This window comes from Heteronotia binoei, chromosome 13 (assembly GCF_032191835.1).
Source record: "Heteronotia binoei isolate CCM8104 ecotype False Entrance Well chromosome 13, APGP_CSIRO_Hbin_v1, whole genome shotgun sequence".
Lineage (NCBI taxonomy): Eukaryota > Metazoa > Chordata > Lepidosauria > Squamata > Gekkonidae > Heteronotia > Heteronotia binoei.
This window is the reverse complement of record NC_083235.1, coordinates 17208730-17449523: the sequence shown is the minus strand read 5'-3', so window position 1 is coordinate 17449523 and position 240794 is coordinate 17208730. Positions and strand designations below refer to the sequence as shown.

General features: G+C 47.2%; 5 protein-coding genes across 10 annotated transcripts; 1 reads left to right on the top strand and 4 right to left on the bottom strand.

The window, feature by feature from the left end:
• Positions 1-13110: 13110 nt before the first annotated feature.
• CXXC1 (CXXC finger protein 1) lies at positions 13111-58893 on the bottom strand. 4 transcript variants are annotated; one of them, XM_060252642.1, is made up of 15 exons: positions 58765-58893; positions 58296-58411; positions 57220-57320; positions 56390-56532; positions 42457-42618; positions 42233-42259; positions 41003-41152; positions 36367-36474; positions 29529-29713; positions 26726-26933; positions 24581-24691; positions 20690-20739; positions 18949-19045; positions 16959-17111; positions 13111-13287 (listed from the first exon to the last, which is right to left on the bottom strand). In XM_060252642.1, the coding sequence occupies exons 1-15, from the start codon at positions 58765-58767 to the stop codon at positions 13141-13143; spliced, it is 1761 nt and encodes a 586-aa protein (XP_060108625.1). In that variant the 5' UTR covers positions 58768-58893; the 3' UTR covers positions 13111-13140. The 4 variants fall into 4 exon arrangements, with proteins under 4 accessions (XP_060108625.1, XP_060108628.1, XP_060108626.1 ...); XM_060252645.1 differs by lacking the exon at positions 41003-41152 and having other exon boundaries at positions 58765-58849; XM_060252643.1 differs by lacking the exon at positions 42233-42259 and having other exon boundaries at positions 58765-58847.
• A 4134-nt stretch (positions 58894-63027) lies between these two features.
• LOC132581509 (synaptonemal complex central element protein 1-like) lies at positions 63028-89035 on the bottom strand. The gene is made up of 12 exons (XM_060252774.1): positions 88949-89035; positions 86784-86843; positions 85345-85419; positions 84278-84325; positions 80371-80425; positions 79493-79582; positions 75084-75147; positions 71470-71521; positions 68277-68391; positions 67440-67529; positions 64676-64772; positions 63028-63246 (listed from the first exon to the last, which is right to left on the bottom strand). Exons 1-11 carry the CDS (start codon positions 88986-88988, stop codon positions 64715-64717), a joined length of 747 nt encoding a protein of 248 aa, XP_060108757.1. The 5' UTR covers positions 88989-89035; the 3' UTR covers positions 63028-63246; positions 64676-64714.
• Positions 89036-97533: 8498 nt separating this feature from the next.
• LOC132581507 (vacuolar fusion protein MON1 homolog B-like) lies at positions 97534-127032 on the bottom strand. Of its 3 annotated transcripts, none has more exons than XM_060252770.1 (6): positions 126899-127032; positions 118980-119105; positions 114456-114917; positions 109301-110099; positions 102092-102239; positions 97534-100003 (listed from the first exon to the last, which is right to left on the bottom strand). In XM_060252770.1, exons 2-6 carry the CDS (start codon positions 119083-119085, stop codon positions 99785-99787), a joined length of 1734 nt encoding a protein of 577 aa, XP_060108753.1. In that variant the 5' UTR covers positions 119086-119105; positions 126899-127032; the 3' UTR covers positions 97534-99784. The 3 variants fall into 3 exon arrangements, with proteins under 3 accessions (XP_060108753.1, XP_060108754.1, XP_060108755.1); XM_060252771.1 differs by having other exon boundaries at positions 126878-127009; XM_060252772.1 differs by lacking the exon at positions 126899-127032 and adding an exon at positions 119184-119268.
• Positions 127033-140610: 13578 nt separating this feature from the next.
• On the top strand, positions 140611-219395 carry PTPN18 (protein tyrosine phosphatase non-receptor type 18). The gene is made up of 17 exons (XM_060252351.1): positions 140611-140757; positions 171785-171893; positions 173819-173895; positions 175153-175248; positions 176099-176137; positions 176256-176324; positions 182553-182615; positions 186114-186256; positions 190977-191043; positions 194324-194401; positions 196771-196860; positions 205036-205115; positions 208787-209106; positions 210028-210110; positions 211448-211475; positions 215404-215508; positions 218934-219395. The coding sequence occupies exons 1-17, from the start codon at positions 140665-140667 to the stop codon at positions 218999-219001; spliced, it is 1608 nt and encodes a 535-aa protein (XP_060108334.1). The 5' UTR covers positions 140611-140664; the 3' UTR covers positions 219002-219395.
• A 2667-nt stretch (positions 219396-222062) lies between these two features.
• On the bottom strand, positions 222063-238268 carry IMP4 (IMP U3 small nucleolar ribonucleoprotein 4). The gene is made up of 9 exons (XM_060252541.1): positions 238139-238268; positions 236306-236414; positions 231756-231839; positions 228855-228964; positions 227799-227931; positions 226520-226674; positions 225555-225649; positions 224009-224082; positions 222063-222690 (listed from the first exon to the last, which is right to left on the bottom strand). The coding sequence occupies exons 1-9, from the start codon at positions 238139-238141 to the stop codon at positions 222578-222580; spliced, it is 876 nt and encodes a 291-aa protein (XP_060108524.1). The 5' UTR covers positions 238142-238268; the 3' UTR covers positions 222063-222577.
• Between the last annotated feature and the right edge of the window lie 2526 nt (positions 238269-240794).

Genomic DNA, 240794 nt, shown 5'->3' with positions numbered 1-240794 from the left:
AGCGCGAGAAATCGCTGGGGGCTTTGAGGGTGGAGCCGGGAGACTTTGGGGGTGGAGCCAGGAACAAGGGTGGGACAAGCACGGTAGAACTCCGAAGGGTTCTGGCAATGCCTCCCCCCGCCCCTTTCCCGTTTGGAAGTAATGAAGGACGGAGGCACCTTCTTTGGAGGCTCATAGAATTGGGGCTAAGGTCGCCAGGTCCGACTCAAGAAATATCTGGGGGCTTTGAGGGTGGAGCCAGGAGACTTTGGGGGTGGAGCCAGGAACAAGGGTGTGGAATTTCTGGCAATGCCTCCCCCCCCCCCGCCCGGTTTTGGGAATAATGAAGGATAGGGCAACTTCTTTGGGGGCTCATTGGGGCTAGGGTGGCCAGGTCGGACTCAAGAAATATTTGGGAACTTTGGGGGTGGAGCCAGGAACAAGGGTGTGACAAGCATGACTGAACGCCCAAGGATTTTCTGGCAATGCTCCCCCCCCCCCCCCCCCCGTTTTTGGAAATAATGAAAGATAGGGGCAACTTCTTTGGGGGCTCATTGGGGCTAGAGTTACCAGGTCCGACTCAAGAAATATCTGGGAACTTTGGGGGTGGAGCCAGGAACAAGGGTGTGACCAGGCCTCGGATTCAGCAGGAGCACAGCTCCTGAACCTTTCAGAGGGTTCCTTCTCCCCATCTTGTCCATTGAATAGTAGGTGCAGCTGCATAACAATCCCTGGATGAGCTCCACCACCTATTTTTCTACAAAGCAACCCCTGGGTGTGACAAGCACAGCTGAACTCCACAGGGAGTTCTGGCAATGCCTCTCCAACCCACCCACCCCCCGCCCAGTCTGGAAATAATGGACAGAAGCACCTTATTTGGGGGCTCATAGAATTGGCCCCCTGGTCCAATCTTTTTGAAAGTTGTGGGTTGTTTTGAGGAGGGGGATGGGATGTTATGCTGAAAATTTGGAGCCTCTACCTCAACAAAACAGCCCCTCCAGAGCCCAAGATGCCCACAGATCAATTTTCCATTATACCCTAATGGGAATCAGTCTCCATAGGAAATAATGGTATGTTCAGCAGACATCCCTCCCCCCTGCTTTCTGGTAACCCTGTAACGGGAGGAGTGCCTCCAGACCAGGGGATCCGCTACCCCAACTGGGAATTGGCAACCCCACTTGGTAAATATATGGTGAAAAACTGCCTGTGTTATAAGCAGCAGCTAAATGGAGTTCTGGAACCTCTTTGTGGAAACAAAATTCTCAAAAAATGTTTAAAAGTTCATGAGGGGCACCCATGTGTTTCTCCTTAATTTCCCTCTTGAGAGTTCCAGCGCCTCTTTTTCCAGGAAAAAAAGAGCTAGGGCATGAGAGTAGGTGAGGTAGGTGGCTGCTTAGTGCACCACCTGGTTGTAAGGACAGGGGCAGGTGCCCCCTCCCCACTCCTGCCTTCCGGGCCAGCAAGTGCTCCATGCTGCTTTCCCTGCTCAGCTGAGCAGGGGTGGCAGGGCAGTATGCGGTGTGTTTGCTCACCTTGGAGGTGTCCAGAGCTGCCCCAAATGCCTCAGATCAGCAAATGTGCCAACCCCCCCCCCCAGAAGGGCTGGGGGAGGGGCTCTCTGCATTTGCTCCTCTCGCAGGCATTCAAAGCGGCTCCGAACACCTATGAGGCAAGCAAATACACTTCCCCACCCATCCCCTTCCGGGTCTTTGCTGAAGCACAGATCTGGAAGGGGCTTGGTGGTATGTGGTGTATTCACCTACCTTGGAGGCATTTGGAGCTGCTCCGAATGCCTCAAAGGCGAGTAAATGCACTGCGGTCCCCACTCAGCCCCTTCCGAGTTGGGGGGCACATGCCGCACCCCCTTCCTAGGGCGTTGGAAACCCGGCACTGGAGAAAAAAAATATGGCGGTCTGGGTCATTGAATCAAGTTTGAGTCTAGTGGTATCTCAAAGAACAACAACATTGAATTCTGGGTATCGGCTTTCAAGCACATGCGCGTTTCTTCAGCTACATGGTGAAAGCTTCTATCCAGAATCAGGATTTTTTCCTTTGCATAGCAGGAGCTCCTTTGCATATTAGACCACACACCCCTGATGTAGCCAGTCCTCCTGGAGCTTACAGTATTTATAAAAGGGCAACTAGAATGATTACAGGTTTGGAACACTTTCCCTATGAAGAAAGGTTAAAACGCTTGGGGCTCTTTAGCTTGGAGAAACGTTGACTGCGGGGTGACATGATAGAGGTTTACAAGATTATGCATGGGATGGAGAAGGTAGAGAAAGAAGTACTTTTCTCCCTTTCTCACAATACAAGAACTCGTGGCCATTCAATGAAATTGCTGAGCAGTCGGGTTAGAACGTATAAAAGGAGGTACTTCTTCACCCAAAGGGTGATTAACATGTGGAATTCACTGCTACAGGAGGTCGTGGCAGCTACAAGCATAGCCAGCTTCAAGAGGGGGTTAGATAAAAATATGGAGCAGAGGTCCATCAGTGGCTATTAGCCACAGTGTGTGTGTATATAAAATTTTTTGGCCACTGTGTGATACAGAGTGTTGGACTGGATGGGCCATTGACCTGATCCAACATGGCTTCTCTTACGTTATTTATTTGGCTTCTGTCCCGCCCTCCCTGCCAAGGCAGGCTCATGGTGGCTCACATTCTCATGAAAACATCGTATAAAACCCAGTAATTAATATAAACTGTAAGTAGCATATAAAAATACAAGGATACCCACGAAAAGGGACTTGGTGGGAAAAATTCTGGAAACAGTTGAGCTGGATTTTTTGTCCCAGCTGATGGCTGGGAAATCTAAGAAAGGGGCAAGAAAATACTGGATGAAGTTTTATGCCTGGCTAGATACTCAAGACTTTTAAGATTCTCTTGTGTGAGCTTATATCTCCTTTTTTTCCGCTATACGCTGTACTATATGATTGCCTATATTGGATTTGTCAAAATCAATAGACATTATAACTAAAAGATTTATAACATAAAATACTATAATGTCGATGATGTATCATTTAGATATAACAATAACTAACCATCTATGTATTTTAAGAAAATATTGTAGAGGCAGACTTGTATTCTTTGAAAGTATTTTCTATACAGAAAAAGATTCATATGTGCTTTTATTTTCCATCCCCCCCCCTTTATTCTTTATTCCTAATTTCTTGAAACGAATAAAACTTTTAGAATATAAAAATACGAGGATATATAAAAACATAAAACAGTATCAGGCGCTATATTGATCTTAAATTGGTAATAGGTATGATGATGGTGGGTGGCTTCCTATTAAGTCCGTGTCAATTTTTGCTGTGCAGCTGGTATTACTGGATATTCTATCAGGGAAACAGATCTTGAGGTCACAATTGTACATTCGAGGTGGGCCAGATGGTTCAATGACTGTTGTTCTCCTTGATCTTAACGAATGAATGCCTGGCAGAAGAGCACCTTCTTGCAGGCTCTGCAGAACTGTGAAAGCTCTTGCAGGGCCCTAACCTCCTCAGGGAGTTCGTTTCACCAACCCTGCACCAAGAGCCCTGTAAGCTCTTGGAGGATTGGCTACATCAGGGGTGTGTGCCTAATATGCAAAGGAGTTCCTGCTACAAAAAAAAAAAAGCCCTGCCCAGAATTAATTTAATTTTTAGATTTATATCCTGCCCTATCCCACAAGCGGGCTGAGGGCGACTTACAACACTAAAACAACAGAGTACAAATAGTATCGTAAAAACAGATACTATTAAAAACAGCAGAGCAGTAAACGATCTTACAGACTTAGGCGGTAAACAGCATGCGGCTGACGGCCAGCAGCATAACATAACACCATAATGGTGAAATGCTGGGGGAAAGACGCTTGCTGGATTAATTAAAAGCTTTTGTTGGTCTTAAAAGGTACTGTAGCAGGAAATAAGCCTACTTTGTCATACTTACAACCGGTGTGGTGACAGACGAGGCTTGAGGCGAGATCAGGAAAACAGCCAAGCTTTATTTGATACACACGTGCGGACCCAGACCTCGATGGGCGTCTGGGCGAGGAACATAGGGGCACGCAGGCCTTATATACCCTTTGCACAATCCTTACACCCAATCCACTTCCTTGCCAGGCTGTAAACATTTCCGTTTTACCGGTAAAACTCTTAAAATTTACTTTGGGTTGCTAGGCAACCTAACCACAATGTTCTAGACTTTGTACTTCTGCTTTTCTATCTCCTTAGGGTTGCCTGCTCGCCCCCACCTTTGCACTTCCGTGGTTCTCTGTTCTACTTGCATCTGCTTCTTTCAGTTCCTCTTTTTCTACAGCAAGCCTTATATTTCTTCTGCTTAATCTACTTAAAAGCAAAAACATATCTTATTGATCCTTATTCTTTTCCATAACTCCATTCTTTCTGGCTTCCTGTCTCAGTACCACTGGGCTCAAACTTTGTTCTGCTGTTTCCCACCGACGTGGCTGTTCAGCTGAATCCCATCCCATCTCGGGAGGGAAATAACGCTGGATCTCTGTGAATCCTCCACTTTTTAAAAGAGAAGTGTACTGAATCCAGTATCCAATTACATGTGGAAGCCAGGACTATGGTAAAAAGATAAAGGTGGTCCCCTGTGCAAGGACCAGTCATTTTTGACTCCGGGGTGACATTGCTTTCACAACGTTTTCATGGCAGACTTTTACGGGGTGGTTTGCCCTTGCCTTCCCCAGTCCTTTACACTCCCCCCCCCAGCAAGCTGGGGATTCAGTTTACCGATCTTGGAAGGTGGAGTCAACCTAGAACCAGCTACCTGAACCGGCTTCCACTAGGATCGAACTCAGGTCGTGAGCAGAGGGCTCCAACTGCAGTACTGCAGCTTTACCACTCTGCGCCATAAAAAACATGAATGCGATACTTTGCCATGCTGCAGCAGCACAAAAATGTAGACCCAAGGTGTGGATCCTCATGAATTGGTATGATTTTCACACTGAAAATGAATAAAACCACCATTATGCCGGAGGGTGTCCAAACTGCAGCTCAAGAGCCGCATGCAGCTCTTTCACATATAACGTGCAGTTCCCAATTGTCGAGGAGGAACTTAATACAGGTTCAGGCCTTTTCTGGGGGAATACGGTGTAATGGCATTCTGGAACTTCTTTGGGGAAACAAAATTTTCAAAAAAAGTTTTAAAAGTTCATGTGGGTCTCTCATGTTTTCTCTGTCATTACCTTCTTGAGAATTCCAGCACCGCTTTCCAGGAAAAAAAGAACCTGGGAAAGACGATATGTTAAGAACATAAGAGAAGCCATGTTGGATCAGGCCAATGGCCCATCCAGTCCAACACTGTGTCACACAGTGGCCAAAAAACCCCAAACCCAAGTGCCATCAAGAGATCCACCACTGGGGCTAGAAGCCCTTCCACTGTGCCCCCCCCCCAGCACCAGAATACAGAGCATCACTGCCCCAGAGAGTTCCAACAATAAGCTGTGGCTAATAGCCTCTTATGGACCTCTGCTCCATATGCTATCCCTTCCCCTCTTGAAGCTGTCTAAGCTTGTAGCTGCCACCACCTCCTGTGGCAGTGAATTCCACATGTTAATCACCCTTTGGGTGAAGAAGTACTTCCTTTTATCCATTATAACCCGATAGCTCAGCAATTTCATTGAATTGCCACGAGTTCTTGTATTGTGTGAAAGGGAGAAAAGTACTTCTTTCTCTACCTTCTCTATCCCATGCATAATCTTGTAAACCTCTATCATGTCACCCTGCAGTCGATGTTTCTCCAAGCTAAAGAGCCCAAAGCATTTTAACCCTTCTTCATAGGGAAAGTGTTCCAAACCTTGAATCATTCTAGTTGCCCTTTTCTGCACTTTTTCCAATGCTATAATATCTTTTTTCAGGTGCAGCGACCAGAATTGTACACAGTATTCCAAATGAGACCGCACCATCGATCTTGAGTGCCTGATAAACTGAGGCCTCAAATGAAGATTTCCGTTCTTGCATAATCCACACAAAGTCTTGCCGGTGAAAACGTGGCATTGCATGTAAGAAGAACACCATTGCTTCCATTGTCGTTTCTTTCCATGGTGAAAGTCTTTTTAGAGCTCCATGAAACCTCTCAGAGATTCCTTCCCCCGTCAAGAAACTGTAATGCACCTAAGTGTTCGTGTTATTCAATGTCTTTCTTTGTACGTAAGTATACCAGGATTTGCACCAGTGCGTAGCTAAGATAAGAGGCACTTACCTAATTAAAGTTAAAGGTAATCCGTCACACCTGTGGAGTCTGACCAAAGTGACAGGTAGATCATTTTGAACTAGCTGTGACAGTTTAACATCTCAATCCAAGGCTAGATGACAGCTCCCTAATTAGATCACGTCAGTGTTTGGGTAGCCAATTCACCGACTAGGTGCCCACCAACAACAGATTTCAGACAGAAGACATCATCATCGCAACAGAAGAACCAGAGCAAGGAAGAGGGCACCTTGAGACATCTCCTGGTGTGGACCTGACATGAGAGCATCAGTGAGTAAGCATAGGTAACTGGCTAAAGTAGGCTGCACAGTCCAATGTGGAGGAAAGTTGGCCAATTGCCTTAGGGGGGGCGGGTTTGTCTTCCTCTGTGCACATTGTGTTTATTTCACTTGGTTTTTATATCCCTTTTTATGTTCCCTTTTCTGTAAATAAATTATATATTTTTCTATAAGTTTTGTTCCTTTATTCTGTAGACCTGGGACCTGACAATACACTTGACCACAAGAACCTATGTAGATATTGGTTTAAGTTTTCTCAAGTTGTTTTATTTTCTCCCTTCCTTTTAGCAGGCCTCATAGGACGTGGCATATACGCCCTGGGCCTGGATGTCTGTTTTGACATGTTAACAGCTGGGTGTATAACAACAGCTGTGGTTCTTGATACCATCCACCCCAATTACATATGTTCTGTCTTTTCAGAATCCAGGCATCAGTGTGAGTGGTTATTGCTTGGTGCACCTCTACATTAATTAAATCAAGAATCACATTTCCAGATACTTTTTTGGTGGGTCATTCCATGGACATTGGTGTGATCACAGAGTTGGAAGGGACCTCCAGGGTCATCTAGTCCAACCCCATGCACAATGCAGGAAACTCACAAATACCTCCCCCTATGATCTTATAACATATTTCAGTGGAGCTCATTTAATAATTACGTGGAGCTGCAATCAAAGCATCGTGGAGCCTCATGATCCTGTTTGAACCCTGGCAGTGCTTTGTAGTTTTTGGGTTCATTCTGTGCTCATGATGTGTGATTTCATGGTGAGTTCAGCATGATCAAACATAAAAAGCCTAAGGATCCATGAGGATCTGTGCTTCAGAAGCATGTTTTTACACCACGGCAGTGCTGCAAAGCGCACACACGCTTGACGTTATATATGGATAGGTAATGAATATGAAGAGAGTCCCATGGCGCAGAGTGGTAAAGCTGCAGTATTGCAGTCAGCTCTCTCCTCGCAACCTGAGTTCGATCCCGGCAGAAGCTGGGTTCAGGCACCCGGCTCAAGGTTGACTCCGCCTTCCATCCTTCCGAGGTCGGTCAAATGAGTGCCCAGCTTGCTGAGGGGAAAGTGTAGATGACTGAGGAAGGCAATAGCAAACCACCCCGTAAAAACTATGCCATGAAAACGTCGTGATGTGACGTCACCCCAGAGTAAGAAACGACTGGTGCTTGGCACAGGGGCACTACCTTTACCTTACCTTTTTAAAATGAATATGAGGATCAAGAAAGCCACGGTTGCATGATTTTTGTGGTGCACGACATTGAATGACAGAGTGACATCAATAAAGAGCCAAACTTCTTGGCATCAGATAACGCCAGATACATCATAACTCCAACAGCCTACCTTATGTCCCTGGAGTCTCTTACCCTTCGAAGAGCATTTTCTCTATCTAGATGGCATGTACTCCCTTCGGCGGTGCTGGAAGGAAGGTACAGAAGGACTCCTTTGTTAGAAAGGATCTGTTCCTGTGGTGCTGGCGTAGCAGAAACGACTGAGCATGTTTTGTTCTCTTGTCAGTTTTACCAGGAAATATGTCCTACGTTTATTCTCCCCAGGATCAGGAAACTTCCATACTGTTCTGACTCTCTTACATTGAAGCTAAAATAAGTTCCTCGAATCTATCTTTAGAATCCTTATCCTTGCTTTCTGAGTCTAAGGCTTTTTTAGAAATAAAATCTAGTCTATTGAGCACAGAGCTACAAACTTTATAGTCTTGCCAACAGAACCTGTTCTCTCCTAAACTTAGGGATTATTCCAAATGCAAATATTCCAGCTGTGTACCTCTACCAACTTCTAGCTCCAAATTTGCGCAGAGCCTTTTCCTTGGCCAGATCCAATGCTCTTCTGTCAGCCATTTTATTTGACACATACCAAGGGACTCCCTATTCAAGTAGGCGTTGTCCCTGATAGATGGGTTGTGCTGTGACTGTTGGCCATGTTCTTCTTCAATGTCCTCTCTATTTGGCGTCATGCTGGGATCTTTTATACCCCATATTGGCCCAAATTTCAGAGACCTCTGATGATTTTAAGGTGCTTTTGTTGCTTGATAATTCTGATCCGGAAATAACAGAGTTTGTAGCAAAGGTTTTTTATAAAGCTATGGCTACTCGTCCTGATAAGCAATACTATGTATCAGGTTTTACTATGTTGCTACTTTGTTTTTATTTTATAATCCTAATTTTATTCTGTATGGACTATGTATTCTTTTGATATGTAACCTGGCCGACCCTCTAGTTTATATTCTTATATATGCCAATAAAGGCTGTTGTGTGTGTGTGTGTTCTGACTCTGAGCTTTTAAGGAAACTTCTCATGGGCATTAACGTGCAGACCACAGCTTCTTGCGCAAGCTTTTTGCTGCTGCCTGTAAAGTTTGTAAGGATATTTTATGTAATACTCTAGTTTCTAAACTGTCTATTTTAATTTCTCTCTATATCCCATTTAACTGATGGACCACTTTTAAAACTCTTGAGCGGTGTGTATAATGATCTGTGCTGGTCGTAGAGTCTGGGGTCACCCAATGTGAAAGCCAAGGATCCGTGCTTTAGAACCATGTTTTTGCACTGTTGCGGCACCACGCGGATCCGTGATTTTTGCGATACAATCTGTGGCGATCGATGTTATAGACAGGGGCGTCAAACATGCGGCCCAGGGGCCAAATCAGGCCCTCGGAGGGTTTCTGTTTTAGAAAACAACACCCATCATAGAAAAGGGCTTACGACATTTAGCGATTACGTGGTAAAATGTACTGATGTAAAATTCAAATGTACTTAAGAGAAAAGACACATTAATAGCTGTAAAGAGGGTTGAGCTTAAGCAGCCTCTTACATGTCTAAGGAAAAGGAAAGGTCCCCTGTGCAAGCACCAGTCGTTTCCGACTCTGGGGTGAAGCTGCTTTCACAACGTTTTCACGGCAGACTTTTTACGGAGTGGTTTGCCATTGCCTTCCCCAGTCACCTACACTTTCCCCCCAACAAGCTGGGTACTCATTTTACCGAGCTCGGAAGGATGGCAGGCTGAGTCAACCTCGAGCTGGCTATCTGAAAACCCAGCTTCCACTGGGAATCGAACTCAGGTCGTGAGCAGAGCTTGGGACTGCAGTACTAAGGAAAACATGAATCACAAATTCTGCATTTAGCACATGTTAGCTGCCTCTCCCCTCCACAGTCGCCTAGCCAAACACCAAAACAGTCATTACCCACAGGGTAAAAGTCAGATCTAGATGATTTTAAACGGATCCTTGAGAATTCATATGATTTTTATATTGAAATGAAATAAAACCACCATCATACTGTAGACCACGTCTGTAGGCAGCACCACAAAAATCTCGCATCCAATGATCGTGAGGCTACATTGGCACAAAAAAGTAGCTGCCATCCACAGATCCTCATGATTTTTGCACTAGGTCATCCTAAACTCACCATCAGATCTCCTAGGCGAAGAGTGGCCAGACTGCAGCTTGGGTGCCACATGTGGCTCTTTCACACATACTGTGTGGCTTTCAAAGCCCCCGCTGCCCCGTTGGCCAGTCTGGAGAAGGCATTTCTCTCTTTAAATCACTTCTCAAAGCCAAGCCAGCTGGTGGCATGGAGAGTGCATTTAAAATTAAAGTTACTTTCTTTCCACCTCCCTCTCCCCATCTATTTGTATTCCTTCCTTCCAGTCTTGCAGCTCTCAAACATCTGACGTTCGTGACTTGTGGCTCTCAAACATCCGATGTTTATTCTATGCGGCTCTTATGTTCAATAAGTTTGGCCACCCCCGTCCTAGGCTGATCCTGCATTGAGCAGGGGGTTGGACTAGACGGCCCTTCCAACTCCATGATTCTATGATTTTTATACCCCCCAAATTTTGTTGATCTCTGAGGTGCTACTGGGTTCGAATCAAGCAGAGAAAATGTTGTTTCTAACTTGAGAGACATCGACCTTACTTAATTCACATAGACTCCTGGGGTGGGGGTGGGAGAGCTGGTTTGGTGTAGTGGTTAAGTGTGTGGACTCTTATCTGGGAGAACCGGGTTTGATTCCCCACTCCTCCACTTACACCTGCTAGCATGGCCTTGGGTCAGCCATAGCTCTGGCAGAGGTTGTCCTTGAAAGGGCAGCTGCTGTGAGAGCCCTCTCCAGCCCCACCCACCTCACAGGGTGTCTGTTGTGGGGGAGGAAGGTAAAGGAGATTGTGAGCCGCTCTGAGACTCTTCGGAGTGGAGGGCGGGATATAAATCCAATATCATCTTCTTCTTCTTCTTTAATTAGCCTCTTTTCTACACTGAATGGGACAATATCCTTTTTGGGGGCCCGTCTCCCTTGTTCTTAAGAGCCCCGTGGTGCAGAGTGTTAAAGCTGCAGTACTGCAGTCCTAAGCTCTGCTCACAACCTGAGTTTGATCCCTGGCAGAAGTTGAGTTTTCAGGTAGCCAGCTCGAGGTTGACTCAGCCTTCCATCCTTCCAAGGTTGGTAAAATGAGTCCCCAGCTTGCTGGGGGGAAAGTGTAGATGACTGGGGAAGGCAATAGCAAACCACCCCGTAAAAAGTCTGCCGTGAAAACGTTGTGAAAGCAGCGTCACCCCTGAGTCGAAAACGACTGGTGCTTGCACAGGGGACCTTTCCTTTCCTTTTTCCTCCCTTGTTCTTACTGAACAGCCCCCGTATCCCCTTTTCTGGCTCTCTTAGCAGGCAGCGGCTGCCTGGTACCTACGAAAGTCTTTGCTGCAGGATCACATCACAGATCGAGACAAATTTCTGCTTAGCAAAGCAGGATCTTTTATTTTAAAAAAAAGTCAGAACACTTTCCTTTCCCTTCCTCTCTCTTTATTGTGTGGGAGGGGAACAGAGGGAAGGGGGAGAGGCGAAACCCCCGCCCTCCCACTATTTCCCTGCTCCTGACCCTTCTCGCCAGGTCTCTGCCTTTGAGCACAGGGCTATATACATATTAAAAAAGAATTATACACAGACGAGGCTGACAGACACCGGCGTGGGAACGAGAGCCAAGGCAGCTAGATTCTACTGGAGCAAGAGGTAGCGGCTCAGCCAAAAAACAAACAAACCCCCAAACCCGCACCGGTGCTTACTACTTAATGGGAAGGGGCATTAAGAGGGGGGAAAATCGTTTCTTAAAAAGTTCTGGTTCACTTGGCACTGAATCGCAAAGGGATCGCCAGCCGATCGGGAAACGACCTGCAAGTGAAAGGAGATGGGAATTACGGCAGGAAAGACATGACTCGACAACGCTGTACAGACACATGAACGCTTGAATTCACTGCCGCAGGATGTGGCGGCAGCTACAAGCATAGGCAGCTTCAAGAGGGGACTGGATAAACATCCAGAGCAGAGGTCCACCAGCGGCTGTTAGCCACAGGGTATTGAGGGAACTCTGTGTCTAGGGCAGTGATGCTCTGTATTCTTGGTGCTTGGGAGGGGCAACAGTGGGAGGGCTTCTAGTGTCCTAGCCCCACTGGTGGACCTCCTGACGGCACCTGGTTTTTTGGCCACTGTGTGACACAGAGTGTTGGACTGGATGGGCCATTGTCCTGATCCAACATGGCTTCTCTTATGTTCTTCTTAACACGTCAAGCTGCCTTGTACTTAATCAGAACTTTGGTCCACCAAGGTTAGTCGTGTCTACTCAGACTGGCGGTGACTCTCCGGGGTCTCAGGCGGAGGTCCTCCTGTCACCTTCTGCCTGGTCCTTTGAACTGCAGAAGCGTGGGATTGAACCTGGGACCTTCTGCATGCCAAGCAAAGCCTCCTACTGTGCAATGGCCCGTCCCCGTAATATGCACCTGCATTGACCAACTGTGCAGGGAAAGAGGGTGGGAACAAAGTGGGATCACTCCCTTCCAGTGACAACATCTGTATACGGCTTTCCCCTTAATGGCGCTAGAAGCTCTTGCTGAAGTATTTTCATAAGGAAGTGCCTTATTCACAGGGCTTTTTTTGAGCAGGACTACACAGAAACACAGTTGGGCTGGCTTGGCATCAGGGGTGTCTGGCCTAATATGAAAATGAGTTCCTGTGTGAGACAATGGTGATATCGGGGATGTGGCCTAATATACCAATAAGTTCCTGCTGGGCTTGTTCTACAAAAAAAACCCCTGACTAGTCATAAGGATATAGACAAGCTGGAACATGTCCAGAGGAGGGCGAGGAAGATAGTGAGGGGTCTGGAGACCAAGTCCTGTGAGGAAAGGTTGAAGGAGCTGGGTATGTTTAGCCTGGAGAGGAGACAACTGAGGGGTGATATGATCACCATCTTCAAGTATTTGAAGGCCTGTCATATAGAGGAAGGTGAGGCTTTCTGTGGCCCCAGAAGGTAGGACCAGAACCAGCAGGTTGAAATTAAATCAGAACAGTTTCCAGCTCAACATTAGGAAGAGCTTTCAGACAGAGCAGTTCCTCAGTGGAACAGGCTTCCTCGGGAGGTGGTGGGCTCTCCTTCTCTGGAGGTTTTTAAACAAAGGCTAGATGGCCATCTGACAGCAATGCTGATCCCTGTGAATTTAGGGGGAGGTATTTGTGGATTTCCTGCATTGTGCACAGGGTTGGATGAGATGAACCTGGAGGTCCCTTCCAACTCTATGATTCTAAGCTGCAGACTGGCCTACGTGAACCTGCTTTTCTCCCTCCAGGGCCGCAAGCAAAGCCAGTACCCAGGACTCACCGGCTCAGCGGTCAGTGCTGGTGCGCAGATCTGTTGTCAGCGGGTCGTGCTGGATCGTCTGGTGCAGCATGAGGGCCAGCAGCCCCGCCCGGTTCGTCATGGCCATCCGCACGTTTCTCTCCTGCTCAAACAGCTCGTCCAGCTTGTACCACTGCCAAAAAGAAAGCAAGGGAGCAGTCACTCTGCAGTAGCTGTCATGTGTCCCTTGGGGGGCGGGGCGGGGTGTGGCTAACATTCACCCTCTGCTTTGGGGGCGAGATTGGCTTCTCTCTGGCATGTCCTGCAGGGCCTAGGAATCTCAGGCCAGCCCCGAGACCTCACGCCCAAAGAGAAGGAGCAGGATTGCACAAAAGGATACCATAAGAACATAAGAGAAGCCTTGCTGGATCAGGCCAATGGCCCGCCCAGTCCATCACTCTGTGTCACACAGTGGCCAAAAAACCCCAAGTGCCATCAGGAGGTCCACCAGTGGAGCCAGGACACTAGAAGCCCTCCCACTGTTTCCCCCCGCCCCAACCCATCCAAGCACCAAGAATACAGAACATCACTGCCCCAGACATAAGAACGTAAGAGAAGCTATGGTGGATCAGGCCAATGGCCCATCCAGTCCAACACTCTGTGTCACACAGTGGCCAAAAAACCCAAGTGCCATCAGAAGGTCCACCAGTGGAGCCAGGACACTAGAAGCCCTCCAACTGCTGCCCCTCCCAAGCACCAAGAATACAGAGCATCACTTGCCCCAGATAGAGACCTCCTTCAGTAGCCTGTAGCTAATAGGTACTGATGGACCTCTGCTCCATATCAATCCCCTCTTGAAGCTATCTATGCTGGCAGCCGCCACCATCTCCTGTGGCAGTGAATTCCATGTGTTACTCCCCTTTTGGGTGAAGAAGTACGTCCTTTTATCCCTTCTAACCCAACTGCTCAGCAATTTCATTGAATGTCCACAAGTTCTCGTATTGTGAGAGAGGGAGAAAAGTTCTTTCTCTGCTTTCTCTACCCCATGCATAATTTTGTAAACCTCTATCACATCACCCCTCAGTCGACAAACCCAAGTTTGTTGCAACTGGCTGAGGGAGAAAGCAGGGGCAGGGAGATCTGGACCAGCATTCCCTCTGAGGTGAGTTAATGTGAGTTAGCTCATAGTTTTTTAGCCTCTGGCTCACACATTTTTGTCTCAGGAAAAATGGCCCCACAGCAAGCTAATTTATGCAGTACCTCACAACTTCAACGCCAGTAGCTCAGGAACTGTAAGTTTTGCTCACAAGTCTCCACAGCTTACAGGGAGTATTGATCCAGACCCGCCTTGGCTGGGTTTCTAAATTAGTTATACAGACTGCAGACAGCACAAAGGAATTCCGCTGCCTTCCTGCCCTCAAAACTAGTTCCACATTACTGTTCTCCACAAAGAGGCTCTACGTCTCACTCAATCAACATTCCGATGAGGTCATCTCAGCTGCCTCCAATCACACCATTCTGTCCCCAGAGAGTTCCCCTCTTCCCTTATTTGGAACTTTTCACCGAGTCGGGAGCTGCCCTGTACACACCAGTTTGGTGTAGTGGTTAAGTGCGTGGACTCTTATCTGGGAGAACCAGGTTTGATTCCCCACGCCTTTGCTTGCACCTGCTGGAATGGCCTTGAGTCAGCCATAGCTCTTGCAGGAGTTGTCCTGGAAAGGGCAGCTGCTGTGACAGCCCTCTCAGCCCCACCCACCTCACAGGGTGTCTGTTGCGGGGGGAGAAGAGATAGGAGATTGTAAGCCGCTCTCTCTGATTCAGAGAAGGGCGGGGTAAAAATCTGCACTCTTCTTCTTCTTCTTCTTTCAGCCCCACCCACCTCACAGGGTGTCTGTTGTGGGGGGGGGGTAAAGATATAGGAGATTGTAAGATGCTCTGAGTCTCTGATTCAGAGAAAAGGGTGGGGTATAAATCTGCAATTCTTCTTCTTCTTCAGGAAGCATATCTGCCTGCCCTGGCCCCCTCCTCTTTCTACCGAGCTTAGAGACAAAAAGATACTTCTGTACATTTTGGGTTTGTTTGTTTTTTTACTCTGACCCCTATAACTAAAGCCAGAACTCTTCCCTAAACAGCCCTCATAGCCTCTTCTTGCCACATTCCCTGAGTACAAGACTTAGCAATGCTCAGCCTTACTGCAGTTTTCCCTCTGGGTTTACCCTTTTGGAGTACTGGCTGCCTGGCATTCTAGAATCCGTGCCCGAGGATTTGGATCCCTGCTAGGAGCTACAAGCTTTCCCCTCTGACTCTACCTCAGGTGGCCTCCAGTACTCCCTCTAAGCTGTGGAGTCTTGCAAGCAAAAATCCTACTTGGTGAGCTACTGGCATTAAAGTGATGAGCTGCTGGCATTAAAGTGATGAGTTTGCTCTGGGGCCCTCCTTCCTGAGCGAAGACAAAAATGCAGGTGCCGAAGGCTAAAAAACCTATGCGCTGGCTCACACTAACTCAGCTTAGGGGGAACACTGGTGGCCTCTAGCCTCCCCTACTGGGCAATACACACTCTGTGTGGGCCCTTGGAAGATCTGCATCTCATTGTGAGCGTTCTAGAATCTGATACCACTGTTAAAACGCCTGACATTCTCGCGACTGGGTGACCACTTCAGTCGTTCTGCTCCGCAAAGCGAGCTCTGATTTCATATCTCAGGTCGTGGTGCTTTCTCCAATTCTGTGTGAGGAGCCTGCTGAATACGGGAGCTTAGTTACTACTTGTGCATCTCCCCTCAAGCCAGCAGCTTCTTTAGCACAGAAGCGAGAGGCAGTGCAGACAGCAGGGGGCAGCGGTTAAAGTGTGGAATTAGGACATGGGTGGCCAAACTGTGGTTCAGGAGAAGAAGAAGATGATATTGGATTTATATCCCGCCCTCCACGCCGAAGAGTCTCAAAGCGGCTCACAATCTCCTTTACCTTCCTACCCCCACAACAGACACCCTGTGAGGTGGGTGGGGTTGCAGAGGGCCCTCCCAGCAGCTACCCTTTCAAGGACAACCTCTGTCAGAGCTATGGCTGACCCAAAGCCATTCCAGCAGGTGCAAGTGGAGGAGTGGGGAATCAAACCCGGTTCTCCCAGATAAGAGTCCGCACACTTAACCACTACACCAAACTGGCTCTCCACATGTGGCTCCTTCAAATATATTGTGTGGTGCTGGAAGCCCCCACTGCCCCATTGGCTGGATTGGAGAAGGCATTTGTGTTTTTAAATCACTTCTCCAAGGCAATCCAGCCGGTGGGTTGGAGAATGCATTTAAAGTTAAAGCTGCTTTCTTTCCACCTCTCTCTCCCTCCTCCCTCCACCCATTTCCTTCCTTCCCTCCCTCCTTTCCTGTCTTGTGGCTCTCAAACATCTGATGTTCATGTCTTTCAGCTCTCTAACATCTGATATTTATTCTATGTGGCTCTTATGTTAAGCACATTTGGCCGCTCCTGGATTAGGATCTGGGAAGCCCAGGTTCAAATCCCTGCTCTGTCATGGAAGCTTGCTGGGTGACCTTTGGCAGCTCACGCATTCGCAGCCTAATCTACCTCACAGGGTTGTTGTGAAGAGAAAACAGAGGAGACAAGAGCAATGTTAGCCACTTTGGGGCCCCACTGGGGAGAAAAGCGGGATGTAAATAAAATTAATTACTCATTCACGTAATCAAGGGTACAACACACCTTCCCGAATGCACACAGCAAAACTGTCTCCCACAGCAGGAGAATTTCACCTCTGCAAATTCTCTCCAACCGATTCTATACAACTTGATAAGGCCCACTGTTAACTCAACTTGCCCCTCCCGAATTCCCAGACTCCTGCAGCTCCTGATCCGTACCACGCGCACTCGCTCCAAGTCCACCTCGGCCCGGCGCAGCTTCTCCCAGCAGTAGTGTCGATTGCATTTCCGCTTGGGCACCCGACAGAAGTCCCCGGTGAGCTCGAAGACATCTTTTACGAGCGGACAACCACACACCTCATCTGCGGACACCTGGAGAAAAATCATAGCAAGGAGGGCTGGACAAGTTAAAACCTCTGGTGGTGTGTAGTCAGACCAATTCTGTGCCCAGATACTCCAAATTCTGCCCAGGAAAGTCAAAATTCTGCAACCCTATATAAGTTCATTACACAGAAGTTATGTAATACTCCCTACTTTGCATCACGTATTTGAGGTTTAACTTGTCATGGTGAAGGGTAAAGAACTATATAACTGAAGCCCCCCCCCTCCCCCAATTGTTGGCAATCTTATTTAGATACCTCACTGGATTCTAAGATGTCAGCAGTCATTCCTCAAAAGAAATTCACAATTAGCATGGTAACCATAAAAATTAGACCAGGGGTGGCCAAAGTGCAGCTCGGGAGTCACATGTGGCTCTTTCACATGTATCGTGTGGCTCTTGAAGCCCCCATGACCCCGTCTGCCTGCTTGGAGAAGGTGTTTCTCTCTTTAAATCACTTCTCCAAGCCAAGCCAGCTGGTGGTTTGGAGAATGCATTTAAAGTTAAAGTTGCTTTCTTTGGACCTCTCCCTGCCTTCCCCATCCCTCCCTCCCTCCCTCCCTCCCTTCCTTCCTTCCTTCCTTCCTTCCTTCCTTCCTTCCTTCCCTCCCTCCCTCCCTCCCTTCCTTGCGGCTCTTAAACATCTGGCATTTATTCTATGTGGCTATTATTTTAAGCAAGTTTTGCCACCCCTGGATTAGACATTGGCAGGGCTTTTTTTTCATTGGTAGCAGGAACCCCTTTGCATATTAGGCCATACACCCCTGATGTAGCCAATTCTTCAAGAGCTTACAGGGCTCTTAGTACAGGACCTACTGTAAGCTCTTGGAGGATTGGCTACATCAGGGGCGTGTGGCCTAATATGCAAAGGAGTTCCTGCTACAAAAAGAGCACCCTGGACAGTGGGATGGATCCTACCCCCTGTCCTACCATGCCACTGAGTGAAGATTATTTGCTTATATACTTAAAATATGTATACCTCACGTTCCCTTTTGGCTCAAGTTTGAAGCTCCTTAGGCTGAAGGAAGTTGGGTCCATCCCACTTTTTAAATGACAAAACCCAAGATTCTGGAGCTATTACGCCCTCACTTGGATGGGCCAGGCTAGCCTGATCTTGTCTGATCCCGGAAGGTAAGCAGAGTTACTCCTGGCTGCTAGTATTTGGATGGGAGACCTCCAAGGAAGTCCAGGGTCATGGCTTGGAAGCAGGCAATGGCAAACCACCTCTGAAGGCATCTCGCCTTGAAACTCTACAAGCAGGGGTGGCCAGACTATGGCTCAGGAGGTACATGTGGCTCTTTCATACATATTGTGTGGTTCTTGAAGCCCCCACCACCCCACTGGCCCGCTTGGAGAAGGCATTTGTCTCTTTAAATCAATTCGCCAAGCCAGCCAGCAGCTTTGAGAATGCATTTAAAGTTGCTTTCTTTCCACCTCTCCTTGCCTCCATCTATTTGCCTTCCTTCCTGTCTTGCGGATCTCAAACATCTGACATTCATGTCTTGCAACTTTCAAACGTCTGACATTTATTCTACTTGGCTCTTACATTAATCAAGTTTGGCCTACAGGGTCAACATAGGTCAGCTGTAACTTGACAGCACTTTCCAGCAGCAAGGATATGATCTGTGACGAATATCACATCCTACACATTTTCTGTGCTCCTACAGGATCACGGCACACGTGGTGTCCTGGGCAAAGCTCCCGAAAGCCGTGGGATATGCCCACCAATGCTCTTTCCCCTTTACATATTTACATGAAGATCTAGCCAGTTCAAAACTGCTAGATGGGAAGGAGTGGCCAGAACCAAGGGAATAATAACCCTTCCCCTACCTTGGGATCACGGGAGTGCTCCGGGCACAGAACCTGCAAGCGTTTGCAGTAGGTCTTGCTTTGCGGGTTGTAGACGTCACAAAAAAGACGGGTTGCCCTGAAAAACACACATCGCCACCACACAGGTAAGGAAGGAACAACTGTTATTCCATTGACAGTCTATACAGCACACATACACGTGCCCCCTCAGTGAGAATAGGACCTCAGCTGCCACAATGAAGCTTAAATGACATGATCATCCACCAGATCAGAGGTCCCTAACGTTCCCTCTAAGGTGTGGAGTCTTGTGAGCAAAATTTCTACTTTGTGAGCTACTGACATTAAAGTTGTGAGCTACTGCATATATTAGCCTGATCTGGGGCCACTTTTCCTGAGCTAAGACAAAAAATGTGTGAGCCAAAGGCTAATAAACTGTGAGCTAGCTCACACTAACTCAGAGGGAACACTCAGCTCCCCAACCTTTATGAGGCTTTGGGCACCTCTTCAATTCTGAGCGCAGTGAGCACAGCCACAAAATGGCTGACACAGGAGGTAGAACTGACCACAAAATGGCTGCCGCAGCTTACCTTCAGTCCCACACTGACGATCCTTGTGCTGTCGTGGCAGCTGCTGCCGAAGCAACCTTTTTTTAAAAATCCACACAGCCGATCACAGCAGCCAGTCAGAAGCCTCACTGGTCAAAGACCCCACCCACTTTCTAAAAGTACTCGGTGGGGGCCAGACAAGGTGTCAGTGAGCACCATGGCATGCGTGGGTACCACACTGAGGGGCCCTGTGCTAGATTCTGCCCAGATCAATCAATTCCCTCCCACGTGTCGGCACATAGAGAGGCAGAACGTGCTCAAAGTTAAGTTCCTCAAGCTTGTTTCACAAGACAAAGCTATACCCAGGGGTCGTTTTGTAGAAAAATAGGTGGTGGAGCTCATCCAGGGATTGTTCTGCAGCTGCACCTACTATTCAATGGACACGGTGGGAAGGAGAAGATGGAACTCTCAGAAAGGTTCAGGAGCTGCACTCCTGTGAGCTCCCACTGAATCCAAGGCCTGGCTATACCCATACATGCATCTTACACCAGGATTTCCCCATGCCATGCTTTTGTTCGCACCAATGCGGCCATCCTGAAGCCTTCATACCCGCAACCCACTCCTGCTAGCAATGTAAGACCCCTTATTTTTAAACACTGACCCATCTTTCTCTATTCTGCTTTCTCAGTTCCCCACACCTATCCCCAATTTCTTCTCTCCTCTAAAATAAAACGTTTTAAATAACGAAAATGGTGGTAGGGTAGCTGGTGCAATCCACTGTAGGTCGACGTGCAACCCACTTTCGGGATCCTCACCCTTTCGTGCACATTAATGCACCAGAACGCACTCCTTCCCTGAACTATTTGAAGAGATCAGTGAATCAACAGCTCTTTAAATCTTGAGTCAGCCATAGTTCTAAAAAGAGTTGACCTTGAAAGGGCAGCTGCTGTGAGAGTCCTCTCAGCCCCACCCACCTCACAGGGTGTCTGTTGTGGGGGAAGAAGATAAAGGAGATTGTGAGCCGCTCTGAGACGCTGATTCAGAGACGCTGATTCTCTCTAGCATGTTTCCTTCCTAATTTACTTGGCCCCTTTTTCCCTGTACACCCCCCCCCCCGATGGCTGTACGATAAAAAGAAGCAGATTTCAAAGACAAGCCACCAGTATGACATCAGGAACCCCCAGGCAGAAAGGAACAAAGGTTGAGGGCTGACTTACCCTTCGATCCGCGTTGGGTACATAGACCCAAAGGACGTCTGGCTCTCGTACTGCGGAGAAGAGGAACATGCAAGTTGTGAAGTCGCGACTGGATTAGTTTTACGTATCTATTTACTTACATTTATACTGCGCTCTTCTCCCCAGCGGGACCCAAAGTGACTTACAAAGTTCATCTCTCATCCATTTTGATTCTCACAGTCTTGTGAGAAGGGTAGCAAAAGAGAATACGACTGGCCCAAGGTCACCCCGTGAGCCCCCGTAGCTAAGTGGGGATTCGAACATTGCTCTTCTAGATCCCAGCAGCCACTGCACCGTGCTGGCTTTCTGCATTACCAAGAACATCCGCTCAACAGGCCTTATCCTTTTCAACTCAGCTTTTCCTGTAAGAAATCCAATGCCTTATTCAATCCCCTTATTCCTGTCACTCCCTAGGCCCTTCCCTTCCAGGATGAATAGTGTGGCCCAAAGTCTAAAGCCTGACGTCTGCCAACTTGTAGAGCCACAGTTAAACGTCTCTTTCAAATAAAAGAGCACAATCTGCTCGAACATTCTTGGAACTCTCTGTCTGGGGCAAGTGATGCTCTGTATTCTTGGTGCTTGGGGAGGCCCAGTGGGAGGGCTTCTAGTGTCCTGGCCCCACTGATGGACCTCCTGATGGCACCTGGGGGTTTTTTGGCCACTGTGTGACACAGAGTGTTGAACTGGATGGACCATTGGCCTGATCCAACATGGCTTCTCTTATGTTCTTATGTCTGGGGCAGTGATGCTCTGTATTCTTGGTGCTTGGGAGGGGGCAACAGTGGGGGGCTAGTGTCCTGGCCCCACTGATGGAACTCCTGATGGCACTTGGGTTTTTTTTTTCTTGGGGGGGGGGAGGTTGGCAACTGTGTGACACAGAGTGTTGGACTGGATGAGCCATTGGCCTGATCCAACATGGCTTCTCTTCTTAGCATTGTTACAAATGTCAGAGAGCCTGACACTTTCTCTTTTTTGGGGGGGGGGATATTTTTGTATTTTCTTTTAATGTGTATAAGAACATAAGAGAAGCCATGTTGGATCAGGCTAGTGGCCCATCCAGTTCAACACTCTGTGTCATACAGTGGCCATAAGAACATAAGAGAAGCCATGTTGGATCAGGCCAATGGACCATCCAGTCCAACACTCTGTGTCACACAGTGGCCAAAAAACCCAGGTGCCATCAGGAGGTCCACCAGTGGGACCAGGACACTAGAAGCCCTCCCACTGTGCCCCCCCAAGCACCAAAAATACGGAGCATCACTTGCCCAGATAGAGAGTTCCAAGAATGTTTGAGCAGATTGTGCTCTTTTGAAAGAGACATTTTACCGTGGCTCTCCGAGTTGGAGGACTTCAAGTTGGTGCATCTGCACTTGGAAGTCATGCCAACGTATGGTGACTGACCTCTACTGGGGGTCTGGAGGATATTCGGAGAGGTTGTACCTGGTGATATCACCATACCCTGAGGCAAGAACGTCTCCGCCCCTGTGGTCTTAATTCCTTAAATACAATTGATCATATAATCGTAGACTGCCTATTGTACAAGTTCCCTTGGGAAAGACTTTGAAACTTGCCAGAGGGCTCCTATCAGGCCCCCAAGCAACTGGCTGTCATCTGCTTCCTTCTCCCTCTCTTGCTTCTTCTGTGTCGTAGCTTGCTTTGCCAGGCTAGCTCAATCGCACAGGAGCTACAGAGCAAAGCCTCTATTTTCTCCATTGGCTGAGGCTCCTCCCTTGTGGAGGAAGGGGGGAGAGCTTGCTTTGCCAGGCTGTCTCAATCACACAGCACAGCTACTGAGTCAAGCCTCCTTCTATTGACTGAGGCTCTGCCCCTCCTGGTCCCCTGGGGAAGGAAGGAAAGAGCCCGAGCTTCCTTTGCCCACTTCCCTCAATCCCATAAGAGAGATACAAAGAAAGCACTTTTTAAAAAAAAAAAAAGAGAGAAAGCACCTTTTGTGTCCTTTATAAAGTTTATATCTTTGCTTCTTGGCATTACATTTTATGACAGATCGTTTATGTCAGATCTGGTCCTCATAACAAATGAGTTCCACACCCCTGTTCTAAAAGGTACTTGAGTAACTATCTGAAATGTCAGTTTCTTTTGAATGACTTGGTTCCTGAAATTACTAATGCTGTCACTGAATTTCTTGTGGAAGTCCTCAAAGTTCAAGGAAATTTTAGATAGTATTGTTTTATCCCATGTAAATTTTTGTTTGGAATTTTATAAATTTTATATACTACGTTTGGAATTCATGATGTTTGGAATTTATAGGTTTTATATATTATGGAATGGATACTTTATTTACTCTGTAGCTGCTGATATGCAGGCCTATAAAGGCCTATAAATCAATGAATGAATATTCAGAGAAGTGGCTGGCTAGAGCCTGCCCCAGCCTCCCAACTGCTGGTATTTCAAGGCAGGCTCCCATCCAAGTGCTTGCCGGAGACGACCTTGCTCAGCTTCTGAGATCTGACGAGATCGAGCTTGCCTGGGCTATCTAGGCAGCCTGACCCTTCCTTAAAAGGAAGCCCTGACAAATGGGCTGTCGACATAGTCCTAAAAGACATTTCTGACCTCCCTCAAAAGGTCACGCAGGGAGTTAAACAGGAGCTTGCGATCTTGACATCACCGCTTCACATTCCATGCAGCAGCATGGCAGAACCTGCGTCCAAGTCTGGAAGCAGGACACAATGGCAATATCAAGTGCCCTATTAGCCCCCAGCACCCAATGTGGAGATTTAGCCATCCTTCGAATGTTCAGATTTCTTATTCAGGCATGAAGGATCAAACAGATCTAGCCGCCGACTGAACCAGAGTATTAGCCAAGCTTTTTACAGTGGCCAACCTCCCAACGTTCTGTGGCAACCGTGTGCATTATAGTGCATGCCCAGCTACAGGGGGTGATGTGCTGCATTCCTAAAGGTAAAGGTAGTCCCCTGTGCAAGCACCAGTCGTTTCCGACTCTGGGGTAACGTCGCATCATGATGTTTTCACGGCAGACTTCTTACGGGGTGGTTTGCCACTGCCTTCCCCAGTCATCTCGCTTCCCCCCACAGCAAGCTGGGTACTCATTTTACCGACCACGGAAGGATGGAAGGCTGAGTAAACCTTGAGCCGGCTACCTGAACCCAGCTTCCGCCAGGATCTAACTCAGGTCACGAGCAGAGAGCTTAGACTGCAGTACTGCAGTACTGCAGCTTTACCACTCTGCGCCACGGGGCTCATTCCTACCCTGCTATTATTGAGCAACGTTTTCACTCAAACGAGAAAAATTCCCACCACTCCTTTGGTGTCTAATATCTCTCCTTCCTTGCAATTCCCCATCTTGGGGAGAGCCAGTTTGGTGTAGTGGTGAAGTGTGCAGACTCTTATCTGGGAGAACCAGGTTTGATTCCCCACTCCTCTGGTCCCCTGGGGAGGGAGTGAAAGAGCCAGAGCTTCCTTTGCCCAGTTCCCTGGGTCCCGTGGGAGAAATACAAAGAAAGTACCCTTAAGACCAACGAGTGCTAATGTGTTAAGCATGTTTTAATTTTTTTTTAAAAAAATAAATCTTTAGTCGCGTTTGTGTCCTTTAAAAAGTTTATATCTCTGCTACCTAATTTTAAATAAGTACACACATGGCCCGGCCCGACATCACCCAGCCCGGCCTGACAAAGTCTCGTTTAGGTCATATCCGGCCCTCATAACAAATGAGTTTGACACCCCTGCCTTAGACTATCTTTATCTTGCAATAGGGATGCCAAGTTATTTCCATTTTACAGATGGAAAACCGAGGCCAGGAAAAAAGCGGCTCACCTAAGAAGCGCCCTGCGGGGCACAGATTGAAACCCAGAGCTCAGAGCAGACCTGCGAGAGGAGAGAAGGGAGTCCACATACCTTAGCGTAGCACCGCTCCATGTGACGCAGGGCCACCTTGGGGTTGATGGGGTGGCCGCAGGAGACGCAGAAGATCTGCAAGTCGGTGTCGTCGCTGTCTCCTTCGCTGGTCTAAGGCAGAGAGAGACAGCAAGAAAAATCTACATTAGAAGCCTGATCCGTCACAAGCAGCATCTGAACCCCATGCACCTAGCAGAAGGCAGGCCTCTATAGCCTGTGGCCCACCGAACCTTATGAAGCTCCTTGACTCAAGAGCCACATGTGGCTCTTTCATACAAATTGTTTGGCTCTTGAAGGCCCCGTCAGCTGGTTTGGAGAATGCATTTAAAAGTTGCATTCTTCCGTCAGCTGGTTTAGAGAATGCATTTAAAACTTGCTTTCTTTCCATCTCTCCATCCTTTTCCCCATCTATTTCCCTTCCCTCCTTTCTGCCTACCTACATCTGACACCCATGTCTTGCAGCTCTCAAACATCTGACTTTATTCTACATGGCTCTTACGTTAAGCAAGCTTAGCCACCCCTATCCTCGCCTATAAATTGTGGCCCGTCAGGTGCTTGACCAGACTTCAGCTTTTGTAATTCATGGAAAGCGCAAGTGAGGGGGGGGGGGGGCAGGAGAGAGATCTACTTTTTAAAATCCCCTGGCAGGTTACCATTGGCTGAGCGGGTTCCCAGCCATGGAGCAGGGCTTCACGCTAGTCACAGTTCCTGGACTGAGCTGTGCAATCCTGACTCCCGGTCGCCCACGGTGGAGGATGCGTGGGGTATGCAGCTTCCTCCCCTCTCCAACTCAGCCATCAGTTATCACATCACATAGGATGCTTTGGGAGCCATTCCAGGTTGGATCCAGCGACTTGTCGGCAGACAGCCACACATCTCCAACCACCGCCCAGCAGCCCTTTTCTAATCCCAAGGAATGTTATTCTCAAAATTGTGGGATTTTCAGGAACTAACAGCCAGCCACGTGGGTTTAGAAAAAGAAGACTGCAGATTTATACCCCGTCCTTCTCTCTGAACCGGAGACTCAGAGTGGCTTACAATCTCTATAGCTTCTCCCTCCCTCCACAACAGACACCCTGTGAGGTGGGTGGGGCTGAGAAGGCTCTCACGGCAGCTGCCCTTTCAAGGACAACCTCTGCGGAAGCTATGGCTGACCCAAGGCCATTCCAGCAACTGTAAGTGGAGGAGTGGGGAATCAAACCCGGTTCTCCCAGATAAGAGTCCACACACTTAACCACTACACCAAACTGGCTCTTAGCCACTACACCAAACTGGAACGGATGTAGGGGAGTGGCCAAACCCCTGCCTCTTCCATCAGCACAGCCCCACCCACAGCAGAGGGAGAAGGGAAAGATTAGCCCCCTTCCCCCTTTCCCGGTTCAGCCCACTGATCCACATGGCTATAACGAGGGCTTTTTTTGAGCAGGAACACAGTTCTGGCTGGCTCGGTGTCAGGGGGTGTGGCCTAATACGCAAATGAGTTCCTGCTGGGTTTTTTCTACAAAAAAAGTGCTGTGTGAAACAATGGTGACATCAAGGTGTGTGGCCTAATATACAAATGAGTTCCTGCTGGGCTTTTTCCACAAAGGAAGCCCTGGCTATAACTCTGTGCAGGATCTATAAACCGACAAGTAAGCTTCCCCAGGCTGGAAAGCGCTGCTGTGGAGAAGGGAGAGTGGGGGGAAAATCTGTGATCTTTGCACAGGGCCCGACCCACAGGGTTCTCTGGGCCTAGAGGGACACACAAAAGGGACCGGCTATGCATTGGCCCGGATGTTTTCCCTGTATGGTGATACTAGCAGCTTCCGTCTTTCACTTGGATCGCTTTAACTCATAATGCTTGATCAAGAAACTGCAATGGCGTGTTCGCTCGCCTCTGAGCCTGCCCCCTGGGACTGGCCAATACGGTGATGGGGACTTTGAGAGTCACACAATATGTGTGAAAGAGTCACATGTGGCTCCCGAGCCACAGTTAGGCAACCCTTGGGCTAGCAGGTCCAACTGTACACAAACTAAAACCACCAGTAGATGGCAATGATGGAAATAATGGGCTCCCATCTGTATCCCTTCCCAGAAACTGGCAGGTCCCGGTCACCCTAAAAGAGGACGCTGCTTAGGCCATTTCCCCCAGGTCCCTCTGGGCACCTCTTCGTCCTCCTTGATGGCATGCTGCTTGGCCCGGACGATGATGGCCTCCAGCTCGTGGAACTTGCGCTCCATCTCTTGCAGCTTGAACCGGGCCTGCTGCTGCTCCCGCCGGATCCGCTCCAGCAGCTTCTTGCCGTGCTCTTCCGCCACACAGGGGCTCTGCTGCCACTGCTGAATCCGCTGTGGGAGGATCTCGTAGATGCGGCTGCGGGGGGGGGAGAAGAGGAAGGAGCTCGGTACGGGCCCACACACCAGGAAGGGAGAGCTAAAGAAGTGGAAGCTGCTCTGAAATTTCCCCCGAGCAGCATCAATTCACACCCAAACAATGCTGCAAGGGTTTATGTGGCTTTGAATATAATAATTAAGTGCTGTCAAGCTGCAACCAGTGCCGGATTAAACCCTGTGGAGGCCCTTAAGTAGTCGAAATCCTGGGGGCCCCCTTGCAAATTGTCTCAGAGGCTGAGTGCCCGCCCCACCACCCATGGCCCCCACGGCAGCCTGCAGGCACCTTCTCCAAAGCGCCTTCTCCAAAGCCAGTTTGGTATAGTGGTTAAGTGTGTGGACTCTTATCTGGGAGAATCGGGTTTGATTCCCCACTCCTACACTTGCACCTGCTGGCATGGCCTCGGGTCAGCCATAGCTCTGGCAGAGGTTGTCCTTGAAAGGGCAGCTGCTGTGAGAGCCCTCTCCAGCCCCACCCACCTCACAGGGTGTCTGCTGTGGGGGGAGGAAGGTAAAGGAGATTGTGAGCCGCTCTGAGACTCTTCGGAGTGGAGGGCGGGATATAAATCCAACATCATCGTCTTCTTTTACTAAGCTCCAGGAGAGAGACAGAGAGAGACAACCTGGTGACAACACCAGCTGCAGCCGCACCAGGCAAGTCGGGCAAAAAGCAGCTCAGTTGCTGGCGGCCCATGCGAGCTGGGAGGGCTGCAAGCAGGGGAGGGCAAATGGGAGGAAAAGCCAGCCTGGGGCTCCTAAAGGCGTGGGGGCCCATAGGCCAGTGCCTTCTTGGCCTAATTGTTAACCCGACTCTGGCTGCACCCCTTAATGGCATTTTTGAGGCAAGAGAAGAAGAGAGTTGCCACTGCCTTCCTCAATGGAGCAACCCCCATCTTCCTCGGTGGTCTCCCATGGCCTTGGTGGTCTCCCATACTCACCATGGCCAACCCTGCTTAGCTTCCAAGATCTGACAAACTGTGTCTGTTTGCCATTGTTGCAGCCGACTTTAGGTGATCCTATTGTGCTTCCGAGGCAAAAGATGTTCAGAGGTGGCTTGTCATGGCCTGCCTCTGTGTAGCAACCCTGAACTTTCTGGGTGGTCTCCCAGCTACAGACTAGGCAGACCCACAATGCTTAGCTTCGCTGATCTGACTAGCCTGGGCTATCCAGACCAGGGCAATAAAGGTAAAGGCGGCCCCCCTGTGCGAGCACCGAGTCATTACTGATCTGTGGGGTGACATCACATCCCCATGTTTTCACGGCAGACTTTCTGTTACGGGGTGGCTTGCCATCGCCTTCCCCGTCATCTACACTTCCCGCCCCATCAAGCTGGGGACTCATTTGACCGACCTCGGAAGGATGGAAGCCGGAGTCAACCTCGAGGCGGTTACCTGAACCAGCTTCCGCCGGGATCGAACTCAGGTCATGAGCAGAGAGCTTGGACTGCAGTACTGCAGCTTTACCACTCTGTGCCGCGGGGCCCCTCTTGATCAGGGCTATAGGCTGTCCCAGATTGCTTAAGGGGGAAATAATTTATCGTTCAGAGGTGGGGGGAGGGAGTCTGAGGCTTTAAGGAGCCCTGCCTAGGCTAAGGATGTGAGGGGCAGACAAAGATTTTTCTAGAGCACAGAGAGGCAAAAGGGACTTCCTCAACCCCCACCAGCTCTCTGATTTAGGCCTTTATGGCACTTACATGCCCACTTCTCTGTTATTTGAAGAAGATGATGATATTGGATTGATACCCCGCCCTCCACTCTGAATCTCAGAGCGACTCACAATCTCCTTTATCTTCCTCCCCCACAACAGACACCCTGTGAGGTAGGTGGGGCTGAGAGAGCTCTCCCTTTCAAGGACAACTCCTACGAGAGCTATGGCTGACCCAAGGCCATTCCAGCAGCTGCAAGTGGAGGAGTGAGGAATCAAACCCGGTTCTTCCAGATAAGAGTCCGCGCACTTAACCACTACACCAAAAGGGCTCTCGGCACAATCCCCAGCAGAGACGCATCCTTGCAAGCCCAGTACCTTTCAACAGCATAAGAAGGGCATAACTCTTCTTGAGATGGCACTGTAAGATATTTGTCCTCTGAAGCGCCACTCTAAGCAATATCGTTCTCATTTGTTTTGTGCACACGGAGAACAGAGGAGACTGTGGACATCACAGGCCACATTTCACGGGCCCCAAGCCAGTATCCTCCTTGGCATATGAACCTATGAAGGTGCCTTCTACTGAATCAGATCCTCGGTCCATCAAAGTCAGTCTTGTCTACTCAGACTGGCAGCGGCTCTCCAGGGTTTCAAGCTGAGGTTTTTCACACCTACTTGCCTGGACCCTTTTCAGTTGGAGATGCCGGGGATTGAACCTGGGACCTTCTGCTTACCAAGCAGATGCTCTGCCACTGAGCCACCGTCCCTCCCAAAACCAGGGCCAGCACACCGCAGTAATTCATTCTACGAGATCCCCTTTCAATGGTCACACAAACACACCCCCTTGCACGGACGCCCAGATTGTGCCAGAAGAGCAACTGCAGAGTTCTGGGAAAGCAGAGGAGGAGGTGGCATTGAGGGGGCCAGCTCTTACTTGGCGGCCAGCTTCATGCCGCATTCGTCGGAGCAGTACTTGGAGTTGGCCCGGGCGGCCTGGATGCAGCCAGGGCCCAGGCACTGGTGCAGCGAGGAAGGGTCTTTGGTGTCGATGCGCTCGGCGTGCTTCGACCTGTCGCGGTGCTTCTGCTTCTGCTTGTGACGCTTGTACTTCTCCTCCTTCTGCGGGGAAAGAATAGCACAGCTAAGGAGAAGCTCGGCATGGACCTCCCTGCCAGAGCAAGCGGAGGCGTTCGTCTTTCAGAAGCAAGCATGGACGGCTTCAAAAGGGGACTGGATAAGCATATGGAGCACACGTCCATCAGTGGCTATTAGCCACAAGGTATGGATGGAACACTCTGTCTGGGGCAGTGATGCTCTGTATGCCCGGTGCTTGGGGGGAGGGGCAATAGGGGGAGGGCTTCTGGAGTTCTGGCGCTGCTGGTGGACCTCCTGATGGCACCTGTGTTTTGGCTACTGTGTGTGACAGAGTGTTGGACTGGATGGGCCATTGGCCTGACCCAACAGGGCTTCTCTTATCTCTCTCTCTCTGAAGCAGTGATGCTCTGTATTCTTGGTGTTTGGGGGGCAACAATGGGAGGGCTTCTGGAGTTCTGGCCCCGTTGGTGGACCTCCTGATGGCCCCTGGGTTTTAGCCACTGTGTGACACAGAGTGTTGGACTGGATGGGCCCTCGGCTTCTCCTAGGTCCTTATGTCTGGGGCAATGATGCTCTGTATTCTTGGGAGTTGGAGGGGGGGCAACAGTGGGAGGGCTTCTTGAGTTCTGGTCCTGCTGGTGGGCCTCCTGATGGCCCCTGAGTTTTGGCCACTGTGACACAGTATTGGACTGGATGGATCATTGGCCTGATCCAACATGGCTTCTCTTAGGTTCTTATGTCTGGGGCAGTGATGCTCTGCATTCTTGGGGGTTGGGGTGGCAACAGTGAGAAAGTTTCTGGAGTTCTGGCCCTGCTGGTGGGCCTCCTGATGGCCCCTGGATTTTGGCCATCCTGGATTGTGACACAGAGGGTTGGATTGGATGGGCCATTGGCCTGACCCAACGTGGCTTCTCTTGCGTTCTTACATTCAAGGATGGCCTTAGCCAACAGGCAAGAGGAGTAGCTGCTTGGTCCTCACTGCGATCCCAGAACCCCATCCTGGACTCACAAATATTAGGGCTGCTCCTGCCAGGCACCCCAGTTTCTTCTCCTTTGCTATTCACCCACAAGGAACACACTCCTGAGCAGAACAGCCTTGAGAGAACTTGTGGTTGACTCAAGGTCACATCAGCAGGTGCATGTGGAGGAGTGGGGAAATCATAAGAACATAAGAGAAGCCATGTCGGATCAGGCCAATGGCCCATCCAGTCCAACACTCTGTTTCACACAGTGGCCAAAAACCAAGTGTCACCAGTAGGTCCACCAGTGGGGCCAGGACACTAGAAGACCTCCCACTGTGCCCCCCCCCCCCAGCACCAAGAATACAGAGCATCACTGCCCCAGACAGAGAGTTCTAACAGCACGCTGTGGCTAATAGCCACTGATGGACCCTCTGCTCCATATGCTTATTCAATCCCCTCCAACCCAGTTCTCCCAGCTAAGAGTCCACACGCTTTAACCACTTCTGGGTAGAACTGCCCTCCCCTTCCCCAAACAGCTGGCCATTTGTCCCCAGATGCCAGTCTCAGAATTGGGAGAATGGCATGGAACGCAGGACGGGACGATGCAGTGACAAGAAGGAATCCGGTAACTTTGCCGCTGTCCCTCCTCTGCTGATCACAAGCCATGCGCAAGGGAAACGGGCAATGTTATCCCAATCCCACTGCCACCACGGTGTACCATTCTACAGCACGTTTTGTTCATGAGGTTCTCCCAGTCCTAACGGAGGTGTGTTGGGACCAGCAGGCAGCATCAGACAGGTCACGTTTTGAACAAGACGCCCGTAAAACAAGTCAGCCACACCGGAATTAGTTTTGGGTTGGGATGATTCCTGCTCTGCGGGTCGGACCGAATGGCAAGCGAACCAGTCACTGTGCAGAATGGCTTTCTCATAATAAAAACAGTTGAGAGCAACTAGCCAGCTAAAGAGATCCAGGTTTGGCTTGCTCCTAAACTGATACATGCAGGGGTAGGATTCTAGCAGGAGCTCCTTTGCATGTTAGGCCACACACCCCCTGATGTAGCCAATCCTCCAGGAGCTTACAAAAAAAAAGAGCCTTGTAAGCTCTTGGAGGACTGGCTGCATCAGAGGGGTGTGGCCTAATATGCAAAGGAGCTCCTGCTAGAATTCCACCCCGGATACATGAATTGAGAGCATTTTGCCATCAAAAGGAATGGCTTGCTCCAAGAATATAAATATTGTTGAGAGCATGTTGCCGGCAAAGGACTGACTGACTCCTGTTATAAATACACTTAAGTGGCACTGGGAGAGCTTGAAGAAAATCTGACTGCAGAGAGCGTTTACATTGCATTGTAATAAGAGGCTGATAACCCTGAAGAAAACAGAAATACTCTTGAGCAGGGGTGGAATTCTAGCAGGAGCTCCTTTGCATATTAGGCCACACACCCTCTGATGTAGCCAAACCTCTTGGAGCTTACAAAAAAGAGCCTTGTAAGCTCTTGGAGGATTGGCTACATCTCGGGGTGTGTGGCCTAATATGCAAAGGAGCTCCTGCTAGAATCCCACCCGTTCTTGAGGAAGGTTTTTGGACAAAATGAGCCTATATCCAGATGCTCACTGAGACTGGATGGACCTTTCTTGTAACACTGTAAAGCTGTACTGCTTAATGTCCATTGAAGCTTTATATGAATAAGACTGGATGGACTGAGGGGAACCTCCACATTCAAAGGCACTAAGCCTCTGTATCCCAGAGCCAGGAGGCAACATCAAGGGAAGGCCTCAGCTTCTCTGCCCTGTTGCTGGCCCTCCAGAGGAACTGACTGGCCACTGTGTGGGACAGGATGCTGGACTAGATGGACCACTGATCTGATCCAGCAGGGCCCTTCTGATGTTCTTAGGAAGGCCTCAGCTTCTCTGCCCTGTTGCTGGCCCTCCAGAGGAACTGACTGGCCACTGTGTGGGACAGGATGCTGGACTAGATGGACCACTGATCTGATCCAGCAGGGCCCTTCTGATGTTCTTATGAAGGCCTCAGCTTCTCTGCCCTGTTGCTGGCCCTCCAGAGGAAGTGACTGGCCACTGTGTGGGGCAGGATATTGGACTAGATGGACCACTGATCTGATCCAGCAGGGCCCTTCTGATGTTCTTAGGAAGGCCTCAGTCTCTCTGCCCTGTTGCTGGCCCTCCAGAGGAACTGACTGGCCACTGTGTGGGACAGGATGCTGGACTAGATGGACCACTGATCTGATCCAGCAGGGCCCTTCTGATGTTCTTAGGAAGGCCTCAGTCTCTCTGCCCTGTTGCTGGCCCTCCAGAGGAACTGACTGGCCACTGTGTGGGGCAGGATGCTGGACTAGATGGACCACTGATCTGATCCAGCAGGGCCCTTCTGATGTTCTTATGAAGGCCTCAGCTTCTCTGCCCTGTTGCTGGCCCTCCAGAGGAAGTGACTGGCCACTGTGTGGGGCAGGATATTGGACTAGATGGACCACTGATCTGATCCAGCAGGGCCCTTCTGATGTTCTTAGGAAGGCCTCAGTCTCTCTGCCCTGTTGCTGGCCCTCCAGAGGAACTGACTGGCCACTGTGTGGGACAGGATGCTGGAATAGATGGACCACTGATCTGATGCAGCAGGGCCCTTCTGATGTTCTTAGGAAGGCCTCAGCCTCTCTGCCCTGTTGCTGGCCCTCCAGAGGAACTGACTGGCCACTGTGTGGGACAGGATGCTGGACTAGATGGACCACTGATCTGATCCAGCAGGGCCCTTCTGATGTTCTTAGGAAGGCCTCAGTCTCTCTGCCCTGTTGCTGGCCCTCCGGAGGAACTGGTTGGCTGCTGTGTGAGACCAGATGCTGGACTAGATGGACCAGGGAAGCTTGTCTGCCCCCTTGATTTCAACTTTCTGCCAGGAAGTGAAGTCTGCCATTCCCCTACTGTTCCACGTGATTAACATGTAGAATTCACTGCCACAGGAGGTGGCAGCTGCAAGCATAGCCAGCTTCAAGAGGGGATTGGATAAGCATATGGAGCAGAGGTTCATCAGTGGCTATTAGCCACAGTGTATTGCTGGAACTCTCTGACTGGGGCAAGTGATGCTCTGTATTCTTGGCGCTTGGGAGGGACAACAGTGGGAGGACTCCTAGTACTCCTGGCCCCACTGATGGACCTCCTGATGGCACCTACATTTTTTGGCCACTGTGTGACACAGAGTGCTGGACTGATTCAACATGGCTTCTCTTATGTTCTTAATTTCTAGTTTTATATGCACGCATTCTCTTTTTGAAACTGATCTTGAAAGATTTCAAAAAGGGCTGTTTTAATTAGGCAGAGAAAAATAATTTCGACTTGGCCTAATTTAATTCCAACGTCGTATACGTTCTGAGAACCTTTTTCCTTAATAGTTGCCTGTCTTTACACCGCGCATGTTTGGATGCAATCAATGGCGATATTGTATACTCGTCTTCATTTTGATCTTGGGTCATTAGATAAAATACACTAAGTTGATTTTAAACATCTTTTAATTGTTCACTGCCCCTGCAAGCCCGAATTGCACAGAAAGGTGGGATATAAACATTTTAAATAAAAATATATTAATCGTTCCATTTTTCTGTAAGCTTCCCGAGGTCTGCAGCTGGCTACTGTCAGAAAGACCCCATGGACCAGGGCTTTTTTTGATCAGGAACGCACAGGAATGCAGCTCTGGCTGGCTTGGCCAGAGGGAAGATGCTAGTTAGCATCTGGAAGAGGGAAGATGCTAGTAGCCACATGTTCCCAGACAGCGTCCTCCATCCTCTCTGCTACCTCCAGCCTCCAACGGGCTTGGAAAGAGAGTGAGAGCTGCAGAGCTGCCCATGAGCGTCTCCTCCTGGGAGGAGCTGGGGCCTGCCACTGCCCACTCCGCTGCACGTGGTTCTCTCCAACTATATTGGGAGGATGGGCATGAAACAAGGTCTCTCAATGGGCTGTATGAGAACACCCATCCATGAAATGCAGCTGATGGCACTGTACTGTTCTGTGTCAATATGCATAAAGTAACCTACCGAACAGGTGACGTCACTTCTGGTGACATCAGGGGGTGTGGCCTACTATGCCAATGAGTTCCTGCTGGGCTTTTTCTACAAAGAAAAGCCCTGCCAAAGACTGTGGTCTACTCACTGAGGGCAACCCTAAGAGGTGAAAGCGTGACAGCGAGGTCGGATGATTACTCTTAACACTTCATAATTAAGAAGGACACATTTACACATCTACTGCCATCTTTATTTACCTCACCATTTCCCCCAGGAATTAAATCTAAACAACGATGACCGTATAATCTTAGCTTGTCATTCCTGTCTGAATCTGTTAAAACATTTCATTATATTGTATGCTCCCATGCCAATTTGCAGTTCAACCTCTGCCTCACAGGTATAGACTGGCAAGTTTCACTTGCCAACTTTACTACTGCTGAGGGAGTGTGCGTGCACGTGGAAGCTCACACCCTGAATACAACTTTGTTGGTCTTAAAAGCTGCCGCTGGGTTTCCACTTTGTTCTCTGTAAGCAGCAGCAGACTCAGCTACCCCGTCTCCTAGGCAATGAGCAAGGGAAGAAGAATCTCCTCTTGGTTTCAAATTTTGTCCCGAGCTTCCCCAAACGAACCCCAAGCTGCTTAAAAATGACTCCTGTTAAAAAGACACAACCGATCCAAATACAAAAATCCTATTCCAACCAGAATGGAATTCTAGCAGGAGCTCCTTTGCATATTAGGCCACACACCCCTGACGTAGCCAGTCTTCCAAGAGCTTACAAGGCTCTTTTTTGTAAGCTCTCGGAGGATTGGCTACATCGGGGGGGGTGGCCTAATATGCAAAGGAGCTCCTGCTAGAATCCCACCCCTGATTCCAACAAAACTAATTTTTTAAAAGAAGCTTGCAGATGAAGACTGCAGATTTATACCCAGCCCTTCTCTGAATCATAGACTTAGAGCGGCTTACAATCGCCTCTATCTTCTCCGCCCACAACAGACACCCTGTGAGGTGAGAGGGCTCGCACAGCAGCTGCCCTTTCAAGGACAATTCCTGCGATAGCTATGGCTAACCCAAGGCCATTCCAGCAGCTGTAAGTGAAGGAGTGGGGAATCAAACTTGGTTCTTCCACATAAGAGTCTCTGTGCACTTAACCACTACACCAAACTGGCTCTCAAAACAGCCACTGGAAGAGAGACACTATTGTCAATCAGAACACAGAGACTGGGTTTTTCTTTTAAATCAGAAGTTTTCCGAACGAGAACAGGCTCATCGGAATGGCAGAAGAGAAGGGACAAGACAGACTTCCTCCATGATGCTGCTCCTGAGAGGCCATCCCAGTGAAGGAGACGGCTCTCCCCAGAACCCAGCTGCCCTTGGCAAACTGATGCAAATGTTGCTTTGGCAGCAGCTGCCACCACAGCCCAAGTGGTGTAACTGCAGGGAAGCGGCTGCAGCCATATTGTGGCAGCCATTGCGTAGCAGCCATTTTGTGACTGCGCCCGTCACGCTGTTTCAGAATTCCAGAGCTGCCCACAGGCTCGAAAAAGATGGGGACCTGAATCTTAAAGACTGCGCTGGCTTTATTGTACAAACTAGATGCAACAAGGAGCCGGGGGGGGGGGGATTAAGCTTTAGGGTAGATTCTGACCATTAAAAGCCAGCCAACCCACATACTCCATGGTAAGCCACCCTACCAGGCTGAGATCATACCTTCTTCTCAGATTTCTTCTCCCGTCGCTTGACATGCTTGACCTTCACAGCACGCTTCCGCAGGACAGGATCGAGGAACGGAGCATCATCCGTGTCGCTGAGCCAAGGCTGAGAGAAGAATCAGAGTAGTAAAAAGGGACTTGTGGCTTTGGACTCATTAAACCTGGATGTCCTAAAGGGATCTTGAGATCATCTGTCTGTCAATACAGCTTAACCTAAGAATGCTAAAGGAGGCAAAAAATTGACCTAACCTGCTTCGGTGAATTACCATCATGAAAACTAAGCACCCTCCGGGCCATCGTAAGCACAGCTGGTGGTGAAAAGAAACCACCATAACTTATGGAAACCCTGCAAGGCAGGGGTGGCCAAACTGTGGCTCAGGAGCCATATGCGGCTCTTTCACACATATCATGTGGCTCTTGAAGGCCCCACGACCTTGGAGAAGATATTTGCCTCTTTAAATCACTTCTCTAAGCCAAGCCCACCAGCAGCTTGGAGAAGGCATTTGAAGTTAAAGTCGCTTTTTTTCCACCTCTACCTCCTTCCCCTCCCCCATCTTATCTTCCTTCCTTCCTGCCTTGTGGCTCTCAAACATGTGATGTTTATCCTATGTGGGCTCTCACAATAAGCAAGTTTGGCCACTCCTGCTGTAGGGTTTTCAAGGCAGGAGATACAAAAGGCAGATTGCCTTTGGTGCGTAAGATGGAGACGTTCCACCAGGCCTACGGTTGAGGACAGCAACAGCCTTCTGCCATGGCCTTTCTACCATGGCCTTTACCACATCTGGTCTACGACCAGTCCCATGGAGGGAGGGAAACACAAAATATCCCACTGATTATCTGGTTTCTTTTTTATCTGGTATCGTTTTTATCTGGAATTAATTATTTATTGTATATTTTTAATCTGCTGTATATTTGATGACGATGTACACCACCCTGTGCCCTTTGGGGGAGGGCAGTTAATAATAATAATAATAATAATTATTATTATTATTATTATTATTATTATTATTATTATTATTATTATTATTAATAATAATAATAATAATAGCTTCTGCAATCTGATAAGATCAGGCTAGCCTTGGCCAACCAGGTCAGGATAAGAACTAGGGTTCCAGGTCCTCTCGTCCACCTGGTGGGGGGATTTGGGGGGTGTTCCGGGGTCGGCGAGGACACTGTGTGACATCTCTGATGAAACAACATCACCCAGAAGTGATGCCATCACGTTGGGGATGTCGCACGGGGAAGCTCTGGTCTCTGGACAAACTCTGTGGTTTTTTTCACCTTCTAAACCATAGAGTTTGCCCAAATACTAGCGCATCCCTGGTGTGATGACATCATCTGGAAGTGACATCACCACACTGGGGATGTCACATGGGAACCTCCTTGTTTGGGCTTGGGATTTCCTTTGCCGGCCAACAGCAGATCAAAGACCCAAAAAGCTAGGGAACCCCTGCTGGGACTTAGAGGCTGGCAACTCTAGCTGAGAACAATTACACCCTTCTAAGCCCACCGCCTTCAACAGACTTGAGTCTAACTGCTTAGGACAGGGGTGGGGAACAGTGGCTCTCCAGATGTTTTTTTTGCCTACAACTCCCATCAGCCCAGCCATTGGCCATGCTGGCAGGGGCTGAGGGAGTTGTAGGCAAAAAACATCTGGAGAGCAACTGTTCCCCACCCCTGGCTTAGGATGTTACTTGCCAAGCTGGCAGTGGAAGGGGGGGAAGGTGGCATGGTATAGTTCAAGGGAGGCCGAACTGTGGCTCTTTCTGTCGAAGCCCCCACCGCCCCGTTGGCTGGCTTGGAGAAGGCATTTCTCTCTTTAAATCACTTCTCCAAGCCAAGCCAGCTGGCAGCTTGAAGAACATATTTAAAGTTAAAGTGGCTTTATTTCCACCTCTCTCTCCCTCCTCCTGCCCCCATCTATTTTCCTTCCTTCCTTCCTGCTCTCAAACATCTGACGTTCGTGTCTTGCAGTTTTCAAACATCTGACATCTATTCTGTGTGGCTCTTACATTAAGCAAGTCTGGCCACCACTGGTATAGTCCTATCTCGTCAGATCACAGAAGCTAAGCAGCGTCGGTACTTTGAATGGGAGACCATCAATGAAGACACTCCAGAGGAAGGCAATGGCCAACCACCTCCACTCACTCGTCCTGAAAGCCCCTTCCTGGGGCCACTATAAGTCAGCTGAGACTTAATGGCCACATTGGGCATGTAATAGCTGGGAGCTCTCTATAGTATTTCTTCAGAGACTGAAACAATTGGAGGATCCGCTTAGCGTGGAACTCCAGCCGCCTCTACGGCAAGCCACCGGAGGAGCACAGGAAAGGAGCCTATTTTGCTTCCCGTGACGCTCCAAGGAAAAGAGTTTTCTGGATTCTGAACTTCGACAGCCCAGCTCAGCGATTACCTCTGCCAAAGAACACCTTTGACACAGGAGTAAAGAGTGCTGAGCCAAAGCCCTGTGCCTCCACTCTTACAACGGCCACCATGGATGGCGGGGAAGACTCCACCTCCAAACAGGAGAGGCACTGCACAACATCCCCCACTTCTGGCTGATGTCATCACACCAGGGATGCTCTGGCATTTGGGGAAACTCTATGGTTTAGAAGGTGAAAAAACCATGGAGTTTGTCCAGACACCAGTTCCTTCATCACAGATCTAAACCCTTCTTCCTCTCCGGGTACTAGAAGCTTGAGAAGTGGTGGCAGATATGCATCTGCAGCCCCCAGCCGCTGGTCCTTAGCCTGTAATCTGATAATGCGTGCAAAATTTGGCTCTGTGAGAATCTCCCCTCCCCCCTTTTGTGGTCCTTTCTTCAATTCTGTAGGGTCTGTAAAACAAAGATGTTCCACCAAGCCTTTGGTTGAAGCACTGGGTGAGTGTCTAAATTCCATTGGCCTCCCTCTGCTCTGCTGCACGGTCCACGCTGTTCCATCTGGTGCATCAACGACCTTTGCCCACTGCCCAGAAATCGACCTGTCATGAGGACATCCACATGCAGATACCCCCCAACCGTGCCGCATTGTCATCTGGTGTATTCTAATTGTTGCTACAGTTCCAACACTGGATGATGTTTTAATTGATGAGGTGTTGTTGTTGTTATTGTAACCCACCCTGAGGTGCAGGGGTAAAAGGTAAAGGTAGCCCCCTGTGCAAGCACCAGTCGAACATATGGAGCTGCCTTATACTGAATCAGACCCTCGGTCCATCAAAGTCAGTATTGTCTTCTCAGACTGGCAGCGGCTCTCCAAGGTCGCAAGCTGAGGTTCTCCACACCTATTTGCCTGGACCCTTTTTTGGAGATGCCAGGGATTGAACCTGGGACCTTCTGCTTCCCAAGCAGATGCTCTACCACTGAGTCACCGTCCCTCCCCTTCCGACTCTTGGGTGACGCCGCATCACGATGTTTTCACAGCAGACTTTTTACGGGGTGGTTTGCCATTGCCTTCCCCAGTCACCTACACTTTCCCCCCAGCAAGCTGGGGACTCATTTTACCGACCTCGGAAGAATGGAAGGCTGAGTCAACCTGGAGCCGGCTACCTGAAAACCCAGCTACTGCTGAGGATCGAACTCAGGTCATGAGCAGAGCTTTGGACTGCAGTACTGCAACTTTACCACTCTGCACCACAGGGCTCTTTGAGGTGCAGGGGAGGGTGGGATAAAAGTCCAATAAATAGATAAATAAGAAAATAATCCTCACAATGTGCCTGTAAGGCACATCTAGTAAAGGCTATGGGGTTCATTCAACATTGCCCTTTGGAAGCCACCCCAAAAGAGTTTTGCACGGTGGCCCTTCATGTGACAATGAGTCAGCCCAAAAAATACTGTGATACACTTTAATCCCAGTAAAGTGTTGCTACTCTCGTCTTTGCTGAAAGACTATAAAAGCACTTAAGATTATATTGGAAGCCAAATTAGACAAATGAAATCCATTTTCAACCAGATGACAAGAATTGTGCGGAGCTGTCTGCATGCAAGCGCCTACTGAGCAAATGGCTGAGCAGTAGCACCGTCACAGAACGTTCACAACCATTCCAACTTCTCAAGGCAAAGCTGTCAGCAGCAAAACACTGATCAACAGTGCAATGTGAGTGAGAAAAGTGGAAGGTCAAGCTGGCGCAGAAGAGGAACGGTCATTGGGGAAGGTGTGTCTGCTGTCAACGAGGAGGACAAAGGTAGAGGGGGGGGGGACACCAAGCAAGCACAGAAATGAAAGGGTTGAGATACGAGTGGGCCCACAAGAAGAACGAGTAAAGGAAGGGAAGCAAAGCAGCCAGAAGAAGGACTCAAGGGGTGGAAGAGCCTTTGGATTAAGAGTGATTTAAGCGAGGAGGCAAGGTGGGCTGAAAAGTCAGAGCTAAGGATAAGCTTGACAGAAGGCTCCAGGAACAGGAGAAAGTGAATAAGTTGGGAACCTTTACAAGCTGGGGGGAGGGCTCTCTCGCATCCAGCCAAACGTGCCGACTACATTTTTCTACGAGTTTTTCAATTGCTATCGTTTCAGAGCACGAGAACTCGGGGTCATCCAGGGGGCAGGATCCAAACAATTTTAGGAGAAAGTTTTGTACCCTGTCAACCCTGACCTAGGAATCCGAGAGGAGCAGATCTCCCCACCCCCCGCAGGGCTCACCAGGTTCTGATCATCGAAGGCCCCCGAACAAAACTCCTGGTACAAATCGGGGTCTATGTGCAGGTCATCATCCGACAGAGGCTCGGGGGTGGCCGCCGACTCTAGCTGTTCCTTTAGCATCTGCAGATCATCCTCCCGCCCCCGTAACATCTATTCAGCATTTAGGGAAGAGGGAAGGGAAGGCGACGAGACAGAGAGAGAATGGTGGGAGGAAGAAAAGAAAGGAGAGAGAAAGAGAGAGGAAAGCGTTAAAGAAGCCATCCGCCTGGCTTCAGGAGCACCAGCCGTCGACACACACAGACACACCCTTCTGCTTCCAAAGGGCCACGGCAGTGGGCGACAGAGGAAAAACGAGGCTCACTGGACACCAAGCGGCGAAGCGCGAGAAGCAGAGAGGACACACCCTCCCGGAAATCAACAACACCTTGTTTACGTCCCCCCGCCAAAAAAAAAAAAAAAATCGAGAGCGGACGAGCAAAGCTTCAAGTTTAAAGAAGCGGGGCCGAATAACCCTGCGAGCTCTGAAAACTAGCCAACAACCCAACTGGTTCTAGGGCAGCCCTCCATTACAACCCGTCAAGCATTGAACAGGATCTAAACAATGCAGCCGAAAGGAAGCGGCAGGACAAACCGGACTTCAGACAAACGGGACATTTTTGGGGGCGTTTTTGATCACCCCTTTACATTAAGTTACTTGCAAGTACAGATGTACACGTGAAGCTGCCTTATACCGAATCGGAGGTCAGCATCATCTATTCAGACAGGCAGCCGGTCTCCAGGATCTCAGGCTAAGGTCTTTCGCATCATCTATTGCCTGGCCGTTTGAACTGGAGGTGCCGGGGATTGAACCTGGGGCCTTCTGCATGTGAAGCAGAGGCTCTATCACTGAGCCAGAGGGCCACTCCCAGAAAATTAGCACACCAAAGACTGGGCTGAGCTAGAAACGCTTGTGCCCCTTCAAGTTTTCTTGTTATGCTAGTTTGTGGCTTTCATAAAGGGCCATTTTTGCACAGGGGACTGTTTAAGAATCCCGATTGGCAGTCTGAAGTTCTACAGTTTGCTCGACCACTTCGTTCGGCTGCCTCTGCAGATCAAGCCTTACTCTCCTCTTCTACCTAGGGAAAAAAAAAACACCCAGGAGTCCCAACTTAACTCTCATCTACTTTCAATCCTGAGTCTTTACAAAAAAAAAAAGAAAAAGAAAAACCTGAAGGGAAAAAGGAAACTTACCGAAGCTGGAAAATATTTATAGGACTCCTAGGAAGAAAAAGAACGGGAAAAACAAAATCACGTGTGAGCTACACACACATCAACGGCTTCAATCAAGGCGGCGGCTACCCTCAGGGGGAGTAGAGCAGCCCGGGAAGTGCCCCACGGAGAAAACGTGCAAAAAAAAACCAATAAAAGAGAGAGAGAAATATCAGCGGGCAGCTAGCACCCGACGTGATACTCACCCGAGCCCGAACCTGGCACTGCCGGAGGCGACACTTCTGGCGGATTTTGTTCGGCCCCCCAAATTTTTTCATATCGCGGCAAAAGTCGCACTGCCCGCAATCCTCTGTGCGCCGACAGGCCTCGCATTCGCCGCACATCCGTGCCGAACGCTTGATCTGTTGCTGCAGGTGGTAAAGGGGGGGGTGGGGGGGAGAAATGAGAATTTGAGACTTCCTGGCACCCCACTGAATCTCTACCCTCTTCCTTCCATGTAGATAGATCCAAGTAGGCAGCCATGTTGGTCTGAAGTAGTAGAACAAAATAGGAGTCGATTGCACCTTTAAGACCAACTGAGTTTTATTCAGAACGTAAGCTTTCGTGTGCATGCACACTTCTTCAGACGAGGAACAAGGTACAGTAAGCAGAGCAACATATAGCTGGTGGGGTTTGGAATGCAGTGGAACAAAGTTAAAATCCAATATCAGAATAGTAAAATTAACGAATTCAGAAAACCTTTGATCTGGGTTGCATTAGCGTGGGAAACCATAAAAGAGTAACATGTCAGAATGTGAGAATGCCTGTTAATTATTCTATCACTAATAAATCTGGGTCAAAATGAGGGCATTTCTTTCCCAGAAGTTTTTCCTGTCCAACTAATTTACCTTTTAACATGCATTCCAAACCCCACCGGCTATATGTGGCTCTGCTTACTGTACCTCCTACCTCGTCTGAAGAAGCGTGCATGCACATGAAAGCTTACATTCTGAATAAAACTTAGCTGGTCTTAAAGGTGCAATTGACTCCTATTTTGTTCTCTTCCTTCCAGATACTTGATATTGCAAAGAACAGTAAAACAGGGGCTCAACGCTAGGGATGGACATTTTGATCAACGGACCAGTCACTTTTTGGTCAAAATATTTCAAAAGCGCTAATTTCAAATTTAGTGCCCAAAACAGAAGATGAACATGCTTATGCTACTTCCAAGAAACATCCACTGATATGAACCATGTTCACGTTACGGTTAGTAGACATACATCCGGTCTGTATGCACATCCATCTGTTTTGGGAGGGGGCGGGATTTGTTGGATTTGTACTGCACATTCAGCTATAACATGAGAAATACTCCATGTACAAAGAACGATCAAATGTAAACTGTACACGCACTGCATGCGCGGTTGCTTGTAAAACAATTAAATATATCTAGAATAGATTACTGCAGTGTGCTCTATGTGGAGCTGCCCTTGAGAAATGTTCAGAAACTTCAGCTGGTACAGAACACTGCAGCTGGAATGATGGCTGGCAGGGGTTTTTTTGTAGAAGGAATTCCTTTGCATATTAGGCCACACACCCCTGATGTTGCCAATCCTCCAAGAGCTTACAGGGCTCTTAATACAGCTACTGTAAGCTCCGGGAGGATTGGCTACATTGGAGTGTGTGGCCTAATATGCAAGTTTGGTGTAGTGGTTAAGTGTGCGGACTCTTATCTGGAAGAACCGGGTTTGATTCTCCACTCCTCCACTTGCAGCTGCTGGAATGGCCTTGGGTTAGCCATAGCTATCTCAGGAGTTATCCTTGAAAGGGCAGCTGCTGTAAGAGGCCTCTCAGCCCCACCCACCTTACAGGGTGTCTGTTGTGGTGGGGGAAGAGAGGAGATTGTAAGCTGCTCTGAGTCTCTAATTCAGAGAGAAGGGCAGGGTATAAATCTGCAGTCTTCTTCTTCAAAGGAGCTGCTGCTACAAAAAAAGCCCTGATGACTGGAATAGGTCAGAGGAACTATTTCACTCCAGTCTTGGCTCATCTGCACTGGCTCACTATTTGATTCCAGGCACAATTCAAGCCGTTGGTCTTGACCTTCAAAGCCCAACATGGTTTGGGACCAACTTATCTGAAGGACTGCTTAATTCCCCTCTGAACCCACCCAACCGCTACTGTCATCTTTGGAGGCCCTGCTTCGAGCATCTCCATCTTCTGAGTTTAGGCAGGTAGGGGACCTTCTCAGGACCTGGGAGAGAACCTTCTCAGTCATAGCACCAAAGCTCTTGAACTCTCTCCCAGAGAGCCAGTTTGGTGTGGTGGTTAAGTGTGCGGACTCTTATCTGGGAGAACCGGGTTTGATTCCCCACTCCTCCACTTGCATCTGCTGGAATGGCCTTGAGACAACCATAGCTTTCGCAGAAGTTGTCCTTGAAAGAAGGGCAGCTTCTGTGAAAGCTCTCTCAGCCCCACCCACCTCACAGGGTATCTGTTGTGGAGGAAGGAGATCGTAAGCTGCTCTGAGTCTCTGATTCAGAGAGAAGGGTGGGGTATAAATCTGCAATTCTTTCTCAGGGGGAGTCGTCTGCCCCCTTCTATTGGTATCTTTCACCAGTAGGTGAAGACTTTTGTTTGGCATTCCCTCAGTGATTTTTCCTTTATTTTATTTAATAGGGGGGGGGGGGGTTCAGTCACAGCTCAACCAGTCTTGTGGCGATTTACGGCATTAAAACCAATACAGTAAAAAAAAACATAAAACCAAATAACAAATATAAAATATTAACATTAAAATATTAAAATACATGATTATCACCATACCACTATTGAAACAGCCCAAACATGTGGTTACCCTCCAAGGGCCAACCTAAACAATTCTGTTTTGCATGCCCTGTGAAAACTAAACAAGTCCAGCAGAAGATGAATGTCGTCCAAGAGTGATTACACAGGGTAGGGGCCACAATTGAGAAGGCTCTTCCAGTGGTGACAGCAAACCAAGCCATCCTAGGGTCAGGCCTAAGATAATGACTGAATGGAAAGCAGGGAGGAGTTTAACAGGAGATTCATCTGAGGTGCCCAGAAAGTGTAGTTTTGCCAGGTGGATAGGTCTGCCCCAAGACGGTTGAAGGACTAGGTGGACTTGCTCACAAGCGAACTCCTAGTGATGCTAAGAATAATAAAACTGAAGGATCACTACGTAGTGCTGTTCTTGATTTCATAGGATGTCTGAATGAGTTCAAATAATAAACAGGGGCCATCTTGTAGCAAAATAGGTGGTGGAGCATTAGCATATCCCCCCCCCGGCCAAAAGCAACCCGATACAAGAAAGGAGAGGCCAGGCCTCACTCGCCAGGGGCTCTCCTGGGCTGCCCCCCCCCCGTCAAAAGGCCAGCAAGCCACCCAAAATCACATAAGAAGTGAAGAAAGGGTGGCGTGGGCTTCTCTAGGGGTTAATGAGGACTGCTGGGGGCGTGACAAAGCCCCTGGTGGCTGGCTGGCTGGCTGCCTGCTCTCCTAATCCAGGGATTGTTGTGCAGCTGCACCTACTATTCAATGGACAAGGTAGCACTGGGGAGGAGGGGGAACCCTCAGAAAGGTTTAGGAGCTGTGCTCCTGTGAGCTCCTGCTGAATCTGAGGCCTGGATGTCAAGGGACAATATCTGACTGGCCGTTTTACTGTCGTGCCCATCTGAACTCAGGCTGATAAGGAGGGTCTTTAATCTTTTGAACACCCAACAACCCTTAGTGGTGGGATGTGTCATCAAGTCTCAGGTGACAAACAATAACATGTTCACTCTTAAATTTTCTGATAATTTGCTTATGGTAGAACTCAATATCCTGTGGCTGCTTTCTATGGCCTGTTGCACTTTTCCTTTATTCTGCACTTCATGCTCACAGACCAACGGGTCCTAAGCAAACGAATTCATTATGGTACAGAATACTATAGTCTAATGGTGCAGAATAATATAGCATAATACAGAAAATAACTTAAACCACCAGGAATACTGAGTATAAAATATAAAACATGCCATTAAGAAAAAGAATCATTAAAAGCCATCGATAAAAATTTTGCCACAGCAAGTGTTACAGCACTTTGTGCTAAGTTTTTCTTAACTCTTTGCAGAATATATAGGCCATTCTGTTTAGGTAATATTACAGGAGTTTCAAACATGTGGCCCAAGGGACGGATCAGGCCCCTGGAGGGATCAGGCTCCTGTCAGGCCCGCAAGCAACTCACTGTCATCTGATTCCTTCTCTCTCTCTCTCGCTTCCTTCTGCATCACAGCCTGCTTTGCCAGGCTTGCTCAATCGCACAGGAGCTACAGAGCAAAGCCTCTATTTTCTCCATTGGCTTGGGGAGGAAGAGGGGAGGGAAAGCTTGTTTTGCCAGGCTCTCTCAATCACACAGCAGAGCTACTGAGTCAAGCCACTCTTCCTTCTATTGGCTGAGACTCCTCAGAGCAAGAGGTGTCAGTTATCAGAGATTGTTAAACAAAATATTGCAAGAGTGCTAATGTTTAAAGCATGTTTTATTTTAATTTTTTTTAAAAAACAATCTTTAATTGCGTTTGTCTACGTCCTCCACTTGCACCTGCTGGAATGGCCTTGGGTCAGCCATAGCAATCTCAGGAGTTGTCCTTGAAAGGGCAGCTGCTGTGAGATCCCTCTCAGCCTCACCCACCTCACAGGGTGTCTGTTGTGGGGGGAGAAGATATAGGAGATTCTAAGCCGCTCTGAGTCTCTGATTCAGAGAGAAGGGCAGGGTATAAATCTGCAATTCTTCTTCTTCTTCTACGTCCTTTATAAAGTTTAAATCTCCACTGACTTACATTATATTTTATGACACACGTGGCCCAGCCCCACAAAGTCCCATTTATGTCACATCTTGTAACAGTAATGCAACTAAAATTTATGTTGTATTCAGGTTGGCATCTCCTGCTTTTATAACTGATTTCCAATTGGCAGAGACCAACTCCCCTGGAGAAAATGCAATCTGTATTTACATTTAGTATCTACTATATACTGCCAATAATATGAACAATATATGTACACTGTAATTACTAAAATATACATACACAGGGCCTTTTTGTAGAAAAAGCCCAGCAGGAACTCATTTTCATATTAGGCCACACCCCCTGACATCACCATTGTTTAGCATAGGACTTTTTAAAAGAAAAGACCCAGCAGGAGCTTATTTGCATATTAGGCCACACCCCCTAATGCCAACCCAGTCGGAACTGCGTTCCTGTGCATTCCTGCTCAAAAAAGAGCCCTGTATATACATTTATTTTGCAAAAGTTTTAATTGTACCTTTTTCCCACTTACGTATTTTTGAAAGTTTTATTTCTTATAAAAATTAAATGATAGCCTTATAGTTGTGGGTGGGCCCCCTATGTCTCCTGGCAAGCAATATTTTTAGACCCAGTCCGCCACTGCAAGCAGGTGGCTCGTGAGTAGCGTGTCCATCCCCTAGGGAAAAAACTGTTAAAAGATCTACTCTAGGCTCTTTGCTGTTGTTGTTCAGTCGCACAGTCGAGTCCGACTCTTTGTGACCCCATGGACAAAGTCACACCAGGTCCTCCTGTCTTCCACCATCCTCTGAAGTCTGCTCAAATTCGTGTTTGTTACATCAGTAACACTGTCCAGCCATCTCATCTTTTGCTGTCCCTTTCTTCTTTTGCCTTTCGTCTTTCCCAGCATCAGGATTTTCTCCAGGGAGTGCTCCCTTCTCATCTGGTGGCCAAAGTATTTGAGTTTCAGCTTCAGCATCTGACTTTCCAGGGAACAGTCTGGGTTGATTTCCCTTAGGACTGACTGATTGGATCTTCTTGTAGTCCAAGGGACTCTCAAAATTCTTCTCCAGCACCACATCTCAAAAGCATTTATTCTTCTGCGCTCGGCCTTCCTTATGGTCCAGCTCTCACAGCCATACATTACTACTGTGAATACCATCGCATTGACTATAGGGACTTTTGTTGGCAGGGTGATGTCTCTACTTTTTATTATACTGCCCAGGTTCACCATAGCTGTCCTCCCAAGGAGCAAACGTCTTTTAATTTCATGGCTACAGTCACCATCTGCAGTGATCACAGAACCCCACACTACCTACCTGCAGCAGGAGATGAAGCTATCATAGAGGAAAACCCTTTGAGAGAAAAGCTTTATTTTCTTAGGGATAAAAACCGAGAAAATATTTGTGGGTGCCTTCATCTTCCGGAGTTTTTCCAGTGATAAACTGGAAAATCTGGAGGGGATCGTTTGCAAAAAAACAAAAACAAACCTTCCTTTTAAGACAGGATTTTACTCATTCAGGAAGCGTAATACAACAATTTTTACAGCAGGCCTTGAATTCTGCAGGAGCTCACAGGAGCATAGCTTCTGAACCTTTCTGAGCATTCCCCCTCCTCCACCCCACCTACCTTGTCCATTGAATAGGAGGTGCAGCTGCATAACAATCCCTGGATTAGGAGAGCAGCCAGCCAGCCAGCCAGCCACCAGAGGCTTTGCCACACCCCCAGCAGCCCTCATTAACCCCTGAAGAAGCCCGCACCACCCTTTCTCCACGTCTTATGTGATTTTGGGTGGTGGGTGGCTTGCTGGCCTTTTGACTGGGGGGGGGGGCGGCCCACGAGAGCCCCTGGCAAGCGAGCCTGCTTAGGATCTCTAGCCAGTCCGGGGATCTCTAGCTCACCCGGGGCTCTCCTTTCTTGCGTCGGGGTGCTTTTGGCTGGTGGGGGGGTGGCATATGCTAATGAGTTATGCTAATGAGCTCCACCACCTATTTTCCTACAAAACGACCCCTGCAGAAGACAATCTACATGAGAGAACAATTCATGAAACAGCGTATCTTCAAGGATGCTGTTTAAATGGGACTACTTTTGTCCACAACTAACATGCTATGAATTGTATAATCTTTGGAAAACACAGAAATCTTCAAGTTTAACTTGCTGTCCAAATATGCTACCAGTCCTATTGTGACGGTAAGAGACTGTTTCTCTCTAAACAACATGCTTTTTTTTTTTTCCAGACCCGACTCATGGGAACCCCACCAATGTTCCCTCTAAGCTGCAGTGTTTTATGAGCAAAAATTCTACTTCATGAGCTACTGGAATTAAAGTTGTGAGCCACTGCATAAATTGTTGTGCTCTGGGGTCATTTTCCCTGAGCTAAGACAAAAATGCGTGAGCTGGAGGCTAAAAATCTGTGAGCAAGCTCAGGCAACTCAGCTTAGAGGGAACACTGAACCCCACACATGGGGCTTTCCAGGCATGCAATCTTCAGAGATGGTCGGCCACAGCCTGCTTCTGTGTAGCAACTCTGGACTTCCTTGATGGTCTCCCCTCCAAGTACCTACCAGGGCCAGCCCGGCTTAGCTTCTGAGATCTGATGAGACTGGGCTACCTAGGTCATCCGGGTCAAGGAGAAATGAACAGAGATAAGTTTGCCACTGCCTGCCTCTGCGCAGCAACCCTGGACTTCCAGTGGTCTCCCATCCAAGTAGTAACCAGGGCAGACCCCGTTTAGCTTCCAAGATACAATGAGACCAAGCTAGCCTGTTTAATAAGCAACAGGCATTGTTACACCTCTGGCCGGACCAGGGTTCACTTTCCAAGCATTGTGCAGGGGGTTGGACTAGTTGACCCTGGAGGTCCCTTCCAACTCTATGATTCTATTTCAGAGAGCACCCTGTCAGTAGCTTATAGGAAGCTGGCAACCAGGGGGTAACGGCAACAATGACCCCTCCATTGGTTCCTCGCATCTGGTGCTCAGAAGTCTCACCATGCACAGGGATTCAACCACAGCCTTCTTCAGATTTGTGCCTTCAAATCATCTTTCCAGTTCTTTTATTGAATGTGGTATAACCTAGCAGTGCAGGTCTGGCCAAACTTACTTAACGTAAGAGCCACACAGAATAAACATTAGATGTTTGAGAGCCGCAAAACATGAACGTCAGATGTTTGAGAGCTGGGAGGGAGGCAAATAGATGAGGAAGGAGGGAGGGAGAACTGGAAAGAAAGCAACTTTAACTTTAAATGCAGTTTCCAAGCCGCCAGTTGGTTTGGCTAGGAGAGCCAGGCAATGTGTGTGAAAGAGCCACATGTGGCTCCCAAGCCACAGTTTTGCCACCTCCGACCAAGTGGCTTATCTGTCACAGGTTGTGACTTTCACTGGCAAGACTAAGCAAACAAGCAAGATATTAGATATTATATTGGTGATTATTAGTCTTGAGGAGTGGAGAAATATGGTTTTATTTGCAATAGTATGAGTCAAAGCCCCAACAAAAGCCAGTTTTCGTTATATGGTAAGCATGACCTAGTTCAGCTCCCCCAAGGCGGTGCCCGTGGACACCATGGTGCCTGCCAGTACTTCCCTTGTCACCTACTGAACTTTTCAGAGAGTGGGTGGGGCAACTGTAAGGCAAGGCTTGTTATTGGCTGCCCTCATTCAAATTTAAAGGTTTTCCATTGGAGGATCAGGACGACTGGTAAGCACTTGGACTTTTCTTAGCCCATTTGTGGCTCAATTCTCTCTTCAGGCTTTGCTTCTTCCCAGAAAGTGTGAGGAAGGAGATATCCCATTTGGCTCTGCCTCTCTTTGGGTCTGGCTTCATCTCCTGCAGCAGCCATTTTGAGGGGTGGCACTCACTACCCCCATCCCAAAATTCCAAAGCCGCCCACAAGCTCAAAAAGGTTGGGGACTCCTGACCTCGGATATCCCTTTCCCTTTACATCTCAAAGCTAATCCCAACAATAATACAACACAAAACACCGTAACTCCCACTAAAAAAACTAAAACAGATGGGGCTTTTTTTGTAGCAGGAGCTCCTTTGCATATTATGCCACACACCCCTGATGCAGCCAATCCTCTAAGAACTTACAGGGCTCTTAGTACAGGGCCTACTGTAAGCTTCACTAGGATTGGCTACATCAGGGGGTGTGACCTAATATGCAAATGACTTTCTGCTACAAAAAAACCCTGGAAACAAGCCATTTAAAAACAATTATTGAAAAGCTTAGGGACCAATAAAGGTGGAAAAAAGCCTTCCGGAACAGCTCTGCTTGACAAGCTTTCATTTAAAAAAGGCCTTACTACAGTTCTTGCCTCGAGGCTGCACAAAAAGCCTTACTGGCTGCAACTGGACTGGCCTTAAAGAAGGACAGGCAAGAGTTTACTTCCACTCGGAAGGGCGGAACGGCTGCATGGGAGAGGTGATCCTTCAGAAATGAGGGTCCCACGCCATAAAGGGCTTTAAATGTCAAAACTGGCATCCTGAACTGGGCTCGGATGTTAACCAGCAGCTAACATAACTGATCTACCAGGCAGCTGAGATTATTATTATTCAATCCAGCCACCAAATTGCCACATATTCTACCAGTTGCCCTTGAGGGATTATCTACCCCCCCCACCGGATGGCCCCCAACGTCTCCTGGCAACCAATATCTTTAGACCCAGTCCGCCACTGGCCCTGACAAAAAAATCCACCACAACTTCAACTGGAGCCTAAATTGGCACCAGCTCAGAGAGATTTGCCCTGACCAGTGGCGGACTGGCCAGGGGGTCAGCTTGCCTGATGGCAAGTGGATCCGGTGGGCCCCTGATGAAGTAGGGCCCCCTTAAACATTAGGCAATATGTTAAAAATGTTAATGACCTTTTAGTAGCTTCAAAATATAATAGAAGTCCCAATATCATTATTGTAATGCAACAAAAGTTTACATTGTATTTAGGGTTGCCAGCTTTCAGGTGGGGCCTGGAGATCTCCTGCTTTTACAATTGATCTCCAGCTGGCAGAGAGCAGCTCCCCTGGAGGAACTGCAATCTGTATTCATCAAAGATTTCAGGTTTTCACGGCTGGTAACATCATTAGGGTTTGTAGAATCTTTCGGGCTCAAGTGCCGTGTTCTACTGGAGAAAGATTTCCTTCCAGACGTTTCGTTCTCAGCGTCAGAGAACATCCTCAGTGGCGTTGCAGCCGGAGCAGGCGCTCTGACCTTCTTGCACAGCAGCCAAGAAGGTCAGAGCGCCTGCTCCGGCTGCAACGCCACTGAGGATGTTCTCCGCAGCTGAGAACGAAACGTCTGGAAGGAAAACTTTCTCCAGTAGAACACGGTACTTGAGCCCGAAAGATTCTACAAACCCTAATCTGTATTTACATTTACTATCTACTGTATCCTGCCATTAATATGTACAATATATGTGCATTGCAATTACTAAAAACATATATACATTTATTTTGCAAAAGTTTTAATTGCACCTTTTTCCACTTATGTATCTTTTTTTAAAAAAAATTATTTATTTCTTTACAAAAACTAAACGATAGCCTTATAGTTGTTGGCGGGCCCCCAACGTCTCCTGGCAACCAATATCTTTAGACCCAGTCCGCCACTGGCCCTGACAAAAAAATCCACCACAAGCATCACCCCTCACAGCTGAATCACGTTCGTCCAAACCTCATCCGGGATGGTAAAAGGCTGTAGTCAATTTTTTTTTTAAATTGTGCTGGACATGATTCAGGAGGCACAGTGGCAGCGGAGAGCAAGGAAAGGGCAGTGGCTCAGTGGAAGAGCCAGTTTGGTGTAGTGGTTCAGTGTGCAGACTCTTATCTGGGAGAACCGGGGTTGATTCCCCACTCCTCCACTTGCACCTGCTGGAATGGCCTCGGGTCAGCCATAGCCCTGGCAAAGGTTGTCCTTGAAAGGGCAGCTGCTGTGAGAGCCCTCTCCAGCCCCACCCACCTCACAGGGTGTCTGTTGTGGGGGAGGAAGGTAAAGGAGATTGTGAGCCACTCTGAGACTCTTCGGAGTGGAGGGCGGGATATAAATCCAATATCTTCTTCTTCTTAAGTGTGCGGACTCTTATCTGGGAGAACCGGGTTTGATTCCCCACTCCTCCACTTGCACCTGCTGGAATGGCCTTGGGTCAGCCATAGCTCTGGCAGAGGTTGTCCTTGAAAGGGCAGCTGCTGTGAGAGCCCTCACAGTCCCACCCACCTCACAGGGGGTCTGTTGTTGGGGGGAGAAGATATAGGAGATTGTAAGCCGCTCTGAGTCTCTGATTCAGACAGAAAGGCGGGTATAAATCTGCAGTCTTCTTCTTCTTCTTCTTCTGCTCGGCATGCAGGTTCAGTCCCCAGCATCTCCAGTTGAAAGACCAGGCAACAGGTGATGTGAAAGATCTCTGTCTGAGATCAGGGGTCTGATTCAGTATAAAGCAATGTCACTTGTGTTCAAATGTCTTTTTACTGTCATTGCGACTTTCAAACATGCTCTACGGTGTGCTTTGTCTCATTCCTAACAAGTCTTCTGCCAGCAACACTCAAGATGTCTGCCCTCTCTCTTTTTGTAACAGACTACTAGATTTCTACCAAATAGGGTTGCCAGTCCCCAGGTGGTGGCAGGGAATCCCCAGGTTTGGAGGCCCTCCCCCCGCTTCAGGGTCATCAGAAAGTGGGGGGAGGGAGGGAAATGTCTGCTGGGCACTTCATTATTCCCTATGGAGACCAATTCCCATAAGGAATAATGTAGAATTGATCCGTGGGTATCTGGTGCTCTGGGGAGGGGGCTGTAGAGCATAGCAGTATAGCATCCAATGCCTCTCAAAAGACCCTCCAAGTTTCAAAAACATTGGACCAGGGGTCCAATTCTATCAGCAAAGAAGGTGCCTCTATCCTCCGTTATTTCCAGTGAAAGGAAGGCATTTAAACGGAGAATGGTCCTTTTAAATGTGATGGCCAGAACTCCCTTTGGAGTTCAATGATGCTTGTCACAACCTTGCTCCTGGCTCCACCCCCAGAGTCTCCTGGCTCCACCCCCAAAGTTCCCACATATTTCTTGAATTGAACCTGACAATCCTACTACCAAAGGAGTAGAGAGAAAGGACGCCAGGGACAGGCCCTACCCCAAGCCCCCAGGTCCGACATTCCAGGCTCCTACCTAAGACCTCTGCCAAGCTGCCATGAAGGGTATCAAAATCCCCCGAAGTATCCTGCTAGATTCAAGTCCAGTCGCACTTTAGAGAGTCACACCTACAAGAGTTTCAGGGTATGAGCTTTTGAGAATCCAGGCTCTCTTCATCAGACACGAGCATTCTGGGAACCGGCTGTGTCCATCAGTCTCCAAGGACAGACCATCCTCACTGGGACCACACTGATGCAGAGAAAAGGCAGCAGAACCATCAGCGCCTTCAGCTCGTAACAATCTCGCCATGATGAGGGCACCTTCCCCATGAGATCTCTCACCAGACCACCCGCAATCTGCTTGGTACAGAAAAGCAGATCTCGCCCATGTCCAGGGCTATTTTTTTGTAGCAGGAACCCCATTGCATATTAGGCCACACACCCCTGATGTAGCCAGTCCTCCTGGAGCTTACAGTAGGCCCTGTAAGAAGAGCCCTGTAAGCTCTTGGAGGATTGGCAACATCAGGGGTGTGTGGCCTAATATGCAATGGGGTTCCTGCTACAAGAAAAGCCCTGCCCATGTCCTTCCTTGTATCGGGTCCTGAGGTCAATGCAATACAATCTTTGTTTTGAGGAAAGGCTATGACCAGAGGTGGGGAAGCTAAAAAAGTTGAGGATTCTTTTTTTTTAAGCTGAAGATTCCATGCAAACTCTTAGCCACAGGTCTGGTTTCCAGAACTGTAGATTGGGGTTAGTTATTAGGTTAAGTGCTCCATGGGGAGGCAGCACCCCAAAAGAACCGTCAAGCAACTATTATTGCAAACATGCGAGAGAAGCGTCTCTAAGGATGCTTTGCATTCACGTGGAATATATTATAATAATAATAATAAATGTATTCTTATATCCCGCCCTCCCCCGCCGAAGCGGGCTCCGGGCAGCTCACAGGACACGGCATATACCATGATTCCAATAAAATACAATGTCCAGGGCTTTTTTTTCCTCATATATCAGAAGGCTTATTAAAACCTTTTGATCGACTAAAATGGTTCCCTCCGTATGGTGCCCTAGGAAACACTGGCACGGATAGGAACAGCTACAAACCGGGCAAAGTTCTTTTTTAAAAAAAAAAACCTGGACTGTCTATATCAGGGGTGTCAAACATGCAGCCTGGGGCCGAATCAGGCCTCCAAAGGACTCCTATCAGGCCCCTGAGCAACTAGCTCAACTTGTCCGCTTCCTTCTCCCTCGCTCGTTTCCTTCTGCACCTCAGCCTGCTTTGCAAGGCTTGCTCAATCACACAGGAACTACAGAGCAAAACCTCGATTTTCTCCATTGGCTGAGGCTCCTCCCCCTCCTGGTCCCTTGGGGAGGGAGGGAAAGAGTCAGAGCTTCCTATGCCCAGTTCTCCGGATCCCATGAGAGAAATACAAAGAAAGCACCTTTAAGGCCAACAAGTGCTATTGTTTTAAGTATGTTTTATTTTAAGTTTTTTTTAAAAAAAAAAATCTTGAGTCATGTTTGTCTGTGTTCTTTAAAAAGTTTATATTTCTGCTACCTAATCTTAAATAGGTACACATCTATTTGGGGAGGGACAGTGGCTTAGTGGTAAAGCATCTGCTTGGTAAGCAGAAGGTCCCAGGTTCAATCCTCGGCATCTCCAACTAAAAAGGGTCCAGGAAAGTAGGTGTGAAAAACCTCCCCTGGAGATCCTGGAGAGCCACTGCCAGTTTGAGTAGACAGTACTGACTTTGATGGACCCAGGAGGGTCTGATTCAGTAGAAGGCAGCTTCATATGTTCATATGTTCACACATGGCCCAGTCCAACAACAAGGTCTCATTTATGTCAGATCTGGCTCTCAGAGAGTCAGTTTGTGTAGTGGTTAAGTGTGCGGACTCTTATCTGGGAGAACCGGGTTTGATTCCCCCACTCCTCCACTTGCAGCTGCTGGAATGGCCTTGGGTCTGCCATAGCTCTCGCAGGAGTTGTCCTTGAAAGGGCAGCTTCTGGGAGAACTCTCTCAGCCCCACCCACCTCACAGAGTGTCTATTGTGGGGGGAGAAGATATAGGAGATTGTAAGCCCCCCTTAGTCTCTGATTCAGAGAAGGGCAGGGTATAAATCTGCAGTCTTCTTCTTCTCATAACAAATGAGTTTGACACCTCTGGTCTATATTAAGAAACACAACTGTGACAGTTGGAGATCAGCTGTTGGCCTCAGAGTTCCAAAGCCTGCTTCAAACCCAACACCTGAGCTCCCATGGTAACATTCTGAACGCCAAGGCCTGCACATGCATGGATGCTAACCTTACCTTTGAGCTACGACTCTGCTCCATAGCTAGCTCCTGGGCCTTGGCACGCAGATCATCCTTCTCGGCCCGCTCCCGCTCACCCTCGCGATCTTTCTCTTTGGACTTTTTGTGCCGATACCGGATCTCGAGGCTCGGGTCTCTCTCTGCAGGACAAAAGAGAGAAATAAGTTTAGAGAAGCCACGTGTCTCAGTTGCTGCCTAGAAAACAGTCCAAATGCAGTTCTATCATCCAAAGCTAATAAAGGCAGGAGGTGGGAAGCATGGATCCTTAGGAATGTTACACCAAGCTCCGGCATAGGATACAATGCAAAAGAACACAAGAAAAGCCATGTTAGGTCAGGCCAATGGCGCATCCAGGCCGACACTCCGTAACGTAACCCCTGCAATGACCAGACATTGAGCATCCAGAGTTGTGAGAAAGTACATGCAACAGGCAGATAATATAACTTCAATCAGCAATCTATTTTAGCTATCAGTTTGAAAAGTGCACCTGGGAAATGCTAAGTTACAGGTTATAATCACGCCATACTTATTTAGCTATATTTTTAAGAAGGAAGCATCCTTCAAATGACAAAAATGAAAAAATGAAAAAACAACCCTCAGCAATCACAAGATCCTCTTTTCCTCTGGGTCTCCACTTCTAAGCCTTCATTATTTTCAGCCATTATATTTCAAACAAACAACAACGGCTGGTTTCGTTAAGGAAACCTCAGATTTCCAAACTTACAACACGATGCCAGAAAGATGCACCAAAATGTTCCAAGGGACCTTGGCCCGTATCTACAAGGTCTGTTTCCTGTTCCAACCTCTCATCTCCTTCCTCAACTTACCTCGACACTGCATGCAGTACCACTCCCGAATAGCCTTGGCCATCTTCTCGGTGATGTTAATGCAATGGCCGTGGAACCATTCATTGCAATGATCACAGCCTCTGCAGGAGGAGAAGGAAAGAGAGGATTCATCAGAAGAGTTTCTTCCACAGCCATATATTTATTTATTTTATCAAATTTATATCCAGCCCTTCCCTGATGGGCTCAGGGCAGCTAACAACAGTTAAAAACAACATAAAATGTTTAAAAAAGGGAATATACCAGGTCCCGTTACAACACGCCACTACAGCTTCCTGCAACACAAGAAGCTAAACCAGGGATGGCCAAACGGTGGCTCGGGAGCCATATGTGGCTCTTTCACACAAATTGTGTGGCTCTCAAAGCCCTCCCCACCCCACCCCGATTGGCCAGTTTAAAGGCATTTCTCTCTTTAAATCATTTCTCCAAGCCAAGCCAGTTGGTAGCTTGGACGATGCATTTAAAGTTAGAGTTGCTTTCTTTCCACTTCTTCCTCCCCTCCCTCCCCCCCAAAAAATCAATTTCCTTCCTTCCACTGATGTTCAAGGCTTGTGGCTCTCAAGCCTTGAACATGTTTATTCTATGTGGCTCTCATGTTAAGCAACTTTGGCCACCCCTGAACTATGCAATACATCTAACCCCTTCTGTCACCTATTTCCATGTAATTCCTGCATCTTTAGCCAATTACTGTTTAGCACAATTCATAACAAGATTGCAGGTTTCGGAAACCAGAATTGCTATGCTTTTATACTGATGCAGGCTTTTGCTGTCGAAGATCGGTCTTTGTCAATTCTGAGTGACAGCAGTTCTCTAGAGTTTCAGGCTTCATACTGCATGCTACCCAATCCTCTTAAATGGAGATGCTGAGCACTGACCATGGAACCTTCTGCAAGCACAGCAGATGTACTACTGCAAAGCCGCACCTGCTCCTAACATTCAGAACTATGGCAGATAACTGTAACCCCCTCCCCTCATTACACCCATAGTTCACAGAGCACTCCTGCATGCTTCAAAGAGGTAATCCCGCCAGCTTTTACATCCTCTCCAGCCACACTCACATCATGAAACAGTTGATATCTGGTTTGCGACAGATGCAGTAGACAGGGGCATTCTCCCCATTCTCCGATTTGGACTCCTCACCCAAAGCGGCCAGATCGGGATCTGAAAATTCATCCTGGATTGCAAGAGTACAAAAACCGGGAAAGAATTAGTGGCAGCAGAGAAGAGCAGGGACATCCTTCTCAGGATATCCGTACAACAAGGTGCATGAAGAAATGAAAACGCCTAAGAAGTCCATTCCTTTGCAAAGTCAGGATCGGAACCCAAAGGATCCTAACTGGATCAACCACCTGCCAACCCATTCAATTTCCCCACTGGAAGAGAAGTTAGGAGCAGAACTTGGACGACGTGGCTCTACAAAACCACTCTCTCCTTCCAGACCCAGATCCCCAGTGCCCGTCATGTCAGTCCCCCAGACTTCCCTCCCTCTTGCAAGGCCCAGGGTTAGGATCAGCTGCCCCTCCTCACCATGATTCCTGTTCTCTTGTAGCACCCCGTTGCCTTGTTCCAAGACAACAAGGGACCTGGCAACAGGAAGTCCTAGCGCCGCCACCCCCAGCGGCTTCCGCTTCCTCTGTCACTCGGACAAAGAGACAAACGCCAAGCATTCCTCCACGCCTTCGCTTGCCCTTTCTAAAGATGGCCGCGTCTCGCGTCGTCACGAACTGGAGATGGCCGCGGCGACGCCTTACGTGCCCGCTGCAAAGATGGCGACCTTTTTCGTTGTTCGAGCGAGCGGCGCGGCGAATCAACGGCCAGTCGCTTCAATGGGAGATTCGATGTGCCAGGAACAAAAATGTCCGCCGTCGTCCCAACGGGACTGTTCCGGAGCGATTTGAACAAAAGGCGGCCGTCGCCAGACTTAAGTTCATCGAGCCAATATGCATCTATAAAGGGCTTGGTTTAAAAAAAAAATTCTTAAAAAAAAAGCTGGCTGATTGGACAGACTGCAGCCAGCTAAGCGACTAGAGTTGCCAAGTCCAATTCAAGAAATATGTGGGGACTTTGGGGGTGGGGAAAGGAGATATTGGGGGTGGAGCCAGGAGCAAGGGTGTAACAAGTATAATTGAACTCCGAAGGGAGTTCTGGCTGTCACATTGAAAGGGACCACACACCTTTTAAATGCTTTCCCTCCATTGGAAATAATGAAGGATAGGGACACCTTCTTTAGGGGCTGATAGAATTGGACCCCCTGGCCCAATCTTTTTTAAACTTGGAGGGTGTTTTGAAGAGAGGCACCAGATGCTATGCTGCAAATTTGGTGCCTCTACCTTAAAAATAGCCCCAGCCAGCCCCATATACCCACGGATCAATTCTCTATTATACCCTATGGAAATCGTTCTCCATAAGCAATAATGGAGTGGCCAGCTGACATTTCCCTCTCTTCCCCATCGCTTTCTGATGACCCTGAAGCAGAGAGAGGGCCTCCAAACGGGGGGATCCCCTGCCTCCACTTGGGGATTCAATATATACAGGAAACCACAGTATATAGATAATTAGCAACACAGAAGCCGCTGTGCTAAAGCATTACACACGCTCATGCTATATCAATGAATACAAATTTGTCATCACAATAACCATATTAGTGCAATTCAGCACTTTGTTGCATTTAAAGTCCAAAGTTCATAAACATAAATATCCACTCCGGATGCTTGAAAATGAGAAGCCAGGTACCAACTCCTGCTGTGCTTTATGAATTTTTCAGACGCAGGTGATACCATGAAGCAACAGTTTTTCTTCAAGGCAGTTAGACTGGAGGATTTCTGCCTTGAAGAAAAACCGTTGCTTCATGGTATCACCTGCATCTGAAAAATTCATAAAGCACAGCAGGAGTTGGTACCTCACTTCTCATTTTCAAGCATCCGGAATGGATATTTATTTGTCTATGAACTTTGGACTTTAAATGCAACAAAATGCTGAATTGCACTAATATGATGAATGTGTGATGATAAATTTGTATTCAATGATATAGCATGAATGTGTGTAACGCTTTAGCCCACCTGGGGATTGGCAACCCTATAAGCAGCATACGCTAGCCTAGTAAGTGTAAGACTTTGAGTTATTATTTTCTAAACTGTACCATCATTTCTCTTCCTGCATATTTATCTGTAGATTCAGTACCCAGGTTAAGAACATAAGAGAAGCCATGTTAGATCAGGCCAATGGTCCATCCAGTCCAACACTGTGTCACACAGTGGCCCAAAAAAAATTATATATATACACACACACACACACTGTGGCTAATAGCCACTGATGGACCTCTGCTCCATATTTTTATCTAAACCCCTCTTGAAGGTGGCTATGCTTGTGGCCGCCGCCACCTCCTGTGGCAGTGAATTCCACGTTAATCACTTTGTTAATTATCCGTTTTAACCTGTCTGCTCAGCAATTTCATCGAATGCCCACGAGTTCTTGTATTGTGAGAAAGGGAGAAAAGTACTTCTTTCTCTACTTTCTCCATCCCATGCATTATCTTGTAAACCTCTATCATGTCACCCCGCAGTCGACGTTTCTCCAAGCTAAAGAGTCCCAAGTGTTTCAACCTTTCTTCATAGGGAAAGTGTTCCAGCCCTTTAATCATTCTAGTTGCCCTTTTCTGAACTTTCTCCAATGCTATATCCTTTTTGAGGTGCGGCGACCAGAACTGCACACAGTACTCCAAATGAGACTGCACCATCGATTTATACAGGGGCATTATGGTACTGGCTGATTTGTTTTCAATTCCCTTCCTAATCATTCCCAGCATGGCGTTGGCCTTTATTGCAAACGCACACTGTCTTGACATTTTCAGTGAGTTATCTACCACGACCCCAAGATCTCTCTCTTGGTCAGTCTCTGCCAGTTCACACCCCATCAACTTGTATTTGTAGCTGGGATTCTTGGCCCCAATGTGCATTACTTTGCACTTGGCCACATTGAACGCTTAGCGATGAGAACAGGTTAGCGATGAGGTTAGGTTAGCGATGAGAACAGCGGGGGTGGGGGGGCACTTCATGTGAACCATGGTTTATCCTGAATTTATCATCACACATTCATCATATTAGTGCAATTCATGGTTTATCCTGAATTGGCACCCGTATGCATTCTTTTTAATGCAAAAAACAGAGCCCAAACCAATTACCGTTTGTTATTTTAGCATACATGCGAACTGCATATGCTCAATTACAGGGGCTCAAGCATTTATCTAACAATGTACTTTTAAGCCTTCTTCGCATAGGCATGCTTATAACTTTATGATAGCAACATTAAGTGATGCCTTTAATGTGTGAAAGAGCCCTCCTTGCTTGTCAGCAGCTGGAGAGGGTAAGCAAGGCACTTTGCACGTGCTCAAAAATACTTTCTCAGCCAAATCCCTTCCTAACTTCAGCTCCTGCCCCATATGACTTTTGTATTTACAGGCCTCATAATCCCCAACATAGTGTTTTGGTGATCAAAAGGGACATCTCCTTTTTAAAAAAAAATTATACCACTGCTGGAGTAACTTTGCACTGGACTGCACCGTTAATTCAGCAAATTTCTAGCTATAACAGTGGAATGAGCAAAAACGTCCTATACATTCGGAACAGTATGTTCCAAACAGACAGGGCTTTTGTAGCAGCCCAGCAGGAACTCATTTGCATATTAGGCCACACCCCGACACCATTGTTTCAGAGTGCTTTTTAAGAAGCCCAGCAGGGATTTATTTGCATATTAGGCCACACCTTCTGAAACCAAGCCAGCCGGAACTGCGTTCCTGTGTGTTCCTGCTCAAAAAAAGCCCTACAAACAGACATTTAAGCTCATATGATCAAAATCACAGTAGTGTGTTATGTTCCCTCTAAGCTGCAGAGTCTTGTGAGCAAAAAATCTATTTTGTGAGCTACTGGTATTAAAGTTGTGAGCTACTGGCATTAAAGTTGTGAGCCACTGCATAAATTAGCTCGCTCTGGGGCCATTTTTCCTGAGCTAAGACAGAAATGTGTGAGCTGGAGGCTAAAAAACTGAGCTAGCTCACACTAACTCAGCTTAGAGGGAACACTGGTGTTAACATGTGTTCCTTGGATAAATGTTTGATTCTGTCTCAGTATAAGAAATGAATCAACCTTTTGTGATTTTTTCCAGCCTTTCCTCAGCAATATTCAATCAGTTGAGGGTAGACTTCCAGAAAAGCATTTTAAAGTTTCCATTGCATGTTGTCATACAACAATCTGAAGTATGACATCTTTCAATCACTGCGGAGTCCAATGCCTTTATGAATGTTTGACATGCATTCCAGTTGCCGACTGCAAAACACATTCCCACCATCTGAACTGTTCACAAGACTTGGACAGACATCCCCAACATGCGGTGAGTGTAGCTCTCCTTCTAGTGGACAAAGCATGTAAAACTTAATGCCTGCACACGTGGGGTGCATTCACACTACACTAACTAATGCATTTTACATCTGGATTTTTGCTATTCTTACGCAGTAAAAATCCGGATGTAAAATGCATTGGTTAGTGTAGTGTGAAAGCACCCATGCTGAATAATGCATTTTCAATGCACTTCAGCGATTGTCTAAATGGATTTCCCCATTTCACACAGTAAAATCTTGTTGCAAAAGTGCATTGAAAGCGAACTAAAAGTGTATTGTGTGTGAAAGGTTGGTTTGTATTAACTCCCAAATGAATTTTGAGTTTTAATCTGTAATTCCTTTTGATGATAGGCATAAGGGTGCTTCTTTGTATCAAGCAATACTCAGAACCAGCCTTGTTGGAGACAGCCAGCAAAACTTTATTAACAGAGATCATAAACTCCCAATAACAAATGGTGAAAGTTGAAAATGAAGCAAAGAGCACAGCAGTCCATTCAGATGAAGATTTTTCTGGGAGTCAAAAATAAGGTTTCCTTTTATCAGCTGTTATTATAGATGTCTTCTACATGCACAACATTCAGTGAGCTTCCACTGTGCCTTCTGATCCCATGAACTTACTGTAGGATGTAACATAGTGAAGTCAGTTCCCAGAGTTCTACAACATTTGAATCTCTTGCAGTGACGAAATAAAAGTCGCAGCTATCAGGAAACCAAGCCTGAGCTAAGAACTGCGACTTTCCTTTGCAATCCAGTTCTACCAAGAAACCCATCTTTCACCTACCTCTTTTGCCCCTCCAGCATTTGACATAAAGAGCACAGCTCCGGTAGACGACAGGGAGACCCCGACCAGGACCCATCTTGGACAAGCCCAGGGAGAATTAAGGAAACCCCCATTTTACACTACAGCTGGCTGACAGTGTCTCCTGATGCAGTTTGAAGGGACACCTGCAGGTAGGGCAAATTCCTCTGCTGAAGACTGCTCTTCTTGCAAGAGGTGTAGACCAGACAGAAGGCACGCCTTCTGCGGGAGGAGGCGGCTACTGAGGAACTCCCTGTCTTCTCCAGACTGGGCAGCAAGTGAGCCAGATGCTTTCTGTTGTGTATGCGGACCAAAGTGAAGACTGTATAGGGTGTTCCTGCCGGGCTCATTGGAGCCATAAGAATGGAGCTTGGGGACTTGGGAACAATGGGCAGCAGGATCCAAATCCAATCACGAGCCCCCTGCTGGTTTGAATGACCCAATAACGTGCTCGCGTGGGAACCCTGAGTTGTATATAGTTGGCCCCGTTGGCCCAGTTCCCCAGTCTTGAAGTGCAGCCTACCTAATGCCGTGCCTAATAAAGAGCTGATGTTCACTACTACTTTGCCTCTTCAATGCATCGAACCCATCATATTATGCTTTCAAAACCTCTTCCCCTTTGAGGCCACACGAGAGGCAGCCCAGATGCAAAGCAACCACCCAGAAGGGTAGGACTGGGACACCAGCACATAATCCTACACAACCCATCTTGCCAGTTTTCTGGCCCCTTAAAATCACAAAACACATCCACATTTTCCAGTCTGGTACCCCAGAATCCCTTGATCAGCCCTGCTCCCTCTGTTATTCCCAGGGGTCGTTTTGTAGAAAAATAGGTGGTGGAGCTCACCCAGGAATTGTTATGCAGCTGCACATACTATTCAATGGACAAGGAGGTGGAACTCATAAGAACATAAGAGAAGCCATGTTGGATCAGGCCAACGGCCCATCAAGTCCAACACTCTGTGTCACACAGTGGCAAAAAAATTTATATACACACATACACTGTGGCTAATAGCCACTGATGGACCTGTGCTCCATATTTTTATCTAAACCTCCTCTCAGAAGGAGGAGGAGGAACTCTCAGAAAGGTTCAGGAGCTGCGCTCCTGTGAGCTCCCACTGAATCTGAGGCCTGGTTGTTCCACTGGCCACCTCCTTCCCTTCTTCAGCGTGCCAGATCTGCTCGCTGCTCCCATCCTTGGCAAAACGGAGACATGGCTTTATGAATCCCAGATTAAAAAAAAGAACCTGTACTGCATCTTCAGCTGTAGCAAACAGAAACTGGCGTTAGTCATCCTTGGGGCCACCATCCTGCGCTTCCAGGTTTTCCAGCTCGGCTTTTAGTCTAAAAAAAGAGATGCGACTGGTAGCAAGAAAGCAGACCCTGCAGCTAAGAGAGTGCATGCATTTGTACATAGGCAAGGAACTCAGCAGCGTGAGTGAAATTTGGAAGTCATTTATCCCTTCTCAAAGTAAAAGAGATAAGCTTTCTTTACAATGGTCTAGGGCTCTTTCTATAGTGGCAATCTTCAGAGTTTTTCACCGTTCAACTGAAATTTTGCATAATTTTACGAAGAAACATGGAACTGTTCCTAGGGCTATACAGACAGTGCTTGTGCTTTTTGTCAGTCACTGACACAAGGGCGAGAATACTGTCCTGCAGGGGACCAGAGACAGTAGGATTCAGCCCTATCTAAATCACCATTCTGAAGATATGGATGGGATCAGTTCTTGCACTTCACTAGAAAAGCCAAGAGCCACAGTAGACACAGGATACTTACCGTCAGGTCTCCTGATAGGGTTGCCAAGTTCAACTCAAGAAATATCTGGGGACTGTGGGGGTGGAGCCAGGAGACATTGGGGGCGGAGAAAGCATCATTGAACTCCAAAGGGAGTTCTGGCCATCACATTCAAAGGGATCGCACATCTTTTAAATGCTTTCCCTCCATTGGAAATAATGGAGGATAGGGGCCTCTTCTTTAGGAGGCTCATAGAATTAGACCCCCTGGTTCAATCTTTTTAAAACTTGGAGGGTGTTTTGAAGAGGCTACAAAACACTGCTACGCTGCAAATTTGGTGCCTCTAGCTTTAAAAAGAGGCCCCTGCCCCATATACTTGCAGATCAATTCTCCATTGTATCCTATGGGAATCGGTCTCCATGGGGAATAATGGAGTGCCCAGCAGACATTTCCCTCTCCCCCCTCTTTCTGATGAACCTGAAGTGGAGAGAGGGTCTCCAAACTGGGGGATTCCCTGTCCCCACCTGGGGATTGGCAACCCTATCTCCTGATGTCCTTATTTCAAAACAGCTGCCTGTTAATCGGATCATGGAAGTGGCACTGCAGCAGTGAGTGCATTTAACCTTTTTCCCCTCCCCAAGCTTAGTCCACTTTGGACCTTGCTTGCATTCCACCCCCCACCCCCAGCAATCTTTATACCAAAGTGGGGGAGGGGGGAAAAGGTGAAGGTCTAAGCAAGGGTGTCAAACTCATTTGTTATGAAGGCCAGATTTGACATAAATGAGACTTTGTTGGGCCGGGCCATGTCAGGCTGGGCCATGTGTGTACCTATTTAAGATTAGGTAGCAGAGATATAAACTTTACAAAGGACACAAACACAATTAAATATAAGCCCCGTGGCACAGAGTGGTAAAGCTGCAGTACGAACTCTCTGCTCACGACCTGAGTTCGATCCCACCGGAAGCTGGTTTTAGATAGCCGGCTCAGGTTGACTCAGCCTGCCATCCTTCTGAGGTCAGTAAAATGAGTACCCAGCTTGCTGGGGGGAAAGTGTAGATGACTAGGGAAGGAAATGGCAAACCACCCCGTAAAAAGTCTGCCATGAAAACGTTGTGAAAGCAATGTCACCTCAGAGTCAGAAACGACTGGTGCTTGCACAGGGGACTACCTTTACCTTTTTTATATTTAAAAAACTTAAAACATGCTTAAAATTTTAGCACTCATTGGTCTTAAAGGCGCTTTCTTGCATCTCTCCCGTGGGATCCAGGGAACTGGGCAAAGGAAGCTCTGGCTCTTTCCTCCCTTCCCCAGGAGCGGGAGGAGCCTCAGCCAATAGAAGGAAGAAAGCCTTGGCTCAGTAGCTCTGCTGCGCAGTTGAGCAAGCCTTGCAAAGCAAGCTGTTATGCAGAAGGAAGCAAGATATAGGGAGAAGGAAGCACATGACAGCCAGTTGCTCAGGGGCCTAATATGGACCACGGACCGCATGTTGGACACCTCTTGTCTAAAGTGAAGGGAACAGCAGAAAAAGGACTCTCCCAGCACCACTGCCCTGATCAAAACAGCTGTCCTTTGAAGCTACTTTGTTCTGGCATCTTATTTTAACACTTCAAAGATCTACCATTGTAGTCTGTTTGGGCTCCAGCGAGGCGCTTCTAACTGGGCATAGTGGTACATAGTGGCAATGTTGTTGCTGCCACTTCCCCAGGGTGGAAGCAGCAAAACAGTATGTTGGGAGCAGCTCACAGATGTCTAGAATTACAGAACTATTAAAACAAAAAGAAAACACTTGAGGAGAATTAACCTAAAATCCAATTAGTTTTACGATCCCACATCCTTACAACAAGTGAAATATGGAATCTAGTACTGTTCTGAAAAACAGTGAAGAAGAAGACTGCAGATTTATACCCTGCCCTTCTTTCTGAATCAGAGACTCGGAGTGGCTTGCAATCTCCTATATCTTCTCCCCCCACAACAGACACCCTGTAAGGTGGGTGGGGCTGAGAGGGCTCTCACAGCAGCTGCCCTTTCAAGGACAACTCCTGTGAAAGCTATGCCTGGCCCTTTGCCATTCCAGCAGCTGCAAGTGGAGGAGTGGGGAATCAAACCTGGTTCTCCCAGATAAGAGTCCGCATACTTCACCACTACACCAAACTGGCTCTCAGATCAACAAACTGGCTCTAAGTTCAACAAGCATCTTGTTGTAAGGATGCGGATCCCAGCCACTGGCCTAGAACCTTTCAAACCCTACAGTGACTTCCCAGCTTCATGCTCACCTCCTGCACCTCTCCTGCAAATCAGAATTCTCCTTAGTGGTTGTTTCCAGATGTTCTTTTGCTTTCTTGTTTTCCTCTTGAAACAGTTCCCTGGTATTGAAAAAGAGGTAGTGAGGAGGATCTCGCAGTGATCTGCCTGTTCATCCCATTCAGAAACAATTGGCCAAGAAAAGCACCTCTTTTTCTTTAACCCATATCTACGAATATAGCAGAATCTTCGCTCATACTCACCTTATCGTACTTTGAAGTCCAGCTATGAGATTTGTTTGGACAGGGCTACTTCAGTCAGAACTGCAAGCCTCGTGGTGCAGAGTGGTAGAGCTGCAGTACTGCAGTCCAAGCTCTCTGCTCACGACCGGAGTTCGATCCTGGCAGAAGCTGGGTTCAGGTAGCCGGTTCAAGGTTGACTCAGCCTTCCATCCTTCCGAGGTTGGTAAAATGAGTACCCAGCTTGCTGGGGAATCAGGGCTGTTTTTGTAGCAGGAACTCCTTTGCATATTAGGCCACACACCCCTGATGTAGCCAATCCTCCAAGAGCTTACAGAGCTCTTAGTACAGTCCTGACTGAAGTAGCCCTGAACCCAGCTTCCACCGGGATCGAACTCAGGTCATGAGCAGAGCACTTACCATTCTGCCCCACGGGGCTCATATGCTTTGAATTAGGTATCCATTTTTATTGCCCAATTGTCAGAAACAACGTTGCTTTAAAAAGATCGCTGTAATTTCCTTTCTATTTTAGCAACTTGAGCAATGCACAGAATACCCTGCAAGAATAGCGGCAGAGTTCAAGTGAGCGACTTCATACCACAAAGAGAGTGCAAACCGGTATACACTCACACGGCACAAGCTGCCTCGGGGCTCTTGAGAAACCTCAGTTCTTCATGGAAGGGAGAGCACCTCAGCAAATCCAGCTCATCCTGCACGCGAGCCAGTTTCTCCTGGATCTGTTTCTCTAAGGGAGCAGGGCAAACAAAAAGGGATTTTAAGGGCTTACCTAATTGCTACTTGCCCTGGCCTGGATGGGCCAAGCTAGAACATAAGAACATAAGAGAAGCCATATTGGATCAGGTCAATGGATCGGGGAGGGACGGTGGCTCAGTGGTAGAGCATCTGCTTGGGAAGCAGAAGGTCCCAGGTTCAATCCCTGGCATCTCCAAAAAAGGGTCCAGACAAATAGGTGTGAAAAACCTCAGCTTGAGACCCTGGAGAGCTGCTGCCAGTCTGAGAAGACAATACTGACTTTGATGGACCAAAGGTCTGATTCAGTATAAGGCAGCTTCATATGTTCATATGTTCAATGGCCCATTCAGTCCAACACTCTGTGTCACACAGTGGCCAAAAAAACCCAAGTGCCATCAGGAGGTCCACCAGTGAGGCTAGAAGCCCTCCCACTGTGCCCCCCCACAAAAGCACCAAGAATACAGAGCATCACTGCCCTAGACAGAGAGTTCCAACAATAGGCTAGCCTGAACTTGTCAGATCTCAAAAGCTAAGCAGGGTCAGCCCTGGTTAGTACTTGGATAGGAGACCACCAAGGAAGTCCAGGATGAGGAAAGCAAACTACCCTTTGTTTCTCTCTTGCCTTGCAAACTTTAAGGGGTCACCATAAATTAACTGTGACTTGATGGCTCTTACAACCAGTGTTCCTTCTAAGCTGGGTTAGCATGAGCTAGCTCACAGATTTTTTAGTCTTCAGCTCACAGATTTTTGTCTTAGCTCAGGAAGGATGACCTTCCAGAGCACAATAATTTATGCAGGAGCTCACAACTTTAATGTCAGTAACTCACAACTTTTAATGCCAGTAGCTCACAAAGTAGAATTTTTGCTCACAAGACTTTGCAGCTTAGAGGGAACATTGCTTACAAACACCATGAATTCCTGCTTCCCCAAAAGGCAACACAGCCTCCAGACACTAAAAAATAGCCTTTTCTTTTAAGGACAAGTGTCATACAATCACATTCTGCTGGTGGGAAAGTCTAGTAGCTGCCTTTATTATTATTTTTAATAGATAAGTATTTTCACACTTGAAAAGTGTTCAGTTTCTGAGCTCAGAAGAACTGTGGTCACTTACGAGCAAGGATTTCACTAGCACTTCCAGCTATGTTTATTTATTTTATTTATTTGAGATTTATATCCCGCCCTTCCCACCAGGTGGCTCAGGGCGGCTTACAACATATAAAAACTGACATAAAAATATAAAATTATGCATAAAAATTAGACATTCCATAATTTACATAATTAAAATCTAAACATTCACATAGTTATGTACTTAAAACATTCAAGACATACGGCAGTCTTGCAACTACACTCAATTTCAAGTTTCAATGTTTCAGTGTTTCAGTGCTGGTTAGTTGTAAGCCAGCTGAAGAGGACTGTCTTACAGGCCCTGCAGAATTGAACAAGGTCCCGCAGGGCCCTTACCTCTTCCGGCAGCTGGTTCCACCAGGAAGGGGCCATTACTGAGAAGGCCCTATCCCTTGTAGTTTTCAAACGGGCTTCCTTTGGCCCGGGGACAATCAGGAGATTTTGAGTTCCCGATCTCAGTACTCTCCGGGGAACGTGTGGGGAGAGACGGTCCTTCAAGTAGGCAGGTCCTAGGCCATATAGGGCTTTAAAGGTGATGACCAGCACCTTGTACCGAACTCGGTAAAGTATTGGCAGCCAGTGCAGAGCCCGGAGTCCCGGCTGAATGTGCTCCCGTCTTGGGAGCCCCAATAACAACCAGGCAGTGGCGTTCTGCACCAACTGCAATTTCCGGGTTCGGCACAGGGGCAGCCCCATGTAGAGGGCATTGCAGTAGTCCAGCCTCAAGGTGACCATTGCATGGATCACCGTTGCTAGGTCGTCATGCTCCAGGAAGGGGGCCAACTGCCTTGCCCGCCTAAGATGGAAGAATGCGGACTTGGCAGTGGCTGCTATCTGGGCCTCCATCGTTAATGAAGGTTCCAGTAGTACCCCCAAGCTCTTGACCCTCTGCGTCGCGATTAGCGGCGCACCGTCAAAAACCGGTAGGGGGATTTCCCTTCCCGGACCCCGGCGGCCCAAGCAAAGGACCTCTGTCTTCGCCGGATTTAGCCTCAGCCCACTCAGCCTGAGCCACTCAGCCGCAGCCTGTAACGCCCGGTCCAGGTTTTGTGGGGCGCAGACCGGCCGGTCATCCATGAGCAGATAGAGCTGGGTGTCATCAGCGTACTGGTGACAACCCAGCCCGTACCTTCAGGCAATCCGGGTGAGGGGACGCATATAGATGTTAAATAACATTGGGGAAAGAACCGCACCCTGAGGCACTCCGCAATCAAGCGTGTGCCTCCGGGACAGCTCGTCCCCAATAGCGACCCTCTGTCCCCGACCTTCAAGGAAAGAGGAAAGCCACTGCAAGGCCAACCTCTGAATCCCCGCGTCGGCGAGGCGGCGGGCCAGTAGCCGATGGTCGACTATATCGAACGCTGCCGATAGGTCCAACAGCATCAGCACCGCCGAGCCGCCCTGATCCAGATGCCGTTGCAGGTCATCTACTAGGGCAACCAGCACCGTCTCCATCCCATAGCCCGGGCGGAAGCCGGACTGAAGAGGGTCGAGGACGGAAGCATCATCCAGGAAGGTCTGTAGCTGCCTCGCCACTGCCCTCTCGATGAGTTTGCCCAAAAAGGACAAATTTGAGACCTGCCGATAGTGTGCCAATTGGGCCGGATCTAATGATGTTTTTTTCAAGAGGGGACGGACCACCGCCTCTTTAAGCGGTGTTGGAAATTGCCCTTCCATCACTTTACACTTGCATAACCATATTCATATGCCATGTGACACTTTTAGAAATACGATACGGCATGCCATATAGAGGGCAGAAATCAGATTTTTCCAGCAATGAGGACATTGGTTTCAAGCGCTAAGAACATTCAGTATCCCACAAGAGTAGCCTGGAAGAAAGGGGCATGGGTTCTACGCAACTCCAAAATGACTCTTAAAAATAATTGCCTGGGATGAGTTTTGGATATGTCACAACAAGGTGTCCAAAGGGGCCGCAGCCACTCACCTTCAGCCAGCAAATCCTCTTTGTCAGCCTCAGTCATTGGCTTCTTTCTTACCTAAAAAGTAAAGCAGAATTCACTGGCAAAGAGCAGGGATCGCATTGACACCTGTTCACAGCTTACCTGAATGCCAATCATATATTTCCTCCAAACTAAAGAGACATATAGCGGGTTCAGTGCACGGAGGAGACGCAGTTGCAGTGATCATAGCTCTTAACTGAGTTACAGCATGGTAATGGCTGAACTAAGAAGACTGCCCAACTGGGCCAATGGGGCCGACTATATACAGTTCAAGGTTCCCACGCTAAGATGCCATTCAAACCAGCAGAGGGCTCGTGATTGGAGCAGGGCAGCAGGGATTTGAATCCTCCTGCCCATTGTTCCTGAGTCCCCAAGCTCAGTCCTCAAGGCTCCGATGAGCCAGGCAGGAACACTAGTAATACATAACCTTAGTCCACATACACAACAGGACAAATACTAATTTAGATATTTACACCTTGCTTTTCTCCTCTGTGAAGACCTAAAACCACTTGGGAGTTATTTTTCATCTCTCTTCCATTTTATCCTCTCAACAACCACAGCATGAGATGGTCTTTTTCTGACTGGCATGGAATCCCTTCGCAAACTTCCATGACGGCACAGGGATTCAAAGCTGGGTCTCCTAGATTCTGGTCCTGCACTCTAACCCTTGACCCACGCTGGTACAGCAATGTGGACTGCTTCAGATCTTGAAGGACACTGTGCTTCCCATTTTCAGTGGCATTCAGCTGACCTTTGCAAACTCCATTAAGCGTGTAGGGGCAGGGGTGGCCAAACTTGCTTAACATAAGAGCCACATAGAATAAACATCAGATGTTTGAGAGCTGCAAGACATGAATGTCAGATGTTTGAGAGCCACAGGACAGATGGACAGAAGGGAGGGAGGAAAGAAAGCAAATTTAACTTTAAACACATTCTCCAAGCGCCAGCTGGCTTAGCTTGGAGAAGTTATTTAAAGAGAGAAATGTCTTCTCCAAGCCAGCCAATGGGGTGGCGAGGACTTCAGGAGCCACAGAATATGGCCACAGTTTGGCCACGGCCACCCCTGGTTTACGAGGCCGTACTGGAGCCAGCATTGCTGCTGGAGAAGCAAATCAATGCAGAAGCAAAAATCACTTTCTTCCAACTCAGTCTAGCTCACATGATGGCCCCCTACCTTGACATGGCCGACGCGGCCACCCAAATCCATCCCATGGTAACATTGAGACAAGACTACTGCAATGCAGTCTACAAAGGTCTCCCCTAAAAGTCAGCTTGGAGACTCCAGCTGATGCAGAATGCCATAGCCCAGTTAATATTGGAGAGCTGGGCATAAGCGTGAGTACTGCTTCTCATTTTGCAATCACTTCATCGGTTGTCATTCAGTAACCAGTTCAATGTCCTGGTCATCACATACAAAGCCCTTGGAACCTCATATCTGCAGGATCACCTCCCTCCCCATTCTCTGCTCCAGCAGCTTCACTCGTCTGAGCAGGGCCTTTTGCAGGTGCCATCCTTCAAATGCACAAAGTCAACAATGGCCCATATAACTGCATTGTTTCTTACGGCCTCAGCTTTGTGGAATGGCCTGCCTGATGAGAAGACTGTAGATTTATACCCCACCCTCCACTCCGAATCTCAGAGCAGCTCATAATCTCCTAAATCTTCTCCCCTCACAACAGACACCCTGTGAGGTGGGTGGGGCTGAGAGGGCTCTCACAGCAGCTGCCCTTTCAAGGACAACTCTTGTGAGAGAGCTATGGCTGACCCAAGGCCATTCCAGCAGCTGCAAGTGGAGGAGTGGGGAATCAAACCCGGTTCTCCCAGATAAGAGTCCGCAAACTTAACCACTACACCTAACTGGCTCTCAGGAAGGCTCAGACCCTTCTGGCTTACCATAAAACAATAAGGCCAACGCTAGTGGTGCAAGATCAGGTAAAAATGTATTTTATTACTCAGTTAAATTTTCCAAAAATTCCCTGTGCGTTTTGCCAACAGGCTTTGTCAGGGAAATCTATTGGTCTTGCTGTAGTTCTTCAAAAAGAAGTTAAAGATTTAACTGAGTACTAAAATATATATATTTTACCTGATTTTGCACCATCGTCCTTGTCCTTATGTTTTACCTCCTGCGACTGGTGCAAGCTTAGCTTGTTCCCACAAAATATGCAAAACTGAATTATTCAAGACGGGTAGCCGTGCTAGTCTGTCTCTAGCGCTAGAAAAGAGCAAGAGTCGAGTAGCGCCTTAAAGACCAACAAAATTTGTGGCAGGGGATGAGCTCACAGCTGCCTGTCTTGAATTATTCAGGAGAGCTTTTTTTACACAGGTAATAGACCTACATTGTAATGAAATGTTTTAGTAAGATGCTTTGGTAAAGGGATAAGAACTCTTGCCTAGGCTACTGTGTACAGCAGGGGTGGCCACACTTGCTTAATGCAAGAGCCACATTGAATTAATGTCAAATGTTTGAGAGAGGAAGGAAGGAAGGAAGGAAGGAAGGAAGGAAGGAAGGAAGGAAGGAAGGAAGGAAGGAAGGAAGGAAGGAAGGAAGGAAGGAAGGAAGGAAGGAAGGAAGGAAGGAAGGAAGGAAGGAAGGAAGGAAGGAAGGAAGGAAGGAATATAGATGGGTGGGAGGAGTAGAAATGAAGCAACTTTAAATGCATTCTCCAAGCCACTGGCCGGCTTGGCTTGGAGACATGGTTTAAAGAAACAAATGCCTTCTCCAAGCTGACCAATGCGGCAGTAGGGGCTTTGAGAGCCACACAATATGTATGAAAGAGCCACACATGGCTCCCGAGCCACAGTTTGGCCACCCCTGGTATACAGTAAGCACTGTCTATTGCTACAACTGTAGCCCTGTTACGTGTCACGCTAATGCTTATGCTTTGGTTTCAGCTCTGCTGCAAGCATTCTGCAATCCAGACTTTACTGAATTGCTTATTGGATGCCCCCGTTTCTGTAGATTTGTCTCACGCCATGCGATCTGCCTCAAGTCCCAGTGAGACTGTAAATGACATAAACAAGAAAATAACAGACTCATGAGGTCCATTTGCAGTTCTCCCAGCACCTTGACAAGTTTGACCCACAGACGAGCATCTGCAAATTTACACACTTGTACCCTCACTGAGCACAGCTGCGTGGTTGAACATGGGTATTCCCATACAGTTTAAGTTGTATTGCTTGGCAGCTGCGGTTTTAATATTACTTTCTTCCCTAGTGTACTGGCTATGCCTTCTGCAAATCCTCTTACTCCTACCCAAAGCTGAGGGGCTCATCCCTTGTTGCGGTGCTGGCTGCTCAGCCACCCACCAATTACACTTTGGGACCTAGACACCAAACTCTGCAGTATCTGTTTCTGCCTCTCCCAGATCATTCCACTTTATCATTCTGCTTCCAGAACAAAGGAATACAGTTCACTGGTAGATTTCTTCACCACATCCTGTCATGCGCAGTTTGCTTCACCACATATTTTCACATGTAAACAGCTATATTTTCACATAGCTCCAGAAATCAGCTATGTGATAATAGTGGGCCATAAAAGGCATGCAATGATAGCAAGACCAGGTCTGTCTCATGCAAAAGGCAAGGATTGGGCCCTTACGTAATGCTCCCAGAGGCTCCTGTGCTTCTCCATCAGCTCTTCGAGTCGCTGCTCAAATTCCATTCTGAAAGCACCAAAATAATAATAATAAAGTGAGACAGGTGTGGGACAGGACACAACTGTTTTAGCGTTGGCAGCAGCAATTGTCAAGGCAGGCAGCATTTAAAATTAAGCGTTTGCTGGATCCCACCAAGAATCCACCTAGTCCAGCACTGTCTCCAGTGATAATCAGGCCTCGGATTCAGCAGGAGCACAGCTCCTGAACCTTTCTGAGGATTCCCCCCTTCCTCCCCACCTACCATGTCCATTGAATAGTAGGTGCAGCTGCATAACAATCCCTGGATTAGAAAAGCAGGCAGCCAGCCAGCCACCAGGGGCTTTGCCATGCCCCCAGCAGCCTTCATTAACCCCCTTCATTAAAATCACATTTCTCCACATGTGATTTTGGGTAGCAGGTGGCTTGCTGACCTTTTGATTGAGGGGGAGGCCCAGGAGAGCCCCAGGCAAGTGAGGCCTGCTTGGGCTGGCTGGATCTCTAACAAGCCCAAGCAGGTCTCGCTCACCCAGGGCTCTCCTTTCTTGCATTGGGTTGCTTTTGGCTGGGGGTGGGCAGCATATGCTAATGAGTTATGCTAATGAGCTCTGCCATCTATTTTTCTACAAAATGACCCCGGCAATAATCATTCAGAGTCCTATGAGAAGCCCACAAGCAAAGGAAGATGGAGACAGTAGTGGTACAGCGCCTGCTTTGCGCATGGGAAGACCACAGCCCAAGACCCGGAGAGCCACTGCCAGTCAGCATGGGCAGTAATGACCCGGACAGACCAAGGTTTCACTCAGTATAAATCAGTTTCATGCATCCCATGCCCAGCATTTGGACATAGTTTCTAAATATGGAGATTGTATGGTTAATGGCCATCAGCAGGGCTTTTTTCATAGGAACTCCTTTGCACATTAGGCCACCCCCCCTGATGTAGCCAATCCTCCAAAAGCTTACAGGGCTCTTCTTACAGGGCCTACTGTAAACACCAGGACTGGCTACATCAGGGGTGAGTGGCCTAATATGCAAAGGCGTTCCTGCTACAAAAAAAGCCCTGGCCATCAGTAGACCTACATTCCATTAAAGCAGTCTGAGCTGGGGCTCATGGTAACAAGCTTCACATTAAATATACATTTAAGTTTCCTTTGTCCTTCTTGAACCAATTAGGAGTACGTTTCGTTCAATGACCCTAAACTCTAATACCTAGAGAAAAATTCTTCTTTTGTCCCTCCTGAACCAATTAGGAGTACGTTTTGTCCAATGACCTTGAAATCTAATACCTAGAGAAAAATTCTTTGTTCAGTTTCTCTGCATCCGACGCTGTTTAATTTATAGGCCTCTATTATGTTCCTCTTCATTCTGTTATCTTTTTCCTCATCTTAAAAGCCCCAAACCTTCACTCGTATATGCTCCAGTTCTAGCTGTACATTTCAGCACCTCCACCAGCCTCGGCTTAAGAACATAAGAGAAGCCATGTTGGATCAGGCCAATGGCCCATCCAGTCCAACACTCTGTGTCACACAGTGGCCAAACAAAATTACACACACACACACACACACTGTGGCTAATAGCCACTGATGAACCTCTGCTCCATATTTTTATCCAATCCCCTCTTGAAGCTGGCTATGCTTGTAGCCGCCACCACCTCCTGTGGCAGTGAATTCCACGTTAATCACCCTTTGGGTGAAGAAGTACTTCCTTCTATCTGTTTTAACCTGACTGCTCAGCAATTTCATCGAATGCCAAGTTTTTGTATTGTGAGAAAGAGAGAAAAGTACTTCTTTCTCTACTTTCTCCATCCCATGCATTATCTTGTAAACCTGTATCATATCACCCCGCAGGCGACATTTCTCCAAGCTAAAGAGTCCCAAGCGTTTCAACCTTTCTTCATAGGGAAAGTGTTACAGCTCTTTAATCATTCTAGTTGCCCTTTTCTGGACTTTCTCCGATGCTATAATATCCTTTTTGAGGTGCAGCAACCACAACTGCACACAGTACTCCAAATGAGACCACACCATTGATTTATACAGGGGCATTATGGTACTGGCTGATTTGTTTTCAATTCCCTTCCTAATAATTCCCAGCATGGTGTTGGCCTTTTTTATTGCAGTCGCACACTGTCTTGACATTTTCAGTGAGTTATCTACCACGACACCAAGATCTCTCTCTTGGTCAGTCTCTGCCAGCTCACACCCCATCAACTTGTATTTGTAGCTCGGATTCTTGGCCCCAATGTGCATTACTTTGCACTTGGCCACATTGAACCTCATCTGCCACGTTGACGCCCACTCACCCAGCCTCAACAGATCCCTTTGGAGTGCCTCACAATCCTCTCTGGTTCTCACCACCCTGAACAATTTAGTGTCATCTGGGGCTTCCCAATCCCCAGGTCCCAGCAGGGGATCCCCTGGTTTTACAGGTTCCCCCACCCACCCCCAGCCAGCTGGCCGGCGGGGGAAGCCCCACCCCCACAGCCACCATGCAGTTGTAGATCTTGGGCAGGTTTAGAAACCTGCAAACAGGTCCGTTTCAAAATGTGTGTGCGTCTGTGTGCCTTTAAAGTTGAGCAGGAAGTACTCCATGGGAAGGGTCAGCAACAGTCCCTCGGTTTGTTTTGCTTTCGTTTCAGAGCAACTAAGTGTGTGTGTGTGAGAGAGAGACAGAGAGAGAGACAGAGAGAGGGAGCAGCGTAGCCCCTGTTCTTTTCAGATGTAGTTGTGGAGGAACCAGACCCAGTAAGTGTGTTTGTGTGAGAGAGAGGGTTGCCAATCCCCAGGTTTGAAGGCCCTCCCCACCCCCCGCTTTAGGGTCATCAGAAAGCGGAGGTGGGGGGAGGGAGGGAAATGTCTACTGGGCAGTTATTCCCTATGGAGAATGATCCCCATAGGGAATAACGGGAAATTGATCCGCGGGTATTGGGGGCTCGGGGGGGGGCTGTTTTTTGAGGTAGAGGCACCAACTTTTCAGTATAGCATCTAGGGCCTCTCCCCAAAACACCCCCCCAAGTTTCAAAACGATTGGACCAGGGGGTCCAATTCTGTGAGCCCCAAAAGAAGGTGCCCCTATCCTTCATTATTTCCTATGGAAGGGAGGCATTTAAAAAGATGTACTGTCCCTTTAAATGTGATGGTCAGAACTCCCTTGGAGTTCAATTATGCTTGTCACATCCTTGCTCCTGGCTCCGCCCCCAATGTCTCCTGGCTCCACCCCCAAAGTCCCCAGATATTTCTTCAATTGGACTTGGCAACCCTACAATTAGCCCCATAACATTCTTTGTGATAAGGCAAGAACTGGGCTCTGTATTTTAGATGTCCAACAGTGGCCAAAACCCAGGTGCCATCTTGAGGTCCTCCAGTTAATTTGAAGATCTGCACTTCCCCATCCACTCATTCACCAAACCCCTGATATTTCAGGAATGCTGATAACATAAGAGGTTCAGGCAAACACCTTGTAAGGCAGGGGGAATGCAGGTGATGGTTAACCTTGAGTGGATGCTTTTTTAAAGAAACATGATAACCTTGAGTGGATGCTTTTTTAAAGAAACACTGCAGCTTGAGAGGGAATGCAGAATGAAAGGTTCATCTGGAAGCAGCCCGTATCCCGATCCATTTTATGAAGTGTGAGGCTCTTCCAGCCTCGTTCTGTAAAATGGAGATACTAGTACACTTTCGGTGTTGTTTTCTAAACAAAGTAAAGAACATTCTGTGCTTGTGAAGGCAAAGACATTGTATGCAGGTTGCTTTCATATCTGGCTCTGTAACACTATCAAGGCATTGTTTTTCCATAACCAGCTGGATTCCAAGAGATGTTCTATGTTTGAAAAGTCAGCCTAGAAGGAAGGGACTCGGCAGCTTACATAGAAGAGATGTACTGGAAGACAGAATGCAAGCAAGCGAGCTGAAGAGTATTAACTAAGCGTTTCCATTTGGAGCAAATCTTGTTCCCTGTTCACACCAAGGTAGAATGAAGCTGCACTGACTGCACTGACAGGGAAAGCACTGACTTCCCTGTGATTTACTAGGTGGGCAGGGAGGGGACCAGATTGCTTGTAACGTCATTAGATGCTGCAGAATATTATGGTATTTTTCATAAATCAATGCACTAGTGAACCAAAATCAGATATGCAGGGCTTCTTTTGAGCAGGAACGCAGTTCCGGCTGGCTTGGCATCAGTGGGTGTGGCCTAAAATGCAAATAAGTTCCTGCTGGGCTTTTTCTACAAAAAAAGCCCTGTGTTAAACAATGGTGACAACAGGGGGTATAGCTTAATATGCAAATGAGTTCCTGCTAGGCTTTTTCTACCAAAAAAGCCCTGCAGATATGCAATATAGTACTGTCAACTGGTAAGCTTCTGAAGGTGTAAGAACTACCTCTGCTTTCTTTGTTTCAGTTTCTCCTCCTGAATACTGGCCTCGTGCTCCTCGATCCTCTGCTTGCTTTCCAGGTTCAGTTTCTGCTGTCTGATAAACAAGAGAAAGTTAAAGCTCAGAATTTCACTTCCTTTTAAATGCCCTGGATGGTGATCATGTTCCCTTTCAACTTCCTTTCATCTAGTCCCCTCTTTGTTGAGGCTTTCCTCCTCAAAGTTAAATAAGCATAATGGACTTTCTAGTCAACTTTGCACTTACATGCGGAATCTGGCAGCACTTAGCCATTGCTTCTCGTAAATCAACTCATCTCACACTAGTTCCTATACGATACTCAGAAGGTAATCTAAGGTAGTCATTTATTATATCCAGAAATTTTGTCTCTCGCTTGCAAAGTGAATGTATGTCTCCTAATCAATGTAAGGGAGGTGAAGTTACCCTTTATGATTTGCCGATTCTGTGAATTAGGCAGATCACGAGGGCGGGAAGGGTTGCATCAGTGCTTAGTTCTCGTGGCCCTTTTTTACACACCCAAGGAAATGCTGATTGCCACTTAGTCAGCAATTTTTCTCTAGGGCAGTTTGGCCAGGGATCCTGGAGGTTTTTGCCATCTTCTGGACATGGAACACAGGTCATTGGGGATGTGTGTGGGGGGGGAGGCATTTGTGAAGTTCCTGCATTGTTCAAGGGTTGGACTAGATGACCCTGGAGATCCCTTCCAACTCTGATTCTAAATGTAGTCCTTTGTCTAGCTCCCTAATCTTTCCCCTATGATATAAGACCACCTTCAAGAATTTTGATCTAAGGGCAAAGGCATCCAAATGTCTCCAGTTTTATATTTCTTTTCATGGTCTGGTAATTCCATTCATTTCCATTCTGACCTCTTCATCTCTGCTTCTCTCTCTTCAGAGTGCCTCTCCATGTTCTTTCGGGCTGCTACAACGACAACAAGTGCTGGCTATTAGCATTTTGGTTATTTATTTTACACATGCCTTTTTATCATGAATATGCCCTCAAGTTTTCTGTCTATTCTGACACTGTCAGTTACTGAGAAAAAAATTATAGATACTCCACAACACTGCTGAGAAAGTTTCCATCCAAGCGTCACCACTGAGGCGCCTTTTGCTCTGGTTTTTTTGAATGAAATTTCAAAATTGGAATTTATTTATTTATTTGATTGATTTGATTTATATCCCACCCTCCCTGCCGAAGCAGGCTCAGGGCGGCTCACAATATAAAAATATAAAAACAACCAGTTAAAATCAATACATATTATAAATTACACATTCAGTAGTTAAAACAATCAGAGTAATTTGGTGCTAATCTCTTTGATCTTATATGTTTTTAGTGGCAATGGTATTTCCTCAGTTTCCCTACAATACAGGATCAACGTCAATTGAAAGCCAACTGGAAGAGAGCAGTCTTACAGGCCTTGCAGAACTGGGCAAGGTTCCGCAAGGCCCTTACTTCCTCTGGTAGTTGGTTCCACCGGTAGGGTGCCGCAATCGAGAAGGCCCTCTCCCTAGCGGTCTTTAATTTGGCCTCCCTTGGCTCAGGAATCACCAATAGATTTTGAGAAGCATATCAAAGTACTCTCTGGGGAACATGTGGGGGAGAGACAGTCCCTAAAGTAGGTAGGTCCTAGGCCATGCAGGGCTTTAAAGGTAATAACCAGCACCTTGTACCGAATTCAGTATACTACTGGCAACCAGTGCAGTTTCTGCAGTCCCGGCTGTATGTGCTCCCACCCAGGAAGCCCCAATAGCAGCCTGGCCGCCGTGTTCTGCACTAGCTGTAGTTTCCGGGTTCGACACAGGGGCAGCCCCAAGTAGAAGGCATTACAGTAGTCCAACCTCAAGGTGACCGTTGCATGGATCACCGTTGCCAGGTCGCTGCACTCCAGGAAGGGGACCAACTACCTCACACGCCTAAGATGGAAAAACGCGGATTTAGCAGTGGCTGCTATCTGGGCCTCCATTGTCAAGGCAGGCTCCAGCAGCACCCCCAAGCTTCTGACCTTGTGCGCCATTGTCAGTGGCGCATCGTCAAATGCTTTCTGGATGACGCTTCCATCCTAGGCTCCCACCAGTCCTCAGTTTCCTCAGAATTGTTTGAATTTTTATCCTGTCTCCTTGTTGCGATATTTATGTGACCTTATGAGCCGCCCTAAGCCTGCTTGCAGGGAGGGGAGAATATAAATATAAGAAAATTTTAAAATATATAAATAATAAAACTACATTATGGAACCTCATCCAACAGAAAAGGTTCAACAATGAATTTAAATTTTGCCTGAAGCATTATCGAAACCATTTTACATAAGGGCTAATATGGAAGGAGGCAAGATGGATGTAGGTCAGCATTCCCTACCCTCAATCTCTCAAAAGGAATTACCAGCAGCTCTCATTCCTGCTTCTTCATCTCGATTCTTAATTAGCAAGTGTTGGGGGATGGCAAATTACAGTACTCAGAACCTCCAGTTGCAGATCTTTTTTACACTAGTAATCCTGCATATGTGCTTCATATAGACATGAGTGCTGTCAGGTCGCAACCAATTTATGGTGACCCCAGCAAAGAGGCTTTCAAGGAAAGCGAGAAGCAGAGGTGGCTGGCCGTTGCCATCCTCTGCAGAGTCTTCCCTGCTCGTGTCCATATCCAAGTAGCGACTCTACTTCGCTTCCAAGATCTGATGAGATTTGGCTATAGCATATCACTCCACATCCCAGCATCAGTCTTTTCTAGGGGGGATAAGCGAATGTCACATAAAAATAAAGGTCTTGTAATGCATGGATTTGAAGGGCTTTGCTGTGCAATATTAGGTTTCTCTCCAATAACCGGCCCTATATTTTATAAAGGGAAAGATCTTTCAACTTTATAAATAATGATGGAAAAACTTGAATTTTGGCATTATTAGAGGCCAAAAAAGGCTCCTGACATCATAGGAATAGCTTATCAAAAGCTATTTAAAAGATTAGAAGAGGAGTTAAAGAAAGGTATCACAAATAGCTTATGATGAGTTATCACTAAGAAGCCAGAGTTAACCTGTATATAATAGTGCTGAAGCACCCCTGTGATGTACCATGTTCCAAATACATTTCCTTAGAGGTAAAACACACTATTTGTAGTAGGGTTGCCAAGTCCAATTCTAGAAATATCTGGGGACTTTGGGGGTGGAGCCAAGATCAACGCTGTGACAAGCATCATTGAACTCCAAAGGGAGTTCTGGCCATCACATTTAAAGGGACAGCACACCTTTTAAAATGCCTTCCTTCTATAGGAAATAATGAAGGATAGGGGCACCTTCTTTTGGGGCTCATAGAATTGGACCCTCTGGTCCAATCTTTTTGAAACTTGGGAGGTATTTTGGGGAGAGGCACTAGATGCTATACTGAAAATTTGGTGCCTCTATCTCAAAAAGCAGGGCCCCCCCCAGAGCCCCTGATACCCGCGGATCAATTCCCCATCATACCCAATGGGAATCGTTCATGGAGGTGCATGATAGCTGTGGGGGCGGGGCTTCCCCCGCCGGCCAGCTGGCTGGGGGAGGGGGGAAGCCTGTAAAACTGGGGGATCCCCCTCTGGGACCTGGGGATTGGGAAGCCTAATTTGTAGAATGTATAGAAAGCTTTTTAAAAAACAGCAGACTGAATAGCCCAGATTAGCCCGAGTTTGTCAGTGCTTAAAAGCTAAGCAGGGTCAGCTACTGCTAGTACTTGGACGGGAGACCAATTTGGTGTAGTGGTAAAGTGTGCAGACTCTTATCTGGGAGAAGCAGGCTTTATTCCCCACTCCTCCACTTGCACTTGCTGGAATGGTCTTGTGTCAGCCATAGCTCTGGCAGAGATTGTCCTTGAAAGGGCAGCTGCTGGGTGAGCCCTCTCCAGCCCCACCCACCTCACAGGGTGTCTGTTGTGGGGGAGGAAGGGAAAGGAGATTGTGAGCCGCTCTGAGATTCGGATTGGAGGGCGGGATATAAATCCAATATCATCATCAAGGAAGATCAGGGCTGCTATGCCGGCAAAGGCAATGGCAAACCAACTCTGCTCCATTCTTGCTTTGAAAACCGTTGCCATGAGTCCATTGTGATTCAACACCACTTAATTGTAGAAAGTTTAGCTAATGCAATATGGAGAAACTACTGACAAGGAATCAGATTGGGACAACCAGGGCCAGTTCTCCACCCAAGCAGTTGAGCAAAGAGAAGCCCGGTATCATAGACCAGCTGTTATTCTTTAAGTAAGAAATTTGGTTTCCATCCCCAACACTTCCCAGACATGGCCAAAGCAGAATGCAGATTCTGTCTACCGCCCATGCTGTAATAGCATGGTGGGGGAGACATGCTGTTGCCCAAGCAGAGCTTCCACAACCAATCTCCCAGCCCATTAAAGCCAAGGCAGCCCAAGAACAGAAGAAGTGCACACTCGCTCCTCATATGTACTATCCCAGATCAAGTGAGCTGCGGAGATAGTTTGGATCCTGCCTCCAGTTCAAGTATGGCTGGAAGTCATATGCAAATGCTCATGCTACAGCCACCCGGAAACACGAGGGGAGCACACACACACACACCCAATGCCACATTCTCACTGCTGGGGTGAAGTGGCAAGAAGAATCAAGCCAGCTGTGAGGATAACAGAAAATAAAGGTTTGGTTGTTTGCAGATAACATTATGCTATGCCTGGAAGGCTCATTTAACTTCTTAAAGTGTAAAACTAAATAATAGTTTTGTCAAACATCAGGATATACAATTACAGAAGGTAAACTTTGTTTACAAACTCTGATTCGGACAGTCACCTTTCTTCTCATTCAATAGTTCCTCAAGCCTCGACTCTTCTTCATTCACTGCAAGCAAAGGGGCGAAAGGCTCAGATTCTGTTTTAGGATGTTACTAGAGAAGTGGGAAAGGCATCAGGAGTGGGGAATCAAACCCGCTTCTCCCAGATAAGAGTCTGCACATTTAACCACCACACCAAACTGGCTCATAAGCCACAGTTTGGCTACCCCCATGCTAGAGTGTCATCTCACATCATGTCTGGGTTTTTGCCCAGATGTGATGTTGGAACATAGCATGACATCACTGCTGGCCACCAGTTCATCTCTTTGTCCCAGAAAGGAAGGGAGGGGAGAGGTACCTGCCCTGGAAGACTGCCTACCCAAAGCGGTCACTTGACAAACCTAGATTGTAACAAATACTGGGCCAGCAGTTAGTAAATTTTGTACGTGGGCAGTAGGTTCAGGATGGACAAAAGGAAAGACTACTTTACGCAGAAAGGGACTGAATTGTGGAATGTGCTGCTAGAGGATGTAGTGATGGTCATAGGAATAAACAGCTTGAAAGGGGGATTAGATAGATTCATGAAATATGTCTATCAATGGCTACTGGTCATGGTGTCTGAAGGGAACCTCCACATTCAGAGGCACTAATCTTCTGAATCCCAGAGCCAGGAGGCAACATCAGTGAAGGCCTTGGTCTCTCTGCCCTGTTGTTGGCCCTCCAGAGGAACTGTTTGGCCGCTGTGTGAGACAGGAAGCTGGATTAGATGGACTATTGGTCTGATCCAGCAGGGCTCTTCTTACATTCTCGGCCTCCAATGTCCTGTTGTTGGCTAACCAGAGGAACTGGTGGTCCGCTGTGTGAGACAGGATGGTAGAATAGATGGGCTACTGGTCTGATCCAGCAAGGCTCTTCTTATGTTCCTAAATGTTGCAACTGAATCACCCCGTCAGGACTGAAAAGCAACTCAAGCAGGGACAAAAGAAGCATTATTTATGCCAGTTAGTTTTAGGAAGCATCCCTTTTGGTCTTGACGCCATCTTCTACACTTGACCCATTTCCCTCACTTATTGCTGAAACTACCTACATTTTTCCAGTTCCTTCTGCAGCTCTGTGCTCTGTTCATTTGCCTCACAGAGCTCCTCGCTGATTACCTTCTTGGCTGCAAAAAATAAAGCATCACATAGATGTAAGAGCAAGAAAGAGTAAATGATGACTGGGTGGTCCTGAGGAGATGCCATATCATCTGGGAGCGAGGTTTGAGTACTCCATATGGGGGAGCAGAAAAAGAAGATATTGGATTTATATCCCATCCTCCACTCCAAATTTCAGAGTCTCAGAGAGGCTCACAATCTCCTTTATCTTCCTCCCCCACAACAGACACCCTGTGAGGTAGATGGGGCTGAGAGGGCTCTCACAGCTTCTGCCCTTTCAAGGACAACCTCTGCTAGAGCTATGGCTGACCCAAGGCCATTCCAGCAGCTGTAAGTGAAGGAGTGGGGAATCAAACCCGGTTCTCCCAGATAAGAGTCCGCACACTTAACCACTACACAAACTGGCTTTCGGGGGGGGGGGTGTGTGTGTGGAGAATAAATAGTAAATGCTGTTGGCCTTTCTCCTTTAATCCTGCCTGTTATTGTTAATCTCAGCATCCCATCTTTGGCACTGCTCCATCTTTAATGAAAGAGACAATTTAACTGCAATGCAGCATGACTTATTACTCCCACGTAGAAGCGGGGGGGGGGGGGACTCATGACCTGCCCAAATCACAGAGAAAATGGTGCCCCCTGTGATATGGGATAAGTTTGCTTGGAAGGGAAGAACAGCTCATGTACAGCGGGAATCCAAGGGAGAACAAACAGCAACATTAGTCTCTGCCCCTAGGAAATTTAGAAATGGCATCATCAAGAATAATTAAACAAGAGGAAAAGGCCACAATAAAATACTGTGTGTGTTAAGTGCTGTCAAGCTGCTTTCAGCTTTTAGCAACCCTATGAATTAACGCCCTCCAAAATGATGTAACTCTAAATAAATCATATTTAATGTAACTTAACCATTTATATTAAAATGCTATTACAATGCACATTGGGAGCCACATTATAGACAGAATTGGCATAGAAATGTGATCTTTCATCAGATATTCCTGTACTGTAGGGACAAGGGATTTCTTCCTTATTCATATGGGAGTCAAACGTCAGTGGTTATGTGCAACACTCGTCCTTCTCCTCAGGCATCATACCCGGAGGGGCAGGGTGAACTGTCTTCTCAAAGCCTTCCCAAAGTCTAGATCTAACTAGACTTGCCAGAAATTACATGCTGGGCTGAATCCACATATTGTTGGATACTGTGCCTTCAGTGCAACATAACAGCGATTTGCAACAGATCTGGCTTGTCCACACCAGAAAATCTCACTATGATTTATCACTATAGCAAGTTGGTAGTGAAATATCTAACGATGCGCAGATGCAGCTCTGTTCTGCATTGCCAAGAAGTGAGCTCTTATCAGTTTCATTGTGTTCCTCTTACCTCGTTGCAATTCATTGATCCTTGTTACCAGTTCTTCAACTTTTGGATCCAGGTTTCCTGCTATAAACAGGAGGCGAGAAGGAATGTCAACCAAACTGTTCACACCATGTTGGTAGAATTTTGAGTACCTCCTGACAGGGCCGGCCCTAGACTGTCTGGCACCCTAGGCAAGCCTAACTTCTGGTGTCCCATCCCTGAACTGATAACATCACTGAGTCACATGGGGGTGCCCAATACGGTGCCCCAGAAGGCCAGCGCCCTAGGCTATTGCCTAGTTTGCCTACTGGCAGGGCCGGCCCTGCCTCCAGAACTGGGTACATTCCCTGTGCCTTGTCCCCCACTGTGGCCCAGATGTCACGTACAGTGCTCCAAATGTGCACATGGCTAAAAGCTTTTATTTTTTTTTTAAAAAAAGCTTTGATACCATACTTAATTTTCCTCTTTTGTAGACTGGTGCTGTAGCCAATCCTCTGTTCTCCAGAACTGTCCTGACATCTCTCCCATCACCCTAGCCTGGATGGCACAGGCTAGCCCACAGGTGGCCAAACTTGCTTAACATTAGAGCCGCAGAGAATAAATGTCAGATGTCTGAGAGCCACATGACATGAATGTCAGATGTTTGAGAGCCGGAAGGAAGGAAGGAGGCAGGGAATGGGTAGGAAGGAAAGGAAAAGGTGGAATGAACTCCAAGCTGCTAGCTGGCTTGGCTTTGATAAGTGATCTAAAGAGAGAGATGCCTTCTCCAAGCTGGCCAATGGGGTGGTGAGGGCTTCAAGAGCCACACAATATGTGCAAAAGAGCCACATGTGGCTTCTGAGCTGCAGTTTGGCCACCCCTGGGCTACCCTAATCTCAACAAATCTCAGACACTAAGTGGAGTCAGTTCTGGTTAGTATTTGGATGGGAGACCACCAGGGAATATCAGGGTTGCTACACAGAGGCAGGCAATGGCAAACCACCTCTGAATATTTCTTACTTTAAAAGCCCTATGGATCAACATAAACCGACTGAAATCTGACAGCACTTTCCAGCATCACCATCCCTTCCAGCTACCACTTCTTTTACTTCTTCACCTCCGCCCCATTTTCCCTCGTCCCACAATTCCAAACCAATGTTGCTATTCATGGACCCAGCCACATGCACAATGGGTTTCTATTCACTGTGGTACAAAAAACCACTTAAGAACCATCTGGCAGTCATGTGGGATTCATGAGCTGAAATCTGGCTATGTCTGCTATCTAAACTGCATTGATAACTGCACATGTAAATTTTCATATGTCCTGCCAGAAGTGAATAACGAATGATACTGTATGATGCTAGTAGCCGCAGAGTTCACTGACATACAGTTAGCATACTAGGCTACACTGCCATCACAAAGATGGGAGCCAGACTTGGGACTCATTGTAAACCTTGCTCTTGATTGTATCAATAAGCTTGCTGAAAATTTATACATTCCAACCAGGCCTCGGATTCAGCAGGAGCACAGCTCCTGAACCTTTCTGAGGGTTCCCCCTCTTCCTCCCCACCTACATACCTTGTCCATTGAATAGTAGGTGCAGCTGCATAACAATCCCTGGATGAGCTCCACCACCTATTTTTCTACAAAATGACCTGATTTCAACTCTAAGATGCTGTCCTGCTTCTCTCACTAGTTCAGACTTCTGTTCTAGTACCAATTGGGGGAGGGGGAGAATACTCATATGCCACCCATTCACAATTACCCTGTTGGAAGAAGAGCTGGTTTTTATATCCTGCTTGAAGGCAATGGCAAACCACCCTGTAAAAAGTCTGCCATGAAAACATTGTGAAAGCAACGTCACCCCAGAGTCAAAAACGATTAGTGCTTGCACAGGGGACTACCTTTACCTTTGCCTTTTTCCTCTAACCTCGAGGAATCTCAAAGTGGCACATTTCCTTCCTTTCCCCTCAATAGGCATCTTGTGCTGTGGGTGGGGCTGAGAAAGCTGAGAGAACTATGACTGGCCAATGGTCACCCAGCAGGCTTCATGTGGTGCAGGAGTGGAGAATCAAACCCAGTTCTCCAGATTGGAGGCCGCAACTCTTAGCCACTACATCACAATGGCTCTCACTTGGCTCTCAATTCACAGTGTGGTTAGCATTCCCTTAGCAGGATACCTCTGACTATCAAACCTAAGTTCAAAATACCATTCTGCATTTGTTTCACAAGCGACAGGATCTCCTCCATTTTCGATGCAAAGTCCCACGAATCTGGAAAGAAAACAAGACAACCAAGAAATTTGTCAGAGGCTGACACTCACTCTGTAAATCATTCACTCAGATACAGTTAACTCAGTTTCACTCTTTCATCTGTCAAATGGGAATAATGATAAGTTGTTTCACACCGCTGTCATTTTTTTATCGTATTCCATCTTTTCCCCAATTCAGGGGGACAAGGAGGGGGAAAAAAGAGATTATAACAATGGTAAGCATTCAGAAGCAGCAAGAGAGACAAGTGACTACTATATTTCCATGTTTGCCTTTTTCAGAGTATTCATCTCTGGTTATTAATTTGTTCAGTTTATGACATTCAAGCATGACAGTATGCTTCCTGGGTTGCAAGGAAATGTGTGTTTCAGAGTTTGTGTTTTTAAAAAATGAAGATATTCTGTTCACAAGAAGCTGTAAAAAAGGCTTGCTTAATTTTTTCCTTCCTCGCTCATAATACTAGAATTTGGAGGCACTCGGTTGATGGGTAGAAGAAGACCGCAGATTTATACCCAACCCTTCTCTCTGAACAAATAAAAGGAGGTTATTTGTTTTGTCAACTGCAGAAATCATGGAATTTATCACCAGAAGATGTTTAGTGGCGATGAGCATAGGTAACTTTAAAAAGATGTTAGACAGAGGTTCATCAAGGTGTGGTACAGCAGTTAAGATGATTGAAGTCAATCTCAACATCTAGAGGACATACCTGCGAATACCATCTTCTAGAAGGCAGCATCAAGGGAAGGCTTTTTCCCATCTGTTGGCCATTCAGGGCAACTGGTCAGCCAAGGTGTAACACAATGATTCCCCAACATGGCACCCATGGTGACCTGGCATCCACCAGGGCTTCAAACTCTTCAGAGAGTGGGAGTGAGCCGCTGTATAGCAGGGCTTGTTTTTAGCCATCCTAATTCAAATGAAAAGGTTTCCTACTGGAGGATCCCAAAGCACTGGTAAGCAGCTGGGCTTTTCTTTGTGTATGGTTCCATTCCCCTTCAGTTTTTTACTATTTTTAAAAAATGCACACTCTTTTTCTTCCTCCTTCCCTCCGCGCCCCCCATCCTTCGGCTTTCCTTCATTGCCTTTCTGTGATTCTTTTTTGAAGAGAATGAGGTGATGGTGTGCTTGGTTCACCTCCTGAGCCAGCCATTTTGGGTTTAGCTCCACCTCCCACACCAACCATTTGCAGTTTGGCACCCACCAATCCATCTCAAAATGCCAAAGGTGCCAGGCGCCTTTAAAAAGTCAGGGATCACTGGACTAGATAGCCCACATCCATCCTCTTATGGCTGTTTCTGCTCTCAAAATCCTTTCTAGAAGCTGCATCAGGTTTACAATGTCTGGCCTTCATTCCGCATATTTGTATATAGCAGGTAGTCAGTACCTTAGATGATGGCCTGCAGTAACAGGCATATTAACAAATTTTTTTCTGATTGCCATTTTGTATATTTGATTCTTCAGTTTTGGGGGGATAACCTCAAATTAAGTAAGGAGGGACTTTTGTTCCAGAATAGAAAATGTTTATACAGGTAGAGAGGAAAATGAGATGATAGAAATCCAGTTAAGCTGGGCCATTTCCATTGCCCAGTTTGTTACCATCAACCCACCCCCCTCCCACATTTATCCTCTTTTCACAGCAGGGTGTAGCAGAACATAAAACTTGCAAAAATTTAAAGTGATGGAAAAGAAAAGTGTTTTCATGTGGCTCCCTACCCCCCCCCCCCCAAAAAAGAGAAATTTGGGGAAAGCTATGCAATACATGGCCCTTACCCAGATAGCCCAAACAAGCCTGCTTGGAAGCTAAGCAGGAACAACCCTGGCAAGTATTTGGAAGGGAGACCTCCAAGGAATGCCAGAGCCAAAATGCAAAGGTAGATGACACAAGTCACCTTTCTGAAAACGTCCTAGCCCCACTAGGAGTCACTGGAAATCACAATAGTTTCCAGGCATGCAACCACATATGCGCACACACAAAAATACTTTTAAAAAAAAGATATGCAATACATAAATTTCCAATCCAACCTAACCTTATATTTTGATGTATAAAAATGCATGGCTAGCTTTATTATCATATAACAGTTACCTTGATTAGCATATAAAATTGTATCAATTGGCATATTTATGGAACTTAAAAATATAAATGCCTTTATTTTCTATAAGCAAAATTGCAAATGCCCTTACTAATTGAGAGCTCTAAGCTGCTACATCCAATGCTACCTCTGCACACATTCCTTAATTTTTGCTACCTGAGATGTATGCGGGGCAGAACTGATTTTGTAATAAGCAGGTTTTCCTCAGTGCACCCCCAATTCCGTATAAGTTAAAAGAGGGGGGGGGGGAGTCTGCAGACTTTCCATGCAACACATTTAGAAGAAAACCTTGCTTTAATGAGCATTTTGCTGATTTTAAGGAGTGGGGTAGGAATCAGGGTCCTCCCCACCCCCACCCCCTGCAATAGTTCCAAAATTCCCTGATTTTCCTTGTAAAAATTTTTGAAAAAGACCTTGGAAACAATGGGGGTGACGAGGCAAAGACCACTGCTTATTTGCACCTGCTAACCTATTTGTCCCTGGAAGGTCAGCTGCTGAAGCTGAAGCTCAAATACTTTGACCACCAAATGAGAAGGGAGCACTCACTAGAGAAGATTCTGATGCTGGGAAAGACAGAAGGCAAAAGAAGAAGGGGACAGCAAAAGAGGAGATGGCTGGACAGCGTCACTGGTGTGACTAAAAGGAATCTGAGCAGACTTCGGAGGGTGGTGGAGGACAGGAGGGCCTGGCGTGACTTTTTTGTCCATGGGGTCGCAAAGAGTCAGAATCGACTGTGCGACTGAACAACAAACAACCCATTTGTTCAATACAGCAAGCAAGACTCAAATTTATAAAACTGTAAGTGCTGCTTCAGGAGAGCAAAGTATGATAAACATTTGAGAACTGTGCATTAGAAAAACAGGATTCATCGTAATGATAAAATACTGCAAACAGGCAAATATGAGAGAAAGAACACACACACCCTTAATAAGACCTGTTTTAAATAGGGTCTTCTGAGTGCTCAAGTCATTAAACTCATGAGGTTTGGTTTGTGCCTCACAAAGTGAGTTGCCAACCTCCAGGCAGTGGCTGGAGACCTCCTGGGATTACAACTGAACTCCAGGCAACAGAGATCAGTTTACAAACTCCACCCTTCTCTGGTTCCACCCCAAAAACCTCCAGGTTATAAACCAGCCTCTCATCCCCATTCACCTCCATCCATGGCTCTGTGGGAGAATGGAAATCCTGTCTCTTCCCCCTGTCAACAGCCCCTATTTCAAAAACGGTTCATGTTTTGTGCCCCACCCACCTCCATCATCATGTGACCATTTCCCGCCTTTTCTCAACTGCCACGAGGCCTTCTCTTGCCATGCTTTTGAGGAATATGTGGCCACAGAGAGCGAGTTCATGATAAAGGGAGAGCTAATCGGCCTCAGCAACCAGTTTTCATAAGATGTTTAGTTTCATTTTTATCCTGCCCCTTTCTCCACGGAAATCAGAGCACCTTAGACTTCCCCCTTCCCTTCCTCACAACTACCTGCAAAGCAGGCAGGGTTGCCAACCTCCAGGTTGTGGCGGGAGATTTCTAGATTGCAAATGATCTCTAGGTGACAAGAGATCAGTTCCCCTGGGGGAAATGGCTGCTTTGGAGGGTGGGCTCTATGGCATTATAGCGCATTGATGTACCTCCTCTCCTCAAACCACACCTCAGGCTGCATCCCCAAATCTCCAGGTATTTCCCAATTCGGAGCTGGCAACCCCAGAACAGGCAAAATGTGGCTCTGTCACACATATTGTGTGGCTCTTGAAGCCGCTACCGCCTTGTCAGCCAGCTAGAAGGCTTTTCTCCCTTTAAATCACTTCGCCAAGCCAGCCAGCAGCTTGGAGAGTTCATTTAAAGTTAAAGTGCTTTCTTTCTACCTCTCCCCATCTATTTGACTTCCTTCCAGTCTTGTGGCACTTCAACATCTGACATTTATTCTATGTGGTCCCTATGTTAATCAAGCCCACCCCTGTCCTAGTGGCAGGTTAGGTTGAAAATGTGCAACTGGTTTAAGTGTGGAATTGTTTTCTGTAGCCCCAGAAGGTACGACCAGAACCAATGGGTTGAAATTAAATCAAAAGAGTTTCGGGCTCAACATTAGGAAGAACTTCCTGACCGTTAGAGCGATTCCTCAGTGGAACAGGCTTCCTCAGGAGATGGTGGGCTCTCCTTCCTTGGAGGTTTTTCAACAGAGACTAGATGACCATCTGACAGCGATGAAGCTCCTGTGAATTTGGGGTAGGTATTTGTGGGTTTCCTGCATTGTGCTGGTGGTTGGACTAGATGACCCTGGAGGTCCCTTCCAACTCTATGATTCCAAGTTCATGCAGCTAGAGAAAGGAGGCATGTGGAATTTAACACACACACACGTTTCTCTACACAGTCTTTTGTAATTAATTTTGAAATCTTGGCCAGAATTAACCAGAGGAGGAGAGGCAAGCAGACAAATGACCACGGCACCTTCCAGTGGCAACTGCTATTCATTTGTCTTGGCAGGCAAAGAAGATCCTATTGAGACTAAGAACAGCAGCCACAATTTCCTCATCTGCTCTTTACCCATGTAATGTCACAGCCATGCCCAGGAAGATCATTCTCCTCTGCAAACATTGCTGGCAACACGTGTATGCTGAGACCTCGTGGAATTCTATTGTTTTTACAGTATTCTGATAAGAAAACTGCACGTAATTGTAATCTCATCTGTCTCTTTCTACCATTTAAAAACTGGCCGCAATCCAGCAAAAAATCTCCAATACCATCTCCAAAATCCGGCATATCTGCCAATATACGGGCTTTCTCAGCTTCCGTGTGTGCAGTCATGTTCCAATGTCATCAGATTCCATGGAAAAATGTACGTGCAACAGGACAGCCAGTATTCCACTTCCTGTTTCATAAATTTCCTCAAGCACGGGATTATAATTTTATTTCGTAACATCAATGAAGACATAATTTCAATACATAAGTTTATGAAAGACAGATTGTCTCCTGGCTTCCTTTCATACAGGCAAATGCTCAGATGGCTCAAATGCCTGGGGAAATGCCTGCTGGAAAGCACTTTGCCAGAGGTCATTTCATAGAAAAAGAGGTGCCGGAGCTCATTAGCACAACTCATTTGTCACACACCCCTGGCATCACTGGAGGGTGTACTAATTTTTATCAGCTCAGCATCTACCTTAAAAATGCTTCTTGAATTAGAATTGTCATACTAGAACCCTACTCCCATCATGCTTTTAAAATTACTTTCCCCTATGTGGCCACAGTGGCATGATGAAGATTTCCATCTGTCTGCTTTGGTTATTTCCCCATTTTTTGGGGGGGGGGGGGGGGGGGAAATTAGAAAGTGTGTCAAATCTTAAGAGTTCAGCAAAATTCTCACAGGGGGTTGAACAATGGAGCCCTGAAGCAAGTATTTGAGGGGTGGGGTTAAAGAAAGAGCACAAATTTAGAGGATCCGGAGCTCTGCTCCTGTGAGCTCCTGTCCAAAATGAGGCCTGCGCCTTGCAAAGATTTCCACAACCATCACTAAAGGCAGTTGGGGCTAGGATTGCCAGCTCCCAGTTGGGAGTTTTTTGGGGGTGGAGAATTGCCAGAGAGAGCTATACAGAAAACCTACAGAAGCCTGTTCTTACCTAGCCACAAAATGGCTGCTACAGGCTACCTTCAGTTATGTGGTGGTGAAGATCCTTGTGTTGTGGAGGTATACAGAAAACCTACAGATGCCAGTTCTTACCTGGCAGTAGACAGTTTCCACCCAAGCCACCTTAAAAGGAACCTACCATAGTCTCAGTTATTGAGAATGAGAAGAAACTGCAGTGTAGATAGTAATTTCAAGAGACAAGCAGACATTTTGATGAGCCAGCTTGCCGTTAGGGGTTACTCTCCAAAAATTTTAAAAAGTGCTTTTTACAGGGCATATAATACACCAAGAATGCTTCTACTTACCCCAAGAACAAAGGAACAAGGTCTTGACAGGACAATAATTCCCTTAACAATAGCTAATATAAACCAGTGCAGGCAATCATTTAAAAAAAAAAAAAAGGCATCTTCTAACATCCCCAGATGTTACAGCAAAAAACCTCCAAGACTTGCTAGTAAGAAGCAGGCTTCCAGAGGCGAAGGACAACAGCTGTAGACATTACCTAAAGTTTTTTTCCTGGGTAGCCAATGTGTGGTATTTGCTAGTGCAGAGACTAGGCAAACGTTTCAAAATTCATCAAACGCTAGAACTTTTTTCATCAATTCTTGTTGTCATTGTAACTCTAAGGGAATAATTTATGTTGTTCAGTGCCCTTGTGATTTGATATATGTTAGTGTGACCACCAGACCTGTCAAGGTGAGAATTTATGACCATAAAAGCTGTATTAGATCAAAGAAAACGAATGTTCTGCTTGTCAACCATTATCTTTCATCCAGGCACAATGAAAAGAGTTGCAATTCCAGGTTGTGGAAACCGTCCAACATACATCTTCAAGCCTGTCCAAACTCTTACGGAAAAAAGAAGTGTTCTGGATATTTCATCTGCAGACATTAACACCTATGAGATTGAATGAAGTAGTTGAACAGTCCTGTTGCTTTTGAATAATATATGCCTGTTTTTTGATTGACCGTGTTGATCCTTAAGGTCTTAACCTATGTTTTCTGTCATCTTTCTCTCTCCTCCCTCTCCTCCTTTTCCCTCCCTCCTTTGGGAGCTGTATTATGCAATGAGTGGGTCAGACTGCATCACCCTTTAGTTCTAGCATATAACTGATTATAGTATGACAAATGTGCCACCGTATTGTAACACTTGGTTAACGTCACACACATCCAGAGACTTGGAAAATTCCTATTAGGTGGGTTCCCGAATTCATTTTCATATTTGCATACTGATACATTCATAAATTTAGCTGATATTTTCATTTACAGATTATATCACTGACAATTCCATTGTTCTTGTGCAGTCACCACTGGAAGTTATCCATGGCCTATTCCAGGGGTGGCCAACAGTAGCTCTCCAGATGTTTTTTTGCCTACAACTCCCATCAGCCCCAGCCAGCATGGCCAATGGCTGCGGCTGATGGGAGCTGTAGGCAAAAAAACATCTGGAGAGCTACCGTTGGCCACCCCTGGGCCTATTCCATAACCTTTCAGCAACCCAACAAGAGACGTAGAAATGTTTTTTATCTCTCAGAGAACTCCTCAAAAAACCTTTCAAAGTTACTTATTACTTATATTTATTATAATAATTTGGCTTTCTTTCTTGTACATTTTCAGAAAGCAACACCTGACTCCAATTTATATATATTTGCTTCTAGGGGTGTGTGTGTGTTTAACATAGTGTTAGTGACCACTGAGGAAGGCCCTAGATGGCAAAACACATATGTACCTATCGGTCATTTGATATATTCATAAATTATGCAGGTGAAATCATCAATTTTGTATGTAACGTGACTAAACTTATTTCAAGTTCATGTTGATGTTCTTTGAGTCTAATCTTCAAACCATTTGCTTTTAATCTCTCAATTTTTGCTACTATGTACACAAGAACATTATATTTTTGATAATATTTATCTTTAAGTTAGCTTGACCCTTTTAACAGTGTTGGTATGTTTTAGGGTTGACTCTGTATTCCCCTTTTTCCATCCTCTTTTGATGTAGACGATCCTTGAATCTTGGTCACCTGTGAGGAGTAAGAAATAAATCCTTTTAGACAACACGCTACTAGCTAAAGCATGTGAACACAGAAGAGCTAGCTAGCTAAAAAAAAAAAAAAAACCTAACCAGTGATCTGATAACAGTGTTTTCACAGTTCTCATAGATTATTCTTGGAAACTCATGAAGCTGGCTTATACTGAAGAAGATGATGACATTGGATTTATATCCTGCTCTCCACTCCGAATCTCAGAGCTGTCACAATCTCCGTTACCTTCTCCCCCCTCCACACACACAAAACAGACACCCTATGAGGTAGGTGGGGTTGAGAGAGCTCTTACAGCAGCTGCCCTTTCAAGGACAACTCCTGCAAGAGCTATGGTTGACCCAAGGCCATTCCAGCAGTTGCAAGTGGAGGAGTGGGGAATCAAACCCAGTTTTCCCAGATAAAGAGTCTGCGCACTTAACCACTACACCCAACTGGCTCTGACCCTTAGTCCATCAAGGTCAGTACCGTCTGCTAAGACCGGCAGCGGCTCTCCGGGGACTTAGGCTGAGGTCTTTCACATCACTTACCGTCAGATCCTTTTACTGGAGATGCTGAGGATTGAACCTGGGACCTTCTGCATGCCAAGCAGAGGGTCTTTCACGGAGCCACTACCCTTATGTAAGCATTCTAGGTTAAACTGAGCTGCCGCCACCCCCAACACACACCGACATGGGACCAAAGATATTACTGCAATTGGTCCTGACGGTTTAAAACAGAAGGTTCTTTGATAACTACGTAGCAGATGCAGAAAGAAAGACACGTGCCAGGATGGGACCGATTTTGAAAGGGCTTGTGTGTGTGTGTGCGTTTAATAAGATGCTTCCAGTTCTCAGTACAACAGTTCAGCCAGAAATATAAACTTTTTTTTTTGTCACTCAGCCACATGATGCATGGAAACCGCTACTGTTCCCTTCACCAGGGCAGAAGAAACGCCAGCCGAAAGCAAGCCGAGAAAGCAGCAAGCGCCGGAAGGATTCTGGTAGCAACAGCCGAATCCTGCAAAGTAGCCTCATTCTTCCAGATCGCTGCAGCGTTGGCAAGGAGGCGGAAAAATCCAGTTCAAGTGCTCAGTGCCCCTCCCCCCCCATCAAAAACTGGCAATAGGAAGTCAGTACACTTATATAAGCATTCCAGGTTAAATCGAGCTCTCCCCTCCAAAGACACAAAACCATGGCACCGAGCACAGGGTGGCAGGAAAGACTTGCTGGTGGAGAACAGGGGCTCTCTCCTGCTACCTCGTGGGCAAAAATAAGGCCTTTTCCAAAACAAGAAGGATAGAGAATAGACCTGTAGGGCAGCAGCAAATTGATACAGGCCGCAGATTTGCACAGCACAGCCGCACATAACCAGCAGGGAAAAGGATGCAAGTATTAATTGATGGTAAGATTTTTCTCCTCGTCTCCCTCTGAGCAGAGCTGCTGTCCCAATCGATAGTCCAACCAAATGAAAATCTGGAGTTAACAAAAATGGTGGGGAGTTATTTACCAAGGAGACAGTTTAACGTGAGCCCTTACGCACTTTCCTAGCTTCAGGCCCACAAAGAGACATGTATCTGCTTGGTTTAAAAACAGCAGGGGTACGCCAACAAAAATACCAGTGCTCACGGGAGTAATAAACCAGCAAAAACCCAATAATTTCCTTGTGAATTTCTCTGAGCACCTGTTTCTGCTGAAGAGGGGGCTTCATTTAAAACAGAACAAACAAGAAAGAAGAACTAGGAAGGAGGAGGAGGAGGAGAGATAATACAACAGTATTTCATAGCCAGTTCAGTCCCAACAGACAACATTTAAACATTTTGTCAAAAAAAATTCCACCATGGTTCCATAAATACAAACTGAGCCATCAAATATTCAAAGACAATAGCCGAGTAGCAGATTTTGCAGCTTGCAAAATACCCTTCACACGTATTGAACTTCTCATGGTTTTGAAACCGAAGCAGTTTCCCCTAATTCAAAAGGAAATGATATAAGTCCAAAGAGGAGGGAGGTCAGGACGTCAGTCAACAATACTGATAATCCTGGGATACTGGATTCTTTGGAACTGGGCCTCTTTACTTCCTTTGCTCTAAAGATGGTCAGCTCCTCAAGTATATACTCAATAAGTAAAGGTGGATTATGTTTTCCTCCAAAGAACCACTCTTGTGGCGACAGCTACTAGTGTGGCCAACGGGCAGCCATTTCAGAAGCCACCCTCAAATACGATATGGACTATCAGCCTATCAAGGGTCAAGAATATTTAGACAGTACCAAGAACATCCCAGGTCACAGTTGTTGCTTGAAAACTACACTCTCTTTAAAAAAAGGAAAAAAAAAACCTCACAACAGCTACTAGACTGACACCACCACCCCTTGCCTCTCCTGTGAGTAGCAGTTTCAAACCCTCAATTGCAATGGGCTATTGCATGCTTATCAAGGGTCAAGTATTCTCAGGTGAGTTATCCCGAATCACCTCGGTTGCTCATCTATGGGGCATCCCAGTCAGGGCCCAGTTGTTTAAAATTTTTCAACAGCTAAATGAAGCCAGTAAGACTGCCTTCCTCCAGTTTCAGCGCCAAAGATAAAAACTGTCGACGAGGAGGAATGTGAAAAGAAAACGCACCGCCCTTCGATTACATCAAGGATGCAAATATTTCGTTACCTGAAAATGCTAACTTGCTGGGGTCTGAAACAGGCATCAGTGTAAACCGTACTTCAACAGAGTCTGTATTGATATCCCCCACCTACCAATTACGTTCCACATCCACAAGAACCATAGCTTTCTTAGCCAGCTCCACAATCAACGTGAAGGTCTAGGCCCAATGCCTCCATATATTATTTAAAAATAATAATAAATTAGACCAAACTTTGCTGGATTTGTCACCCAAGGAACAGCCAAGCCTGGAAAGCTAACCCTCTCCTCACGATGGCAGACCGCTCTCAACTGCTGAAGGACAACCCACCCTCCCCCATCGAGAAGTTCTTCCATCAAGAGTTTTCTTTAAGAAAGAGTATGCGGGAACGCAGTTCGAGACGGCAGAGGTCCTAAGACTAGAGGCCTCCAAAAAAACCATTTTCGGCCCCTTCAGTTCGGGCCCCCTTGCCTCCTTTGCCAGGGTTGGGAGTTGTGGAGTACTTGGGTGGGTACCGGATGAAGAGGCGGTCTTCCTCTTTCTTTATCCAGCGCAGCAACTTCGTCAGGACGTTGATGGCACCAGCCTTGGTCACCAAGGGACTGAAGCAGGTGTATAATTCAAACTTACTGGTGACCTAAAAGAAAGAGGGGGGGGAAATATTCAGCTCCGTATAGGCACTAGTTCAGGGACCTGCTTCAGGCCCAAGACCTAACCTACCTAACAGGGTTGTTGGAGGAGAAAATAATTATGTAAGCTATTTTGGGTCTCCACCTGGGGGGAAGGCAGAGGTGAAATGAATTAAATTAAGACACTATTTGGGGAGCAGCTGAAGATTCTGGCTTCCCAGTCAAGCAAAGCTGACATTATTATTACATAACCTCATAGGAACCCACTCCCTGAGGCATTAGATCTCATCTGCCTTTGGAAATGGGGGGAGGGGGAGTATTCCACCCTGATTTAATTACCAACCCAAGAAGTAGAACCAACTAGATCACAGAAAGCATCTTGTTCCTCAAATTTTTCAGTGAGAGATGCTAACATCACCAGCTCAATAAGCTACTTTAACACGTTTCTGTGACTCACTCAAGTTTTTAGCTCTTGTTACTGGGATCTGTAAGCCTGGCGATGAGGAAAAGTAAATGATTTGTGAAGATTCAAGACGCGTTTCATAATTCGTCTGCAGCTATCACAAAGGTCAGAGGGATGACTCAAACTGAGAAACTGCCCTTCAGTCAAAACACATCGATCACTAAGTTGCCTGGGTGCTTTTTTGTTTGTTCGTTCATTTAAAAGTGCGCCACTCTTCATATATAAAGTTCCACTGACTTCCAATTCTCCCCTCAGCACTCAGAAGACCTCCCCCTCAAAAGGTGCCAGTGAGTACCATCATAGAAAAAGCCTTCTCACTTCAAATATGTGAAGATGTATTTATAAATATGTGAAATGTGTTTACCTATTTTTAAAAGGAATTCTCTCAACACAATGGGAAAATCTATTGACAAATATCCCCATGCAGGGCTTTTTTTTTTGTAGCAGGAACTCCTTTGCATATTAGGCCACACACCCCTGATGTAGCCAATCCTTCAAGAGCTTATAGGACTCTTAGTACAGGGCCTACTGTAAGCTCTAGGAGGATTGGCTACATCAGGGGTGTGTGGCCTAATATGAAAAGAAGTTCCTGCTACAAAAAAAGCCCAGTCCCCATGCTTTCATTAGGCCCGCTGCTCTGCCTTAATAACAATCTTTTAATAGCCTCCAGTCCAGTTTGACCAGCCCTGGACAAAAGCAAATACTACTTATTTTGTTAAAATTTTGAAATCTTGGAAACTCTGCGTGTTTGTATTTTCCTTCTGTATGATTGGTCTAAGGACCACTATAATAATATAACCAACAAATACTGCTTTACACAGCGAGTGATTAAAATGTGGAATTCATTGCCAGAGGATGTAGTGATGGCCACAGGAATAAATAGCTTTAAAAAGGGATTCGTCTATCAATGGCTACTGGCCATGGTGGCTGATGGGAACCTCCACATTCAGAGGCACTAAGCACGAAGCCTCAGCCTCTCTGCCCTGTTGCTGGCCCTCCAGGAACCGGTTGGCCTCTATGTGAGACAGGATGCTGGACTAGATGGACCACTGGTCTGATCCAGCAGGACTCTTCTTACATTCTCATGAAGGCCTCAGCCTGTATGCCCTGTTATTGGACCTCCAGAGGACCTTGTTGGCCACTGTGTGAGACAGGATGCTGGACTAGATGGACCACTGGTCTGATTCAGCAAGGGTTCCTATGTTTTCATGAAGGCATCGGCCCCACTAGTCTCTCCTTCCCCTAGGACAGTGTCGGATTAAGAACCCTGTACTTTCTATGTACCCCAACCTTGATAGCACAAGCTAGCCTGATCTCATCAAATCTCAAAAGCTAAGCAAGATTGGCCCTGGCTAGTACTTGGATGAGAGACCACCATGGAATACCAGAGTTGTGATGCAGAAAGAGGCAATGGCAAACCATCTCGGAACCTCTCTTGCCTTGAAAACCCCATAGAGTCACCACCATAAGTCAGTTGTGACTTGACAACCCTTTCCAATATCCCCCTATTTTCTCCTTCCTTTGAGACAAATCTGTCTTATAAGCATGAGATTAGGAACCCTGCACTTTCTGTGTAACGTGCAGTTCCATCTTTGGACAATGCATACAAAGTGACCTCAAAGCCATTCCTCACCCAAGCCAAGAGAGTCTCCTTTTCAGCTACGTGGTAGATGAGACGCAGGGGGCGCGAGGTGCTGTGGATGCGGCTGTGAAGGTAGTGATAGAGGTCGAAGAGCCGGTGGCGTTCGCTTTCGCTGCAATACGGCCCCTCCAGTTCAGGACTGTAGCAGGAAAAGAATGACATATGAGGGAGTTAAAAGTAGTCAAGAGTTCGTCTCTGCGACTTCTCATTAGCAATGAGAATGCAGATGTCTCAGATCCTCAGGCAGCAAATGCACTGGTTCTATAGCATGGCTCAGTGGTAGACTGTCTGTTTTGTAGGAGGAAGGCCTGACATTCAATCCCCAGCATCTCCAGCTAAAAGACTACAGTACTAGGTGATATAAATGACCTCTGCCTGAGACCCAGGAATGCCACTCCCAATCTGAGTAAAGCAGAGGTGGCCAAACTTGCTTAACATAAGAGCTGCAAGAGATGAACATCAGAGGGGGGAGGGGAGGGGAGGAGAGGGAGGGAGAGGACAGGAGAGGAGGAGGAAAGAAAGCAACTTTAAATGCATTCTCCAAGCCACTGACTGCCTTGGCTTGGAGAAATGATTTAAAGATAGGGTGGTGGGGGCTTCAAGAGCTTCACAATATGTGTGAAAGGCCACATGTGGCTCCCAAGCCACAGTTTGGCTACCCCTGGAATTGAGAATTCTGATAATGACAGACCAAGAGACTCAGTGTAAAGCAACCACAAGTGTTCATATGAGCAATGCTTTCTAGAGAGGACGAGGAAGGAAAAAACACTCGTAGCTAGCCTAACCGAGACCATCTTACAATGTTCTAGAAGGGTCCAGGGCTTATTTCCATTAGACCGGGGTGGCCGAACTTGCTTAATGTAAGAGCCACATAGAATAAATGTCAGATGTTTGAGAGCTGCAAGACACAAATGTCAAATGTTCAAGAGTCACAAGGAAGGAAGGAAAACAGATGGGGGAGAGGTGGAAAGAAAGCAACTTTAACTTTAAATACATTCTCTAAGACACCGGCTGACATGGTTTGGAGAAGTGATTTAAAGAGAGAACTACCTTCTCCAAGCTGCTGGCTGACGGGGCAGTGGGGGCTTCGAGAGCCACACAATACGTGTGAAAGAGCCACACGTGGCTCCTGCGCTGCAGTTTGACCACCTGAGCATTAGACCAGTCATGGAAAGAATGGAAGGGAACCCAGTCCACAGCTCCCAAGTCACCTACTGCCATGCCCAGGACCCAGCTTTTTGCACACTGCAATAAAGATCAATTTTCACACATCTGTGAGAGCATTCCAAAAGCTAATCCCCATGTACATGCTCCACAACGGTCTGGCCATACACTGGGGGCTTGCATGTGGAGGCTTTTCTTCCTTCCTGCTCCCCTGGACACACACACAAACAGGCCATCAGAACTTGGCAAGTCTTAAAAGCAAAGGAGATATGCGTTGAGCACATCTGTTAAAAATCAGTCTCGCATCAGCGTGCACTGAACTCTTCCAGATGCATGCAGAAATAAGCCGCATAGGACAGTGGTGTCAAACATGCAGCCCGGGGGCCGAATCGGGCTCCTATCAGGCCCCCGAACAACTGGCTCATCTGCTTCCTTCTCCCTCTCTCTTGCTTCCTTCTGCATCACAGCTTTCTTTACAAGGCTTGCTCAACTGCACAGGAGCTACAAAGCAAAAAATTTTCTCCATTAGCTGAGGCTCCTCCCCCTCCTGGTCCCCTGGGGAAGGAAGGAAAGAGCCAGGGCTTCCTTTGCCCAGTTCCCTGGATCCCATGGGAGAAATACAAAAAAAACACTTTTAAGACCAAGAAGTGCTAATGTTTTAAGCATGTTTTAAGTTTTTTTTAAAATCTTTAGTTGTGTTTGTCTGCGTCCTTTATAAAGTTTATATTTCTGCTACACATGGCCCGGCCCAACAAGGTCTCATTTGTGTCAGATCTGGCCCTCATAACAAATGAGTTTGACACCCCTGGCATAAGAACTCACCTCTCCCTTCAAGAAGCGTGGGTGCTCCCGTCAATCTCCCTTCAGACTACAAGGATGACAAGGGCACAGCCGGCTTTGCTCCCCAGCAGTCTCTGCGCTCGTGCAGAGCTTCAACCATCACCTAGCCCCGCCCCCACCCCCGTCCCATCCCTGGCGTTTAGCATCTGCCCCAGTACTTCTGTGAAAAGCTTCTGCAATCTACATCCAACACAGGTTCTTGTCAGCGAGGAGGAAAAGCCGCATGACCTGCTCTATTTAAAACTGTAATTGAATCAGGCCGGCTTAGCTCTTTCCACCACCTCTGGTTGGGAACTGTGGAGAGGGGGGAAGGGAAAGCAATGGCATGCCATCTGTCTTTAGAGGGTTCGTCTGCCTCGAGAGCCAAGTCCGGCTGCCACAAAACTAAAAAACAATAAAACTAAAGGGCCTCGTTCATGCAAAATACAGAGTAAGATTTGGTAGTTACTGGACACTTGGACGTAGGGCTTTTTTTGTAGTAGGAACTCCTTTGCTTATTAGGCCACGCCCCCCCTGATGTAGCCAATCCTCCAAGAGCTTACAGGGCTCTTAGTACAGGGCCTCTTGGAGGATTGGCTACATCAGGGAGGTGTGGCCTAATATGCAAAGGAGTTCCTGCTACAAAAAAAGACCTGCTTGGACAAGGGATACCGTTCGGCTGCATCACCTGACTACTGCTGCACCACGGGGGCATTTCAGACATTCTGTTGCAGCAAACCTGGATCTTCTGTCAAACACACATGGAATGGCGAATGGCAACCCAGCCTGATTCTCTGAAAGTGTATCTGCATGCTATGCCCCCTCTAAGCCAGGGGTGTCAAACATGCAGCCCAGGGGCTGAATCAGGTCTCCAGAGGGCTCCTATCAGGCTCCCAAGCAATTGGCTGTTGTCTGCTTTCTTCTCCTCCTCTCTTGCTTTCTTCTACATCACAGCTTGCTTGGCAGGGCTTGCTCAATCGCACAGGAACTACAGAGCAAAACTTCTATTTTCTCCATTGGCTGAGGCTCCTCCCTTGGAGAGGAAAGAGGGGGGGAGAGCTTACTTTGCCAGGCTCTCTCAATCGCAAAGCAGAGCTACTGAGCCAAGCCTCTCTTCCTTCTGTTGGTTGAGGCTCCTCCTCCTCCTGATCCCCTGGGGAAGGAAGGAAAGAGCCAGAGCTTCCTTTGCCCAGTTCCCTGGATCACACGGGAGAGATACAAGGAAAGCACCTTTCAGACAAACGAGCGCTAATGCTTTAATTTACCAGGCATCCTCTGAAACCTTCCCCCAGCACTTTACTATCCTTGTGCTTGAGTTGGACACGGGCTTGAGTGGTGTCAATGACCTGAAGCTGTGCTAAGTGGTGTTAACCAGCTGACGTACCAACCGCTGAACTGTGGCTTCTGGCTGTGTTGGAGTTATGGCCCTCTATTTTATGTACTATGTTTATGAGATATTTTAAATTTGTTATGTTTAATTGGACATGTTTCATTTATTGTTACTGCGATGTTTTAATGTTGTAAGCCGCCCTGAGCCTGCCTTGCGAGATAGGGCAGGGTATAAATCGAAAATTAAAATAAATTAAATTTAAGCATGTTTTAAGGTTTTGGTTTTTTAAAAAAAAAATCTTTAATTGTGTTTATCTGTGTCCTTTATAAAGTTTTATCTCTAATACCTGGCATTACATTTTATGACACACATGGCCCAACCCAAAAAGGTCTCATTTATGTCAGATGTAGCTCTCATAAAAAACGAGTTCAACACCCCTCCTCTTAGCTGTGGAGTCTTGTGAGCAAAAATTCTACTTTGTGAGCTACTGGCATTAAAGTTATGAGCGAGTGATTTGCTACTCCATAACTTAGTCTGCTCTGGCACATCCTTCCGGAGCTGAAGACAAAAAATGTGTGAACTAGAGGCTAGAAAGAGTAGGCTTGAAACTCAACATCAAAAAAAACTAAGATCATGGCATCCGGCCCCATCACACCTTGGCAAATAGAAGGGGAAGACATGGAAGTAGTGACAGACTTCACATTTCTGGGATCCAAGGTCACTGCAGATGGCGACTGTAGCCATGAAATTAAAAGACGTTTGCTCCTTGGGAGGACAGCTATGGCGAACCTGGGCAGTATAATAAAAAGTAGAGACATCACCCTGCCAACTAAAGTCTGTATAATCAAAGTGATGGTATTCCCAGTAGTAATGTATGGCTGTGAGAGCTGGATCATAAGGAAGGCTGAGCGCAGAAGAATAGATGTTTTTGAGCTGTAGTGCTGGAGAAGAATTTTGAGAGTCCCTTGGACTGCAAGAAGATCCAATCAGTCAGTCCTAAGGGAAATCAACCCAGACTGTTCCCTGGAAGGTCAGATGCTGAAGCTGAAGCTCAAATACTTTGGCCACCAAATGAGAAGGGAGCGCTCACTGGAGAAGACCTGATGCTGGGAAAGAAGAAGGCAAAAGAAGAAGGGGACAGCAAAAGATGAGATGGCTGGACAGCGTTACTGATGTAACAAACACAAATTTGAGCAGACTTCGGAGGATGGTGGAAGACAGGGGGGCCTGGCATGACTTTGTCCATGGGGTTGCAAAGAGTCTGACTCGACTGTGCGACTGAACAACAACAACAAAACTCACATTAACTCAGCTTAGAGGGAATGCTGCCTTTATGTGCTATGTATTAAGAAGAAGATGATATTGGCTTTATATCCTGCCCTCCACTTCGAATCTCAGAGTGGCTCACAATCTCCTTTACCTTCCTCCCCCACAACAGACACCCTGTGAGGTGGGTGGGGCTGAGAGAGCTCTCGCAGAAGCTGCCCTTTCAAGGACAACCTCTGCCAGAGCTATGGCTGACCCAAGGCCATTCCAGCAGGTGCAAGTGAAGGAGTGAGGAATCAAACCCTGTTCTCCCACATACGAGTCCGCACACTTAACCCCTACATCAAACTGGCTCTCCAGTTTAATACCCATTAACAAAGAAACTTAAATGACACATTGAGGGATGTATCTACAAATCCCCGACTCCACCATGACACTAAGGGAGTTGCACAGGGAAAAGGAGATGAAATGTGCTAGTACGTGCAACAGTGCCAAGCTGGATCCACTCCTCGCTCACGCAGCCAAGATCATTCACGTGCTTTTCGTTAAAGAAGAAGCCCATATTTTGTTCCAAGAAATTTCAAACCCCGCACTCAAAATAAGCCTCACCAGTTGCTAAACGGTTTGCTTATGTTACAAGAAATCTGTTCAGTCGCCATGACATACTCCCAAGACGAACATCCCAGGTTCCCTAGTCCATTCAAAAGTTCTACTGGTGGGAAGCAATGTACTGGCAAGAGCTGAGCTATCGGTAAACAAAGAACCATGGTGACATTTGATAGGAAACAACAGAAGGGCAGATCAGGAAGGAAGGAAGGCAGAAAGGAAGGAAGGAAGGCAGGCAGGCAGGAAGGAAGACCAGCATTTCTGCATTTTGAAAATTTGTTTCCAAAATAGAGAACAAGCAACTTGTTTGTACCATTCCAGATAAGCTCCAAGATTTAAGACACCTTTCTGAGGCAGAAACCAGGCAAGATCCTATAAATAACAAACCATCTTTGCTAGACATGCATGAACGCATCATCCAACGGGGCCAGCATCACAGAAACATCCAAATGAGAACCACCCTAGTGGGATCTACACCAGTTCTCCAGGGGAGTAAGATGCAGGCACAGTAAGAAATAGATTCCCTTGGCTGTTGTAGACTTTCTGGGCTGTGTGGCCGTGGTCTTGGCACTGTGAGACCGGACGTTTCTTCAGCAGCTGTGACTAGCATCCTCAGAAGTGTAAACCAGAAAACTAGAGTTCTCTCTGGGTCAAATTGAGAAGACGTTGGTAGGCATGTAGTGCAGATAAGATTAGAATTTCAATAGCCAATCTATATACAAAAGAACCCCCTCAGGTAAGCTCTTCCATTAGCATGTCACAGCCCAGGAGGCTCCCACAAGATAATGACTCAGCCCTACCCCACCTGCCTGAGTAGATATAAGTTACACGCCTACCAACTTATTCTCAATTTGACCCAGAGAAAACTCCAGTTTTCTGGGTTACACCTCTGAGGATGCCAGTCACAGCTGCTGGCAAAACGTCAGGTCTCACAACACCAAGACCACGGCCACACAGCCCGGAAAATCTACAACAGCCATTGGACTTCGACCGTGAAAGCCTTTGACAACATATAATAGCTTCCCTATCAGTGCCTCCATCCTACTCCCTGTATCAATGAATCCCTTTGGTTATAAGAACTCCCACACGGCTCAGAGAACATGCCAGTCCACGAGAAGGGCAAGGGAATCTTAAGAGCATGTCTGCCAGCGGATGAGGATCTTGGCTGAGCTTCTCCTTCCCCTCTACAGGTGCAGCCAAAGGCTCTTCTAGCAAGGGAAGGGAATCATGGCTCTTTTAGCAAGGGAAGGGAACACAGCTGCCACCTGAAGATCTGGGCTGAGCTTCACTGTCCTTCCCGCTGCAGGTATTTAAGCCTCGGCATGGCCAGAAATATGAGCTAAAAGGCTCTCCATCTATGGCCCTCAGCGGGGCTTTTTCTTGTAGCAGACATTCCTTTACATATTAGGCCACACACCCCTGATGTAGCCCATCCACCAAAAGCTTACAGGGCTCTTAGTACAGGGCCTACAGTAAGCTCTAGGAGGATTTGCTACATCATGGGGGTGTGGCCTACTATGCAAAGGAGTTCCTGCTAGAATTCTACCCCTGGGCCACACACTCCTGATGTAGCCAATCCTCCAAGAGCTTACAGGGCTCTAATTGCAGGGCCTACAGTAAGCTCCAGGAGGACTGGCTACATCATGGGGGTGTGGCCTACTATGCAAAGGAGTTCCTGCTAGAATTCTACCCCTGGGCCACACACCCCTGATGTAGCCCATCCTCCAAAAGCTTACAGGGCTCTTAGTACAGGGCCTACAGTAAGCTCCAGGAGGATTGGCTACATCAGGGGCGTGTGACCTAATATGCAAAGGAGTTCCTGCTAAAAAAAAAAAGCCTTGGCCCTCAGTGAGCTGGCCAGTGAATCTAAGACCATCTCAGGGACTGGAGTTCTGGGCAAAACAGCAAAAGCAAAATAAGCCACTTCCTGTAAGCTGCTTTTAAGTTCCTAGCGGAAGAGAAAAAACAAGAACAGAAGTGCACGAAAGCATAAACAGACAACCTGACCTATTTACCTGGTGAACTGGGGGAGCTGCCGGTAATTATCCGGTATATCCAAAGGCTTGTACATAAAGTGCCGGAGGTCTGGTGCGCCAACCATCGCCACGCTGTAGGACAGGCTCTTCAGGCCGCTCGAGAGCGCCTGCAGGTAGTTCTGAGTCCTCATGCCCTCCTCGATGCGCTTCTTGCAGTCCGAAACCGAGTAGAACGACTCCTTGTCGGTGGAGAGGAGGATGAGGCAGACGGTGCAGTCCGTGTCCAGGTAGGAAATGTAAGCGTAAAAGTAACAGTCAGGGTTGAAGCGCGGCAAGCAAATAGGCGTCCAGATCTCCCCCGTCTGGAAGGCAGAGGTCGCCCCGATGAGGTTCAGCAACAAGTGCAGGTCCGTGGGCTCCAGCCGGCAGTCGTCGATGACCGTTTTCTCCTGCACGGTGGTGACCAGCTGACTGCGGGCCACTAGAATGGAGAAGACCAAATTAGGCGTGATAGCCTTCTGGAGCAGGGAACCCAGGGAATCGCGCAGGGCGGGCTGGAGGGGCAGGCAGCGCACGGCGCTGAGCAGGAAGCAAGGGTCCGACTCCACCAGGTTCAGGAGGCGGTCGAGGATCTTCTCCGAGCCGGTCAGCAGGCGCCGGAGGTCGTAGTTCTTCTTCCGCTCAAAGATGCGAGTGATGCTGGCTTGGGTGAGCATGCTGATGATCTGGTAGTAGACGTACAAGAGTTCTTGCCGCAGCTGCTGCTCCGACTGCAGGGTGCTCGACACCGATACCAGCACCAGCGGGCCCTGCTGCACAAAAACCAGTTTGCGATCGTCTGTAGCGGGAAGCAGCGAGGAAAGGACCTGTCAGTAGGTACCGAACACCACGATCCCCGCAAAAGATACTACCGCATTTTTTCCCCATTTATGCAAGCCCTTCTGACGATAAAGAACGAGAACGCGTTTATGACATGATTGTGCAGAACCATGGGGAGTGACAGGTACTGAGCCCTGCGGCGCAGAGTGGTAAGCTACAGTTAGGGGTCATTTTTTTTAGAAAAATAGGTGGTGGAGCTCATCCAGGGATTGTTCTGTGGCTGCACATACTATTCAATGGACAAGGAGATGGAACTCTCAGGAGGAGGAGATGGAACTCTCAGAAAGGTTCAGGAGCTGTGCTCCTGTGAGCTCCCACTGAATCTGAGGCCGGGTTACAGTACTGTAGTCCGAGCTCTGCTCACAACCTGAGTCCGATCCCGGTGGAAGCTGAGTTCAAGTAGCTGGCTCAAGGTTGACTCGGCCTTCCATCCTTCCGAGGTCGGTAAAATAAGTACCCAGCTTGGTTGGGAGTAAAGTGGAGATCAGGGGTGTCAAACATGCAGTCCGGGGGGCCAAATCAGACTCCCGAGCAACTGGCTGTCATCTGCTACCTTCTCCATCTCTCTTGCTTTCCTTCTGCATAACAGCCTGCTTTGCAAGGCTTGCTCAATTGCACAGGAGCTACAGAGCAAAACCTCTGTTTTCTCCACTGGCTGAGGCTTCACCCTTGGGGAAGAAGGAGGGGAGGGAGGGCTTGTTTTTCCAGGCTCTCTCAATCACACAGCAGAGCTACTGAGCCAAGCCTCTCTTCCTTCTACTGGCCGAGGCTCCTCCCCCCCCCAGTCCCTGGAGAAGGAAGGAAAAAGCCAGATCTTCCTTTGCCCAGTTTCCTGGATCCCATGGTAGGAATACAAAGCAAGCACCTTTAAGACCAACTAATGCTAACGTTTTAAGCATGTTTTATGGGGTTTTTAAAATATATTTAATTGTATTTGTCTGTGTCCTTTATAAAGTTTATATCTCTACTACCTAATCTTAAATAGGTACACACCTGGCCCAGCCTGGCCCAACAAGGTCCCATTTATGTCAGGTCCGGCCCTCATAATAAATGAGTTCGACACCCCTGGAGATGACTGAGGAAGGCAAATGGCAAACCACCCCGTCAAAAATCTGCCATGAAAACGTCATGATGTGATGTCACCCTATGGGTCGGTAACAACCTTTGCCTTTTAGAACATATCCTCTTTTCTTTTAAAAGCTCTTACGGTAAACGAAGGTGCGCTTAGAAAGCACAAAGCCAACCTCTGCTAGATCTCAGAAGCCCCAAAAGTTGCCAGGCAAGATTTCCAATTATCAAAGGCTTGAAGCATTTAATTTGCCTTGGCTAGCAAAAAAAAAGTTATGCCAAAGGAATGGGAATACGTCCTTCTCTCTTGTTTGTATGACAATGCAGAATGGGGCATTTCTTGGAACAGATATCATACTACGTTGGCAAAAATACGGACTGGAATTTTTCAAGCAGGGAGCAATGCCAAGCCCTGGTAAGAGGCCTAACAGAAAAGGACTTTGCATTTTATACTGAACACAACCGAGTGCCTTGGAGCACCACAAAGTCTAACTAATTTAATTGAGGCATAAGACTATGTTGTTTTGGTTCCTGATGATTAACATGGCTATGCCTCTGGAATGTACATTTTACACTGCCCTGAAAAGCCCACAAATGTGGAAGCTAAGTAGGTTGGCCCTGATTAGTATTTGGATGAGAGACTGCCCAGTCAAGGATTATGACACAGAGGCAGGCAATGGCAAACCACCTCTGAATATCTCTTGCTTTGAAAACCCTACAGCAGGGGTGCCAAACATGCAGCCCCAGGGGCTGAATCAGGCCCTCGGAGTGCTCCTATCAGGCCCCCGAGCAACTGGCTGTTATCTGCTTTCTTCTGCCTCTCTCTTGCTTCCTTCTGCATCTCAGCTTGCTTTGCAAGGCTTGCTGAATCGCACAGGAGCTACAGAGCAAAAGCTCTATTTTCTCCATTGGCTGAGGCTCCTCTGCCTCCTGACCCCCTGGGGAGGGAGGGAAAGAGCCAGAGCTTCTTTCGCCCAGTTCCCTGGATCCCATGGGAGAAATACAAAGAAAGCACCTTTAAGACTAATAAGTGCTAATGTTTAAAGCAAAAAACAACACTTTAGTTGTGTTTGTCTGTGCCCTTTAAAAAGTTTTTCTCTCTGCTACCTAATCTTAAATAGGTACACACATGGCCTGACACGGCCTGGCCCAGCCCAACAAGGTCTCATTTATGCCAGATCCGGCTCTCATGAGTTTGACATCCCTGCCCTACAGGGCTGCCACAAGTCAGCTGTGACTTAAGGGCACTTTCTGTTGCTACAACTCCCCGGTTGCATGCCCCGGTGAAAGGAACAGTACATCCAAATGCCGCTATTTCTTAGACATGGCTTCAATGCATAGATTTTGGGCCTTTCCTTCCTAGAGGCAGCTAGCCTTAAGATCTTCCCTTTCCAGACACAGTCATGCATGAAAAATCTGTGGCTTCGGCTAAAAAACAGCCAGAGGTCTATTGAGCCAACTTGAATTTCAGCACTAACACTTATTTTTATAAACTGTTCAGGCGTTCTGTTGCTCTTTGAAGGCATATTATACAAGGTCTTTGAGGTTAAAGACATTTTAATAGGATTACCAGATGTCCTCTTTGTAGAGAACATGTCTTTTTCATGTGTGCCTGTCCTCTTTTGGGCTCTTTTTCAAAAAACGGATGGAAAGTTAGGAATATTCCTAGTTTGTCGCAATTATCACAGCTTAAACAGCAGGTCTCTGGGCCCAGATAGACAGATTCTATTGCTAGGGACCATCATTCTACTCTGGGGGCTGTCATTCCAGTCCCAGAGCACTGTTTCCATGGCTAGAAACAGTCCCAGAGTAGTCTAGATGGAAGCAGAGACCTTAACGGAAAAACCATTCCACATTTTCTTTGCAGCTTTGAAAACCCAGAAGAGCTTCCTGCTGAAGCAGGCAAAGACAAGGCGGAGGGAGATGAGAACTTAAGGGTGAGGATAGGAGAGGGGGGAAGAAAAGAGCCGTGGGTCTGATTACAGCCCTGGGCGGGCTGGTTCCGATTTGACATCCCTGCTATAATGTGTTTGATGATCGTACATTATTAAAAGTGCAGAGTTTTCAACATTAGAATATTGAATGTAATAGCCAAAAATTCTGGTTGGCCTGTTGTTCAAATAATACTGTAAATTTATTTCCCAATTTAAAAATTTCCCTACCTCTTCAAAGACAAAGCATTATGACTATGCTAAGGTAGCAACAGAGTATGGCAGTTTGCAGCTATCTCCCAAATACTGGCCAGATTAGCCATTTTGATTGTGGAAAACGAAGGCATTTATACTCTTAAATTTCATTAACTATGTCAAATTAATTAAATATGTGCTACAAATTATGCATGTTTAACCACTAAATAAGACTGACAGGAAAGTAGCTAGCACATGCATTTCAATCTTCCCATTCCCCGCCCCCACAAACTGTCCATGGCTCCAAGTTTTCAGAAATTTAACACCTATACAATTTCCAAGCATTACCCACGTCTCCACAACCACCGGTTTTAAAAAGTATGCACAAAATGAAAGCTGGGATTCTAAACACTGGATTTTGCAGCTAATACCACTGGCATTTTTCTATTATTTATTTTACAGCCACCCTCCCCTGCAAGCAAAACTAAGGGCTGCTCACAACAAAGTACAAAAATCATACACAGTCCTCAACGCAGCCCACCTCATGGCTTCGTCTATCGCACGCCTTTTCTCACTTTAACAGACAAAATCTTCCTCTACAGCCCAGGAATCCCAAGGCATTTACACAGCCTACACTGGTAACTATTGTTGTACAAATCTGCACAAATCTGAATGTCCTTGGCCAATAAAAGACATACAGCCAAAGTCCAGGGAGGGAGGGAAAAAAAGTTTATTATAGAGAGGATGGTGTGGAATCATTTTCTAGCGGCCCCAGAAGGTAGGACCAGAATCAGTGGGTTGAAATTAAATCAAAAGTTTCCGGCTCAACATTAGGAAGAACTTCCTGACCGTTAGAGCGGTTCCTCAGTGGAACAGGCTTCCTCAGGAGATGGTGGGCTCTCCTTCCTTGGAGGTTTTTTAACAGAGGCTAGATGGCCACCTGACAGCAATGAGGATCCTGTGAATTTAGGGAGAGGTATCTGTGAGTTTCCTGCATTGTGCAGGGGGTTGGACTAGATGACCCTGGAGGTCCCTTCCAGCTCTATGATTCTATGCTTGAAGAAAGGCACAGCCACATGCAATGCCCACCCCCCCCCCAATCCTCCATCCTTTCACCCTACCTGAATAGATGGAGCGGATGGAGTTATCCCCACTCTGAATGAATGAGACCAGTGCCATCATGACACCCATGGTTGAACTGAGGGCCTCCTCGTTGCCATACCGGGAATAAATGGGCTTGCCAGCTTCGCTCAAGACAAAGATGTGCTTCCGGTGTGCCCGCCAACTCTCTGCTGTCACGTCCTCGTCCCGATGCGTGGGAGGGCGTGCTTGGGCCGCCGCCTCCTCCTCCCCCGGGGGACCACCGCCCCCCATTACCATGGGCCGGCTGAACTCGCTAGAGTCCTCCAAGGTGTTATCTGTGGAGGCTGAATCCGACAAGTCCTTCTCGCTGAACTCCTCCCGGGTTTCACTTAATTCCTCCTGCACGTCCACTTTGCCATCTGCTTCACTCAAGGGTCCGTTGTTCTGGGCCCCGGGTAACTCTGCTTGATCATCCAGGGCAGCGCTGGGCTCATCTTCTCCTGAAAAAAAAATATATATACACATTAAAAAACAAAAAGACTGCCAAGCGCACGAACAATGCAAGACTCCTTAGCTAATCATTAGCCACCACAAGGAAACTCAAGATATAAATAACGTTCTCAACTTCCTCTACTGCGGTTAACTATTTGGGAAATCGTTTCACTGGAGGAGGGTTCAACTATTAAAGTTTCTATTACTTAAACTAGGTTCGAGGACAGTAGCACCTCAGAGACCGGTAAGGTTTTCAGGGTTGCAGACGAACAGGGCTACCCTCTGAATCGTTACTTAAAAGCCGCATTTGCACACATTGAATAATGCACTTTCAATCAACTGTCAATCCTCTGGAATTCATAAATCAAAAGCAGAACTGATATCAATTTTATTATCTACAGCCAGACTGGCTATTGCAGCCAAGCCGTTCTACGCCGAATTTAGAATGATGGCATGAAAAAATTTCGGAACACTTTTATTATGTGCAAAATGGCATATAATCTTTCCACTGTGCCATCTGACCAATATCATAACAAAGTCATAGCAATATGGTATCCTTTGTTAAATTATATGGCAGAACAGGATATAATTCCTAAAAATCATTACTATGGAACAGGGGTGGCCAAACTGTGGATCGGGAGCCACATGTGGCTCTTCCACACATACTGTGTGGCTCTCAAAGCCCCCACCGCTGGTGGCTTGGAGAATGCATTTAAAGTTGTTTTCTTTCTATCTCTCCTTTTGTCTTCCCTCCCATTTATTTGCTTGCCTTCCTTCCTTCCAGCTCTCAAACATCTGACATTCACGTCTTGCGGCTCTCAAACATCTGACGTTTATTCTATGTGGCTCTTATGTTAAGCAAGTTTGACCACCCCTATTATAGAAGCGTAATATATTTTGAGATATGCAATGACTTTTGATCTTGTATACAAAAGTACCCAATTGTGTTTGTTTTTCTGTATATTATTTTATCTTAATAAAAATATTTGACATTTTTAAAAAAAAAAACTTTCAATGCACTTTCAATCAACTTTCAATAGTTTGCAAGTGGATTTTCCCATTATACAGTAGAATCCAGTTGCAAAGGGCACTGAAAATGTGTTGTTATTCTGCATGTGTGAAAGCACTGTCTGGGCTTGGAGTGTGGGGAAGGTCATTGAAGCAGAGAACTAACAAGGTCCACACAGACTGACTGGTTTGAAGCGAAGTTTACTTTATGGTACCATAAGCAGAACCCAGTCGGGCATAGGCCCCCAAAATGACTGAGTTAAAATCATTCTACAGACAGGCAGTTTTATTAACACAGAAAACAAGCAGGCACTCACACAGGCTTATCTGATTTCAAAGGTCCCGCCTTACAGAACTCCTTGTAGTAAAATGTCCATGTCGAAGTTTCCTTACTTATCTATATACAGCAAGTCGCCTGTAGGAGGCTGTTCCCTTATCTAATCTAGGGTTGCCAATCCCCAGGTGGGGGCAGGGGATCCCCTGGTTTGGAGACCCTCCCCCTGCTTCAGGGTCGTCAGAAAGCGGGGGGAGGGGAGGGAAATGTCTGCTGGGAACCCTATTATTCCCTATGGAGATTTATTCCCATAGAAAATCATGGAGAATTGATCTGTGGGTATCTGGAGCTCTGGGGGGGCTATATTTTGGGGTAGAGACACCAAATTTTCAGTATAGCATCTAGTGCCTCTCCCCAAAATACCCTCCAAGTTTCAAAATGATTGGACCAGGGGGTCCAATTCTATGAGCCCCAAAAGAAGGTGCCCCTATCCTTCATTATTTCCTATGGAAGGAAGGCATTTCAAAGGTGTGCCGTCCCTTTAAATGTGATGGACAGAACTCCCTTTGGAGTTCAATTATGCTTGTCACAGCCTTGATCTTGGCTCCACCTCTAATGTCTCCTGGCTCCACCCCCCAAAGTCCCCAGATATTTCTTGAATTGGACTTGGCAACCCTAATCTAATCTTACAGCTGGAGCTCACACCCACTGGGCGATAAAGTCACTTTCTAACAGCAGTTTTGCAGCAGACCCCTTTGTTTGAAGACAAAGCATATTTTTATTCAATATGACAAATATTGTTATTATTGGGGATATTAATTATTCAGGGGCTCTCCTTCACCACCTGGTGAAGGAGACTGCTCCAGGGCATTCTTGGTCTCAAATTAGGGAAGATGTCCGGAGTCTCAGACCATGCGTAGGAAGGGAGTTAGAGTCACCCTCCTCTGCCTCCACTCTGCGTACCATGGAGAAGCGACAGACAGGCCTTGGGGAAGGGTCTTCCCTCTCTCTAGGCTCTCCTAAAGCAGGACCCATGAGTTAGGCCGTCCTTCTTATTCTCCGCCTGGTTTATTCCTCCTTGTCTCCAGCTTCCCTCCCCCAATTTCTACCCGCGGCCCCTCCCCCGCTCCCACTAGGTGGTCTCCCAGTTCAGGTGCTGCAGGTGAAGCATTCTTGGGGTCAGGCCCCGGGCATCCCAGGTGAACATAAGAGAAGCCCTGTTGGATCAGGTCAATGGCCCATCCAGTCCAACCCAAGGTTTTTAGGTTTTAAACGCTTTGACTTTTTTAAATGTAATAACTTTGCACTCTGTTTATTGTTTTATCATTTGTTGTGAGCCGCCCTGAGCCATTTTTATGGGAAGGGTGGGATATAAGTCATAGAATAAATAAATAAATAAACCCTCTCTGTCACATAGCGGCCAAGAGGTTTGTAGAACCAGCTGGCGGGGAAGTCTCTGCCCACCTCCTTTCCCTCCTTTGCGAGTCGGCCTTCTGGACTGACTGGATGATGGGGTCGGAATGGCAGGCTAGTCTGGGTCGCAGCTGGGGCCCAGACGAGCACCTTTTAGTAATCAACTCTCAAGGTGCACCTTGCTAACCCCAAAGTCATTCCAAACCTCCTGCTGTGAAATGATAACAGTACAATATTGTTTGATGCTCGCAACTCCTTCCCAGAACAGCTATGAGCGGCTGCTTTTTTCTTCAAACCTCTGCTAAAGATAACTCCTTATGAAGTATGGGGCACAGGTCTCTAACATCGCTGAAATGAAGTTCACATACACCCAGGCTGGTCCAATCTCATCAGACCTCGGAAGCAAAGTGGGGTCAGCCTTCGTTAGTACTTGGATGGGAGACCACCAAGGAAGCCCACGGCTGCCGCGCAGAATCAGGCAATGGCAAGCCCACCTCTGAGCATTTGCGACCTTGAAAATCCCACGGGATCGCTGTAAGTCAGCTGAGACTTGACAGCAAAAAAGAATATATGTACATCTACAGCACGAGTGGCCAAACTGTGGCTCAGGAGCCACATGTGGCTCTTTCACACATACCGTGTGGCCCTCGAAACCCACCCCCCACCCCATGGCCAGCTTGGAGAAGGCATTTGTCTCTTTTAAATCGCTTCTCTAAGCCACGACAACTAGAGGCTTGGAAAATGCCCTTGAAGGTAAAGTTCCTTTCTTTCCCCCTCTCTCTTTCTCTCCTCCTCTTCCTCCTTTTCCTGCAGCTCTCAAACATCTGATGTTTATTCTGTGTGGCTCTTATGGTAAGCAAGTTTGGCCACCTCTGATTTAGAGCAACACCTGTTCAAATTATATACCTCTGACCAGGGCTTTGCTTGTAGCAGGAACTCCTTTGCATATTAGGCCACACCCCTGATGCAGCCAATCCTCCCGGAGCTTACAGTAGGCCCTGTACTAAGAGCCCTGCAAGCTCTTGGAGGACTGCCTACATCATGGGGGTGTGGCCTAATATGCAAAGGAGTTCCTGCTACAACTCTGACTACCTTTGCCGCTTCAACATTCCCGTGAGTTAAAATGTAGACAAAAAGCTTAGAGCAAAGCCTTTTTAAAAACTAAGTCAATCTGTGAAGCATCATATCTCTTGGGGCTGTTACTGCCAGTCGTAACTCCCTCCTTGATTTTTTGTGTGCCCCCCCCCGAGAAAAGAGACCACAGAACTAGAAGGGCCCATTCTCACAATGCGCAACTCCCACATCTGATTAAGACTACCAAAGCATCAAGAGGAAGTGAAGGAGCAGAATCACCAACTGCTTCCCAGCCACTCACCTGTGTCTGCAGAACCCGGGCTAAGCTTCTGTTCGGGGAGATCCACCCCATCCTGCGGGGGATCCATCCCTCCCTCAGGGGGCAGCACGGGGTCTTCTGCCTCCATTTCTACATCTCGGATGGAACCTGCAACGGCAAAAAGCAAGCATGAGAAAACTGATTTTTTAAAAAAAACAGGATATAGATGCTGTGCCGCCCACTCACCAGACCCAACGCCTGTTCTCTAATCAGAACTCAGTACACTGATTCCAATGCACCTTAAGATCCTTAAACTCATTTGTAAGCAGTGGAGAAAACCTCATGTTTCATTTTAGAAGTTGGAAATGCGACAGGGGGGGGGGGACCCAGCCAGTTCCTAGCTCTCCAGTGATGGGGAGGGGGAGGTGTGGAGTTTTTACAGAATGCACAACGGACTCGCCTACTCTCTGAGCTTTAAGCTCAGTCACATGCCCAGGCAGGGATGCCTCGGAGGAGACAGCAGGAAATGCCCTGGTTACTAATCACTATCACACTCTCTTACACATACACACACAGACAGAGCTTAACCCCCAGAGGATGAAATTAGATAAAATGAGCTGTCACTCGGCTCTTTAGAGGGAGGGCCCTGAAGCAAGATGCTCTCTGCTTTCAGTTGGGACGCATCAGCAGTAACCAGCAGGCTTTTCTTGTGCATGCATGTTTTTAATGGCAAGAGAGAAGCCGCATGGGATGGGGTGTGACTGCAAGATCAGATGCAGCAGAGGACGGGGCTCTTTCACAGCTGTCAGGCAAAGTCCATCAGCCAGCGGCGAGAAAACTGTGCCTTCCAAGGCTCCCTCTTCAGCACAACTGTTCAGACACAAGCAATGTTCCCTCTAAGCTGCAGAGTCTTGTGAGCAAAAATTCTGCTTTGTGAGCTGCTGGCATCAAAGTTGTGAGCTACTGCATCAATTATTGTGCTCTGGGGTCATCCTTCTGAGCTAAGCCAAAAACGTGTGAGCTGGAGTCTAAAAATCTGTGAGCTAGCTCAGGCTAACTCAGCTTAGACGGAACGCCAAACACAAGTCTTTACTTTCCATCTGGTCAGGGGTGGAATTCTAGCAGGAGCTCCTTTGCATTTTAGGCCACACACCCCTGATTGCAGCCAATCCTCCAAGAGCTTACAGGTCTCTTTTCTGTAAGCTCTTGGAGGACTGGCTACATCAGGGATGTGTGGCCTAATATGCAAAGGAGCTCTTGCTAGAATTCCACCCCTGGTCACGGTACAGTAGAGCGAAGGAAGAAGGGAGATTGAGATAATAAAAAGAAGTTGAGCGAGCTCCATGTTGCAGGCCAAGTCAAAAGTGTGGCTCGTTTCTGAAAAGGCTGACAACTGCTGATCCGAGGGGGGAGCAGATGTAGCGTTGATAGAACAGCGGGGACGATTTGGAAGCACTGACACCGCGAGGAGCCCAAGGGCAGCTCTCCTCTCTAAGGCCGAAGTCTGGAAAGTCCTGCGTCTTCTGCCAAAAAAGCAGTTCTAAGCAAAGCAGCAACTGGCTAGCACCCGTGAGGTCAACGATTAGTCACACATATGCCATCCCTAGAGCACATCTGTACTTTTAAAAAATATCCTTTCAAAAAACAGATGAGCTGAATGCGACGCTTTTTTTTTTTTAAGGACCTGAAATATTTATTTATTTCTATTCAGGGCTCTTTTTTGTAGCAGGAACTCCTTTGCATATTAGGCCACACGCCCCACTGATGTGGCCAATTCTCCAAGAGCTTACGGGGCTCTTAGTATAGGGTCCACTGTAATCTCTTGGAGGATTGGCTACATCAGGGGCATGTGGCCTAATGGGCAAAGGAGTTCCTGCTATTAAAAAAGCCCTCCATAAAATATATTGGAAGAGGAAACGCATTCAGCTGGGCCAGCGTTCGATCCACTGACACACTCTTCTGGATTTCAGTTATAAAGCCAGGTGAAACATAAGCACACCCCACTGCTCAGGAGCCATTGCTGGCTCTTGTATTGCACTATCTACCCACTGATCGCGTAAACAGCCGCTTGCCTGGCTGTTTTTGGTAAATCAGATCAGCTTCCAGGGGACATGCAGGGAAACCTCTGACAAACAGAGAAGAGAGGCAGTACGCCACGCGTAAGTCAAGCCATCCATGTGCCACAAATCGCTACAATTGGTAAACCTAGAGAAACGGTCTTATAAAATCCCATGAGGGCTAGTAACTGGTTCAGGCTTATTTGCGAAGCTGACTGATGAGGTCCAGGTTTACCAGACCTGGATAGCGCAGGCTAGTCTGATCTCATCAGATCTTAGAAGCGAAGCAGTGCTGGCCCTGATCAGTATTTGGATGGGAGACCACCAAGGAATACCAGGGTCCCTACTCACAGGCAGGCAACGGCAAACCACCTCAGAACATCTCTTGCCTTGAAAACTTTGTGGAGTCACCATGAGCTGGCTACAATTGGACAGTACGACCAAAATCAAAAAGCTTAAGTACTTTCTAAGGAGAACCCGTTTGGTGTAGTGGTTAAGTGTGCAGACTCTTACCTGGGAGAACCGGGTTTGATTCCCCACTCCTCCACTTGTAGCTGCTGGAATGGCCTTGGGTCAGCCATAGCTCTGGCAGAGGTTGTCCTTGGAAGGGCAGCTGCTGGGAGAGCCCTCTCCAGCCCCACCCACCTCACAGGGTGTCTGTTGTGGGGGAGGAAGGTAAAGGAGACTGTGAGCCGCTCTGAGACTCTTCGGAGTGGAGGGCGGGATATAAATCCAATATCTTCTTCTTCTTCTTAATTTCGCCCCCCCCCCACTTTCCTGTTGTGACACCAGCCAAAGAGCTGCCTAGATACTTGCATATCTGTGGTGGGGCCGTGTTTCAGAATTGCAGAAGCCATCTTTGAAGACAGGTGGTCCATTTTTATGCGCTTCAAGCCAGAAAGATGCTTCACAGGCTACCAATGACATCCAAGATGATTTTGCAAGCTGTATCTTGCATCTAGTAAGTCTCCCCCCGCCACCCCCACTCACAGTAAATGGTGATGACCAGGGCCTTTTTTTGAGCAGGAATACACAGGAATGCAGTTCCAGCTGGCTTAGTGCCAGGTTGTGGCCTAATAGGCAAATGACTTCCTGCTGGGCTTTTTCTACAAAAAAAGCCCTGGTTATGACACAATTCTGTCTGTTACTATTAAGCCTTGACATCTCAGAGAAAAGTGCCCCCCCCCAAAAAAAAATGGTACTACAAGACTATTCTTGGCCCAGGTTTCTTATTTCTGGCAACCACAAGACCACCTGAAGTCAAATGGTAGACTACAAAGAAGATTGCTGTCATATTGCTCTCCGGGCAGGCAATACAACAATCACAAGTGGCCACACAGTATAGGTAGAAGATGATATTGGATTTCTATTCTGCCCTATACTCTGAATCTCAGAGCGGTCACAATCTTCTTTACCTTCCCCATCGCACAACAGACACCCTGTGAGGTAGGTGGGGCTGAGAGAGCTCTTACAGCTGCTGCCCTTTCAAGAACAACTTCTACGAGAGCTATGGCTGACCCAAGGCCATTCCAGCAGCTGCAAGTGGAGGAGCGGGGAATCAAACCCGGTTCTCCCAGATAAGAGTCCATGTACTTAATCACTGCACCAAACTGGCTCTCGTACAATGGAATACAAAAGCAACTATATGAATTCTAAATAAAACCAATTACAAATAAATCAGTCATTTTCATTTGTGTAGAAGCACAACTACAGAACATGGAACGCTCCAAAAATATACAATACGATATTCACAAAAATGAACTGGCTCAAGGTAAATGGCAGAACCAAGAGTCCACAGAAGCCAAAATCCAAATTCTAATAATGGATGAAACTTCAAAGTCCAAATTCCCTTTCAAGCATCCAATGCTTCCATTTCTATTGGACCTAGTTCTCCTAAAAAAAAAAAAAAAAAGGTCGGTTCAGATATGTAGATGTTCTCTCAATGCGTTGCTAGGTCCCGTTTCACCATAAACTGATTTCTTCACAAGCCGACAATTCAACGGTTTGCTGTGGTGTCCAAAGACCTCCACAAAATCCTTTGTGTATCATTCCAGGCAACAGAACGAAGTAGGAGTCAAGTGGCACCTTTAAGACCAACAAAGTTTTATTCAGAACGTAGGCTTTCATGTGCTCTAAACACACTTCATCAGACGAGGAATCAGGTACAGTGAGCACACCTACATACAGCTGGTAGGCAGTGATTTAGAATGCAAAATGGTACAAATTTAAGACCCAATGAGGTTTGCTCAGTTTGTTAATTTTACTATTCTGTCATTGGATCTTAAATTCGTACCGTTTTGCATTCTAAACCACTGTCTACTAGCTGTATGCACCTCTGCTCACTGTACCTGATTCCTTGTCTGATGAAGTGTGCTTAGAGCACATGAAAGCTTACATTCTAATTAAAACTTTGTTGGTCTTAAAGGTACCCCTTGACTCCTACTTTGTTCTGCTGTTTCAGATCAACATGGCTGCTCACTTGGATCTATTTCTAGGCAACAGCTCTCTTGTACCTAGCAAGAGTCTCCCCCAGGAGTAAATGGTTATGACACAACCCTCCCTGTTGCTCTTAAGCCTTGACATCCCAAAGCGAGACCCCTCCCCCCAAAAAATGGTATTACAAGACTATTCTTGGCCCAGGTTTCTTATTTCTGGCAACCACAAGACCACCTGAAGTCAAGTTGTAGAGTGCAAAGAAGATTGCTGGTCACATTGCTCTCTGTGCAGGCAAAGCAAAGTTTAAGAACTTATTTATTGGACGCATGGTGTCTTTTTCTTATCGTTTCTTTTCCACGCTGATGTTCATTCCTGTCAGTAGCCACAGACGAACATGCACCCAAAAATTTTCAATTAACAGCACGTTCAATTCTTACAGCGCAAAGGAAAGCATTGCCACAACTCACGGTGGTAAGCAATGATTCCCACAGACGTACCAAGCAAGATTCTGTCATCCTGGGTACGAACGATAGGAAGGGCAAGTTCAGGCAAAACTTCTTTCCCAACAAGAAATTGCTAAGTGAGAGGAGTCAAGTCAAACAACTCTTGCTTCAGCGAGCTTGAGGCAAAAATCTTTCTACAACGTGTTGCCGCTGGACACAAGTTCCAGAGAAGACCGTCCAAAACTCCTTTGAGCGGCATGAAGATCAATTCAATGGTGGGCAAGCAGCTTTCTCTGTTAAGAACATAAGAGAAACCATGTCGGGTCAGGCCAATGGCCCATCCAGTCAAACACTCTGTGTCACACAGTGGCCAAAACCCAGGTGCCATCAGAAGGCCCACCAGCGGCTTTAAGAATGTAAGAGAAGCCATGTTGGATCAGGCCAATGGCCCATCCAGTCCACCACTCTGTGTCACACAGTGACCAAAACCCAGGAGCCATCAGGAGGTCCACTCCATGACACACAGCAGAGGACTGGCATACAGTATACAATGAAACTTACTTTTTGCACACATAGATCCGTTCTGACAAAAAGGCCACACATGATCCATAACACAGGAATGACTGGGTCAGTGTGGTATTTTTCCTTGCCAGTACAACGCCATGTGTCAACATCTCTCTTCCACAACACAAAAAAGCTAACTCAATGCAGCCATCACCAATTGACAAAATACTTTTTTTGACTAACTTCAATTCACATTTGCACACATCAGCCCTCAAGGGGTAACCCACTAGTCTTCAGCCCATGGATCGGGACCCTCCGTTGGGTCACGGAGCGTTCCCTGCTGAGTGCCAAGCCTCTATTTTGGCCCTTCTACCAGAACCACTGCGCATGCGCGACAATGGAGGTTGACACACCTTGCTTCTCTTTGCACATGCACAAAGCGAAGTCCTAGGACAAGGAGAAATCAGTGCTGCAGAGAATTCCTTTTTGCCATCACCAGGGGTCTTCCTCATTCTGTCACATGGCACGGATGTCACCTGTGATGTCATGGTACTTCCCGTAACATGCCCACAATTCAGTGGGTCCCATGCTGACACCTGGGGATGTGGGGCCCTGAGTCCAGAAACGGTAAAAGGCCTTTTCTTGACTACTACCAATCAGAGGTCTCAAAGGGAAGCTACTGGACCAGGGGTGGCCAAACTGCAACTCAGGAGCCACATGTAGCTCTTTCACACATAATGTGTGACTCTTGAAGCCCCAACCACCCTGTTGACCGGCTTGGAGAAGGCATTTCTCTTTTTAAATCACTTTTCCACACCATGCCAGCTGGCAGTTTGGAGAATGGATTTAAAGTTAAAGTTGCTTTCTTTCCACCTCTCCCTCAACTATTTGTCTGCCTGCCTTGTAGCTCTCAAACATCTGATCTTCATGTCTTGCAGCCCTCCAACATCTGACATTTATTCTATGTGGCTCTTACGTTAAGCAAGTTCGGCCACCCCTGTACTGGACTGACACATCCTAGAAGCTCACAAAGCACAGAGTAGAAGCTGCATCCAGGTAAGGCAAATTCTACTTTATCTTCCAAGAACAGACCTGCTCTTACTCAACACCTCTACCTCTCGGAACTTGGGATGCAATCAACCAATGACATTGTTTGACATCGGGTTTCAGGCCTGCCAAAAAGAAAACATTTCTTCGCACAACTCCTTCATCGTTCCACCCTCACTGCCACCCACCACTGAAAGACAATGTAGTGACCAGTGTTCCCTCTAAGCTGAGTTAGCGTGAGCTAGCTCACAGATTTTTAGTCTCCAGCTCACACATCTTTGTCTTAGCTCAGGAAAGATGATCCAAGAGCACAATAATTTATGCAGTTGCTCACAACTTTAATGCCAGGAGCTCACAAAGTAGAATTTTTACTCACAAGACTCTGCAGCTTAGAGGGAACATTGGTAGCGACAACAGCCAAGAGAAGCTGTCAAACCCCAACTCTCCCACCAAGAGCAATCTTCCTTCCTCCAGAGGATAGCTCACGTTAATCCATACTGGCCAAACTGAACATGAACCGTATGGGACCACACAGGCTAACACTTCATTCAAGCAAAAACTTTTGTCTTACATATGCTAGGATTTTGTACCAAATGGCCGTTCTGCCAAGCAACTACAAAAGGCTTCCAGTTCTCCTCCCCATCCTCAGCAAGAAGACTTTAACTAGATGGCCATCTGACAGCAAGGAGGATCCTATGAATTTAGGGGGAGGTGTTTGTGAGTTTCCTACATTGTGCAGGGGGTTGGGCTAGATGACCCTGGAGGTCCCTTCCATCTCTATGATTCTATTCCTAAGCAGCCCAATTCATAAGACGCATTCTTAAACGTAAAAGGTAAAAAAAACAGGAATTCACTGGCACCTTAAAGACTTCAGCCTCTAAGGCGCAACAGACGCACAGAGCGACCCATCTGGAATACTTATCGCGGGGCTGGTTTTTTGGCCACGATGGCTAAATTCAATTTCCATGCGCACAGGAAACACACCCAGAAGCTTGGGGCAAACGAGCGGAAGGCCCTGCTTGCGAAAGCAGCTGCCTGGCCGCTGCCAGAACATATGAAGTTGCCTTCTACTGAATTAGACCCTCCGTCCATCAAAGTCAGTCTCGTCTACTCAGACTGGCAGCTGCTCTCCAGGATCTCAAGCTGAGGTTTTTCACGCCTACTGGACCTTTTTTAGCCAGAGACTGAACCTGGGACCTCCTGCTTCCCAAGCAGATGCTCTACACCTGAGCCCCCGTCCATCCCCAGAAACAGAAATGCGGGATGAGATAGACCCGCTTTGGGCCCGGGAAGGCGATTCACACGTTCACCGCAGTCCCGAGTGAATCCTAGCCGAGCCCGAAGGAAGCAACCGAGGCCACGGAGGAGGAGCCGCTCCCCTCACCTTGCCAACTGTCGGGCCTTTTCAAGGAGGGATCCCCGATGTCCCCCGCCCACTCCTCCCTCCAGGCACCCCCGCCGGTCCCTCTCCCACCTTCGGCACGGAAGCGCCTCTCCTCCGCATCGCAGCGCCGACTCCTCCAGCCACACTTCCTGACCCGAAGTGGCAGGGGGTGGGTCCCGACGGGAAACGGACAACCGCTTCACCCAATCACCGAACGAGCGGCGGCGAGGGAGGCGTGGCTCGGGGAAGCGCGGGACGCGAATGGCGGCGCGCGCCGCCGGAGCGTCCTAGCCGGCAGCCAATAGCCTCCCTCGCTGGATCGGGACGTGAATTAAAAGAAGACCGGGGGGAAAGCCGGGGAAGAGTGACGGGAGGATTGGGCGAATCAGAATGCAAGAGGCGGTACATCGGCTCCCCCGGCTGAACCCATCGCGCATCAAATCAACGCGAAGGAAGGGCGGGAGTCTTCGGATCGCCAGCCAATTACTAAAAAGTATTTTTTTTTCTAGTCTGCGACCAATCAGAAGGCGCGAATGGCTTCTAGAAGCCAACAGGTGTCTGAGAAGCTAGGGCTATGACGTAACCGCCCGGCCGAAGAATTAAAAGGAGTGACGTCATCCTCTTTGACACTGTGTCAGGTGCGCATGCGACTGTGCTAGCGCGGGACGTGAGTGTCGCTGAATGCGGCGACCAGGAACTACCGAGACTACTGGTTTTTTGTTAATATGATATCTTCCTATGGCTTGAGACATGTATGTATATTAGAGCAGGGTTTCCCAAACTTTTATTTCCCATGGCCTGGTTATTTTTACACTTCTCCTTCCTGGCCTATTAAATTTGGGGTGGAGCCAGGAGCCAGGAATTATGTCATTTCCTGTGGTGGCAAGGACCAAGTGATTTCACTTATGGGGCACACTGAACCAAAACTCTACCTTTTCCTGTGATATCACTTCCAGGAAACTCCCCCAAACCTGCCTCCTCTTCAGAAGTAAATTAATTTTCAGAAAAATCTCTCTGAAACTCATGCTGAGCCAAAATGGGAGTGGAAAGTGGGCGGTCCTCTCTTTTCACCACCAAACTTGCATGCACCTATCTGTGTATTCTTTTCCAGCTTGCAAGCATTCCTAAAGCCCATGTTCAATAGCCTGCAACACCTACACATCCCTTCCTCAACAGCACTGACCAGTGTATGCAGTTGGGAGTACTGTTGCCATTGCCATCAGGAATGCCAGCACTGTGTGACACCTACACTGGGCCCTGGCAGCTGCTCTACCTCAAAATATGCTGACACATTTAGTAGGCCCTTCCTTCAGCTGTTACTACTGGAACCCTGCCTCAAGCTACAACCAAGCTTGCTTGGTTTCAAGAAAATCTTCTGACAGTTATTTTTCATACTTTTCTTTGGTTGAAACGCTGGGGAATTGCTGTGAAAGGTAGCAGAGAATTGTACTGCAATTAATGAATTAATTTCAAGTTATATGAAGTTCATACAAGCTTTTCTGCAGTTATCCCAAAAAGGATATTTATGAGGGGCTTGCAGCTTTTTACTGGCTGTGTTTCCCATGCCTTTAAAAGCAACCTGTTGTGCAGATACTTAGCCAGTGAACTACTTTCATCCTTTTTAATATCTACAGGGGGAGTTTAATTTTGGTGTCAGACAGCTGTTAAAAGCAGGACCAGTAAAATGGTGCCAAGTTCATAGTACCATCTCTTCCAGTGCTGTTGAGATATATCACAGTAATCTCCAATAATCTCTTTCTGCCCCACACCTCTTACTCTCACTCACTCACACAGAAATCTCATAGAAGGCCACCTGGCTACAACTGGGGGTGCCAAGTTTTCATTGGCAGAGCTCCTACGCAACAACAGTATGATGAACAGAAAAGTTTCATCCAGCAAAAATAGAAGGAAAGAAAGAAAAAGGGAAAGAATGAAATGGAAGAAAAGGAAAAGAAAGACAATGAAAGAAAGAACATAAACATAAGAGGAGCCATGTTGGATCAGGCCAGTGGACTATCCAATCCAAAATTCCCTCACACAATGCCCAAAAACCACCAAAATGTCCACCAGTGGGGCCAAGGCACTAGAAGCCTTCCCACTGTTGCTTCCTCCCCAGCACCAAGAATACAGACAGAGCATCACTTGCAGGGAAAGAAAGAAAGAAGGGGCAAAGGAAAAAAAAGCCTTCCTCACCATCAGATGACCCCAGCCAGCAAAAATTCTGACCAGGGGTCGTTTGGTAAAAAAAAAACCCAGCTACTGGAATGCCCACTCCCCGCCCCTCCCAGCGGAAAAAAGCACACACACCATTCTTTGCCGCCCAGGCCTCCTGGGGAAATCTCCCCAAAAGAACATACTGCAAGGCACATGAAAGCTCATACCCTGAAGAACACTTAATGGGTCTAAAGTGCCAGGGGATGACAGCTTTTCTCTCAAACACTGGGAGCAGGGGAGAAGGAAGGAGAGGCAGCCCAGCTCCTCTCTGCACAACATAGAGATGGGGCGGGGCTAGCTTTGACTTTTCTTGTGACCCAGTAGTGAGGCTTCCGTGGCCCGGTACCGGGTCATGACCCTGCAAATGGGAAACACTGTATTAGAGCATATTAGATTTAGATTATATATGCACAGTAAAATCTAATCTTATATATATGTGTGTGTGTGTTTGTGTGTGTGTGTGGAAAAAGCCCAGCAGGAACTCATTTGCAGATTAGGCCACACCTCTTGACACCAAGCCAGCTGAAACTGCGTTCCTGCTCAAAAAAGCCCTCTATCTAATCTATCTATCTAATTAGATTTTACTGTTTTGCTTCCCACTGCAACATGGGCTCGGCAGCGCGTGTGTGACTGTTGCTGGACTGCCAAATGCTCCCAGCGCCAAAGAAGCCCGGTCGCGCATAGGAACAGAATGCAAACAAACAGGAGTTTCCTCTTCACATCTTGGAATTCACCAGCTTTGGGTTCCGGGAAGGGGCAGGTGAACTCAACTGCGGGGGTAGCCTGGAGCAGAATTTGGTTCAGAGTTCTTTATTCTTCGTTCCAATCACAAACGTTGATTACGCTCGTCAAACAGTGCTGCTCCCCAAAACTGTTTTGCCCATCTGGTATCCAATATTCCCTTCCAAGCTTTGAAGTCTTGTGAGCAAAAATGCTACTTTGTGAGTTACTGGCATTAAAGTTGTGAGCTACTGCATCAGTTAGTTGGCTCTGGGGCCATTTTTCCTGAGCTAAGACAAAAGTGCACCAGCCAGAGGCTAAAAAACTGTGAGCTAGCTCACATTAACTCAGCTTAGAGGGAACACTGCTTCTTTCTATCTATCGATCGATCCCCAACTCTGTCTGGCGACTCCTAACCCTAGGGTTGCTAACCACCAGGTGATAGAGAGTAAGTGTAAGCACCGTGCACCACTGACTCCTATAGCAGAGTAAACCTTCAGCAAACCAATTAAAAAAAATGAAAAGGTATCAAAAATATTTATTAATTCATTCAAATGGTGAACATTGACCACAAGGGAAAATTTCTCCAATATCAAAAATCAGGATCCACAAGGGAATGAAGCTGACAGGCAAAACCGGTCTATTTTTCCCTGTTTCGCTGTAAGCTTTATCTAAGCCATTGCTTATTCAGTTTTTCAGAACAACTTCCACTCTCAAAAAACTTATTCTTGGAAGTGTTGAAATTACATTTTTTTGAGATAGATCCAAGAGGGCAGCCGTGTTGGTCTGAAGCAGCTGAACAAAGCAGAGTCAAGTTGTACCTTTAGACCAACCAAGTTTTATTCAGATCGTAAGCTTCTGATAAAACAGTGTGGCAGGGAACTTTATTACCTTTTATGGCTATCCAGACCAAATGGCCAAGCCGCACTGTTTTATCATTGTGACCGCAGCCAATTTGGACCCTTAAACAACAAACTGCATGTATTTCAGCCCACAATACCTGATCCCCTCGTCTGATGAAGTGTGCTCAGAGAGCACACGAAAGCTTACGTTCTGAATAAAACTTGGTTGGTCTTAAAGGTACAACCTGACTCCTGCTTTGTTCAAATGTTTTTTGAGAGTGGAAGTTGTTCTGAAAAATTGAATAAGCAATGGCTTAGATAAAGCTTACAGCGAAACAGGGGAAAATAGACCGGTTTTGCCTGTCAGCTTCATTTCCTTGTGGAAACTGATTTTTGATGTTGGAGACATTTTCCATACCCTTGTGGTTGATGTTCACCATTTGAATGAATTAATACATATTTTGGATACATTTTCATTTTTTTAAATTGGTTTGCTGAAGATTTACTCTACTACAGAAGTCAGTGGTGCACGGTGCTTACGCTTACTCTCCAGTTCCACATCCCATGTGACTCCTTTCCTGGTTACCAACCACCAGGTGATGGCTGGAGATCTACTGGGGTTACAACTGATTTCCAGGAAACAAGAATTCGGTTTCCTTGGAGAAAATGGCCAATTCAGAAGGTGGACTCTGTGGCATTGTACCCCATTCAGGTTCCTCCCCGCCCCCTCCCAGGGTAACTGGAGATTGATATGAAAATATATCCTGTTGTGTCCATGTCCTCAGTGCTTGAGAGAAAACAGATGGAATGTAACTACAGGGACTCAGTTAATTACTCTCAGCATCTCACAATTAAAAGGTACAGGTATACATCAGTCTCCAATTTCAATGTATTTATTTGCTTCACTGTGCCCCCCCACCCGCCCCAGACACACACCGGAATTAAATCCAAACAAATGGTGAGTGACCATATAAACCAGGGGTGGCCAAACTTGTTAATGTAAGAGCCACATAGAATAAACATTAGATATTTGCAAACTGCAAGACAGGAAGGAAGGCAAATAGATCAGGGAGGGAGGAGGGGGAGAGAGGTAGAAAGAAAGCAACTTTAAATGCATTCCCCAAATGGCCAGTTGGCTTAGCTCAGTGAAGTGATTTAAAGACACAAATGCCTTCTCCTGACAAGGCTGTGGGGGCTTCAAGAGCCACATGATATGTGTGAAAGAGTCATATGTGGCTCCCGAGCCACAGTTTGGCCACCCCTCATATAAACTAAGCTTGTTATTTCTTTTTGATCCTTGCATCTATGAGTTTCCTGCATTGTTCAGGGGGTTGGACTAGATGACCCTGAAGGTCCCTTCCCACTCTATGGTTCTATGTAACGCTAACATCTTCATTATATTGTATGCTAATTTTCTGCTCACCCTCTGTCTATGTATACAGGTTGGTAACTTCCATTTCAATTTATTTGAAGAATTGTATATGCACACAAATGCTTATACCTTGAAAAAAACTTACCGTAATTGGTCTTAAAGGTGCCACTGAACGTGAACTTTTGTTCTATTATTATAATTAGTAGGGTTGCTAGAGAGAGTTTCCATACACAGTCACCAGCCTGTGATTTGATTATAGGAAGAAGGGGGAGGAAAACCACTTCCCAGTTCCAAGATAGTCTTATATTTCCCACACAAGCAGCTGAATCAGAGATCAGCAGGGCTCTTTTTGTAGAAAAAGCCCAGCAGGAGCTCATTTGCATATTAGGCCGCACCCCCTGACAGCACCATTGTTTCACACAGGGCTTTTTTGTAGAAAACACCCACAGGAGCTCATTTGCATATTAGGCCACACCCCCTGACGCCAAGCCAGCCAGAACTCCATTCCTGTGTGTTCCTGCTCAAAAAAAAAAAAAGCCTTGGTTACCAATTCTGGGTTGGGAAATTCCTGGAGGTTTAGGCGTAGAGTCTATGGAGGGCAGGATTTGGGGAGGGAAAAGACCTTAACTTTGTGTAAATGGCCTAGAGTCTGCCCTCTGAAGCAGCCATTTTTCTCCAGGGGAACCGATCTCTGTTGAACAAAGTTTTGAGTCCAGGGACACCTTTAAGACCAACGAAGTTCAATTCAATTCGGGTGATAAGCTTTTGTGTGAAGGCACGCCTCTTCAGCATAATTGCAGGCAGGGGACATTTTGTCAAAAAAGAGGTGGTGGAGCTCATTAGCATAACTCATTAGCATATGCTGCCCCCTAGCCATAAGCAACCCAATGTAAGAAAGGAGACCCCTGAGCGAGCAAGACCTGCTTGGGCTGGCTAGAGATGCAGCCAACCCAAGCAGGCCTCGCTCGCCTGGGGTTCTCCTGGGCTGCCCCCCCAGTCAAAAAGCCAGCAAACCACCTGCCACCCAAAATCACATAAGAAGTAGAGAAAGGGTGGCGTTAGGGTTGCCAAGTCCAATTCAAGAAATATCTGGGGACTTTGGGGGTGGAGCCAGGAGACATTGGGGTGGAGCCAAAATCAAGGCTGTGACAAGCATAATTGAATTCCAAAGGGAGTTCTGGCCATCACATTTAAAGGGACGGCACACCTTTTCAATTCCTTCCTTCCATAGGAAATAATGAAAGATAGGGGCACCTTCTTTTGGGGCTCATAGAATTGGACCCCCTGGTCCAATCTTTTTGAAACTTGGGGGGTATTTTGGGGAGAGGCACTAGATGCTATACTGAAAATTTGGCGCCTCTACCCCAAAAAAACAGCCCTCCCAGAGCCCCAGATACCCGCGGATCAATTCTCCATTATTTTCTATGGGAATAAGTCTCCATAGGGAATAACAGAGTTCCCAGCAGACATTTCCCTCCCCTCCCCCCGCTTTCTGACGACCCTGAAGGGAGGGGAGGGTCTCCAAACCGGGGGATCCCCTGCCCCCACCTGGGGATTGGCAACCCTAGGTGGCTTGGGCTTCTCCAGGAGTTAATGAGGGCTGCTGGGGGTGTGGCAAAGCCCCTGGTGGCTGGCTGGCTGCCGCTTTCCTAATCCAGGGACTATTATGTAGCCACACCTACTATTCAGTGGATGAGGTAGGTGTGGGGGAAGAGGGGGAGCCCTCAAAAAGGTTCAGGAGCTGTGCTCTTGTGAGCTCTTGCTGAATCCGAGGCCTGAGATCACCAGACCCCACCTGGAGGTTGAAACAGGAAAAAAAAATCCATGAAAAATAACGAACACACTCCTTATTACAATAGAATTTCTCCACTCATGAGACATTGAGCAGGATACTCTGTAAAGAAAAATAACTGAGAGCTTGTGGACTGTTCAACTATACTCTCCTCGATGAAGATGTGATCTCATTGAAAGGTGTAGAATATGCTGGCTATCCACATTGAGGGCCATTTGGAAACTCTGCTCCACTTTGAAATGTGTTCAAAGGACTTTCTGACTTACATTAGCACTTTGTCATTGTCTAAAGACAGCCAGTTTGGTGTAGTGGTGAAGTGCATGGACTCTTCTCTGGGAGAACCAGGTTTGATTCCCCACTTCTCCACTTGCAGCTGCTGGAATGGCCTTGGGTCAGTCATAGCTCTCGCAGGAGTTGTGCTTGAAAGGGCAGCTGCTGTGAGAGCCCTCTTAGCCCCACCCACCTCACAGGATGTCTGTCGGGGGAGAAGATACAGGAGATTGTAAGCCTCTCTGATTCAGAGAGAAGGGCGGGGTATAAATCTGCAATTCTTCTTCTTCTTCTAAAATGATATAAAGCTTTCAGTGGACTTAAAAATCATCTATATGTCTATTTATCTGACTAATGTATTATTATTGTGAAAGTATTTATGAATCATGTGGATAATAATAATACTGAAATTCTATTGTAATAAGGATTGGGTTGTGGATGACACTAAATTGTTCAGGGTAGTGAGAACCAGAGAGGATTGTGAGCAAAGGGACCTGTTGAGGCTGGGTGAGTGGGCGTCAGCGTGGCAGATGCAGTTCAGTGTGGCCAAGTGCAAAGCAATGCACATTGGGGCCAAGAATCCCAGCTACAAATACAAGTTGATGGGGTGTGAACTAGCAGAGACTGACCAAGAGAAAGATCTTGGGGTCATGGTAGATAACTCACTGAAAATGTCAAGACAGTGTTCGTTTGCAATAAAAAAGGCCAACGCCATGCTGGGAATTATTAGGAAGGGAATTGAAAACAAATCAGCCCGTATCATAATGCCCCTGTATAAATCGATGGTGCGGTCTCATTTGGAGTACTGTGTGCAGTTGTGGTTGCTGCACCTCAAAAAGGATATTATAGCATCGGAGAAAGTCCAGAAAAGGGCAACTAGAATGATTAAAGGGCTGGAACACTTTCCCTATGAAGAAAGGTTGAAACGCTTGGGACTCTTTAGCTTGGAGAAACGACTGCGGGGTGACATGATAGAGGTTTACAAGATAATGCATGGGATGGAGAAAGGAGAGAAAGAGGTACTTTTCTCCCTTTCTCACAATACAAGAACTCGTGGGCATTCGATGAAATTGCTGAGCAGACAGGTTAAAACGGATAAAAGGAAGTACTTCACCCAAAGGGTGATTAACATGTGGAATTCACTGCCACAGGAGGTGGTGGCAGCCACAAGCATGGCCACCTTCAAGAGGGGTTTAGATAAAAATATGGAGCAGAGATCCATCAGTGGCTATTAGCCACAGTGTGTGTGTGTGTGTGTGTGTGTGTGTGTGTGTATATATATATAAAAAATTTTGGCCACTATGACACAGAGTGTTGGACTGGATGGGCCATTGGCCTGATCCAACATGGCTTCTCTTAAGTTCTTATGTTCGTTATTTTTCACGTATTTTTTTTTCCTGTTTCAATGTTTGTCCGTGATTCTCTCTTGCACTGCCAGCCTGGAGGTTGGCAGCCTGATCCTGATGGCGTCACTAGGATGAGCGACCGATCAATACCATACATGGCCAGTTTCTGATTCGAACTCGCTTGTGAGGCTGTTCCCACCCACCCCCAGGTCTCAGAGAGGAAAGGTACGTGGACTGGATGCGGTAAGGGCGCTTCCAGATCTAAAAATGTTACATCTATCTTTACTCTTCGCTTCTCGCCTCTAGGAGGTCATTGTGGTTAAGCAAAAGAAGCTGCAGCTCTTGTTCATGCAACGCGCTGCTCTGGGAAGTTGTGCAAAGAGCTTCGTCCTCTGCTTTGCCCCGAAGGCCATTCCAAACTGCACTGAATGGGTACACAGATGCAATTTGGGTTGCCAGCCTCTAGGTGGGGTTTGGATTTCTCCCAGAATTACATCTGATCGCCATACTACAGAGATAGATAGTATGGGGTCTGGCGATCTCCTGCAATTATGCTGAAGAAGTGGGCATGCACACAAAAGTTTATAACCAAAATTTCCCTGGAGAAAATGGCTGCCGTAGAGGATGGACCCTTATGGTGTTCTACTAGGGTTGCCAAGTCCAATTCAAGAAATATCTGGGGACTGAGGGTGGAGCCAGGAGACTTTGGGGGTGGAGCCAGGAGGAAGGTTGTGACAAGCATAATCGAACTCCAAAGGGAGTTCTGGCCATTGCATTTAAAGGGACTGCACACCTTTTAAATGCCTCTCCACCACTGGAAATAATGGATAGGGGCACCTTCTTTTGGGGCTCATAGAATCGGACCCCCTAGTCCAATCCTTTTGAAACTTTGAGGGTATGTTGGGGAGAGGCACTGGATGCTATACTACAAATTTGGTGACTCTACTTCAAAAAAAAGCCCCCCCCGAGCCCCAGATACCTGCAGATTAATTCTCCATTATACCCTATGGGAATCGGTCTCCATAGGGAATAATGGAGTGCCCAGCAGATATTTCCCTCCCACCCACCTCCTCTGCTTTCTGATGACCCTGAAGTGGGGGGAGGACCTCAAAACCAGGGGATCCCCTGCCCCCACATTGGGATTGGCACCTTATGTTCTGCCGTGCTGAGGTCCTTCCTGAAGCCAGTTTGGTGAAGTGGTTAAGAGCGGCAGACTCTAGAGAACTGGGTTTGATTCTCCACTCCTCCTCCACATGAAGCTAGCTGGGTGACCTTGGGTCAGTCACCGTTCTCTCAGAGCTCTCTCAGCCCCACCTGCCTCACAGGGTGTCTGTTGCGGTGAGAGGAAGGGAAGGTGATTGTAAGCTACTCCAAGACTCTTTCGGGTGTGGTATAAAACCAACAGCTCCTCCTCCTCCTCTAAACTCTGCCTTCCCCCAGCCCCTTTCCCTAACTCTCCAGGAATTTCCCAACACAGAGCTGGCAGGCAACCCTATCTGGCGGTAGGGTTCTCAGACCAGCACTGGCAATGCCCAGGAGACACCAGGGTAGAGTCCTGATGATTGGCATTGCACCAACGCTGCTACATCACTTCCTGTGCAAACCCAGGTGAACACTCTAGGATTTACACGGAGCTCTATGGTTTAGCTCTACTGGGGGACCTGACCACCCCACCAGGAGGAAATGGCAGCTTTGGGGAGCAGAGTCTATGTCACATGTCCACCGAGCTCCCTTCTCAAACTTTCCGCTCCTCAGGCATGTCTCCCTCAGTACTTCCTCTAAACCAGGCGTGGCCAAACTGTGGCTCGGGATCCAAATAAGCCTTAAACCTTAAAATGTGGCTCTTTCACACTTAATGTGTGTCTCTCAAAGTCCCCACTACCTCATTGGCCAGCTTGGAGAAGGCATTAAATCAATTTGCCAAGCCAGCCAGCAGACTGGAGAATGCATTTCAAGTTAATGTCGCTTTCTTTCCACCTCTTTCTCCCTCTTCCCTCCTCCATCTATTTTCCTTCCTTCCTGTCTTGCAGGCTGCAAGTTGCTGCTCTCAAACATCTGATGTTCATGCCTTGCAGCTCTCAAACTTCTGACGTTTATTCTATGTGGCTCTTATGTTAAGCAAGTTTGGCCACCCCTGCTCTAAGCTGTGGAGTCTTGTGAGCAAAAATTCTACTTGATGAGCTACTGGCATTAAAATGGTGAGCAACTGCATCAATTTGCTTGCTCTGGGGCCATTTTTCCTGGACCGAGTCAAAAATATGTGAGCCAGAGGCTAAAAAACTGTGAGGTAACTCAAACTAACTCCGCTTAGAGGGAACACTGGCTTCCCCACATGTCACTAGGGATTTCCTGTGATGGAATTGGCAACCTTGGATGCTGTTGTGAAAAGTCAGCGCTTAAAAAAGAAAGACTCTGCCCTCATTTGAGGGATGAATAAGGCCATGTTGGCTTTTAATGGTTTTAAAACATGCTTTTATCATGTGTGTTTTAAATTGCTCACTGCTTTGGTGGCCCTTGAGAGGGCAGAAAGGCAGGATGTCAGTCTTGTCAATAAATAAATATATGCTGGAACGGGGAAATACTTGCACGGAAATGGCCAATTAGGAGGCACCCTGAGGCCAAAACCCGGGGCCAGCCAGCATGAACAACCAAAGTGCTTGCTGGAGGCAACAGTAATTTAGAAGCATTCCAGTTACCAATCTGCAGGCGGGGGCTGGAGACCTCCCAAAATGACAGCTGTTCTCCAGGCTATAGAGATCAGCTCCCCGGGAGAAAATGTAGGGTTGCCAAGTCCAATTCAAGAAATATCTGGGGGCTTTGGGGGTGGAGCCAGGAGCAAGGTTGTGACAAGCACAACTGAACTCCAAAGGGAGTTCTGGCCACCACATTTAAAGGGACCGCACACCTTTTAAATGCCTTCCCTCCTTTGGAAATAATGAAGGATAGGAACACCTTCTGTTGCGGCTCATATGATTGAAGCAAGGGGAAACTTGGAGGGTATTTTTGGGAGAGGCACTGGATGCTATGCTGCAAATTTGGTGTCTCTACCTCAAAAAATGCCCCCCCCCCCCAGATCCCAGAGCCCCAGATACCCGCAGATCAATTTTCCATTATGCCCCATGGGAAATGATCTCCAGCAGACATTCTCCACCACACCACCCCCCGCTTTCTGATGATCCTGAAGCAGGGGGAAGGCCTCCAAACCGGGGAATCCCCTGCCACCACCTGGGGATTACAAAAATACAAAAATACAAAATATTGTGCACAAATACTCTTAACTGGTGTAAATAAAGTTCTATTATAATGAAATGAACAGCCTACAACAGTGGGCATACATTCATACAGTATAAATAGAAATAGAAAACAACAGTCTCAAAACAATATTCCAAGGAGGACCCCACACAGTCACAGAGTTTTCAAAATGAGTACAATGACTCAAAAATAAAGTTCCACAGGAGTCCCTCCGTTGTTTGTTGACTTCTGAAGGACAAATTCTAGCCTTCAGAAGTCAACAAACAACGGAGGGACTCCTGTGGAACTTTATTTTTGAGTCATTGTACTCATTTTGAAAACTCTGTGACTGTGTGGGGTCCTCCTTGGAATATTGTTTTGAGACTGTTGTTTTCTATTTCTATTTATACTGTATGAATGTATGCCCACTGTTGGAGGCTGTTCATTTCATTATAATAGAACTTTATTTACACCAGTTAAGAGTATTTGTGCACAATATTTTGTATTTTTGTATTTTTGTATTTCATATATTGTGCTGCCACTGTTCTTTTGCACCACCTGGGGATTGGCAGCCCTAAAAAAATGGCTGCTTGGGGAGTTGGACTGTACGGCATTATACCCTGCTGAGGTCCCTCCCATCCCCAAACCCTGCTCTCCCCAGGCTCCACCCCCCAAATCCCCAGGTATTTCCCCCAAGCAGAGCTGGCCAGGCTATGAGCCATCCTTGAAACGGTTTGTCATTTGCTCCTGGCAACCATGACAGTGTTGTCGTGGATGCTGGACAGGGTTGCCAAGTCCCTTCTGACCACCGGCAGGGGATAGGGAGAGGAAACGGCCAATTAGGAGGCACCCTAAGGCCGGATCTGGATCCAGATCCAGGTGGAGAAACTCCTGGAGATTTTGGGTAGATCCTGGGGGAGACAGGGATCATTGCGGCCATAAAGTCCACCTGCTAAAGCAGGTGTGGCCAGACTTACTTAACGTAAGAGCGGCATAGCATAGACGTCAGTTATATGAGAGTCGCAAGACTTGAATGTCGGATGTTTGAGAGCTCCAAGACATGAACATCTGAGAGCTGCAAGGAAAGAAGGCAGGCAGGCAAATAGGGGGGGGAGGGAGAGAGAGGGAGGTGGAAAGAAAGCAACTTTAAATGCATTCTCTAAGCTACCAGCTGGCTTGTCTTGGAGAAGTGAACTTTAAAGAGAGAAATGCCTTCTCCACGCCAGTCAACGAGGCAGTGAGGGCTTCGAGAGCCACACAATATGTGTGAAAGAAACACGTGTGGCTCTTATCTGGGAGAACCAGGTTTGATTTCCCACTCCTGCACTTGCAGGTCCTGTAATGGCCTTCAGTCAGCCATAGCTCTTTCAGAGCTGTCCTTGAAAAGGCAACTTCTGTGAGAGCTCTCTCAGCCTCACCCACCTCACAGGGTGTCTGTTGTGGGGGAAGAAGATAAAGGAGATTGATTCAGAGTGAAGGGCGGGGTATAAATCTGCAGTCGTCTTCTTAAAGTTAAAGTTGCTTTCTTTCTACTTCTCCCTCCCCCATCTCTTTTCCTCCCTTCCTCCCTGTCTCGTGGCTCTCAAACATCCGACATTCGTATCTTGCAGCTCTCACACACCTGACATTTATTCTATGTGGCTCCTACATTATGCAAGTTTGGCCAGCCCTGAGATAGAACTTGCTTCCCGGCGAACATGCATGTTCTGCCTGCTTTTTTGCGCATCCCGAGTTGCAGCCATGGCCCGGGGGCACTGTTGCAGAAATCTCGAGCACAGGACAACCATTCCCTAGCCACAAGAAACACAGACCGGGCTTCACCTGATACTGCTGGGGCCACCGCCTTGTATGCTTGGAATCCACGCCCTGATTGCCGGGCGCAGCCAAGCTACCTTCCCTTTCCTAAGAGAGGGCCAAGCGTCAGTCAGGTCTGGGCCCATCCCACCAGCTGCACCGGGGAGGCGTGGTGCAGGGACCTGAACTTCCTCTTCGCCTTTCAAAACGCTCCTCAGTTCCAATTCTGCATTGGTCAGGCACTGGCTGGTTGGTCCCTCTCGCCGGCAGAGGGGATGAGCCGCTGCGCGGAGAACCTGAGGGCTTTCCTAGCCCAGGTGGAGGCCAGAGCAGGGCAGGAGAAGGGGCAGCTGGCAGAGGAGTTCCAGGTGAGCGGCCCTCTCTGGGAGGGGGAGAAGGTGGCTCTGCGTATTCCTGGACTAGCCTTTTCCCTGGCTTTAGCCAGCCAGCGCCTGTTTATGTCCGTCTCCTGCAATTAGCGATTCTCCATTCTGGCGTTAAGCAAACAACCCAGTGGCCGCCTGCTCCCCCTCTCCCTTTCTGGCTCTCCTTGTGAGCTGTAAGGGTACTAGGCAGAAATCCGCCAGGTGCAGCCTTTCCTACCACTGCTTGAGCAAATTTCCCCAGTGTTGCATTTCTGCTTCCTGCGTTGTCGGTAAAGGTACAGGTGCGCTTCTAGGAAAGTGGGCGATGGTTCTTTTAGAACTGTCAGACGGAGAATGAATTGTGGCGCTAAACTTTTTTTTCTCCCAGGGTGGAGTAAGTGGCTGGACTGTAACTGAGGGGAGGGAAGAAGGAACGGGCTCGGAGCCGCTGCCCAACCAATGCTGTTGTGCAGGGGTCGTTTTGTAGAAAAATAGGTGGTGGAGCTCATCCGGGGATTGTTATGCAGCTGCACCTACTATTCAGTGGACAAGGTGGGAAGGAAGCAGTGGAGCTCTCAGAAAGGATCAGGAGCTGTGCTCCTGTGAGCTCCCGCTGCTGTTATAAGAATAAAAAGGGGAAGGGCTTAACATATTGAGAACTGATGCCTATTGTGGTTAGAATGTTAGGACCTGGAAGATCTGGGGTCAGTTCCCACCTGTAACATAGCAGTTTGCTGGGTGATCTTGTGCCAGTCATCTCCTTTCAGCATAACCTACCTCACAGGGTATAAGAGCCCCGTGGCGCAGATTGGTAAAGCTGCAGTACAGCAGTCTGAGCTCTCTGCTCATGACCAGAGTTCGATCCCTGTGGAAGCTGGGTTCAGGTAGCCAACCCGAGGTTGACTCAGCCTTCCATCCTTCTGAGGTCGGTAAAACAAGTACCCAGCTTGCTGGGGGGAAGTGTAGATAACTGGGGAAGACAATGGCAAACCACCCCGTAAAAAGTCTGCCGTGAAAACATTGTGAAAGCAATCTCACCTCAGAGTCGGAAATGACTGGTGCTTGCACCTTTAGCTTTTTACCTCACAGGGGTGTCGTGAAGGCTTCGGGGTCAGTCAGCAATTTTTTTCCAGGCCACTTTGGGAAGGGGTACTGGAGGTTTTTGCCATCTTCTGGGCACGGGGCAGGGGTCACTGTGAATGTGTGTATGGTGGGGAGGTAGTTGTGAAATTCCTGCATTGTGCAGGGGGTTGGACTAGATGACCCTGGAGGTCCCTTCCAACTCTTATGATTCTATACGACAGAGGAGGAGAGAATGACATAAGCCACTTCAGGTTCCCATTGAGGGAAAAGTGAGGGTATAAACAAAGTACATAAATATTTTCAGGTGGGCAGCCATGTTGGAGTCCAGTGGCATCTTTAAAACCAACAAAGTTATAATCCAAGTATATGCTTTTGTGTTCACGCACACTTCTTCAGATTGCAATAACTGCAATCGCTGGAGAACCACAAGGCGTGCACATTGATGCACAGGATACACAGTAGCATCTTAGCAGCCGCACTGCCCCATTACATTCTTCCCTTATGGCCAGACAGAGGCCAAATCAGTAGGCTTGCCAACCTCCAGGTGGGGCCTGGATATCTCCCAGAATTACAGCTCACCTCCAGAAGACGGGTCAGTTCCCCTGGAGAAATTGGCCGCTTTGGAAGGTGAACTCTATGGCAGTGAGGTTCCTCTCTCTTAGACAAACCACAATCTCTCAGAATCAAAAGTCATCCTACGCACACCCACTCTGGCATTGTGAGACCTTCATGTCTTCACAGGGCATTGGGAGTATTGTAAGTAAGTAAGTAGTAAAGTAGCAAGCAAAGTTTATTAAAACAGTCATAAGACCAGCATACAAAATAATATACGATAATACAATATAAGAACATGGCAATAGACAGTCACAGCCATAATTCCTAAAATTCCGGACCGAACTAATCCTTCACTAATGACTCGATTTACAGTACGATCTACGCTTTTTAATTACCAGATAACAATACCTAGCAACCTTGCGTGAAACGGAATCATAGTTGTCAGCCAATAAAAACTTCACCAATTGTTCCTCGGCATATTTACGATAATTTGCCAACGGTTTAAAATGTGAGAGAAGGGGTATCAGCAGGTGCTGCCTCTCTTCATCATACATAGGACAATGAAGAAATATATGGGCAGCTGACTCCACCTGATCGGACGCACAAAAACAAATCCTCTAATTCATGGGAGTCTGGGTATATCTACCAAAAAGGACTGCTGATAGAAGCGCATCAAAACGGGCTCTAGTAAATGCCCATCTATATTTAGGATTTTTTATATATCCAAGTTAAGATGCGGAACTTAGACTTGGTCCCAGTTTCAGTTTCTTATAACAAAAAGCTAGGCCTGCATAATCATTTTGTGCTTCGATATCCTTAAATCTTTGAGAAATCAAACTCCTTGCATACTTCTGCCCTCCCTCTAATAAATTTTCAGGGTCTAACCCAATTGATTTCAGTTTATCAACTACTCTTGGGGATGCTGCATTAGCGATCACTTCCCTTTTAATGGAACAGCAGTCTACGGGGCATCTTGGTTGAGAGTCACAAGAAGAAGAAGATATTGGATTTATATCCCGCTCTCTACTCTGAATCTCAGAGTCTCAGAGCGGCTCACAATCTTCTTTATCTTCCTCCCCCACAACAGACACCCTATGAGGTGGGTGGGGCTGAGAGCTCTGACAGAAGCTGCCCTTTCAAGGACAACCTGTGCAAGAGCTGTGGCTGACCCAAGGCCATTCCAGCAGCTGCGAGGAGTGGGGAATCAAACCCGGTTCTCCCAGATAAGAGTCCGCACGCTTAATCACTACACCAAACTGGCTCAAGAGTTAATCAGGTTTGAAGCTGCCTTATAGTTGTGGTAGGGTTGTCTGATTCCCCCCGGCCACTGGCAGGAGATAGGAGGGGGTAGGTAGGGTTGCCAGCTCCAGGTTGGGAAATTCCTGGAGATCTGGGAATGGGGCCTGGGGAGAACAGGGACCTCAGGAGGGGACGATGCCATCAATGCTCCTTCTGATCCCCTCCCCCCGCGCTGAGTGGAGCAGTTCACACCCTGAGCAGAATATAATTGCCATAATCTTAAAATGGGCTATAGGCAGTGCAAGACCTGCCGTGATTCCAGCTTGCTGCTGAGGAAGGCTTCTGGTGTTAATGAGTGGCCACTCACACTCACAGCTTAGAGGAAACACTGGAGTCTACTCTCCAAAGAAGGGGTGTCAAACTCATTTGTTTTGAGGGCCAGATCTGACATAAATGAGACCTTGTTGGGCTGGGCCATGTTGGACCAGGCCGTGTGTGTACCTATTTAAAATTAGGTAGCAGAGATATAAACTTCATAAAGATCATAAAGGTGCTTTCTTTGTATTTCTCTAATGGGATCCAGGGAACTGGGCAAAAGAAGCTGTGGCTCTTTCCTTCCTTCCCCAGGGGATGGGTGGGGGAGCCTCAGCCAATAGAAGGAAGAGAGGGCTAGCTCAGTAGCTCTGCTGTGCGATTGAGAGAGCCTGGAAAAACAAGCTCTGCCTTCCCCCCCTTTGCCCCCAAGGGAGGAGCCTCAGACAATGGAGAAAATAGAGGCTTTGCTCTGTAGCTCCTGTGTGATTGAGCAAGCCTTGCGAAGCAAGCTGTTATGCAGAAGGAAGCAAGAGAGAGAGAAGGAAGCAGACGACAGCCAGTTGCTCGGGGGCCTGATAGGAGCCTTCCATGGGCTTGATTTGGCCCCAGGGCTGCATGTTTGACACCCCTGCTCCAAAGCATCCATTTCCTGCAGGGGAACTAATCTTTATTGTCTGGAGAGAAGCTGTAATTCCAAGGGATCCTCAGGTCCCACCTGGAGGCTGGTCTCTCTAACTTTGTAGAATAGGCATGACTCATTAGAAAGAGCACAACACCAGGAGAGTCGTCACAACGAAGCTTGTAGAAAGAGAATAACACTGTGGCAGGGTTATTCCCTTCCTACAAGCTTCGTCAGGAACAGCATCAGAAATGAGGCTGTCGGTTCAACAGAGCAGCAGAGAATCTTGTGAAATAAAAGCATTTTAAGAAAAACCCGGAGCCGATCTTGTGACCTTTTCCTGGGTTCTCTAGGACAGTGGCTCCCAACCTTTATGGCACCAGAGACTGGTTTTGTGGAAGACAGTTTTCCCACAGACCAGTGGGGGGGGGGGGGGCGACGCTGGGGTTTTTGCTGCCCAAGGTGCCCCTGGCCCGCGCCCCATCCCTGCCCCCTGTGGGGGTCTTTAAATGGGGGGGGGACTGGGACTGTTTCTGCCTCCTGCCCACTAGGTGGCCAGGTGACAGAAGGCCAGTCTGCCTCCCCCTCCCATTTAAAGACCCCCACCAATCATCTGATTGGCAGGGGTCTATAAATGAGGGGTAGGCTAAGGTTGCAGCAGCACTCGCTCTTCTGCTGGGCCTGGGACCGGGGCAGACAAAAGAGGCAGCAGGGCTGCTCTGCCTCCCTCTGAGGCTGCCTCCCTCTGAGGCTGCCTCCCTGCCTCAGAGTGAGGCTGTGCTGCCTCTTTCATCCGCCCAGGTCCCGCCTCTGCCTCACTCTATGGCCCGGTTGCTACCAGGCCACGGGCCCAGGGCCGGTGCGTGGGAGTAGGCAAAGTAGGCAGTCGCCTAGGGTGCCCCCTGGCCTAGGGTGCACCACTGGGCACCCCCTCCCTGACACATGATTCTGGCTCCTGACCATTGTCTCCTTGTCCTCTCCCATCACCAAGCTGCCGTCAACAAAGCCAAGCCACCCCCCTCTTCCCGATGTGCGTCTTGTCCTCCCACCTCATCCTATCCCACCACCCTCCTTCCTGGCGTGGCCAGCAAGCACTTATTCTCACAATTTTTTAAAATAACTTGTTGCATTTTTAAAAAAAAAATTAAAATTAAGAATCAGTAAATTAAAAATGCAAAAAGTTTCGCGTTTGGCACTCTTCATTTCCTCTATTTTTTTTTTAATAATTGGAAGGGGCACTAGTGGGTGATATGCCTAGGGCGCCGGAAAGCCTAGCCCCGGCCCTGCATGGACCAGGACCAGTCCACATAGGGCTGCCAATCCCCAGGTGGGGGCAGGGGATCCCCCGGTTTGGAGGCCCTCCCCCACTTCAGGGTCATCAGAAAGCGGGGGGGGGAGGGAAATGTCCGCAGGGCACTCCATTTTACGCTATGAAGACCCATTCGCATAAGATATAATGGAGAATTGATCTGCGGGTATCTGGGGCTCTGAGGGGGGCATGTTGTTGAGGTAGAGGCACCAGATTTTCAGCATAGCATTCAGTGCCTCTCCCCAAAGTTTCAAAAGGATTGGATCAGGGGGTCCAATTCTATGAGCCCCCGAACAAGGTGCCCCTATCCTTAATTATTTCCAGTGGGGGGAAGGCATTTAAAAGGTGTGCGGTCCCTTTAAATGGGAGGGCCAGAACTCCCTTTGGAGTTCAATTGTGCTTGTCACACGCTTGCTCCTGACTCCACCCTCAAAGTCTCCTGGCTCCATCCCCAAAATCCCCAGATATTTCTTGAACCCTAAGTCCACGGCCCGGTGGTTGGGGACCCCTGTTCTAGGAGATACACGAGCTACCCCGCAACAGTTGGCAAGCTAGCCGGAGCTCAATCAGTGGTATATGTATTAGGTGGAGTCCACAGAGGTGAAGGCCCTGTACCCACAAAGATCTGTTGAAATGCCTCGAGTTGCCAACTCCAGCTTGGGAAATTCATGGACACTTGGAGCGGGCAGGGGGGCGGATTGTCTGAGAAGGGTAGAGTTTGGGGAAGAGAGGGAGGTCAGCAGGGATGTGAATGTCATGGATCAGGGCTCCCCAACATGGCACCCACCAACACCTTCCCTGGTACACACCAAGTGTTTGTAGGAAATGGCTGGGCCGAGCGGGTCTCCTACTCAACCAGGCTTCTGATCAACCACTGGAGATCAGATTGGGGGCACAGATTAAAATAACATTGTTTCTCTGATAGCTGTCCTCACAGTGTTGATTTTATTCTCTCTCACTCCTCTTTTCCCTTATCCCCTGCCCTTGGGTGTTCCTCTCGTTTGTGCGCCTTCCGTGGCCACCATTTTGTGGTTGTGCCCAGCACCCTGTGTTAGAATTCCAAAGGTGCCCATGGGGTCAAAAAGGTTGGGGACCCCTTTCATAGAGTCCTCTCTCCTTGATGTGACCTTGGGTCAGTCACAGCTCTCTCAGAACTCTCTCAGCCCAAACTAGCTCACGGGGTGAGCGTAGGGTTGCCAATCCCCAGGTGGGGGCAGGGGATCCCCCGGTTTTGAGGCCCTCCCCCTGCTTCAGGGTCGTCAGAAAGCAGGGGGAGGGGAGGGAAATGTCTGCTGGGAACTCTATTATTCCCTATGAAGATTTATTCCCATAGAAAATAATGGAGAATTGATCTGCGGGTATCTGGGGCTCTGGGGGGGGCTGTATTTTGAGGTAAAGGCACCAAATTTTCATTACAGCATCTAGAGCCTCTCCCCAAAATATCCCCCAAGTTTCAAAACGATTGGACCAGGGGGTCCAATTCTATGAATCCCAAAAGAAGGTGCCCCTATCCTTCATTATTTCCTATGGAAGGAAGGCATTGAAAAGGTGTGCCGTCCCTTTAAATGTGATGGCCAAAACTCCCTTTGGAGTTCAATTATGCTTGTCACAGCCTTAATCTTGGCTCCACCTCTAATGTCTCCTGGCTCCACACCCAAAGTCTCCTGGCTCCACCCCCAAAGTCCCCAGATATTTCTTAAATTGGACTTGGCAACCCTAGGTGAGCGGTTGTAAGGAAAAGAAGGGATGGAGATTGTAAGCCACTCTGAGACTCTGAGTGAAGGCCGGGGTATATATCCAATCTCCTCCTCCCCTTTCTTCTGTTACTGTTTTATCCAGGGAAAGTGATCTCCGAAGAATGGAGATAAGTTGTCATTCCAGAACTCCAGCCCCTTACCTGGAAGTTGGCAACTATAAAGTGCCTTATTATTATTCTCCCCTTCTGAGCAGTACAGGTGTTGTCTACTTTATTTTTTTTATTTACTTTTTAAATTTTGTTTAACAAGCATACAACAAACATATATTATACATTCTATAGGTAAACCTATAAATGACCAAGAATTGAACAAAGGAAAGAAAAGCATTGGAGAGATCATTAATCTCAGAGCTTTTTTTGAGCGGGAACACATAGGAACGCAGTTCCGGCTGGCTTGGCATCAGGGGGTGTGGCCTAATACGCAAATGAGCTCCTGCTGGGCTTTTCCTGCAAAAAAACCCTGTGTGGAACAATGGTGATATCAGTGGGTGTGGCCTAATATGCATATGGGTTCCTGCTGGACTTTTTCTACAAAAGAAGCCCTGATTATTCTGATAATGCAGGTTCAAAAATGTGCTGATATCCTATAATATTGCTATAGTATATTAGCACATTATGGAGATTATTAGCTTCATAGGGAGATGTTGTTCCAGAACTCCAGCCCTGTACCTGGAAGTTGGCAACTGTAATGTGCCTTATTATCATAATGGCAGGCATTTGGCTCATAATTGATCAGACGTGCCAGCGTTTGGCTTGATTATGCCATCATCTGTTTGTGAGACAGTCGGTTTCCGACTAACTAGGTCAACACATTGTTTCCGTACCCTGCCAGACGGTCGAGGTGATGAGTCCTCCTCATCTCTGAATCAGTTTCTGCATATCATGTGGCCCAGATGTGCTGGAACAGGTCACACCACGGATGAGTTGACTCTGGATGGGCTCAAGATAGACTGCATAGAAAGGGGCAAGGAAGACAGCAACTGATAATTTCTCCATACATGGTGTTGTGATTCAGGGAGCGGAACACAAATTGTTCCACCCTTCTGAGCAGTATAGGTGTTCTGGTTAAAACACAATTTTATTTGGTAACATATGGTAACAAATTATATTTCTTGCATCATTAATAACTTATTTTATCTATCCCATATATTACTTTCTACCCACCCCTCCCCCCATTACTTGACCCCCGCCGGTGTTATTTACTTAAAGTACTAATGTTTAAAGGTACCCTTAACTAATAAAAACAAAAATTAGTATTCTTCTTAACTAATAAAACTAATTAACTAAAAATTAACTAATAAAAACAAAAATTAATATTCTTTTTTTTTCTAAGACTTAATCATTATCAAAAATTGTCTAACGTCCTTTTATTTTCCACTCTTTTTCTACATATCTTCTGAACTTTTCCCACTCCATCTTAAAAACTTCTAAATCATGGTCTCTTAAAATTCTTGTTAATTTGTCCATTTCACTCCATGTCATAACTTTTACAATCCAATCCCATTTCTCTGGTATTTTTTCTTGCTTCCACAACTGCGCATATAATGTCCTAGCAGCTGAAAGCAAGTACCAAATTATAGTTCTATCTTCTTTTGGAAATTTTTCCATTTGTAATCCCAACAGAAAAGTCTCTGTAACTTTCTTAAATTCATATCCCAAGATCCTAGAAATTTCTTGTTGAATCATCTGCCAATATTTTTTTGCTGTTTCACAAGTCCACCACATATGGTAGAAAGAACCTTCATGTTTTTTACATTTCCAACATCTGTCTGGCATCTTATTATTTATCTTTGCCAATTTCTTAGGAGTCATATACCATCTATACATCATTTTAAAACAGTTCTCTTTAATACTATGACACGTCGAAAGCTTCATAGAGTTCTTCCACAAATATTCCCAAGTTTCCATCTGTATTTCTTTATTTACATTAATTGCCCACTTAATCATTTGAGATTTCACTACTTCATTTTCCGCAGACCATTTTAAAAGTAATTTATATAATTTTGAAATTAATTTTTCGTTGTCTCCAAGCAGAACTTTTTCCATTTCTGTTTGTTCTTTTCTTTTTTTTCTTTTTTCTTTTTAGTAATAAACAATTTTATTAGTAACATATGGTAGCAAAACTATATCTACAACTTATAAAAACTTAAAGTAAAAGAAAAAACTTTCTACCCCATATCTTACTTTTCCCCCACCCCTCCCCCCGTTACTTGACCCCCGCCAGTGTTATTTACTTAAAGGAAACAAATATTAAAGGTACGCTTAACTATTAAAGAAAAAAAAAACAACCAACAGTTATATTCTTATTTTAAAAACCTTAATCATTATCAAAGATTGTCCAATGTCCTTTTATTTTCCACTCTTTTTCTACGTATCTTCTGAATTTCTTCCACTTCAACTTAAAAAGTTCCAAATCATAGTCTCTTAATTTTCTCGTTAATTTGTCCATTTCACTCCATGACATAACTTTTGTAATCCAATCCCATTTCTCTGGTATTTTTTCTTGCTTCCACAGCTGCGCATACCATGTCCTAGCAGCTGAGAGCAAGTAACATATTAAAGTTCTGTCTTCTTTTGGAAATTTTTCCATTTGTAATCCCAGCAGAAAAGTCTCTGCCACTTTATTGAATTCATATCCCAAAATCTTAGAAATCTCTTGCTGAATCATTTGCCAAAACATTTTAGCCCTTTCACAAGTCCACCACATATGGTAGAAAGAACCTTCGTGCTTTTTACATTTCCAACACCTATCTGGCATCTTGTTGTTCATCTTTGCTAATTTTTTTGGAGTCATATACCATAAAGATTTTGAGTCCAGTGGCACTGTTTGTTCTTTTCTTATTCCTTCAGTTTTAATGTCATTCTCCACCAAGCTCTTTATTTGAAACCAATCATATTTATTATTCAGCTCTTCAATAGTTTTCAATTCTATTTTGCCACTTTGTATTTTTAATAGTTGATTATATGACAACCACTTTTCTTCACCCGTCTCAGCTGTTATTTTTATCACTTCTGCTGGCACTATCCATAACGGTTTTCTCTCATCTCCATATTTCTTATATTTCATCCATGTATTTAGCAAACTGTTTCTTATATAATGGTGAGAGAAAAAGCTGTCTATCTTTTTTTCCCCATAATACATATAAGGGTGCCAGGGAAAAAGAAAATTATAAGGGAGATTACAATATTACAAACACAAATGAGACATTTGTTAAATAAAGAACTGGAATGGCATCTGAAAAGATTGCAGCAGAAATCATTCAAGGGAGCAAACAAACCCGGAAGATATTTGGCCTGGCAACTGAAGAAAAAGAGAGAAAGTAAAATTATTAATAAAATTGTGGTGGATGGAAGAGAGGTGGTAGATCAAGAAGGAATAAAAAGAGAATTCTTTAAATATTATGCCAAGCTATTTAAAGGTGTTAAAATAAGGAAAGAAAAGATGGATGAGTACTTACAAAAGATAAAAATAGCACCCTTAGCAGAAAATATGCGAAAAGTTTTGAACGATCCAATTGAAAAAATAGAAATTGAAGCAGCAATTAATGCAATGGAAAATGGAAAAGCTCCTGGGCCAGATGGATATACAGCTAAATTTTTTAAAACCCTCAAAGAGGAGTTAATCCCAAAACTTCAGAAATTGATGAATATGATAAGAACAAAAGGGAAAATACCAAATACGTGGAAGGAAGCTGTTATTTCTTTGATTCCAAAGGAAGATAGAGATGTTACGAACGTAAAAAAAATTATAGACCAATTTCATTATTAAATAATGACTATAAAATATATACAAGAATCTTGGCAGAATGGTTTAAACAATATTCGATAAATTTTATAAAGGAAGATCAAGCGGGGTTTCTTCCCAAAAGGCAAATAAGAGATAATATCAGAACTGTTGAAAATATTGTAGAATATTATGAAAGACATCCAGAAAAGGAAGTAGCATTATTCTTTGCGGATGCAGAGAAAGCATTTGACAATTTAAATTGGGATTTTATGTTTGCAGTAATGGAGAAAATGGAGCTGGGAGAAAGCTTTATAAGAATGATAAAAGCAATATATACTAAACAACGTGCAATGTATAAATGCTGATCTTACAGAAGACATGATAATTAGTAAAAGTACAAGACAAGGTTGTCCACTTTCCCCACTGTTGTTTATAATGACTCTTGAAATATTACTGATGCAAATTCAAGAAGATGAAGAAATAGAAGGATTAAAAGTAAAAGGATTTACTTATAAATACAGAGCATTTGCAGATGATATAATGTTTATAAATGAAAACCCCATACAAGTCACACCTTTGTTGTTAGTCAAAATACAAGAATATGGGGAGTTGGCAGGACTTTGTATTAATAAAGAAAAATCAAAACTTCTATGTAAAAATATGCAAATAAATAAGCAACAAGAATTGCAGAGACTAACGGGCTGTGAAGTTACCTCCAAGGTAAAATACTTGGGTGTGGAGATAACAATGAAGAATATTGATTTGTTCAAAAATAATTATGAGAAGCTATGGCGTAAAATGGATGAAGATATGTTAAAGTGGAATAAACTTAATTTGTCACTGTTGGGTAGAATAGCTGCAATTAATATGAATATTCTACCAAGGATAATGTATTTGTTTCAAACTATTCCGATTGTGAAAGACAGTAAACAATTTAATAGATGGCAAAGAAAAATTTCAGAATTTGTGTGAGCGGGGAAGAAACCAAGAATTAAAATGAACATTTTAACAGATGCAAAAGAGACAGGCGGATTTCAATTACCAGACTTAAAATTATATCATGAAGCAGTTTGCTTAGTATGCATAAAATAATGGATAATGTTGTTAAACAAAAAAACTCTTAGCGTTGGAAGGTCATAAGCAGTATAAGTGTTGTTGATCGATCTTCTTATAAGTCTACTTTACTTTTATTCTTTTTTAATTTTACTTTAGCAAGCATACAACAAACATATATTCCACATTCTATAGGCTGACCTATGCACGACCAAGAACTGAACAAAGGAAAGAAAAGCATTACAGAGATCATTAATCTGATAATACAGGTTCAAAAATGTGCTAATATACTATAACAGCATTTCCCATTTGCGGGGTCGCGATCCGGTACTGGGCCACAAAAGCCTCAATGCCGGGTCACCAAGGGTTGCCTGACTGCCCCCCCCTTCTATTTATCTTTGGCACCGTATTGTGCCGGCGCACTCCAACCACTGCCCCCCACGCCACCGCTGACTGTAGCACTCTCTGAGCATCCTTCAGGCAAGGGACGCTCAGAGCGCTACAGAGACTGCATGCTGGCCAGAAGCCCTCTGCCGCTCCTCTCTGATGTTCGGAAACATCAGAGACAGTGGGGAACACTCCTGGCCAGCGTGCAGTCTTTGCATTGCTCAGGGAGCGATACTGAGACTGCACGCCAGCCAGGCATGCTCCTTCGCCTCTCTCTGATGTTTGGACCACGGGGGAAAAACCGCCACCCAAACCTCTGTCTGGACAACAGGGGGAAAAAAAATTGGGAAACCCTGTACTTTACCATGCCACTTCTTTGACCATGCCACTTCTTCTGCACTAGACCTTCTGCACTAGACCTTCTGCACTAGACCTTTAACCCTGGTTCAGCCTTGTCCCCAAACTGGCATTCTAAACTTGAATCATGGAATCATAGAAACCAACTGAGTTTATGATTCTAATGTAGAAAATCAGTTTGGGGACAGGGTTGAACCAGGATTACTAAAGGTCTAGTGTGGAATTGGCCAAGTATTATAACACTGGAATTGACTGTTCTACACATTTGGATCAATTTTCTGGAGAATTCTTTGGGCCCTCTTATCCCAGGAATCAGGGAAAGGCAAGTTAAACCCCATTTCTAGCTCCTTGAGGAAACTATAGCTGGCAAAGGAGGAGGCGGCTGAGAGGTGATTTCAGTGGAACAAAACATCCTGCAAACTGATGTCATTGGCAAGGCACAAAGTAAGCGCCGCGTTTCCTGGAAATCGAGCACGGATTGCAGGTGGGAGCCTGATCAAATAATTTTCAGCTGGCTGCTTTGGCTATTGGAGGGGAGAGCAGATGGCAGCAGAGGTAGGGTTGACAGCTCCAAGTTGGGAAATACCTAGGGTTGCCAAGTCCAACACAAGAAATATCTTGGGGCTTTGGGAGTGGAGCCAGGAGCAATGGTGTGACAAGCACGATTGAACTCCAAAAGGAGTTCTGGCCATCACATTTAAAGGGACCATGCTCCTTTTAAATGCCTTCCTTCCATAGGAAATAATGGATGATAGGGGCACCTTCTTTGGGGGCTCATAGAATTGGACCCACTGGTTCAATCTACTTGAAACATGGGGAGTGCTTTGAGGAGAGGCACCAGATGCAATGCTGAAATCTTGGTGCCTCTACCTCAAAAAACAAACCCTCTGGAGCCTCAGATACCCATGGATCAATTCTCCATTATACCCTATGGAAATCAGTCTCCAAAGGGAATAATGGAGTGTCCAGAAGACATTTCTCTCCCCACCCCGCACTTTCTGATAACCCTGAAATGGGGGGAGGGCCTTCAAACCGGGGGATCCCCTGCCCCCAACTGGGGTTGGCAACCCTAGAAATACCTGAAGATTGGGGTGGGAGAACCTGTGGAGGGTGGGGCATGAGGAGAGCAGGGGCTTCAATGGAGCATGGCCTTCTAAAATGGCCATTTTCTCCAGGGGAACAGGTCTCAGTTGCTAGATATCAGTTATACTCCCAGGAGATCTCCAGCCACCACCTGCACCTTGGCAACCCAAGGCCCAGGCCCTACGCAGGTTCCAGATTTTCTTTTTGATTCCAAAGTTGGCATGCTTATTCAAAAGAACCAGTCAGCATATTTAAAAGGCAAAAGAAACAGGGAAAGTTTTCCCTGCATGCCTTTGGCCATGGAGGGGCACAGTATGTTTAAGTTTCTCTTTTGCAGACACAAAAACCAGAAGCAAATCTTAAATTTCCGGCCTCTGTAAATCTTGAATCCCGCTTTTGCATTTGATGCTGCCCACCAAATCCAAATTACTGATATCTAGGGTTGCCAGGCCGCACTGGTTGGGTGTGGGGGGGGGGGTTGCCGCATCCATGTTGGGAAACTTCTGGAGATTTGGGGATGGAGCCTGGGGAGGGCAGGAACCCCAGGGGAATACAATACTATAGAGTCCACCCTCCAAAGTTGGGCCTTTTTTGGCAGAAAAAGCCCAGCAGGAACTCATTTGCATATTAGGCCATACCCCCTGACATCACCATTGTTTCACACAGGGCCTTGTAGAAGAGGCCTAGCAGGAACTCATTTGCATATTAGGCCATACCCCCTGACATCACCATTGTTTCACACAGGGCTGTTTTGTAGGGAAAAACCTAGCAGGAACTCATTTGAATATTAGGCCATACCCTCCTGACATCACCATTGTTTCACACAGGGCTTTGTTGTATAGAAAGCTTAGCAGGAACTCATTTGCATATTAGGCCATACCCCCCGACATCACCATTGTTTCGCACAGGGCTGTTTTGTAGAAAAAGCCTAGCAGGAACTCATTTGCATATTAGGCCATACCCCCTGACATCGCCATTGTTTCACATGGGGCTTTGTTGTAGAAAAACCCTAGCAGGAACTCATTTGCATATTGGGCCACACCCTGACATCACCATTGTTTCACACAGGGCTGTTCTGTAAAGGAAAGCCCAGCAGGAACTCATTTGCATATTAGGTCACACCTCCTGACATTGCTTTGTGAAGGGCTGCTTTGTAGGGAAAAGCTCAGCAGGAACTTATTTGCATATTAAGCAACACTCCCTGACATCACCATTGTGTCACACAGGGCTTTTTTGTAGAAAAAGCCCAGCAGCAACTTATTTGCATATTAGGCCATACCCCCCTGATACCACCATTGTTTCACATAGGGATTTTTTTGTAGAAAAAGCCCAGCCGGAACTCATTTGCGTATTAGGCCACACCCCATGACACCAAGCCAGCCGGTACTTTGTTCCTGCTCAAAAAAAGCACTGCTCCAAAGCATCCATTTTCTCCAATTGAACTGATCTCTGGAGATGAGCTATAATTATGGGGAATCTCCAGGTCCCACCCAGTCGGCTGGCCTCCTTACTTGATAGCTCCACTGTAGTTATGGTCGTACTCCCACTCAGAAACATGAATGACAGCCAGCCATCTTCCTGGCTCCTACGCTGGGCTTGCTCTGGAGTGGGTCACAGCCTCACATGCCTGGCCCTGCTAGCTCTCACTGCCGTGGCGCTTTGCGCTAATAGATCTGAGCAGTTGTATAACCTGCCCCATTTCCTGAGCCTGGCGTAAATTGAAATTCCAGTCTCAGTCTCTCTCACACACACCCCAGAGGCACGCCTCATTGTCCTGCGTTCAAAGGCAGGCCCAGAGACACATCTGGAGTAAGTTGATACAAAAGACTTTCCCCCCCCAGGAGTTACAAAATCTCTGGCATTCCAGAGCCCTACCGCTCCTAACATTTTCTCTCAATTGGTGTGGCATCACATGTTGAGCCTGTTGGGTACCAGCACGCCACCGGCACACGCACGAGCAAAACATAATATAAGGAAGGAAGAAGGAGAGCCAGTTTGGTGTGGAGAGCCAGTTTGGTGTAGTGGTTAAGTGCGCAGACTCTTATCTGGGAGAACCAGGTTTGATTCCCCACTCCTCCACTTGCACCTGCTGGAATGGCCTTGGGTTAGCCATAACTCTTGTAGGAGTTGTCCTTGAAAGGGCAGCTGCTATAAGAGCTCTCTCAGCCCCACAAGGTGGGGTGTCACAAGGTGTGGGGGAGGGAAGGTAGAGGAGATTGTGAGATTCAGAGTATAATACGGGCTATAAATCCAATATCATCATCTTCTTCTTCAAATCACTTTGCCATTTGCCCACCTGCAGCAGGAAAACCTCCACCCTCGGCCTCAATCCCCCGTCCACAAAAATTGAGAAGCAGGATTAAAAACAGGCAGAAATTTTATTTATTTTAAACATTTCTATGCCACCTTTCCGGCCAAGTGGACTCCCCAAGGTGACAAATATCAAAGCATTAAAAAAAAATTAAAACATTAAACAGCATTAAAATGCATCTATAAAATATTTAAACTGCCAAATAAAAGATAGCTATTGCAAACACAACACAGTCGGGAAGAGGAAATGGCCATCATAGTGATGCCCTAGGGATTTACATGTGCGTGGTCTTTTCCCATAAATATCGGGGAAATTCCTAGAATGTCACCCAGAAGCGACTACACATCTTTCCCAAACTCCACACTTCCTAAGTACCACCCTCAAAATTTCCTGATATTTTTATGGACTATGCTGGCAATTATTAAGTCTACTCGGAAGATATGTTGTTGTCCTGGAAAGATTGCCCAGTATTTTCCTGGTTCAACCAGGGAAATGTTTTTCTACCATGTTTCTGGTTTCGCAGTCTGCAAAGTCAGTAAACTTCTGTTTCCATCCCAAACCCATCAGACTGTAGCTGCAGCCTTGACATGACAAATTCCTCTAGACGCCAACTAGCTTATCTTCTGCCCTGCCCAAAGGATTAGTATTTGAAGCCAAGATTTTTGAAATGTCACAGCTTCATTTATCCGTACTAAGAATGCCACAAATTTCTCAAGCAGTGCATTCAACTGTCAAACCTACTGTTTGACCGTGCCAATTAGATATGTACGGATCACCATTCCTGCTAGATTGGACACCAAATGATTCAAGCACCTGCCAGACAGGTTTGCATCCTTTCCCCTCCAAAAAACTACGTACATGTGAAACTGCTGCTGAGCTGAACAGATCAGCAGTCATTAATGTTGCTAAGGGCAACTTACACAAACACCAGGGCTATTATAACATTTGAAGCTGATTTCTGTTGATTTATCTGCGTGTGCAAACAATTGCCCACCGAGCGGTAAAAGGTAGTCCCCTGTGCAAGCACCAGTCATTTCCGAATCTGGGGTGACGTTGCTTTCACAACGTTTTCATGGCAGACTTTTTTCCAGGGTGGTTTGCCATTGCCTTCCCCAGTCATCTACAGCTTTACCGCTCTGCTTAGATGAAGCTCTCTGCGAAAACGAGATCCTTATATTCCAGAGATGTTTATTTAGCTGCCTGTCTTGGAACTGGATTGAATCTGGACTTTTGTCCTTGAGTGGACCCCTATTCTCCAGTCGCTGGAACGGAAGACGTCTTCCTGGGAAAAGAAAAGCGTGACTGGATCAGATTTTTGAACTTTACCTGTTGGACCTTTTGCTTAGACCGTCTGTTCCACGTTGTGCTTGTTTCGTGTACTATTATTGCATTTAGTATGATTCCTAAATGACTGAAGAATTTTAATGTTCTAAGTGTTCGCAGTGCTGTTTAGTCAATATAAGACAGTGTTTGGACATAAATGTACAGAGGTGATGCCCTTCCCCCCTCCCTTGCCTCTTTTTCTGTGACTCTCACTTCTGTTGCCAAACCTCCAGGTAGGGCCTGGCAGGTCCCCAGAACTACAGCCGCTCTCCAGACTACAGAGATCAGTTCCCCTGTACAAAACGGCTGCTTAGAAAGCGGGCTCGACAGCATTATAGGAGCCCCATGGCACAGAGTGATAAGCTGCAGTACTGCAATTCAAGCTCTGCTCACGACCTGAGTTCGATCCCTGCAGAAGCTGGGTTCAGGTAGCCAGCTCGAGGTTGACTCAGCCTTGCATCCTTCTGAGGTCGGTAAAACAAATACCCAGCTTGCTGGGGGGAAAGTGTAATGACTGAGGAAGGCAATGGCAAATAAAAGTCTGCCAAGAAAATGTCATGAAGTGACGTCACCCCATGGATGGATAACAACTTGGTGCTCTCACAGGGGATGGAGCCAGGAGCCAGGAGGAAGGTCGTGACCTTTACCTTTGAACATATGAAGCTGCCTTATACTGAATCAGACCCTCGATCCATCAAAGTCAGTATTGTCTACCCAGATTGGCAAGCAGCATTCCAGGGTCTCAAGCTGAGGTTTTTCACGCCTATTTGCCTGGACCCTTTTTAGATGGAGATGCCAGGGATTGAACCTGGGACCTTCTGTTTACCAAGCAGATGCTCTACCACTGAGCCACCATCCCTCCCCTAATGACAGCATTATACCCAGCTGAGGTCCTTCCTCAATTCAAGCCCCACCCTCCTCAGGTTCTACTCCCTAATCTCCAGGAATTTCCCACCCTGGAGCTGGCAACCTTACAAGACAGTGGGATAATATAGCCCAGTAATTTTCAAACTTTTTGAAGTGGGATCCTTACCTATGTAGTAATAGTGAAAAGTGGGATCCTTACCTATGTAGTAATAGTGAAAAGACTTACAACATAGTACTAGATTCAGCTGGTCACCACATAAATTTAACCACAACAATTGTTCAGAGTGGGCAGTATCGAGATGTGGTAGAGCAGCATGTGCTCAGATTGGGCTGTTGCCTTGGCAAAAAAATTATGGCTAATGTTGAGATATGGCAGGTTAGCAGCTGTTTGGAATTCATGTACCCGATCAACACTGCCGTGGGTGACTGGTTTAGAGATAGGGTTGCCATGTCCAATTCAAGAAATATCTGAGGACTTTGGAGGTGGAGTCAGGAGATTTGGGGGTGGAGCCAGGAGGAAGGTTGTGACAAGCATAATTGAACTCCAAAGGGAGTTTTGGCCATCATATTTAAGGGGACCGCACACCTTTTCAGTGCCTTCCCTCCATTGGAAATAATGAAGGATAGGGGCACCTTCTTTTGGGGCTCATAGAATTGGACCCCCTGGTCCAATCTTTTTGAAACGTGGAGGGTATTTTGAGGAGAGGTACCAGATGCTGTGCTGCAAATTTGGTGCCTCTACCTCAAAAAACAGCCCCCCACTCAGCCCCAGATACCCACAGATCAATTCTCCATTATACCTCCCCCCACCGCTTTCTGATGACCCTGAAGTGGGGGGAGGGCCTCCAAATCAGGGGATCCCCTGCCTCCAACTGGGAACTGGCAACCCTATTCAGAGGTCCTGTTATTGCTAATATGCCAGAAAGCTCTGTCAAGCTTGGCATATCAGTGCTTGCTCAGCTTTGACAGACATTATTAACATATGTGAAAAGATGCCAAATACAACACCCAGTTAGAAGCATGTGCAGCTTTGAACTGCACTGCCTTCCAAAATGGTGCATCATACCAGAAATAACAGCATGTGCCCAAAAAATTAACGTGCTGAAGCACTTTGTTTACCTGCTGTGTTTAATATTGGCATGCAATTTTTTAAAAATGCTCACCAGTCACCACCCAAACCTGCCCTTTCCGGTCGGGTTTGGACAGCAATCCCCAAGGTGGGGAAAAAATGTTCAGATTCTGAGCAAGAGGCTGTCTTGCAAATTCATTCTGCGAGAGGGTGGGTGGGAATATGGTGAGAACTAATTTAGGAAAGAACAGGGAAAAATGAGGAAAAGTTGGGACAGCATGGGGCTGTTAACGAAGTTGTCTGGACACAAGAAAAAATATATGGTGATAAAGGGAGCATTGGGGCACAAGCACTCTGGAAAACACTCTAGTCTCAAAATGGGAGGTCCAGGGCTTTGTTTGTTTCAGGAACTCCTTTGCATATTAGGCCACACACCCCTGATGTAGTCAGTCCTCCCAATAGCTTACAGTAGGCCCTATAAGAAGAGCCCTGCAAGGGAGGACTGGCTACATAAGGGTGTGTGGCCTAATATGCAAAGGAGTTCCTGCTACCAAAAAAAAAGCCCTGGTAGCAAAGGAAAGTTTAAAACTCCTTGTTTTTTTAGTCTCTACAAACTTTACTCCTTTTCAGCAAATTTTAGATTAAAAGCTTTTCTAAATTCCGCTTCATAATAGCTCGTCGTCTTTTTTTTTTAGAAATGCCAGTTTGTGGCATCTCTAATGTTGCATGCTTCCAGTTGGGCCCAAAGTCCTGCAGGTTTGATCCACAATACTACCAGGTCTCCCCGGTTCAGATTGGCTTTACCAGTGCCTTACTGAGTAGTAAGGATGCTGGGCTGCCCATCAATTCAACTCACATCCTGTTCACCAATCCTGGACAGGGAGTCAGTTTTTCAGTGGCCTCTTCCTCAACCAGTCTGTAGCTGTTTGGCAGATAAAAAGGTAAAGGTAGTCCCCTGTGCAAGCACCAGTCATTTCCGACTCTGGGGTGACGTCGCATCACAACGTCTTCATGACAGACTTTTTACGGGTTGCCATTGCCTTCCCCAGTCATCTACGCTTTACATCTACACTGGATATTCATTTTACCGACCGCAGAAGGATGGAAGGCTGAGTCAACCTTGAGCTGGCTATCTGGACCCAGCTTCCGCCAGGATCGAACCCAGGCCGTGAGCAGAGCTTGGACTGCAATACTGCAGCTTACCGCTCTGCACCATGGGGCTCCTGTTTGGCAGATAGCTCATATAATATAGTGGGTTCAAAGCATCGAGGAGACGAAGCAACAGTGATAACAGCTCTTTACTAGAGGCAGCATGGTAGATGGCTGCTCTAACTGAACTGAGAATGGGCCTGAGGGCCAAACCTATATACAACTACTGATTCCTGCACAAGCGCATTATTGGGTCATTCAAACAGGCAGGGGGCCTGTGATTGGTGTAGGGCAGCAGGTATTAGGATCCTGCTGCCCCTTGTTCCCAAGTCCCCAAGCTCTGCTCTCATGGCTCCAATGAGCCAGGCAGGAATCACATACTCAAAATCATATACGTAACAGCTCCCCTGTATTATTTCCTAGTAGTGCCTCACTCTGAAATCAGCTTTTCATGCCTGTGCGCAGGGCCGACTCTGCCACTAGGCAAACTAGGCAATTGCTTAGGGCGCTGGCCTTCTGGGGGCGCTGAATGGGGCACCCCCCCATGTGACTTGGTAATATGATGAGCGCAGAGGGGAGCACCAGAAAGCCTTGCCTAGGGTGCCAGACGGTCTAGGGCCAGCCCTTCCTGTGCATTCTCACACCATCCAATGGAGTTCTGCTCCCCAATCCTGGCTTGCTGGTGATCTCCTGAGGAGGCAGTTGCTTAAACAGACAATTCATTCGATCATAAATAAATGCTGCATTTTTGTTTTACGTCTTACCACTTGGTATTTGTTTAACGAGCCCTGTAGTGACATTAGTGACTACCGGTCTGCTTGGATGGGCAGCATTTTTGTGCATGTGCCGTGTTGAAACCCCAACAAAAAGATGATGCAAACCTGTCTGGCAGGCTTCAGGTCATTCTGTGCCAAACAGAACAGTGAACGTCACCATCTGATCATCACAGTCAAACATGGTATGTTTGATGGTCAAACATGATGCATCTTAAATTTGCAGCATCTATACGCAATAAACATGTTAGGCCTGCCAAATGATGTGGTCATGAAGCTACCAAACCTAGAGGAGCCAGCAGAGTCACTACAGGCATTATGGCATCCTTAGTGTCCTGGCCACCTTCTCTGGTCTCAACAGGTTCATTGCTGCTTTTCTCACAGCCTAAACATGATCTGGGGAGCTTTCTCCTGGCTCCACCCCCAAAGTCCCCAGATATTTCTTGAATTGAACTTGGCAATCCTATATGCAGTTAGGCCTTCAGTGAGCCTGGGACAGAAAAGCCAGCCAGGGCAGTGAAGTCACCATGACAACCATATCATCTCAAGTGGAACTGGAAGGCCCAGAGGCCTTGTGAGAGTTCACATAACTGGGTCCAGAGTTGGGTGGAGTTATTCCCTGTCCAGCTCAGGTTTGCCAACTCTGGTTTGGGAAATACCTGGAAATGTGGTGGGGAGGAGCCTAGGGAAGGTGGGACCTCATTGGGGTACAATCCAATATAGTCCACCCTCCAAAGCAGCCATTTTCTTCAGGGGAACTAATATCTGCCACCTGGGGATCAATTCTCATTCTAGGAGATCTCCAGACCGTGCCTAGAGGTTGGCAACCCTATTTAGGAAGTATGAACTGTGCAACATGTGTTGCCAGGCCACATACAGCATTTGGGAAAGACATTTGTTCCCCCGGCTAAAGTTGCCAACTCTGTGTTGGGAAATTTTTGGAGATTTGGGGGTGGAGCCCAGGGAGGGCAGGGTTAGGAGAGGACCTCTGCAGGGTATAATGTCATAGAGTCCCCTGCAAAGTTTTTCCCCCCAGGAGAACTGACCTTTGTTGTTGGACAGCAGTTGGAATTCCAGGAGATTGCCAGTCCTACCTGTAAGCTTGCAACCCAGATGCCAACAGATGTAGGGTTGACAGCAGGACCAGTGCTAGGTGCCCTAGGTGAGCTGCCTACTAGCGCCCCCCCCCTTCCCAAAATTTAAAAAACCAGAATTGTAGGGGAAATGAAGAAACCTGAAACTATTTACATTTTTAATTCACAGGTTTTTAGATTAATTTTTATTTTTTTACAAAACATTCTGAGATTAAGCAATAAAAATTGTGAGAATACTAATTGATCCTTTTAGCTGAAGGTGCCAGGGACAAGACCTTCACATGACCATTTCTACTTGATCCTTTTAGCTAGAGGTGCCAGGGACAAGACCTTGTGCACGCGAGAAAAATGCTCTACCACTGAGCTATGGCTCTGTTGAAGTAGAGTAGGAAGGATGAGTAGCAGCAGACAACTTCAACAAGAGCCAATTTTTAGAAACTGTCATTGGCTCTTCTTCAGCTTTTACAATTGGTTAATTTATCCCTACCGGGCTCTGAGGAGCGCACTGCGCAGGTGCTGTCCACTTTCACATTTCCTGGGTCTGTTACATGAAACTGGCTGGGCAGCATCTGCGCTCCATGGAGCTTGTTTTCCATTTGGGAAAGCCCGCTCCAAGGAGCACACACACTGCGCGTGGGAAGAGGGGTACCTGTGTGTGTCCCCTAGGCCAGGTGGCACCCTAGGTGGTCACCTACTTGGCCTACTTCCATGCACCGACCATGGTTCCAGATGGGGGCCTGGAGATCTCCCACTATTACAGTTCCCCTGAAGAAAAATGGCTGCCTTGGAGGGCAGACTCTATGGCATTATACCCCGCTGAGGTCCCTCCCTTCCCCAAATCTCACCCTCCCCAGTCTCCACTCCCGAAATCTTTAGGTATTTCTCCATCCAGAGCTGGCAACCCTACCCTCAAGGAACGAGGAAGAGAAATGCCACCACTCACATGAGAGAAGGGTGCTTTGGGGTCACAGCCCAATCCGAGAAGCTGTGGTGTAGATAGTTCCCCTGTTTGTAATCCCTCCTCAAACAAAACCGATCTTGCACAATGAAAGGCTGTCTACCTTTGTATTAATCCTGCTCCAACAAAAGCCACAGGGTATAAAAGGAAGGATTGTCTGATGAGAAAAGGGCTCTAGGTGAAAAGAAAGGATCTAGATCCGTTGTTTTTTCCGCCTTACCTGCCACTCCCCAGCGATAGCTGAGCAAAGAAAGGAAGTCTAAGGCTATGAAAGAACTCCTGTGGCATCCCCATCTCCCTGCTGTACAGGTTTTAAAATCGGAAAACAGCACAACTGGAATGAGAGGCTGGCCAAAGGTGTGTCTCGTTGGAACTGCTCCATTGTATGGCATTATCTTTTCTTTATTAGCAAAAACGATACCCTCCAGTTTAAGTAAAACTGCAACCATCGATTCAATCTAGAACTTTAACCATCAAGCCAAAATACAAAATTTTAGAATGAGGAGGGGGGCTTTGCATGGGAAGAGACTAGGTTCAAGAATGAGTAAATAATAGTATATTCATAGATGCACATACAGCTAAGGATTTTATATCTTTCCCCCCCTGTTGTAGCTAGAACAGGGATGGCCAAATTTGCTTAGTCTAAGAACCACATATAGAATAAATGTCAGATGTTCAAGAGCCACAAGACAAGAGTGTCAGATGTTGGATGGAAGGAAGAAAAGCAAATAGATGGAGAGGGGAGGGAGAGGTGATAAGAAAGCTAACTTTAAATGCATTCTCCAAGCTGCTTCTCTAAGCCAGCCAACTGGGCAGTATATGTGTGGAAGAGGCACATGTGGCTCCTGAGCCACAGTTTGGCCACCCCTGAGCTAAAATGTGGCTTCCTCTCAGATTTTTTGTTTTAAGCAGGAACACAGTTCCAGTGTCAGGGGGTGTGGCCTAATATGGAAATAAATTCCTGTTGGGCTTTTATTTGTAAAACAATGGTGACATCAGGGAGTGTGGCCAAATATGCAAAAGAGTCCCTGCTGGGTTTTGTCTACAAAAAACTCCCTGCTTCCTCCTATTTTCACAGCCCTATTGACAGACATACTGGCCAGCCAACCAAATGTTGATTCAATGATTCGTCTTCCTCCCCTCTCCCCTTACTTCAGGCAAGCTGTTCATGTTTTTCAGATATTGAAAGTGCTACATGTTGTGTTTATTCAGGTAGAAATCTATTCATCTCCTTCCCTGTTTAAGAAAACAAGACACAGGATCCATTTTTAAAATTCTGAAAACTATGCCAAGGGGAAGGGGGGAAATGCCTAGTGTCCTTGCATGTTCCCAAGCAATTGGTGTTGGTACACAGTTGATATCTGTGTCAAACCAGAAGTACAGGTTTCCCCTCTACTTGTGTTCAGTTTTGGGCACCACATTTTAAGAAGGATATAGATAAGCTGGAACGGGTCCAGAGGAGGGCGACGAAAATAGTGAGGGGTCTGGAGACCAAGTCCTATGAGGAAAGGCTGAAGGAGCTGGGAATATTTAGCCTGGAGAGGAGGAGGCTGAGAGGTGATATGATCACCATCTTCAAGTACTTGAAGGGCTGTCATATAGAGGATGGTGTGGAATTGTTTTCTGTGGCCTCGGAAGGTAGGATCAGAACCAATGGGTTGAAATTAAATCAAAAGAGTTTCAGGCTCAACATTAGGAAGAACTTCCTGACCGTTAGAGCGATTCCTCAGTGGAACAGGCTTTCTCGGGAGGTGGTGGGTTCTCCTTCCTTGGAGGTTTTTAAACAGAGGCTAGAAGGCCATCTGACAGCAATGAAGATCCTGTGAATTTAGGGGGAAGAGTTTGTGAGTTTCCTGCATTGTGCAGGGGGTTGGACTAGATGACCCTAGAGATCCCTTCCAACTCTGATTCTGTGATTCTATGATTCTTCTTGAACGAAAGGACAAGACTTCTCTTCTAGCAAAACAGAGTGTGCTTCCTCAGCAGGCTGTGTCCCAAAATTATATCAGTCTGGTTGCAATGCAGAAGCAGGCAATGGCAAACCACCCCTGAACGTCTCTTGCCCTGATGGCACTTTCCTCCTCCACCACCAAATGAACAAGACATTTTTTTTCCTGGTCAGGTAGCAACCTCACCTGCAGTGTTCCCTGTAAGCTGAGTTAGCGTGAGCTAGCTCACAGATTTTTAGCCTCCAGCTCACACATTCTTGTTTGCTCTCAGGAAGGATGACCCCAGAGCACACTCATTTATGCAGTAGCTCATAATGCTGTACTGTAGTCCTAAGCTCTGCTCACGACCTGAGTTTGATCCCCGGTGGAAGCTGGGTTTTCAGGAAACTGGCTCGAGGTTGACTCAGCCTTCCATCCTTCTGAGGTCAGTAAAATGAGTCCCCAGCTTGCTGGGGGGAAAGTGTAGGTGACTGGGGAAGGCAATGGCAAGCCAGCCCATAAAAAGTCTACCGTGAAAATGTTGTGAAAGCAACGTCACCCCAGAGTCGGAAACGACTGGTGCTTGCACAGGGGACCTTTCCTTTTTCCTTCATAATGTTAATGCCAGTAGCTCACAAAGTAGAATTTTTGCTCACAAGACTCTGCAGCAAAGAGAGAACACTGCTCACCTGTGCAAGGCATGGCATGGCTCAATTACACAAGAGTAACCGCTCCTACGGAGCATCATCATGCCTCAAGGGCAGAGTCACATGTTACATAACTTCCCACCTGACCAGGGGAAACTTTGGGTGGAGATCAGAGTCCTAGACAGAAATCTGTTAAGTGTCTCAACCAGTTTTGGGACGAGACGCAAGGGTTACACTGGGAGAACCTGCTCTGGAGATCCTGGCTGGGTCAGATGAACCTTCTCTGTTCTAAAAATAAACCCAACAGAAGCGTTTGCGCTTTTGTAAAGAACATCAAGGATCTTAAGGTGGCCAGGTTCTACTCAAGAAATATCTGGGGACTTTGGGGGTGGAGCCAGGAGACTTTGGGGGTGGAGCCAGGACCAAGGGTGTGACAAGCGGGAGTTCTGGCCATCACATTTCAAGGGACCACGCTCCTTTTAAATGCCTTCCTTCCATTCAGAAATAATGAAGAGTAGGGGCACCTTCTTTGGGGACTCATAGAACTGGACTCCATGGTCCAGTCTTTTTGAAACTTGGACAGTATTTTGAGGAGAGGCACTGGATGCTATGCTGAAAATGTGGTGCCTCTACCTCAAAAAACAGGGGGGTTCCCCAGCAGAACCAGATTAAACCCCGTGGAGGCCCCTAGGCAGTCAAAATCTCAGGGGTTTCCTCACAAATTATTTCGGAGTTGGAACGGCCACCCCACTGTGGCCCCTGCTTCAGCCTGCAGGCCCCTTCTCCAAAGCCCCTTTGACTAAGCTGCAGGGGAGAGGCAATCTTGACGATGACACCAGCAGCAGCCGCACCAGGCAAGTCGGGCAAAGAGCGACTCAGTTGCTGGCTGCGTGTTCAGGATGGGAGGGCTGCAAGCAGGGAGAAAACCGGGGTGGGGGTGGGGGGAGAAGCTGTCCTGGGGCCCCTAAAAGCATGGGGGCCCATAAGCCTGTGTCTGCTTAGCCTAATTGTTAATCCGGCCCTGCTCCCCAGAGCCGCAGATACTCACAGATCAATTCTCCATTATACTCTATGGGAATCGATCTCCATAGGGAATAATGGAGTGCCCAGCAGACATTTCCTCCCCCACCCCACTTTCTGATAACTCTAAAGTGAGGGGAGAGCCTCTAAACTGGGGGATCCCCTGTCCCCACCTGGGGATTGGCAACCCTAAGAATCTAGGCCGGGTTAACGGATTGTCTTCAAGTAGTCATTTTGCTGTGCTTGCAAGGTTAACGGGTCATCGCCTAATGGATACCGGGTTGAAGAGTCGTTCCTGTTTCCAAAAGGAAATGTCACATCAGTCCTTACAACTGATGGAGCTTTGTGGTCTGTCTCCTATTGCAGGGTTTCCCGACTTGTGGCTCAAAAGTGGGCCGCAGAGCCTCTGGAAGTGGGTCACAACAAGCCACACCTCCCTAATTGCCGCTTTTACCCTTTCTCTTCTCATTCTTTCTCTTCTCATCTTCCTTGTCAATATTCCGCATTCTCGCCATCTACCTCCCTTTTGAACAATGAAAGGGGAAATCTGTCCAGCAGCTAGTAACTTTATAGTAGCTGGAAGGAGGGGAAAATGGAATGCCACTTGCCAGGGGGCAGCTGTGCCCTTTGTGCAAAGTCTGTGGCGTTTTTCAAAACATCTAGTTCAGGGGTGTCAAACTCATGAGGGCCAGATCTGACATAAATGAGACCTTTTTGGACCGGGCCATGTGTGTCATAAAATGTAATGCCAGGTAGCAGAGATATACACTTTATTAAAGATGCAGGCAAACAGAATTAAAGGGTTTGTTTTAAAAAGTAAAATAAAATATGCTTAAAAGATTAGCAGTCTTGCAGTATTTTGTTTATTTAGCAGTTTCTGATAACTGATACCTCTTGTTCTGAATTATTGCATCAAAATCTGGAGACAATGTCTGTGTTGTAGCAATCTTGAGTATGCTGTTCAGGAGTTTTTCAGGTGCGCACCTGTAAGTTGCAAACCTACTTTTGATTTATTGACATTCATTTCAGAAATCTCATGGTCAATGCTTTGAGCCTGAGACCCGGGGGAAAACATGAAATGGCTGGGCATTGCAAGCTTTTGTACATACGTTGCTTCATATGCCGGTCAGTCAATGGAGAAATAGAGGCTTTGCTCTGGAGCTCCTGTGTGATTGAGCAAGCCTGGAGAAAGAGAAGAGAAGAGAGAAGAGAAGAAAGAAGGTGACAGTGAGTTGCTCACAGGTCTGATAGGAGTCCTTTGGGGGCCTGATCCGGCCCTTGGGCCACACGTTTGACACCCCTGATCTAGTTGGCCACAGTAGAAAATGCAATGCTAGACTAGATGGGTGACAATGTCATAGACTGCCCAAAAAACAAACCTTGGACTGGCCCTGGATGGGCCACCAAACCAAGTAAATTTGTACTTCTGAGTCACCGTACCGAAAAAGTTTGAGGACCTCTGACCTGGCTTATATGCGTAGCTAAATCTTCCCTAGACCACTAAGAACACTATAGCAAGGTGTAGGCTTCCTGGACTCCCATGCGATTCTGGGATCTCACAAGAGTTTGGCTGTCATTTGGGGTACCAAAGAAATCACAGTAATAAGGAGGATTGTTGGGGCAATCACATAAAGCTCCCATACAGTTAATCAGACCACTGGTCTATCAAGGTCAATATTGTCTACTTTGTTGCAGTCACAGCCGGCTTCAAGGCATCTGATGCCCAAGGCAAGGCCACGCCCTGTCACTTGCACCCTTCCTCCCCTCACGCTCACCTCCAGCGAGGGCAGGGTGAGTGCCACAGTGGAGGCACACCATGGCTCCTGCGCCTCAGAGTGTGTACACCCCCCCAGCTGCCATCGCTCAGCCTCTCCTGTGCTTCTGGAAGCTTCCGGAAGCGCAGCCCCAGGAAATTTGAGTGACAGCAGTCAGGTGGCATGCGTGCTCTGAGGTGCAGGAGCCACGCTACACTCACCTATTTCCCTCGCTGAGGAGGCAAAGGTGGGCACAAGGGCTCAAATCGGTACCCCCCAGGCTGCGCCCTAGACAGCCACCTATTGCCACCTAATGGACGAGCCAGTCCTGGTTGCAATGCCCCATCAATTTCAGTGGCACTGTAAATCACCATCCATCTGTGTCTATAAGAAATCTGTAAGTTGATAAGCTGATGCCTGAATCATCAGATCCGTGACAGCAGATCAGGGAACAAGGTGTCCTCACCTCCTGAAATTAAAGGCTAGGCAAAAAAAAAAAAAAGATTGAGCAAGACTCAATTTAGATGAGAGTTGTATCACAGTGTAGGCTGCAGGGCAAGGCATCATTGGTCAACACAGTTTAATGATACCAAAGTGTGGGGAGGATTCAGGTTATGTCACTACCTGTACAGCATATGTTGATGTGCAAGTTGCCATGGGTGCCAAAGTGGGTAGTTCTTGCCAGGGGTGGAATTCTAGCAGGAGCTCCTTTGCATATTAGGCCACACACCCCTCATGTAGCCAATCCTCCAAGAGCTTACAAGAGCTTTGTAAGCTCTTGGAAGATTGGCTACATCGGGGGGGGGGGGTGGCCTAATATGCAAAGGAACTCCTGCTAGAATTCCACCCCTGGTTCTTGCACTTGAGAGCACCTTTTCCTACACCACTGAAATGCACTTTAGACATTTGCCTATGTGCCTAACAGTGAATGGTTCCTATGCAACTCAGAGAACGTTTTTGTGTTCCAACCACGTGGGCACAATTCAGTCACATGAGTCTCTTTCACACTGAACCCTTTCCTTATGGTTCGCTACCTAAATCAGCTGGAAAGAGCAGAACCATGTTAGCATCGGTGCAGCATACCCTGAGATGGGGCGGCAGCCAGGGCAGGACCCACCTCTTCAGAGCCTTCCAGTCACATGCTGCTACAGAAAAACGTGTTGTAGGTCTGAAAAGTACAGTAGTGGTATTCCCAGGGCTTTTTTTGTAGCAGGAACTCCTTTGCCTATTAGGCCACACACCCTAGATGTAGCCAATCCTCCAAGAGCTTACAGTAGGCCCTGTACTAAAAGCCCCGTAAACTCTTGGAGGATTGGCTACATGGGGGGAGGCGTGACCTAATAGGCAAAGGAATTCCTGCTACAACAAAAGCTCTCAGTATTCCTGTCTTCACTCACTACTGGGGAAATGACATGAGGTCAGTGGGAAGGAACAGAAACAGGTGGGGATGTGGATGGCTGGGAAGGAAGGCATGGGTGAAGGTCAGAGCAAGAGAAGGGAGCCCTTGGGCACTCTTGGCCAAGGGCCCTCCAAAATCTGGAACAAGTCCTAAGCCATGTTATCAAAGCAGTGACATAATGCCAGTTGGTGGGTATCAAAGACCTCTTCAGAGAAGATACCACAGTACATTTTAAGACAGAATAGCCTTCACTGGTAGATTTTTAAAAAAAAAATTGACATATTTTGGGGGGATAGTGATGAGTGTATGTCTCTTCAAACCTTCCGAAGTCCTCTCCAAAATTCTATAGTTAGGAAGTCTACAATATTGACCCTCATGACAAGGTTTATGATAAGTTGTTTTCTGTTGCCGCAGAAGGTCGAACCAGAACCAGTGGGTTGAAACCAAATCAAAAGAGTTTTTGACTAAACATTAGGAAGAATTTCCTGACAGAGCGGTTCCTCGGTGGAACAGGCTTCCTCGGGAGGCGGTGGGCTCTTTGGAGGTTTTCAAACAGGTTGTATGGCCATCTGAGAGAAATGCTAATACTGTACAGTCAGGCAGATCACGATAAGAAGGGCAGGACGGGTTGCGCCAGTCCTAAATTTTCAAGGCTTTTCTCTTACATGCCCAGGGAAATGCTGATTGCCACTTTGGAGTTAGGCAGCAATTTTTCTCCGGGTGAGTTTGTCCCGGGGATCCTGGAGGAATGTTTTTGTTTTTGCCATCTTCTGGGCTTGGAGCAGGTGTCACTCTGTGTGTGTGTGTGTGTGTGTGTGTGTGTGTGGAGGGTGGCATTTGTGAGTTTCCTGCATTGAGCAAGGGGTTGGTCTAGATGACCCTGGAGGTACCTTCCAACTCTGTGATTCTAAGTCAGTTCTCGGAAGGAAAACTAGCACAAGAGAGAAGACTGAGTGAGAGTCTTTCTCCTAGACACACTACTTTTTTATTTGGGTGGCTTTTGAAAACTTGGTTGAGTATTACAAATATTCCACTGCCTCCAGTCCAAAGTGGCACAGTCCACTTCTACTTCGGGATGCTTCCACCTCGTTCTGTCGCAATGAATGTGTCGTTTCGGTCAGACAGCAATCCGAAAGTTCCTAGAGATCAGGGGCAGAGTTGGGAAAAGAGGCTTCTTATCTGTGACCTCCTCCTGCTTGATTCAAGGTAACCCTCTCCTACTGCATACGACTTTCACCTTCCTCTTTCTCGGCAGGAAATCAAAGCCCGGGCAGCGGCGTTTCGGCAACAGCAGAGCATTTCAACAGAGGCCGGGGGCAACAAAGAGAACCTGAAGAAGAACCGTTACAAAGATATATTGCCATGTGAGTCCGGTGATCCTCACGCAGGAATGGAAGTTTCCCTTTGCCAGGAATCTGCAGGGAGTTCTCGTACCTCTCAACGTGACTCTCCTCCTCCACAGAGCAAGCTGTGCTACCACATTCCTCCCTCACCATGCATCCCTCCACCCTTCGGCTGTCTTGATTCACAGCCAGCTACTTACCACACAGGGCTTTTTTTGTAGCAGGAACTCCTTTGCCTATTAGGCCACACACCCCTGATATAGCCAGTCCTCCAAGGGCTTACCGTAGATCCTGTAATAAGGGCCCTGTAAGCTCTTGGAGGAATGGCTACATCAGGTGGGTGTGGTCTAATATTCAAAGGAGTTCCCACTACAAAAAAAAGCCCTGCTTACCAGGATCGGGTTGCCAATCCCTAGGTGGGGCCAGGGGATCCCCTGGTTTGGAGGCCCTCCCCCCACTTCAGGGTCTTCAGAAAGCAGGGGGGGGAGGGAAATGTCTGCTGGGCACCCCATTATTCCCTATGGAGACCGATTCCCATAGGGTATAATGGAAAATTGATCCAGGAGTATCTGGGCCACTGGAGGCCCTGTTTTTTGAGGTAGAGGCACCACATTTTCAGTGTAGCATCTGGTGTCTTTCCTCAAAAAAATCCCCCAGTTTTCAAAAAGATTGGGCCAGGGGTCCAATTCTGTGAGCCCCCAAAGAAGGTACCTCTATCCTTCATCATTCCAAATGGAAGGAAGGCATTTAAAAAGAGCGTGGTCCCTTGAAATGTGATGGCCAGAACTCCCTTCGGAGTTCAATTGTGCTTGTCACACCTTTGCTCCTGGCTCCACCCCCAAAGTCTCCTGGCTCCACCCCCATGGTCCCCAGATATTTCTTGAGTTGCAACTGGCAACCCTATGCCAGGAGAATAGCCACAACAGAATGAGTTCAACGGGCGTATATAGAGCTCTCGGGTAATAAAGAGGCCAGGTTTTTTGACTAAAGCAGGTAGAGGAAGTGACTGGAGTGAAGTAGGTGGAGGTGAACAACGGCAGCTATGCCACCTTCCAGGTTTTGGTTGACTGGGAGGGACGTTTCCCTGGATGCAGACCTGGACTTTTAAAATATGCAGCAGCCTTCCTCCACCCTCTGATGGGCTGGCACCTGGGACAAAGACTCTCTTTGACTAATGGAGAGGTTTGCCCTACTTTCCCTGGAGAAAACTAATTGCTCCAGGAACTTTCCCAGGGGAAAGTGTTGGGCCATAAAGTCCATGGGGCCCACGGAACACATGAAGCCGCTCTATACCAAGTTGGACCATTGGTCCACCCGGATCATTCTTGTCTGCTCTGATGGCAGGGGTTGTCTGGAGTTTCAGTTTGGAGAAGGGTCTTTTTTCAATACCTGGGATCTCTTTTGTTTTTTTAAACACGAAGAGAGGCATTTAAAAGGGACGTGTTGGCCAGAGCTCCCTTCTGAGTTCAATTGTGCTTGTCGCAACCTTGCTCCTGGTTCCACCCCCAAAGTCCCCAGATAGTTCCTGAGTCAGACCTGGCAACCCCATTGAGTCGGAGACGACTGGTGCTTGCACAGGGGACTGCCTTTATTTTTACCTTTCAGCCGACTGAAGCTGAATCCGATGAAGACAGAGGTCCTTTGCCTGAGTCGCGGTGGCCTGGGCAGGGGAATTTGTTTGTTGGATGTTGATGCACACAGTATTGATTCTGGGTCCTCCTTTGCCATGTGATTCCTGCTTTAACAAGCTAAACTCCCCTTGCAAGGCTCTCCTCCTTGAAAGAAGTAGCTGGAGGAACCTCCCAGCTTTCCAAGGTTGGCTGAACAGGAAGATATTTCCCTCCTGTTTCCCACTGTCTTAGAGACACAGCCTGACCCTCAGCAAGCCAACCTCATCAAGAAGCATGGCTCCATGATAGTAACTCCAAAATGTCTGCTTTCCACAGATGATCAGACCAGAGTTGTTCTGAACTCGATGACAGAAGAAGGACAGACAGATTATATCAATGGCAACTTCATCCAGGTAACCAACACTAGCCGCATCAGGCTGGACTGCGACGCAGCCACCAGCCATGCCACCTAGCTGTGTCCCTCCAGCTGGTCAGCACTGAAGGAGTGAAGCCCAGTGACAGGAACAGGAAGTGATGTCATCAGTCCATACTCACACCAGGCTCCACTTGACATTCAGAAGCTGTGTGGTGCGGCAGCTATAGAAACAGTAGATCCACCTTCCATTTCTATCACCCATTACTAAGGCCCTCCCCTCTCTGCATTGCCCAGTCTGTGATAGTCCCTGAGTTCCACCACACACACAAGCCATAGCTGTCCAAAGGCTTTAGGCTCACATAAATGTGGAATAAGTTGCCCTCTGTGTCTTTTAAGTTGCTCTTCTTTCTTCTAAGGAACCATTTTCTATGCTATGTCCCTGGTAGGGCACTGCACTCTGCCGGTAACAACTTACTGGTAATCCCCAGTCCCAAAGAAGCTCGACTGTCCTCTACTAGGGCAAGAGCTTTTTTGGTCATGGCCCCTTTCTGGTGGAACTCTCTGCCAAATGATAGCCAAGCCCTGCAGGATCTCTTACAGTTTCGGAGGACAGAGATGTAAAGCGGAGATGTTCCACCAGGCTCTTGATAGAAACCCTTGACTGAGGCAGTGATAGTTGGTGCCTGTCGTTTGTCCACCCGCTCCAGAAGTGTAACTCCCTCCCCTCCGCTGTATTTTCTGACAATCTGATGAGAATGAATATTATTTGCAAACCGTCATTGAGGGCTGCAATTTTGATTGCCATGGTTTTATTGCCCTGAATTAGGTATTGTTTTATTTAATGCGTTTTTGTATTTTACGTTATATGTATTCTTATCTGATGTGCATCACCCAGAGCCTGGTGTTGGCGGGGATGGGGCAAATAATATAGTAGTAGTAGTCCACATGAGGCGTTGTCTCCCTTCCCATCAATGCAGATCATAGTAAAAAGGTAAAGGTAGTCCCCTGTGCAAGCACCATGTCGTTACCAACCCGTGGGGTGACATCGCATCACAACGTTTTCATGGCAGACTTTTTACAGAGTGGTTTCCCATTGCCTTCCCTGGTCATCTACATTTCCCCCCCAGCAATCTGGGTACTCATTTTACTGACCTCGGAAAGATGGAAGGCTGAGTCAACCTCGAGCCAGCTGGGAACCCAGCTTCCGCTATACTCTCCAACAAATTTATGGACAGAGTCATGCAGCAAAACGGAAGGTGCTGTTTGATGTTTGCCATTTTCTTCCTCCTCGCAGGGTGTGGATAATAAGCGATGCTACATCGCAACACAAGGGCCTCTTCAGAACACGGTGTTTGACTTCTGGCGCATGGTTTGGCAATACAAGGTCAAGGTGAGTTGAATAGCTGGAGAGCAGGTGGGGTTGCCAAGTCCCTCCCGGCAACTGGCAGGCGTGTGGTAGGAACTTACCAGAAGCAGCAGAGAGAGAGGCCCAGCCTATGTACAGCAATGTACCTACATCATTGCCCCTGTGACCAGGAAGTAATGTCATCATCACTTCCAGGATGTTGGAGTGACTGTCTGGTATTAGGGCAAAAACTCTATGGTAAATTTGACTTCTACCATAGAGTTTTTTCCCCAATTGCCACGTTAGCAATGATACTGGATCTCTCTCTTTTTCTGGGTGAATTCCCCCCACATCAGCCAGTTGATTGCTGGCAGGGAGGTGGGACCTAGGCAGGGCCGGCGTGTGGAAGCAGGCCAAGTAGGTGACAGCCTGGGGTGCCACCTGGCCTAGGGGTGCCAGGAGACGCCCCTCTCCTCATGCACTGCACCCGCTGCCTCCCCAACCTCGCTGAGGCTTCCTGAGCCTTGGCAAAGTCAGGGGGCATGGCAGCGAGCCCGCTGCCTTCCTGACCTTGCCAAGGCTTCTATAATGCCGTAGATTTCACTTTCCAAGGTGGCCATATTCTTAGGTGAACTGATCTCTGCCACTGGAATAGTTGTAATAGCGGGAGACCTCCAGCCACCAAGTAATAGCGGGAGACCTCCAGCCACCAAAGCAGCAGCAGCCATTTTATGGCTACGCTCCCCACACTGTGTGAAAATTCCAAAGGTACCTGCGGGCTCAAAAAAGTTGGGGACCCTGGGACAAACCGATATTTCCCGATGAAATGTTTTGTCTAACACTACTAGCCCTGTGGGGGGTTTTTCCTCCTTCATGATATATTCTCTCATTCCAGGTGATTGTCATGGCCTGCCGGGAAGTGGAAATGGGCAAGGTGAGACTGGACAGCAGGGGTGGTTTCAGGAAAGCCACACGGTGTGTGCCTCCCACTCCAGGACTTGTTCTCTCCACCGGAAGATTCAGCCTAACCTCCTTTGCTTTCCTGTCTCTAGAAAAAATGTGAGCGTTACTGGCCTTTGGCGGACGAGACTTTGCACTTTGGACCTTTCTCCGTAGCACAGGTGAGGTGATTCGGCGTGCGTAGGCCGATAAGCCATAGTCTGAGGCGCCCAGCCCGCTGTTGTATGTGTCACCCTCCTTCAGCAGCTTAATCCTGGCTGTGTTACCTCATAAAAGCAAAATCCTGTGTTCTGTAAACCTCGCCTGGATTACAAGATGGGGTTTCTCAGCAGTCAGTCAGTCCCCACCTGCATGTTGACAACTTTATGACTAGGGTTGCCGGCTCCAGGTTGGGAAATACCTGGAGATTTGCAGGGTGGGGCCTGGAGAAGGGCCGGGTTTGGGGAATCCACCTTTCAAAGCAGCTATTTTCTCCAGGCAAATAGATCTTTGTTGCCTGGAGATCAGTCAGGATCCCAGGGGATCTCCAGCCACCAACTGGAGGTTGGCAACCCTTCCTATGTCCAGCATTTTGTTTCAGCAGAACTCACCCAGCAGCTTTTGACTGAAATTCCCAAGAAGAGAATGGAAGTGCTAACCTTGTCCCCAATATCTGCAATGTATATGACCTCTGAACCTTTCGTCCTCCTTGCTAATTAGTTGTTTGGTTCCTGTGTCCTCTATGAATTCATCTACTCCTTTTGTAGGGCCGTCTTAAGTAAGCAGCCACTGCCAATGTCTTGTGTCAGTGAATTCCTCAGGATGTGTCATGCAAGGAAGTATTTATTTCTTTTTCAGAGACTTTTATGCCACCTCTCCAAAGTGCTGCTCCAGGCAGCTTGCAATTAAAACAATGCATTATTAATTTTAAAAAAAAAAAAAATCAAACCATTAAAATAGGCTTGCCAACCTCAAGGTGGTGACTGGAGATCTCCTGGGATAACAACTCCTCTCGAGGAGAAAGAGATCAGTTCACTCGCAGAAAATGGCTGCTTTGGCAGGGCAGGGGTGGAATTCTAGCAGAAGCTTCTTTACATATTAGGCCACACCCCCTGGTGTAGCCAATCCTCCTGGAGCTTACAGTAGGCCCTGTAAGCTCTTGGAGGATTGACTACATCTGGAGTGTGTGGCCTAATATGTAAAGGAGTGCCTGCTAGAATTCCACCCCTGGCAGGTGGACTCTATGCCATTATACTCCATTGAAGTCCTTCCCCTTCCCAGACTTTGCCTTCTTCAGATTCAAACCCCACCCCTAAATTTCCAGGTATTACCCAACCCAGAGTGGCAACCCGACATTAAAATAAGGTCAGAGACCATAAAAGAGATCCTGTCAGGTTCCTTTAGGGTTGCCCAGTCCAACTCAATAAATATCTGGGGACTTTGAGGGTGGAGCCAGGAGACTTTGGGGGTGGAGCCAGGAGCAAGGGTGTGATAAGCACGATTCAACTTCAAAGGGAGTTCTGGCAATCATATTTAAAGGGACCACACACCTTTAAAATGCTTTCCCTCCATTAGAAATAATGAAGAGTAAGGGCATCGTCTTTGGGGGCTCATAGAATTGGACCCCTGGTCCAATCTTTTTGAAACTTGTGTTTTGAGAAGAAGCACCAGATGCTATGCTGAATATTTGATGCCTCTTCCTCAAAAAACAGCCCCCGCCCAAGCCCCAAATACCCACAGATCAATTCTTATTTATACCCTATGGCAGTGGTGGCCAAGGGTAGCTCTCCAGATGTTTTTTGCCTACAACTCCCATCAGCCCCAGCCATTGGCCATGCTGGCTGGGGCTGATGGGAGCTGTAGGCAAAAAAAAAACATCTGGAGAGCTACCCTTGGCCACCCCTGCCCTATGGGAATCGGTCTCCATAGGGAATAATGGAGTGCCCCCAGCAGACATTTCCATCTTCCCCCCCCTCTTTCTGATAACCCTGAAGCGTGGGGAAGAATCCTGAGCGCTCAATTAAAAGTTTCTAAGCACAAAATTATAGACCTCAGGTTTGGTGATGTGGTGTGGTGTGGATTGGATTGGATGAAGATGAAGATGAAGGGAAATGGATGTTACACTGGTTTGCATTTGTCACGTCAGCATTTCTAAATTATCATATATAGAACAATGGGTAGATGCTGCAGCTATGGTCTGTACACATGCCAGACACATATCTTGCATGATTAAGCCTATTTCCCAACCAGGAAAGTGTCACACAAAATAGGAAAGCGCAGGAAAGAAACTTCTCCATTGTCTCTCACTCCTATCCGGGCAGGACAGGCATTATGTCCAAAACATAATGTTGAAAAGTGTTGCTCAGGTCTTGCAAACTGAGGGCCATGGCTGTCTTTGAGTCCATCCTCCTCATGTTGGGTGTTCCTCTTTTCCTATTGCTTTCAACTTTTCCTAGCATTATTGTTTTTTTCCCCAGTGAATTGTGCTTTACAGCACCAAAATGCTAAAAAGGTAGTCCCCTGTGCAAGCACTGAGTTGTTATCAACCCAATGGGGTGATGTTACATCACAATTGCACTTCACACCTAGGATACCTAATGACATAGCCATCAATCTGCTATTCCGACCTGTATTGCCTTCGTTGTTGTTTCAGCCCAGTCAGCACAAACTAGCAATCATCAGACCCCAAGTTGTGATTCTTTTAATCTGCTCAAAAAATTTCCATGATTTTGCACACAGTACTAATTCACTGCCCGCTTTCTCTGTATTTAGGACTGCTTGCCATTCCATCCTATTGTCTGATGAAGTTGTGCTTCTAGCACACGAAAGCTTCCATTCTGAATAAAACTTTGTTGGTCTTAAAGGAGCAACTGGACTCCTGCTCTGTCACATCACAACGTTTTCTTGGCAGACTTTTTAACGAGGTGGTTTGCCATTGCCTTCCCCAGTCACCTACTAAGGAGCCCACAAATAATTGGATCCTGGTCCTAACATTTAAATATTATTTATCCACACAGCATCCAGCCGGAGTGTTGAACTCATTTGTTATGAGGGCCGGATCTGACATAAATGAGACCTTGTCGGGCCGGGCCATGTCAGGTTGGGCCGCTCCACATTGGGTCAGGCAATGTGAATACATGATTAAGATTAGGTAGCAGAGATATTAACTTTATAAAGGTCACAAAAACTTTTAAAAAAATACCTAAAAATAAAACATGCTTAAAACATTATCACTCGTTGGTCTTAAAGGTGCTTTCTTTGTATTTCTCCCATGGGATCCAGGGAACTGTGCAAAGGAAGCTCTGTCTCTTTCCTTCCTTCCCCAGGGGGCCAGGAGGGGGAGGAGCCTCAGCCAATAGAAAAAAGAAAGGCTTGGCTCAGTAGCTCTGCTGTGCAGAGGTTCCTCTCCAAAGTAGGTTTTGCTCTGTAGCTCCTGTGTGATTGGGCAAACCTTGCAAAGCAAGCTGTTACGCAGAAGGAAGCAAGAGAGAGGGAGAAGGAAACAGATGACAGCCGGTTGCTCGGGGGCCTGATTGGAGCCCTCCAGGGGTCTGATTTGGCCCCCAGGCTACATGTTGGACACCCCTGGTATACAGAGAATGGGTGGTCAAAGAGGAGGAAAGTTAGAAAAATAGCAGAAAGGAGGATGGCGACAGATATCTCCTATCCTTTTGTGAATATTAGGTTGGGATGGCTTAAGAATGTGCTGGAGGCCAATAATTTGAGTGAACCTCAGCCCTCCACCAACCCAGAGGTTAGGGAATTGCAAAAGGCCCATCTTGTCAATGATCCCAAGTGGATTCTAGATCATATCTCAAATCATAGATCCAAGAGGAGTCCAGAAAGCAGAGGATATGGAGCAGGAGGAGTAAGACGAAACAAGCATACTTAGACTCTCAAGATATTTAAGGATATAGACAAGCTGGAATGGGTCCAGAGGAGGGCGACAAAGATGGTGAAGGGTCTTGGAGACCAAGTTCTATGAAGTAAGGTTGAAGGAACTGGGCATGTTTAGCCTGGAGAGGAGGCGGCTGAGAGGTGATATGATCACCAACTTCAAGTTCTTGAAGGGCTGTCATATGGCACAGAATTGTTTTCTGTTGGCCCAGAAGGTAGGACCAGAACCAATGGGTTGAAATTAAATCAGAAGACTATCAGGCTCAACATTAGGAGGAACTTCTGGGCAGTAAGAGCAGTTCCTCCGTGGAACAGGCTTCCAAGGGAGATAGTGGGCTCTCCAAGAGAAGTTTTTAAACAGAGGCTATATGGCCATCTGACGGCAATCCGGATCCTGTGAACTTAGGGCAAAGTACTTGTGAATTCCCTGCATCATGGGAATTCCTTCCAATGCGACGATTCTGTGATTATATGTGATCTGAAGATGAACATCGGTTGAAGGATTGAGGAGCTGTTCTTATTATCGAGGTCAAATAATAATGGAAAAGTTTAATTTACCTGGGCAGAGGAAGAAGCATCAGACATAATATGCCTTTGGGTTGGTTTATGAGGAGGAAAGGCCTGAGGTGAGGAGGAAGTCTGTCCGGGAGGGATTTCCAAAGTAGAATTCTTTCCAGAGAAGGACAGCAGGAACTAGAGAGGGTGAGGACATCTCTTGGAATTGCCACCTTGGCTTTAATCATCAGAGGCCCTGTCTGATAGGCTAGAGAGGAACAAGATAACAGGATGTTGTGACCAACAATGTCCTGACTGAATAGAAATGTTCAGAATAATAGTCACAAAAGCTGACCCTGCCTGGTCAAGTCATCTCTCTCTAGGCTTTTCCTTTGTACCTGGACTACACCTTTTGACCGCTGCTGAGCTAGCTGACCTTTGTACTTCATGTTTTAAATTCAGTCATGCAAAGTAGTTGGTGCTTGACTATTCCAGCTAATCCATCCTCCTTTGCAAGGGTCATTTCATAGGAAAAAGATGTGCCAGAGCTCATTAGGATATTTGCATAACTCATTTGCATATGCCACACAGCCACCAGAAGGTGTACTAGATTATATCAGCTCAGCACCTACCTTAAAATGCTTCTCGAATTAAAATTCAGGGCTTTTTCTTGAGCAGGAACACACAGGAATGCAGTTCCGACTGGCTTGGTGTCAGGGGGTGTGGCCTATATGCAAATAAGTCCCTGATGGGCTTTTTTCTATAAAAAAAGACCATGTGTGAAACAATGGGGACATCAGGGTTGGGGCCGAATATGCAAATGAGTTCCTACTGAGTGTTTTCTACCAGAAAAGCCCTGGTCATAATAAAATCTTACTCCCATCATACTTCTTAAATTACTTTCTCCTACGTGGCCACAGTGGTATGAGGAAGATTTCCATCTGTCTGCTTTATATGTTTTGGTTATTTTGCCATTTTTGGAAAAATATTAGAAAGTTTGTCAAATCTTAGAGTTCAGCATTATACAGTTGTTCCATCGTCAGGGAAGATGGTGTGTTACAGCCCACAGTGGCCATACTTTAAGTGCTTTTAACCCTTATCTGGGAGAATTGGGTTTGATTCCCCCCTCCTCCACTTGCACCTGCTGGAATGGCCTTGGGTCAGCCATAGCTCTCACAGGAGTTGTCCTTGAAAGGGCAACTGCTGTAAGACCTCTCTGAGCCCCACCTACCTCACAGGGTGTCTGTTGTATGAGTGGGGGAAGGTAAAGGAGATTGTGACCGCTCTGAGACTCTGAGATTCAGAGTATAGGGCGGGATATAAATCCAATATCATCTTCTTCTTAATGGAAGAGCCACATAGAATAAATGTCAAATGTTTGAGAGATGCAAGACATGAGCATCAGATGTTTGAGAGAAGGAAGGAAGGAAGGAAGGAAGGAAGGAAGGAAGGAAGGAAGGAAGGAAGGAAGGAAGGAAGGAAGGAAGGAAGGAAGGAAGGAAGGAAGGAAGGAAGGAAGGAAGGAAATAGATGGAGGAAGGTGGGGGAGGTAGAGGTAGAAATAAAGCAACTTTAACTTTAAAGGTGTTCTCCAAGCTACTGGCCAGCTTGCCTTGGAGAAGTGATTTAAAGAGACAAATGCCTTCACCAAGTCAGCCAGTTTGGGCGGGGGCGGGGGGAGGCTTTGAGAGCCACACACTATGTCAACAAGCAGCATGTGGCTCCTGAGCTACAGTTTGGTCACCCCTGGTATAGCCCAATCTCAGAAGTACTTAAGATGAAGGTCCATTAAGGAAGATTCTGCAGGAGGCAATGGGAAAGCACCTCTGTATCGCACTTGCCTTGAAAGTCCCTTGCTGGGGTCACCATAGATCAGGTACAACTTGAGAGCACTTAACTGCTCCACAGTTCCACCTGCATCACAGGTGGACTGCAGGACAGGAGCCATGAGATGTCGCTATCACATTTGAATTACGACGTGATTTTAAGTCTTCTGATGGCTTGCTTTCTTGCCTCAGGCTAAAGAACAGGAACTCAATCCAGATGTCATTCTGCGGATGCTTACTGTGACTTTCCAGAAGGTAAGGAGGCCATTTTGTGTGTGCGTCGGGGGTGTGGCCTAATACTCAAATGAGTTCCTACTGGACTTCTTCTACCAAAAAAAGCCCTGCTTAGAGTGTTGTTATGCGGAGGCCATTTTTTCCTCCTGATCCTCATTTCCTTGGGGGTGGGAGCTTGAGGTTGATAATTCCCCTCCCAGGGCAGGTAAATGAGAGGCCTGAATTTAACTCACACAGCCCTGAGAGCGTTCTAGAGCATTTGGCATCAGAAGTAGGTTTTAAAAGAATGAATTATTATTTGCGTGGTTTATGGCTTTCTTCAGGGAATAACTTCAAGAGAGTGCTTTGCTACAGATCCCTGGCTGTCATTATGAAAGTGTTGACGAGTTTTTCATAGAAATCCAATTCCTTTTTTAGAACCATGAGGGTCAATAGGCACAAAACTGATTTTAACTTAGCATTTTCCACTTGACTTTCCAGAAAGAAGAAACCGGTTTTATATTGGGGTTGTGGTTTCATGAACTTTTGTGGGTTAAACTCAAGATACGATTTTGGGTTCTTTCTTACGTAACTAAGAGACAATACTCAGACATGACAAAAACACACCACAGAGACCCCAAGGCAAGTTCTCCTGTGAGACACTGCTGACTGGATCCTGACTAAGATTTCTGCTGGCAAAGGGCGGGGTCATTCCCACCAGTTCCATCTTCCGGTTGCAGTCCCATGATGCCCCTCTCTTGCTCCTCCTTGACAGTCCCCCATCATCCAGAAACTGTGTGTGTGTGTGGGGGGGGGGTCAGTGGACTGTAGCTTGAATGGGGGAAGCAGGACCATTCTGCTCCACTGACAGAAGATGAAGATATTGGATTTATATCAGACCCTCTACTCCAAATTTCAGAGTCTCAGAGCGGCTCACAATCTCCTTTATCTTCCTCTCTGACAACAGACACCCTGTGAGGTGGGTGGGGCTGAGAGAGCTTATACAGCATCTGCCCTTTCAAAGACAACCTCTGCTAGAGCTGTGGCTGAACCCAGGGCCATGCCAGCAGGTGCAAGTGGAGGAGTGGGAAATCAAACCTGGTTCTCCCAGATAAGAGTCTGCACACTTAACCACTACACCAGACCCTACAGAAGCTGTAGGGTTTCCAACCTCCAGGTGGGGCCTGGAGATCTCACGGAATTACAGTTGATCTCCAAATGACCCAATCCGTTCCCTTGGTACAAACGGCTGCTTTGGAGGGTAGACTGTTCAGAGGTCCCTCCTCACCTCAAACCCCACCTTCCCTAGATTGCAACCCCCTCATATCCCCAGCTTGGGGGGATCCAAAGCAAAAATCATGAGGATCCATGAGGATCCGTGGTTTGGAAACATGTTTTTCCACTGTTGTGGCACCACAGATTCGTGGAGCCATGATTTTTCTGGTGCTGCCTATAGTCTAAGACAGGATCTATAGCATGATGGTGGTTTCACTTCATTTCACCGTAAAAATCATATGAATTCATGAGGATCCGTGCTTTGGAACCCTGTTTTTGCACTGGTGACGCGCCACGAATCCATGGAGGCATGATTTTTGTGGTCCTGCCTATAGCCTAAGCTAGCGGCCCCGTGGTACAGAGTGATAAAGCAGCAGTACTGCAGTACTGTGGTCTGAACTCTCTGCTCACGACCTGAGTTCAATTCCGACGGAAGATGCATTCAGGTAGCCGGCCCAAGGTTGATTCAGCCTTCCATCCTTTCGAGGTTGGCAAAATGAGTACCCAGCTTGCTGCGGGGAAAGTGTAAAAGACTGGGGAAGGCAATGGCAAACCACGCCGTAAAAAGTCTGCCGTGAAAACGTTGTGAAAGCAACGTCACCCCAGAGTCGGAAATGACTGGTGCTTGCATAGGAGACCTTTCCTTTTTTCCTATAGTCTAAGACAGGATCTACAGAATAATAGCGGTTTGATTTCATTTCAATGTAAAAATCATATGAATTCATGAAGATCCGTGTAGATCCAACTTTTACCCAGACACAGTTTTTAGAGTATCCAGTTGCAAACACTTTGCATTTTCACTTACTTGTCCCTTGCAGTCCTTAGCTCTTCCCCCTTTCTCCCTCTTTGCCAAAATGCAAGCTCCTCGGTTGGGGCAGAGACTTGCCTTTTGTTAGTCTGTACGGCACCCTATACAGGAACAAAACTATGACTATTATTACCAGTTCTCCTTTTTTCAAGGTGAGAAGTTCTCTAAATTTTATACTGGCTTGTAAGAAAGTCCCACTGAATTTAAATTTAATGAGACTAGAGGAGAAGGGACCCAAAATTGCAGCTGAGAGTCCTGAACCTTTACTCAGAAGTAAGTTCCACATAGCTCAGCATTTAGTATCAAGTATGTATGCTTGGGACTGTGGCTTTCTTTGCTGCAGATCCCAAACAGTTTATGCACTTAAAGAAATGCAAACAGCCGTCAGATCCCTGGAAAGAAATGCATGCCATATTGCAGGGGTGGCCAACGGTAGCTCTCCAGATGTTTTTTGCCTACAACTCCCATCAGCCCCAGCCATTGGCCATGCTGGCTGGACTGATGGGAGTTGTAGGCAAAAAACATCTGGAGAGCTACCGTTGGCCACCCCTGCCATATTGAGAAGGGAAAACCAACCTGGGTTTTTCCAACTCTGTGATTCTAGTTTCCTATCCTTTTGCCACTGCTGCACAACTCTAGAGAAGGGAATTTAAACTTAAAACCCCTTCTCTGGTGCGGCACTGCAGAGGGGCACACAAAGTTAGTTTTGGCTAGGGCTTAAAACGCTCTAGGGCCAGCCTTGCTGAGGCTTCCCCTCCCCATACAAACACCCAATCGGGTGTTTAAATGGAATGTGTGTGTCCAAATGCCCATGTGTCCCTTCATTTTTTGAGTGGGGGTGCCATTTTTTGGTTTTGCCCCCCCGCTGCTCAAAAATATGTAGATCCAGCCCTGTCAGCTCAGCATCTACCTTAAAACGCTTCTTGAATTAGAATGGTCCTAATAAAAACAAATCATACTTTTTAAATTGCTTTCTCCTATGTAGCCCAAGTGGCGTGATGAAGATTTCCATCTGTCTGCTTTATCTGTTTTGGTTATTTTCCCATTTTTTGTGGGGGGAAATATTAGAAAGTTCATCCAGCAAAATTCGCACAGGGGGTTTGAACAATGGAGCCCAGAAGCAAGTATTTGGGGGAGGGGGGGAGAGAGAAAGAAAGAGCACAATAAAATTTAGAGGTTCTGGAGCTCTGAGTCTCCCCTCCAAAGCCGCCATTTTCTCCAGGGGAAGTGATCTCTATAGTCAGGGGAAGTGATCTCTATAGTCTGGCAATAGCTGTAAGTCCAGAAGATCTCCAGCCACCACCTGGAGGTTAGCAATGGTGCCTACAGAAGTGCCTTTTGCGAGCCGAAAATTTAGTCTGGATTGATCCCTGCGTGTTGCAGGTTATGGGGGTGGGTCTTTATAGAGGCCATGTATCTCCACTGAGCTGTGTTGATCACTGCCTTTCCCGCCGCAGGAGGAACGGACGGTCTCCCATTTCCAGTACGTGGCTTGGCCAGATCGGGGGATCCCCGACACCTATGGCTACTTCCTCAACATGATTGAACAAGTGAGGTGCAAGCAAGGCAATGACAGCGTTCCCATCATCGTGCACTGCAGGTAGGGGACAAATCACCACAAATGGCCTGTACTTCACCTCTCCCACTCAGGTTAAGAGAAACAGCAGTGCTTAGAGAAGAGCTGCCCAGTCCTTTCTGAGATTGGCTGGGCAGGAGGGCTGGTACCAGACCAAAGGGGCAGAGAGACTCATGCCAACAAAATGGAGGCTGAAGCATCATGGCAACCCAGCATTGCCTCTGGCTACTGAACAAACACAACCTACTTTATGTGTCACAAAGGATTGTGCTCTAAAGAGCTCAGGGTGGCACAGCATGCATGGTTCCCATTTGGTCCTCACAATAACCCTATGAGGCACGTTTCTAGAGTCAACTCTCTCCCTCTGGGATCATGAGCTTTTAAGTTTAGGGTTACCATTCCCTCAGTTTGGAGCCCCTCCCCCTCACTTCAGAGTTCTCTGTGGCAGGAATTACCCTCCCAACAGACAAGAAGCAGGAAATAAATGTGACATGTACCCAGTTACCAATGTAACCAGGAAGTGACGTAGGCACATCGGTGACATCAGGGGTGATGCTGTGGTTTTTGGACAAAACTCTATGGTAGAATAAGCTTCAAACCACAGTGTTGTGCCCCAAAACTAGAGTGTTTCTCCCCCCACCCCCAACAATCACCAAGGAGCCTACATCACTTCTGTGTTATGTGGGCACATCATGTTTATTTCCTGCTTTTCCCTTCTTGCTCCCGGAAAGGTAAGCCCCATCCTCCATCTGCTGATCCAACTAACCTGGCAACCCTATTTAAGTTCCTGTTTTTTCAGGGTTTTTATCTACAGAGAGATATGGTGGATATAAACCAGTGTAATATCAAATCAATCATTAGAGGAAGCAAAACGTACAGAACAGAAAATATAGAAACAGGAACATGCAATGGAGGAAAATAAGAAAGAGGGAAAAACCCATCGGAATTGATCCCAGAGGTCCATATTGGATACTCCGATACAACTTTTGGCAAGGGTGGAGGTCTAGCAGGAGTTCCTTTGCATATTAGGCCACACCCCCTGATGTAGCCAATCCTCCAAGAGCTTAAAAAAATTAGGATTGGCTACATTAGGGGGTGTGGCCTAATATGCAAAGGAGCTCCTAGAATTCCACCCCTGACTTTCGGTATACATGCAGCAGTGGCCATTAACCTGTCCAACGTGGAGCTTAAATTGACATCCTGTTTATAAGGGCTGGAGCAGGGTTGCCAACTTCCAGGTGGGGGCTGAAGGTCTCATAGAATTGCTACTAGATAGATCAGTTTCCCTAGAGAAATGGCTGCTTTGGAGGGCTGTCTCTGTGGCATCATATCTCTGCTGAGGTTCCTCCCTTCCCCAAACTTCCTCCTTGCCAAGCTCCCCTTCCCCCCAAAAAAATCTCACTGTGATTTGAAGGCAGCCTTGAGGTTTCCATACAAGGGCAGAAAACTTCAACCCATTTGATTAGTCAGTTATTCCAATAAAGCTTTAATTACAGACTCAAACACCCCTTCTGACAATGAATTGGTACTCAGCCTTCAAAGGAAACAGTGTTGCCCCCCCCTCCCCTAAACAGCAAGAACTTCCAGAGAAAGCATTTATTATGTTTGTTTACTTAGAACATTTATATACTCCATCTTTTTACTGACACAGTCATGATTCATAAGAACATGAGAGCCCTGCTGGATCAGACCAGTGGTCCATCTAGTCCAGCATCCTGTCTCAAACAGTGGCCAACCACTTCCTCTAGAGGGCCAACAACATGGCAGAGAGGCCGAGGCCTTCATAAGAACATCAGAAGAGCCCTGCTGGATCAGACCAGGGGTCCATCTAGTCCAGCATCCTCTCTCACACAGTGGCCAGCCAGTTCCTCTGGAGGGCCAACAACAGGGCAGAGAGGCTGAGGCTTTCATAAGAACATCAGAAGAGCCCTGCTGGATCAGACCAGTGGCCCATCTAGTCCAGTATCCTCTCTTACACAGTGGCCAGCCAGTTCCTCTGGCGGGCCAACAGGGCAGAGAGGCCGAGGCCTTCATAAGAACATCAGAAGAGCCCTGCTGGATCAGACTAGTGGCCCATCTAGTCCAGCATCCTCTCTCACACAGTGGCCAGCCAGTTCCTCTGGAGGGCCAACAACAGGGCAGAGAGGCCGAGGCCTTCATAAGAACATCAGAAGAGCCCTGCTGGATCAGACCAGGGGTCCATATAGTCGAGCATCCTGTCTAACACAGCAGCCAAACAGTTACTCTCTGTCTGGGGATTGGTGCGGGGGGGGGGGGGCACAGTGGGAGGGCTTCTAACATCCTGACCCCACTGATGGCACCTGGGTTTTTTTTGTGGGGGGGGGGGGGTTGGCCACTGTGTGACACAGTGTTGGACTGGATAGGTCATTGGCCTGATCCAACATGGCTTCTCTTACGTTCTTACTATGGAAGCCCAATAACAGGGCATAGAGGCCGAGGCCTTCATAAGAACCTAAGAACTGGCAGAGGCTGACCAAGAGAGAGATCTTGGGGTCATGGTAGATAACTCACTGAAAATGTCAAGACAGTGTGCGTTTGCAATAAAAAAGGCCAACGCCATGCTGGGAATTATTAGGAAGGGAACTGAAAACAAATCAGCCAGTATCATAATGCCCCTGTATAAATCGATGGTGCAATCTCATTTGGAGTACTGTGTGCAGTTCTGGTCGCCACACCTCAAAAAGGATATTATAGCATTGGAGAAAGTCCAGAAAAGGGCAACTAGAATGATTAAAGGGCTGGAACACTTTCCCTATGAAGAAAGGTTGAAACGCTTGGGGTTCTTTAGCTTGGAGAAACATCGACTGCGGGGTGACATGATAGAGGTTTACAAGATAATGCATGGGATGGAGAAAGTAGAGAAAGAAGTACTTTTCTCCCTTTCTCGCAATACAAGAACTCGTGGGCACTCGATGAAATTGCTGAGCAGACAGGTTAAAATGGATAAAAGGAAGTACTTCTTCACCCAAAGGGTGATTAACATGTGGAATTCACTGCCACAGGAGGTGGTGGCGGCCACAAGCATAGCCACCTTCAAGAGGGGGTTAGATAAAAATATGGAGCAGAGGTCTATCAGTGGCTATTAGCCACAGTGTGACACAGTGTGGCCCCTGTGTGACACAGAGTGTTGGACTGGATGGGCCATTGGCCTGATCTAACATGGCTTCTCTTACAATAATAATAATAATAATAAATTTTATTTGTATCCCGCCCTCCCCGCCTAGGCGGCTCAGGGCGGCTAACAGCATTTTATACATTTACATTAATAGATAAAAACTTTAAATTTAACAATTAAAAGATTAAACATATATGTTTAATCTTATGTTCTTAAGAAGAGCCCTTCTAGATCAGAGCAATGGTCCATCTAGTCCAGCATCCTGTCTCACACGGCGGCCAGCTAGTTCCTCTGGACAGCCAACAATGAGGCATGGAGGCTGAGGCCTTCCCCAGATGTTGCCTCCTGGCTCTGTGGCCCTCACTCCACTGGCACCAAATGCCACATTTTAATAACTCTCTGTGTAAAGAAGTATTTCGAGGCAGATGATGACGATACATCAAAAAGAAACACATTATCATCAAATAGATCAAAAGACTTGATTTAGAAGGCAGTTAAAACAGATCAATAAAGCAGGCAAGCCACTGCCTGCTTAAGCTTCCCCAGAAGCTCTTTTGAACCATTCTGTCTTCTACAGCTGTGCCGGAAAGCCCCAAGGGTAAGTACCTGCCCCACCCTTCTCCTGGGTGATTCATTCAGGGTCTGGGATGAAAAAGCACCGGGGATTTGTGGTGTCTTTGTAATATTTGCTTTATTTACATGCCAATCAGTGTGTATGTGTGGTGTGCGCACACTCGCACGTGAGCATATGTGGGGGGAACTGCCAACAAGTTGCTTCCGATTTAGGGCGACCCTATGAATTAATGACCTCCAAAACATGCTCTCGTCAACAGCCTTGTTGAGGTCTTCTACTATGTGGATCATAGCGGAAGGAAAACGAGTTTCCAACAAGCAGGCCGCATAGCGTGCGTCAGATCTATTTTGTGTCACCTAGCTAGAGCCCCGGTGAGAAAGACAGAGTATCAATAAATGTAAATCAGTAAATCAATCTAAAGAACAATCTATATCCCCTCCCAAGGCTGCCCCTCCCTAGATTCAACTGACGCCTGTTACCAGGGCTTTTTTTTTGTATCAGGAACTCCTTTGCATATTAGGCTACACACCCCTGAGGTAGCCAATCCTCCCGGAGCTTACAGTAGGCCCTGTCCTAAGAGCCCTGTAAGCTCTTGGAGGATTGGCTACATCAGGGAGGTGCGGCCTAACATGCAAAGAAGTTCCTGTTCAAAAAAAGCCCTGATTTAATGGATAATTTGTATTTTCAGTAATCTGATTCTTTCTGGATTAAAAAAATATCAACTTCATGTTACTAAAGCACACAAATCAGGGCTTTTTGTGAGCAGGAACACAGAACACAGTTCTGACTGGCTTGGCGTTAGGGGCCTAATATGCAAATGAGTTCCTGCTGGGCTTCTCCTACAAAAAAAGCCCTGACACAAATTATCTGCGGCTCTCTTAATGCGGCATTTTTGTAACGCGGCCCTCCGAGCCAAACAAACTGCCCGCTTGCTCTCTCATTAGAGGGAGAACTTCTGTTGTTTGCATTACCGTTCTGATCAGTCATTTCAATGGACCATCTTTCTCACTCCTCTCGTCCTCTCCGTTTTGCAGCGCAGGCTGCGGCCGAACGGGTGTGATCTGCACGTTGGACTACATCCGGCAGCTGCTGCTGAAACAGGTATCTGCAGCCTCCCGATCTGCGGCGGCTCACTGAAAAAGGAAGAAATGTCTGCAGGGTGAAGCTGGTTCGATCTCCGAGTGCTTTAGATCTGGTGATGATTAGGCCGGCAAACAAGCATGTACCATCTTGCAAAGCTTGCACTAGCGACGTCACATCACACATGACAGGAAGTGTGCTGGAACACACTTCAGGACAGGGATGGCTCCAGGTTTTGAGGGATCATGGGCCGAGAGTTCCCAGAGCCCTCCTTCCCCTTCCGCCCAAAACCAGACCACCACAGACATCCTCCTTCCCTCCTACCCGCTGCATGCCTCCTACCTGCCTGTTTGGTGCTGTAGTTAAGTGCATGGACTCTTATCTGGGAGAACCAGGTTTGATTCCCCACTCCTCCACTTGCAGCTGCTGGAATGGCCCTGGGTCAGCCATAGCTCATGCAGAGCTGTCCTTGAAAGGGCAGTTTCTGTGAGAGCTCTCTCAGCCCCACCCACCTCACAGGGCGTCTCTTGTGGGGAAGGAAGGGAAAGGAGATTGTAAGTCGCTCTGAGACTCTGAGATTCAGAGTGAAGGGCAGGGTATAAATCCAATTTCTTCTTCTTCTGTGTGTCCTGGCCAGGCCCGCGTGTGAGCTAGGGTTGCCAAGTCCAATTCAAGAAATATCTGGGGACTTTGGGGGTGGAGCCAGGAGACTTTGGGGGTGGAGCCAGGAACAAGGGTGTGGCAAGCATAATTGAACTCCAAGGGAGTTCTGGCCATCACAATTAAAGGGACAGCACACCTTTTAAAATGCCTTTCTTCCATAGGAAATAATGAAGGATAGGGGCACCATCTTTTGGGGCTCATAGAATTGGACCCCCTGGTCCAATCGTTTTGAAACTTGGGGGGTATTTTGGGGAGAGGCACTAGATGCTATACTAAAAAATTGGTGCCTCTACCTCAAAACATAGCCCCCCAGAGCCTCCAATACCCGCGGATCAATTCCCCATTATTCCCTATGGGAATCGTTCTCCATAGGAAATAATAGAGTGCCCAGTAGACATTTCCCCCCACATGCTTTCTAAAGGGGGGGAGGACCTCCAAACCAGGGAATCCCCTGCCCCCTCCCTCTCTCACACACCCAAATACTTACTAGGTCTCCTTCCTGCAGAACTTTACTTGACCTGAAAACGAAAGCAAAACAAAGGGAGGAGCAGTTCTCCAAAGCCCTTCCTGTTTCCTGCTTCCTGCTCAGCCTTAAAAGCACATATTTTAAAAACGGACCTGCAGGAGCTCTAAAACTACATGGTGATTGTGGGGGGCGGGGCTTCCCCCACCAACCATCTGACTGGGGGCGGGGAGAAGCCTGTAAAAACGGGGGATCCCCCGCTGGGACCTGGGGATTGAACATATGAACATATGAAGCTGCCTTATACTGAAACAGACCTTTGGTCCATCAAAGTCAGTCTTGTCTACTCAGACCGGCAGCAGCTCTCCAGAGTCTCAAGCTGAGGTTTTTCACACCTATTTGCTTGGACCCTTTTTTGGAGATGCCAGGGATTGAACCTGGGACCTTCTGCTTCCCAAGCAGATGCTCTACCACTGAGCCACCGTCCCTCCCCCCTATTGGGAAGCCTATTGTGAGATCTCTCACTGCCCACACTCACCACTGCCTGCAGCCCTTTCCCCAGTGGTACTGGGCAGTCTGTGTAGCTAAGAGCATAGTGGAGCTAAGGATTAACAGCAGTGGGGCCTGCCAGAAGCCTTGGGCTCCGACAGCTGCCCTGTCTTAGCATATATTTCCAGCCCTGTTTCAGGAGGGGGAGCGTATGAATGGATCACCCGCACATAAACTCAAGTTTTGATGTCACTTTGGACTTGCAAGTCAGATCCGTTCCTGCAAATTGGGAGAGGAGGGGGGGAATTCTGGGTAGGATTGCCAACCTCCTGAAGATCGATCACAGCAATACATCCTGTGGTTGCAACAGCACTACAACAGCAATTTAAATAAATAGTCAAAATGTATAGTTATCCTAGATTATATAGTCACAATGAAATTAGACAGGAGTTCAAGTTTTTACTCAACACGTAAACCTCTCAAAAACAAAGAAACAAGGTTCTTCCTTCCAATACTCTTTGTATATACATCAACAGAGGTCCATTAATTGCACTTAGGAATCTTTCTTTATTGGGCACTATGCTGGAATACATCCAGGAATTACATCAGATCTCCAGACAATATAGATCTGATCCCCTGGAGAAAATGGCTGCTCTGGAAGACAGTTTCTACGAAGGTTTTCTTTGGAAGGGACGGTAGCTCAGTGGTAGAGCATCTGCTTGGTAAGCAGAAGGTCCCAGGTTCAATCCCTGGCATCTCCAACTAAAAAGGGTCCAGGCAAATAGGCATGAAAAACCTCAGCTTGAGACCCTGGAGAGCCCTATCGTGAAACCAGCCTGCTTATGGTTGCTTATGGCAACCCTATCAAGGCAAGAGACATTCAGAACTGGTTTGCCATTATCTGCTTCTGTGTAGTGACCCTGGACTTCCTTGGTGGTCTCCCATCCAAATACTAGCAAGGGCTGAGCTTCCCAGATCTGACAAGATCAGGATAGCCTGGGCCATCTGGGTTAGGGCTTTGGTATTTGCTTTGGTATTGCAAAAAAACACCCAAAAACCTAGGGGGAAGATCAGCACTTTTTTTGAGCAGGAACGCACAGGAACACAGTTCCAGCTGGCTTGGTGTGGCCTAAGGTGTGTGGCCTAAGATGCAAATGAACTCCTGTGGGTGTTTTCTACAAAAAAAAGCCCTGTGTGAAACAATGGTGACATTATGGGGTGTGGCTCAGGGGTGGAATTGTAGCAAGAGCTCCTTTGCATATTAGGCCACACACCCCTGAGGTAACCAATCCTCCAAGAGCTCCTTTGCATATTAGGCCACACACCCCTGAGGTAACCAATCCTTTAAGAGCTTAGGTGTGGCCTAATATGCAAAGGAGCTCCTGCTAGAATTCCACCCCTGGTGTGGCCTAATATGCAGATGTTCCTGCTGGGCTTCTTTTTTTTTTTTTGTAGAAGATATTAGTCTCCAGGAGGTTGGTTCCCAGGAAAACTTTCCTATTTTCTTTGCCCTCGCGTTCTCACAACCACTCCTTCAGGACCCCCTCGCATGAGCCATGGGGAACTTTAATAAATTGAGGGCTAGTAAAACAGAGGGGGAAATGAAGAGACCCTAACTAAAATCCTAACTTTGCCAGTGCTCCCCTGGAGGCTCCCTTTAGTGCCACGTTCTCTCCTGTTTTTCAGAGAATCCCTCCACACTTCAGCATTTTTGATGTCATCCTAGAAATGAGGAAGCAGCGGCCGGCTGCCGTTCAGACCCAGGTGAGTCCACAGGCTTCACTTCCTTCCTTATTCCTGCTCTGCTGTATTTAACACCCTTTGTTGTGTTGTGTCCCTTCCATGCAGTTCTGCCGGCCCACTTGATTCTCAGTACTGGGGGACAGAAGTGAGGCAGAGCCTCTCATCTTTCTTGTTATTTAAATATTCATACCTTGCTTTTTGCCCCCAGTAAGGAGCCAGAGTAGTTTGCAACATCATTCCTTACTACTCACAACCCTGTGAGGTAGGTTAGGCTGAGAGAGGGTGACTGGCTCAGGGTCACCCAGCAAACTTCAATGGTTCTTCAGTGAGAGCCAATTTGGTGTAGTAGTTAACTGCGTGGACTCTTATCTGGGAGAACCGGGTTTGATTCTCCACTCCTCCACTTGCACCTGCTGGAATGGCCTTGGGTTAGCCAGAGCTCTCGAAGGCGTTGTCCTTGAAAGGGCAGCTGCTGTAAGAGCTCTCTCAGCCCCACCCACCTCACAGGGTGTCCGTTGTGGGGGAAGGAGATTGTAAGCCACTCTGAGTCTCGGATTCAGGGAGAAGGGTGGGGTATAAATCTGCAATTCTTCTTCTTCTTCGAATTAAGGTTGCCAGCCTCCAGGTGGGAAAGCAGGAGAGAGGTCACAACAAGTTAAAAAATGTATACAACTAGCAGGTTATAGTGACCAAATGACAAAATTGTAGTACAAAGACAATATGAACTTTACAACAAAAGCACTTAAAAGTGCAGGGTACAATATGAATTTGAACACAGAGTCCCAATGTACAAGAAGTTGACTTGACAAATCCTGCTTCGATCACTCTTCTAGCTAGGGTTGCCAAGTCCCCCGCTTCCCATAGTGGGGGACTTTCACGCTCGCTTTGCGCATGCTCCGCAATGACGTCACCTAGAAGTGACGTCATCAAAATGTACTTCAGGTCTCACTGATTCAGTGGAGAAGTTCAGATCCCCAAATTATAGGGTTGCAGACCTCCAGATGGCACCTGGAGATCTCCTGCTATTACAATTGATCTTCAGATGACCAAGATCTTCCCCTGGGGAAAATGGCTGCTTCGGAGAGAGGACTCTATAGGGACACAAAAAGTGTCTCCGAAACAATGTCAAAAATGGCACTATGCTCACAATAAGCTCAAGGCCGTGTACCAAAGAGTTTTCCCTCCCAAATGGCTAGAGGTCTGGGGGAAACCATAGAGTTTTCCCGGAAACGCCTAGAGCAGCCCCACACAGGTGCTGCCATTTTGATGACATCACTTCTGGGTGACATCATTGCGCCAGTGATGTAGGGAGGGTTTCCCCCCGCCGGCCCGATGTGGGGCGATGGGTTGGGAACCTCCCAGGCGGGGGATTCCTCGCCCGGACCGGGGGCTTGGCAGCCCTGCTTCTAGCATGGGGTGCTCCATTGAAAACAATTTATAAAAGACATCCAGTTCAAAAACGATTAGCAATAATGATTCCACTGTGTTCCGTGACCGCAAGAATATCTCAAATGCATAGGGGCACAAAAAGTGTCTCCAAAACAACGTCAAAAACGGCATTACGCTCACAAGGCCTTGAGCCTTTTGTGAACACAGTGCCATTTTTGAAGGTGTTTTGGAGACACTTTTTGTGTCCCTATGGAGTCCTATCTTCAAAGCAGCCATTTTCTCCAGGGGAAGGTCTTGGTCATCTGAAGATCAGTTGTAATAGCGGGAGATCTCCAGGTGCCATCTGGAGGTCAGCAACCCTATAATTTGGGGGTTTGAACTTCTCCACAAAATAAGTGAAACCTGAAGTACTACCCTGGATCTGAAATAATAGATTTGAATAAGGATTTTAAATAAGCATTTTATTTTGGGGGGAGGGAGGAGATTTACATATTATGTGTTTCAAAAAAATATATAAAGAGAATTTACTCAGAGGGACCTCTGAGTCGGGGATACATATTGCTTGGCTCTATTGGCTTCAGGATCATGCCAACCCCCCACCCCACCCCCGGCTCCTGGTCTCCTGGGCACTCTTGACTTTTTCTCATATAATTCAGTGGGACACACTGTGATTAGGGTTACCAACAGAACTAGAGGACAATGTCCTGACTCTTTAGCAGAGGTTTAATGTATAGAAATGGCCAGTGAATCTTTTCTTGGCATGGAGGGTGGTTAAATAACACATCCTGGGGTGAAAAAAATTCCATTAAGTGTCTGTTAAAGAGAGAGGACTTTTTTTCCTCCAGGCAGTTGGCAACTCTAAGAGATACACCACTTTTCTATAAACAAGCATCTACAGATTCTGTATGACACTAGATGTCAGGGAAACCTTGAGCACAGGTTTTTATGTGGAGACAAATGGCAGCTTCCTTGTCAAATCCATAGTCTTTTCTTCTTGGCAGGAGCAGTACGAGTTTGTATATCGTGCGGTCATAGAAATATTCCGGACTAACTTGGGCATCTCTGTCCCAAACTACGAAAACCTCAAGGAGGTAAGAGCCAGAATGAAAAGAAGCACCGGGCCTATTCTAGTGCTTTCCACAGAGGGGCAGTGTTACCTAATTCAGCTCGTGGAAACACCCCCTGAATTGGTTTATTCTCCTTAATCTTGGCCACTTGCCTCTTTAGCTGTGCGAAGCTGGCTTGTTATTTTTCCCTCAGTGGGCCATTCTGTTCCATTTCCTGTCTTCTTCTGTTCCTGGACGACCTGGAAATTGGCTTATGAATATGTATCCACAGCCAGTGTTGTTGCCAACTTCCAGGGGGCCACTGAAGCTCTCCTGGGCTTACAGCTCATTTCCAGGCGACAGCTGGTTAGGCTTCACCAAGTATGCCAGGTCCCCTTGCCATCATGGCAGGGAGGTTTCGGGGTCGTTCTGGGGGTGGGTGGGACGTCATGTGTGGCGTCCTTGATGCGATGACACCATTGTGCTGGCAGCATAACACACACCACTCTAGTTTGGGGCAAAACTCCATGGTTTTTTGGCTGCAAAACCATAGAGTTTGCCCAAAAAACCAGCATCACCACACAACATTCTCAGTACATTGACATCACCGGGAAGTGATGTCACACAGTGATGTCCGTGTTTTGGGGTGGGGTTTTCCCTGCTGGCTAGTGGCAGATTGAAACTCCCAAAAGCGGGGGAACCCCTGCTGAGACCTGAGGGCTGGCAACCCTAGCACCATCCTCCAAAACTCCTAGTATTTCCAGAGCTGAAAACCTTATCGCCACTAGCTGGGCAGAATAAAGCTAGTGTCTGCTGGCTCTTCCTTCCACACTTCGAAACAGAGGAAGCTCTTTTTTAAAAGCTGTGATTTACTTGGGGGAAAGAAAGTTCAAGATTTTTAACTAACCTTAAAAGAACATAGAATCATAGAGCTGGAAGGGGCCTCTAGGGTCATCTAGTCCACCCCCCTGCACAATGCAGGAAACTCACAAACACTTCCCCCTAAATTCACAGGATCTTCATTGCTGTCAGATGGCCATCCAGCCTGTTTAAAAACCTCCAAGGAAGAAAACTACTGTACTTGTCATCTCTCTTATTGTGTGCATGACCCAGATTCGTAAGCTATGAAAAGCATTTCTGGAGTAGACCCAGGGCTTTTTAAAAGCAGGAATGCAGTTCTGGCTGGCTTGGTGTCAGGGGGTGTGGCCTAATATGCAAATAAGTTCCTGCTGGGCTTTTTCTACCCAAAAAAGCCCTGCTCATCAGTGTTCCCTCTAAGCTGCAGAGTCTTGTGAGCAAAAATTCTACTTTGTGAGCTGGCATGAAAGTTGTAAGCTGCTGGCATTAAAGCTGTGAGCTACTGCATAAATTAGTATGCTCTGGGCTCATCCTGAGCTAAGAGCTGGAGGTTAAAAATCTGTGAGCTAGCTCACGCTAACTCAGCTTACAGGGAACACTGCTGCTCATAAATATATACTTCTTATTGATATATTGCATTTGGAATACGTTTCAACTTTTGAAAGGCTGACATTTTGGTGATTCCCACATCTGTTCCTAAGCATTTTTGATCGTATTGTGAATGTTCTGTATTTTTTGAACGTTCGTGTCTCGATAATAATCATTGCAATACAAATAATTGTCTTTCAAGCTCTAAGAATGTCTTGGCTGTGACACTGTGCTATTATAAGAGTCTTTTGTTCCACAATAATCGCTCCATGCTCTACCTGTCTTGTTTTTATACCTACCTAGTCCAACCCCCCTGCACAATGCAGGAAACTCACAAACACTTCCCCCTAAATTCACAGGATCTTCATTGCTGTCAGATGGCCATCCAGCCTGTTTAAAAACCTCCAAGGAAGAAAACACTTCCTTCCTAGAGGTTGGAAGCAGTGTTCCCTCTCAGTTGAGTTGGCGTGAGCTAGCTCACAGTTTTTTAGCCTCCAGCTCACACATTTTTGTCTTAGCTCAAGAACAATGACCCCGGAGCAAACTAATTTATGCACTAGCTCACAACTTTAATGCCAGTAGCTCGCAACATAGAATGTTTGTTCACAAGACCCCACAGCTTAGAGGGAGCATTGGTTGGAAGCCGTACTTTTTCCTCTCTCCCTCCACGTAGATGCTTTGCCTTCAGCCACCACAAATCTTTAAGCTGGATGGAAGGGGGAAGCAGCAAGATACCCAGGAGCAGTGTCCCCTCTCAGTTGGGTTTGTGTGAGCTAGCAAACAATTGTCAAGCCTCTGGCTTACACATTTTTGTCTTACTTAGCTCAGGAAAAATGGCCCCAGAGCAAACGAATTTATGCAGCAGCTCACAGCTTCTGTGCCAGTAGCTCACAAAGTGGAATTTTGGCTCACAACTCCACAGCTTACAGGGAACTTTGCCCGGGAGTCATGCTAAGAAGCATAATGTTTTGTGGAATCTCTGAAAACCAGAGGGGAAGCATCCCGCTAGCTTAGGCTTGCCGGTTCCCCCAGGCCACCACCAGTGAGGGATGGGGGTTAGGGTTGCCCAGGGCTTTTCTTTTGTTGCAGGGACTCCTTTGCATATTAGGCCACACCCCCTGCTGTAGCCAGTCCTCCTGGAACTTACAGTAGGCCCTTTGCTAAGAGCCCTGTAAGCTTTTGGAGGATGCGTGGCCTAATGAGCAAAGGAGCTCCTACTACAAAAAAAGCCCTGGGGTTGCCAAGATCCAGTATGGGAAACTCCTGGAGATTTGGGGATGGGGCCTGGGAAGGACAGGGACCTGCTACAGAGCCCACCCTCCAAAGCATCCATTTTCTCCAGGGGAACTAATAATGTCTGAAGATGAGCTATAATTACAGGGCATTTCCCAAGTCCCATCTGGGAGATGGCAACCTTTAAAAATCCCTATATTAGGGTTGTCAAGACTGGGTTGGGAGGTTCTTAAAGATCTGGGGCGTGGCGTCTGAGCGGGGCTGGGGGGTGGGCTTAGAGGAGGGACCTCTTAGGGGAGTATAATGCTATTGAATCCACTTGGATTGCCATTTTCTGCAAAGGGAACTGAACTTTGGAGCTCATTTGTAATTCTAGGAGAGCTCCGAGCCCCACCTGAAGGTTGGCAACTCTACAGAAAGGCAAGCTTCTCCCTCCCTCCCCCCCCCCCCCAACACACATGTCTCTTTTGCAGAAGTTTTGAGGAAGTGCCTTTCTTACAATCTCACTTCCTCATAAACACAGCGCACAGCATTCCTGCCGAGTTTCGGCTTTGTAACCCTGATACCGTGTTTGGCAAGAACGGAGTGGCTCTTCCGCTGCAAGGTAGTTCTTACGGGACTGGAACTGGGAGCTGAAGGGTGCAGGGCAAGACAGCGGTCCAGTCAGTGGTATTTCACAGGGCTGCCAACCGTAGGTTGGGAAATAATTGGAGATTTAGGGGGCGGAGCCTGGGGAGGGTGGGGTTTGTCGAGGGACCGGACTTGGGGGCAGTAGAATTCCATAGACTCCACCCTCCAAAGCTGCCGTTCTCTGCAGGAGAACTGATTTTTGTCATCTGAAGATCTGTTGTAATTCCAGGAGCTCTTCAGGCCTCACTTAGATGTTTTAATGAACCTATATTGCACAGGTGGGCAAGTTTGCTTAATGTAAGAGCCACGTAGAATAAATGTCAGATGTTTGAGAGCTGCAGGACATGAACATCATATTTGAGGGAAGGGAGGGAGGGGGGAGGTGGAAAGAAAGCAACTTTAACTTTAAATGCATTCTCCAAGCCACCTGCTGGTTCGGCTTGGAAAAGAGATTGAAAGAGAATGCCTTCTCCAAGTCATCTGATGGGGCGGTGGGGGCTTCAAGATCTACACAATATGTGTGAAAGAGCCACATGTGGCTCCCGAGCCACAGTTTGGCCACCCTTGTTCTGTTGTAAAATTTATACTCTTTTCATTAGCCTATTATATTAATATTGTCTTTTGATGACTTTTATCCAACAATAACCAAATGAAACAAAACTCACATTTTTCCTGCACTTCCCCACAATGTGGACAACGTTCTGTAGAACCCCAAGTTGCATTATTCGATTCCTTCATGACTTTAGAATGGAAAATCCTTGTCATACAGCTAGCAACTAAAATGCTGGCACAAAGGTTGAATGCTGAAGGACCTTCGTTCCAACTGAAAGTACAGTCGAGTCAAGCCACAGTTATATTTTACTTACTCGAATCAGTTGTCAATGGTAAGTTAAGGACTTTCAACTCTACAGTTTATCTACTGGAATTTCTCTCTCTCGGCTTGACTTCGCGAACGAAGATTTAAGAAAGGTGCAGCAGTCCACGTCTGTTGCAGGCTCGCTGGTGGCTGACAAGACCAATGCGGGACAGGCAGGTCTGGCCACAGTGGCTGCAGGCTGGAATTTAGTTGCTAGCTATATGACAAGTCATTCCAAGTTGTTAAGGAATTGTAGGTGGCTGATGGTTCTACAGCAATTTGTCCACATTGTGGGGAAGTACAGGAAAACGTGAGTTTTATTTAATGTAGTTATTGTTGGATAAATGTTATCAAAAGACTACAATAATATAACAGACTGAAAAAGTCAAGTATAAATTTTTCAATAGAGGTTCATTAAAATTACATGGTAGTGTGATTTAGCATGGTGCTTTTTTCTATTTTGTGTACTTCGTACTGTGGTCCCCTAAGAGTTGCCAAATCCCTCCACCGCTGCAGCTTGGGACTGTTCTCTCTTGCACACAAAGCACGCAGGACGTAATGATGTCACCTGGAACTGACGTCATTGCACTGGGGACGCTCTAGGACTTGCGACAAAATTCTATGGTACCATAGGAATTTGCTGCAATTCCTAGAGCATCACGCAGGGGACGCTCTAGGACTCGCAATAAAACTCTATGGTAACAGAGTTTTACCATGATTCCTAGACATCACTTCTGGGTGATATCATCGCACAGGGCACGTCATGCAGCGACAGGGCTCTTTGGGGGTGGGAATCCCCCTGGCAGCTTGCTCCCTGCCGGTGGGTTGGGGCCCTTCAGACCAGGGGATCCCCAGCCCACAGAGGGAGCTTGGCAGTCCCCTTTTTGGTTGTTATTCACCTAGATTGTTGGCAACCCTAGATATTTGAAAGTCTCCCCCTTGCTTCCTTGCTATGGGGTTAGGTGGGACACAGTGAGAGGGAAGGGCAGCTGGTGAGCCACTCTGAATTTTTTGTAAACCAGCTTGTCATAGCATCTATCCTTCATTATTTGAACAATTTCCCCCCGTCCGCCATCCCCAGCTGGCCTATTGGGATTGGCTTGAGTTGATCTAGAGAGTAGGACGCCCAGATGGGTAGACAGATGGAAGGATGGATGGGCAGATGGGAAGGTCTGAAAGGGGGGGGGGGGCGGCTAGGGGAGAACACAGTTTGCTATGCTCTCTGCTACGCCTTCCGCCTGTGCTGGAAATATTTTTAGTCTGCGTGGAAGACAGGCCAAGAATACAGCGTACGATGAAGCCAGTTCCCATGGGAACTTAGTTTTAGGCAGATGGGCCATGTCAAAGTCAATTCATTAAAAGCCCTGAAATAAATAAAAAGAAAGCCTGTCATATACAGAAGACTGTGAGGAATGGTAACAACAGTGGTTGTAGATTTTCCAGGCTGTTACCCCAGAGGTAACAACTGCCATTAATTGGAGCTTGAGTTCAACTCCGAACTGGCTTTATCCCCAAGTTTGCAGCTCATGAAGCTAGAATTAAAGAGGGAATCTCTGAGCATAGCAAGAGCCCCGTGACACAGAGTGTTAAAGCTGCAGTACTGCAGTCCTAAGCTCTGCTCACGACCTGAGTTCGATCCCCGGTGGAAGCTGGGTTTTCAGGTAGCCGGCTCGAGGTTGACTCAGCCTTCCATCCTTCTGAGGTCGGTCAAATGAGTACCAAGCTTGCTGGGGGGAAAGCGTAGATGACTGGGGAAGGCAATGGCAAACCACCCCGTAAAAAGTCTGCCGTGAAAACGTCGTAAAAGCAACGTCACCCCAGAGTTGGAAATGACTGGTGCTTGCACAGGGGGCCTTTCCTTTCCCTCTGAGCATATCGTTAAAGTCAAGGTAATGAAGCCTACAGAATTTCAGAGTGGGGGCTGTGTTTTGTGCCTTCAGGCTGTCCCTGGACTGGAGCTCTACCTCTAGGAGCTTCCAGCATATCTCTGATGGCACCCAAAGGGACTGCCAATTCTGGGTTGGGAAATATTTGGAGATTTTGCCAAAGTCTAAGGGTAGTGTTGCCAAACTCCAAGTGGTGTCTAGAGATTTCCTGGCGAGATCAGGTCACATGGAGGAAACGGCCACTTTGGGAGGCGGGCTCTATGGCATTACCTCAGGCCCCACCTCCCAAATTGCCAGTTATTTCCCAACCTGGAGTGGGCAGCCCTATCTAAGAGAGCAGGTACATAAACCCTAAGTGTACAGAGAAAAGAAATTTTGGTTGGTTTGGTTTTTGACAATCACGATTTCTTTTTCTGTGTGGTCAAGGTATATAGAACTAACCACTTTAAGTGAGCGTTTGGCACCTGATGAAGTGAACTCGGAGCTACATTTTAAATGTTTTCTGTCTTTGAGTTACCGCAAGGATGTTTGATGAGTCTTAAAAGCAGTTTGTAAAAGAGCCCCATGGCACAGAGTGGTAAAGCTGCAGTACTGCAATACTAAGCTCTGCTCACGACCTGAGTTCGATCCCTGGCAGAAGCTGGGTTCAGGGAGCCAGCTCTAGGTTGACTCAGCCTTCCATCCTTCCGAGGTCAGTAAAATGAGTCCCCAGCTTGCTGGGGGGAAAGTGTAAATGACTGGGGAAGGCAATGGCAAGGGAAAGGTCCCCTGTGCAAGCACCAGTCATTTCCGACTCTGGGGTGACACTGCTTTCACAACGTTTCCACGGCAGGCTTTTTACGGGGTGGTTTGCCATTGCCTTCCCCAGTCATCTACACTTTCCCCCCAGCAAGCTGGGTACTCATTTTACCAACTTCAGAAGGATGGAAGGCTGAGTCAACCTGGAGCTGGCTACCTAAAAACCCAGCTTCCGCCGGGGATCGAACTCAGGTCATGAGCAGAGCTTAGGACTGCAGTACTGCAGCTTTAACACTCTGCGCCACGGGGCTCTTTTTGGCAATGGCAAACCACCCCATAAAAAGTCTGCCAAGAAAACATTGTGAAAGCAACGTCACCTCAGAGAAATGACTGGTGCGTGCACAGGGGACTACCTTTTACTTTTTAAAAGCAGTTTGTGCTTCTTAAAAGGAGAACTGGCCAGAGTGCTTACTTGCATTACAAATGCCTCTGCTTCACATCCTCTTCCACAAGAACAACAGCCCTGCCTCCTTTGTGTAAGGAAAGAAAGGGAACAGGGAACCTGCTGTATGGTTAGCGCCTTTTCTGCTAGTTCCTTATGACTGGATATCATTTTATGTCCCCTCGGTAAGGCAATTAAAAACAGTAGAGTCACCGCCGAGGCAAATTCAGGTGGTTATTCAAATTGAAAGAAGTACAGAGGTCGTTGGTAACCTTGACTATAATGCGTGTGTAAAACTCTGCCATAATAAAGGTATTATTTGAGTTCAACAGTGAAAAACGTCGCAGAGCTGAGGATAAAAAGGCGTACATTGGCTAAAAATCCGTGCAAAGATGACAGCGGGGGGGACAACGTCACGGAGCCAATCATCCGCTGCAAAACTGTGTGAAAATTTAATAACTTGTAATCAGTGTCCCCCCTAAGACCAGCATAGCTCACCCTCAGGGCTTTTTTTTTTGTAGCAAGAACTCCTTTGCATATTAGACCAAACCCCTCTTATGTAGCCAATCCTCCAAGAGCTTGCAGGGCTCTTAGTACAGGGCCTACTGTAAGCTCTATGAGGATTGGCTACGTCAGGGGGGTGCGGCCTAATAGGCAAAGGAGTTCCTGCTACAAAAAAAAAAAAGCCCTGGCTACCCTCTGAAACCATCTCGCTAAATTCAGAAGGAGATAATGAACAAACGGACGCTTATCAGGAGTTACGATCTGGAGCTCTCAGCCTGCCATCGTGGGGGTAATCCCCACTGGAGAACATGGAATTTACTTCTGAGTCGACCTTCGTAGGCTTGCTGCCTCATTCTCTCTCCCTAGGATGTTCAGGGTTAATGAGTACTGCATCGGGGCACACCCTTCCTGCACCCGGAAGTCTCAACAGCTGTGTTGGTCTTGAACATCCCTCACTTCCCTCCTTCTCTTCCGTTTCTGCACAGAACTGTCTTCCTCTGTATGACGACGTCCTCTCCTTCCGACACCCAGCGGTGCCCCTGCTCAAACGAAACACCATCCTACGGTAAAAGAAGGGGTTTAGGAATGGAGCTTTTGGGATGATTAGCCGATGCAGAACAGGGTTTTATAGAAAAACAGGGCCTCTCCTGTAGCGGCCCCTGAGTTGCAGCAGCTCCTGAACAGGAAGGTCCAGTTGGCATGACTTTGGGGCAGTTTTAAGAAGGTTCTTAAATGGTTTCTTATCCCAAAAATCCTTTTGAGTAGTAAAAACATGATTCCACCCCCACCCCTCCCCGGCAGCTGGTTATGTATGTTGGCATTTTACAGTTGGTATAATGCTTGTTTGGAGGGTTTGGGCAATTATTATCTATTTATTTATTGCACTTCTATCCTGCCCTCCGCAAACGGGCCCTCTTTATGATTTGAATACGTGAAACTATGGCTCATCAGTAAATAGGGATGCCAGTTGCAGGTTGGAAAATATCTGAAGGTTGTGGAGGTGGAGCCTGAAGAGCATGGGGTTTGGGGAGGGGAAGGGCTTCAACTGGACTTCATAGAGTCCACCTTCCAAAGGGGCCATTTACTCCAAGTGAACTGGTCTCTGTCGTCTGAAGATGAATTGTAATCCCAGATCTCCAGCCACCACCTAAGTGGATGAGAGAACTTGAAGTAAAAGATGTTGCAGAAGAGCGTTAACATGGGGTTGTTACAAGAGGCTGGTAACCCTGGAAGAAATAGGAAGGACTACTCCGGAGGAATCCAAGTGGGCAGCCGTGTTGGCCTTAAAGGTCAACTTGACTCCTACTTTGTTCGACTCCTGAGGAAGTTCATTGATTAAATGAGCCTATATCCGGGCGCTCATAGGACCTTTCTCGTAATATTGCACTGTGAGAATGGACCTGTGTTGTAATATTGTTATGCGAATGGACATTTCTAGTGCAGTAGAAAAAGATTATAAATCAGGGGTGGCCAATGGTAGCTCTCCAGATGTTTTTTGCCTACAACTCCCATTAGCTCCAGCCAATGGCCATGCTGGCTGGGGCTGATGGGAGTTGTAGGCAAAAAACATCTGGAGAGCTACCATTGGTCACCCCTGGATTATGTGGTTTAAAAGGGTTTTTCTTCAATTGTTTTACTAAACATTGTTAGCCAGTACATCACAGTATTTGTTGCTCTTATTGCTTGTTATATGAACTGTGATCCCTTTTTGTCGGAGGTTGTCAACATTTGCTGGACGAGAGCCCCATGTGGCTCCGCCCCTTTCCAAAAACACTTGACGGGCCCCAGGAAAAGTATCAGATGGTACTCCCGGGCAGCATGTGGGGACCCCTGGTTTCGAGGCATAAACAGTGGAGATAAGGCTGAGACTAGATTTGGGGTGGCGCAGGCAGGCTAGAGAATGAGAGCACCAGATGCAGAGTTCCCACAAAACAGGAAACGCCTCCTTGATCCATTGAACAATGCAGTTCCCCGGTCTGGAGGAGCAGGGAAGAATTTCATCGCCAGCGTTGCAGTGACACTCTGGTATCTGAACAAAACCTCTATGGGAAAAATAGCTTCTACTATAGAGTATTTGCCCAGATACCAGAATGGTGCTGCCAGGGCCAGTCCTTGGACTAGGCAAACCAGGAGGCTGCCTGGGGCATGGCCTTGGCAAAGGTGCTAGTGCGAGCCCCAGGAGGGTGCTGGAATGGCCCTCCCACACGCCCTTGCTTCTGTGGTGAGGGAAATACCTGTGTCATGATCTGTGCAGCACTGAGAGACAAGGCCTAGGGAGGCCTGGGCCTAAAGACCAGTGTGGGAGCAGAAAGCAGACACAGTTTACAATCTCCACAATGCTTGGCACCCACTGTAACCAATCAGTGTCCAGGGATTATATGAGGAGATGGATACATAAACTTTGTGAGCTGTGGAACTGCGTTCTTTTCTCTCACAGAGTCAGGCTGGGAGGACAGTCTGTGGCTGAGAGAAGGATAGAGTGCGTCACAGGCAGTCAGCCTGGGGGAAAGGGCTGTGGGCCCTGACAACTAACAGGCTAGGGCAGGGGTAGAGAACGTTGGCTCTCCAGATGTTTTTTGCCTACAACTCCCATCAGCCCCAGCCAGCATGGCCAATGGCTGGGGCTAATGGGAGTTGTAGGCAAAAAACATCTGGAGAGCCAACGTTCCCTACCCCTTGGCTAGGGGCAGTAGAGGTAGCTGCGTTAGGGTTTATTTTCATTTTCCTTTATCCACTGTTATATCTATTAAGCATCTTGCCTTGTTCAAATACCCATCCCTGTATTAATAAACCTTAATCTTTTTTAGTGTTCTCTGCCTGGTCATCATGCCTGGTTTTTTTCCTCGGCTTAAAGGGGCATTTTTTGGTTGGGTTTGGGAGGGTATTCTGGGCCTTCCCAAGGGACCATTAATCCAGAGTGGTGGCAGTGTAAGGCAGCAACCCACTGGGTTCATGACAACCTGTGAAAGCAGCTGCTGAGGAACCGCGTGCCTGTGCCGCAGAGCCTGCCGCAGGGCTGTCCGTCACTCCGCCAGCTGCGTCAGACATGTGGCGGAACTAGGGCAGCCTCACAGCGCGTTCCGCGGCGAAGGTACACAGCTGCTCCCTGCCACTTTCAGAAGGGGCAGGGCACCCTGCATAGGGCGCTGCTGGTTGCTGCAATGCTGTGACATCACTTCCGGCTCATGCAGGAAGTGACATTGCTGTGCTGACTGGCCTAGGCCTGCATCCCTCATCAGTAAGGCCCCTTGCTGATCAGCTGATGGGGGAGGCCTACTGTAAGCTCTTGGAGGATTGACTACATCCTAATATGTAATATGCCTAATATGCAAAGGAGTTCCTGCTACAAAAAAAGCCTATTCCCCCCTTCCTTGTCGGGCAACCCCCTTGTGTCATTCTTCAGGGTCCCCTGTCCTCCTGGGACATTTTCTGGAGTTCAGTGGGAGGTGGTAGGCTGGAATTTTCCATTCTCCATTGGAAAAAAAAATCCACATTCAAGGCTTAGGCCTCCCTCCCGCCCCTGGTGAGTCCCCCCTGCCAGTTGCCAGGAGGGATCTGGCAACCCTAGCATGGGAATCGCTATAGATTGCCAATGTAATCTGAACCCAATCCATGCTTTTGAACAAGTATGCTCTGCTGCAAGTTCATCTCAGCCTAAATTGCTTCCTAGGGTTGCAGGGCTCGATTAACAATTAGGCCAAGTAGGCACTGGCCTATGGGCTCCACGCTTTTAGGGGCCCCAGGCCAGCTCCCCTCCCCCCCCCCCCCAGTTTCCCCGCTGCTTGCAGCGCTCCCAGCCTGCACGCACAGCCAGCAACTGAGCCGCCCTTTGCCCAACTTGCCTGGTGTGGCTGTTGCTGGCGTCGTTGCCAAGTTTGCCTCTCTCTGCCTCTCCTCCGCAGCTTTGTCAAAGGGGCTTTTGAGGAGGTACCTGCAGGCTGCAGCAGGGCCATGGGGAGTGGGGCAGGCGTGCCGATTCTGAGATAATTTTGCAAGGGGCCCCCTGAGATTTTGTCTGCCTAGGGGCCTCCACAGGGTTTAATCCGGCACTTGTAAGGTTGAGGATAAAATGGAGGAAGGGAGATCAGCGCAAACTCTCCTGAGCTCCTTGGAGAGAGGGTGGGATAAAATGTATTTAATAAAAAACATACATTCCATGAGAAAATTAAATTCAGAACTATCTCTGTTTGTTCTTTGGCCAATGAGGTGTGGCTGATTCGGTATTCTCTCTTCCAGGAGCATTTCAGTGCCCACCGATCCCACCCTTGCAGCCCTTCCGGAACTGCCTCCCAAGATGGGAGACACCTACGCGGTAGTGAACAAGTTCCGGCAAAGCGGAGGACAGGTTTCTCCCGCTGGTGAGGCTCGGCAAGATGGAGATGCACCCTTGTATACCTCGGTGAAGCCTCGGGCCAATAACGTCTCGGATGGCTCAGCAATTGATCCAAACGCCTTCTTGGGATTGCAAGCCAGCCATTCGCTGCCCGGAAGCCCCCTAAGGAGGCCACCTCCCAGTTTAGCCTGTGAATACGCCTCTGTTAACACATCTGCTCCAGGTAATGCATAAGGATAGTGGCTTTTGCGTGAACTATTGTACTGAATGTTATTTCTGTAATCCCCCCAACAGCTCTGCAAAGTTGGCTGATATTATAATCTATAATAATAATTCTCTTGTGGTAGTAGCCAAATCGAGCGCAGTCATTGACTATTATGTGCAGGAACAAATTATTGGCCCATCACACGTTGGTCACCATATCTGGCCTACCATTGGCTGACTCCCCTGCCCCCACCTATTGTAGGCCTAGGAATGTTGAACAAACCACCAAAACAATCTTACCTCAAAGACAGCCACATCTCCAACTCTTCTCTGTGTCCTCTCTGTCAACTACTTTCAGAAAGGACTGCGGAGCTACTGCGGCCTCACAAAAGGCCTCCCAGCACATGCAGCCTCTGAAGGCTGCAGAAATAGCCAGGGAGGCCAGACCCCACTGGGAGTGTTTCCTCAGAGACCATGGCTGCTGCCTGGGAAGTTCTAGCCAGAGGCTGTTGCTAGGCAACCCAGGCTGCTTTTGTCAGTAAACGGAGAGGCCTCAGGGGAACAGAATGGCATACACAGTCCACTTTCCAAAGCAGTTATTTTCTCCAGGATGGGGAGAGAGATCTGTTGTCTGCAATTCAGTTGTGATCCCAGGAGATCTTCAGACTCTACCAGCCCAGTGTTGTTACAAAAAATAAAAAATAAGAACATGCATCAAGTACAGATTCTTCTTTAGGGGACAGGATAGCAGTATCCCGTGTAATATTCTGAAAGTTCCAATACCGTTTCTTGAGAAAATCTGAGCACAAAAATCTTCCTTCATCTAACTGTCAGGGCATTAAATCAGGGTTAGGAGGTGAAGTATAAATGTCTTGTCTCAGAAGGCCTTTACCTGGAAATTGGTGACTCAGGGCTGTTTGTTTTCGTCTCTCCTCCACAGCTGATGTCACCTCCAGAACGACCACTTCCCCATCTCATTCTAACGGACTTGGCAAAACCTTCCTGCGGAACTTGATGCCCCCGGTATGTCATTTGCATTCTGCCAGGTTCCCACGTCATAGGGCAGCAGTGAACAGCTGAATTGAGCCATTGTAGCCTTACTGTTTAGGCAAATAGAACAAAGCAGTAGAAGACAAGTGCACCTTTTAAGACCAACTAAGTTTTATTCAGAATATAAACTTTCGTATGCTCTTAAGCAGACTTCATCAGACAATTGGGAATGGAAACAGCAATACTTAATATAAGTGGGCAGAGTAGTATCATGGGAATGTTTTTGGCAGATTAAAAGAATCACAAATAGGGATCTGTGTCTGTTAGTGTTAGGACAAAACAGGACTGGAAAAACACCGGAGGGTGATAAAAAGCAGACTGCTGTCGTAGGTGCAAAGTACCATAAATCTAGGTAACATTCTGGCTTTGTTAGTTTAAATAGAGGGCATGGTTTCTCAAGAGATTATAACAACCATTATAGTTTGCCATTAGAAAAAAAGGAAGACATTAAAATACAGTTTGTTTTTTTGTATTGACATACTCAAATGGGGGATATTGGCTGTTTCTCTTATTGCATATACCAACCCATCCTCCACTGTATTTTAATGTCTTCCTTTTTTCCTAATGGCAAACAATAAAGGTTGTTATAATCTCTTGAGAAACCATGCCCACTATCTAAACTAACAAAGCCAGAATGTTACCTAGATTTATGGCACTTCGCACCTACGACAGCAGTCTGCTTTTTATCACCCTCCAGTGTTTTTTCAGCCCTGTTTCGTCCTAACACTAACAAACACAGGTCCCTATTAGTGCTTCTTTTAATCTGCTAAAAACATTCCCATGATTCTACACTGCCCACTTATATTAAGTATTGCTGCTTCCATTCCCATTTGTCTGATGAAGTCTGCTTAAGAGCATACGAAAGCTTACATTCTGAATAAAATTTAGTTGGTCTTAAAAGGTGCACTTGTCTTCTACTGCTTTGTTCTGTTGCTTCAGACCAGCCCGATTGCCTGCTGGGATCTGTTTAGGCAAACAGTTTGTAATGCTTTTGGCCAGGGGTGGCCTAATGTAAGAGCCACATAAAATCCGTTAACCCAGTTTGGCCACCTCAGCAATAGCCTGCCTCAGTAAGGAAGCTGATCCAACCCAATAAAAGCCTGCCATCAAAGCAGCTTAGCAGCACAAGGTGTTTCTACTGCAAAATTAATTGGAGTTTTCAAGAATCAGTCCAGTTGCGGCCACCACCTCAGGCACCCCTCAGTGATAGTTTCCCTGCGAGTCTTCGGTCATCCAACACATTTGAGCAAGTAGAGAAACGCAAGTTTATTTTCTTTCACTTACCTTTTTTCCCTTCTCTTTTTCTTTAGGTTTTTGCTTTATCATCTGGGAAGAAAGGTGAGACAGAAGGGGTGGGAAAGAACTTACATCATGGACTCTTTTTTTGAGGTGTGTGTGTGGGGGGGGGCGTGGTTTGCATGACACAACCACCCCATGCATTGAAAGAGGCAGAATCTGCTTCCCATGAAACACCATCCAGCCAGAAGGAAAGATGTCCTGTCCTCTTAGCAGGAAGCCAGCATGGTACAATGGCTAAAATCTCTGATCTGGAGAATTAGGTTTGATTCCTCACTCCTCCTCCAAATGAAGCCTGCTGGGTGACCTTGTTCCAGTCACAAGTTCTCTCAGGGCTGTTCTTTCAAGAGCAGTTCTCTCATAACTCTCTCAGTCCCACGTGCCTCACAAGGTAAGGTGCCTGTTGCGGGAAGAGGAAGGGAAGGTGATTGTAAGCTGCTTTGAGACTCCTCAGGATAGAGAAAAAAGGTAAAGGAAAGGTCCCCTGTGCAAGCACCAGTCGTTTCCGACTCTGGGGTGACGTTGCTTTCACAATGTTTTCACGGCAGACTTTTTACGGGGTGGCTTGCCATTGCCTTCCCCAGTCATCTACATTTTCCCCCCAGCAAGCTGAGTACTCATTTGACTGACCTCGGAAGGATGGAAGGCTGAGTCAACCTGGAGCCGGCTACCTGAACCAGCTTCCGCTGGGATTGAACTCAAGTCGTGAGCAGAGAGAAAAGCAGGGTCCAAAAACAAAGACCGATTTCCCACTAGCCTCGCCTCGCTCTCACTCTCCCCTTCTCGGCGGGGCTTCCGTAGGATTTCGCAAAAGCTGCTCCGAGGCCGCAACTCACCCCGCCTCTTTCTTGCAGGAAACAAGATCCTCTAAAAACCCGTTTCTGTCTGCCGCGCGAAAAAGGCAAAGCTTGTCGCAGCCCTGGGGCAGATAGTGTGAAATCCGACGGAAGCCCCGTGGAGAAGAGGAGCGTGAGGGCCACATAAGGCTAGCGGGGAATCGGTCAAACTCTTTTTTCTTCTTCTGGCAGTGGAATGTGCCGTGAAGTCACAGCAGACTTATGGTGACCCTCTGGGGTTTTCAAGGCAAGAGACTTCAGAGGTGGCTTTGCCAGTGCCTGTCTCCGCATCACGACCCTGGTATCCCTTGGAAGTCGCTCATCCAAATGCAGACCAAGGCCGACCCTGCTTAGCTTCCGAGATCTGATGATAATGGGCTAGCCAGATCTGGGGTGGGGAAGAGGAGGAGATTGAATTTATACCTTGCCCTTCACATGGCTCAGGTTGACTCAGCCTTCCATCCTTCCGAGGTCGGTAAAATGAGGACCCGGCTTGCTGGGGGGGGGGGGGGGATGTAGATGACTGGGGAAGGCAATAGCAAACCACCCTGTAAAAAGTTTGCCGTGAAAACGCTGTGAAAGCAGCATCACCCCAGAGTTGAAAACGACTGGTGCTTGCGCAGGGGACTACCTTTACCTTTTGAGCCCTGTGGTGCAGAGTGGTAAAGCTGCAGCACTACAGTCGGAGCCCTCTGCTCATGACCTGAATTCGATCCCAGCGGAAGCTGGTTCAGGTAGCCGGCTCGAGGCTAACTCAGCCTTCCATCCTTCTGAGGTCGGTAAAATGAATAACCAACTTGCTGGGAGGAAAGTGTAATGACCGGGGAAGGCAATGGCAAACCGCCCCGTAAAAAGGTCTGCCGTTAAAACATTGTGAAAGCAGCGTCACCCCAGCGTCAAAAACGACTGGTGTTTGCACAGGGGACCTTTCCTTTCCTTTATGTGGAGTCTTAGAGGGGCTTACAATCTCCTTTTCCTTTCCCTCCCCACAACAGACACCCTGTGAGGTAGGTGGGGTTGAGAGAACTCTGAAAGAACTGCTCTCCAGAGAACAGCTCTGAGTGAACTGTGGCTGACACAAGGTCACTCAGCAGCTGCATGTGGAAGAGTGGGGAATCAAACCCAGTTCTCCCAGATTACAGTCCATGCTCTTAACCACTACACCAAGCCACTGCACCAAACTTGTAGAGGCTTAATATACAGAAACAGACAGTGGGAGCTTCTCACATGTGAACCCAGGGCTTTTTTTGTAGCAGGAACTCTGTTGCATATTAGGCCACACACCCCTGATGTAGCCAATCCTCCAAGAGCTTATGAGGCTCTTAGTCCAGGGCCTACTGTAATCTCCAGGAGGATTGGCTACATCAGGGGGGCGTGGCCTAATATGCAAAGGAGATCCTGCTCCAAAAAAAGCCCTGTGTGGACCTGAGTGTTGCCTCCAATCAGACTGATATTAAAGGCCCAGCTAGAGGGGTTAAAAAAAAAAAAAAGTAAATGTAGTCCTCTGTGCAAGCACCAGTCATTTCCGACTCTGGGGTGATGTTGCTTTCACGTTTTCACGGCAGACTTTTACGGGGTGGTTTGCCATTGCCTTCCCCAGTCTTCTGCACTTTCACCCCAGCAAGCTGGGTCCTCATTTTACCGACCTCGGAAGGATGGAAGGCTGAGTCAACCTGGAGCCAGCTCCCTGAACCAGCTTCCGCTGGGATCGAACTCAGGTCGTGAGCAGAGGGCTCCGACTGCAGTACTGCAGCTTCACCACTCTGCGCCACAGGGCTCTTCAGCTAGAGGGGACCAGAGTCAAAACCAGCTATCCGTGGTTTTCACCCCAGAGGCAGCTGCATCTTGCCACAAGCCAAGCTAGCCCGTTGCATGCTTGGGGCACATCCTGCTCACTTAAAGAGATTGCCAAGTAGCCGGAAAAAGTCTGAAGAACTGCTGACATTCTGTAAAATCGGAACCAAACCACACCATACTTATTATAATACTCATTTATATCCTCCTTCCATCACCCCACAGCCTTCTGAGGAGCTCAGAACGTAACAGGGCTTTCTGATTTTATATGGGCCAGTGGCGGAGTCTGCGTGTGTCAATACTGAGAGTGGCACGTGGCCTGCCACACTTTTAAAATGCGTTTTTTAAAAAAGGGTTTTGGGTTTTATGGCAAAACTGGCTAAAAAAGTATCTAAAGAGAGGCCTGCTGAAATGATGGCCACAGACTGCCCTCTAGTGGCCAATGTGGATGTGTTGACTAACTACCTATCTCTTTGCCCTTTCAAATGGGAGCAGAAGCTGCTTTAATTGTGCAGAGGGGTGGAATTCTAGCAGGAGTGCTTTGCATATTAGGCCACACACCCCCTGATGTTGCCAATCCTCCAAGAGCTTACCAGTCTACCTTAGGGACCGTCTCTCCCCACATGTTCCCCAGAGGGTACTTAGATCTGGGACACAGAATTTATTATTGATCCCCGGGCTGAGGGAGGCAAGACTGAAAACCACCAGAGAGAGAGCCTTCTCAATCACGGCCCCCTATTGGTGGAACCAACTTCTGGAAGAAGAAAGAGCCTTGTGGGATCTCGCCCAGTTCCTGGGCAGGCCTGCAAGACAACATTGTATCGGCTTGCCTTCAACTGAATTTATAGTAATATAAGAGGATACCCAAGAGTGCTGAATGACACCATAAATCAGGGGTGGCCAACGGTAGCTCTCCAGATGTTTTTTGCCTACAGCTCCCATCAGCCCTAGCCCATATGCAAAGGAGCTCCTGCTAGAATTCCACTACAAGCAAACGAGGGGCAAGGGGTGGTGCAATCCAGAGTTCACCTTCTCTTGGGATACCTGAACACACAGTTCTACCCCCACCCCCCATACAAGCACACAGGACTCCCTATAAGCTGGACCCAGCTGCATCCTGCCCTCGGAGACTATTTCAGATCCAGCCAAATTTCCCCTGTGCCGAAAACTTTACCAGGAAAGGGCCAGCTTGCATCCTTCTTTCAGAGTGGTCTTTCTAAGAGCTTGCAAGCCAATCTGTGTTGCTGATACGCAGGGGAGGGGGGGAAGAGATTTGCACCAGTATTTTTGTCACGGCCTTGGCGGCAACAGACATGAACAGCCCTCTCGTTTTCCAACAGCTCTGACATCACCCCGGAATATCCCCCAACAAGCATATGAAGATGTAGGCGATCCTGTTTCCCGAAGCGTCCCAAGCACGATGGGGTCTTCCACCAATCCAATGGGTGAGTAAAGGGAGCAGAGGCCGTAGCTGAAGACCTCCATGGAGTGGGTGGCTGTTTGCGTGGGAGAGGAAGGTAAAGGTAGTCCAAGCACCAGTCGTTTCCGACTCTGGGGTGACGTTGCTTTCACAATGTTTTCACGGCAGCCTTTTTACGGGGTGGTTTGCCATTGCCTTCCCCAGTCATCTACACTTTCCCCCCAGCAAGCTGGGTACTCATTTTACCGACCTCGGAAGGATGGAAGGCTGAGTCAACCTCGAGCCAGCTATCTGAACCCAGCTTCCGCAGAGCTTAGGACTGCAGTACTGCAGCTTTACCATGGGGCTCTGGGAGAGGAAGAGGACGCATCAAAATTTGGCCATAGAGGTCAGCGGGGGATTTAATATAGGTTGTATGCACGCACGGACATCATAGAGGGCTGCAGTCTTTCAACTACAGCTTTTAACCACTACACCAGTTTGGTGTAGCCAGTTTGGTGCAGTGGTTAAGTGTGCGGACTCTTATCTGGGAGAACTGGGTTTGATTCCCCACTCCTCCACTTGCAGCTGCTGGAATGGCCTTGGGTCAGCCATAACTCTCGGAGAGCTGTTCTTGAAAGGGCAGCTGCTGTGAGAGTCCTCTCAGCCCCACCCACCTCACAGGGTGTCTGTTGTGGTGGAGAAGATATAGGAGATTGTAAGCCGCTCTGAGACTTGGATTGAGAGAGAAGGGCGGGGTATAAATCTGCGGTCGTCGTCTTCTTCTATGCCTAACTTGCCTTAACCCAGTATTCAACAGTGTGCAAAGTTAGTTTAGTGACTGACAAATACCATGAAAGGGCTGGAAAAATGCAGCTCCCAGACCTAGATTTTAATTCTTAGCTCTAGCATATATCTCAGTGCTAAACATCTCCAGACTGAGGTGGACTTGAAAGCCACAGTTGTAGTTCCAGAGCCTGAACCCATCTCTAGATAATACTGAAAGTTCTATAAATATTTTTGGGGGGGTAGTATTGATGAGAAAAGGTGGCAGTAACAAAGAAGTTTAATCATGCCTTTTCCGTCCCCAGCCTCACAACAGTCATAAGAGAAGCCATGTTGGGTCAGGCCAATGCCCCATCCAGTCCAACACTGTGTCACACAGTGGTCAAAAAACCCAGATGTTATCAGGAGGTCCATCAGTGGGGCCAGGACACTAGAAGCTCTCCCACTGTTGCCCCCTCAAACACCGATAATACAGAGCATCACTGCCTCAGACATAAGAACATAAGAGAAGCCATGTTGGATCAGGCCAATGCCCCATCCAGTCCAACACTGTGTCACACAGTGGTCAAAAAACCCAGATGTTATCAGGAGGTCCATCAGTGGGGCCAGGACACTAGAAGCTCTCCCACTGTTGCCCCCTCAAACACCGATAATACAGAGCATCACTGCCTCAGACATAAGAACATAAGAGAAGCCATGTTGGATCAGGCCAATGGCCCATCCAGTCCAAATGGCCCCCGCAGTGGCCAAAAGACCCAGGCACCATCAGGTCCATCAGTGGGGCCAGGACACTAGAAGCCCTTCCACTGTTGCCCCCCCAAACACCGATAATACAGAGCATCACTGCCTCAGAGAGAGAATTCCATCAATACGCTGTGGCTAATACCCACTGATGGACCTCTGTTCCATATGTTTATCCAATCCCTTTTTGAAGCTGTCATCATTTCTAACATCACCTCTGAAAGTGTTCAGATGGCAAGCCTACGGGCTGAAGAGCTCCAAAATGCCCTATCGTGAACAGCCTTTATTGACTTCTTTTACTGAATCAATCCATTGCCTGTTGGGTCCTCCATTTTTCATACTGCCTTCAGCATTTCCTAGCATTATTGTTTTTTGCAGGGGCACTTTGTCTTCTCACAAGGTGACCAATGTACAGTAGCCTCGGTTGAAGCATTTTAGCTTCTAGGGAATGTTCAGGCTTGATTTGATCTAGAGCTCACTTATCTTTTGTGGGGATTCATTCAGTTTAATACATAGAAGTGTGTTGGAATGCAGGCTTGAGGAACAGAAAGAGATAAGAACTTGGACGGGATGTTTTGCAGCCTAGTTTGATTTATGTCTCAAAGAAACTTGCTGTTGTTTTTATTGTACGCATGTGTGAGCTACTGTCTCTGGGCAGAATACACAGGGTAATTAATTGGCTGGTACAGGTGGCATGTTATTAAGTCATGAAAGATATAAAAGGCAGCCCTCAGTATTGGGAGGGGTCTTTTGGTGCTTTTGTGCTTGGGGGCTTTTGTGCTTTTGGTCCTGTAGGAACTAAGAATGTACCAAGAAGATAATAAAGAGTTTTTGAGTTATGAAGAAGCTTCTGACTGATTTGCGCAGCACTAGATAACTTTTTCCAGGCGCCTCCTTGTGTGCATGTGTGTGTTTTTCTTTTGGTGTAAATCTTTCTCTTATCACCAGTGCATGGGCTGGATCTACGCACTTGGTCCCAGCTTCTGAATTACGACAATCTTTTGGGCAGTCTGCAGTTATCTGTGAAAACTCTCCTCCGACACGTTTCAAATGAATTGACTCTCTTCCTGTCAGCCTTTCACATCCATATTTAGTAAGAGTGTTTAGCTATACTGTGAAACCTCTACAACCAGGGGTGGGGAATGTTTTTTTTCTGCCGAAGGCCATTTAGATATTTATAACATCATTCGCGGGCCATACAAAATTATCAACTTAAAAAATAGTGCTCCACTGAGGGAGAATGATTCAGGCCGGCAAAATTAATACAAATGTTTTTCTATTTGAAGTCATGTGGGGAGAGCCTAATTTGGCGCACACACACCCAAGCCCACCACCCTAGGCAAATGCCTAGGTCCAGGGCTTTTTTCTGTAGAGGCCACCATGTGGCTTGGCTTGGCCCAGCAATCCCCGAGGGCCAGACCAAGTGATCTCGAGGGCCATAAATGGCCCTCGGGCCAAACGTTCCCCACCCCTGCTCTACATGCATCCCTTTGGTTACCAAATTCATTGAGTTTTTCATGACAAGAAAGAGTGGGAAAGATTAAAAAACGCCTACTATTGACCAATGGGTGAACAAACTGTGGGATGACTTTAAGTAAATTGGCTTTTAATACTTCTAATTGCTCTCCTGCATTAATAGGATAGAAAAGTGATAAGACCATGGTACCCTATAGTTTGCTATCTGTTACAAACTGATCACTTATCTGTTGCAAACTGATTACTTACCTGCTAATGTAGTATACCAGAAATTGATTTTTAGAATACTTTATATATGTTGTATTTTTTTCTGTTTTCATTCAACACACATTGAATATCTATACTACTTTATACCGTTTTATTTGCATTTTAGAATTTTTAAAACAATTTAAAATTTGAGGAAGAGTGGGAAACCATCCAAGGAACGATATAACAAGTATCTCCGTCTCTTTTCTCTCCCCTGCACAGGGTTTAACTTCCGCATCGGGAAGCCGAAGGGACCGAGAGACCCTCCCACTGAGTGGACCCGAGTATAAGCGGCACTCGGCTGGGGGGAAAAGATGGACGCTGCTTCTGCCACGGGGCTGAATAGAGTGGTCTGAACTGCCATCCCATTTAGCCCTGCATGAGGGAGTGGATGTACAGTGTACAATCAGCAAATTGCCCCAGGGGACTGCCAACACTTTGGCAGACTTGGAAACTGGAAAAGAAGGAAGCCAGAAGTGTGAGCCTGGGAAGTCTCCGACCAAGAAATATGGATTCTTCTTCTAAACGGGGAGGGGCCCAGATGAGACAACTGTCTATCCCACTTCAGCAGGTCTCAAGTGGTCCCGGGGTCCAAGTATGAGATTACCCTTGAATATTTTAGCCGGCAAACATTCCCAACTTCTGTGCCTCAAATTAAACACGTTCCTCATCGGCCTGAACAGATTCCTAACCGCACGAGGATGCTTTACCTCATTCTCCACGTTCCACTGCCAATCTGAAGTTTTCATAGAATCTTAGACTTTGGTTTCAAATGGTGTGTTTGGTTGTTAACCACCCTGAGCTCTGTGAATTCCGAGAAGGGTGGTATATCAATCTAAATAAACGTAGGCCATCTAATCCAACCCCTTGCTCGATGCAGGATCAGCCTAAAGCATCCCTACAAGTGTTCGTTCAGCCGCTGCTTAAAGACTGCCAAGTGGAGGGGGGCTCACCACCTCCCTAGGCGGCCCATTCCACTACTGAACTACTCTTCCTGTTTAAAAGAAAAGCATTTCTAATATCCAGATCAGGAGCCACATGCAGCTCTTTCACACACATTGTGTGGCTCTCGAAGCCCTCACTGCTCCAACGGCTGGCTTGGAGAAGGCATTTCTCTCTTTAAATCATTTCTCCAAGCCAAACCAGCTGGCAGCTCGGAGAATGGGTTTAAAGTTGCCTTCTTTCCACCACTCCCTCCCTCATCTATTTTCTTTCCTTCCCTCCTCCCTCCCTCTCTCCTTCCTTCTCTCAAGCACCTGACTTTCATGTCTTGTGGCTCTCAAACATCTGACGTTTATTCTACGTGGCTCTTACACTAAGTACACGAGCCCCGTGACGCAGGGTGTTAAAGCTGCAGTAGTGCAGTCCTAAGCTCTGCTCACGACCTGAGTTTGATCCCTGGCGGAAGCTGGGTTTTCAGGTAAGAACATTAGAGAAGCCATGTTGGATCAGACCAATGGCCCATCCAGTCCAACACTCTGTGTCACACAGTGGCCAATATGTGTGTGTGTGTGTGTATACACACACACACACACACTGTGGCTAATAGCCACTGATGGACCACTGCTCCATATTTTTATCCAATCCCCTCTTGAAGCTGGCTATGCTTGTAGCTGCCACCACCTCCTGTGGCAGTGAATTCCACATGTTAATCACCCTTTGGTAGCCGGCTCAAGGATGACTCAGCCTTCCATCCTTCCGAGGTCGGTAAAATGAGTCCCCAGCTTGCTGGGGAGGAAGCATAGATGACTGGGGAAGGCAACGACAAACCACCCCGTAAAAAAGCCTGCCGTGAAAACGTGAAAGCGACGTCACCCCCGAGTCAGAAACGACTGGTGCTTGCACAGGGGACCTTTCCTTTCCTTTCCTTACGCTAAGTAAGTTTGTCCACCCCTGATCCAGATGGTACCTTTCTGCCTGTAATTTAAACTCATTATTGCCAGTTTTATTTTCTGCTGCCAAGAGGAGCAGCTCCCTGCCCTCTGCTAAGTAACAGCCTTTGAATTACTTAGAGCAATCGTGTCTCCCCTCAACCTCCTCTCCTCCTGCTTTCCCTTTTCTCCTGGCAATAACACAGAGTGCCGCTTCTCCACTTCAAGATCTTCAGGTCCATGCCAGTTTGGAATGTACAGGACCAGACCACCATCAAAATGTCCCCATATCACGAGACTGCAGGAAGATACTGTCCCGGAAACTCCAACTGGCACAGAATGTTGTGGCCAGTGTTTCCTCTCAGCTGAGCTAGCGTGAGCCAGCTCGCAGATTTTTAGCCTCCGGCTCACACATTTTTGTCTTAGCTCACGAAAAATGGCCTCAGAGCGCAATAATTTATGCAGTCACTCGCAACCTTAATGCCAGGAGCTCACGAATTTAATGCCAGCAGCTCACAAAGTAGAATTTTTGCTCACAAGACTGCAACTTAGACGGAACATTGGTGGTGGCATGGGTCTTTACAGGGACACAGCACATATCTATCCTGGCTTTTGGCAGCATACTGGATCGGGTTCAAGATCTTGGTATTGGCTTTTAAGGCCCTAAATGGTCAGGGACCTACGTACCTTCGGGACTGCCTCTCCTGGCATACCTCCCCAAAAGAGTGCTGCACTCTGCAGATCAGAATCTACTGGGGGTCCCCAACTGCCCTCAACCAGAACGGCCTTTTCTGCCCTGGCTCCAACAAGATGGAACTCTCTGCCTTAGACCATCTGTGCCTTAGACCATCTGTGCCCCTGCAGGTCCAGAGATATTCGGCCAAGCATTCAGTTGAGGACAATGACGGTTCCATCTTGACATTTCCTCCCCCCAGGGAAGATAGTGGCACTACTGGTTTTTGTGCCATCTTCTGCTATACTTGTTCGCTACTGGTTTTTAATCTGTTTTTTTTTTTAAGTGATGTTTTATGCCTGCGTTGTACACCGCTCTGAGCTCGGCTTGCCGGGGGAGGGCAGTTGAAAAATCTAATTAAATAAACAAACTAGAGCAAACGGGATGCTGGGTATTGTATTGCAACGCCGTACCAAAGGCCTCTTTGTCATTTCAACATTTATACCACCTTAATGTGTTGCATCACCCAACCCACATACTATTGCAGAGAGTGTGGGCTGACTTACCACAAAGCAGCCGTTTCGCATCAACCACAGAAGACCATTTTCCCCTCCAGTGTGCACACTTTTCTACGTCAGAACTGCCTCCATTTCCCTAACCCTCTCCATACCCTCCAAAACCTATTGGCACTTGCCCAGTTCTAGCAGAATTCTATCCCTTTACCAAGATACCTCCCCTGAAAAATACTTTCCATGACCACAGAATGGAGGGATGCATCTTGAGAAACCAGAAACAGAACCAAGGAGGGAGAGGCCATCCATTTTATTCTCCCAAAGATGCCCCTGACTGAGTATCCATGGGAGAGAAGGGGAAATGGACATGGCTATGTATTGTCTTGTCTGAAACGTCAAGTTGAAGCACATCTTGGGACCCTGAAGGGAGGCTTCTAAGATCCTCTTTGCCATCAATGCTGACCTGGCCACCTCTCCTGCTGATGCTTTTGAAAGCCATCTGCGCTGGTTACAGCGCAGCCCTAGTGACGGGTTCCAAATTCAAAAGCTGAACAGAGACGCAGAGCCCTAAAACAGTAGACATCCCACTGAATAGAGAAGCAAGGCTTCTGTGGTAGTCCAGTCATCCGCGTGAGGAAATTGAGAGACTGGGAACTACTGGCTGAAGAAACCATGGAGATTCTCAGTCCTAGAAGGGGCAGAAAGAGTTCCATTGCCAACTAGGCAGTGCCCTTTAGAGTCCGATATGTAGCCAGTGTATAGCTGTCTACTGGAGAGACAGGGTGCTGCCGAGGGAAATGTGGCATGGGGCTATTCCACGCTGAGGAATTTCCGCTTCTTTGCTGTGTGGGTGTAGGGGTGCCAGCGCCATTCCACATCGGCCGTGCTCTCCTGCTCCAAGGTCCCCAGTTTGATCATATACACTGCAAGCAGAGAACAAATCCTTTCAGACCAGGGACTGGTTCTCTTTTATACTGAGTTAAATTTACCTCACTTCCCCCCCTCCCCCAGCATTCTGAAGTGGTATACAGTCTAGACAGAGTTCTAAGATGGGGGGGGGGCAGGTTTTGACTCCAGAAAGGCAAAAATGAGGGTTTGGACCAGAATTCCTGCTACAGCTGTGGCAGGCAGTACTGAGATCATCTTAATTTTTATTTTCTCCTGACTTCTTTCTATGAGGGAAAAAAATTCCTCCGTATATTTTTATTTGTTTACTTCAGTTCTCCCCTCCTTTTCTCTAATAGGAACCCAAAGCAGATTATGACCTCCTGATGGCACCTCGGTTTTTTGGCCACTGTATGAAACAGAGTGTTGGACTGGATGGGCCACTTGCCTAATCCAACATGGCTTCTCTTATGTTCTTACGTTATTATCTCCTCCAGGGCTTTTTTTCTGGGGCAACATTTTAAAAAAAATGTTTAAAAGTTAATGAGGGGTACCTGCGTGTTTCTCCTTCATTTCCCTCTTGAGAGCTCTGGCACCTCTTTCTCCAGAATAAAAGCCATGAACCTCCATTTTATCCTCACCACCACCCTGTGAGGCAGGATAGGCTGTGAGTGTGTGACTGGCCCAAGGTCATCCAGCAAGAATATCAGAAGAGCCCTGCTGGATCAGACCAGGGGTCCATTTAGCCCAGCATCCCATCACATACAGTGGCCAACCAGTTCCTCTGGAGGGCCAACAACAAGGCAAAGCGGCCAAGGTCTTCATAAGAACATCAGAAGAGCCCTTCTGGATCAGACCAGTGGTCCATCTAGTCCAGCATCCTGTCTCACACAGTGGCCAACCTGTTCTTCTAGAGGGACAACAACAGGGCATAGAGACTGAGGCCTTCATAAGAACATCAGAAGAGCCTTGCTGGATCAGACCAGTGGTTCATCTAGTCCAGCATCCTGTCTCACACAGTGGCCAACCAGTTCCTCTGGAGGGACAACAGGGCAGAGAGGCCAAGGCTTTCCCCTGACGTTGCCTCCTGGCTCTGGGATTCCAAAGTTTAGCACTTCCGTGGCAACGTTGAAATTCAAACCTGGGTCTTCCAGATTCTAGTTTGACCCTCTAAGCGCTATGCCAGCTGTCTAGCTCTCCATAATCCTTACAACTGGCCCCCTAAAACACGTTTGTGTTATTAACTCCGCACTGTAGCCAGCGGGACTGAAGCCATAAGAAAAGTACGGTGACTTGAATACAGAATTCTTTGAATTTGGGACTTCATCATTTCACATTCGGAAGGACGTTACTCACACTTCATTTCAAACCTCGGCCCGACCTCAGTGAGCTCCACGTTCCGGTGATCAGTCTTCTTGTAGACATGGTGCCTGTACAGGAAAGAGTTCACACTTTCAGCAGGCGAACTAAGCAAGACTCATCTTTCCTTAGAGATAGATCAACCGTGTTAGTCTGTCTGTAGCCGTGTTAGTCTGTTACAGTAGTAGAAAGTCTGTTACAGTCTGTTACAGCAGTAGAAAAGGGAACCCCGTGGCGCAAAGTGGTAAAGCTGCAGTGCTGCAGTCCAAGCTCTGCTCACGACCTGAGTTCGATCCCGGCAGAAGCTGAGCTGAGGTAGCTGGCTTGAGGTTGACTCAGCCTTCCATCCTTCCGAGGTCAATAAAATGAGTACCCAGCTTGCTGGGGGTAAAACCACCCTGCAAAAAGTCTGCCAAGAAAACATTGTGATGTGACATCATCCCCATGGGTCAGTAGCGACTCGGTGCTTGTACAGGGCACCGCCTTTACCTTTACTAGCAGTAGAAACAAGCAAGAGTCCAGGAGCACCTTAAAGGCTAACAAAAGTTGTGGGAGGAGCTTTAGTGAGTCACTGCTCCCTTCTTCAGAGCAAAATTACTCATACTACCTTAGCACTGGAACCTGATATTTTTTAACTTCATAATTGGCAAGACCAAAGGTTAAGTTCCAGTAAAAGGTAAAGGTAGTCCCCTGTGCAAGCACCAGTCGTTTCCGACTCTGGGGCGACGTTGCTTTCACAACGCTTTCACAGCAGACTTTTTACGGGTGGTTTGCCATTGCCTTCCCCAGTCATCTACACTTTCCCCCCAGCAAGCTGGGTCCTCATTTTACCGACCTCGGAAGGATGGAAGGCTGAGTCAACCTGAGCCGGCTACCTGAATCCAGCTTCCGCCGGGATCGAACTCAGGTCATGAGCAGGGAGCTCAGACTGCAGTACTGCAGCTTCACCACTCTGCGCCACAGGGTGCGGCACGTCAGAATTACTTCATATTTTAATAGGCATGGCACGGCTAGTCATAGCCTCACACTGGGTAGATAAACACCCACCCACGTTAGAAGCCTGGTATCAAAGGCTGTGGGAAACGTTCATATTATGCAAAATCGCTTATAATTCATATGATATATCTTACGACCAATATAAAAGACATGTAGCGTCTGTTTGGTACCCCTTACTCACTTTTCTTTCTGAAAATGACATCATTCCACAGAATCAATATTACAGAAAGTTAATTTATTTTTGACAGTCCTGTTGGCTTATGTATATTATGCAGCCAATCGTTAAACTTCGGTTAGTTTTATGTAACACGCAATGAAGGTCAGACTTTGAAGGATTGTATTAGATTAGATAGAGCAAGATATCTATTTACGTTTCCATTGGTTTTCTGTTTTAAATGTAATACTGTTGGATTAAAAATTATCCAAAAAAGAGCTCATTTGCCACAAATTTTGTTAGACTTTAAGGTACTCCTGGACTCTTCATCTTTTCTTGAAGGAGAACCCCACCACCAGTCTCTCTCAGAGACATGACCAAGGGCTCAGATACCTAAAGGAGATGTAGTCTTCTTGATTGGCAAAAGTGATAACTCGTTTGCTGTCCTCTTTGGGTACCGGGAAAAGGTATTTGAGGATGCTGGTGACCTAGGGTGCCGGGAAGTGGAGGGGGAGAGAAATAAGAGAGCCATAAGCACAGAGCAAAAGACAGCGTGCAACATTTCACCAAGCTCATAAAGTGACATCACCCCATGGGTCAGTAATCACTTGGTGCTTGCACAGGGAACTACCTTTACCTCCCCCTTAATTGCTTAAACAAACTCTCAATGGTTCCTCAAGATCACTGGACCAAATGAACAGTAACAGAAAGAAAGAAAAAAAACATTTAAATAAGGTGTCACACAGCCAGGCCTAGCAGGGCCTTCTACTGGCTGCCACCACTCTGGTAAGGGTCTGTATGGAGGGCCCAGAGCACCCAACCACTTTTGTCTTCCTTTTTAAGAAATACCTCTTAACTGTGACCAAGGAGACGTGAGGACTCAAGGAGTATAACAACAACAGTTTATTTACAATGCTCAAATAATAAGTGGGTAAAAACAGTGAAATATATACACAGTAAAGGTTGGTGCAAATAAAAGCCCTGAAGCGTTTATCTATACAGTCCCTACTCTAATAACCAACACTCACCCCCTTGGGTAAGGGAACTTTGCCCTGCTGCAAGCTCTCTAGGCTACAGCCTTCTAGGGAAAGAACACACCCTGCCTGGGCTTGGCCTTTTTATGTTCTCCTCCCAGGCCCCACCCCTCTCTGGGCCAGTTTCCCTCTGAAGCCTTGCCACCCAATCAGGGAGACAGGAGGGATCCTGGGAAATGTAGGCTTTTTCCAGTAACTCCTAGGCAGGCTTCCCTGGGGCTTGCAGGCCTCACTAGGCCCAGGATCATGACATAAGGGATGATGCTTGTAAGCTGCTTTTGGTTTCCAAATCGCTCCCAGCTTGTCTTTTGAAGCACGTCTTACCCGCTGCCCGAGCCGGGAGGTGAGGTTGTGAAAAATGAGGTGGGGGTTGGCCTCGGACATGGTGCCGATGTCCGGGATGTCGTGGCGCATCACCACGTTGCAGAGCGTGAAGTAAGCCGTGGGGCCAAAGGGCAAGTGGCTGACAATGAGCCCATCTGAAAGGGAGGGAAAAAACTCTAAGATCAGCCAGGTTTCAAATCCATGATCACTGGCCTCAAAGCCAGGGGAAGCCGCAAGACATAACCCACCACTGTAAGTGCTCACAGAGATAAAGAGAACCAAGAATACATTCCTAAGCATGTCTGCTCAGAAATAAAGCCCACTTTGTTTAATGGGAAAAGCCCAGATTAGCCTGAGTTCATCAGAGCTCAGAAGCGCCAGGCAGGGTTGTCCATGGATGGTACTTGGATGGGAGACCATCAAGGAAGATCACAGCTGCTATGTACAGAAAGGCAATAGCAAGCCATCTCTGTTCTTGGGCAGAAGACCAGGGTTGCTAGGCAGAGGAAGGCAATAGCAAAACACCAGTGTTCCTGGACAGAAGACTGGGGTTGCTAGGCAGAGGAGGGAAATACCAAACCACCTCTCTTCTTGCTATGCAGAGAAGGGCAACAGCAAACCACCTCTGTTCATGGACAGAAGACCAGGGTTGCTATTCAGAGGTAGGCATTAGCAAACTTCCTTTGTTCTTGGATGGGAGACCATCAAGGAAGACCAAGGAAGAGCCAGGCAACAGCAAACCACCTCTGTTAATCTCTGCCCTAACCTGGATGGCCCAGGCTAGCCCAGTCTCATCAGTTCTCAGAAGCTAAAAAGGGTCAGCCCCGGGAAGTGCCTGGACAGGAGACCACCAAGGAAAGCCAAAGTTGCTGTGCAGGCAACGGCAAACCACATCTGCTCATCTCTTCCCTCGGCGACCCCACCAAGGGTCACCACGAGTTGGTTGTGACTTGGCAGCACAGCATTTGCAGGAACACCTGCGATAGGATTAGAGCTTAAGACAGCTATTTTTCAGCTTGTTCCTGCTACGAGAGAACTCTGCACCCGCCAGTTCTGCTGGTGGGTGCAGAGCTTTGCATAGAAGCGAGGCTGGTCCAGTCTAAACAGTATTTATGTAGCTAACCATCCCATACATCTTCCCAACAATGACCCGAAGCAGTTCTCCCCATCTCTTGCCCACTCCTCCATTTTATCTTCACAACAACCCTGCAAGGCAGGCAAGAGAGCACTCCACCTTGCACACCCCCGACCTGGAACCCCTCCCAGAACGGTCGCTCACCAGGCACCCCTCGGTGTTCATGCACCACCAGCAGATCTGTAACTTCGTTGGCCTTGCAGGCGCGGACAAGGGCGCCCACCTCATGCCGACCTCGGTTCATGCGCTGGGCTCCCGGGAAGACCAGCTTGAGCTCCTAGATTGAAAGAGGGAGGAACAGGCGTGTGGAACAAAGGAGTCGCAGCAGCTAGAGGCAGACTCAGGGTCACTGCTGACTAGGAGACAAGGGGGGGGGGAGTCGTAAGGACATCAGAAGAGCCCTGCTAGATCACACCAGTGTTCCATCTAGTCCAGCATCCTGTCTCACACAGTGGCTGACCAGTACCTCTGGACGGCCAACAACGGGGCAGAGAGGCCAAGGCCTTCCCCTGATGTTGCCTCCTGGCTCTGGGATTCAGAGGATTAGCGCCTCTTAATGTGGAGGTTCCCCTCAGTCACAATCATAGAATCATAGAGCTGGAAGGGACCTCCAGGGTCATCTAGTCCAACCCCCTGCACAATGCAGGAAACTTAAAATACCTCCACTAAGGAACCGCTCTAACTGTCCGGAAGTTCTTCCTACTGTTGAGCCAGAAACTCTTTTGATTTCATTTCAACCTCTTGATTCTGGTCCTACTTTGTGGAGCCACAATGACATTGACAGACATCTCCTCCATGAATCTATCTAATCCTCTTTACAAGCTGTTCATTCCTGTGGCCATCACTCCATCCTCTGGCAGCAAATTCCACACTTTAATCACTTTCTGTGTAAAGTAGTATTTCCTTTTGGCCGTACTGAACCTACTGCCCATCAGGTTCACTGATGCCTTCCAGTTCTAGTAATTTGGAAGAGGGAGAAAAAAACCTTATCTTCAAGGGCAGAGCCTGCCAGCTGGACAGAGAAAAAGTTGGGATTCATCTCAGGGATCAGCTGACATGAGAATAAGAATATGATCCCTACCACCAGTGTGCAAGAGGAAAATCTGTCCTGTCCCACCCCACAAAGTGTCCCTTTACTCCCCCAACTCACCCACCCATTCCCCGTGCCTCCCACTAAAAGGAAGAAACAACCCCACATACCTTAGCAAACATCTTGAGACGGGAGCTGGGGTCGCGCGAGGTGGTGACCATTATGCGAGGGTCCTCCACGCCTGCCCACCGGTACTCATCATCCACGTTCGTGGTCACCCCTGACAGGGCAACACAAGAATCACAAACCCGCAAGGAGACAGGCGCTCTCAACTACATACACACCAAAACAGGGCTGCTCCACTAGAAGAACATAAGAGAAGCCATGTTGGATCAGGCCAATGGCCCATCCAGTCCAACACTCTGTGTCACACAGTGGCCAAAAATCCAGGTGTCATCAGGAGGTCCACCAGTAGCTTTAAGAACATAAGGGAAGCCATGTTGGATCAGGCCAGTGGCCCATCCAGTCCAACAATCTGTGTCACAAAGTGGCCAAAAAACCCAGGTGTCATCAGGAGGTCCACCAGTAGCTTTAAGAATATAAGGGAAGCCATGTTGGATCAGGCCAGTGGCCCATCCAGTCCAACACTCTGTGTCACACAGTGGCCAAAAAACCCAGGTGTCATCAGGAGGTCCACCAACAGCTTTAAGAACATAAGGGAAGCCATGCTGGATCAGGCCAATGGCCCATCCAGTCCAACACTCTGTGTCACACAGTAGCCAAAAAACCCAGGTGTCATCAGGAGGTCCACCAGTAGCTTTAAGAACATAAGGGAAGCCATGTTGGATCAGGCCAGTGGCCCATCCAGTCCAACACTCTGTGTCACATAGTGGCCAAAAAAACTGGGTGCCATCAGGAGGTCCACCAATGGGGCCAGGACACTAGAAGCCCTGTACCTGAAGCAGTGACTCACAAAAGCTTATCCGCTGCCACAGATTTTGTTAGTCTTTAAAGAGCTACTGGATTCTTACTCTTTTCTACTCCTTCCTGGCTTGCTCTGCGGCAATCAGTCAGAGCCGCCAAGTGCCCAAAATGAGGTTTGTGAACAATACCCCCCTCTCTGTGGAGTCTTGTGAGGGGGAAAAAATTCTACTTTCTGAGCTACTGGCATTCAAGTTGCGAGCTACTGCAAAAATGAGCTTGCTCTGGGGCTATTTTCCCTGAGCTAAGACAAAAATGTGTGAGCCGGAAGCTAAAAAACTGTGAGCTAGCTCACGCTAACTCAGCTGAGAGAGAACGCTGCTTATGAAAGAGCCACACACCTGGCCTCCCGCAGGAGCTCCATCCTGGATAGCCAGGTGAAGCTTTCCTAAACAGACATAGTTACAATTCTTATTTGCTTTCTGGCTATTTCCTCTTTCTATTTAGGGTTGACAAAACAGAAATGCGTGAGCTGGCTATCATCTTTTGAGACTCTGTTTGCTAAACTGAGTAATAAAGTAAAGGTAGTCCCCTATGCAAGCACCAGCCGTTTCAGACTCTGAAGTGACATCGCATCACAACATTTTCACAGCAAACTTTTTACGAGGTGGTTTGCCATTGCCTTCCCCAGTCATCTACACTTCCCCCCAGCAAGCTGGGGACTCATTTTACCGACTTCGGAAGGATGGAAGGCTGAGTCAACCTTGAGCCGGCTACCTGAACCCAGCTTCCACTGGGATCGAGCTCAGGTCGTGAGCAGAGAGTTTGGACTGCAATACCGCAGCTTTACCACTCTGCAGCACAGAGCTCATAAACTGAGTAATACCCATCCCCTAAAGTCTCCCCAAAAGTCAGGGTTTTTTTGGGGGGGGGCACAAGACCCAACATCCCTCCTCTAATTCAGGCTAAACTCTGAGGCCATCAAAAGTGCAGAAAAGTCAACCCATGATTTCAAGGTGGTTTGGGGAAAAGCCTTCCTGACTGTGACAATTTAAGAACAAGATGGCACATTGAAAATTGTTCCCAAATTCTAAACATATTAATTCATACTGGCCAGGAATTGAGACAGCTTGAAACACTGCATCATACGATTGCAGGGCTCTTTTTCTAGCAGGAGCTCCTCTGCATATTAGGCCACACACCCCTGATGTAGCCAATCCTCCAGGAGCTTCCAGTAGGCCCTGTACTAAGAGCCCTCTAAGCTCTTGGAGGATTGGCTACATCAGGGGGCGTGGCCTAATATGCAGAGGAGCTCCTGCTAGAAAAAGAGCCCTGCGATTTTGTATCGCCCATGGTTATCACATACATACAGCAAAATGGTTGGATCCAGTCCTGAGGAATTTAGTGTCTTTCGTACCATTTTTGTCAGATGGTACCATTTTTATTAAAGGACAAGGATCAGAGGATACCTTGAGCCCCAGCAAAAATCGTTTTCAGTGGTGATTACACAAAAAGAATTTTTTTAAAGGATGGGTCAAGGGAAAAAAATTAAGGGCTGATTTCAAATTCAGAAATAAAATAGAACAAAATATACAGAAATATGTACATGTAAGAGCAATAAAAATCAATACAAATAATTTAACCATTTGAGATAATAATTTACTGATTTGGGAGCTTGGGTAAAATGAGTCGACCATTAAAGGAAAGGATGGACTCTCCAGGAATTCCAGACAGGCTCTGGGTCCCAAGCCATGACTCCAACCATGGCTTTTTTTTGTAGCACGAATTCCTTTCCATATTAGGCCACACCCATCTGATGTAGCCAATCCTCCAAGAGCTAACAGTAGGCCTTGTACTAAGAGCCCTGTGAGCTGTTGAAGGATTGGCTACATAAGAGAGGTGTGGCCTAATATGCAAAGGAGTCCCTGCTACAAAAAAAAAGCCCTGACTCCAACTAAGCTTGGGAGGTAAGGGACAAAGCCCTCTTTATTTCTTGTTGTGACCTTCCTGTCGAGCCTGAGATGGACCTCCTCGTCCCCTTCCTTCCCATCTCCCTTTCCCACATCTCATCCAATAAAGCTGTAGGCTGTTCCACACCCAGGCCCAAACTGGATCTCTGAAAGCCATTTCAAAGCCCATTCTCTACTCACCTGTCGCACCCTCATCATCGAATTCAATGGACTTCTGAAGCCTGAGGGCCTCCCTCCGCAGTTCTGTGGGGATGAGGCAGTTCTCTGGAAGGGAAAAGCAAAGAAAGGAAAATGTTTATTGCAGCACAGCAGTTAACGGGGCTCCCTCGATGGGAGCACATTCGGACGGTGTTGAAAGAGCTGCACTGACTACCTATTGCGTTCCGAGTCTGCTTCAAGGTGTTGGTATTGACCTTTAAAGCCCTTTATGGTCAGGGGCCTGCCTATCTACGGGACCGCCTTTCTCCGTATGTTCCCCAGAGAGCACTGTGTTCAGCGACACAAAATCTACTGTCCATCCCCAGACCAAGGGAGGCCAGACTGTGTTCTACACAGGCTAGGGCCTTCTCAGTGGTAGCACCAGAATTGTGGAATGCTCTCCCGGAGGCCATAAGGGCCCTGCGGGACCTTTCTCAATTCCACAGGGCCCGTAAAACTGAATTATTTCGACAGGCTGTTAACAGCTAACCAGGGAAAGACTGCCACCCTACACTGCTGAGGAACTACAATCACTCCAGGATCACTGTCAGAGGAAAGTAAGATCCCGCCTGTTTTGAAGTTAACAAATGTTTTAAATTGTATTTTATTGTTTTCAATTGCAGTGTCTGAATTTGCTTGTTAGTCGTCCTGAGTCCGCTTGTGGAGAGGGCAGGATAAAAGTTGAAAGTAATAAATAAATAAGAAGAGTTCCAGGACACACAAATAAGGGCACAGAAAGAACTCTCTCCAGTTAACATGTATTTGCCCATATATATTACAGATTTTTTAGGAGTGGGGAAAGCACAAGGTTTTCAGCAGGATTTTCAAAAGGGTTATTAATAATGCTCTTATAGTGTGTCTTACAGGTGGTTAAAAAAACACATCAAATACACTACCTGAATAAACATTATCACTGTCATATGAACATATGAAGCTGCCTTATACTGAATCAGACCTTTGGTCCATCAAAGTCAATATTGTCTTCTCAGACTGGCAGCGGCTCTCCAGGGTCTCAAGCTGAGGTTTTTCACACCTATTTGCCTGGACCCTTTTTTGGAGATGCCAGGGATTGAACCTGGGACCTTCTGCTTCCCAAGCAGATGCTCTACCACTGAGTCACCGTCCCTCCCAATAGTTGACTTTTTAAAAAAAATCAAAAATATGGATTGAACCAGTAATAATAGCATTTAGGTTTGTTATTTATATATTACATTTATCTTCTGTCTTTCTTCTACTATGGACCGATGGACTGGCAATATATACTCACAGCAGCCTTCTCAAGGCAATATATAGTGTTTCTAGGCAGTCCCCTTATCCAGGCCAGGTTAGCTTTAGCAGCATTGCTGCTGCACGTGCCTTTCCACTAGTGATGTGAAGAACTTCACTGTGGATTGCATGGTACTGTACAGTCCGAATATGCACAAAGTAGACTGCTGAATAGGTTCAGGCTGTTCATGCACAGCCCAACTATACAACAAGCAATCAGCTCCTTGCTTATAACCGGCAAACAGAATTCCACAGGGCCTGTAAAGCAGAAAGGTTCCTCCAGGCTTTTGCTTGAGGACAGCAATGGTTGCCAGGCTGGCACCTCCCTCGCCCCCTCCACTTAAGTGTGTGGGGGGGACTGCTCCTAATGCCTAGAAAGCAGAACCATAGCACATTATAAAGAAGGTCCTTTGGGTTGCAACTGTTTTAAAATTTACTGGTTTTATTGATTTTATATGTATTTATGGTTGTACATCGCCTAGAGCCTGGCATTGGCTGGGATGATTCACAACAACTGTCCTTTAAGATAGGCTAATTCGACCCTTCTAGACTGAGGACCTGCTTCACTTTGGGCATATAACAGAACATAAGAACGTAAGAGAAGCCATGTTGGATCAGGCCAATGGCCCATTCCAGTCCAACACTCTGTGTCACAAAGTGGCCAAAAAAACCAAGTGCCATCAGGAGGTCCACCAACTCCCAAATCACTACCAATTTCACCAACTCCCAATTCCCTTCCTAATAATTCCCAGCATGGCGTTGGCCTTTTTTATTGCTATCGCGCACTGTCTCGACATTTTCAGTGAGTTATACACCACGAGCCCTGGGCATCAACAGGAAGTCACGTGGATCAGAGACATGTGACAGGAAGAGGGGAACCCAGAGTTATGACCTCACCAGTGTCCAGGCTGAGCTTGTAGGCAGCAGCTCAAAAGAATGGGGGACAAACCAAGCGGCAAGTAGTGTGCTGTGGTGCTGAGCAAGCCAAAAGTCAGAACCATGGAGGAACAGTCTCCACTAAGAACATAAGAACATAAGAGAAGCCATGTTGGATCAGGCCAACGGCCCATCAAGTCCAACACTCTGTGTCACACAGTGGAAAAAAATGTTATATACACACATACACTGTGGCTAATAGCCACTGATGGACCTCTGCTCCATATTTTTATCTAAACCCCTCTTGAAGGTGGCTATACTTGTGGCCGCCACCACCTCCTGTGGCAGTGAATTCCACATGTTAATCACCCTTTGGGTGAAGAAGTACTTCCTTTTATCCGTTTTAACCTGTCTGCTCAGCAATTTCATCGAATGCCCACGAGTTCTTGTATTGTGAGAAAGGGAGAAAAGTACTTCTTTCTCTACTTTCTCCATTCCATGCATTATCTTGTAAACCTCTATCATGTCACCCCGCAGTCGACGTTTCTCCAAGCTAAAGAGTCCCAAGCGTTTCAACCTTTCTTCATAGGGAAAGTGCTCCAGCCCTTTAATCATTCTAGTTGCCCTTCTCTGCACCTTCTCTAATGCTATAATATCCTTTTTGAGGTGCGGCGACCAGAACTGCACACAGAAAGACCACCTGCTTTAAACAGCAGACTGTTTAAATCTTGGACCAGGATCAGGAAACCCAGCTTCAAATTCCCCCTCTGTTGTGTAAACCTGACTCCCAGCATAATCTAACTCACAGGCAGGGATGGAATTCTAGCAGGAGCTCCTTTGCATATTACGCCACGCCCCCCTGATGTAGCCAGTCCTCCAAGAGCTTACAAGGCTCTTTTTTGTAAGCTCTTGGAGGATTGGCTACATCAGGGGGTGTGGCCTAATATGCAAATGAGCTCCTGCTAGAATTCCACCCCTGCTTACAGGTTTGTTGTGGGGGTAAAATGGAGACAGGGAGAACAATGCAGGTTGCTTTGAGTCCCCATTAGGAAGAGTTGTGGGATATAAAAGGCATATATTGACACAGGGAGAGAGAAAGATGAACATTTTTTAAAAAGCACACAAAGGAAGAACTTTTTATTCATCCTTTTAGTTCTGCCTTTGTGGACTCAGTATCGGGAAGGACAGGAGAAACTGAAGTGAAATGTATTTGGAAAGAGAGCTGTATCTTTGGAGAGGGAGAAAAAAATAAAAAATTCAAAATGTCTCCTTGTTTTGTCCCAAAAAACCATCCACACACACGATTTGACAGCAGAGACAGATATGTCTTGAATGAGAACGCCATACGACTCCCAGCACCCACCAGGCTGACCAGGATATTTAAAAAATCAGATAATTTATGAGGGACAGAGACACATAGATGATTCTCTTTTCTCCCTATCTCGCAATACAAGAACTCGTGGGCATTCGATGAAATTGCTGAGCAGCCAGGTTAAAACGGATAAAAGGAAATACTTCTTCACCCAAAGGGTGATTAACATGTGGAATTCACTGCCACAGGAGGTGGTGGCGGCCACAAGCATAGCCACCTTCAAGAGGGGTTTAGATAAAAATATGGAGCAGAGATCCATCAGTGGCTATTAGCCACAAAAAAAAATTTGCCACTGTGTGACACAGAGTGTTGGACTTGGCCTGATCTAACATGGCTTCTCTTATGTTCGTGTGCTACTTTTCAACTTTGGGGAGAAGAATATCGCTATCAATCTCTGGCCCTAAACAGGCCAGGCTCATGTCAACTAGCGCTAGGGCCTTTTCTGTAGTAGCCCCACACTGGCGGAATGAGCTCCCCGAGGAGGCCAGGGCCCTGCGAGAGCTCGTACAGTTCCGCAGGGCCTGTAAGATGGCACTCTTCCACCAGGCACTCGCCACTTAGATCGTTGGCTACTACAGCGATCCAAAAAATATCTGGATTGCCTTTTGCAATCTGCCCCATATAGAACATTGGGACCACTAAGATCTGCTCTATGGAGAACATCTAGCTGGAGTAGCAAGGTAACATAATTTAGATCATAGCACCTGAACTGTTAATTTCTACGTTTTAAATTGTTTTTATTGTCTTATGTTCATCATATGTCTATACTCATGTATAGTCATGAGCGTGCGAGCCGCTCTGACACTGCCTTGGCGGGGAGGGCGAGATGTAAATCGAATCAAATCAATAAATACATACATTTCTCAAGATGGGGATGTGATCTACTGCACCACAGGCAGGGGGTGACAGAGGCTAAGTGGTCCCCCACTGCAAATTCCTGCACATACATGCATTGGGTATTAAAGCCTCTGCCCCAAACACACAGAGGTTTTAAAGTGAGAAGCAAGTTTTTGGTTACCATCTAGTGCTTTCTTGATTTTTTCCTTTTTCTCCTCAACAGCCCGAAGTCTCTCCTCTTGGGCTTTGCGGAAAAGGTATTCCCGCCGCTGACGGGCCTCCCGGCGCAACTGAAAAGGAATACAGAAGCGTAAATAGAACCTCCAAGACTCTTCTACAAGCAGGATGAAACAAAGGCATTCAGCCACTGCGTGACACCCAAGGAAATAGAGTCACCCCCAAAATGTCCGCTAAGGAACCAGGAAGCACGCTTCTCCAAAGGACACATCCTGACACTGCCCCCCAACTCAATGCATTTTAGGCAAAGTTCAAACTTGCGCATTTCAAATCGGCTTAAATATGCCCAGCCATGTGACAGACTGTGGCCATCCTATTTTGGATTTGTATCCTAGAAAATGGGAGCAAATAAGAACATAAGAAGAGCCTTACTGGACCAGACCAGTGGTCCATTTAGACCAGAATCTTGACTCACACTGTGGCAAACCAGTTCCTCTAGAGCCAGTTTGGTGTAGTGGTTAAGTGTGTGGACTCTTATTTGGGAGAACTGGGTTTCTCCTCCACTTGCAGCTGCTGGAATGGCCTTGGGTCAACCATAGCTCTCGTAGGAGTTGTTCTTGAGAGGGCAGCATCTGGGAGAGCTCTCTCAGCCCCACCTACCTCACAGGGTGTCTGTTGTGGGGGAGGAAGATAAAGAAGTTTGTGAGCAGCTCATGTTGCCTCCTGGCCTGCTATTGAGAGGCTGACTGCTTCTGTACATGGAGGTTCCCGTTCAGTACCACAGCAAATAGCTACTGGCAGATCTATCTCCCATAAATCTCTTATCCCTTTTAATAATCACCTATCACCATTACTTCAGCCTCTAGCCCCAAATCCCACATTCTTTCAAGAACTGTAAGAGATTCCAAACTCAAGGCACACAACAGCATCCCCTTTTTAAAAGCAACAACATTTATTTTTATACATACACAGCACAATCAACCCACTGCCCTCTCCAGGCCACGTAGCCACAGTTTTCTCTACATTCATTTAGTTTCCCCCTTCAGAGTTCCATTCTGCAACCCAATCCACGAGGTTAGGGCCATTTCCTCCACACCTCGATCGTGAATCCGAATTTATTTCCCTGTCCGCAATGAATCCGAATTAACCTGAGCACAGCTCTGCTCATGCAACCCTACAGCAGCAACCAGTCTATGACTAGTGTTCTTCGGTAAACAAAACGACAAAGTTGGAGTTCAGGGCCACCTTGAAGACCAACAAACTTTTATTCAAGGTATAAGGCTTGAATGGGATGGAGAAAGTAGAGAAAGGAGTACTTTTCTCCCTTTCTCACAATACAAGAACTCGTGGGCATTCAATGAAATTGCTGAGCAGTCAGGTTAAAACGGATAAAAGGAAGTACTTCTTCACCCAAAGGGTGGTTATCATGTGGAATTCACTGCCACAGGAGGTGGTGGCGGCCACAAGCATAGCCACCTTCAAGAGGGGTTTAGATAAAAATATGGAGCAGAGGTCCATCAGTGGCTATTAGTCACAGTGTGTGTGTGTATATATATATATATACACACACACACATATATCGGCCACTGTATGACACAGAGTGTTGGACTGGATGGGCCATTGGCCTGATCCAACATGGCTTCTCTTATGTTCTTAAGACTGCGTGTGCAGGCACACGACTTCAGAGGAATTGAATGAAACGGTCTTAAAGGGGCCACTGGACTGAAACTTTGTTCTGCTGCTTCAGACCAACACGGCCACACACCTGGCTCCAGGTAAATCAAAATTACTCATCCCGGTACCCCGGGAAATCCATTAATTCCCTTCTCCCCCTTACCATGATGCTAAAAGAGCGTGCCGGACTCCACCATGCGGGTTTACACGCCTCCCTTCCGGATCTCGCTTCTCATTGGCCAACAGAGCCCCACCTATAGGAGAAGAAGACGTTACACAAAGGGGAAAGGTAGATTCTTTCATCAGGCTTCCGGTTCTCGGCTGCAGTTGGTAGAAACCGCCATGTGCGGGGCGAGAGCCTTGGAATTCTTTATGAAAAGGAGCCAAATCAGATCGGGCTAGAACAGGGGTGGCCATACTGTGGCTCGGGAGCCCCATGTGGCACTTTCACACATATTGTATGGCTCTCGAAGCTCCCACTGCCCTGTTAGCTAACTTGGAGAAAGCATTTGTCTCTTTAAATCACTTCGCCAACCCAGCCAGTGACGTGGAGAGTGCATCTAAAGTTAAAGTTGCTTTCTTTCCACCTCTCCATCCCCTATTTCCCTCCCTCTTTTGCTGCTCTCAAACATCAGACGTTCATAGATCCAGGTGGGCAGCCGTGGTGGTCTGAAGCAGTAGAACAAAGCAGGAGTCAAGTATCACCTTTAAGACCAACCAAGTTTTATTCAGAATGGAAGTTTTTGTGTGCTAGAAGCCCACTTCATCATACAAGGAATCAGGTACAGTGAGTCAGGTACCGTGGGCAGAGCTGCATATAGCTGGTAGGCAGTAGTTTAAAATGCAAAATGGTACAAATTTAAGATCCAATAACAGAATAGTAAAATTAACAAATTGAGCAAACCATTGATCTGAGTAACATAAGCGTGAGAAACCAGTAAAACAGTAACATGTCAAAATGTGAGAATGTCTGTATGTCAATACAGGTAAAAGAGAAATACATTGGATAGTGATGGCTTTGCAACTCTCAAACATCTGACATTTATTCTGTGTGGCTCTTATGTTAAGCAAGTTTGGCCACCCCTGGGCTAGGAGTCACTTGGGGTTGCAGTACTGTGAAATAACGGCACAAATGCGACAGATGGACAAAGCCCTATGAGGACAAGAGTGTAGTAGTCCCTTTCCCTAGTGCATAACCAAACGATGGTTATTTTTATTTATTTTTTAACCAATTGCGGAAAATTGTGTGCATAAGTTAATATCCTTGCTCAATATAATTCCTGAGCGCACATTTATCCCGCCTTTCTTTGAAAGAGCAAAGCGGGTGGTGTGCTGTGTACAGGCTGCCTTGCACCCTCACAACAACCCCGTGAGGAAGGCTAAGTTCACACAATAAAGTCCAGTTGGAATGTGCATTAAAAGTGGATTGAAATTGCATTATTTAGCATGTGTGATCTCAGCACTGGGCAAAAGACACCCGGTAAAGTTCAGGGCAAGCAAGAATTTGATATCAGGCCTTGTTCGGTTATTAATTTTTAATATTAAACTCCCTCCTAATGGAAAAGCAATAGAAAACACACACACACAAAACCAATAACCACACCACAGTGGTGGGAAGTCTACAGGTAAGCATATAAATGCTTTCCTCCAGATGTCTAAAAATATGTCCATTTTTCTGCATCCATCCAGTATGACGTTCCAATCAATACTGAGTGTATTTAAGTATGCATAACTTCTCCCTTGCTTGCATTCCCAAATTCACCAGCATCCCAGCTCACTTTTTCTTCCTAAACTTTACCCTCGCCTCAGTTAGGGATCAGGTTTCTCTGCTGAGCAGCATGACTTGTGGCCAGGAGAAAGCGCTTGCTTGCCAATATCGAAGCCCTGCAAGCAAAGGAAAGACCTAAGCATGACAGGTTTATTACTTTCAGGCAGGTAGCCATGTAGCTATGGAGCAGCAGTGAATTCGAATTAACCTGAGCACAGCTCTGCTCATGCAATCCGACAGCAGAAACAGGATCAGACTTCCTAAGCAAAGAAAAGAACAATGTTTGAGTCCAGTGGGATCTTTAAGACCAACAAAGTTTTATTCGGGCTATAAGCTTTCCCGTGCGTGCACCCTTCTTTTGAAGTGTGAAGAAGGGTACATGCATAGCGTTGCCAATCCCCAGGTGGGGGCAGGGGATTCTCCAGATTGGAGGGCCCCCCCCCTGCTTCAGGGTCATCAGAAAGCGGGGGGAGGGGAGGGAAATGTCTGCTGGGAACTCTGTTATTCCCTATGGAGATTTATCCCCATAGGAAATAATGGAGAATTGATCCGCGGGTATCTGGGGCTCTGGAGGGGCGCTTTTTTTTTTTTGAGGAAGAGGCACCAAATTTTCTGTATAGCATCCAGTGCTTCTTGACAAAATACCCCCCAAGTTTCAAAAGGATTGGACCAGGGGGTCCAATTCTATGAGCCCAAAAAAGAAGGTGCCCCTATCCTTCTTGATTTCCTATGCAAGGAAGGCATTTCAAAGGTGTGCCGTCCCTTTTATTTGTGATGGCCAGAATTCCCTTTGGAGTTCGATTATGCTTGTCACACCCTTGCTCTTGGCTCCACCCCCAATGTCTCCTAGCTCCACCCCCAAAGTCTCTCGGCTCCATCCCCAAAGTCTCCTGGCTTCACCCCCAAAGTCCCCAGATATTTCTTGAATTGGATTTGGCAACCCTAATTGACAATAATGTGTTTTGCAACTGGATTTTTACTGTGGCTGCTTCCACACACACTGACTGTGCATTGTCTGTGCACTATTCACATGGGAAAATTCAGTTGGTCT

Excerpts from the sequence above, each read along its gene's own strand:
- IMP4 (XM_060252541.1), bottom strand. Across the intron at positions 228,965-231,755 it reads CGATGATGAGGGTGCGACAG|GGGTGACCACGAACGTGGAT; the intron begins GTGAGTAGAGAA and ends TTGCCCTGTCAG. Across the intron at positions 222,691-224,008 it reads GCCGAGGTTTGAAATGAAGT|TGTATATGATCAAACTGGGG; the intron begins GTGAGTAACGTC and ends CTCTGCTTGCAG.
- LOC132581509 (XM_060252774.1), bottom strand. The coding sequence starts at position 88,988 with ATGGAGGAGATCCTGTCGCTTGTGAAACAAATGCAGAATG. Across the intron at positions 86,844-88,948 it reads TGTGAAACAAATGCAGAATG|CAGGAAACCTGGATCCAAAA; the intron begins GTATTTTGAACT and ends TCCTGTTTATAG. Across the intron at positions 84,326-85,344 it reads GCAGAAGGAACTGGAAAAAT|TGAATGAAGAAGAGTCGAGG; the intron begins GTAGGTAGTTTC and ends CTTTGCTTGCAG.
- LOC132581507 (XM_060252770.1), bottom strand. The coding sequence starts at position 119,085 with ATGGAGGCAGAAGACCCCGTGCTGCCCCCTGAGGGAGGGATGGATCCC. Across the intron at positions 114,918-118,979 it reads CCCGGGTTCTGCAGACACAG|GAGAAGATGAGCCCAGCGCT; the intron begins GTGAGTGGCTGG and ends TTTTTTTTTCAG. Across the intron at positions 100,004-102,091 it reads AGGAGACTCTCTTGGCTTGG|GTCACCAGTAAGTTTGAATT; the intron begins GTGAGGAATGGC and ends TCTTTCTTTTAG.
- CXXC1 (XM_060252642.1), bottom strand. Across the intron at positions 17,112-18,948 it reads AGCACTCCCGTGATCCCAAG|GTGTCCGCAGATGAGGTGTG; the intron begins GTAGGGGAAGGG and ends ATTTTTCTCCAG. Across the intron at positions 13,288-16,958 it reads ACTTGGAGCGAGTGCGCGTG|TGGTACAAGCTGGACGAGCT; the intron begins GTACGGATCAGG and ends TCTTTTTGGCAG.
- PTPN18 (XM_060252351.1), top strand. The coding sequence starts at position 140,665 with ATGAGCCGCTGCGCGGAGAACCTGAGGGCTTTCCTAGCCCAGGTGGAG. Across the intron at positions 140,758-171,784 it reads AGCTGGCAGAGGAGTTCCAG|GAAATCAAAGCCCGGGCAGC; the intron begins GTGAGCGGCCCT and ends CTTTCTCGGCAG. Across the intron at positions 171,894-173,818 it reads TTACAAAGATATATTGCCAT|ATGATCAGACCAGAGTTGTT; the intron begins GTGAGTCCGGTG and ends TGCTTTCCACAG.